Source organism: Canis lupus, chromosome 25, assembly GCF_011100685.1.
Source record: "Canis lupus familiaris isolate Mischka breed German Shepherd chromosome 25, alternate assembly UU_Cfam_GSD_1.0, whole genome shotgun sequence".
Lineage (NCBI taxonomy): Eukaryota > Metazoa > Chordata > Mammalia > Carnivora > Canidae > Canis > Canis lupus.
This window is the reverse complement of record NC_049246.1, coordinates 17248868-17461617: the sequence shown is the minus strand read 5'-3', so window position 1 is coordinate 17461617 and position 212750 is coordinate 17248868. Positions and strand designations below refer to the sequence as shown.

General features: G+C 37.7%; 2 protein-coding genes and 2 long non-coding RNA genes across 12 annotated transcripts; 2 read left to right on the top strand and 2 right to left on the bottom strand.

Moving 5' to 3' along the window:
• Nucleotides 1-1521: 1521 nt before the first annotated feature.
• EEF1AKMT1 (EEF1A lysine methyltransferase 1) lies at nt 1522-26734 on the bottom strand. Of its 4 annotated transcripts, none has more exons than XM_038573503.1 (5): nt 26626-26734; nt 12398-12560; nt 8495-8577; nt 3691-3971; nt 1522-1969 (listed from the first exon to the last, which is right to left on the bottom strand). In XM_038573503.1, exons 2-5 carry the CDS (start codon nt 12539-12541, stop codon nt 1833-1835), a joined length of 645 nt encoding a protein of 214 aa, XP_038429431.1. In that variant the 5' UTR covers nt 12542-12560; nt 26626-26734; the 3' UTR covers nt 1522-1832. The 4 variants fall into 4 exon arrangements, with proteins under 4 accessions (XP_038429431.1, XP_038429430.1, XP_038429433.1 ...); XM_038573502.1 differs by lacking the exon at nt 26626-26734 and adding an exon at nt 25934-26045; XM_038573505.1 differs by lacking the exon at nt 26626-26734 and adding an exon at nt 25934-26045 and having other exon boundaries at nt 8495-8574.
• LOC102157198 lies at nt 25953-64358 on the top strand. Of its 2 annotated transcripts, none has more exons than XR_005378494.1 (3): nt 25953-26749; nt 27339-27486; nt 64091-64358. It is a non-coding gene; the product is annotated as an uncharacterized LOC102157198 (long non-coding RNA). The 2 variants fall into 2 exon arrangements; XR_005378495.1 differs by having other exon boundaries at nt 25955-26193.
• XPO4 (exportin 4) lies at nt 30459-152982 on the bottom strand. 5 transcript variants are annotated; one of them, XM_038573500.1, is made up of 24 exons: nt 152821-152982; nt 149920-149963; nt 122752-122857; nt 117061-117202; nt 112659-112797; nt 102100-102216; nt 101213-101366; nt 81063-81175; nt 76349-76506; nt 75919-76093; nt 59259-59435; nt 58505-58647; nt 57851-57996; nt 56877-57054; nt 52057-52216; nt 51436-51605; nt 50213-50387; nt 46867-47160; nt 45401-45581; nt 40720-40838; nt 39117-39247; nt 38352-38469; nt 37845-37937; nt 30459-35507 (listed from the first exon to the last, which is right to left on the bottom strand). In XM_038573500.1, the coding sequence occupies exons 3-24, from the start codon at nt 122843-122845 to the stop codon at nt 35310-35312; spliced, it is 3375 nt and encodes a 1124-aa protein (XP_038429428.1). In that variant the 5' UTR covers nt 122846-122857; nt 149920-149963; nt 152821-152982; the 3' UTR covers nt 30459-35309. The 5 variants fall into 5 exon arrangements, with proteins under 5 accessions (XP_038429428.1, XP_038429425.1, XP_038429426.1 ...); XM_038573497.1 differs by lacking the exon at nt 149920-149963 and having other exon boundaries at nt 152821-152971; XM_038573498.1 differs by lacking the exons at nt 149920-149963; nt 152821-152982 and adding an exon at nt 131413-131468.
• Nucleotides 92909-119279, top strand: LOC119865922. The gene is made up of 3 exons (XR_005378496.1): nt 92909-93205; nt 102866-102934; nt 118881-119279. It is a non-coding gene; the product is annotated as an uncharacterized LOC119865922 (long non-coding RNA).
• Nucleotides 152983-212750: the final 59768 nt, after the last annotated feature.

Here is a 212750-nt window from a genome sequence, read left to right as displayed (position 1 = left end):
TAGGAGGTATTTTTTTAAAGAACAAACATTTATTGAATACTTCACATGTGCCAGGTGCTGATATACTGATAAAAATTTAATGTCTCATAAAAATACCAAGTGATTTTTAAAGTATATTAAAAATTATCCCAAAGTAGGACAATTGGGGACTGAGAGACGAGAGCCCCCACACCTCCTGAGCACTGGCGCCAGGGCAGCAGGCTCTGCAGCACAGGCTGGGCTTCCACAGCCGTGAGGAGCAACCGCACAGTCCCTGATTTTCAAGAGCCGATGTTGGCTTTCTGCCCCCACGCCCACGGCTCCGCCGTGCCTCTCGAGGACGTACACAGCCAGAGCACTGCTGCGTGAAACACCACTGCTAGCCCCATTTGAGATAAAGGAAAGCTCTGCTTGGCAGTGATGAGCGTCACTTCCGATCAGGTTTTGTTAGCAAAGCGAGTCCTATTGGGTGGGGAAATGTTATACCTCCTCCACCCTGTTTTTAAAGTTTTTATTTTGAAATGATTCTAGATTCACAGCAAATTGCAAAAATACTACAGAGAGATCTTAAGCACAGAATCACACCCAGGAAATGGACACTGGTGCCGCCCACAGGCCCCACTCAGAGCTCACAGCGTTATGTGTGTGTGTGCCACCTAATGCCATCGTGGAGTTTTGTGGCACCGCTGCACAATCAAGATGCAGAACAATTCCAGTTCCACCAAGATCTCCCTTTTCTGGTTCCCCCACCCCCATCTTAACCTCTGCCAACCACCAATCTGCTCTCCAAGAATGTTACATAAATGGGAACACAGTATGTAACCTTTGGGGACAGGCTTTTTTCACTCAGCACAAGGCCCTTGATATCCAACCATGTTGCAGCTCTCAGTAATTACTACCTTGGGACCTCTGAGGAGGAAGTGTTATGTGATGTGGCTGAGCGATGAGTAACTTTGTCTAGCATGCTTCTCACCTTTTTTGCTATAGTGTTTGGTTTGCAGAGGCACGTTCTCAGGCGGCTTGGAGCATTTGATGAGGCTCTGGCTGAGCATGGAGGCGCTGTGCCCACACAGAGGGCACCTGGGCTACGTTCCTGTCATCCCTCCAAGAACTGGGGCGAAGAGGAAAGATCCGGGAGGCTTTCAGATACAGTTCCAAGGACTATCAGCTTTTTCCATGGAGGCAAGTCGTGTCTCCTTGAGGGGCTGGAGTAGATGACAGCCCCTTCACAAATCTTACTGTGAAGAATCAGCAGTCTGCTGGGTAGAGTCAGGCCCGTTTTAAGGGGGCAGATGGCCTGAGGCACTGGTCTAAGTCCTAATTCAGGTCTTGGCCAAGCCACTAAACTGTTTGTACTTCAGTTTTTTAAAAAAATATTTTATTTTACTATTTATTCATGAGATACACACACAGAGAGAGGCAGAGACACAGGCAGAGGGAAAAGCAGGCTCCATGCGGGCAGCCCGAGGCGGACTCCATCCCAGGACCCTGGGATCCGGACCTGAGCCCAAGGCAGATGTTCAACCACTGAGCAACCCGGGCGTCCCTGTACTTCAGTGTTTTTTTTTTTTTTTACCTATTCTTAGGTGAGGAGAAAAGATTTTAGATGGGTTCAAAGACTTCTTCCCACTCTAATTCCATGGGTTCAAGTTGGCAAAAGCACCTAGAGCTCTGGAGATGCCTGCAATGAGGAAATCATCATGAGATGTTGGATTCTTTATTTTGCAAATTAGGCCAGAGATAGCCTCACTTTGCAGGGGAGGAGAGGAGAGGAGGTTACCACTTTTCAATCTACCAAGGAAATAATAAGAGAAATGTCCCACAGGATCCTTTACCCTGTTGCATTACTACATTTAGATTTCCCGGTCTAGCCCAGAATCATAATTCACATAACAGCGAAACTCATTTCCCAAGGTTCGGGTGTGTTTTGGAATAAATTTGCACATCTTCACGCCAAGAAGTTTTGCTGCCTCTTCTTCCATGACGGCACCTGAAGGGAACAGACTCAGTGAACTCAAAGCCTAAAATCCCAACTGCAGTGCCGTTGCCAGCAGTGAAGGGATTCTAGACTAGAATGCAAGAAGTATTAAGATGACAATATCACTGAACAAATAAGGGGGAGGGCATTTCTTTATATCCCCTTTTACCTCCTTCAACACATTTGCAAATTACCTTCTTTTTCCCCTTTTTAACTTAATAAATGTTTTTTTCTACCTCTGCAAAACTGAGACACTTGGAAATGTAGGAATAGTTGTATTCCACAAAATAACATAAGGAAAGTAAACATAACTATTAGGAACTAGTGTTTTCCAACTGTGAGTCAAGAATCCCCCCCATCTCAGTGATACCTGGGAACTCGTGGGAGGACATTCACACCAGCTTCTGGCTGAGTGCCCCCATGTCTCACCCGCTGCCTGGCACGGGGCCACTGCTTGGATGCATCCCTTGCATGCCTGGAGCATGGCTCCCACAGAACCCCATGGCAGGGAGCACTTCCCCAGCCAGCACCACCACAGACCCAGGGCTCGTCCTGGATTGTCTCCTTCTCTCCACTCCCCGCCCTCCTTCCTGCTGCCATAGCTCATCCAGACCATGGCCAGGGCCTACTTCCATGGGCACCCTGATCCCTTTCAGCACAAAGTGAAAGTGTACTTTAGGCAAACTGGGTTCTATCCCAACTCCTGCTGTCACCTCTAGCTCCCCCAACCTGTGGGGCTCTGCACCTGTGCAGCACCAGCTGTGCTCCCCACATTCCTCCAAGGACCAGGAGGAAGAGGAAAACTGGAGGCCTCTCAGCACCGGTTCTGGAATTACAACCTCTTCCCCCGGGGGGCAGCCTCTTGAGGCCTCTACGGGAATGCTGCTCATCCAGGAGCCCTCCTGGCCCCATGTTAGGGGCGCCGCACAATCTTGGTGCACACTCCACCCTTCTCCAATCGTTTCACTACATTTATCAGAACTGCTCATACATCTCTTCCATCTGTTCTGTTATGGATTTTAACCTACTCCCTAAAACTAAAAGTTATGTTCCGTGGGGTCAGAGCACCAGCCTGTTCCCCACCCCAGATGGCTGGCAAACAACTGTGGAATTAACAAGCCTTAAGTAAAACACGACTTGAGAGAACCAGAGTCATCTTCTTGATAATTCTCCAACACCAGAGAGAACAGACTCCTTGCAGCTCTGGCTCCGGCTCAGCCCAGCCTGAGGGGCCTTGAGAGCCCAAACACCAGCCTCCCCAGTAGCTGAGCACAAGTTAATGTGCTAATTCTCTACCGACCCTTAAGAAAGTGTATCACTCTCACCAGTAAGAAAACTCTTCTGCTTAAATAAATCTAATCCAGGGTCTGGCTCTGTAACCTTAGGCAATTCGTTTTAACATTATTGATTCCATGTGTCTCTTTCATCAAGGGTAGAGGGTGGATCAAATACTCCTACTATGCCCTATGATGATGAGTAAAAATAACACAGCCCACTCACCAAGTGCCAGACCCCACCTCACGTGTATCCTATCACTTAATTCCAGTAATGCTGAAAGGCAGGTAGTATTACCAATCCCAGTTTACAGATAAGGAAACCCGGGCACAGAGAGGTTATGCAACTTGTGTAAGGTCACATAGCAGGTGGATTCCAGATTTGAGTTCTGAGATCTCTTTCAACTCCTGAAAACTAAGGCTGGAATATCCCGTCATCAGTGTTCCTCTGGCACCTACCTGTGCACAGCAGAATCTTGCCCTGAGTCAGATACTTGATGGTTTCTGACGTTTTTCGGAGACACTCCTTGGAAAGGTAGGGAGGATCTGCTATTACGATGTCAAAACTACGTGCAGCAATTTTTTCTGGTAAATCCAATGGATTATTATAATCATAGAAGATAAACTCCTCTCCGTATATGGCAAATCTTTTGTCATATTCAAAGATGTATACAGAGAAGTCTTCTCTGTGTAGGGCTCTCAGTTTCTGGTAAACACTGGGGGTGCTCACACAGGCTATTCTAGAAAACAGAAGGAACAAACTCATGAAAGATCTTTAATGGATAGCTTACGGTGCTAAGTAACAACTACTTCACTAAGAAAATACAGGTACTTGCATTCAGCTTTTCTTAAAGGAAACCAGAGTACTAACTAATGTAAAGACAGTAAATTTCAAGAGAAAACTACACTGGCTCACTTTTAAGGAATCTAGTGTTTAAAAATTCTGCAACTCAAAAGTTTAAGATATGAAAGAATAATGTAATAAATGTAAACATTAGAAACACATTGGGAAGAAAGCCCAAGGCTTAAGTTTGTTTTTTCAGATCAGTCCTCATTTTAACATTTACTTCTAATACTTTTAGTCTCAAATATTTTGAAGTTACTTTCTAATCTTCATAATCTAGAAAGAAAAACCTCAAATCACTGCCTCAATAACTCCAGTTTTCTGCACGGATGCCTTAAAATTTGACTTCAGTGCAGACAAGCTACTTTGAATTGCTGCTTCTTTTTTGTATAAGGAAATCAAAGAATGTTTCATTATAAACAGTTCCCAGTTTACGAAGAGTAGTGTCCCAACATTTAACTTTTATTACTTTTTTATAATATATTTTTAAAAGATTTTATTTATTCATGGAAGACACATAGAGAGAGGCAGAGACACAGGAAGAGGGAAGAGAAGCAGGCTCCATGAAGAGAACCTGATGCAGAACTCAATCCCAGGACTCCGGGATCACACCTGAGCCAAAAGGCAGACACTCAACCACTAGCCACCCAGGCATCCCCCAACATTTGACTTTTAAACCAACTACTAAAAAGCTAGAAGTAATCTAAATATTAAATTATTGAGTCGATAGTGGCACATTTAAATGGAATGCTATGTAGTCATTACTCTGCAAGATACTCAAGGAATAAAAGCGTAAACCATGACTTTTTTATTATTATTAGTTTCGGAGGTAGAGTTCAGTGATTCATCAGTTGCATATAACACCCAGTGCTCATTCCATCACATGAGAACCCTCCTTAATGCCCATCACCCAGTTATCCCATCTCCCCACCCACCACCTCTCCAGCAACCCTGTTTGCTACCTAAAGAGTCTTACGGTTTGCCCTCTCAATTTTCATCTTATTTTTCCTTTCCTTCCCCTATTTTCACCTTTTTTTCTTAAATTCCACATATGAATGAAATCACATGGTAGCATTATACCCTCTAGTTCCATCCATGTCTTTGCAAATGGCAAGATTTTATTCTTTTGATGACTAATACTCCCTTGTATGTGTGTATGTATGTGTGTGTGTGTGTGTGTGTGTGTGTGTATACACACACCATCTCTTCTTTATCCATTCATCTGTCGATGGACATCTGGGCTCTTTCCATAGTCTGGGGACACTGCTGCTATGAACATTGGGTTGCAGGGGCCCCTTTGAATCACTGTGTTTATATCCCTTGGATAAATACCTAGCAGTGCAATTGCTGGGTCATAGGGTAGCTCTATTTTTAACCTCCACAGTTTTCCAGAATAGCTGCACCAGTTTGGATTCCCACCAACAGTGTGAGAGGGCTCCCCTTTCTCTACATCCTCAACAGCATTTGTTGTTTCCTGACTTGTTAATTTTAGCCATTCTGACTGGTTTGAGGTGGTATCTCATTGTGGTTTTGATCTGTATATCCCTGATGGCAAGTGATGTTAAACATTTTTTTCATGTTTCTGTTGGCCATTTCTATGTCTTCTTTGGACAAATGTCTATTCATGTCTTCTGCCCATTTCCTGACTGGATTTTTTGTTTTTTGGGTGTTGAGTTTGATAAGTTTTTTAAACATTTTGAATACTAGCCCTTTACCTGATAAGACGTTTGCAAATCTTTCCCATCTGTAGGTTGCCTTTTAGCTTTGTTAACTGTTTTCTTTGCTGTGCAAAAGCTTTTTTCTTGATGAAGACCCAATAGTTCATTTTTGCTTTTCTTTCCCTTCCCTTTGGAGAGTTATCTAGCAAGACGTTGCTGCGGGGGATGTCAAAGAGGTTGTTCCTTGTGTTCTCATCCAAGATTTTGATAGATTCCAGACTCACGTTTAGGTCTTTCATCAATTTTTAATTTATTTGTGTGTATGGTCTAAGAGAAAGGTCCCATCTCATTCTTCCGCATGTGGCTGTCCAGTTTTCCCAACACCACTTGTTGAAGAGACTTTTTTTCCATTGGATATTCTTTCCTGCTTTATGGAAGATTAGCTGACCATAGAGTTGAGGGTCCATTTCTGGGTTCTCTATTCTGTTCCATTAATCTATGTGTCTGTTTTTTTTTCTTTCTTAAAATATTTTATTTATTTATTCATTCATAGAGACACAGAGAGAGAGACAGAGAGAGAGAGAGAGAGGCAGAGACACAGGCAGAGGGAGAAGCAGGCTCCACGCAGGGAGCCCAAGGCGAGACTCGATCCCAGGCCCCCAGGATCACAACCCCGGCCGAAGGCGGCGCTAAACTGCTGGGCCACTGGGGACTGCCCTATGTGTCTGTTTTTAAGCCAGTATCATACTGTCTTGATGATCACAGCTTTGTAATATAAGTTGAAGTCCAGAATTGTGATGCCTCCAGCTTTGGTTTTCTTCTTCAATGTTACTTTGGCTATTGGGGTCTTTTGTGGTCTCTTTTGTGGTTCTATACAAATTTTAGGATTGTTTGTGCCAGCTCTATGAAAAATGCTGGTGGTATCTTGATAGGGACTACATGAATGTGTAGATTGCTTGTGGTGGCATAGACATTTTAATAATATTTGTTCTTCCCATTCATGAGTATGGAACGTTTTTCCATTTCTTTGTGTCTTCCTCAATTTCTTTTGTAAGTGTTCTGTAGTTTTCAGAGTACAGATCTTTTACCTCTTTGGCTAGGTTCATTCCTAGGTATCTTATGGTTTTGGTGCAATTGTAAATGGGATCAATTCCTTGATTTCTCTCTTCTGTCAGAACAAGAGAGAGTTAAAAGGGCTCCAAAGCATGATGGTGAAGGGAGACACCAGGTAAGGCCTGTAGCAAAGCCAGAAATCAACTAGTCCACATAGGAGCAGCTGGTAGAGCCTCAGGAGTAACTTCTTTCATGGAATTGAAACATGTCTCAATTTCCTGATAGGAGGTTCACATAACCAGAGGAGAGTTTGAAAGTTAATTTGTTTTTTGTTCTGTTTTTTTTTTTTTTTTTTTTTGAAAGTTAATTTGTGATATGAACATAGAAATACATAAAATATAAGAATTATTTTCTTGGGGATCCCTGGGTGGCGCAGCGGTTTAGCGCCTGCCTTTGGCCCAGGGCGCGATCCTGGAGACCCGGGATCGAATCCCACATCGGGCTCCCGGTGCATGGAGCCTGCTTCTCCCTCTGCCTGTGTCTCTGCCTCTCTCTCTCTCTCTCTCTCTCTTTGTGACTATCATAAATAATAAATAAAAAATTAAAAAAAAAAAAAAAAGAATTATTTTCTTCAGAAAAATGAAAAATCATACAGAGAAGGAAAAGTATAAGGCTCAGCTGTAAGGAGCATTTGTGGTGGCATAAAATAAATCCTGTTCTAACCAAACTTAGGACATAAATCTATCAGGAGTGTAGACAGAAAGCAAGCATATGTGTGGAGTATGAGAGAGCGCTAAATCCTCACACTCCATAGTGAGAAGTCAATAAAGAACATCTACAAGTGACAGACAGATCTAGAAGTTCCAATACAAACATGTATTTAGAAATATGATTGTAAATTCCAAAGCATCCACTGAAAGAGAGCAGAAAAGGGAAGGGAAGCACACAAGGGGGTAACAAGCAATTGATTTTTTTTTTTGAACGAGCCTTGTAGCACAATTTGACTTTAAATTCTTTTTTAAAGATTTTATTTATTTATTCATGAGAGACACACACACAGAGAGAGGCAGAGACAGAGGCAGAGGGAGAAGCAGGATCCATGCAAGGAGCCCAATGTGTGACTCGATCCTGGGACTGCAGGATCACATCCTCAGCCAAAGGCAGATGCTCAACCACTGAGCCATCAAGGGGTCCCCTGACTTTAAATTATATGCATGCAAAATTCTGATGAAAATAAAAACTAGATTAAAAAAATAGAAAACCTGTATTCTTTTTCTTAATATTTTATTTAAAAAGTAATTTCTACACCCAACATGGGGCTTGAACTTACAACCCTGAGATCAAGAGTTGCATGCCCCACCACCTGAACCAGCCAGGCTCCCCAGAAACTCATATTCTTAAAACTTTAAAAGTCAAACATTAAGATTTTTTTCTTTTAAAGCAAACAGTAGGGGTATAGAGGTAAGAAACAGGTTAGGAAATGTTAAAAATTTTAAAAAATGTTAAAGAACAGAGGTAGAACATCTTACAACAAGTGGATTTCTATGTGTCCCTAAACTCAGTACTGGAGCAGTTCTTTGTTATGTTCCGCAAACCATGACTTACCACTTTTGCAGATTATGGTTTAGACTTCTTACAAACTACTGCTCAACTACGAAGGACATTTCAAATATTAGAAGACAAAAGAGAAACAAAATCTGGATCTCACCTGCCATGCTCTCCAGCAGCTGCGATGGCTTCCTTCGCAAGGTGCAAGGCAGTTTCCTGACTGTACCAAAACTGGCTCAGCTGCTGTGACAGAGCAATGAGTCCAAATCATTTTAGAACTGCCAGAAACCATGTCCTTTTAATTCATACCTACCATATTGGTGTGCATATTTTTTTTCATTTTTTTCTTTTTCTTTATTTCTTTTTCCTTTTTTTTCTTTTTAAAATGAATTAATTCTTTTAAATTATTTTCAGTTAACAGAAGGCCCTAATTACTAGAATCTAGGTATTGAGCGCCAAGGGCTGCTGATATCCCAAAAGGAGACAACCAGTCAATGTTTTTGCAGATAGAAGAATACACTCTCACCTTTGGGTGACTCTTGTCCAAAATACTGAACCTGAATCTGACTAAGCTTCTAGATTCAACTGCCAATTTAGCAGAATCATAAATATGGAAGAGAGAAGAACATGTTAAACGACACCACAGGGATGACATTGGCAAAACCTGGTCTATAATCATCTTCCGAGGCTCCCTGTCTCTACCTTATGAATGTTTCCTGAGTTACTTGTTTTTCCCTTGAGGATAAGTTGTCATCTTGCTCTTCTTTTCATGCTGATTGATAACTTTCTTTTAACTTCATAGTGATCTTTAATTATCCACTTAATTAATAAATTAAAGGGGTAAAATTTTATTTTATGAAAATATTTTATTTATTTATTCATGAGAGTCACAAAGAAATGCAGAGACATAGGCAGAGGGAGAAGCAGGCCCCCTGTGCAGAGCCCGATGCAGGACTCGATCCCAGGACCCTGGGATCACACCTTGAGCCAAAGGCAGACGCTCAACCACTGAGCCACCCAGGTGCCCCAAGGAAGTAAAATTTTAATGGAAAAAGTAGATTCTTCTGCAATGGAATAGATCCAATTCTCCAATAGGCCTCCTTCCAGAATAGGAAGGCCAGAAGGAAGTGGTGGGAGTAGGCAAGGGTGCTGCCTGTGTATGCTGATGGCTCTTGAATCCAGCTTTTATTTTTATTTTTTATTTTTTTTAAATTTTTATTTATTTATGATAGTCACACAGAGAGAGAGAGAGAGAGGCAGAGAGGCAGAGACACAGGCAGAGAGAGAAGCAGGCTCCGTGCACCGGGAGCCTGATGTGGGATTCGATCCCGGGTCTCCAGGATCACGCCCTGGGCCAAAGGCAGGCGCTAAACCGCTGCGCCACCCAGGGATCTCCTGAATCCAGCTTTTAAAATGTTTCTAAAACATATCATTTCAATAAATGCAAAAATAAAAAAACTTTCAAAAAAAAATTCAACCACTGAGCCACCCAGACGCCCCTGCTTTCAATATTCTTATTCAACATTGTACATGGGATCAAGTCATTGCATTAATGCAAGAAAATAAGTAAGAATCAAAAAGGCATTAAACTACTAATATCTGCACACTATGTGACTGTTGATCTAGAAAATATCAAGGGGGATAAACATGTCCAAAGACAGAATGTACATATTCATTTGGATATGCATAGGTATGAACTATGTCTATGTCTAACCATTCTTAGCTGCAGGAAAATGCCAACCTCTGACTCTCTCTGCTTAGGAAGCTGGAGGAAAGCCCCTAGCACACACAGAGAGCTCTGCTTGACTTGATCTGGGAGGTGGCTGAGTTTCCTGGCATTTGGCTACCAAGTTGCCCTTGCTCTTACTCCAGCATTGTCAGGGCACAGCTGTGTGTTTTGGCTCTCCTCATACCCTTCTAAAAAATGAAAACCTTCTCATAATCAGCATGTTGCATGAACATGGCTTTAAAAGTCAAAAGCACTACTAGGCCTTCAAAGAAAAACAACAGTCCCTGCCCCACATCTCCCTACCACCCGAGCCCCACTCCTCAGAAGCCTCTTTGAACTCCTGGCTCTTCTTTTGATCATTTGGCCCCATATTTCCAAATATTATGCTTTAAATGCTACTTTCTTTTTTTAAGTAATCCCTGCACCCAATCTGGGGCTCAAGCTCACAACTCCAAGATCAGGAGACTCCTGTCTTTCTGGCTGAGCCAGCCAGGTGCCCCTAAATGCTATCTCTTGATTAATCCATCCATGTCCCTTCCCCTCCTCATACAATTGTAACCTGCTTGGGTAAAAATCATTTGTCAGTGTTCACTGTGGGGCCAAGTAATACATTAGGCTTCCATTTCCTTCTAAGTGTGGAAACTTTTCTTTTTCCTAGATTTAATAATGTATCATTTGCTTGTTTCTTTGAGCCTACCTCTAATCCCTCTAACATCCTCTGGCCGACTTGGAGAAGCAGCGCATGGGAGGTCAATCCATAAGACCTACCATTTCTAAAGTGTTTTTGTTTGTTTGTTTGTTTTATCTTCACATTTGACTGATAGCTGAGTACAGAATTTGGGCTGAACAAAATTGTACTCCAAATACTGAAGACATTGCTCCACTTTTTCCTAGTTTCTAACAAAGCTATCAAGAAGTGCAGTGTGACTCATCCTGAGACTTTGTAGGTAGCCTGCTTTTCCTCTGGATGGTTCTAAGATCTTGTCACCTGCATACAGAATTTTCACAGTCATGTAACCATGTGTCTTAGTAAAGGATCTGCAGTTCTGGGAAATTTTCTAATATTAATCTTTGAAGATTCTCCCTTTTTTGTTTTCTGTTCTCTATTTCTAGAACTCCAATTAGTCAAATATTGAGTCTCCTGGATTTATTCTCTAGTTTTATAATGTTTTCTTTCCAATACTTGTTATCATTCTCTCTCACTTTTTTTTCTCCCTAGGGGATTTCTTCAGTTTGATAAACAAATGAAACTAAACCAAAGAAAGTGTCAAAATTATAGAAATACTTAATTGTAAGTAGTGGGATTAGGATTACTTATTTTTGGTCTTCATCTTTTTATAGATTTTCTACAACAGCCATGGATTGCTTTTAGAGTCAGAAAAAGAACATACAGTGCTTAAAACATTAGGCGGGGGGGGGGGGGGGGAAGAAAAATAATAATGTAGTACTTCAAGTTTCTGACATTTACTACCTACAGAAGCATCAAACTAGAAGACAAAGACATGTAAAGAAGGGAAATTTGTGAAGAAAGAGACTTTTGTGTAGGTGGAAAATTTAGTGTAAATGTAAAGAAATATTTTTATCAGTCAGATTCAAATAGATGATAAATAGAATTCTATACAACTTAAGAGATCCAAACTTGACACAAAATGTAAAAGGCTATTAAAAAAAAAAAGAAAAGCATATAAAAGTTCTCTTCTAATTGCAAAGTGAGAGAGAGAGACAAATCCGTTATTGAGGGGTGGGCACAGACCAAAGCTTCATCTATTTGTAAACTATATCCTTCAAAAATTTAAATGTCCAGGTTCCAGTTTTGGTTTCCCTCAACTCATTTTTTCCCCTAATTTCTAATTTTATTTAGACCATAAAAATATAATTAAAATACATTCTATGCACCAAAAATTAGTATCTTCTTTAGAACTCCCTTTCATCTTTTTTTTGTTGCATGTTTAAGTTCAGTTACCCCATTTATTGCAGTGATGTATTTTACCCCTTCCTCAAGGATGCTGGGCTACATAAAAACCCACAGAAACCATCTATATACAGGAGGAAGGCACAAGTTTATGTTGGTCATAAATGACATGCCGTCCCCGTATCTGAAAAGTCCACTTATCTGACCACTACTAGCCTGACAGTCAGAACAGGAAAATCTGCATTTATATTGTCTTCAATGTTCATGGACTGCTTTCTGTCTTAGCTCCACAGACAGCTCCTGAGGGGCAGGTAAGACAGACACGGGTGTGAAGTGGGACACAGACACAGGGCAGGTGTGGACAGGTGTGGAATCGGTGCCATACCTATACTTCCTGAGAGATGTGGAATGGATTTACTTACCCAGTTCTCTTCTATTATTCCAATGTTATATTTATCATCCCTGCCAGGGTCACTTTGTTGCTTCTGCTCAGCATAAAATTCCTGGAGGGCTGCTAATGTGTGGGAAGATAGCCGAGGGATATCGTCATCATCAGAGTCACTCATTTCACAAATGGTCTACAACCTGCAAATAAATGAGCAAAGGTGTTGCTGGGGTATTTTTCCCCTTCACATTGAATAACAATTTAGAAATTTTTTATCTCATGGCAAGGATCCAAACTGGAAGTGAGTTTTATAAGGGAAACTCATATTTAAAATTTCCGAGATCAAACATCTATGGAAATCTATTGAATGACAGCTTAAAGAAATGCAGGCTTTTCCTTTACATGTATTCAGTTTTTACAAATGAGATTCTCACATTTAAAATTTTTTTTTTAAGATTTTATTTATTTATTCATGATAGACAGAGAGAGGCAGAGACACAGGCAGAGGGAGAAGCAGGCTCCATGCCGGAAGCCCGACGTGGGACTCAATCCTGGGACTCCAGGATCGCGCCCCGGGCCAAAGGCAGGTGTCAAACCACTGAGCCACCCAGGGATCCCCAGATTCTCTCATTTTTAAGACTCACGGCATAATGTAATTTTTTACTGTATCTAAAGACATTTTGCTTTCTTCTGGCACCCCAATAGGCATCTGTGGACATCTCACAGTAGATTCCCTGAATTGGAGATCATTCCAAGCTTGGATGTCACTGTTGAGGTGCTCTAAGGCTCAGGGGTGTTACAGATAGGATGAGTGAAGGATAGAGGAGAGGAATAGAAGAGGTATGGAAATTTAAAGGAAGCAAGGAGAAAGGGAAATTTAAATAGAAGCAAGCAGAAGGGGAAGAAGTAAAACACGGGGAGGGAGAAAAAAGGAAGGTGTCTTGCAGGACCTGATGGCCAGGCCAGTCATTTCTCGGAGTACTACTGGAGTTAGCCAGACTGCAAGGTTAAGGCACAGAACTGGTCCAGACAGCAAGTTTGCCCAAGACTCCTGATCACTGCAAGTTCCCCAAACCACACTTGTGTTCAGTAATTTGCTAGAAGGATTCACAAAACTCACTGACAGCGATTTTACTGACAGTAGTAATTACTACAGGGAAAGGATACAAATTAGAGCCAGCCAAACTTAGAGATGCATAAGGTAGAGTCCAGAAGAGTCTCAAATAGGAAGCTCCTGTCACCCTCAGGATGCATCACCCTCCCCAGCACAGATGTGGGACAATATGCATGAAGTCCTGCCAACCAGGGAAGCTCTGCAGAGTTTTGGTGTCCAGCTTTTATGAAGGCTTCACTATGTTGTTGGTATAAGTGACTGAATGATTGCCCACCTGGCTGAAGTCCCTCACCAGCTCCCCCAACCATGAGGTAGGGTTGATATGGCCTCAGGGCCCCCCATAAATAACAAAGACCTTCCTACAACTTGGGAAAGTTTAAGTGTTTACATGTTACCTCCCAAAGGCCATGACAAAGGCCAAACCTCTCTTTGACTGAGGTCAAATTCCTTACTACACAGGCACCAAATATATTTTTAAGTCAAAAGTCATCCAAGAGCATAAAAACAGCATCCTATTTGCTTTTAAAAACATTATGTCTAAACTGTACAGCAAGTGATGTGTTGAAAATCAGCATAGATTATTCAAAAGCTTCGTCACGTTGCTCCCTTACACCTTCAAGTCCTATGAGGGTGTCTGACAGTCCTGGCCTCCCGCCTGCACCACCAAGGGCAGCCGGTAAAACAGCATTCAAACCTGGCAAATTCCCCAGGCTGAGGAAGGCAGCCATTTAAATTGGGAAATGCTGGGGCACCTAGTTGGTACCACCTAGTGGTATCTGACTCCTGGTTTTGGCTCAGGGCATACTCTCAGGGTCCTGGGATCCAGCCCTCTGTTGGGCTCCTCACTCAGCATCAAGTCTGCTTGAGATTCTCTCTCCCTCTCCCTCTGCCCCCTCCACGTCTGCTGTCTCTATCTCCCTCTCTCTCTCAAATAAATAAATATTTTTTTAAAAAATGAGAAATGCCCTCTAGATGTTGCTTTTGTACTCCTTTTCAAAATCAAAAAGCTAGCCATTCTACCTATGATCCTAAAAACAACCACAAACAAAACCAAACCAAAAGAAATCTCATATGTACCCAACTACTGATAAACCAATGTATATTCATAAAGTACAAATAGCTTGTTGATTCCTTCTTTCTTGTATTCATCAAAGATTCACTTGTAAAAGCTTGTTAATAAAACATCTGGTCACACAAATTAATCCAGAAATATAACTAAGTCCTCTATGCATAAGCAGTTTCCCGTTTAGGAAGAGACGGAGCAAAACACAAGGTACAAACACTATGACAGGGACACCTGGGTGGCTCAGTGGTTGAGTGCCTGCCTTCAGCCCAGTGCATGATCCTGGAATCCCGGGATTGAGTCCTGCATCGGGCTCGCTGCATGGAGCCTGCTTCTCTCTCTGCCCATGTCTCTTGTCTCTCTCTCTGTGTCTCTCATGAATAAATAAATAAAATCTCTAAAAAAAAAAAAAAAAACCACTAGGACAGATTTATATAAAGTTCAAAAACAAGTAAAATCAAACTATTTGTTTAAGGAAGCATACAGAGCTATATTTATCAAAGATAGACTACTTTTGTTACCAAACCTTCCCAAATAGAAGACTCTAGACCAAGAAAATTCATTGAGGAGTTCTATTAAAATTTAAAGAAGAGGGCAGCCCGGGTAGCTCAGTGGTTTAGCGCCGCCTTCAGCCCAGGGCCTGATCCTGGAGTCCCAGGATCAAGTCCCACGTCAGGCTCCCTGCATGGAGCCTGCTTCTCCCTCTGCCTGTGTCTCTGCCCCTCTCTCTCTGCCTCTCATGAACAAATAAAATATTTTTTAAAAAATTAAAGAAGAAATGTTGATAATTTTATCATCCAGAAAACAGAAGAAAAAGGAATACTTGCCAATTTATTTAATGAAGCCAGATTAAGTCTAACATAAAACATGTCAGTATACAACCTGGCTCAATTCCTGATCAGACATTGAAGGTGATCAGATATCAAAGGCAGAGGGGAGGGGGCAGGAGTTGGTTTCTGATGAAACTGATTATCAAGGTTCTTGCTAAGGCTAGATTTACAAAGAAGTGCACAAACGGGCTAAAAAGGTTCAGGAGCCTGACTTTAAGTCTGGTGGAGCAAACCATCTTAGCTACAGGCTATGACCTGCAGGCCAAATTAGGCCTGTGGCTTGTTTCTGCAAACTAAAATACTCGAAAACAGCCACACACACACACACACAAAAAAAAAAAAAAAAAAAGAAAAAAGAAAACAGCCACACGCTTTTGTTTACACATGGCTTATAGTTGTTTTTAAGACAAGCCTAATATTTATCACCTGGTCTTTTACAGAAAGTTTGCTGACTCCTAGTTTAACAGTTTATTTATTTATTTAAAAGATTTTATTTATTCATGAGACAGAGGCCGAGACATAGGCAGAGGGAGAAGCAGGCTCCACGCAGGGAGTCTAATGTGGGACTTAATCCTGGAGGATCATGCCCTGAGCCTAAGACAGATGCTCAACCACTGAGCCACCCTAGATTTAAGTTTAAGTGAGAAAAGCCATATGATCATTTGCATGGCTACTACAAAAGCATTCGACAAAATTCAGTGTCTGTTCATGTTAAAAACTGAGCAGGGATGCCTGTCTGGCTCAGTGGTTGAGCGCCTGTTTGAGCGCCTGCCTTGGGCTCAGGGCGTAATCCTGGTCCAGGGATCGAGTCCCACATGGGGCTCCCTGCAGGGAGCCTGCTTCTCCTTCTGCCTGTATCTTTGCCTCTCTCTGTGTGTCTCTCATGAATGAATAAATAAAATCTTTAAAAACAAACAACTGAGCAAACTAGGTGTAAGAGGGAACCTCAATCTGTAAAAGGGCACCTACAAAAAACATAAGCTTCATACTTTTCTTAGTGGTGAAATGTTGAATGCTTTCTGTCTATGCTCAGGAATAAGGGAAGGATATTCACTGTCACCACTTTGATTTAATATTATCCTGGCCTAGCCAATTAAGGCAAGAAGGGAAACAAACAAAACAAAAAACAAGGAAGCATTATGATTGGAAAGGAAGAAGTGTCCCTATTAGTAGACCTGATTATTCACAGAGAAAATCCTAAGGAGGGATCTCTGGGTGGCGCAGCGGTTTAGCGCCTGCCTTTGGCCCAGGGCGGGATCCTGGAGACCCGGGATCGAATCCCACGTCGGGCTCCCGGTGCATGGAGCCTGCTTCTCCCTCAGCCTGTGTCTCTGCCTCTCTCTCTCTCTCTGTGTGACTATCATAAAAAAAAAAAGAAAAGAAAAAAAAAAAAAAGAAAATCCTAAGGAAATACTACTCTCATGCAGGTGATCAAGGTCAACATCAGTGGTGATAATTCATTATCAATGGCAGGTCCCCTTGATATATTGTGATGAAAACAACACTTCACCTCCATGGTTCCCTCCCTCCCTGAAAAACACATAATCCCAGTGTAAGCATGACCAAAAACCAGACAAACACCAATTAAGAGACATTCTACAAAATACTTGTCAAAACTGCCAGGTGGTCAAAAACAAGAAAAACATAAAAAACAGTCGAAGCCTAGTGACATCAGAATAAAGTATGGATTTTGGTTAATAATAATGCATCAGTATTGTTCACTAATTGTGACAGATATATCCTATTTTAACAAAAGATATTAATAGAGGATATGTATAGAGGTTACAGGTATAGAGGAACTCACTGCATGTTTGTCACAATTTTTCTGTAAATCTAAAATTATTTTAAGATAATGATTATTTTTAGAAGTTTTTTTTTTTTTTAATTTATTTATTCATGAGAGACACACAGAGAGAGGCAGAGACACAGGCAGAGGGAGAAGCAGACTCCATGCAGGAAGCCCGATGTGGGACTCGATCCCAGGATGTGGGGATCACACACTGGGCCAAAGGCAGACGCTCAACCGCTGAGCCACCCAGGCGTCCCTATTTTTAGAAGTTTTAAGGAAGCATAACCAACTTCAACAAAAACTATTGGAATTAATAAGTGGGTTTATCAAAGTTCAGAGTACAAGGTCAATACAGAAAAATAAATTGCATTTCTGTATTCTAGCCAAATAAGTGGAAATTATACCTAAAAGCTATTTTCTACAAAATTGCATAAAAATACTTATGAGTATATTTAACATAAAGACTATAAGACCTTGATACTGAAAATTCCAAAGATTGTTGAAAGAAATTAGAGAAGCCCTAAATAAAAGGACATACCATGCTCATGAACTACAAGAATCAGTATTATTAAGGTGTCAATTTTCCCCAAGTTGATCAACAGATTCAATCTCTCTCAAGCAGGGTGTGCGTGTGTGTGTGCATGCACATGCATGAATGTGCATGTAAGTTTTATTTATTTATTTTTAAAGATTTTATTCACTCATGAGAGACACAGCGAGAGAGAGAGAGGCAGAGACACGGGCAGAGGGAGAAGCGGGCTCCCTGCAGGGAGCTCGATGCAGGACTTGATCCCCCAACTCCGGGATCACGCCCTGAGCCAAAGGCAGATGCTCAACCACTGAGCCACCCAGGAGTCCCTGCATGTAAGTTTAAAATAGAAATTGACATACTGGTTCCAGGATTTATTTAATCATTCATTCACTGAAGGACGTTAGGCTTGCTTCTAGGTTTTGGCTTATTATGAATAAAGTACCATGAACATCTGTGTACACTTTTATGTTGTTTTTCTGACTGAAGCTTTGTTTGTATAAACATCAGACAAATCAATATTTATCAATATTTAGATTAGCTCCTATATATAGCCTCAGCACGAGAAACAAATGGCCAAAATAAGAGTGGACAGATAAAACAAGTAAATCAAAAGAATGGAAATGCTGATGAGAATGTAGGGATATTGGTACTCTCTCTAATTTGGGTAATAATTTAAATTAGTATAATCTCCTTTTTGAAAGAATTAGATAGTCTGGATATAAGAATATTCCTACTTTCTGACCCAATTCTCATTTCTAAACTTTATATTTTGAAATATTTACAGATTCACAGAAAGTTGCAAAACTAATCTGCAGAGGTCCAAGTATCCTTCACCTATTTTTTCTCATTCTAACAACTTAAAAATAAGGATGTAACTTTAAAATGATGGTATATAAGTTTAATTGTAGGCATGTTTTCTTAAAGTGATGGTATTCTTATAATCCATGGTGTCTCAGATTTGATGAAATAGAGTTATCACCTGCAACAACTGTAGGCAGTAATGCAATGAATCATCCATGCAGCAGATCCACCATTTTATAGCCTCATAATAAAGTGGTCAGAAAGAGGTGAGACTGCTCTGGGAGTTAACAATGTCTAAGTGGTATCCACGGGAATGAATGGTGAAAAAGAGTGTATATAAAGTTATTAAGAGGATTTTGGGAAGACTGTCTCCATACCTCAATACCTGTACTGGCACAATCTGTCTGATGTAACTATTCTAGAACTCTAGAGTTTGGGACACCTGGGTGGCTCAGTGGCTGAGTGTCTGCCTTTTTGGCTCAGGTTGTAATCCCGGGGTCCTGGGATGGAGTCACACATTGGGCTCCCCTCAGGGACCCTGCTTCTTCCTCTGCCTATGTCTCTGCCTCTCTCTGTGTGTCTCTTATGAATAAATAAATAAAAACTTAAAGAAAAACTCTAGAGTTTATTCGAAGGCTTGCAAGGAGGACAAATTATGGTGAATTTCAGTCAGGTCTGGCACTTAGCTCTACAGTGGCTTCCCATCTCCCGCTCATTATTCCTGGTCAGGAAACTGTGCACATGATACTGTCTTATGTTTGGTGTTAATATATCAAGGTGAGGACACGGAGGGATCAATGCTATTACAAGAAGTGTTTTAATATTATTCATAGTCCCCCTAGAAAGGAGAGGCACAGTGCACCATGATTGGCCACCTAAAACTTGTGACGTGGGGACAAGAAAGCAGAGAGACACCAGGAACTCTACTGCTAAAATGAGTGGAAAGGAACTAGGTGGGGATGTCTCCTGTTTGGGCACACAGTAAAAACACACATTCTACAGTTTATGTTTGACATGACCTTGAGGTGCCCATGAAAGCTGGTTTGCGGGGAAGATGTAAACAACTCTAGACACTGGTTTGGCTCTATAATTAGCTGATGCCAAATAAACAAATACAAAACCTAAAAGCAAACAATTTTAAAATTCCCAGCAGCAGTTTGTATGCAATTTGTGGGTGACAAGGTAGGCAATCAAGGGCTCTGTTTTTCAAATATTGGGGAACCTGTGTACTGATCACTAACTGCTGCTTCTGATTGTGGAGGCACAGAGGCAAGCAGCCCGATACCAAGGCTCCCACTGCCGGCTATCATTACTTTCCACCTCCAGCTGAAGAAACTTTGAGAGGATTTAAAGGGCCAGCACTTTCTTCACCTTATTTTTCTCTTTTTCTCCTTTTGGGAATCAAATATTTAAGGACTAGATCATTATAAAAAGCAAATGCATATACAGGGAAATTCAGAAAGTCACTGATGGTCTTCCCAGAAAGAAGTGGAGGCTCAGGAAAAAAACCTGAGAAGGCCTTGTTTACACCTCAGGTTGATACTCAGCATAGACAGCCCCACAACAATCAAAAACCAAAAATAACAAACAGAATGATAATAAAAATCAGCAAATCATTGGGAAGGGGAAGAATCTGATTTCCAGAGTTACCACATCATTACATTCAAATATCCAGTTTTAAACAAAATAATCACAAGGCATACAAAAAACCGGAAACGTAAAGCCCATTCAAAGTAAAAAAGTAAATCAACAGAAACCATCCTTGAGAAAGAGCAGATGGTGGACCAACCAGACAAAGTCTTTAAAACAACTGTCTTAAAGAGCTAAAATAACTAAAGGAAGATGTGGGAGAAGCTAAGAAAATGATGTATGAACAAAATGGAAATATCAAAAGGGAATTCTGGAGCTAAGAATTGCAATTCCTGAAATGAAAAACTCACTAGAGGAATTCAAAAGCAGATTAGAGGAGGCAGAAAAATCAGCAAACTTGAAGGTAAGATAATAAGACTTACTGAGTTAGGGAAGGAAAGGAAGGAAGGAAAGGAAGGAAGGAAGGAAAAAACAGGAACAGAACCTAAGGACATACTGTCAAGCGGAGCAAATACACATAGTGGGAGTCTCAGAAAGAGAAAACAAAGGGGCAAAGCAATTATTTGAAGAAATAATTGCTGAAAACTTTCAAATTAGGTGAAAGAACTATAAACATAATGAACTTAATGTTAACTCTTTAGTAGAATAAATTTCAAATACCCACACATTATAATGAAATTATCAAAAGCCAAAAACAGAATCTTGAAAGCACTAAGAGGGTACTTGCCATGTACAAGGGATCATCAATAAGATAATTGGTAGATTTCTTATTAGAAACTCTGGAGGTCCATTTGCTTCAAAGTGAATGGAACTGGAGGGTATTATGCTGAGTGAAATGAGTCAATCAGAGAAGGACAAACATTATATGGTCTCATTCATTTGGGGAATATAAATAATAGTGAAAGGGAATAAAAGGCAAAGGAGGAAAAATAAGTGGGAAATATCAGAAGGGGAGAGAGAATATGGAAGACTCCTAACTCTGGGAAACAAACTAGGGGTGGTGGAAGGGGAGGTGGGCGGGGGGGGTGGGGGTGACTGGGTGGCGGGCACTAAGGTGGGCACTTGACGGGATGAGCACTGGGTGTTATTCTGTATGTTGGCAAATTGAACACCAATAAAAAATAAATTTATTATTAAAAAAAAAGAAACTCTGGAGGTAGAAAGGAGTGGACTGATATAGTAAAGTGCTAAATAGAAAAAAAAAATCAACCAACATCCCTTATCTGATGAAAATGTCCCTCAAAAGTGAGGGAGAAATTAAGACATTTACAGATAAACAAAAGCTGAGAAAATTTGTTACCACTAGAACTGCCCTGCAAAAATTGGTAAAGTGAGTCCTGTAGGTTAAAATGAAAGTACACCAAACAGTGATTCAAGGCCATATATAGAAATAAAGGTCTCAGAAAGGTAACTAACTAAATGGGCAATTGTAAAAGCTAGTATTATTGTAACTTCAATTTGTAACTCTTTTTTTTCTACGTGATTTAGGAGACCAATACCCAGGTATCTATCAACATATGAACAGATATATATACAAAAGAATATTATTCAGCCTTAAAAAGGAAGGAAATTCTAACACATGCTACGACGTGGTGAACCTTGAGGACATTATTCTAAGTGAAAAACAGTCACAAAGAGACAACTACTCTATGATTCCGCTGATACAAGATGCTTAGAGTAGTCAAATTCATCAAGACAAAGTAGAATGGTGGTTGCCAGGGGATGGGAGGAATAGGAAGTTGTTTAATGTTGTATATAGATTCAGTTTTAGGGATCCCTGGGTGGCGCAGCGGTTTAGCGCCTGCCTTTGGCCCAGGGCGCGATCCTGGAGACCCGGGATCGAATCCCACGTCGGGCTCCCGGTGCATGGAGCCTGCTTCTCCCTCTGCCTGTGTCTCTGCCTCTCTCTCTGTGTGTGACTATCGTAAATAAATAAAAATTAAAAAAAAAAAGATTCAGTTTTATAAGATGAAAAAGGGTTCTGGAAATGGATGGTGGCAACTGTCACACAACCGTGTGGATATACTAACACTACTGAACTATACACTTAAAGGTTAAGTGGTAAATTTTATGTAACATGTATATTACCACAATAAAAATATTGGGGTAAAACATTATTAAAGTGGATATCAGGGACAGGGATGCCTGGGTGGCTCAGGGTTGAGTGTCTGCCTTCGGCCCAGGGCATGATCCTGGAGTCCTGGGATCAAGTCCCACATTGGGCTCCCTGCATGGAGCCTGCTGCTCTTTCTGCCTGTGTCTCTGACTCTCTCTCTCTGTGTCTCTCATGAAAAAAAAAATTAAAAAAAATATTTAAAAATAAATAAACGAAGTAAATCAGGAATGTCAAAAGAACTGCCTGCTAATTCAGCAATAAAACAATATTCTCAATCAACTGCTAATTTGAACTTTGTGGTTTTATAGTTTTGTTTATACTGAATTTGAGAATGTGTTAAGTTTTATAGTTGTGGAAAAATCAAAAGCAGGATGAATTATTTGCCTTTGAGGTTATAATTTAGAATAAAAACTTAAATCAACAATAGAAGTGTCTGCAGCAGTCCCACTGAGGAATGGTAAAAGGCTTTAAATGAGCAACTTTAGCTTACTGCAAAAAGCACAAAGAATACATTTTTAGCAAAGCATACCAGGATCCATCAGGTGGGAGAATTTCCAGGTGGAAATTCCAAAGATTAGTGTGTTGTGCATGCCAAACTAAGAAACACTAAGAAAATACAGCAAACTGATCTGCAACCTACTAAAAGGTTTCATCTTGGTTTGGTATTTCAGGATTAGGAGTTCCTTTCATTCAGTAAAAGAATCGGGCAACTATTAAAATCCAACGTCTCCTGGCAGAGTTGAAGCGTACAATCATTTTCTGATCAAAGCTGCACCACAATACTGTCTGGAAAAGGTAGAGGACAAAGGAAAGTATGTGTGTGTTAATATATGTGTGTACATATATGTATGTGTGCATGTCCATATACATTCATATAGGCACATGTACATACATATATCCTTAATATACACAGAAAACTTTGAATTATTTATTAGTACTAAGCACTTTCCACAGCAACATCTGTTGAGAAGGGCTTTCAAGCTGCAGCTTGAAAGCTCTTAGCTAATCACTTAGAAATAAAACATGAAAATCATAACCAGTTGGCATTAAACACAAAATAAAGAATTCCAAAAGGGACTTTAAGAACACTGTCTACTTTCACAGCTGTAAAAGGCAAATACACTCCAATCTATATTTTAGCATGAATTTTGTTCCAAAATAAAATGTTCTCTTAAAGCTGACTAAATCCATTCATTTGGTAATCACTTATCAAGGTACTGCCTGTAGGGATCCCTGGGTGGCGCAGCGGTTTGGCGCCTGCCTTTGGCTCAGGGCGCGATCCTGGAGACCCGGGATCAAATCCCACGTCGGGCTCTCGGTGCATGGAGCCTGCTTCTCCCTCTGCCTATGTCTCTGCCTCTCTCTCTCTCTCTCTGTGTGACTATCATAAATAAAAAAAAAAAAAAAAAAAAAAATTTAAAAAAGGTACTGCCTGTAGTAAGCACTGTTCTTGGTGATGGAAATCAAAGTCCCAGTCCTCTTGGAGCTTATATTCTAGTGAGGCACAGAGAGAAGCAACAAATAAAATGTGTTGGATGATGGTAAGATCAATGGAGGAACACGTGGGAGAGTGGAAGGGGCTGCAATTTTAGCAACTGTTTCCTACATTATTAAAGTGAATTCAAGATTGCATCACTTGTTGGGGATCCCTGGGTGGCTCAGCAGTTGAGCGCCTACCTTTGGCCCAGGGTGTGATCCTGGAGACCCGGGATCAAGTCCCACATCCGGCTCCCTGCATGGAGCCTGCTTCTCCCTCTGCCTGTGCTCTGCCTCTCTCTCTCTGTGTCTCTCATTAATAAATAAATAAAATCTTAAAAAAAAAAAAAAATATTGCATCACTTGTTAAGTGGGGAAAACTTAAATCTGCTTATGTAATAAACATTGCTACAGACTAAATTAAATGAACTTTAGTTTCAATATACCTCTTTTTTTTTAAGATTTTTAAAAATTTTTATTTATTTATGATAGTCACACAGAGAGAGAGAGAGAGGCAGAGACATAGGCAGAGGGAGAAGCAGGCTCCATGCAGGGAGCCCGACGTGGGACTCGATCCAGGGTCTCCAGGATCACGCCCTGGGCTGCAGGCAGCACTAAACCGCTGCGCCACAGGGGCTGCCCAATATACCTAACTCTTCATTAAGTCACTACTTCATCATTATCTTTAGCATGTTTAAATTTTTTCTAAGTGGGTTTATGAAATTGATGTAAAAGAGATTTTCACAACCAAAAGAGTTGTGAAGTGCTATGCTTCCTTAAGGCTCATATAGGAGATCAGCAGTTCTCATAGATTTTGCACACACCCTGCCCAGGAAGGGAACAGCTAGTGATGTCTGGAGACATCTTTGGTTCTCAGAACTGGGGAGGGTACTACTGGTTATCTAGTGGGTAGAGGCCCGGAATGCTGGCAAATACCATACCTTTGCAAGACAACCCTTTGCAACAAGGAACTATATGGCCCCAAATGTCTACAGTGCTGACGTTGAGAAATAGACAAATGATTGTGATCATGTGGTGAGACCTCTAATAAAAAGCACATCCACCATTTAGGGCAGTGGGATCAGAATGAAGAGCATGTGTGGGCAGGGAATAGAAGTGAAACAGCAGGTGGCATTTTAACTTGGCCAAGAGGGAAGAAGAAAAGATGAAGAGTGAGGACTACAGAAGGAACAGCATGAGCAAAGGGAGGGACACATTAATGTGCAGCATCCGTAGAGATTAGCAGGCTCCTAATAGATTGTGGTTACTTTCTATTTAAATAGTACTTATTCAGTATAACTAACATAATCCTAAAAGTAACGTGTAAATCCACATTTCACATGTATAAAATTATTCAATTTCCATATATCAAATTTACTAAAGCAAGCCACTCCCCTCGCCAACCGTATACATTCACACAGCGTCATATTGCCGTCTGCAAGTTATTTTGGTCAAGGCAGTGTGATTCAGTGGAAAGGGCATTAACCTAGGCCTCATGTCAGACTCCTGAGTAAATACGGGGTGGAGGCGGGATGGGGGGGACCTGAGATAGTTTGGAGGCTTCCCCTACAAATGGGTAAGAATGACCTATAGTTTAATATAGATCATAAACGTACAACGCGGTCAGCACCTGCTGTGTATATACACCTCCCCGCAGCCACATCCCTATCAAGCCATCCTGCTCTTAACCCATCACCCACCCAGAGGGATCCCAGACTGTGACCCTCTCTGGTGCCCTGGGCCTTTCCTCTCTTACCCATCGCCCTCGCCCCCACCCAAGCGTCCTCATCCAGCAGGGCCCCTGCCTGTGACCGTCCTGTGCCCTGGACCCTTGCAGCAGCACCGCCTGCCCTTGGGGAGCTGAGGCCTAGTCTACCCCACTCTGCACCCCACGCCGGCAGAGCACCTGCTCCTAAGGCCCCAGCGCAGGTGCGGAGGCTTGGCCGTCAGGAGCAGTAGGCCCCGTCCGGTTTCTGACCGGAGGGGCGTTCCCGTCCTGCCCGGCCCGGGGGTCCTCTCCCTCCGCACCTGGCCTGCCTCACCCCAGACGTGCGGACCCTTCCCGGCTGGGCTCACGAGGCCGAGGCCGGGTCACACCCGAGCAGCTACTCTCGGCTCGGCTGCAGCTCGCCTGCCATCCCTAGACACCACTAATTGAAGCCCTCCTTCTTTACTGCACTGGAGAAAGGGTGACAGACAAAAAAAAGAACCATAACCGATTCCGAAGCCCGAGCAGCGCGGAAACGACCGACCCGACCCCACCTTGGCGCCCGGGATCGTCCCCTCTGGAGCCACGCGTGCGCAGTCGCCTAGGGTGGGACAGTGGGCGGGGCCGCCCCGCGCGCGCGCGCGTTCGCGCATGCGTAGGCCTCCCCTCCCGAGGGCGCTTCCGGGAGGCCCGGGAGGGTGGGGTCTCCCGGCGGTTCCAGCCCCGCTGCAACCTCCCGCGAGTGCGGACTCTCGCCGTTCTCTGTCTTATAAATTACCTCCAAGGATGGTGGCAGTAAAAGACGACATTTAAGGTTTTAGATTCCCTTCAAGTTAAATGTCTTCCAAGTAGCTTATTTGGCACTTGAAACTAATGTAACGTGTCACAAACATTAAATTCAAACCTTTATCTAGTTGACTCAGTTTTAATAAAGGAATAAAGAGGAATTAAAATTAACTAAATTGAGGCTTTGTAACATTGTTAGGATTGGAGAAACTCTCAAACCCTGGTCAGATTTCCTCCTCCCTCGGCAGGATCTACCTACCCAAACTTAAGTGTGGTTAGTGTCAGTCTAGCCTCACGCATCTTCCTGTGGGGTCAGCTGCAAATAATGCGAGATGCAAGATCTGATTGCTGAACAGCTGTCTTCACGCTGAAGTAAGACCAGCTACTAATTGGCAATCTGATTACGACGCAAAAACATTTTCCACGGAAATGATGGCCACTTTTTGGTCGGCTGACTTACCTGGAGCCTTTCAGATCCTTCCCGGAATTGAGTGCGTTGATAATGGTATAGGCACCGAGCACACAGTATCTACCGCAAAACAGGCGCTTAATGTAAGAAGGGTTCCCTTCCACATCAGACTGAGGTACTTCTCCACTCCCCAAGGCAATCAATGTTATGTTCCTACCTTCTCCTCTACCAATTTTATGATCTTGCTAAGTTTTTATATATTCTGAATAGCTTTAAATCCTTTTTGCGATAAGCTGAGGGTATAAATGAATTGCTCAGCTGCCAAATGATGCCATTCAGTAGTTCATAAAAGAGGTTTACAATTTTGTACCATAATTTCTATTTTAAATGCTGTTGCCAGGTCTGTAACAACCCATGCTTTATTTCTACTTTGAAGGCTCTGAATTGATGATAAATCTATTAAACAATATTTCAAAATCAGATGTAACTTAGCAAAGGAGCTAGAAAGAAAATATGCAAAACCAAAAGAAATCAGTAACATGAACCAAGAAACAATAATCAACTTTTATGGCAGTACACTTTTACCGAGGTAGTGTTCCATGCATATGAGACTGCCCTGGCTTATAAATTAACAGAAGAGTTTATGCTAAAGCACATTATTTTTGGTTTGAAACTTTTTAAACTTTCAAAGTTTCAGTTGCTTTCATAACATGAGACACAAGTTACCTTGATGTAAACAACTACATGTTATTTTTATAATTAAGGTGACCTATGCAACAGGAAGTTTGTAGAATTGTACCTACACCAAGAGTGCAGACTGCCCAGACAGCATCTCAGTACTACATGAAGATCAGAATTTTCCTGGTGAAACATTTGCATTGTAATTTAGTGGTTTTGGAAATCATAAAAAATGTAAGTCATCAAAGGTAATTTATTGTTGAAGTAAAATGAAGATTATTTGTCAAGTTAAACTGGACTTAAAAGATGCTTTCAAATCAATTTCAATTCAGGAATTACTCCTTTGTGTATTCAGAAATTATTTTTGTTCATCTTGCAACTTCAGAAATTGTGCATAAAAGAGATGAAGATTACTTTGAAAAGGTGATGACGAGACTTGGTTTTCCTTTTCTAAAAAATATCTAGTAATTAACCATAATTACAAGTACACAGATTCTGGTCTTTTTCTTCCATTTGTCAAGTATTGTATCACCACACTACTCAAGCATGTTGCGAAGGATGTTCCCTTCGAATTCTAGCCGCAAAAGATACTTTGAGAAGAAACCACTAAATAAGCTGATGAAAATCAAATTAAGATCTTCTAGAGCTTCCAACGTGCATTAGTGTAGTAAAGCTTTAGCTTCACATGGTAAAAACAAAACAAAACCAAAAATATCCCACTTGTTTTATTTCTCCAATTAATTTGATAACAGCTAAGTTATAGAGAATTAGTGATTCGTGAAACTTACTTTAGGAATCACTTTATGATTGTTGTTGTAAGAATATGAGCTGATTATTCAACAGAAATTGAAACTACTGACTTAAAACAATCAATTTTCTCATATAGAAAAGAAGAAACAGTAAATAATATGGTGAGCTCTATCCCAATACTAACATGGTGTTTGTGGCTAGGGCTAGGTCACATCTTAATGATGTGGAGATAAAACCGTATTTAAAAGTAATTAATGATTATCAGGTATTATTAGACATTTATTGATCAAAATGTGTTCTTAGAAATAATCTTTAAGTATAATGAAATCTATTGAGCATCTGTTATATCCATTATCATGTTTTAAATATTTCCTTTGGGGGATCCCTGGGTGGCACAGCGGTTTGGCGCCTGCCTTTGGCCCAGGGCGCGATCCTGGAGACCCGGGATCGAATCCCACGTTGGGCTCCCTGCATGGAGCCTGCTTCTCCCTCAGACTGTGTCTCTGCCTCTCTCTCTCTCTCTCTCTCTCTCTGTGACTATCATAAATAAATAAAAAAATTAAAAAAAATATTTCCTTTGGGAAGAATTAACATTTATGGTCCTAGGACATAGAAGATAGGCCCATGAAAATTAACATAAACCCTAAATAGCTTAGTTAGGAATTGCATCTATGGCTCTTTGCCTCTCCCCTGTACTGTACAGTTCATGTTTTTTAAAATTTTTATTTATTCATGAGAGACACAGAGAGAGGCAGAGACATAGGCAGAGAGAGAAGCAGGCTCCCTGGGGGGAGCCTGATACAGGACTCCATGCCAGGACCTCAGGATCATGTGTACTGTACAGTTCAAATGGCTTTACCAAGTCAGTCCACAGAAAGGACCATGCAGGCAATTCAATTGTAAGCAGGTGTACAAATGAATATTGCAACCAAAGATCTCCCCAGGCTTACGAGAAGGAATATTTGAAGATTAATTGGCAAAATCAACCGAAGTGAACACTATCAACACTTAAAGTAACTACTGTGGAAATAAAAATATTTAGCTGATCCCTATTTAAGTGCACTTCACTTCAGGTTTTTCATTCTTCAACTCCAGGAATCATCAGTGACTTACTTCTGTTCACTGTCATGCTAGATGTTAAAAATAATTTACCCGGAAAGAAGTCAGTAGGAGGTGAGACAGAATCTGCAATTAGTACTGTATGGAATTTCTGAGCAGATTTTCTCATTAGTTTCACTGAACATGCCTTTGCTTCCACTTAGTTTTAAAAGAAAGTCAAACTGAACTGCTATCTGAGATTACAAAGAATGCACAAGACTCAATCTGGGATGCTATGCTTAAAACACAAACAAAAACGTCACATAATCTAATCAATGCAACAAAGGCATTATTCACAAATTACCCAATATAAAATGACTGTATTTCTTTTTAAAGATTTTATTTGAAAGAGAGCATGTGACAGAGAGTGAGCGAGTGAGTGTGCCTGAGCAGTGAAGAAGGGCAGAGGGAGAGGAGAGGGAAATGCAGACTGCCCACTGAGCAGGGAGTCTGATGTGGGACTTAATTCCAGGATCCTGGGATCATGACCTGAGCCGAAGGCAGATGCTTAACCGACTGAGCCACTCAAATGCCCAAAATGACTGTATTTTTAGAGAGAGCCATTAAAGATTACTTTTTTAAAATACTAATTTTTATATTTGGAGCCTTTAAAATCATCTATGGCTCTCTTCAGATGACAAGTGATGAACCTGTGCCTACGGTCCCCCCTTAATAATGAAAGGGGTGAAACAAAAACTCAACATGCACTCTACTTACTCTACCTCTTAAACAACCTTTTCCTTTACCCACCCTTGGAGTAGAATCAAATTTCAACATAACCTAAGAAATACTATTATAAATCAATGAATATTCAAAGCAAAATCAAGTTTAAAATAAATATATTTCAAGCATTTCCTTTTCTTAAAAAAATTAACTTTCACTGCACATGTTTACAAGATTTTAGATTGGGTGAAGGGTAAAAGTTTGTAAGTCTAACACAGAGCAGGATAGTAATTTTCCACTTTTCCTGAAAGGACAAAAAAGAATGACCCAAACTACTAAAAATATTTACTACAAATATACCCAAATCCAGTGATTTAACTAATAACTCTGAAAATGTTTCTAAGACTGTAAGGTGAAATAAAAAATAAATATGCTCAATATTACAGAATATACACAAAACTTTTTCTTTCTGAATTCTGAATACTCATTAGGGTTTAGGTGTTTTCCCAGGAGGTAATGCAAATCTTTATACAGATATGTTTCATGTTTTTTTATCTAAAATTATTTTATGATTGTGTAATATCCCCAGTGTCAAATGTCCTATGATTGTAAATGAACTAGCACCATTTCAATAAGCTTCATAAAATAGTCTAGCTAAATACCCATGAACAAATCACACATGGTCAAAACAAAAATGTAATAAAAATATTTAGTGAAAAGACACATTTAAGTCCCATTTATGGATTTAAAAAATACAAATAAAATTTTATCAATGTGATATTCAGCTTGTAACTGGCTCAATACATAGCCTTGATTTATTTCCTAAAATCATACTGTAGCATCTTTTGAAAAATTAAATGCAATTTTATACCTTTATTAGTAATGTTAATAGAGGTAAATATTTAAACAGTATACTCATCCCTGGGTCTCTTAAAAAAAACTGAAAAGTCAGTGTAAGTTTAAAATTTTAATATTTATAAATTTAAAAAATTTTACACGTGCTGAATGGTAGCAGTGCTAACATTTTGTGACCATTAAACCACAAACTCACTGCATGGAGCTTCTTTCTTTGTACAGAGAACCAAATCACAATACCAGTATTTGCAATTTGTCATAATTTTATGTGGTAACAAAGACACCACACCAGGAAGCCTGGGCTCAGAACACACTTGAGGTCAGATCCCCATCAGGTACATAGTGCGGATGCAGTATTTTTAATTTCAGGCTAGGAAAATAGCTATTAGTACACATTTGATAGCTCCTAATAGCTAAGAGGCCTAAGAATATAGACTGAAAAGAAAAAAAAAAAAATCTCTCCACTGGTGGGAAGGCCTGGAATAAGTAAGTGAAAGCAAACCCCAGTGGGTGAGGTGAAAGAAGATGTTTTTTGGTGTGAGTCTCAGGGAGTCTAATGTACCAGCTGTACCTCCCAATCACCACTGAAGCTGTCATACAATATTCCAGTCTTTCCAAAGTAGAGCTATAGGCCAGAAACATGATTTCATCCATCCTCTTTAAAAAAAAAAAAAAAAGAATGGATACTCAGTATTAGGTTTATATCTTTACCTGAACCAAATATATTCTTTGGCTAAGTATGTCATGGGTTTCCATTATCAACAGTCAAGAATATTTCACACTTCTCACAACTAAATTTAAATATTTAAAGTTCAGCTTTAGCCAGGGCACTTCAAATTAATTTGAGCTCAGCAATATACCTAATTTGGACATTTTTTTTTATTTTAGGAAATTACTTTTTAAAGAATTCTTAAATGCAGTGTTTTACCAAATGAGAGCATACCCACTCACATTTTTAAATAATTTAAAACCTTATTACATCCTCAAATCAGCTATGCTGTTTTGTAGAAGAATTTATAGAAAATTATGTTAAAAACTCATATCCAAACAGTTCCCTATTCTGTTTAGAAAACAAAACAAAACACTAAGAAGTTCTGAGGTTCCCTTCTGTCTTAACAGCTAATATTTTATTCAGGAACCAATAATGGTAATTATCTGTCAGAGACAGCTAACTTAAGTAAGGTCTAATGACAACCACCTCTAATGACAGAAGTGGCCAACAGAAACAAGTAGAACTGTAACAGACAGAAGAGTTTAAAGATTTAACTGACACTGAATACTAGGACTCTCAAACCTGAAATCCTTGAAAATGAAAGCTAGTTCCCTTCAATACTTGAGGGATTCATACAAGTATTAACAGAAATGAGAAATATGGTGATACTAAAAAGACAAATACTTGATATCCTGATAAAAGAAGTTCAATCAAAGACAGTAAGGGAGTGTTAAATATTGCTGGCTGGGGGGAAGTTATAGAGATGCTTGGTTGTGAAATGAAAACTGAAAAAAAAAAAAAAAAGAAGGTAGTAACCATCATATCTGAACAGAGTAATGTATATAATTAGATACATGGTTTACAATGAAATAAGACTAAATACGTAAAATTTTAAAAATATTGCAGTTTTGTTTTGTTTTTTACATGTTAACAAAAAAACTCAATGCAGTGATGTTAACATGCTCCCTGTTCCCCCATCTTCCAACAGATTCAGAGATGGCAAGGCAGAAATACCCGGATAACTGTGTTGAGGACACTGTCAAATACTGCCAAATAGTTTAGTTACTCAGGCAACCCCCCACCCAGAAAGACTATAAAAACTAATCCTTTTCACAGAGGTACAAGAATGCAGTTACATGTACCGTTACATGGATACAAGTTGTGAAAGGACCAAGTCCTTACTGACTTGGACCAAGTCCTTACTGATTGTGCCTTGGGACTCTGTAGAGACTGTGCTTTTTGGAAACAAATGTGCAAGGAAAATAAAACAAGAAATAAGTCTAATAATAAAGAATGAACTGAAAACTAGAAGTTAAAAGATACTATATCTGAACAGAAATTTCGTAAAACACAAAATTCTCAAAATCATATCCTCAAAAGTGTCCCTTTAATGTATAAGAAGGGGGGCACAAATGTTTTTGTTTTTAAAACTCTTTTAACAAAAAAAAAAAAAAAAAAAAAAAAACTCTTTTAACAACTTAGTTTTAATAGTAAAAGTCAACTTACTAGAATGAAGCCAGTGTTCTTTACATCCACTGGGCCAAGAGCATTAAAACAAAAATCCAAAATCCAAAGAGCCAATAAACATAGCCAAAGACAAAACTGGACAAAGTAAAACAAAAGACCCAAACTAAACAAATATTAAATCAAGCAAACATACACATACACTCAGAAAATAAGTCTTAGCCGTTGCAATTAAAGTGGCATCCCCATTACCCAGAAAATGGTGGTGGCGGTTATACCCCAGTTTGCCACTAATCAACATTCTGGGGATACCCAAGTATTATTTGGTCCAATCCAAAGTAAATCTTGCTTTAATTGAAACTGACCTAATGAAATTGCATAGTGTAATGACATTTGGGCCAATTCAGCAGAAATTTATGTCTAGAGAAAAGTTACTAAATACTGATGCCTTTTTATTTACCAAGGCATTTCTTTCCTACTCCCCTTCATTTTTAACAATCTGATTATAGTTTTGTCCTGGCCAGCAGTTGCGTACTTTTAGCGTCCTTTGGCAAAGGGACTCTACGTACTGAACATACAGATATGCACAGCTCACAGATACTGAGGAAGGGTGAGAGAGCCGGGAAACAAAACACCAAGAACAATGCCACAGCAGACTACAAGTTAAGGGCGAAGAAGAAGAGATCTAAAAATAAATGCACTTGTTCGAAGTGTCTTTAAACATACACTACGTATATGTCATGAAGAGCAGCAGCAGCTTTTTCCCGGCTGTCTTTTAAGATGTTTTTGCTCCACCTCAGCTGTTACTCAACAGTGATCGAATTAAGAGTAATGTTCCTCAAAAAGCTATGGCCCTCGGCTTTGCATTCACTTGTGTGTAACATCACATGCACAGGTGGGATGTAATCTAGATGCTCCAGTTTGGTGAACTGTAACTGTTAGGAGCACAAAGTTATACCAGGTTTTGCACAGCGTTATGTCTGGAGGTGCATATACCATATGCAATTCCTATATGAACACTACATTTGAAGGATAGTTGAGTGTATAGGTGTCAAGAACACAGCAGAAGGAGAAAGCCCATCCCTTGGAAGCACAGAGTGTGCCTGCACCAGAGTCTCCGTCACTGTGCCATGGGATTTCTGACATTGCGGTGGGCAGAGTTTCATATGCCTACAGTTTATAAATTAGCTTTCATTTCCATAATTTAAACTGGTACACAGAATTAAGGGGTTGATGGCAGCAGTACAAAAGTCCTGATTAGAAAAATCAAACTAGAGGATCTAAATAGGAATTTTTTAATCTCTTAAATTAAATTTACATGGCTCCTGTGAAATGAGGAGAACGTTCACTCTAGCATTAATTATTGCCCCTAATGCCCCAATGTATAATAGTCTGTATGAATCAGTAATTCACATCCTTTAAGATAGTTATTGCTTAAGCAAGCCATTCAGAGTAGATTATTAGCCATGGGCCACATGGCTGAAGAGAAACATACTCAAATTAGACTATATATGAATGAGCCTTTCATTTCATTCATAAACCCACATAAATACACAATCAAAAGGGCACCAGGTTCATAGCAGCTAACACCCTAAACCAACTCTGAAGCATCAAGACTTGATTTCTTACTAAAACAAATCTGCTCTTTTTTTTGTATTTTCTTGTTAAAATTAAGGCAATGAAATGGCTACAGTTCCTAAAGTTCTTTTTATGGAACAAAAATATACACGTATTTTCCTCAAGTTCAGTCATCAGAGTATGATTAGAGACCTGTATTACACAAAACCTGCAACACCAGGCTGATGTTACAAAAAAAGAAAGAGCGAGAGCACGTGCTACAAGAGTCCAACAAACACCTGGCATTCCTTCCTCCTGCTGAATTACAAACCTGATCAATCAACAAAGGGAGGAAAAGTTTGAAAGCACAAAACCTCTTAGGAGTGTCCAATGTCTTTTGCATTGATTCAAAACTTTTGAGGTGGCAGAGGGGAAGAGCTTATTAAAATGAAGACTCCAAGGCCCAACACATAGAAATTCTGACTCTGAGCATCTATACTCAGGCCCAAGAATCTATCTTTTCAACCAGCCCCTCGAGTGATGCAGGTGATCTGTGGACAACATTCTGAGAAACAATGCTGAGTATATGTCCATCTAATATTTAATTTAACAAAAATTCTAAACTTTGGCTAGCCACCTAGCGATTTGATAAAGGGGGAAAGGCACTGAATATGCATTTCATGGTGCCCATATCTGTTTGCACATATATGGAATTGAAAATCTTAAATCACCATTCAGAATCTACAAGACATAGATGACAGATTGTGGCTAACACCCAACAGCAGAAGCTGATTCAAAGGTGACCTCTCCTGTTTCACTGCATTACACGTTAGACTTTCAGGCTCTCCGATATCCAAAATGGCCAAAGAACTGAAGAACAGGACAAGACTCAAGTCAGCTTTTAGCAATTCAGTGCACTTTGCAGAAAGGATCTAAATTAAGCATAAAGTTTTGTTATTTATTTTACACAAAGGAGACCACCAACATTTGCCATAAATTCTTCTAAACTCTTTAGGAAGGCCATCTTCTGCTTCCGATCCAGAGTAGGAGGAGTGCTGCTTGCAGTGAGCTTGTTGAAGGCATCTGCTAATCTCTGGTAAATAACTGGGTCTTGTTGACTTGACAGTAATGTTTCAACCAATTCAGAATATTCAGCCTATTGAAGAGATAAAGTACACATAAGAACATTTATCTTCCTCAAATGACACACAAGTAGATCACATCAGGTCCTGGGATGTGGGATCCTGCCTGTGGGATTCTGAAAGGCAGGGTCTGACAGCTCTTTTTCTTTTATATTAAGGTGTAGCTGTCATATAACATATTAGTTTCAGGTGTACAACATAAAATTCCATATTTGAATACACTGTGAAATGATCACAACAACGCTTTTTAATCGTTAACATTTAGTGCAAGTTTACTGTATTTCAGGTAGTATTCCAGCCATTTATATTAGTAACTCACTTTTTATAACAATCTTATGAGGTAGGTATTGTTTATACTATTTCACAGATGAAAGTTCTTACATATAGTGAGATTAAGTAGTATGTTCCAGATTGTACAGCTTTTAAGCAAGAATCTAGGCTGCATGGCTCCAGAAGTCATGCTAGTTATCAACTTTGTTGGGTTGCCTCTTCTCTGTTTCCCAAACACATTATTCATTTTTATTTTACATTTTATATATAACCTAAGTCTGACTTTCAACAGTTTCCCAGGGGTTTATATAGAAATACTGTCAACACAGTTCTGAGGATAGCAGATCCCCACAAAGGCAGACAGGAGTTGTTTGGGAGGAGGTGGTATAGCAGGAGGAGTGTATTTTAGTCCTTTCTCAAGATGGAAGTAGAACACTTTGAATGAGGAAATGTAACTCCAAGCTAGTAATAGACCCAGTGGCTCTGGGAGAAAGGGCAGGAGAAGGAGCATAAGAAATACAGGAACCTGGGGTTAGGGGTGCGGGTGTATGTGTAGCGCTTCTATTTTAATGCCTTCTATAATAAAGCCTTACATAGAGGAGTAAGTGCAGGGTTAAGGGACACTCAACCAAAACAGATTTCCAAGATAAGCTCTCTTGAAGAAAAAAAAAAAAAAAAAAAAGTGGCTCGGACACTATTTTTCATTAACTTCTTGTGATATCATGATAAACCAAAATGGTGAAATGAAATGTTAATTCTATTTAGAAAGGAAGAGTAAGGCATAGCATGCCATCCCTGACCCACAAGCATGGAACCAGGATGGCGACCCTAAATGCTCTATCCAAGGGACAGACCTGCTCACAGAGGACTAAGTATAAACTCAAATAATTTCCCTCTTCAAAAGAAATGGTAGTCCCTCTGGGGCCAGACCCAGCAAGATATTATACTAGTTAAACCTAAACCCTGCTCTCTTTTCTACAATGTGTAAATATGCTTTTTTAAAAAAAGGCAACTGGAATGCAATGGCTTACATGTATGGGAATAAGAAGCCTCTGTTCCTAGTAAGCAAAAAGGAAGTCAAATGATAGCCAAAGGCCACAGACCTGAGATGGGCACCATCTGTAGAAAGTTGTACCTACAAAGGACAGTAAGAATTGAAGTCCCAGAGTACCTTCAGCTTGGGGCACAGATGGTATAGGAAGTCTATAGGAAGGCCGTCTTTAAGTAGTATGAAAGGTCTCTTTATTAAAAACGTAATTAAAATCAAAACCTCAGTGCCACTCACAGCAAATGCTATGGACTCTGTAAGGAAGAAAAGCTTTTTAATAAAAATGAAGTCAATCACTTTTAGTCATGCTGGGACGTTTATATGTGCTTGGTGGTGGGGGCAGAGAGACAAAAAATGGGGAAAGGAGTGTTGGGAAACTGAGGCAGCTGATGATCCAATATGATTCTACTCATATACCTGATGGGTACCTTATCTACTGAATAGGGAGGGAACACGTGAGCTAGCATAACTTTTCTTCCATAATATCACCCCAACAGTGAGTGAGTGCTTCAGAGTCTCTAAAGGCTGAACAAAATAAAATGAAACAATATACTCTTTTCCATAATGTAATATGAAATAATACACTTTCCATATTATGATAAGAATTAACACATTGTTGATTTCTATGTTTTCCCATGGCCGACTCCTCTGGGTCCCCATTTCATTCATCTGGTCTCCCTTAGAAAACTATGAGTTTCTCAAGGACAGAAACCACGTCACTACTATTCTTTCACATCAATTCATGGTTCCTAGCACTTGTTTAAGGACAAGCGTTAGGGCAACAATCAATGCAAAGAATGATTCCTAACAGTGTAGTAAGGAAAAGCAGTCTTTATTAACTGACAAATAGATGATCAAATAAATAGAAAAAGTCAGAGCTAACAGGAAGTAAAGAAATATAGCCTCACTGAAACAGAACTAAAGCACCGAGTCATTGATTCTCTAAGAAATAGATTACTCTTTGCATGAACAATCTCCTTGCTAAAAAAAAGGGGGGGGGGTAGAGTCCCACAAAGAGACTTGTGTCTGGTACCTGATGCAAACACACCAACGTGTAGAAAGCTTCACCTGCTGCAGTGGTCATCTCTGTGTTGTGCTTTTGCAAAACCAGCATATCAAAAACCAGCTGAAAGTACACAATATAAAACCTCTAAATAAAAATATATAATGATAATACAATATTCCAGCCCCTTCCCATCCCAAAAAAGAAAAAGGTATGGTAGTTGTTCTTATTTAACAAATCTGAAAATTAAAGAAAACAGGTTTTTAAGAATCCAACAATAATGTACAGATGTTACTCCTTGCTGTGATATGTGTAATCATCAAATGACCAAATTCCCTGTTACCTTTACATCAGTTTTCAAGAATAAAGTGGAAAATAATGTATCCAGGGAGTTGATCTCCACAAAGCGCAGTGAACAGAAAGTAACGATTTCCTGTTTTATGAATGATGCATTTCCTCATTTGAATGAAGATTTGCATGCACTGACCATACTTATTTAAGCAGATGGTTTCACAGCTTACCACCCAAACATCTTACCTTAAGAAAGTGCCGTGTTGCTAGAAAAAGTGGTGAATCTGTTTCTTGTGCTTTAGCACACTGTTCAGCTAATGGTGTCAAAGCTTCCAGGCAAAGCTGGCAAACTTCCGAACTCATTCTGATCACGAAGGTCAAGGAACAAACTAGATATAATTTGACTTATAAAAGATTAAAAAGTTATAGCTATTATCAAATTCTAGGACTGAATATAGAGAAGTGAGTAGATTAGTGTGCAATACAGCATTATGTGAGAAAGGTTTCCAGTGTTTCTGATCATGAACACATGATTGACTATTCTCTAAGATCAGAGACTCACCAACAGTATATTATTAATTGGGGCTCTTAATGAATGACTTTGGGACCAAGCACCAAACGCCTTGAGATTGGTGAAAGGAGAGATGAGGCAAACTAACAAACAGAACTACAGCAGTTAGAGAGATGACTGCTTTCTTAAAAATAAAATGAGGGCAGCCCAGGTGGCTCAGCAGTTTGGCGCCGCCTTTGGCCCAGGGCGTGATCCTGGAGACCCAGATTGAGTCCCGTGTCGGGCTTCCTGCATGGAGCCTGTTTCTCCCTCTGCCTGTGTCTCTGCCTCTCTGTGTCTCTTGTGAATAAATAAATAAAATCTTAAAAAAATAAAAAATAAAATAAAATAAAATGAAACCACAAAAGAATAATTAAAAATCCAAATTAAAAAAAATTTTACTTTAGGTAAGATCTTTCTCCCCACATGACAAATGACAATGATGTTCATTTAAAGGATATGATGTCATTCCTAGTTCTAGAGAGTACATCAGACTTTTAAAAAGATCTTCAGGAAGCTGTGGTATTTTTTCAGGAAAAATCTCACAGATAAATGTAATTAATTTGTAGTACTGATTACAAAGGGTTGGAAACTGAAAAAGAAATATTAAATATTTAGATGCTTACTGGTATTTAATTTCTATTTTCATTAATGCAGTAAAATAAAGTAACAACCAATAAACTTTATGATTTCTTAAAACTTATTCAAGATATAGAAAACATGAAGACCAAATTAAATATGAAAAGAAGTTATAATAGAGGGAATATTTTTGTAATACAAGGGTAATACATAGTAGAAACAATTATCTTCTGGACAGTTAATAAAAGCTACAGCCAATTCCAGATAATCTGTTTACCTTGAAAAAGCAAACAAAGCAGCCAAATTTCAAATTATTAAATGATCTATGATTAAAATTTTGCAAATGTGTTTATTTGCATTCCATCATGTTAAAAAAATACCAAAAGGTAATACAAATTGTTAAGATTATGTACAGAATAGAATATTCACTCCTTCACACTTCCAAAAGCTGGTTTCAGAGTCCTGAAAACTGAAGTAGAAAGTAGGCAATCTACACTTTAACCTTACTGAATACACATCTAACTGTTTAATGGTCTATTTGATGAGGAAAAACCCCCAAACCAAACCAAAAAACCCTACCAGCAAAGCAACAGACAGCTTACTACACTTCCCCATACCATTGGTGGTACATGACTATCAGCTCATGGGTCCTCAGACTCCTCTCCAAAGAACATTTCTCAACAAAGAAGCATGTGATCCCAGCCCATTCCATGGGAATCGGGCAACACCTCCTACTTTTCCAACTACTTCTCAACCTCTATCTCCTCCCCTCCCACGACCAACTTCTCTTTCCCTCTCCCACTCTACCTTGTGTGAGAGCTCCACAAAGGCACACATGTATTTCCAATTTCCTCATCATCTCTATCTTTGTCTCGTCTTACACTCTGTGACAACTCACAAGACAGATTCTCCTCCCTTGTGGTACTTAAAGGAGGAAGAATGGGCAGCCTCACTCCCTCCACATCCTCAACACTAACTGGGCAAGCCAAGACACAAGGTCACCAGAATGTACATAAACGTAAAAACTGTTTTAGTCTTGGTTTTGTACAATCCCATTTCTACCTGGGGTGGCTAGAAAATGCCTTCTATTGATCAATCCCTCAAATTTAGGAATGATGTTCAAAAGTATCAGTGGAATACACCCAAACACACAACTTAATTTGCTTAATGATAAATGATGAGGGAATCAAAACTGCCAACATTAGAACTAAGTTTCTAAAAGAATCAGTCTTTCTCTGTCACTAATTATCAGTGAACATAAGATACTGGAGCAGGATTAAAGGAGGGCATGAGCTGTGTACCAAGCTGCATGCATGAGTGCGAATGACACACAATCAGAACCTAAATTCTAGTTTTCATGTGTGCTCAACAGTTAAGCAGGTACTTATACCCTCTTAATTAAATCAGAGATATATTCTTGTCTAAAACATCTTTTAACTCCAAACACACACATTTTGGATGTTCATATTCGCTGTCTTTAATTACCTTCAAAAGATCTTGTGACATCAGGGGCAGAATTAGGTTCACTCCATATAAAACCACATCAGCTGCGGACACAGACCTGTTTGCTGCTTGCCCTGGCTCATGTCCTCTGAACACTTCATCTATTTAAAAAAAAGAGAAGAAAGAAAAAAAGAAAGAGAAAGAGAAAGAAAGAAGAGAAAGAGAAAGAGAAAGAAAGAGAAAGAGAAAGGAAAGGAAAGGAAAGGGAGAAAAGAAAAGAAAAGAAAGAAAAAAATCCAAAGAAAAAGCAAGAAAGAACAGCACACAGAAACGAAAAATGAACTGAAAGACCGTCCACAGCCATTACCAGGAAGGCCAGGACACGGAAAGGAAAAAGGAAAGAAAGAAAAAGAAAGAAAGAAAGGTCTTAGAATTGCAATATTAATAAAGAGATAGATAAATTACACTCAAACCCTTAACCCAAAATAAATCTGAGTGGACATCTGGTCAGTCTTACCCTGGGTCATCCTTTTGTATTTTACTTTTTAGGATCTCTGAGTACCTGATGTAGATATTCTGTGTTTATATTATTATTCTACAATGATTTACAAAGTAAAATCTATTCCTCTGATATACTACACTGTAAGTTAAACAATTTCCATAGTAATATTTATTTTATCTTAGATATGTGACATCTTTCTATGCTGTAAAGCAGTGGGGGAAAACACAGAAATTAAAATGTTACAAAAAAAAAGAAAATAGCTAAAAATGGGTTATTATCTTGCATCCATAAAAAATGCTTATAGGGATCCCTGGGTGGCGCAGCGGTTTAGCGCCTGCCTTTGGCCCAGGGCGTGATCCCGGAGACCCGGGATCGAATCCCACGTCGGGCTCCCGGTGCATGGAGCCTGCTTCTCCCTCTGCCCGTGTCTCTGCCTCTCTCTCTCTCTCTCTCTCTCTGTGTGACTATCATAAATAAATAAAAATTTAAAAAAAATGCTTATAAATTAAGAATTCTCCTAAGACCTAAATAGTTGGAGTGAGCAAAATCCACAAACATCTAACAAAACCAGAAGCCCAATGAAATACAGTTCATTCTGCTCATTAATGAAACAATGCAAATTTTTAAGATACTACTTCTGATTCATTAAATTAGAAATGACTTTTAAATGATAACTTTTAAATGCTGGTGAGGATAAAGTTTAACAGCTACCCACAAAAGTAACACAGTAAGAGAGTCTCTTGAGCACTGTCTGTACTAAAGATATAATCAGAAATTCAGACAGAGATCTGTCCACAGAAGAGATTGTTATATCACCATTTATAACAGTAAAATCATAAATATTCCAAATCTCCACTATTAGGGAATCAGGTTAAATCCCAAAATGTGGGATACCATGCAGCCATCAAAGGTCATAAAAAATTTCAATGACAAGGAAAAGGCTAATAACAACACATTAACAAAAAAAGGGGCAGAATATCAAATTATATTTAGAGTATGAGCACAAAATTATACAAAATAACCAAAATGCCATTTACACTTGATTCTATATTATGTCACAGTATGGAGGACATTTTTCTATCTCTGCACTTTAAAATTTTTCTATTAAGAGCAAATTACTTTTAAAACAAAAAAAGATAAAATCAGGTAAAAAAGCATTTCTACTTAAAAATAACTTTTTCAGCTTGTGAACTTCTTCCTCAAGAGTTTCTGTTCCAGCTGGAAGAATCTCATGTTCTGAAGCTGGGCACTGGTAAACCTGGATTGCATCAATCAGGAAGCCTATTCTGGAGCCCTGGGAAATGGGTTTTGGAGCTCTCACCCAGCTCTCAGGGCTTGCTCCTAAAAGATAGTGCTCTCAGGCCTATACAGAAGGTCCTGCCTTGTGCTTTGTGGGACTCAGCTCTCAAGCCACAAGCTCTCCTAAGAATTCAAGAATGTAGAGCAGAGGCCCATTTCCACTTATGCTTTTAATCTTCCACCTACTATGTTAATTGCATTTCATAATATTTAAAGTATTTTCTATTTTATCTCAATTATCTTTACTTTAAAAATAAATCACCTTCCTTGCTGCCATCTATTTTAACAGGTACTGCTGTTTCTTTATCATTTTCTATTTTAATTATCTTCATTCTTCCAATTTTTAACCTTATCTACTCTTATTTTAGTTTTCCCCATTCTCCCTCATTTTATTCTCTTTTACCCCTGTTTGTACTTTCAAATCCTGAGCATTTTAGCCTCAATTTCTTTTCTTCTTCTTCTTTTTTTTAAGATTATATTTATTTATTTATTCATTCATTCATTCATTCATTCATTCAGAGAGAGAGAGAAAGAGAGGCAGAGACACAGGTAGAGGGAGAAGCAGGCTCCATGCAGGGAGCCCGATGTGGGATTTGAACCCGGGTCTCCAGAATCATACACCCTGGGCTGCAGGTGGCACTAAACTGCTGCGCCACCGGGGCTGCCCTCAATTTCTCTTCTTAATGTTCTATTATGACTTCAATCTTTTTGCCTTTTTATTGTGAAAACTTGCCATTCAACTATACAATGTGTTCTTAGAGCTGCAAATTGCACCACGACCTTGACAGGGATGTTTTTCCTTATTCATAACCTTTAACGGCTCTTCCCATCCCTTTTAAGACAAGCTCTTAACTTTGAGTCAGACTTCTCAGAGTACAGGGTTCTTGACCTGGGTCGTTATAGCCCTGGAAAGTATACAGCTGAGTTCCTAAGAGTTCACAACTCAACTAAAAGCCTTGCAAAAAACTCTGAGGGTGGTGTAACATACACTTTTTTAAGGGAATGGCTCAGTAACTACTTCAGATTTTAAAGGCACATGTGCTCTAGAAAAGGTTAAGAACTCCTGGATGGAGAAGCATCAACCTGAACAAATCAGAAAACATGGGAATGACACTTGGTGAGAGGCTGGGCCTAGAAAAAGAGGGGCAGCTGAGGTTTTGGTGTAGAAAGAATTCACTGAGGGAACATGAAGGACGGAGCTTTTGAAACCATCTCTCCTAGGTACCCCTAGTTAACTGTGAAGGAGGGTAAGCCCTCTGTACTGTAACACTGGTAGTGCCTAGGGGAGGGCAGACATTGCAAAAAACTATTTTTAGTGAATAAGGAAAATAACCCAATATAGGAAACAGAAAGAAGAATCTCAAGTAGTGGGGAAAAGTGGAACATAACAGGACCCAACTCAGAGAATCTTATAAGGAAGTCAAAAGTGTCTGCACAACATTTGAAAGGAGGCTCTAGATAGGATTCATTTTTCTCTTAGAAAACAAGATCCCTTGTGGCTTAAGGCATGGTTGCCAGTGGGTTAATAGGCACATGAAGTAAAACTATGTAAAATAAATGATATTTCAATTACTAATAAAGTTCTTGCCTATAGTAACAACGTTTTTTTACCTACTGGTTGCCAGGAACAATGCTAGGCATAATGATACTTTGTAGCTAATTTTTAAAGATTTTATTTATTTATTCTTGAGAGACAGAGAGAGAGAAGCAGAAACATAAGCAGAGGGAGAAGCAGGTTCCCTGAGGGGAGCCCGATGTGGGACTCAATCCCAGGACCACACCCTGAACTGAAGGCAGACACTCAACCACTGAGCCACCCAGGTGTCCCTGTAGCTAATCTTTAAGACATTTCAAAAGGTATTTATTATGGTGCCCTTTAACAGGCACTTTAATAGTCAGAAAAAGTGAAGGAAAGCTAACTAAGTTAGGTCTTCCCAAGTGTGGCCTGTCAGCTCCAGAGTTCAATGTTTCCCATCCCAACAAGGTTCCCAACCAAGCTGCAATCTGGAAAATGCTACAGTTTTCGTGGGTAGCTACCTCAGAGGAGAGAGAGGAGTGATTTAGTCAATAAAGTGTAACTCAGAAAAGACTGGCCCCTGGGATCTCATTCAGATGCTGGGATGTAAATATCTGTCCTACAATTTACTTGCTATAGATCTGTGGGCAAGTAACATGATTTTCTCTGTATGTTTCCTCACTATAAAATGAGTATAACAACGAAACCTATTTCTTGCCACTGTAATATGAACAGTGATTGGCATTTTTAAGAACCTAATAGATGGAAGGTATGATTACTATTATTCTTATTAGACAAGAGCCAAGCAGGAAAGGAATGTTGGTCCTACCTTCACTCAACCAAAGAGACTGACTTTCATGATTTTGTAAATTGAACTTCCTCATAAAACTTCACTTAAAAACATTCCTTTGGGGATGCCTGGGTGGCTCAGTGGTTGAGCATCTGCCTTTGGCTCAGGAAATGATCCCGGGGTCCTGGGATGGAGTCCTGCATCAGGTTCCCCACAGGGAGCCTGCTCCTCCCTCTCTCTGTGTCCTTCATGAATAAATAAATAAATCTTAAAAACAACAACATTCAGGCAGCCCTGGTGGTGCAGCGGTTTAGCGCTGCCTGCAGCCTGGGGTGTGATCCTGGAGATCCGGGATCGGGTCCCATGTCGGGTTCCCTGCATGGAGCCTGCTTCTCCCTCTGCCTGTGTCCCAGCCATTCTCTCTCTCTCTCTCTCTCTCTCAATAAATAAATAAATAAATAAATAAATAAATAAATAAATAAATAAATAAATAAAAAAATCTAAAAAAAAATTTTTTAAGAAAAGAAAGTTTAAAACAAACAAACAACATTCCTTTACTGTAAAAAAAGACAATAAAAACAAAGTTTAAAACCATAACCATCACACTACATCTTACCTGTATCACTGAAATCTATGAATTCTTTTGAGAGAAGGTTAGTAAGAAGTTCCATAATGAGAAGCAGGTCTTGGTATTGCTCTTCCTCAGCTGTAACATCTATTCTTTGCCGCCCTAAATTATTCTTAGAATATACTTGCAGCAAAGTAAGGCAGGCTTCATATAGGTTCATTGCTTTGGACTGTAAAAGAATGTGCATAAATTACACTACTAAATAGAACTTAGTTGGGAAAAAATATAAACCCTAAAAAAGAAATTTAAAATTATAATCTATAATCTAATAAGTTTACTCTGAGTCCCAACAGGTCAAATACTTGTTTTAAGCTACTATAAAACATAAAGAAAAATGAAAAACCATATATTAAAGATTACAGTTACATTTTGAAAATTAGCAGTTTCCTTTTTTTATTAAGATTTTTATTCATTTATTCATGTGAGAGAGAAAGAGAGAGAGAGAGAAGGAGGGAGGGAGAGGCAGAGACACAGGCAGAGGGAGAAGCAGGCTCCATGCAGGAGCCCAACATGGGACTCAATCCCGGGTCTCCAGGATCATGCCCTGGGCTGCAGGCGGTGCTAAACTGCTGCGCCACCGAGGCTGCCCAAAAATTAGCAGTTTCCTAACAAAATTTGACAACCACTTTTTGTTCATTTGGTAATTAATACACACTAGAGAGAGAAGATTTTGGCAACAGAAATGTTTTACTTCTGCTGTTTATTAACTTCTTGTATAACATTTATTGTTTCAAAATTTAACATTGTTTAACTTGCAAAAATAAAAGCACAGAGTACCAAACAGTGGTCTTAAACATCAGAATAAATGGCAATGGCTCGCCTTCTCAGTTATGCATCTGTGATTACATTTGTAATATTTAAAAAATAAAACCTTACTTTTGAGCAGGTACCTCTGATCTAACAAAAAATTACAAATCAGGAACCCATATGAAATGGTTCAAAACAAGATTTATGTTAATCTGTAGGCAATTACAATTATATTTTTTAAAGCAGTTTTAAAAAAGCTAAGTAATTTCTAAATAGGATTAAATATGCACTTTGCATCCTGATTGTAAAAGAATTCAGTGTCTAAATATCCATCTGATTTATAAAGCAAAGATACAAACTGCCATTTAAAATTTTAAGCCTTATAGTTTCAAGAGACAGAAGTTGATTAAATTTTTCTACCATCTGTCTTATCAAACATTCCTCATTTGGAAGAATTTGAATAACATTATATCTCAAAAAATTACTGATTATTAACAGTATTAGGCCAAGACTTTATATTCCTTCAATAAGCCTCCCTCTGAATTCTGAGTTCTTCTGAAAAGTTCTGAAGTCTTTTTGGAAACTCTTCTGGAGGCACAAAAGTATTATTTCAGATAATAATCATTAAATTTAAAGTAAAGTATCTGTTATTTTGTTGTACTTTAAGGAGTTCTAATCCTAAAAGGATAAAATTAGAAAATGCTTACCTCTCCAAGATAGCATATCTGTTTATGTGCAACTTCAACAAAAACTTCTATTATGAGATTGACAGTTTCTGGTGTATTTTTGTAAACTTCCATCAATCCAATACAATTGGTAAGGAAGTCCATCAAAAAATTAAAAAGAATTGCTACATTGTCAATCTGGGTAGCCTCAGCAATGCCACACAGGGCCTCCAGTGTGGCAGTGATTTCCTGTTTGACTTCCTCTTGCTGACACATCTGCTGGAAGTTTTCTTGATTTATCACTCTTAAGAATCGCTGCTGAAGTGGCTGAAGAACCTATCAAAGTAAAGCATAAATTTTCTAAATATTTAATTCACATGCTTCATTTATTTCAACTTTATTTCTTCGACTTGAATAAATATTCCACTTTCTAAAGCATTTCTAATTACTGGAGGCAGAAAAAGCACTGAAAACAATATCTGAACCACATGTTACAGTCCCCATTTTAAAGATTTATTTGAGAGAGAGAGAGAGAGAGAGAGAGAGAGAATGAGCATGTGAACTTACAAGTGCATGGTGGGGGAGAGGGAGAGCAAATTTTAAGCAGGCTCCACACCTAGCATTAAGCCTGATGAGGGGCTTGATCACACAATCCTGAGATCATGACCTGAGCAAAACTAAGGGCTGGATGCTCAACTGAGCACTCAGACGCCCCTATATTCCTCATTCTGAGGATCATTGTAACTTCTGGTCTACATAAAGAAATAACACATAGTTCACTAGTCATTAGGGAAATTGATATCAAAACCGCATGCCTTTTAAAATGGCTAGCATCAAAAGGACAAGAGATACATGCTGGCAAGAATGTGGAGAAAAGGGGATCCCAGTGCACTACTGGTAGGGATTGTAAAGTGGTGCAGCCATTATGGAAAACAGTATGGAGGACCATGAAAAAATTAAAAGCAGAATTATCATATGACCCAGTAATTTCACTTCTGGCAATATATCCAAAGGAAACAAAAACAATAATTTGGGAAAACATCTGTACCCCACATTCATGGCAGCATTATTTACAATGGCCAAGACATGGAAACAACCTGAGTGTCCATCAATGGATGAATGGATAAAGAAGTTGTGGTACATAAGCAATGGAATATATAGCCAAAAAAATGAGAAAATCCTATCATTGCAACCACATGGATGAACCTTGAGGGTATATGTTAAGTACTTAGACAAAGAAAGACAAATACCATATGATCTTATACGAGGAATTTTAATAAAATGAAATAAGAAAACAAAAAAATCCCAACTCAGAAAAAGATTTGTGGGCAGCCTCGGTGGCGCAGAGGTTTAGCGCTGCCTGCAGCCCAGGGCATGATCCTGGAAACCTGGGATACAGTCCCACGTCAGGCTCCCTGCATGGAGCCTGCTTCTCCTTCTGCCTGTGTCTGTCTGTCTCTCTCTCTGTGTCTCTATGAATGAATGAATGAATGAATGAATGTATGAATGAATAAATAAATAAATCTTTAAAAAGAAAGATTTAAAAAAAAAGAAAGAAAAAGATTTGTAGCTACTAGAGATGGAAAATAGGGGTGGTAGGGGAAATTTGAGTAAGGTAGTTGAAAGGTACAAACTTCCAGTTGTAAGATAAGTAAGTACTAGAAGTGTGATGTACAACATGAAGACCAAAGTTAACACTGCTCTATGATATACAGGAAAGCAAACGATTAAAAGAATAGATCCTCAGAGTTCTCATCACAAGAAAAGTTTTTTCTTTTTATTGTATGAGATGACTAAACTTCTTGTAATAATCACTTCACAACATGTGTAAGTTAAACCACTTCCTGAAGTAATTTAGGTTCCAAAAACCATGAATCAGAGAACATGACTTAGTCAATGCCATTCACAGAATTCTGTCACTATCATCCTCTTCCCAATTCACTAACTGCCCAAACACCCCAAAGATGGAATTTAAGTCTCCAAAGGGCCAGAGAGTAAATATAGACTTTACAGAACATGTCATCTCTGGCTCAACTACCCAATTACAATTGCACTGTAGTACAGATGCAGCCAGAGATAAAATGTAAACAACTGGACATGACTGTTTCAATAAAACTTTATTTATAAAGAGACAGCAGGCTAGATTTGGTCTATGGGCTCCAATTTGCCAACCTCTGTTCTTCAGGTTCAAGCCCAAAATATAGCTGATATCTTTTTCCAACTCCTCTTAGCATAGAATATAAGTTCAGATAATCAGTCCTGTCCTGAGTGAATATGCATATTCATGAAGATATCCTAATTCTATTTAAAGCTATACATATGACAATATAATTATTTAAACTCTGGCCTGAAGTCACAGATGAATACCTAATTCTGTTACTCTGTTCCCTTCTCAGACATTAACAGCATTCTAGTCACAAGAACTACAGGCCATTCACTTACATACAATAACTCTTGGTTCCTGATTCAAAGCTAACTTACGTAAGGCAATGGGTCCACAGTGGTATTGAATTATGTCCCCCTCAAATTAATATGTTGAAGTCCAAGTCCGTACTACCTGAGAATGTGACCTTATTTGGAAACAGGATTGTTGCAGATATAATTAAATTAAGAATAGGTAATTAGATGAGACACCTGGGTGGCACAGCGGTTTGGCACCTGCCTTTCGGCCCAGGGCATGATCCTGGAGACCTGGGATGGAGTCCCTGCATCAGGCTCCCTGCGTGGAGCCTGCTTCTCCCTCTGCCTATGTCTCTGCCTCTCTCTGTCTCTCATGAATAAATAAATAAAATCTTAAAAAAAGAGAAAAGGTCATTAGGATGGGCCTCTAATTCAGTATGACTGGTAGGTATCTTTACAGACATGCACACATGGAGAATATTATGTGAAGATAAAGACAGATTATGATGATGCTTCTACAACCTAAGGAATGCCAAAGACTGCCAACAAACCACTAGAAATTTGGGGGAGAGTCTTGGAACAGCTTATCCCTCACAGCCTTCAAATGGAACCAACCCTACCAACACCTTGATCCTGGACTTCTAGTCTACAGAACTCTTAAGACAATAATTTTGTGTTGTTTATGTCACTAAGTTTGTGGTATTTTGTTACAGCAGTCCTAGCAAACTAATACAGTGGTTAATCTGCATCTCTTTATTCAAGACAAGGGGATATTTCACTGATTCCTTAGGCTCTCATTTGAGTTGTGGGCAAAAATGTGCCAACTACAGAATGACTGATAATATTTGTAAAATAATTCAACCTACTCATTATAAGGGAAAAGCATCGGAAAGGTATGACTGAAATGTTTATGTCTCCAAAGAGTATTTTATAGCAACACACAGGATAAGACATAAGAGGGTGCAATCAAAATAAAGGGAACTGTTACCTCCGTCCAATACTGCTGCTTGGTTTCTGTGTCCATATGTGCAAAACCTCCTAAGACAAGAGCCTTCATCAGTGTCCTCTGCACAGGACTTGACAAGAAATTCAGAGGTGGGCTTCGGCTTGCAAACTGCTTAGCTAAGTTCCACCAGTTTTCACACTGAATAACTAAGTTTGCCCTACAGACAGAAACAACAAAACATAAGATGTGTTACTTACATTGTATGTATACTAAGTAAAAAAAAAAAAAAAAAAAAAAAAAGGAAGGTAAATGAATTTAATTTTTGAAGTACAATATAGTCAACTTGGTATAGAATTTGGAGTCATACAAGTTTGTGCTCAAATCCCATCAGCTGTTTGACAATGTAAAATTTATTTACTGTCTCTTATTTCGTTTCCAGATTTGTAAAAAAGGGGTAACAACAGTAAAAACAGACCTAACTCTCATGGTTAAGATTGATATTATGATTAAATAAAATATTATATATAAAATGCTTGGAACAATACCTAGTAAATTAGAACTCAATAAATAATAGCCAAATGCCAGGAGTAGTAACAATCACATTCCTGTATAATGAGAAAAATGAGTAACATTTTCAGAGTTTGCTGTAGAAAACACTAAAAGCTCTTAACTTGCAAATAATTATCAGTTCTTCTCATCTTAAAAATGGAATAGAGAAAAAAAAGGAATAATAGGATACCTGGGAAAACTAAAAGATTATTCTGTATTAAAGTGTTTTTAAAACTATAAATTACTGGGGATCCCTGGGTGGCTCAGCGGTTTAGTGCCTGCCTTTGGCCCAGGGCGTGATCCTGGAGTCCCAGGATCGAGTCCCACATCAGGCTCCTGGCATAGAGCCTGCTTCTCCCTCCTTCTGTGTCTCTGCCTCTCCCTCTCCCCCCCGCCCCCCCCAAAATAAATAAATAAACAAACAAATAAATAAATCTTTAAAAAAAAACTATAAATTACTGAATTAAACATGTATGTTTCTTTTAAGATTCTTTAATGCCAAATCCTCAAATAGTCAACACAATCCTCAATTGTAATGAGGGAAAGCTCTATTTGCGTTTAAAGCAATAATATGATTTTTTTTTTAAGTACACTGCTCCAAAATGCAGGGACTATCTGGACCATAGAACCACATAACTGCCACTTAAAAGACTACACACACACACACACACACACACACACACACACACACAGCCTGCTTCCTATGATCAGCTTACCTTTCTCTTCTTTCCACCAAAGTGACAAGGAGCTGCACAGTGTCATTTGCAAGGTCCTGCTCACTACTCCACACTGAGAGGTTACTGATGACCTTTTGTAAGAGGTAGCCAATAATCCACTGAGAACCTTCTGTATCTGCTCCAAATGCTGTACTGAATGGTAGACTTATCTTAAGAGAGAAAATCAAATTTTTAAGGTCAGAAAGACCAGCTTCAAAAGAAATCTACATAAAAATCACTAAAATCAGCATCTAAATAAGTACTACTTATTTCACATCATTTTATAAATGTATTCATTTCTGTTAATGTCCAAAAAGGACATCCTCAATCCACTTACATCTTCCAATGCAATTTTTCTGTCAACGTTACAGTCATATTAACATACTTAATGGTATTTACACCAAATACAAAGAACATAAATTAATTCATTCCCAATAATTTATAAATTAATGTGATCTAAAAAAAAATCTAATGTGATTGCATGCCAGTTCTCCTTAAAGTGGAAGATGTCCAGCTCTTAGTTCCATTTTGATGAGAAAATCACCAAGAAAAATGTTTAAAATGTTCTCATTTCCATAAGTGTCATCATAAATCCAAACAAAGTCAGTTTTACATTCTGACCTGATCATATAGTTTCTCATCCACCAGGAGATAAGTCTTTGCCCAGCGTTTTAGAAACCAAACAATATCTTTGCCCATTTGAGGGCTTAGTAGATGAGTGAGATCTGCTCTTATTGCTCGAGATTCAACTTCTGAAACTCTTAGAACGGCAGATAACAACCTGTAGGTATAAAAAAGAAGTCATTTATTTATTTATTGACTGTTTAATCACATTTTTTCTTAAAAGTCCTTTTCCTGTTTTTCAACTCTCTGAATTTGGGCCAGACTATACTTGAAATTTTCATCAACACAGTGGTAGACAAATGTCCCATTTTACTTCTGACCTTTGAGGAAGTAGGAAACAAGAAAAAGAAGTCACACATACAACCTTCTGCGGATACTGTATTGCATTTCCAAGTCTCAGCATTACCATCTACAGATGTTTTTCACAATCAAAATGAAGACACAAAATTAAAAGTTCAGAGTAAATGTTATGTTATTCAGCACTTTGTCACTACTCAAAACTCCCATGGTTAGCAGTTTTCATACATTTGTCATTTTATGGTAGAAGATTTGGAAATTGATTTATCCAGAATGCCCTGAATATTGAATCTTATCCCTAAATCTGAAAGTCCTATATACTTCCTAACAAACTTGATTCTTAATGGTATTTTAAAATAAAAACTTGCTGAAAAAATTATCTATGTAAGTGTATACCTGTCCTCTCCTACACTACTTCTTCTTTTTTTTTTTAGAAGATTTTGTTTATTTATTCATGAGAGACACAGAGAGAGGCAGAGAGAGACACAGGGAGAAGCAAGCTCCATCCAAGGAACCTGATGTGGGACTTGATCTCAGGACTCTGGGATCACGCTCTGAGCCAGAGGCCAGATGCTCAACCACTGAGTCACCCAGGCATCCCAATGATTCATTGGGCTCTGTGGTGTTGATAACAGAGCATGATATGCAGTTAAGTTAAAAAGTCTTTGTTCTGGGGGTGGGAGTAGGAGAGAACATAATCAGAAGTGATATAGATTTAACTTGACTTTAGCTAAAAGGCAGAGGAAGAAAAGATGTAATTGAAAGAATTCATTTTAACACCATTTTATGGACATCCATGCCAGACAGGGATTCTAATCATCTGGAGTTTGGCTTCTGCTACTTTTCCTTATTGCTATCAAGATGACTGAAATTATCTCCTTGTAACAAAATCTTATCTTTCAGCTCTTTATCCAACTGGATGTCTTGAAAGTACTATTATTTAGCACTCTGTCTTTTTGAAATAACTTCTTCCCTTGTATCAAACAGGTGGTTTTTAAGTTTCTATCCCCAGAACATCTTTTTTCCCTATATATTACACACTCCCTATATCACCAGTGCTCAAATTTTCAAGAATTATTTTAGAGTAGATGTGAACAAAAAATGACTATGACCTCACAATACAGTTAAGTTGATATATCAGATTTTTCCCATAAGAATGAATAGTTTTAAATGATAAAACTTGCAGCGTAGTAAAATTTGAATTAAATAATTTTAATAACTTTCTAAGTTTATGCACAGGAATTTAATTATCAGTGTTCTGATACCCACCATCATCCATTTGAAAAATAAACAAGTTTTTCTTTAACAGTTGGAAACTTTACATTGTTTTTCTCCTTAAAAAATTTTTTTATTTCAAATTCATTCCCCCACAGATTATACATTTTAATATTCATTTATTGATAACACTATATAATTCTTTGAAACAAGTGTGTCTAGTTATTGAAACATAATTATACAAATTCCCAGTGATCAGAAGACTGTTTTAAAACATCTTTTGGATTATCTATCATTGCAATACTTATTAGTACACAATTAAGCAAAATATAATGCAAATTTAAATAAATTATTAAACATAAAATTTTATACATTTGTCAATGAAATTAATGTAGCAAGATTTTGTTTTTCCAAATTAGCTCATGTATCTGTGAAAAAATATTACTTATTGCTAGAATGAGACAGTTGAGCATAATTTGATTGGATTCCGTTTTTGTTTAAATAGAAATACTGAGAAAACATAAATGGAAAGCATTTTTAAAATAACAGGGTTCCTCAATTTTTGAACTTCTTCCAAGTTCTATGCCAAAAACCAGAGATCTACCACCAAAAATTATTTTTAATAATCTGTTAAATGACAACTTGATTTCTTCAATGTCATTTAATGCAAAGAGGTGAAAAACTTCCTGACTTACAAAATTACTGGTTATCCATTACTCAGTCATTCACTCCCAACACCATACTATTTGAAACTGTCCTTTTATTTGGCACCCTGTACATTTTTACATACTTGCCTATACATTACAATAAGGTTCAGAATGAGTGAGAAATTTTGCTTTTCTTTTATAAAGTGGAAGCAAGGTAAAGAAGAGTAGCACAGGCATTTTACAGGCAGATAAAGCTTCGGCCCCCTTAGCTCTTAGATCTTCACCGCCCCACCCCAGCAGTGGGCAAAATCCCATGGGGTTACCTCTGAAAAAAACATCCGCCTCTTTCTGTCCTTACTTGCTGATGAAAATGCTTCCTAACCTGCCTCGTCATCCTTTAAATCCATCTTCCACTGTGTAATTCTACTACTATAGTTTGATCAGTTCACCTCCCTACTTCCAATCTTTTCTACCATTTACATGTGAGCAACACCAAACTTCCCTTGCTTTAAGCCACACTCTCACTTCCAGACCTCTGCCTATGCTATTGTCACTGCCTGGAATACTCTTCACCTTCTGCTGTATGTTGCAAACTCCTTATTCATCCCCCTCAACTGTCAGTTTAAATGCTATCTTTTCCAAAAGCACCCCCTGATCCTTCCCCTGCCAACAGGATAGGTAAACCTAGGTGTTCCTCTATCACTCTTAACAGACTTCTATTATATTCTCAGATCCTGGCACACAGGGGAACTGTATATTCTCAGATCCTGGCACACAGGGGAACTGAAAAAACAGCTGATAAAGACATAAATTTTTTTTCATTACAGTGTAGTTGACATACAATGTTACATTCAAAATATTTTTAAATTGTTGATAGTTCCAATTTCTAATCCTATTTTAATTTTTTTTTAAGATTTTATTTATTTATTCATGAGAGACACAGAGAGAAAGAGAGAGAGGCAGAGACACAGGCAGAGGGAGAAGCAGGCTCCATGCAGGGAATCTGACATGGGACTCGACCCTGGGTCTCCAGGATCAGGCCCTGGGCTGAAGGCTGCGCTAAACTGCTGAGCCACCCGGGCTGCCCCTATTTTAATTTCTTAAGTATGCTCTCTAAGCATACTTTATATTTCAGATAGCACTCACAGTCTCCCATACTTTCACGTTAATTCTTTAGATTTTAAAAAAAGGTAATTTTTGTTTTCCAACCCTCACCTCAACCCTCCATAGTCTGTGCTCTCAGATACAAAAATGTTTTGCTCCCACACTGATACCTGAGACTGGCAAAAATTGAAAAAGCACTGAAAATACAAGGAAAGCATTCCTGATGGTACTGCCCAGGCAAGAAATGTGACAAAGGAATATAGTACAACAGCATCCTGAAATGAACTGCCTTTGAAATTAATATTTACCATGAATCAAGCCAAAGCAAATGCAATGATTTCTACAAGCACCTAACCTAATGCCTATAGTAACCCCCAAAAGAAAACTTTTTCAACAGAGCACTGATATTTTATTTCAAATGAGAATAAAATAATAAAGAAAATAAATTCTCAAACATTTTCTTTATATTAGCTTCACAGTTCATTTTTTTTTAAATCTTATTTTCTACTGCACGGGTATAAATGATATCCATGTATTTTTGCATTAAAATTAAAAATGGGAGGGGGACATAGCACCCTTCTTGAGTTACGGATTTGCAACTGACTGAGGAGGGCACTGGGTGTTAACTACATGTTGGCAAATTGAATTTAAATTAAAAAAAAAAAAGCAAAAACAAAAGGTAAATAGTGTACTGACTGTAGATTAGTTTAATTAAATATCTGATGGATAAAATATAATGAGAAGTAAAGCACCGGCCCACTACTGTGGGCTCGGTTCCAGACTGCCACAATAAAGCATATACATCATAATTAAAAAAAAAAAAAAAGCTTTTCATTACTGATATCTCTGCCTGAAACCTAAATTTAAAGATACTGGAAATGTAAAGTGCTATTTTCAAATCCACTTTTAGGAGGATATTTGGTCTAAGGTTTGATATCCCTCTTTAATTTCACCATTAAGAATTAATGAAAATTTTGCCACCATTACTATGAAGATTAAAGTGAATTCTCATCTGAGATACGCTACTGTCCTCTAACTTCACCTGACAGGTGCCTCAAGTTTCACATATTCAGGACAAATATTTCTATTTTGTAAGGTCAGAATCATAGTTTTCCTTAAGAAATCCATTGAAATGTAATTTTAGCTTTATGAACAAAAAATACTTAATATTCACCTGAGTTCAAGGAATCTTATATACTTTGTTTCATTCATTTAGGGTGCCTATACTGCGTCAGCACTGCTTTCTGATGGACAAGTGCTATGTTTGGAGTACTTTAGATCAAACGGCCCTGAAAGTCTCACTGTATTCAGATTCAGAATAATTTTACATTTGTTTTCCTCAGTACAGGATATAGCTGTCAGTTCCCACCAGAGTGGCATTACTTAGACATACTGAGTACTCGCTATCCTTGTTTATTTCAAGGCTTCTCCAAGTTTTATTTTCTTTCATGTATCAGATTTACAACGTGCCTAACACTCGAGTCATCTACCCATCAACTCAGAATTTATAAAACAGTATAAATTACAAGAGCACAGCTATAGAGTTCATATTACCTAATCACAGAATCTGTTCTGTTGTACCCTGGGATGGAAGAAGCCTTTTCTCCTGGAGATCCCAAAATTTGAAGTGTTGTATTAATGTCAACTTCAGATGAATGCTTAATGGAATATTCCATTATTTCTGGAGGTATTAGCGGAGTCTCTCCCTGAGTATCATCAGCTAAGAGGTAGCCTTCAGTTTAAAAAAAATTAAAAATGAACACTTAACAAATCTATATTTATCAAATTACACTATAAATGTTTTCAGTTTTATCTGACTTATATATATCATATTAAGTTGATGTAAAAGTAAATTATAAATGTTAATGATAATCTCACGTTTGATGAGAAGAAACTTTCTATTTCTCAGATAATTAACTCAAATACAAAGGACAAAGGATAAATGTTTTATTCACCAATTTTATAATTCATACTGACATGTAGGCTTTTTAATCTACTACTTTTAGAAATTTTCAGTAATATACTCTGTAAACTTAATAGGAATTCTACTATTATCTCTATCAAAAGTCAATATTTGGGAATGCTTTTTCAAAAATTAAGATTTTTTAATTTATTATTTAAAATACAGAAACACTGATAATATGGTTATAAAAGAAGACCCTAACAGTCAGACTACCTAGATTTGCATTCTGACTCCAAAAATTAACAGCAGAGTGACTACGGGCTAGTTTATTAAAACTCTCTCTCAGATTCTTCATTATAGGGATAATAATAATAAAAAATGTGGTAACAGAACTAAATCAGTGGGCTGTCCACATAAGACATTGGGTATGTAATTGGCATTAAATACACGCTAGCCAATATTTTAAAAAAATGCATCCACAGCTCTGTGATATACAGCAGCTGTACTCAAATTTCATCCAACACTAGGTATATACTTTTATTTTTAACATATGAAGCTTCTTCTAACATATGAAGTTTAAACTGTTCAGTGGCAATTACATTTTAAAAAGAAACAAACAACCAACCTGTAACTAAAATAAGCCAGTGAATATCTTCATACAGATCATCAAGCATTTTGTTGTCAATAGTGCTTGAACCAGGTGAAGCAAGTAATTGCTGTTGATGTTGCTGTAACTGACCATGGAGCCTTGTTACTCTTTCTTCTAATAAACTGAAAGAGGGGGGAAAAAACCCAAAGCTTCATAAAGTTCAATAAGCAAAGATCTAGAACTCATAATTTCCATTTATTATACAACATAAATTAAAATGTTAGCACAAAAATACATATATGAAAATATTTATTATAGTACACAACTGTTCTCATAGCAGTATAGGAATTGTGATTTATTGTTTATGACATAGAATTAAAACATTGCTTTACAAACAATCAAGGTTTACAACAGGCATTTGAAAATTGGTTATTCCAAGTTTTTATTGATATGGGTCAAATCATTTCTCATACCATGTTTTCCACAATCTCTCTGCCATCTATGCTGTAGTGCCTGGGCTCCAAATGTACAAGCCAAGGAATGCAATCATGAGTATGTTTCTGTCCATTTGTTCCAGTGTGCTGGGATACGGGGTGGGGGTGTTTAAAGTCTTTAAACACTTTAAGTGCTCTCCAGGGAATTGTGAATAGAGAATATTTGCTCCATGGGGTTTCTTTGGACTGTGTGTACCTTGTCAGAAGAGGTATACAGTGTTCTGCAGCAATTCTTCCTAGCATTCCTACACTGGCTAGTTGATCTGAAAACTGGTCTCGGTCATCCTCTTGAAGTTCACTTATTTCTTCTTCCTCACGAGAGGCCACACCATTGGCAGTCTATTATTGATGAAAGAAATAAAGAGTAAGGAACCGCATTCCTTTGTTCAGTAAATCATGCATTTCTGTTGTATTATAAAATAACTTCAGCACATCACATGAAAAGGAGAGACGGACACAGCCAGTCCAGTGGTCTAGGGCCTGCTATCTAACTATGCTGACAATACTAGCTGTTACAAAAGAAAGGGGTGGAGGGACATAGAAAAGAAAGAAATGGAGGGTATTACCCCCATGGTATACATATATAAACACAGCAAATTGCACTCACAACCCACCTCCCACACCAGAGAATTTAACTTCTGTCACTGAAAAGATCTGACTTCTTTAAGATACGTGGTCCTTTATATACAAGAAGTCATTCATATCACTTGACAACTAGGAAGACACAGGTGGGTACTGAAAACTGAAGAGAAACAGGGTAACTACAAGTAGCATCCACAAAACATGAACTCATTTAGAAAATGGGGCTACTTTTGCTCTCCATCTAGTGATCTCAGCAAATCTTCTGAAGAAGTTCCTCCTAAATTTCTAGTATTATACAACGTATAACAATAAAATAGATGGAACTATGATGAAATACATTTTTACTTACAATCTAGCTTGAAACTTACCAAATTTCTTGTGCCATCTGGAGCAGCGAGGTGGCACTGAATATAGGAATTGAAAACTTGAACTGCGTGTTGGGTAAAAAAGCCTTTATGGAAATGTTTGTCGTCTTGAACCAAAGTTAGCCAGGATTCTAGCAATTTGTCATATGCTTCCATGTATACCATGTCATCTTTATCAAGCTAAGAGAAAAGAACACTCATAAAACAAATGACCAAAGAAATAAGATAGGAATTATAATAATAAGTTACAGAGTTAGACATATAAATACTTTTGAGTTTTTCCTTTACCAAAAGTTCCCAATTATTGAGCTAATTGAGCTCATGTTAAAATTAATCAAACACTGCAGTAAAAATGTATAGGCTTTTTGTTAAACCTTCCAAAAATCTGTCTAATTTAATATATATAATTCTTGAGCAGAAAGGAATTAATGTTTACTTTTTTAGAAGACTAGCTGTTCAATACTTTGTGGAACATGTACTTTTCAAATAAAATCATACTAAAATTTTTCTGTCATCAAGAGAATTGTTAGAATAAAAATACTAAATGTGTAATCATACACTTTTAAATAATTTTATAAAAAGCGAAGGATGATGAAAACAGACTGGCCTAATCAGCAGATTTAAGATTATGTGGAGAGAACCTCATAAATGTTCCTTAACACTTTAGAACAAAAAAGAAAAGGATAGGGCCTTCACAAGAAGGAGCCTGGAGGGGATGCTGAGGCAGAAAGAACCCCAGAAACATGAGGACTCAAAGAAACCAAAGTATGTGAGCACAAGGGTGGGGAAGCCAAACAGACAGCAAACAATATAGACTGGAAGGGCACTAACAATTATGCAGGCTTGGATACTGACAGTTTTTTGGTTTCGTTTTGTTTTTACACCACATACAGGTTGTATCCTAAAATAACTTCAAAGTAAAGTACTCTGTCCTACTGAGAAGGAAGAGTCTATACATAGTCTATATGGTTAAGGATACCTCTATGGAGCCCAAGGTGTTTAACATAATATTTAACATATCACTGAATTTTCTCACACTCTATCAAGAATCCACATCCCAATTTTGCCATAAATTACCAATCAAGGTACATAATTTAATCTATGTATCCATTTCTTCATCCACAAACTCACTAGATGACTATTCAATGAAACTCAGGATACTTAGTGCCAAGCACCACTGCTTAGTGCAAAAACATAAATAATGTATCCTTCTTTCACGTTTTCAAAGTTAGTCCAATGGGGAAGAGCAAAAACCCAAAGAAAATATACTGAAGACCATAAGGGATAAATAAGCATTTTAGGGTCAGTTTTTAACAACAGTACCTCTCATATGAAGTTTGTTATAAATAAGAGACTAGTTCTGAACTATGTTTATTCTGAAAAAGGTTTGGGTACGATCCATGATTTCTGATATTCTGTTACCAGGCAGTGGACCCAGGAATATTGAAGGTCAACTGGTCTAATTTATAACTTAGCTTTACTGATTTCTAAAGCTAACAGACCCTCACCCTACAAATAAAGAACTCTGGAACCTTCATCAAAGAGAATCATCTCAAACTGTGATTCCAGCAATGTGTCAATGATTCAAAAAAGAAAAGTAACAGAGGATCTATTTCATGTATTCCAGATTACCCTGCACCCTCAGGTCATATAAGCACCTAGGTGAACTGCAACCAATCAATTGTGTTTTTTTATGCCTTCAGCTTTTATTAACCCACAGTATATATTTTTAAAGATTTTATTTATTTATTCATAAGAGGCACAGAGAGAGAGAGAGAGAGAGAGAGATAGAGAGAGGCAGAGACACAGGCAGAGGGAGAAGCAGGCTCCATGCAGGGAGCCTGACATGGGACTCGATCCTGGTCTCAGGATTACACCCTGGGCTGAAGGCAGCGCTAAACTGCTGAGCCACGGGCGCTGCCCCACAGTAAATTTTTTTTTAAGATTTTATTTATTTATTTATGAGAGACAGAGAGAGAGAGAGGCAGGCAGAGACACAGGCAGAGGGAGAAGCAGGCTCCATGCAGGGAGTCTGATATGGGACTTGATCCCGGGTTTCCAGGATCAAGTCCTGGGCTGAAGGTGGTGCTAAACCGCTGAGCCATCCTTGGGCTGCCCCCCACAGTATATTTATAAAAAAAAAAAAAAAAAAAAAAAAAAAGCCTGTCATTTTCTGGGTAAAATGAAATCTTTTATTTTTCAAAATGATTTATCTGAGAGAGAGAGAGTATGTGTGCACATGCACACATGTGAGCAAGCATGAGGGGGGAGGTAAAAGCAGAGGGAGAGAGAAACTCAAGCTGACTCTGCACCAAGCGCAGAGCCCAAAGTGGGGCTTAATCTCATGACCCTGATATCAGATCTGAGCTGAAACTAAGAGACAGATGCTTTAACTATGCCACCCAGGCACCCCTAAAATGGACCTTTTATTTATATTTAGGATTTTATTTATTTGAAAGAGAGAGAGAGAACGCATGCACAGACGGGGAGCGGCAGGCAGAGAGAGAGGGAGAAGCAGCCTCTTTGTGGAGCAGGGAGCCCAACGCAGGGCTCCATCCCAGGACTCTGGGATCGTGACTCAAGCCAAAGGCAGACACTTAACCAACTGACTCACCCAGGTACCCCTAAAATGGATCTTTTAAGAAATATAAAAATTTTAAGTCATTTTGTGAAAAATTTACGTATGAAAGGAAAATGAAAAGAATGTCACTGAATCATTTAATAAGGATTTAAAACAGAGCAAACTTTTTACTCTATATTTACCTGGCCTTAAAAGTATATTTACTGGGCATCTGAGTGGCTCAATTGGTTAAGTGTCTGCCTGAGGCTCAGGTCACGATCCCAGGGTTCTGGGATCAAGTCCCACCCTGGGCTCCCAGCTCTGTGGGGATCCTGCTTCTCCCTCTCCTCTGCCTCTCACTCCCCCTGCTTGTGCTCTCTGTCAAATAAATAAAATCTTTTTTTTTTTAAAGTATATTTTAAAAAATTAGCAATTCTTTGAATATAACCAACTGGAACTTACTTATCTTGTGAATAGTTGATGCTTGTTATTTGTAGTATTTATAGTCTATAAAGTTGCCACAAACACTGAGTTAGAAATAGGTTAGGTTTCTTCTCTAGTCCCTACATTTTCTACCAAATAGAGATGAACAGATCAATGCACAACCTTGTTTTATGCACAACTTAGTTTTATGTGTCTTTCCATTTACAGACATCTTAATATACATTGTTCATTTACTAATAATGAACTAGTGGCCAATGACACTATTAATTCATGCCTGAATGAAGCTTATCTAATTCATAGCTCCATAAGGCACAACACAGCCTTCTCGCACACAGAACACTAGAGAGCCCTTCAGCAGAGCACTCAGAGGCCATCTCAAATACTGATATTGTCCAGGCAGTCAATGCTCAGGAAGAACTTCAACATGTTTTGACAAAAATTTGGAATGCCTCATTTCACACAAAAATGCAAAAAATGCAGCACGAGAGAACATGAAAATTTGTTTACAGTATTAGGCTAAGACAGGAAGGCAGAGCATTTGCCTTGTTTGACCTCAGCTGGGAAAAAGCATGTCAGGCAATTCCTATTTTTCATTGCATGCAAACATCCATGAATTATCAAATAGAGCTTTAGCAAGGGGGAGAATTTGCAAACAAGGATCTTGTGTATGAGGATTGACTATACTTGTAAAATCTCTAAAAGATCCTAGCTTACTGGTTCTTCTTGCTCAAGTATCATCAAAATGCATTACACCTTTGAAAACTTTCATAGCTCATAATTTTTTGAAGGACAGCCATCCATATTCTTGAACATATTCATTTTGATTATAAATACCTATGAAAATAATCAATTCAACCATTTTTTTTCATTTCTACATCATTTATTTCCTTCCAACCACCTTTGTACATACTGCTTTCAGCACTAACATTATAAACTATATTAAGTAACCTCTGTGGCATAAACATTAAAAAAGATGAAAGAATACTGTCAACAATATATGACAGTGTAAACTCCTATCACAAAATATTTGGTGAGGTTTTTCCTTGGAATGACTAACTGGATGGGAATGCCCTATATTTTCCTATTGTTCTTGGAAAGACATTTGTTTGCTCATGAGCTGATAAATTTGAAAAAATTTAACTAGGACATCAACTAAAACTCAATCTTTGATTTCACTTACACTATCTACTTTGTCATCATTATTAGAGCTTAGCAAGCTATCTTTTCACATTCATTTTCTAATTTGTTTTAGCACTATAAATTTTCTTTTTCTGGCAATTTCCTCCTCTTTGTTACTATGGGCAGAAAATGAAAAATTCTGAATTCCAAACAGGATCCAATGAAACATAAAGAATGTTATTTAAAAAAAAAAAAAATAGCCAAGTAAAATCTGTTCAGGCATTATCTATTATCACGGGAGTGATGATTCCACTTCATGCACTGCCTTCTATATAAAGTTTTGGAGAGATTTTTTTTCCTACCTTTATTTTTACTTAATATTAGAATATTCTGAGGAGCAGGTGGCTTCCTCTTTTTGTATGAGATCCTCTTAAGGAACCTTATCTCCCATCACATTCCAAGTCTTTCAAATTCAAATCGAAAAAGTCAAATTTATTATTACATACAAGTAACCTTCTAGTCTGCATATCACAATTGCTCTTTTTCTCTAATCTTGACTTTCTACTCTTATTTCTGATTGTCTCTTGAAAGTTTTAAAGGAATATTTCATTTTAAATGCCACCAGAAATCTTCTATGAAACAAACATTATGAAAAAATAATCTCTAATATAGTTTCACTGCTATGCTTATCACCTCTCCTCTTTCCTTTCAGAACATAGCCATCCTTCTAAGACCTGCTTAATGGAAGAGCAGCTGTGACGAATGGCCTAATGTAGAACAAGACAGTATTTGAAGAGTTAACTGAACATGAAACTGACTTAAGAACGTCTACTTAACTGCAAAGGCAGATGGTGATTTATATGTAAGAATGTTTGCTGCAGCACTGCTTAAACCCATGTCAACAAATTTATAAACCATTTCCCTAATCATGATTTCTAACACTAATTAATAAAATGAAAAAATGCTCATAATAACATAAAGTAATGATTTTTGTTTTTATTTAAGCCTAATTGGTATGCCTTAAAATTTGGGAAAAAAAAAAAACATTAAAACATTAATAGTTAAGTTTCAGAAGGTCATTAGTCAAAAAAAATTTTTAAACAGTTATTGAGTATTAAATGTCCATAATTAGGGGGGAAAGGTATTTATAACCCTATGTGAGTAAAGAGATACCAATAAAGTGATAAGTAATGGGATCTTTTAAGAATTTTAATTTTTATGTACTGTTTGAATTATCTTTACCAATTACTATATTTCATTTTTACATTAAAATTGTATTCTGAAATGATACTAGTAACAAAATTAAAATTATAAATGTGAAGAAAAAAGTGGAAGTAAAAAACTTAACTTACAAAAAAATGGACATACTCCTAGAAAAACTGTAACTTGGTATTTGGATCAAGAATAAAAGGAAAAGAATAAAAGGAAAAAGAAAACCTGAATACTCTCACAAATAACCATTTAAAATTTTTGTTAGTTTAAATTTTTCTCCAAAAGAAAATACCAGGCTTAGCAGATTTACAGGTGAAATCTAGTGAACTAGCAAAAACAAAACAAAACAAAACAAAACAAAATAGCTAATCTTATACAAACTGATCTAGAGAAGAGAAAAACAAATCCATTACAGAGTAATCTGTGGAGCTGTTATAATTCTGACAACAAACAAATCCAGTCATTCATAAAAGGGCATAATACGTGATCATCCAGGTGGGTTCAACTCAGAAATGCAAGGGTAATTTTACCATGAGAAATATCCATAAAAACAATTCAGTTCATTAACAGATTAAGCAGAAATGCATTTAATAATATCCAATACTCATTCATGTTTTACAAAAACCTATAAGCAATTCCAATTAAAGAATAGCTCAAAAACTTAAGAGCAAACATTATTCCTAATGATGAATCAGAAAAGATGTCTTCTGTTACCACTTATATTCCACACTGTACAATAAGAAAAAGAAATGTATTATAAGAGAAAGAAATACAAATTGAGAAGTCTGAAAAGCAAAATTATCATTATTAACAGATGATATAAGACTCTAAAGAAAAATTATTAGAACCAATAAGAATTTAGAAAGGTTAGTAAATATCAGATCAATATACAAACACCAACTGCATTCTCTATTCCAGCAGCAATCTGAAAAATGAGATTTAAAAAAAGATACTATTTACAACAGCAACAAAATAGGGGGTACTAAAAAAATGTATTTCTTTATGTAAAGACAATGAATTAGACTTAAATCAGTATACAGAAATACCACATTTATGGACAGAGTTAATATTGGGAGATACTCATTTTCACTAAAGATTCCCCATAATCCAGAACCCAACTTAACAAACTGACATGTTAGAATAAAAAGCCAATTATACCTAAGGCTCTTCGGAAGAACTGGTAGGGAGTGGGGGTGTGGGTGGGAGCATGTTCTATCAAATATTTAGACATCCCCTTAAAACAAAGCAAAATGTAAGTGCAGAAATAGACAACTGATCAATGGAAGTGATTAGAGAGCTCAGGAAACATCCACTTTTATGTGAAAACTAGATATATGACAGTGATAGTCCTATAAGTCATTGAGAAATGAAGGGCTATTCAATAAATGTTGTTGATACCAAAAGAAACCAGAAACAAAGTGAAAAGTGGAATGGGAATAGAAACCATAAATCTGATTTGGGGTTAATATCCAAAAAATATAAAGAATTTATATCCCCACAGCAAAAAACCCACAAATAATTAATTTAAAAATGAACAAAGAACCTGAATAGACACTTTTCCAAAGAAGATATAAGAATGGCCAACAGGTACATGAAAAGATGCTCAACATCACTAATCATTCGGGAAATGCAAATCAAAATCACAACAAGATATCACTTTACACATGTGAGAATGGTCACCATCAAAAGGACAAGAGATAATAAATAATGACATGGATTAGGAGAAAAGGGAACCCTTATACATTGTTGGTGGGATTGTGAATTGCTGCATCCACTATGGAAAACAGTGTGGAGGGCCCTCAAAAAATTAACAGAATTACCATTTAATCCAGCAATTCTACTTCTGGGAATATATCAAGTCATGAAAGGCAAATTTTTAAAACATTTAGAAGAATACACAGGAAGAGTAGTTGTCTGAAACAAAGAACTAATAATGCAAATAATTTTTTTAAAGTAATCTCTACACCCAACATAAGGCTCAAACTCACAACTCCAAGATCAAGAGCTGCATCTCTACTGACTGAACCAGCCAATGCCCCTAATTATGCCAATCATAAAATGAATAACATTAAGTTCAACTACACAAAGATGAAAAACATGTCATCAAAAGACATCATAAAGTCTAAATACAATATGGTGTTCAGGACTGTATCCTAAATAGAAAAATGCCCAGTGGGAAATTGGTGAAATCCAAATAAAGCATGTAAGTTTAGTTAATAATAACACATCCAATGTTAATTTCTTAGTTTTGACAAATGTACCATTGTTATATAACATGGAAAAAGGCATTGTCTTTGCACCTTTTCTGTAAGTCTAAAATTATTCCAAATTAATAGTAAGAAAAAAGATACCATAAAGTTAAAAGAAGAGCCACAAAACTGGGAAGATAGATCTGCAACAAGTAACTAGACAAAAAAAATTAGTGTACAGAATATATAAAGATTTTCAACAAAGCAGTACGAAAAAGACAAGCTGATAGGGAAATGGGCGATGGATTGAACAAGCATTTCATAGGAATAACCACAACAATCATATTATATATATGAAAAAATGCTCAACATTACTAGCACAATTATATAAATTAAGAATATATTGTGTACTTACGAGCTTGACAAAACTGTGATGGTGAAGACATGATAAATGAGAATTTACACACATCACTACTGAACATGTAACTGGTCCCAGGAGTTCAGGAAACAATTTGAAACTATCATGTAAAACTGAACATTTACATATATTATTACCTCAAAATTCTATTTCTAGGTTTAGACCTTACAAAAGCTCTCACAAATGTATGCGAGGAAATACACAGAAGAATGCTTACTATAATGCTGTTTGTAATGGCAAAAAAAGAACCTCAAAAGTTCGTTTAGAGCAGAATGGAGGAAAATTGTGGTATAACACCCACACAGTGATATATCTTACACATAGAAATGATGAAAAAAATTTTAAGATTATTTATTTGAGAGAGAGAGAGATAGCACAAGCAGGGGGAGCTGCAGGCAGAGGGTGAAGGAGAAGCAGGCTTCCCAACTGAGCAGAAAGTCCAACATGGGGCTTGATCCCAGGACCCTGAGATTATGGCCTAAGTGGAACGCAAGCATTTAACATACTCGGAATGATCAAAAATTTTAAAGCGAATAAACAACATTCAGAACAGTGGTCACTTCTCTTGCAGAGGTGAAGAGGGGAAAAGCTCTACTGCACTACTGCAGTACTGGTGATGTTCTTGAGTTGGGTCATGGGTTCACCCATGGTGATTTGATTATGTTTTAGAACAACATTATTTTTTTTTGTATCAAATATGACATCATAAAATCATTGACAGTGGTTTTGAGGACTAAGGAAAAGATCTATAAAATGAACAAACAGGGATCCCTGGGTGGCGCAGCAGTTTAGCGCCTGCCTTTGGCCCAGGGCGCGATCCTGGAGACCCGGGATCGAATCCCACATCAGGCTCCCAGTGCATGGAGCCTGCTTCTCCCTCTGCCTATGTCTCTGCCTCTCTCTCTCTCTCTCTCTGTGTGACTATCATAAATAAATGAAAAAAAAAATTAAAAAAAAAATCTCAACTTAAAATGAACAAACAGTGCTAAAATGGCCATGCACAGTGCTCAATGTGTTATTAGCGGCAGGAAAAAAGGGTCGTTTTATTCCTTTGATGGCAAAAATATAATGAATGCGAAGAGCAAAGCACTGGAATACAGAGATGAATAAAATAGTTTCTTCCCAAAGAAACATCTGTGGCCTGTTTATATACTTAACAAGGCACGTGTTTTGCAGACATCATTTGTTAAGTCTTAACAGTTTATCTTGCCAAAATAAACAGACTGGTAACATATCTTAAGAGGAACTTATGGAATAGCATCCTCTGACCTTCAGTATCTCAAAAGGAAGCAGCAGGACATTTTTTAAAAACCATCTTTGTTGTTCTTTAGTACATACATAATGAATGTTATCACAGTTTAATTTTTCAAATATAGAAAAGTACAAGCAAAATGTAAAAGCCTTATAAGCTTTTTTATTATTAAAAGAGCAATAATCCCTCCTATAAAGCTCTGATACTAGACAAGGCAGAAAAATCACAGACTATAAGAGCCCTATTCATTGGATGGCGATTTAAAATAAGAACTAAAAACTTCTAAAGAGTCTTCTGGTTCCTTCTGGATACCAATATAAGTAACTCATCAGGCAAAGTGTGAGAAATTTGGTTGATGACAATTGGCAACTAAATCTTTCAGTCTCATCACGGAGAACTGAAACCTAACCAAGTGCTTTTTCATAATACCTTGGCCCTGCTCCATGGCCACACTGGCCAACACCCAGCAGCCAAGCCAGAGCACGTGCACAGAGATGACGAAGGAGTCCAAGCTAGACACTATGTGCTCATGCCCTAAGTATTGTCAGGCCTGCTGCCAGAAAGGCTTTGGAAAGGGGCTTAGAGCTTATGCGACTACTTGACCCCACTTTACTCCATTTGGGAATGGAGAGTGGAAAAGGTAAACTATGATAACAGCACTTACATTTCAACGCTCATAATTAATTTAGAAGTGTATACAGCAGTGAATCTGGAGCCCTTCAGCAATAGAAAAATACCTGTTTTTATGTCTCGTATCTACATGAATATAAAAAAAATAGTGATTAATTTTATTTATTTTTATTTTTTTAAGATTTCATTTATTTATTCATGAGAGACACACAGAGAGAGAGGCAGAGACACAGGCAGAGGAAGAAGCAGGCTCTACGCAGGGAAGCCCGATGCGGAACTCAATCCCAGGACCCTGGGACCACGCCCTGGGCCAAAGGCGGCGCTAAACCGCCGAGCCACCCAGGCTGCCCCAGTTAATTTTATTTATGAAGATGCTGTCAAATGCAGCTTTAAAAAAAAAAAAAAAATATATATATATATATATATATATATGTGTGTGTGTGTGTGTGTGTGTGTGTGTGAGAAACTGTTCCCCTTTCTGAACACTGCACTGAATTTCAGAAATTAAAATCTAACGTTATCATTTGATCCAACTATATGACATTCTGGAAAAGGTAAAACTATGGAGTTGGTGAAAAGATTAGTGGTTACCAGGGGTAAGGGGAAGGAAGTGGAGTACAAAGGACTGTTCTGTATGATAACATAGTGGTGAACACACGTCATGACACATTAGTCAAAATCCACAGAACACATAATACCAAGAGTGAACTCTAATGTAAACTATAGACTCTGGAGAATAAGGATGTGTCAGTCCTGGATCATCAACTACAACAAATGTTTACCATACTGGTGGGGAATGTTGATAGTAGGAGAGGCTGTCTGCATTTGTAGAGGCAGGGAAAAGGATGGGATAAGAGAACTTTGAGTTTTCATTCAACTTTGCTATAAATCTAAAATTGTTCTAAAAAATAAAGTATACGTGAGTATACTAATATGATACTGTAAAAGTACATAAGAGATCTCTTGTATTGAAAATACATCTCATGCTAGATCAGTTCTAAATTTGATTGTTATGCTGTAAAAAACTCCAAATCTCTTCCCTAACTACAACAGGACTACAGTTACTATCAGATATTTGGTATGATCCATCCCACTACAATAGATCTTTTCTCTGCAAACAGCAAATAACCAACATGAGAACTCCAAATATTCTCCATGAAATTGAAAAGCTCATTCTTTGATCATCAGTATTCTCTTTACATGTAAACACAAACTATATGAGTTGAGTCTGCTTCTCCCTCTGCCTCTGCCCCTCCCCTCTGCTCCTGCTCTCTCTCTCAAATAAGTTAAAAAAAAAAAAAACTTTAAAAAAATGCAATAAGATGGATATAGATAATTCATTCTCACACAGATAATTTTATTTCTAAGGAATAATCTTTAAAAAGTTCCTTAACCTGGTTTGTGTACCATATTTCCAGCCTGAGGCTGCTGCTACTGTATTACTCTTTACAAGGACTTGGGAGTGAAAACAAATTAACAATCAGAGATTGTAGAGGCTGGGGAAAAAGTGCCAAGAACACTGACTAGGAGTTCACCAGCCTTTTTTTTTTTCAATGAAGAATAAAATCATTTGGCAGAAATAACTGATGAGACAAAAATGTGCCTGAGATTAAAAAGGGGGGGGGGGGGGACTACAGGTAAATGTAAAGGTGAAAAAAGGTTCTATCAATACACTATTTCTTAATCTGGAGGCTGGTATACAGTTGTTATTTTATTATTTTTTATGACTTTTATGTACATAAGAAATAAGAAGTTGCTTACTTTATATCAGTGAAATATTTCACAGTAAGTTTAAAATTTACAGGCACTGGCACAATCCTGAAGTCCAATGACAGATCAAATAATATAAGTAGGGCACAATATAAAACATTACTGAGAAATGACATATGAAAGATTAAAGACTGAAAAAACTATTAGTTTATGCTGTTATTCATCTGCTGGAGGAATTTAGATTATTTTCCTGGAATAGCATTATTTAAGGCAAATATGATGACAATATGGATAAAATCACAGAAATGTCACAAATAAAACTTCATGAACTCTAAAAATTTAGAAGTCTTTGAATGTTAAATGCCAAAGGAATTATTTATTCTCTTATTTTTTTTTTTTTTCTAGCCCATCCTAAAGGCACAGAACTAAACTTCAGAATACCTATGAGCTGACAGTATTCCTGGCTTCTAAAATCCCCCAAGAGAAATTGATTTAGTGGACAAGTATTGCAGCTGTTAGAAGAATCCTATAGATAGATCACTTAAAAAAAAAAAAAATCTGCCCCCATAAAAACACCAAGAGTCGAAGCTGCAATTTTCAGAAAGTTTTTAAACATTATAAACTCTTTGATCAATATACTTTCTTCCTTTTAGGAATGCATATGAATTTCCAAATTCTTAATCCTAAGTAATATATATACATCAAGTACCATGCCTGGCACATGGCAGGTGTCAATAAATATTTACAGAATTGAATTAATCCAGCAGTAATCCTTGTGGGTTGACATCTCAGGGACTTGCCTGGCTTATAAGGCGTAGGAGGGCAATCCCTTTTTTCTGCCTCACTCTAGTGTTTGTTTTTGAACCCCTGGCACATTAGATCTAGTTATGCTTCTAATGCTAATATTACTGTTTAAAATAATACAAAAATACTATATGGAACAACAGTTATGATAATAAGTAAGGTTTATTCTCAACCAACTATACTCAAGTGCAAGAATTTTGTAAATATAAACACTGGTTCTGTGCTAGGATTAGCACAGCAAATTGAGAAAACCCGAGGTGACTCATACAAGTCAGGAAACACTGCACTCATAATTTTACCATCCCACCAGGATTAAACAATGAAATTCTTTTTTAAAGACTTCTTTTAATAAGAATCTTTACTTAAGGTATAACTGTAGCCAATTTTCTTCTAAATAATAGAGGTAAATTTACTGTTAGTATTTAAAAGAATATGTATACTTTAAATGTGCAAAGTTTAAAAAATATTCATGCACCTCATTCTAATTCTTTTTTAACTCTTTCAAGCAGATGAAATGAATGCACATAATCGGACTGGACAGCTGTCTTGCTCTCTACAATATCACCAATTTATTCTTCCCTGGCCATCAAAACCACTGGGTGGGGGAGGTTGACATGGCTTCTTCAAACAGTCGCTTCCTCTTGTGAGTTAAGGGGCAAGGCCGACTACACACACTACACACATCACCATGCCAGAAAGGGAGTTAAAAGCTTTCTCTCTTATCACTGAAACAGTCCAAATTTATGCTTCCCACTTCTAAATTTCAGTTTATAACTTGGCTTCAATGCATTCCTTTTCACTATAACTCCTCCCCACAAAGTAATTGTCCACTGAGTCAGATAAACTAGATTTTGAATGAAGAATGATGAACTTCACATGTACTCACTGAACAAACTGCAAAGTTACTTTATCACATTACATTTTATAATGGACTCCCTAACAACTTTATCAAATACCTTCCTCTTTACAATTTTGTCCTGCAAGTCTTGAGATTAAGCTACAGATGTACTACAATGAAAGTTTTTTCTTTACAAAGTTTACCTACCACCATATCCTTTACATACCCACCTGGAAATACATATGCACACCCAAACACACATACACTTTACATACACTTCAAGGTTTAAGCATTGTCCTTGGCTGCTCTGCTCAATTAACTGAACAAATTATGTGTCTCCTGTCTGACGAACCTGGGGGCTGAACTTAAAATTTTCTACTGACCAAAGAAACTGAGAAACAATCTAGAGTAGAGAGTTCAGGTCATATTCTCTTTAAATTTCACTGAATTGATTACAATGGATGTACTAGTATTATAAACATCTTATAAAACAATATAACATGAACTATTATTTTTTTAGAATTTTAATTTTTAAGGCAATGTTTCCATCTCTCTAGTCATTCTCACCTCTTCATTCCAGTAATAGACAATAATCTGATTTCTAAGGTGCAATGGCAATGAAAAAAATTCTTGGCTTCAGGAAGCCTCAAGCAATACCAGAAAATTTTAAGAGCCAACAGAACAACTTGGCTGAAGACTGGAATTGCTCTTTTTGAGCACAGACTTTCAGTTCCCTGCACGATGAAGAACAGTCATAAATAACTGTCTTCACACAGACTAAAGCCACCAAGCAAAGGTACACCTCACTAAATGCACATTAGTATCACAAATTTCTCTTCCTGTATAGATTTTTTTTTCTTAGCACAGCCACATAATCTCATCAGAGACATAAATATCTAAAAAAGGAGACAATCTATATGTATTCCTAAATAAGTATAGTTTTGAAAAAATACTTTCACAATAACACAAAAGTGTATATGCTGAGTTTATCTTCCTAATGGGAAAAAATTCTCCTTCGCTATTAGGAAAAAACAAAACATTTCACAAAATTAAAATTGTAAAGAAAAGTAGTATTAAAACTATTGGTTTACACATAACTCAAGAACTTGTCTTACCTTGGTAAGACAGTGTATAAAACACAGGCTCTCAATAAGTGTTATTATTATACAGATTCATTTTTTACATTATTCCACATTTTATTGTGCATACTGTACAGGCACTTCCATATAGCTAATCATCCCCCCAAAACATTAGAAGAAATTATCCTATCTATATCAACATGTTCAAAAAAGGTTAAGCAATTTGTCCAAGGTTCTGTAATTTATAATTACTTGGCTCATGACAGTACTGTCTCCTTCCAAAATTCATGATTTTTTTGTATCACGCTGACTCTCAAAGCAGTTTTTTAAAAGACATGTCTCAATTTTCCTATTTTTTTACTTAAAAGATTCTTTTTTTAAATATACTTTTACATCGGAGATCGACAACTATGTATTATGTACCAGTACTATAATCACTGGGTGCCCAAGGAAACAAAAGATGATGTGACCTATGTCCCAGCACTTCCACTCTGGTTTCTCTAGATTTGTTCATGTACTTTGATATCAGCCGCACATTTCCCAGGATCCCCTTCCCAGCATACACAAAATATAACGAAAATCACAAGAGGTTGAGATGACATTTAGGAGGATTTGTTTAGTCTTCTGGCAACTCACCCTGTGGGGCCTCCCTTTTAGCCCTCAACTTCAGTAAACCTCAGCTGTCTGGCTACTCTGAGTAATACAAAGCTTTAGATAAAGCTTTGCCTTTTTTAATAGGTAGGCAATTATTTTTATTTATTTATTTAATTAACATATAGTGCATTATTAGTTTCAGAGGTAGGTAACCAATTATTTCTAAAACCATTTTTAAATGTCATAAACATTAAAAGAAATTAATTAAAACAAATGAAAAGAAATAACACTTTTCTTAAATGAAATCTATTAGGTATATCTTAACTATCGCACACCTTCTTGTGAAACAAGCACAATATACATCAATTCTGCAAGTGTATCTAAGCTTTCTGTATTCTAAAATTTTTCTACCAAACTTGACAGAAAATCTGTTTTCTAAGTTATCAGTCTCCTGGCCAAAATAAATGAATTCTAAACTTAAAATCTGCAAACCAAGAATGTTATTTATCTTCCAGTAATTCTTCTATAAAATGTTTAGGAACTTCCTTAATCACAAACAGAAACTCAAAAATAGCTGTGTTTCTAAATATGTGATCAACATACTGTTTAATCCACCTGGTTTAGAAGAGAGAACAAACAAAACCAAGGCGGAGCAGGGAGGAGGGGGGAAGCACAATGAAACCATGTTAAATGAAACCTGACTGATTCAGAATTCGTGATAATCTGCAAGGGGTTTGAATAAAGCTTAAATATTTAAAATTTCTCCGTATTTCCATGCTTAGAACATAATTTTTCTCCCCGAGAAATTCAAATCTCACATATGATGCCTTTAAACTTCTATTCTTCACTACCTACATTTTTTTCTAAAACACAAATATCTGCCTGATCTGGTTCCTTTCCTCACCAAACCACTAAAGTATCCAACTATATAAATCATTCTTGAGTTCTCTATTTTCTGAACACCCCTAAAGGGATATGAAAACTCAGAGAGACATTGCCAGATGAAACTCAGGACTTAACGTGAAATTCTAACAGATATCTACAAATATTCTTTTTACTTATGATCTTTGGAAAAAAAAACACATTCTGATTCATAAAAAGAAAAAGTAGTTTCAACAATTTAAGAACCACTACAGAGGAAAAAATCAATTATTTCCCATGAATAATGCAGTTATTCACCCAGTAACTGTTACAAACACAGCTGTGTTGTCAAGGAGTTTTAGTACATGTTTCTTAAATTAAATTTTATATTTGGAAAATATACATTTGAAAACGTATACAAAAAAAATATTTAGTACTGTTACTGATTTTAATTTAAAGAAAATGAAATTCTACCAAGATATACTATTAAGCCTTAGGCATCAAAAAAATGGCATGATTACAATAATTTGAACCAAATATATTTATATAATTTCCAGGTAGCCCAAAATTTTTAGATCTTTAAAAGAAAAAAAAAAACTGCAACCATACCACAATGTTAGTTTTTAAACTTAAATTTTTCATTGTTAAAATGGACTTTCAACATAATTTTTAGTATAAACACTTCATTCCATTTCCTACATCCAGATAATGAATTATCTCAAAATTAAAATCTTGACATTAATAAATTTAATCTATTAAAGTGATTTTAATCCACAAAATTTTAAAAGTACTGTTTCTAAACACAGATTACAAATAATTGGCACACGTAAACAAAAATGCAATTTTAACAATACCTAGCACTTGCTTAATTACTTGTCATGAGAAATGCTGTAGAGGCATAGCAAATTTCCTTGTAAAAAAGAGATACAATTTATCTTAGAATAGGCACTCACCACTTCTTCCAATGCAGCACTTCGCCCAAAAGAACAAGTGAGGTGTGTGAGGCAGTTAACAAAGGACGAGAAAAGTTCATTTGGAATGGCAGTTAAAACATTTCGAGGGAACACAGTTATCAGGTTGCTGATAATGCTGGAGATTCCCACAGCTTCAGAATCTTCTATTTCAATTCTACAAATCAAGTAATGAGTATTATTAAGTGGTGGTAGAAGAAAAGTCCCAAGAACTCATTGCTAAACATGCAAATATTATCACCTACTCGTTTTTAAAGGCCACATCTTTGTGTATTAATTTCAAATTACCCACATAACTATACTTCAAAATATAAACAGGGAAAAAAAATCACTAGGTTTTTTTTTCTCCTCTAATGTTAAACATAAAAAACTGAAAGTTCCTTTTTCAGTTATAAAGGGCAAGTATACCTACCCATTGATAGTATTCAGTAATCCCTCAATGAAGTGTGCTAGATAATCAACTTGTGATCCTTCATCGGGGAAGATGGGTCCATGAAGAGAAGCTAACTGGGCAAGGCACTGAAGAGAATCTTGTGCCATATCTGAATCTTCTCTGATTTTTCGATGTACCTGTTAGAAAGAATTACTAATCCATAAAAACAAATTCTTCTTTTGTAAGGGTCACGTGTCTATCATGCCGAATGAGGTAAGAGAAAAATTCACTGTTGCTGGTTATTTCTAGAAAATTAACTCCTGAACTTAACTAAATTTGAAAATTGCCCCTCAGTCCACTTTACATTACAGGCCATGATTTTAGACTTATCAAGTGATTTTTAACTGAGGGCTACCTACATTTTGAAAATTGAACTGTCTCCAGCATGTTATGACAAAGAGAGAAACAGATGCCAGCCAGTCAGACATACTGCTTCTTCTAAAAACAGCAACAACGACAGTCATCTGTATTATGCTAACTATGCCTAGCTACAGCTACTTGCTAAAGTTAGCAGACAAGTTCAATCAGGAGTATATAGATGCTGCTTTAGTAGAAGTAAACAGTTGCACACTTAGAAAACCAATATACCTGTCAATCCCCACACATTCACTCATTCAACCAGTATATAAACACACTCTTTCACTCTGAGATTGCCCACAATTTGTTTGAAATTCATCTTATCCTATATCATTGCTATTAATAACAGCTAAAATTTTCTTAATTTTATTTAAATTATATTTAAGTCCACTTTAAAGCCTCATCTAGATCTTATTTCAATGATGCAATATTGATGTGAAACACCTGGTGCACAGTACTCTGTATGAAGGAAATGCTCCCTAGTTTTAGTGTCATTAATATTCTCAGATTTTAAGGGTGTTTCATGTCTGTAATTTGACATAATTAAACAGCCAAGGAAAATACATTTAGTAAAGAAATTAGCGGTAACTTTTTATCCAAATCCACCAACTACATTTACAGCAACCATTTTCTTCTTTCCACAAGCATTTGACTTTTCCAGCCTTTCTTTTCTTACACAAATCTCTCTTTCTGAATGTCACAAAATTTTAAACATTAGTTCTCTATTTGTTTCAAATTATGTTCACTTTGACTCTGCAAATCATTTATAAATTCTTAAAGTTAGAATATTTCTCTTACATATTCACAGGTACATTTTTGGGACACAGTGAATGGACACTCAAATCCTTATTCACAGATTGATTTCATTCATCTTTAAACCTTGAACTTAAGGCTGTAAGAAATTTAAAATACTAAAACGTCACAAAGTTAATTGATCTACTGACCTGCTTAAAATATGCCACACTCTTTGGTCTAGAACAGGGACTGGCAAACCAAAGCCCCCCAGATATGGCCTCCTGCTTGGTTTAGTAGGGTCTATAGGATGGTCTTTACATTTTTATATGGCCAGGGAAAACGAAACCAAAGAATAATGATATTTCAAGACATGACAATTACATAAAGTTCACATTTTAATAACTAAATAAAAAGTTTTAAAGGAACACTGCCATGCTTATTTGTTTAGGTATTATCCATGACTGCTTCTGTAGGACAACAGCAGAGCTAAATAGCTGCCTCAGAGAACATACAACCTGCAAAGCCTAATATTTACTACCTGGCCTTTACAGAAAAAGTCTGCCAATTTGTTAGTCTAGAATAATAAAAAATGTTTCTCAAAATATATTCTATTACATTTTAAGTTTTATATAGTAAATTGAAAGTATAATACACAAATTCATACATTGTCCAATTCGAGAACTTCTGAACACAACTAATTCCCAAGTTCCTTATCTGAAAACTATAACTAAATTTCTGCCATCATGCCTTTTATTCTAATCAACATTTAAGCATATTATCCAGGGGTACATTCTGCCAATGTAATGTGATCTGGGACAAAAGAAGGTTTCTTTTCTCTCTATAGAGCTAAATGGTTGCTCGTTCCTGGTCTAGAAGTGAGGAATCAAAAGATATGATGACTGAAATAGTTCATGTTGATTATGTAATTAAATAAAATAAAGAAACTGCCTCAGAACCTACATCTACTTTTTAAACTTAATTTATGCTCTCTGAAATATGAGCCATATAAAGCTCATGATAATGATTAATTCTAGTGTAATATAGTAGATTCTTGCCCTTCTTCCAATGTCAGTATTATAAAGGAGTTCTACCACAATTGAATTACATTATATAAATTAAAAACTGAATTCATCACCTGAATAGGGAAAGTAGAGGGATAAAGAAAAGCAAAGGCTAGCAGAACATCCAAGGAGGTGAGTGGTGAAGCAAGACAAGGAGTAAAGGGAGCAAGTTAGTAAGATGATAAATTCTATTGGAACATGCTGAATCTGAGATGTCTGTGGGCCATCCAAATTAAAATATCCAGTAAGCACTTGGATTATAAGGCCCTGGAACTTCGGAGCAGCCTGTGCTGAATATAGAATTGGGAGTCATCGGTGCAGAAGTGGTGCTTCAAGTCCAACGTGTGGAAGAGATAGCCCAAGGAAAGTGTATACAGTCAGCAAAGTTGAGAACTAAGATAGAACACTAGTAATTTTTGCATAAGCAGAGAAAAAAAAAAAAAAGACACCATAAATGAGGTCAAGGAGAATCAGTCAAAAAGGAGAAAAAAACAACAATAGTGGTTTATCTAATATTGTATGGAAGAAAAATTGATATATTTGTAAACTTTTGAAGGGTAGAATGAAACCTAGAATATTCCTAAATTCAGATGTGACTAACACATTTAAACTCTTAATTTCATGCCATAGTTATGCCTACCCACTCAAATCTAGAGAAACAAGGATATTCAATAGAAAACTGCTTTATATTAGGTAATAAATTCACATAATTGAAAATAAATTTAATAAAAACTGAATGAAATTAAAAGATTAGCCACTGTCATCTTTGTAACAAATTACAAATTAAAACAGTTTATAAGCTCCTTAAATGAAAGCAAGAGGCCACAAACACAAACCTGTTAAAATAACACAGTAAAAAGGGTTAACTCTCAAATTCAGAAGCTATTTGCAAGTGGTGGTTCACAGCTGACAGGAGCAGCTGTCTAGTTTGTCTAGACAGCTGTTCAGATTTGGGGGAGTTGTTTCCAGTACTACCAGCAAGTTTTTCACCTTTTCAAAAACTGCTGGAATGGGATCTTCTTTCAGTCAAATAAATAACACAAAGAATTGAACTTGGATGCACATCAAAACAATTTGTCAGATGTGGCAGGCAACAGAATTTAATTTAGTTGTATCTATCTCTTTGGTAATACAGTGTTTTTATTCATCATTTATCTGATTTAAAGAATAAAATGTAAGGTAATGCTTAGTCTAACATTTCTATTGAGAACACTTTTATGTATACAACCATGGATGAATGACCTTATTCGAGGTATTTTAAAATATAAACCACAAAACTACAATATTTTAAATGGTTTGATTAGAAAAGGAAGGCAATTATAAGGATAGTAAATAATATTTTTCTAACAAATGAAAAGGTAAGAAACTAAAATGGTCCGGAATAAGTAAAAGGGCTTCCTTTTTCTGTTTTTTTTTTTTTTTTTTTTTTACTTTTACCCCAGTTTTTACATCTAATGTGTGTGCTTGCACTATTAACAGCAGATGAGCATCTCTCCTCACTCCACGCACATGTTTTTTCACCAGCTTAGTGGGGAACCTAATGAGCAAACACAGGAACATATTGCTTCTTTTGACATTTAGCAAATAATCAACAGGACTATTTAAAGTTATAATGGAAATAAGTTGCTACTCATAACACTAAGATAAATTATACTTAAAAACTACAATACTCTACTACAGCAGTTTTCAAAGCGTGGTCCAGGGATCCCAAGCCATTCTTAAAACCATGTCAGGTTGTCTCTAACGGCAATATTATTTTCATACTAACACTAACACAGTATCTGCTTTTTCTATTCTGTCACACAGGTATACAGTGGAGTTCCTTGAGGTTACTTGACCTATAATATTACAACCTACTGGATGCAGAAGCAGATCTGAGAATCTGGCTGTCTTCTATTAAGCCTAAATTAGAGTTTTGCAAAACTATAAAACAATGCTACTCTTTTCAGTAAACTTTTTTATCCCCTCAAAGCATAGCTATTTGTTCACTAAAATGTTATTTATGCTAATATGTAATAGTTTCGTGTTGCTATTTTCTTTAAAGATTTTATTTTTAAGTAATCTCTCCACTTAACATGAGGCTTGAACCCACAACCCTGAGATCAAGAGTTGCATGCTCCATTGACTGAGGCAACCAGGCACCCCTCATACTGCTATTTTTAAATGAATTAGTAAATTATTTTTTAAAGTTTTTAGTTTAAATTTTTAATATGGTAAATATTAGTAGCTGTAATCCTATAAACAAAAACTCTTCGTGGTCTTCAATAATTTCTAAGAATGTAAAGGGGTCTTGAGATCAAAAAACTTGAGAACTTCAGCTCCAGGATATTCAACCCTTTATATTTACATAGCATTTTTATAAATTAGCAAGAACACTTCTATATAACTTCTATTTAAGCAGAAGTATTGATTAGAAGAGAAGGCCTTCAGAAGAGAAAGCCATCTGTCCTGTTTTACTCAAGAAAAATACAAAAGCATGTACTCTTCTCAGCAGCACTCTTCCTTGGCCTTCACCACCAGAGAGGAAAAGCAAAACTTACTGTGAAGAACAGCTCCATAACTCTGCTATCCAGAAGAGTCTCCCGCCAGGACTCTGTTGGCTTTAACAGCACATTTTGTGAGGATTCAAACATAGCTATATAATGTCTGCCCAGTTATCTGGTGTCAAGGTCAACAACAATAACATTCTTACTTTGTCTAAAGTATAAGTATATCCTAAATATAACAGGAGCCATCCAGAAAGAATGTAATGGGAACAGTTTAAGCCTCTTCACATATGCTACATAATTCATGCATGAAGCTAAGGAATAAAAGGCATTAAGTCTTAAAAAAAATGCTACAGGAATATAACATAACAGTTTCATCAGAACTACATGTCATACTGGGATATAAAAACCATGATAATCAGAGATCTTAATGGATATTCTTGCCACAAAATGAAAAAAAAATGAATGTAAACATACAAAAAAGGAAAAAAATAAATTTCTGCATATTTATCCCATCGCTTCCCCCTCAACATCTTATAACAGCTAAAACCACATATACAAAATGTAAGTCTCATAATAAACTACTTGGAAAAATAGCATTTTTCCCAAAAATTATATTTACTGGGTAACAAACAAAAGAAGAGCAAATATACATTATTCTGAAGCAGAAAAACTCCCTCCCACACATTAGATTCTAATCAAATACCAATTCTAGACAAAGATATATTCAGTTTATATACAACTCTATATATACCCATTTAAAACTCCCAGACTAAAAGTCTACTTTTATGGTGTTCAAGTGTTTCAATATCAAACATGCTTCAAATAGAATATTACCTTTGCCATAAAGTAACCATAATATATTTATAAGTATCCATGAATAGAATTCATTCAATGACACTGATGTAGAAAGTGAAGCTTTTAAGAAAAGGGAAAGTTGTCTGGACATAAAAATAAGAGTTATGTCCCTTCCACTGCTAATCAGCTAAATACATCAACTAGGCAACACTCCCATCACTCAATGAGAAATTTCAACAACAGCTATCTAAAACTGTAGCTTGCAAGAATTAGATACAAGTTCAAATGCTGTATTTTCACTAAAGACCAAATTGGAACATTAAACGCTAGGACAATGCTTTGGAAACCATTTTTTTAAGAGATTATTAATCCCCTTTTGAAATATCTACTACTTTGTCTCTGAAGAGCAAGGAGGGGACTACGAGTTGATTCAGAAGAAAAGTCGGCTTGCTTATTTCTTTAAAACCGCTCCAAAAAATGTTCTGCAGCTCCATCTGATTGATGACTAAAAGTGAAATTCAAGTTAGAGTCACTTAAAATTTCACTTTTCTCTTCCTTTATCTGCCCCCTTGTGGAGGTGCAGAGAAAGAGTCAAAGTCACAAGAGGAACTGTTAAAATGAAGCCAGCCTGGATTTTTGAAAAGAGAAAAAAAAAAAATCAGCCTACAAGTACTACGAGTTTTCAGTGCATCAGTAGTTTTTTAAATGATTTCACTTTCTCACTAGGCACCTATCTAATGTTGTTTACACTGTGTTCTGCATCCAGAATATACTGACTGTATACTAGGTATTTTCACATTTCTAAAATGAAGCCTTGATTATCTTTTAGAGAAACAAATATTTATGGATGAAATCATAGGATGTCTAGGATTTGCCTTACAATAATCTGAGGATGGAAGAGTATAGATGAAACGAACTCAGAACTGAAGAAGCTGGGTGCTTTAATTTTGCACATCTTAGAAATTTTCCACAATAAAAGTCTGAGGCATTAAAAAAAGGGTTGAGTATATGAAATAGAGGAAGCAAGAGTAAGGCAATTGACTCTTTGTACTTCATAAAAAATATTCCACTTATTTTTTCCAGTTTTTTTTTTTAAGATTTTATTTATTTATTCATGGGAGACACAGAGAGAGAGAGGCAGAGACACAGGCAGAGGGAGAAGCAGGCTCCACGCAGGGAGCCTGATGTGGGACTCGAACCCAGCGCTCTGGTATCATGCCCTGAGCCGAAGGCAGACGCTCAACAGCCACCCAGGCGTCCCTTTCTCCAGTTTTATTTCTTTAAATTTCAATGTTCCATTTTATTATTTAAAAGGCAATGATTTTGACATATACTGTTCAGTAATGAAAAATATTTATTTCTTATGCCGAGTACTGTGTTGAGCAAATGCAACAATCTCATTCCAATTTTTTAGGAGTTTGCTATCTTACATCAAAATGGCTTAAAAAAAAAACTTGTTATTTTGTTGGACATCCAGATCTAACAAACAAAATATATGTGTATAATTCTACTAAGTATTTTCAACTAGAAAAATAACAGAATTTATTAGTACTTCAAAAGCTTACAAAAGGTATAAATTAATTTTTAAATTAGGTGGGATATGAGACAGATTCACATAACCATAGTAAAATGGTTTGTCACAAAGCAGACCATCTGTTAATTTTGTTAATATAGCCAGCCAGGCAGACAGCAACCATGTAACTTAATTACAAATAATATCTCTATTGAAAGAATTACCATAAAAGGATTTTAATAAAAACTTAAACATAAACATGACAAAAAGAATAGTGTAATAATGAATGGAACAAATTTTTAAGAACAAAACTACCCTGATAAGAAATACATGTTTTGGTTAGCAGACTGTGCTGTGAAACTGCTGAAGTGGTTGCCTTCATAAAAGGCTATTAGGGTTCTTCTGTATTACCTGAAATTACATTCATAGTAACAGTATTTCAGGTGTACAATCATTACTTTCGAATTTAAAAAACACTGAGAAGTATTATCACAATGTGAGTAAAACAATCTTATACACCATCTGGACCACATCTGTACATTCCAAATGTAAAAAATTAGGGCAATTCAATTTTTAATTTCGTATTACCAATTAATGGACTATTTCTGTATGTTTGTATAAGATATCCCAAAATATCACTTCTCTTCCAGATAATTCATAATGTAGATTACTTTAAAAATAAAACAGAAAGACTTCCTCTAAAATTCAGATAGCCAGCATTTCTATTCCTTTTTTTAAAAGAATTTATTTATTTTATTTATTTATTTATTTATTTATTTATTTATTTATTTATTTATTTATTTATGAGAGAGACAGAGAGAGAGACAGAGAGAGAGAAAGGAAGGGAAGAGGGGCAGAGGAGAAGGGAGAGGGACAAGTGGATTCCATGCTGAGCTATTGAGCCTTGCTGGGCTCAATCCCACAACCAGGAGATCACAACTTGAGCAGACAATGAAAGTTGGATGCTTAACCACCTGCGCCACCTAGGTGCCCCAGCATTTCTATTCTTAAGATAGTATTTTTAAAAAGTATTTAATGTTTAAATAAAGCAATAGTTTCTTTAAAAAAAAAAAAAAGGTTTCCAAAAGTTTCAGATTTATTACTACATTAACATACCATAATATCAGGGATCCCTGGGTGGCTCAGCGGTTTGGCGCCTGCCTTTGGCCCAGAGTGCGATCCTGGAGTCCCAGGATCAAGTCCCACATCGGGCTCCCTGCATGGATCCTGCTTCTCCCTCCTCCTGTGTCTCTGCCTCTCTCTCTATATGTCTATCGTAAATAAATAAATAAATAAATAAATAAATAAATAAATAAATAAATCTTTTTTTAAAAATGCCATAATATCTAAACATTATACTGCTTTTAAAAATTCAAATGTATTATCAATGAAAGAGAAGTCTGACAATGAAGTGATTATTTACCAATTAATTTACATATTATACACCTATGGTTTATATATATTAAACATATTATACATATTATACACCTATGGATTTTCAAAGACTTACAAGTCACAATAGGTTGATCCTAGTTAAATAAATCTGAATCAGATTTTATTTTATTTTATTTTATTTTTTAATTTTTATTTATTTATGATAGTCACACAGAGAGAGAGAGAGAGGCAGAGACACAGGCAGAGGGAGAAAGCAGGCTCCATGCACCGGGAGCCTGACATGGGATTCGATCCCGGGTCTCCAGGATCATGCCCTGGGCCAAAGGCAGGCGCCAAACCGCTGCGCCACCCAGAGATCCCTGAATCAGATTTTAAATTAAGAATTTTCTTGGGCTATGGCTTAAAACATTTATCTACAATAAATACTGAACTCAAGTAATTTATAGTTTGTATCAGAATAATTCATTTCTAACCAAATGAAGTAAAATTCAGTAAAACAGCCATACAGAGCTGCTTTTAATAATCTTTTATCTTTTTAAAAATATTGTCTACATCTTATTTTACCTTCCCATATTTTCACCAAATTAAACAACTATGAGTTACAGTACAATGAGGTTTCTGTCATTGTAACAAATACCAGCCCACTACCCCCTTAGCAAGGGTTCAAATCCTGAAGTTAAAACCCAACCAGTCTTCCAAGTTCAACGTTATCTTAATCCTCTGGAAAATCAGCTGCAGCTAGACGGAAATTCAACTGCACCTCAGGACAGTGAAGAATTAACTCTCTATTCTCTACCCTTTGTTTTACCATGATCCTATCTAGCTCTGAAGTTCTCTGCTTAGGAAAGCTCAGCAACTTCTAAGAACTCAAAAGCATATAAATGTACCACCTGCCCTATTTTATAACTGCATGATCAGAAAGAAACACACTAGGCTAAGAGCCAGGAGAGAATTGAATCTCACCCTGCCACCGACTGTCACTGGATAAATCCTACTAAGTCTTCTGTCCCAAACAACAAGTCTTGAGGTCTCAAACAACAAACAGTATTATCAGTAAGTACATATATTATCTTACCACAAGGAAAGAAAAGTCATCTTTAGAAATACATTGGTCCTTACAAATGCAAATGAGTTCTTGTTCATTTACTAACACCTTTAGTAAGGGTATCATTTTATGGTGGTAAAAGAAGACAATGAGTTATACAGTAACTATAAATCATCCTCAAATAAATACAACAAAGAGTATGAAAATTCCAACAGCCTAAACTTATATTTTATGATACAGGAAGATCTTGTAGCAACAACGAACATTTTATAAAAGTAATAAAAACTTTTAATTTCTCCATCTTCCTATGTTCTTTTTAAGTTACCTCATTAATAAAACAAAGTTCAGAGGCAAAGGGAAAGCCAAGTTTTTCTTCTCAAATATTTAATCTGTCACTGAATTCTTCTAACAATACAACCTCTTATTTCTCTTTATGGCACAACATAGAACCAACGAGCCCAGTCTTACAGACAGCATTAAGTCCAAGTAACCAAAAGTCCTTTGAAATAAAGGAGAACTGACCTCACCTGAATGTTTTCCCAAGCCTTGCCTGCAAATAGTAACACTGGCTTTACTGGAAATCCTAATTTAGGTAAGGCTTCTATATCCCATTACTATTTTATGATCCAGTTAGCTTTCCCCAAGAGGCCGAATTAAAATTTTTTTTACCAAAACCAAACCAGATCCACAAAAATAGAAAATCAATAAAAGGCAGTGTAACCAAACTAAAAAACAGAAGTATTATTCAAGTCAACATACCAAACATACCTGCCAAACATTCTTACTACAAAGTGATACTGTCACTTATGATTAGCATTGCCAAAACCCTTAAGCATTTATGGATACCAGGTGAAGTCCTGGCTAAATAATTTTAGCAGCATAAACAAACATCCAAGAACTAAAATAATACTTTGGAATCAAATCACCTTACTTCAATAATTAAATAATATATATTTGTTAAGCATCTTTACTTTATGCTAGACTATGCAAGGTGCTAAAACAATATAGTGAACAAAAACATGACCCATGCTTTCATAAGCTTCCAAATGAGTGGGTAAACAGATTTATTCAAATAAGCTACAAGTGAAAATTTATAAATAAGAAGTAAGCCCAGTGGGAGAAAATCAGATATGACATACATATGAGAGGGCAAAAGAAAAGAAACCTGATCTAGGGTACAAATCTGAGGCACAAGTAAGTGGTGATTAGACAAAGGGGAGAAGGTGTCCAGGCAGAGAAAGTCCATGTGAGGAGGTACCAAGGCAGAAGGAAACAGCTTGTGAGAGCAACTCTAACAAAATAGCACGGAAGAGTTTTAAGAAGGAGGCAGAGATCAGACCATCCAGATTTGTAGAGCCCTTTTTTAAACTGGGATGATGGGATGAGAGGATCACGGGACCAGGGATACTTTCTTTGGACAGCAGTGATCTGAAACAGAATGAAAGAAGGTAGATTTCATCTCAGTCTTCATCAAGAGAGTAAGACTGGGGCACAATGGTAAGTAATCAGCTCAGTGGGCCAAGAGACGATTCTACCAAATTCCAGGAGCTGTATATGTTGCTCCACCCAGGGCTGAGGTGGAGGATACCTTCATAAATTACCTTCTACACATGTAAAACCTACATATAATAAGTATTTAATAAAAATTATGGTTTGCAGATGACACTATATGTATAAATTTTTTTTAATCAACCAGAAGTACTATTTGAGCCAATAAATTCAGCAACATCACATGGTACAACATTAACATAAAAAATGTATTTCTAGGGCACTTGCGTGGCTCAGTGGTTAAGCATCTGCCCTTTGGCTCAGGTTCTGGTCCCAGAGTCCTGGAATCGAGTCCTGCATCGGGATCCCTGCAGGGAGCCTGCTTCTCCCTCTGCCTGTGTCTCTGCCTCTCCTTCTGTGTCTCTTGTGAATAAATTTTTTAAAAAACATATTTCTATACACTAGCAATGAATATGAAAATAATGTTAAATCAACTCCATTTAATTGAATTAAAAATAATAAAACATACAAGAATAAATTTAACAAAATTTCTACCCTGAAAACCATAAAACACTGTTGTAAAAAATTAACGATCTAAATAACTGAAGGATATCCCATGTTTATGGATCAGAAAATTTAACACTGTTAACACGGCAATACTCCCCAAACTGATCTACTGATTCAACACAATACCTATCAAAATCCCAGCTGCCTTTTCTGCAGAAATTGATAAGCTAATTCTAAATTTCATAGAAAATACAATGGACACAGAAAAGAGAAAATAATCTTCAAAAAAACAACAAAGTTGGAGGACAAAAACTTTCTGATTTTAAAACTTCTTACAAAGCTATAATAATCAAGACAGTGTGGCACTGGTATAATAAAAGACATAAAAACCAAGGGAATAAAATTAAGAAGCCAGTAATACAGTTAGATTTACAGTTTAGTAATCTTACACAGACTTGTGAGGACAAGACAATTCAATTGGAAAATATCTTTTTCAACAAATAATGCAGGAACATGATAGTCACATGCAAAAAAATGAAACTGGATCTCCATCTTGTACTGTATACAAAAGCTAACTTAAAATGATGATAGATGTAATATATGACCGACTTAACTATATGGGCTAAAAACCCATGGAACTGTTAGAATAAAATATAAGATTAAATATTTGTGGCCTTAAGAACAAGAACAGAGTTGGAGTAGTGACATAATCTGACTTACTATGAAGCTACGATAAGCAAGTGTGGAATTGGAAAAAGAATGGACAAGTAGATCATAGGAAAAGAAAAATGAGGCCAGAAACATAACCACAGAAATGTAGCCAAATAATCTTTGACAAAGAAGCAAAGGTAATACAATAGAGTAAAGACAGTCTTTTCAAGAAATAGTGCCTGAACAACTGGACATCAATGCAAACAAAAAACAAACCATCTAGACACACACCTTACACCCTTCAGAAAAATTAAGTCAAAATGGATTAACAGATCTAAATGTAAAACACAAAACTAAAATTCCTAGAATATAGAAGAAAATCTAGATGATCATACATTTGACAATGACTCTTTATATATAATATCAAAGTCATGATCCATGATAGAAAGAATGATAAGCTAGCTGAACTTCATTAAAATTAAACTTCTACTCTGTAAAGGACAAGGTTAATTACAGGAATAAGCCACAGACTAGTAGAATATATTTGCCAAAGATATTTCTGGCAAATGACTATTATCCAAAATATACCAAGAACTCAAAGTTCAACAATAAGAAAACAAACAACCCAGTTTTAAAAATGGGCCAAAGACCTTGACATCTCAGCAAAGATATACATATGCCAATAAGCACATGAAAAGATGCTCCACATCATATATCACAGGGAAATGCAAATCAAAACAACAATGAGATATCACTACACACCTATCAGACTGGCCAAAATCTGAACACTGACAACAACAAATGCTGACAAGGATGTGGACCTAAAGGAACACTCAATCGTTGCCAGTGAGAATGCAAAATGGTATAGTCACTCTGGAGGACAGTCTGTCAGTTTCTTACATATGATCCAGCAGCAATGCTCCTGGCTGTTTACCTAAAGAAGTTGACTATTTGTGTCAACACAAAAACCTACCCAAAGATGTTTAGTCAAACTTACAAGCAACCAAGATGTCCTTCAGTAGGTCAGTAAGTAAACTGTCATCCAGACAACAGAATACTACTCAGTGATAATAAATAAGCTATCAAGCAATGAAGAGATACAGAGGAATCTTCAATGCACATTACTAAGTGAAAGTCAATCTGAAAAGTCAATCTGAAAATCTACATACTATATGATTCCAATTATATAACATTCTGGAAAAGGAGAAACTATGGAGACAGTGGCTGGCAAGGGTTTGGGGAGAGATAGGGATAAACAGGAGGAACAAAGAGGGTTTGTAGGGCAGTGAAACTACTCTGTATGGTACTGTAATGGTGGATACATGTCATTATACATTTGTCAAAACCCAGAGGACACCAAGAGTGAACTCTTAGGTAAACCATGGACTTTGATGATAATGATGTGTCACTTGTAGGTTCATTAATGATAACAAACACATAACTCTGTGGGGTGGGGGTAGAAGGGTAAGATATTGATAATGGGAGACTATATATATGTTGGGGAACAGAGGAAAGAGGAAATCTCTACCTTCTGCTCAATACTGCTATGAATCTAAAATTCCTCTAAAAAAGGTCTATTTAAAAAAAATCTTTCTGACCTTGGGTTATGCAAAGCCCTCTTATAATCAGAAGCACAAATAAAAGAAAAAAAAATAAATCAGACATCATGAAAATTAAAAATTTCTAGGTTTCATAGGTCATTATCAATAAAGTAAAAAGATAACTCACAGAAAGGTAGAGAATATTTGAAAATTATACATCTCCCAATGGATTTGTTTTATATATTTATAATATGTACAGGACTCAAAAATTAAAAAAAAAACTAAATAACTCCATTTAAAAATGGACAAAGGAGGGGTGCCTGAGTGACTCAGTCAATTAAGCAGTTAAGATAAGTTAAGATGAGCAGTTATCTGCTCTTGGCTCAAGTCATGATCTCAGTCAGGGTCCTAGGATCAAGCCCCATGTCTGGCTCCCTGCTCAATGGGGAGTCTGCTTCTCCCTCTGCCTCCACTCCTCTCCCCCACCCTGCTTGTACACTCTCTCTCAAATAAATAAAATCTTTTAAAAATAAATAAAAATAAAAAAATAAAAATGGACAAAGGACCTCTATGGACATTTCTCTAAAGAAGATACACAAATGGTCAATTACCACGGAAATGATGCTCAACAGCATTTACCATTAGGGTTAAGGCAAATCTAAGCCACAATGAGATACCACTTTGTATGAAACAGAATGGTTATAAACAAAAAACCCCCAGATTAAGTGTAGGTGAGGATGCAGGCAAAACAGAATACTTACACATTCCAATGTTGATGCAAAATAGTTCAGGTACTATGGAAAACAGTCTGATAGTTCTTCAAAATGTTAAACATACAGTTAACATATGACCCAGCAATCTACTCGTACAGATACACATGTCTAAGAGAAATGGGAACATACATCCACAAGTACAGAAAACTTATACAAAGATGTTCACAGATTATTCTATATTGAAATTTGTTTTTAAAAAAATGGAAAGAAGGGCACCTGGGTGGCTCAGTGACTGAGTGTCTACCTTTGGTTCAGGGCGTGATCCCAGGGTACTGGGACTGAGTCCCACCATTGAGCTCCCTGAATGGAGCCTGCTTCTCCCTCTGCCTATATCTCTGCCTCTGTGTGTGTGTGTGTCCCGTGAATAATAAAATTTTAAAAATAAAATTAAAAATTAAAAAACAGAAAGAACTGGGACATCTGGGTGGCTCAGTGGTTGAGCATCTACCTTCAGCTAAGGGCGTGATCCCAGGGTCCTGGGATCAAGTCCCACACTGGGCTCCCCAGAGGGAGCCTGCTTTCCCATGCCTAGGTCTCTGCCTCTCTCCCTATGTCTCTCATGAATTAATGAATAAAATCTAAAAAAAAAAAAAAAAAGAAAAAAGGGAACTCAAAAGACCATCAACTGATCAGCAGATGAACAACAAAATAAAACATGGTATTATCCAGAATGGAATATTACCTGGCAACACAAAAAGGAATGGAATACTGATATGTCTACAAAATGAATATGTTAAAAAATATGCACATAAAAGTGACAAAAACTCCACATATTGTATGATTCCATTTATTTATTTCTTTTAAAAGATTTTATTTATTTATTCATGAGAGACAGAGAGAGAGAGAGAGAGAGAGAGAGATACAGGCAGACAGGCAGAGGGAGAAGCAGGCTCCATGCAGGGAGCCTGACATGGGAGTCGATCCGGGGTCTCGGTCCTGCCCTGGGCCGGAGGTGGTACTAAACTGCTGAGCCACCCAGGCTGCCCCTTGTATGATTCCATTTAAATAAAACATCCAGAATAGAAAAATCTAGAGATAAAAAGTAGATTAGTAGTTGCTACTGAAAGGAGGTAGAGATCGGGGCGCGGGGGGTGGGGGGGTAGCCAAGGCGGGAATGTTAAACGGTTTCTTTTTGGAATGATAAATATTCCCTAAATCCTAAAATCAATGTTGGTGATGGTTGCACAACTTGAGTAAACTTTAAAGAAAAAATTTAATTGTACATTTTAAATGTGTTACTTGTGGGGTGCCTGGGTGGCTCAGTCAGTTAAGCATCCAACTATTCATCCCAACTCAGGTCATGATCTAGCGCTGAGATGGAGCCTGCATAATAGTAGGGCTCCATGCTAGGCATGGAGCCTGCTTGACATTTTTTTCTCCCTCTCTCTAACCCTCCACAGCCTCTACCCCTGGCATGTTTGCTTGCTTGCTTGCTTTCTTAAATATACAAATAAATATAATAAATTATAAATAAATATGAATGTGTAACTTATATGGTTTGTGAATTATAGATCATAATGCCTTTAAAAAACAAAACATGGTATTTCTTGAGCTTTATGCTGTGTTCACATGTTTCTTATCAATGCCAAATACAAGTTTCTTCATATGAATCCTCAAGAACACAGTTGTTTTATTTTTTTTTTAAGATTTTATTTATTCATGAGAGACAGAGAGAGAGAGAAAGAGGGAGAGAGAGGCAGAGACACAAGCAGAGGGAGAAGCAGGCTCCATGCAGGGAGCCCGGTGCAGGACTCGATCCCAGACCCCAGTATCACACCCTGGCCCTAAGGCAAGCGCTAAACCGCTGAGCCACCCAGGGATCCCAAGAACACAGTTGTTTTAATGAAAAGACATAATATACCAAGGAGACATTTTAGATGACTTACAAATGTGAGTAAAATCTTATTAAAGTCTTTCATATAGGACGATTCCCCACGTCCTTCTTCTTTGTGAAGGAAACCTGATGTATAATGAGGACTATTTACTACACTGTGGATTAAAAAATAGAGAATCTAAGATTAAAAATTCAAAAGACTACAGTAAGTGATGTATATCCCAATTAGGTTACATTTACATTACTTTTATGCAAGTCAATGCTACACATTTAGATGTGGATACATGTTTTGGTCGTAGGTCAGAGAACTTTCAGGCTATCAAGCTCTCTTTTGTATTCCATTTCAGTATGTTGGTTACTTACTCTAGTGTAGGGCTAGGCTAGTCAACCTAGGCTAGGCTAGCCTAGCCTAGCCTCACAAAGCTGATGTGAAGAGAGAGAAAAGGCTTCATTCCCTCTTTTAAGGAAGTTAAAAATTAGGCTGAGCTGTGGAACCACAATGTTAATACTAATCACTGGGATCTCACACAAGAATTGCCTAGGCAATGATATCAGCCTGTGAGGAGAACAATAACTTTGCTTTAATGGTAATGGATTCGCACTTTTCCCCAGTGCAAATAATGACAAAATCTGCTAAGGACAACTGACCAAGGTAAGAAGTACAGTTTTATCCAAGGCAAAAGTAAAGTCTCTTTAACTGATAAAAAGATTAAACCCATATGGTCTTAATGCTCTCTCTAAACCACAGCTTTCTAATATGAACAAAAAAAATCCTGCCATCAAAATTAAAATGTGAATGCCTTCCTAGAATTCACTTTAGATATTAATAAATCAAAACTCTTGTAATTTCTTGAGTATTCACTACTCACTTAAACCTAACACATGGGAAAAATGTACTTTAGTGGGCATCTTCCCATTAACATAATTTTGCAAATAATACAATCTCAAACTCTATGCTTCAGAGTACAGCCCAGGACTACCTTTTAAGTAGTGGCATTCACTAAGAATTTATTGAACTGTTAACCTACATGGTTCATGGAATTCAGAACTCAATGAATATATTTCTTTATAAACAATTAAATAATTTCAATGGAAATCATGGTCTAGTGAACAATATTGCATTTAAAGTAATTTGGTCAGGGACACCTGAGTGGCTCAGCGACTGAGCATCTGCCTTCAGCTCAGGGCGTAATCCTGGAGTTCTGGGATTGAGCCTCACATAGGGCTCCCTGCATGGAGCCTGTTTCTCCCTCTGCCTCTGTCTTTGTGTCTCTCATGAATAAATAAAATCTTTAAAATATATATATAAAGTAATTTAGTCAGACCTGCCCAAGAGACCTTACAGAAATGATATATAACCTACTGACCCAAAAGGGCACCAAAGCATTCTGCTTCTGGCATGTAAGGTTCAACTTTTAAGTTGCCTGTGTCTTTAAATTACTAAGCAATTGAGATAAGAGAGTTAAAAAGTATGGTTGTTTCCTCTTGGAAAGACTTTTTTCTAATGCTCAATGCATTCCTCCCTGCTCCTGCATGGATTTAAACCACATAAAGTAGCAAGAGAAAAATCCGTGGGCTTAGAAAAACAAAACTGCACAGCCCTACTCAAAACAGTAGCAAACAACTTAGTGGGCCTTCCCTTGTTTGCTCTCCAACCACCTGCAAGTTGACATCAGAAAAGCAGTTCTGTTACCATTTTCCTATAGCCAAAGATCCTACCAGCTATAGTAGTTCTGTGTGATGTATAATGGGATAATAACTGTTGAGTCATACAGTAGGGTATATATTCATTGAGTTCTGAATTCCATGAACCATGTAGGTTAACAGTTCAATAAATTCTTAGTGAATGCCACTACTTACAACAAGCAATAAAACATATATAAGAACTACCAAGTTCAAAAGTTCAACCACCAAATATTTTTCAAAATATTACAGTATAGGTAATACATAATTTAGCACAATCCATGATGACCTAGGACTACAGGGACTACTACTCCCAACATAATCTTTCCTTCCAATGGCTTGAAGTCAGAAATTCTTGCTGGTTCCTCCCAGATATGTTTTTTTTGTAAAGTAGAAATATCCCTGGAAGGATAATGCATAAACTACTTCATACACTGATTAATGACTTTACAGACGGACTTTTCTTTTATCTTTTAAAGTGTATGATATCAGGTATAAACAGAGAACAATTTGGGGAAAAACTCAAAAAAAAAAAAAAAAAAAAGACCGAGGAAGACGCCTCACGACGTTTTTATATATTTACCTATACACGCTTAAAAATCCCATCAGATGTTGATTTCTACTACTTTGTTCCTCCTCTACTTTTGAACAAACCTGGACAAAACTGATCAAACCAGCATTTAAAAACTAAGACTCTTGGATCATGATAGTAGGCATGCCATACTTCCTCCAACTTACTAATCTCCTCACTACCTCAACGGCATCCTGAGCTATCTAAGCAACTATATCATTGGCCTATCTAGCACTGTAACATCACACGTTCTTGCCCTAATTCTGACTCATCCCCTTTGGCAACAAACAAGTTCACCTCCCCAAAGTATAAAGTATAAAACCAAACCAAACTTTCAATTGTCTCAAACTGCCACTCCATTTCTCATAGTTCATGGTCCATGAAATACCAACACTTTATACTTCAATTACCAATCACTATTCAATCACTGAAATGGCTTTTGTGCAATACCCCACGCACCCAGCACTCACACAAACAGACCTCCACATGACTTTTTGTGGCCTTCTATCCAATCCCCACCTTCCTTATCAGTAATAGAGCATGTCTACTACCTTTATTTTTTGAAACCGTCATCTGTCTTTGCTTCCCAGGCTCCTTGCCTGGTCATTCCCTCTGCTTGTCTGAACTGCCCTGCCCAATCTCTTTTGCTTCTTCCTGGATCTTACTATTGCTGTACTCAAAAATTCTACTATTGATCTTCTCTCCTCTCTGAATATCTTTCTCACTCTTTACTTCAATGACCTAGTAGAAGTATCTCCCAAAACTTTATCCTTACCCTTAATTTCTCTCTACAACATTCTACTGACAGTAGGCAGTTGACCTGTGCAGCAAGATTTCTAACCCTTGGCATGACTGATATTTTTAAAACCTTGAGACTTAATTCACATACTACACAATTTATTCACTGACAGTACAATTCAATGGTTTTTAGTATATTCAGAGTTAGGCAACCATCACCATGATAGAAAGTTTTCATCACTCAAAAAGAAGCCCCATGCACTTAAGCCATTACTTCCTATTTTCTTCCAGCCATCCCAACCATCCCAGCCCTCGGTAACCACTAATCTTTCTGTTTCCATAGATCTGCCTATCTGGAATTGTACACGTGGGTCTTCTGTACATGACTTCTTTCACTTAGGATGTATGATGTTTCCAAGGTTTATTCCTGCTGTTGCATGTATCAGTATCTGCATTCCTTTTTATTGATGAATAACAGTCTATAATGTGGGTAAACCACATTTATCCATTCATCAGTTGATGGCTACTTGGGTCATTTCCACTTTCTGCCTATTATAGAAAGTATACTGCTAAGTACATTCACATGAAAGCTTTTGTGTGGATCACTATTGACATTTTGGGCACAACTACTGCTTCTTGTGGGAGCTGTCCTGTGCATTTTAGGATGTCTAGCAGTACCCCTGGCCTCTAACCGCCAGCTGACAGTAACACTCCCCTAATAGTGATAACCAAATACATCTCCAGCCATTGCGAAATGTCCCAAGTATACAAAATCACTCCAACTGAGAACCATTGCTGTAGAGTTATTTTTCTTCAGTGAAACTCTGTATGTACATTAAAGATAATTGTAAAATATTATATGATAGCACTAAGACTCTTAAATATTAATAAATATCTAGATATTCAATCTGTGTATTCTTTTCACTAATACCTCTCTGCACATTCTAGCTCCACTGCTGAGTTAGCCTCAATTGGCTTTCTCGATAACATTTTCAGTCATAATTTATACACTTCTCTGTAATAAACTTCCAAAAACTTCAGCAGCCAACTACACAAAATTTCCTTCCAGGCAATCTCATATATATTTTGGTCTACAATCTTATCCTTTATCAACAAATATTTATGTATATACAAGTTTGGAGGATGAGCATGCATATTTACTCACAGGTAATTTCTCCTATTAATCCTTTTGGCATTCCAAATTGATATTAGGGCAATTAAGTTACATATTAACAGCTATCACTCAACACCATGACATATCTCAGGTACTTCCTAATCCCCCAGTCTCTTCTGCCTTTCTGATCAATAGTTAATTATCTGTTGGGATAACTGGATAAAAGAATTAAGCCTGATCACTATCCCACATCATACATAAAACTTAATTCAAAACGGATCAAAGTCTTCAATATAAGAAGCCAGTATTAGAAGAAGACACAGGCATAAATACAAATCTTCATGATCTTGGATCAGGCAATGATTTCTGAGATACAACAACAAAAGAAAAAATAAATAACTTGGACATCATCAAAATCCAAATTTTCTGTGTTTCAAAGGACATCAAAAAAAGTAAAATACAACTCACAGAAATGGAGGAAAATATTTGAAAATCATATTATCTGTTAAGGGACCTGTATATAGAATACATAAGGGACTATTACAACTCAATTTTAAACAAATAAACCAATAAAAAAATACACAACAGATTTCAATAGCATTTTTCCGAAGAAGACACACAAATGGCCCACAACCACATAAGAAGATATTTAATACATTAACCATCACAGTACTGCAAATCAAAATCACAATGTGATACCACTTTATATGAAATAGGATGGCTATAAACGGACCGATAACAAGTGTTGCCCAGGATGTGGAGAAATTGGAAACCTCATATAATGCTGGTGAGAATGTAAAATGGTACAGCTAGTTTAGAAAACAGCTTGGCAATTCCTCAAAAGATTAAACACAGAGTTTCCATATGATCCAGCAATTCTACTCCATGGATATATCAGACAAATGAAATGTAAGTCCAAGCATGAACTTATAATGAATGTTCATAGAAGCAGCATTATTCATAGTAACCAAAAAGCTGAAATAACCCAACTGTCAGTGATCAATAAATAAAAATGTGGTATATCTTTACAAGAGAAAATTATATGTACGTAGAGACAGAGAGGAAAAATGAAATAAAGGGACAGACTATTTTCAACTGGTGAATCTTGATATTGGGGCACACGCCAATTCTGTCAATTACTCTTGTAGTATCTATGTTTGGAATTATACCAAAATAAAAAGATGCAAAATAGAAAGCACATAATAAAAGATTATGAATAGGGAATGACAATGAAAATTTAAGACCACCTCATTTAACATGATACCATTCTAAATGATCAAATGTATTTGATACAAAATACACATTTTACAAGGTCTATTAGCTATTCATTTATCTTAAAAGATAAATCATTTTTTAAAAAGCCAACCAGGGAATCCCTGGGTGGCCCAGCGGTTTAGCGCCTGCCTTCCGCCAAGGGCGTGATCCTGGAGTCCCAGGATCAAGTCCCACGTCAGGTTCCCTGCATGGAGTCCGCTTCTCCCTCTGCCTGTGTCTCTGCCTCTCTGTGTGTGTCTTTCAATAAATAAATAAATAAAATTAAAAAAATAAAATAAAAATAAAAAGCCAACCATTTTATATTAACTAAGTTAAACTTGATCTATAGGCCCTCTTCAAGGTACAAAGCTAAGTAATTATCCAATTCCCTCCCCAATGATTAAATAGATCACCAAGAAATTGCCAAAATTAGAAATTATATCAGAACTGGGTTCTTTGAAACTGATTACCTTAATTACTACTGAAAATACAGCTTAATTTTTTTTAAAGATTTTATTTATTCACAAGAGATAAACAGAGAAGGCAGAGGGAGAAGCAGGCTCCCTATGGGGAACCTGATGCAGGACGTGATCCCAGGACCCTGGGATCACAACCTGAGTCAAAGGCAGACAGACGCTCAACCACTAAGCCACCCAGGTGTCCCTAATATAGCTTAATTTAACTCCATTGTCATGCCTTTTCTCCTATACTTAAAGGAAGCAATACTGGACTGGAGTTCAGATAGCCAACAAATGGCTACTAGGCAAACATCTACCGTTAGATGTGAATTCATCTCTAACCAATTCATCTCTCTATTCATCAAGTAGAATATCCAAAGGTCAAGATCAAGATTTTTGCTTAAACAAGGAATTATTTCTTTTGGGAACACTGTAGCTGTGCTTATTTTCAGATGACATGTTTTGCAAAGCTTTACCTAAATACATTATGAAAATATTTTATGTGTATGTATCTTTAAACAAACTTTGTTTCCAAACTCCCACAGCACTGTTTCCCTTTACGAAACAGCCACTCTTCAGCCAACTACATTTTCCCCTAAAACAGAGATTTAAAATTGGCTCCAATATATGCAGTGTAACTTTTGTTGATTTTCCCTACATATATAATTAATGTTTTGATAGCTCCATATGGCCTGTTACTTTTTAAATCTGTCTCAAAGTTTTTCAACATCTTTTTTACTAACAAAAACTGGAGCAAAAATCATATTACAACACTCAAAGGGAAAATTCTTTAAAAAGCAAACCTATGAAAATATGTGCCTTTTAACAACAAAAAAAAACCATACTGAAGATATAAAATTAATAACTAGTAGAAAGATGATTAGAGAGCAAGGATAAAAGCGGAAAAGTGATTAACATCCCTGCTGCCCCACAGAGCAACAGCTCACCATGATTGCCTTGGAGAAGAAAACTGGAGAAGTTAAGATCTGAGTCAGACTAAATGCCCTATACAGAACTTCAGTTTTCTACTACATGAATATATTACATTGAAAATAGAAGAAAGAGTTGTACCTCATCCCACTCAGCCCCTTTAAAATCCCACAATTTTACCCGCTAAAAATAGTAGGTAATTTCTAGTATGTGAATGCAGCAACTCTTGGCTCTGTTGGAATAAAGATGAGTCTCATCCTAAATCTCTGATATGGCTGAACATGTATTTTCTATTTGCTTGTCATCTGTCTTTTTTCTCCTAAATAGATTCCCTAGCTCCCCATACCCAGGCCCCCAAGAAAAGACTGATTAAAGACATGTACAACAGGTTTATATTAAATTTCCTCTATAATTAGATCAAGAAAAAAGAATGTGACACAGGTGGCTGATGAGCTTTTTTATTCAAATAAACTGTTAGAAGCTCAAAAAATAGCAGCTAACTCCTAAGTTTTTATTTTTATTTTTTTAAATATTTTATTTATTTATTCATGAGAGACAGAGAGAGAGAGTCAGAGGGAAAAGCAGGCTCCATGCAAGGACCCTGACCTGGAACTTGATCCCAGGCCTCCACGATCAGGCCCTGGGCCGAAGGTGGCGCTAAACCACTGAGCCATCCAGGCTGCCCCACTCCTAAATTTTTAAATGTATTACTAAATTTAATTCATTCAACAATCCATATTCCCATTTTATGTTTGGAAAAACTGAGACTTGGTGATGTTAATTTGCCTAACATCAGCTAAGAATTGAACCTAGATTTGTCTGATTCAACTATGATAAAAATGAAGAGACTCTAGATAGTATAGCTTTCAACCTATCAATAAGCAGCAAATGTTCTAGAAAAGCAAATCATAAACCTTAGGGACGCCTGGGTGGCTCAGCGGTTGAGTATCTGCCTTCAGCTCAGGTCATGATCCTGGAGTCCTGGGATGAAGTCCCACATCAGGTTCCCCACAGGGAGCCTGCTTCTCCCTCAGCCTGTGTCTCTACCTCTCTCTCTGTGTCTCTCATGAATAAATAAATAAAATCTTAAAAAAAAAAATCATAAACCTTAGAGTAAAAAATACAAATTTTTCAACTTTAATAACTGATTTTTTAAAAAGTAGATATATTTATCTACAATTTAACCCATTTAAACTTATTTTGGAATCCCTGGGTGGCTCAGCAGTTCAGCGCCTGCCTTTGCCCCAGGGCGTGATCCTAGAGTCCCAGGACTGAGTCCCGCATCAGGCATGGAGCCTGCTTCTCCCTCTGCCTGTGTCTCTGCCTCTCTCTATGTCTATGAATAAATAAATAAAATCTTAAAAATAAATAAATAAATAACTTATTTTGTATTACTCATAATTAGCTAGAAATAAAAGTTTTACATTTTTGTATTAAAAAAGGTCTTCAAAGAATAAACATACTACCTTACTATGCATACTTGAACAGTATCTTCATCCATAAAGATCAAATTAGAGAATGCCAAATTAGTCTTATGGAAAGTCAGCCAAAAAATCCAATCTAATCACATGTTACTTGGAGAAAATGATTTCGTTTCTTGACAAAAATTCACTTCCCACTTTCTTCCTTTTCCTTCCTAGGAACACTACTATTAGTCAGCAATAGCCCCATTATCTACTAAATGTTTTCATTTATTCGACTCTCTTCTGCAAAGTTGTAATGAAATTTTAAATCTTGTTAGTCCATTGAATTGTGTATTCTAAAATGAAAAAAATTAAATTTCATTTCTAAAAAAACTTATATTTTCTTTCAACATGCTTTACAAACCTACAGAGATAAAGTATTTTTAGCCAGAATTAAGTCATCTATGAAAATTACCACAAATAAACTATTTGGTTGTTAAAAGGATATAATTTGGAGGAAGAAAGTTCCAGCTCAAGACTTGATTGGCGAGTGCAAGGTAACGCTGAAATACCGAAGACATCTGAGCATTGAGGTTTTCCCGCCTGCTGAACTCCTGAAGAACTTCAACCGTTAACATGAAGATTTGACGAAGGTCTTCTTCCTATAATAAATCACACATATTAATCAAAAGCATATTCAAAATGTATTCCCATTTAAGAACCATAAAATGAAACAAAAACCTTAAAATTTTCAATAGAAAACACTACCTCTTTAAGAACATTTTCCATTTTTAGGCCTGCTCATAATTTATATTGCAGTATGCTTTCAAGTGACACTGGTTTGAATGAATACACCTACTGTAATATAAATGCTACTCCACAAAGAAGTTGAGTCTTTACAACTACTACAAAGCTGGAGGGGTCAGTTGCTTTTGCACAGAGCCCTCGGATTTAAGCCAATGCCTTCACATAACTTTACTTCAGAGCCAAACAATACATATGAGACAAAGAGCCCACACCATCTGCAATAACATTTTAAATACATGGCCCTCGTTGGCACTCTGCCAGGCCTATTTTAAGGGCCAGCAAAATCCCACCAATTGAATTAGTTACATCTAAATGCAATAAGAACAAATAAATAATCTAAGGATCTTTGGAGGGGTATTTCCTTTTTGTTTAAAGACTAGAATTAAACAAGAAATATAAAATTGTCAACTATGTTCACCAAATCTTCATCCTATGCTATCTTTTAATCTTTACTAAATGCTATGAAATCACAATACAACTCTTCAAGTACAGGCCATCATTCAACTAGATAAAATAAATGTTCTCACTCCATTAGAAATAGATTGTATAAAAAGTAAACAATCTAATAAAACATAAAAATATCAATACCTGAAAAACTCTTTTGCAGTTACCATGGAATTCCATACTGAGTCCAATGTTGCTAGTTTTACTTGAACTTGAGAATTCACTCAATAGTGCAGTTAGAATGGAACAGGCCAGAGTTTGCTGCAATTATTTGATAAGAAAAAACTATAAGGCATTTTTTCCCAGTGCTTCGCTTCAATACAGTATTTGTTCAAAGGACATTTTCTATCTTCAGATCTTTCATTATATCTTTAGATCTTATAACTACCAGTCAGAAAACTAGATATGACAAAGTAAATATTGGCTCTTCTAAGTAGCCTAGTAATTATAAATAGTACTTCCTCAATTTCAGTTATACAAATCCATCTAAGACTTAAACTCAGGACACATACCTACTCAAACATAGAGTGCAAATGACATTTCAAGATAATGTTGAATGTAGTATTTCATTTACTTCATACAACAATCCATATCCCCATTTTACATTTTAACAAGTGAGTTTTTTTTTTTTTTTTTACAAGTGAGATTTAAAGAGGGTAAGTAGAGCAGCCCGGGTGGCTCAGCGGTTCAGCGCTGCCTTCAGTCCACGGCCCGATCCTGGAGACCCGGGATCGAGTCCCACGTCAGGTTCCCTGCATGGAGCCTGCTTCTCCCTCTGCCTGTCTTTCTCTCTCTCATAAATAAATAAAATCTTTATAAATAAATAAATAAAGTAAGTAAGTAAGTATGTATTTAAGGCCAGCTGAGATTTGAATACAGGTTTATCTGGCTCTATGTTCTATGTTCTCAGGTTTATAAAGTGTATTTCCAAGCAGATGAAAAGTGAAACGGAGTTTATAGCATCCAAAACATCAACCAGGTAATTCTCCAAAGTTTTTTAAATTGAAAATGAAGATTTTCCTTCTTAATGGCTCTATCCAACAGGCTCCTAACATCAGCTTACTGCTTTTACTCACAGACTAGAGTCAAGGTGCCAAGGATGGAGAGGATACAAATTATTTTGGCAAGTTTCCAGGGGTTAAACAGAAATATGCACACTACCTCTAAACAACGGAAAGATTAAAGTCAAGATGATACTATTTATGCAAGCTTATACAACAGCTGAGCACAGTCATACCCACCCACCAACTGCAACATCTTTGTTCAGAAATGCTTCTGATGTTAGTACCTTGACCTTACAGATGCTTATCTTGGCAAATCTTAGCAAATATACATAAAATTAAATTCCCAAAGAATGGCATGAGTTAATATTTGCTGAAGCTGAAGGATGGCCAATATACTATATGTCTATATTTGCATATGCCTGAAACTTTCCTCTAAAAATTGTAAAAAAAAAAGAATTAAATTATTTGCCTCCTAATCTCAATTAAAATAAGCATGGCTGTATAATCAATATTTATGGGTGGTACACCAGCGCATACATTCAAGCTGTTTCTTAGACTTTGCCATACCAGGAAACCCTAACAATAGAGAGAATATATGCCAGTTCCCTCAGGAATCTGGAGGTATAGATCAAGCTTCCTTCATCAATGATAAAAGTACTTTTAATATGCCTGGTTTAGTTTAAACACACACATGCACACATGCACACTCTCAAACACACACTCACCTTTTGTAGTTTTACTTTAAAATATACATTTCTTTTAATATAAAAATGTCCCCCCTTCCCCAAATCATTGTACAAGTTTAACTACCTTTGCATGATCCCAAGCACATGGAGGAAGAAACCTAGATGAGAAACCAAGCACTAAAGAGAAACCTCTTACAGAGAAAATAGTCTGTTGCATACTCACCTCATTGTATACATTAACAGGATCTTAATAACTCACTAGTAGAATCCCTTCATTTTTTTTAAGTTAAGAAAATCATAGTTTAAAAAACAGCTTTCTTTTAAAATGGTGATTAATGATCCAACAATCAAAACCTCACAGATACATTTAAATAATCCTGGGACCAACTATGAACAGAGTTTTTAACATATCTAAGCTTTAGTGGGGAAAGTAGCTATTAAATTCAAATTAATAAAATTCAAAGCAAAAAACACACAGAGATCTAACACAATATATTACAAGATCCTCTTATTCTGGAAACATTTTATAGCATCCCATATTTTATGTCTTTTAACCTTGGCTCCTCTTACATCCTTTCTAAATAAGACTTCAGTGAATAGAATATTATGAACTGAGAAGCTCTCACTAAACACAAATTAATCATTCTTACAAATAAACTATCATCTGTAATAGTTTTACAAAAGTAATTTACAAATTCCCACAAACTATTAGTGTCAACCTCTATTCAACACAAAATGGCATATTTTAAAACTATGAGCACATTCAAATTTTCAATAACACAACTCTAATTAATGAAACATGTACTCACAATGAAGCTTTATTTTTATGTGAAATAAAGATTTCCTAAAAATACATGCATGTGTTTGAGTCAAGATAAAAAAAAAAAAAGAAAAGATAAAAATCCTTCCTTAAGAAGGCGCCACATCCAGCGTGGAGCCCCACGGGAAGCCTGAACTCACCAGCCTGAGACCAAGAGTCGGATGCTTAACTGACTGAGCCACCCAGGTGCCCCAAAAAGAATTTTTAGAAATAAAAGTCTCCTTTAACTCCAAACTTCATCACACAAACAAGGAGCCCTTAGGAGGATGGGATGGCTTCATGAGCAGCAATAGGGATTACCTCTCCAAAACAGCAAACTTTCACATTATTGAAGTAAAATTCACCCATAAAGCAAAGTACATTCTTAACACATGATAATTAAGAACAAAGCACAGTCTAAAAATATAGACTCAGTTTTCTGAACATAAGAATATTTTGTTTTTACTTAATTTTTTCCTATAAAATATCTTAATCTTAGAAAAACCAGAAAGTACAGAAAAGCACAAAAAAAACTGCCCACAATCCTACTATCCACAGGTTATTACTGTGAATATCTGCCCAGTTTTCTAATTTTTTAATACATAGGTATACATCATTTATATATCATTACTATCACTTATATGTATTGTTTTGCATTCTTCTTTCCACTTTATACTTATGAAACGAGACAAAGTTATTTCTTCTCAAATTATTGCTATGTGAAGAAATACATAGAAATATATTAATCACTCAGCATAGTAACAAGTATTATCAGAAACCAAATATTCCAGTATTAACCTACCTAAAACTATCAGCTTTAAAAGAACTAAAATTCAGCAAGATAGTCTCATCATTAAAAGGTATCAGCTTAACTGCTCCTTAATTTGGAATCCCTGTAAGGATTTGAGATTAACATTATAAACATTCAATATACCATATCACCAGGGTTCAAAGGTACCTAATTAATAGAAATTCCTCAAGAATGATGACTAATTAAGCAGTGATTATACAGTAAGACAGCAAAGCACTTCTACACATATCAACACAATATTTCTCCCTATTCACAGATCACGTATCACATTGTGGCCAGGACTCATTTCCCAACATGTTTACTCATTTCTGGTATTTGATTATCAATTAAATCTCATTAAAATCAAGTTACCTTCATAGTAGATGCAGTGCACTGTTGAAGGTAACTAAGAAAGCAAGCCAAAAGTGAAATCCTACAGGAAAAAGACAATAGCTCCTTCTCAGGACAAAGAAGAAAGGGAGGGAAAAGCATCAAATCTGCCTCAGACAGATCATAAGTTTTTGTTTTTCTTACCCTTGTAGAAGGTTCCTGTCTGCTTGTTTCAGACTTTCAGGTCTCAATGGTTATCCCAAGTGTATTACCTCTTAACTCCCCCTCTACTGATCAGTACCTTCAAGTGCTGCCTCTTTGCCCTTTGTCACATAGTCAGGGCTAGATATTATTTCTGTAGTAGGCTCTGATACTTAAGAGGGCCAGAAACAAAATCTGTTGTAAATAATTGAGAGTGGTGAATTTCAACGAAATCAGATCAAAGTTAACTGATAAGTAGTATACTATAAGACTGTCATTCTAAGTTAACAGTGATTAAACCAGTATAAAATACCATTAGTACAAATCTTAGAAGTATAAGAGGTTAACATAACAATGCTTCATTTATCCAAGATCATAGAAAATTAAGTTAATATCCAAATGCAACCAGCAAACATTTTTAATGCAACTTCCTTCATGTGAATTTTTCCAAATGAATTATTTCTAAGGCAATTATTGTATGATATTGTAATAAAGTGAATACTTGGAATCTACTTAAACATATGAGGTTTTACACCCTTTGACAAAGGCACCAGAGCTCAATCTTTTTGATTTATGTTTGCTTCAGTTTTTCTCAACCATCCTTTGTTGGTATCTATCACTCATTGCTGTTGGCAATCTGACTAGCACTAACAAGTAGCTCTAAATCAATAATTTTTAGTTGCAACAAGTTAGAAACCAAATATTAAAACTATGTCCAAACTAAATTCTAAATTACTCTACAGGACTCTTACAAGTGGCTAATACAAGAATCTTATTGTTTTGACAGAGGAGTCAGAAAACCTGGGTTCTAAGAGATATACCACTTCAAGTAATTGAGGGCAAATCGCTTCATCTATCCTGGCCTCAATTTTCTCATCTATACAAAGGGTTAACAACCTTTTTTTTAATTCATAGGTCTGTCCAAATGTTCAAATTAGATAATGTGTGTAAAAGTATTATGTATATAGGTGGCAGCTTATGATCTGATAAGGTAAGATGACAAAAGTATTTTTATCATTATTGACAACAACAATCTATTTTAGATTTTTTGGTCCCATTTCTTGACTATTATCTACATTCCATCAAATTAAAATCACAAGATCACTTATCAGTTAAAAAAAGAAAGCTACAACTAAAGCATCATTAAAGCAATATAGCAGATGCTCAGTAAATCTTAGCTGGATTAACGAATCAACATTTACATCTGTGACTAACATCATACTAACAAAAAGCAAGTGGAAAATGCATACATGGTGTGTTCACTATTTTTTAGCAGTTGATACATTTCAAAAAGAAAATTTAAATATGTAAAACAAATAGAAAATTCAATGAGGTCTCAAGGTTATAAGTGAGTTTTAATATGTTTTCTTTCACTGAAGTACTAAAAACTCACAAGTTAATTCACTAACAACGTAAATAACTGCTGTCTTCACATTACAAGTCCTACAGCAGCGTTCTCATTTCTAGTGAAAGCCATTAATTTCATGATAGTGAAAAATACCCTTTGAGAGCTTGCCTTACTCACCAGCTTACTGTCCTAAGCACAAGATATTCAAACACTAACTCCAGCTGACAAAATAAAATACTCTTGCTCAGAGAGAGGATTGTCTCTTATAATAGCCTGGCTCTTACCCCAGGAGATTTATTACCAAGAATAAACTTTATGAAAGGTTGCCATACATAAAGCAGACTTCCAGCTGCTCTTCTAAGCAAACATCAATGAGACTTGTGATAAGAGAGATTAGGTTGGCTATCACATCCAGGGGCAGCACTGCTGTAGACAAGTGAATTTCTCACCCACTTCTCTCTAGCATGGCAAAGAGGAAGACAGGAGGCTTAAACGCTAAATTAAACAGCTTTAAAAGTGACTTAAGATATGCCTACTACTTTCAAAGGAAATAAACATGAAACAGATGAAAAATTTAGCTTAAATGTTAATTTAAAATAAAAAATTTAGCTAATTTCCTTAGGAAGTAAAGTCTCTAGGTCTATCCCTTTCAAATTAGTACAGTGGGTCTGATACTATTACAAACAGATGAAGTAACCACAGCAACCTTTATAACCACAGAAGGAAAACAGCCTGTCTACAAAGATATGCATGAAACAATGTGTCATTTAATAATTGTACAAACACAACTATACTGAGAATACATCATGATACCTGGAAAATGGACTGTATTTAAAAAAAAATACAATCTCCTTAGGAAATGCTTTATGAATTAGATATTTTTCCACAAAACTATCTGTAAACAACTATAAGAAACTTTTTTTTTTTAAGATTTTATGTATTTATTCATGAGAGACACAAAGAGAGAGGCAGAGACATAGGTAGAGGGAGAAGCAGGCTCCCTGAAGGGAGCCAGATGTGGGACTCAATCCCAGTACTCCAGGATCACGCCCTGAGCCTAAGGCAGACGCTTAACCACTGAGCCACCCAGGAGTCCCTAATAAGAAACTTTTATTTTTTAAAAGATTTTATTTATTTATTCATGAGATACAGAGAGAGAGACAGAAAGAGAGAGAGAGAGAGGCACAGAGACACAAGCAGAGGTAGAAGCAGGCTCCAAGCAGGGAACCCATGTGGGACTCAATTCCAGGTCTCCAGGATCATGCCCTGGGCTGAAGGCGGCGCTAAACCGCTGAGCCACCTGGGCTGCCCAACTTCTTAAAGTATTTAAAGGAAAGTCATTATGTTGGTTACCAGTATTTTTTTCTAAATACACAATTAGTTTCCACTCAAGAATAAAAGCATAAATACTTTCTTCTGATTTCTATACTTAAAATCCTACTTGATAGAAAAAGAGATGACGTATATGTCCCAAAGTTCTATAAGCAAAGGAGTGTTAAACTACTAGGAAGAAAAAACACACATTTGTTGAATGCTGACTAAATGTATTTAATACCGTCTTTTCTCATCTGGGAAGCCCCAGAAATGGACATTATGATGTTCTTTTTTTTTTTTTTTTTTTACAAACATTATTAGTAAATCCGGTCCTAGAGATGGTAAATAATTTGTACAAGGTAGTAAGGTAAGGTAGTAAATGGCAGAGCTGCGATTTAAGCCTAAATGTGAATCCAAAATCAGAATCAGTGTTCTATTACACCATATTGCCCCTAAGCGTATTTGAACATGTACTTTAGTACAAGGGGATGCACCACCAAAAAATATAAAAAGGAAGTGGGAAAGCCAGACTACATACAGTTTCTGACCAATGAAGGTTGATGGAAATATGACGAGAAAGTTAGTAAAACTAATGTAATAATTCATGAGATCAACTCATCTATAAAAAATCATCAGTTATCTCTTCTTTTCAAATAGCTGTTAAATTTACTCTTATAAAGAAAGTTTCAGTGTTCTGATTTTATCATGCTTGTATATCCTCCCTCCCGCTGAGATTCTTGTCTCTGAGATTACGAAAATCTTAAGTAAATTCTTATAGCATTCCCACAAATTCTTAACAATCTCAGAAGGAAATAAAGAGAGAAGAAAATGTTTTACTAGTCTGTAACTCATTTTTTTAGACTTGCCAAATGAGCTAGGTTCACTGCCAGGCAAGGACAAATAGGGATGGCCACACGGTGGCAGGGTGGGTATTTAACTTGCCATATAAATGTAAGAGTACTTTTCTAGTTTAATGTTCAGTGTAGTCACCAAAGTAAATTCATCCAGCAATCGAGAAATTAAATTCTACCTCCCACTACTGACTGCCTACTACTATAAAAGTTCTTAACCCTGTTAGTAGAAATTCAACTTAAAAAAACAACAAAACTTTGTTTTGGAGTATTTCATGAGGATATTAAATTTATCCACTATTCTCAGAGTATATATACACTGTGAATAAAGCAAAATCTTCTCTAACTAAACAGTTACATCTGTTCCAATCATTCTTAGAACATGAGTTATTTCAGTAGCTCAAAAAGATCCAAATGCCAGGTTGGATTGGGACTATACTTTTTGTGGTGGGTCAAATTACCCAAGGGGAAAGAAAGAGAAGAACACAATTCCCGAGAATGTGTTCATTCCTGAGAGGCAAGGGACTCTTGATCCTGTGCCTTCGGTATCTGGAGCCAAGAAGCTACTTGTGGGAGATGAGGCCAGGCCACAGAAATTCTACCTTAATATTGAAATCCCAGCTGACATGATCGCCAAACCAACAAGGGAAAAAGCATTAGTCATAAACATAGAGATACTAGAATTACTAGTTAATATTCTAAAGTTTAAATCCTGGTCAATCACAATGAGCTGGACTCCTTTACTGCAGATTAGCAAATGAAAACACTATGTCTCAAGTAGAATCTAAAATATGAAAAATAACTTGATTCAGAGCAGCAGAGGCCAGGATAACATTTCTAAGTAGCAGCCTCAGTTCCAAAACTTTTCTGTACTACTTTTTTTTCTTTCAAATTTTTATTTAAATTCTATTTACTTAACATATAGTGCAATAATATTGGTTTCAGGAGTAGAATTCACTGATTCCTCACTTACATATAACACCCAGTGCTCATCATAAACACATGCCCTCCTTAGTACTCATCACCCACTTAGCCCATCTCCCACCCAATCTCCCTCCATCAATCCTCATTTCTCTATTGTTAAGAGTCTCTTATGGTTTGCTTCCCTCTCTTTTTTTCCTCCCTTCCCATATGTTCATCTATTTTGTTTCCTAAATTACGAGTGAAATCATGTAAGTGAAACCTTTCTCTGACGTATTCTGCTCAGCATAATATACTCTAGCTCCACCCATGTTGCTACAAATGACAAGATTTCATTCTTTTAGATGGCTGAGTAATATACCGTTGTATGTATATATATACACATACCACATCTTCTTAATCTATTTGTCAAACGATGGACACTTGGGCTCTTTCTATAGTTTGGCTATTGTAGACAACACTGCTATAAACATCATAGTGCAGGTACCCCTTCCCTACCACCTCTGGCTAGTTATAGTCTCCACTTGTTTTTCCTTCAAACGTCAATTGACAGCCACCATTGGATTGCACACATGGCCATTAGTTGGACAATGAATACTAACAAACATTGCATATAACAAGATTATCATTACACAACTAATGTAGGCAACTCTGAGGCATCAACATGACAAGAGCAAAGCTCATCATCAGAAATGGAGACCATGTGTACCAACAGAGACTGTTAAAGTATAAAGATTAACCTAAGTAAAAAGCAGCATCCCAATCATTTTTATCCAAAAATTTTAAATAGAATCTTGAGGATTATTTTCGAGAGCTTCTCACTACATAAAACAAAGCCAAAATGACTCATAAAATGCAATGATTCAAACATGCACATTTTTGAAGTTGTCAGTTTTATGTAAACAATTAAACTTTCCAATACCAAGATTAAGTGAAAACAAACAAATATAAAATGAGACTTTTGGATTATCAAAGTCTCTAGAACTGCATTGTCCAATATGGTTGCCACAAACTATACGTAACTATTGAATTTCAATTAAGAAAAAATAAAAACTCAGTTCCTCAGTCACACCAGCCACATTTCAAATGCTCAAAGCCACACATGTCTGGTGTAGCGGCTACATATTGAAGTACAGATCCAGAACATTTGCATCAACACAGTTCTATTGGAGAGCAGTACTCTTGATCAAAAATTGTTCTATATCTATACTGTGGTGGCAGTTCATACATAACTGTCACAATTCATAGACGTGTACATCTTAAATGGATACAGTAACACAAGTAAATTATTCCTCAATAAAGTTGATAAGGAAAAAAGAGAATAGATATACGACCACTGGTGTATTCCAAAGGAAAAATAAAACATACTTCGGGTATGTAGAGGAAGTTCTAAAGTCCTGACAACTTGCTTATGCAGTCCTTTAGTTGAGACCCTGGTACATCACACTGGGGATCCAAGCCAGAGTGAGGGACAGATGGCTAAGGCAAAGAGGAGAGTATGCATCTGCCTACAGTAAGAGGTTGAGGGGCAGGAGATCCAAGATACTATGGAAAGTAAGGCACTTGTGTAGAGTCCTCCAGAAATGTACCTCCATCCTAATCTCAAACCATCAAATTATTAAAATCTATTCACTAAGGGGCCACTGAAGATGTAAAGTAATTCAAAAGGAGCTGTAAGGTGCATAGCCTCACCTAGGTATCTTCCAAATGATTAAAGAAATTGGTAAAATGAAAAAACTATCCAAAATATTTAAAGATTTAATACCTGAAAATCAGAAGAGCCAGGTATTAACAATCCCAATTCCTTCACAATATCCTTCAGCTGATAATAGTCAAAAGTTCTAACCAAGGATCATAGCTGATCACTAACACCAACTCCAATCCTTCTGCCTCTGACAGAATGGCTACCACCAATCACTCTCTAGGCATGACTAGTTCTCAAAAGGTAGACAGGACACTGAAAGGGGCAAAAACAGGTTCCCCATAGTAATTTGGTCAGAAACAAGGGTTCTCAAATTTCTTCAGTTAACACCTAGCGGCCAAAGTATACCTCAACCCATTAGTATAGCAACAAATAATTTTTGTTACATGTCACTTTATATTTTATTCAAACATTTCTATTATCAATAGTAGTTACCAGTTTATTAAATGAGGGAAAATGCTCAATATAAAAGAAATGTTTAAGAATATTACAGTATATTAGCTTATAGTATTTTATACAATTAAAATGATGATTATGAACACTGGCAATGTGCAAAAACAAAATCAAATGAAAAAGCAAAGTACACTCTATCTATAGTATGTAAATATAAAAAAGGACTAAAAGAAAACATGAACAAATGAAAACTGCTTGATTCTTACACTGTGTACTTGTTCTTTAATATAGATACATTACTGTTATGTTGTCTCATACAAAATGAAAAATTTTAAATATTTATAAATACAGACAGCACACTTACCACAGTGGGATTGCCACTACTTATCAACTGGCTGACTTCGTGAAAAATGCTTTTGCAGTCAATTGATTTATCTAAGGATCCTCGTTTTACAATTACTGCTACTGCTAATAGAATCTGTTCCCGAACATACTTTTGGAGGCTGTAAAACATAAAAATCATTATGAAAACCTTTACATGAATCTAATATATAAAAATACTTCCAAATTTCTCACTGCCTGAAGCAACTAAAACACCGCTTCTATCTGAGGATAGTGTAGAGCCAAATGGTTATGCACAGCTTCTAGAGTGATAAGATTCCGTTTGATTCTGCTTTCCATCATTTACTGGCTATGTGACCCTGAGCAAGAGAGTTTCAGAGCCTCAAGCTCTCTCATCTATTAAAAGGAGGTAACAGTAACAGGGATGTTACTAGGATTAAAGGTTCTTAAAACTGTGCCCAGTGCATACTAAGTCCTATATAAGTGTTAGCTGATCCAGGCAGTATTCAATAGATGCAAGTCAGTTCACTAAGAGCCAGATTATGATTCTAACAATTAAAAGAAATTCTGGGGACGCCTGGGTGGCTAAGTGAGTTAAGCATCTGCCTTCAGCTCAGGTCATGATCCCAGGGTCCTGGAATCAAGCCCTACATCAGGCTCCCTGATCAGCCGGGGGGGGGGGGGGGGTCTGCTTCTTCCTCTGCCCCTCACCCTCCTCATACACTTGCTCTAACCAGTACTAGTATAATCTTAAATTCATTCCCTTTAATGTGAAAAGGCAACAAGCTAGCTACCCAACATATATTATGGACACATACAAATTTTTAAGACTTTAAAATTTTTCCTATCTAAATTGTGCTCCACAATGTGATGGCAGAAGCACTGATTCTAAGTGGAGGCATTCTACAAAGTCCATTAGACCACAGGACACAGATATTTAATTTTCTTTTCACAACCTTTTTTTAAAAGTAAAGGTCAGAAAACAGAACTCTGAACCTTATAATCCAGACTCTAAAATGCCACAAGGATACAACAACCAGGAGCTTGGGATAAACCCCAAATTCCTCAACATGGCTTACAAGCAGTAGGACCCAGCCTAGCTTTCTTTGGACACTCCCAATTTACCCATTGTCTTACCTCCTTACTTACTAACAGTATTTTCTTTAACCCTGGAAAGTGTCTCCATTTGAACATAAATGATACACTCACTTCCAAGGCCTTCATGGTCAGACACCTGCTGCCCTCTCTAATTTCCCCCCATCCACATACACTCAAAACTACAGATACACTGCTTCTTTCAGTTCCTGGCACAATGCCCATGCACTTCTGGGTCTCTAAATGTCTATGTCTTCTGCCAAGACTGTGATGCCACTTTCTTCAGAGAGTGCGACATTACCAAAGAGGGCTCCCCACAACACACAATAGGCATTTGCTACACATTTATACAAACAAACAAGTCTATGTCAAGTCTAAAGTGAAAAATACTCCTTCAAATACACTTGAAACATTCATTAACAAATAAATGCAGAAATTCTATTACGTGGAAAAACGGGAGCTGACCAAAGTGAATTTTTCTATTTTTTGGGAAGGGGGAAGGGGGACACACAATAATTTCAAATACACTAACTACTACTAGAAAATGTACATAAAGTTAGCTTTATTTATTTTTTAAAAGATTTATTTGAGTGAGTGCATGCACATGTGGGGGCAGGGGCAGAGGGAGAGAATCTCCAAACAGACTCCCTGCTAAGCAGGGAGCCTGACCCAGTGTTTGATCCCTTGACCCTGAAATCATGACCTGAGCCAAGAGTCTGATGCTCAACCAACTGAGTTGCCCAGGCACCTCCATAAAGCTACTTTTTTTTTTCATAAAGCTACTTTTAAGGAACTCCGATTGGCAAGAATTAACTTACTAGGAAAATAAATAATAATGGCTAACATTTGTTGGTGCTTACGATATGCAAGGCTTCCTATAAATTAATTTCACAAAAATTAATACATTCAATCCTCACAACTATCTTTTGAATAAAACAAATATTAACTCTAATAGTTAAGTAATAACAACAATTAAAAAAACTAATGCACGAAGAGGGTAAATAATCTGCCCCTGCACACAGACTGACAGAAGTGGAAATCACAGTCCCTTTCTCAACCACTCTGCATACTGTCAAGTGCAACTTCCATTTGACTAAGCAAATTTTATCCAATTAAGAGGAAAAAATTCTGTGGACCAAATGAAAAATATACAACACTATGAACGTAAGATTCATAATATGTTATCTAAGCAGTATACCAACAATTTTCACTTGACTCGAGTCCACACTGTAGGAAATTCTATAAAATAAAATTGGCTGTGTCATGAAAAACACAAAAGGGTAAAATTATTCTAGATTAAAAGAGACATAACTACATACAACACATAATCTGTGGTTAAATCCTGGATCAAACAAATAACCTATAAAGGAGGAAAGAATATTAATAACATTACTCAGACAACTAGGGAAATGAAAATACAGAATGAGAATTAGATTACATTTCTGCTGCATACTTTCAGGTGGTTTGGGGGGAAATGCACATAGATGAGAGAAATCAAATGTGACAAATGTTAACTAAGCTCCTACTAGGAAAAAAGTATGTGTGTGTTCACTGTACTCTTCTTTCAAATTTGCTGAAAGTTTTTTACAGAGTTTGGGAGAAAATATATAAGTGAACTATTTCAGTGTAGAACTCTATAATCAGCTCTGAAGTAGCTTCTGAAATAATGAAAATTATTTAAGAATAAGACTATTTTGGAAAATACAAGAGATCACACCCACGCACATATACAAACACAATCAAAATCTACCACACATTTAAGTTTACCGAACTCTCCAGAGTTCAGTGGTTCCAATATGGGGAAGGTGGGGGTTCAATGAGCAGCTCCAGGCAAGCCAGTATCACATCACACCCAAATGGCCTCATCAAACAACAAATTCAAATTTAAATAAAGAAGAAAACCAGCATGAAGAAGAGAAAGATTTGAAATCCGATCAATTTTTCCTTATTCTATTAAAACTGGAAAAAACAGTTTTTTTGGTTTCCAAGCCAAACCTTCCCTTTACCTACATCTGTATCCACTCATCTACAGAAAACGTTACCCATTACACCTGTATTGTTTATAGGCTAGGTATATCTTGCCTTTTTTCTCTCATGCATTCTTCTATACGTAAAGCAACTAGCGCTACACTGTGTGCTAAATTCATGTTGGTAATTATTATTAAACATTATGAACTCAGAGACTGTTAGTGAATAATCAGTAGGAACAAAGTATGCTTTAGTTTTAAAGCTTTATGCACGTTTAATGCCATTCAACACATTCCTAATTATTAGCCTTTCTGATTACATAACGTTTTCTTCGTTGAATTTGGAAATGAACATCTACGCAAAAAGTATTCAATTGTCCAACTGCACAAATGGCATACAATGTGCACTGCCTCTTCCCAAAAGAAGACTTGGTATTTGGGGGACTTAAAAAAAAAAAAAGGTAAGTAATAAATGAATTTCTTTTTCTTTCCTTTTTTTTTTTAATTAGGCTCCATGTCCGGCATGGACCCCAAGGCAGGGCTTAAACTCATGACTCTGAGATCAAGACCTGAGCTGAAATCAAGTCAGATGCTTAACCTGAGCCACCCAGCCATCCCAGCAAATGAATTTCTCCCCAAAGTTCTGTGACTGACAATTTTCCTCATATTAAAAAAATATATCATATAAGCAATGAATGTACAAATCTTATAAAATGTTCAAATAATAGAATGGTATAACACAAAAAGGAAACTTCCTTTTACCCTATTTCTGAAAACTGATCCATTTTCCAAAAGACACTACTAAAAGAATTTGGTGCTTTCTCTTCTACAACCTTATTAATGTACATTTCTGTGTGTGTGTGTGTATAAATATATACAGCAGTTTACTTGATTATATATATATAAAACCAAGTGATACATATATATATAGAACCAAGTGATATGAATCAAGTGATAACAAACCAAACACTTGGTTTGTTAATGGTACTTAGATTTCCCTCTTCACCTGTCATAGGATACTCACCTATGTCTTATAATACTTACCAAGTACCAAAAGAAGAAGTACAAAGGATTTTCTCTGGAGTCCAAGATCAACTTTTATTTATAACCAAAATCTTTGGAACTAAACCAACACAAAAACCCTAACATCCAGAATAATCTTTTCAAAGAAACAAGACGTAGTTCCATAAGCTTAAATAGTTCATTAAGTACCAAAAGCAACCCACAACCATGTGTGTGTGTTTTAAAAATAGAAGCCCCAAGCAGAGCTTAACCATAAACATGTATCATTACAATAAAGAAAAAAAAGTTTAAAAAAAGCACAGCAAAAGTATTTCAGCAGTATCTCCACCACATACTTACTTAGGCCTTTGTAAGACATAGGTTAAAAGGAATGTTCGCAGTGACTCGATGCTACCTTTTTCCAAGAGAATCCACTCTCGGACAACTGCTTCCATTATGGCTGTGGCAGCTTGAAAGAGGACATAGTCCACTTTACTTGTTTCTGAGGAGAAAATTAGAAATTTTCTTTAAACAGCAGTTCATCGTCCTTTGAACATTCTGCATTTATTAATTTAAAAACAGAACTTTTCAGACAAGGAATAAGATGGTTACCTGTTCTTTTTTTAATCCAGTGACCTTGCTCTAGCACCACAAAGAGGTTAGTTCCTCTCAGAAGACACCCAGGCAGGTGGCAGCTAATCACCGATCACAATTTTCACAAACTTTCCTCACCTCTCTTCAACTGTTACTTCCAAAGCATGAAGAACTAAAAAATAACACAGCTTTAAAAAAAATAAAAATAAAAATATAAAGCAATCAGAAAATTTCCTAAGAGATTCTCACCCTGTGCAAAATAGAGCTTCATATCTACAAAATATCTGAAACTAGTCTTTGAACATTACTATTTGGGATGAGCCATGCTGTTAAAATATTTGTTAAGTGATTAAGCTTTCAGCAGGATGGCCCATCTCCAATAGCAAGTTCAGAAATAAACACAATCACTTTCTGGTTACATTTCTCAAAATGTTAAAAAAAAAATTAAGTCACATTTACACAAGGTGAGAAGTTCTTGTGAATTTTCTGATTGCAATACTGATCAAACTGAGTAAAATTCCAAAGCTACACTTAGAAAAACCCAGCCTTAACTAGCAAATTATAGTTTCTGAACTAAAAACTGAATCAGGAGGGAAAGAAAACATAGAAAATTAACATATGTAAGAAATATTTTAATTTTCTATTTTTTCTTTCTTTCACCAGTACCACTACAATCGGTTTCCAAACAGCATTATCAAAAGGGAGAAACAGTCAAAATGAAGTCAAGAAAAAGTAGAAATTTTCTGAAGTTCTAAAAAATAACCATCACATGAAATCCATGAAAAAGTCTATGATTAGATTGCAGGTTATTTGCCAGATCACTAGACATGAGTATCTGAAAGCCATGAGAAATTAACTCTAGGCATAGAATGGCACCTTCAAGAATTTATCAGAAGAGCATGAAGATATAGTCAGGCACATCATTTTCTCTCCTACTCAAACTTAGGTCATTTAAAAATCTGGTAAGTGATTTTGACACAATAAGTTATAAAAACGCATGAGAAAAGGTATACCCTACTAAATTCCAATCAATTTAGACTACTACATATGAGTTTTGAACATATGAAAACTAGTAAGAGGAACCAATTCGGACTTTTTTTTTTTAAGTTTGATTATTCCATGCTATTTTAACATGAATTCTAATTAAGATGATAATCAGAACTCACAAAAATTTAAAAACCTTAAAATATTATCAATAAATAAAGCAACAGCTTCCAAAAATGTAAACCTATTATAAAAAGATGTGTTTAAAGTTCCACGGGGCGGGGGGGGGGGGGGATGTTTTACTCAAAGAGGAAAAAAAAAAGAGGATTTGAAACAGAAACTAGCTGTATCTATTTAGATCACTTAAGGAGAAATATGGTACTGCTTCATAAAAGTAATTCAAGTAATATTATAAACCTCTTCTTCAAAATAAATGACTGATGGCCTAATTTCATTTTCTATTGAAATAATAAACATTTTAGGGACAAGAAACCTAAAATCCTTAACTATGGGTTTTAACAAAGAAGCAAAATCTTAGGGACTCACAAAATTTTGGAAATACAATTCCAAAGATCATCTAATTCATTTCCTGCATTTTACAGGTGAAGAAAGTATTGATGCACCAAGAGATTAAGACAAGAAATTCAAGGTCACATGGCTGGTAAATGTTCGTTGAGCAACACTAAACCGCCCCTAAGAGCATATGCCAATGAAGAGAAGACCAAGCAAGCACCTTCTTGTTTTCATAAGCAATGAAACATGCTTATTTCTAACTGTGCTTATATCCAACCCATTCTTCCTGCCTTCTCCTCCTTTTTGCAAGGAATGGAGGAGGAAATAACTGCAGAAGGCAAGTGACTTTCAAAAGTTTCCAAGATGGGCAGCCTGGGTGGCTCAGCGGTTTAGTGCTGCCTTCAAGCCCAGGACATGATCCTGGAGACCTGGGATCAGAGTCTCATGTTGGGATCCCTGCATGGAGCCTGCTTCTCCCTCTGCCTGCCTCTGCCCCCACCCCTCTCTGTCTCTCACGAATAAATAAATAAAATCTTAAAAAAAAAAAAGTTTCCAAGATAACTCCTTCTTAAATAGCTGTTTGATATTAAATAGGCATATCTAAATTACTACTCCCATAAGAAGCTTACTCTAAGAATGGAGGAATCTGAAAAAAAGAAAAGCCAAATTCCAAATTTAAAAGGAGGAATTTTCCTAGCCTAATGAATTATACTTTCTCATAAAATTTATGAGTAGCTTTCATAAACTGCACTTACACATAATATAAATGTACAAATATGTAATATAAATGTTCCATATCCTATATGGAACTCTAGAAGCTACCAGCAAGATCAGACTTCACATGGACAAACAAGCCTTATTCTTGCTCTCCGCTCTAAAGATGCTCGAAATTTCAAGGTCTTCATGAGGAAATCACAACTTACCTAGAATTTCTGATACTTTTAGGATGATTCTCCACTGACCACAACACTGTCTAGATAACAAACTATTTTAGGCCACTTTAGCAGTAAGCTTTCACTTCCTACCATAGGAAACTCTCTTTAATAATAATTATGTAAATAAAATTCATTTCTATCATGCCAGCCATCTGAAACTACATAGAGCCATGAAGACAAAAGTTAAAGTGAAGTATATAATGAGAGGCAGAGCACTACATTCTGTTCAAAAAATATTTTCAAAAGAAAACTAAAACTATAGTAATCGAGTCCCAGATGTTCAGCTACTACATACAAACACCTCTCTGCTTAAAGACTTCTGTCCAAAGCATAAGCAACAGAAGCTCCAGAGTCTGCTTAATAAATACATAGGCACACCAACCAAGAAAAGTCTCAGGTTTCATTTTATTTTGTTTCAACCATTTCTGAGATAAGAAATTAAAGAAATTCATTTCCCCCCTGAAAAAAAGATAGAAGAATGCTACAAAGTTAGCTCCAGAAGTACGGAACCAATCTCTCACTGGCTGGATGTATCACTTTAACAAGAACAGAACTCACAGGATTTGTGAATGCATATTTGACCAGACCAAACTAGCAAATTCCTAAGTGCCAAAGACTTCTGAAGTGAAGAAGTCTAAAAGTACTCTTCTGATAAAATGCACAGGCATGCAACATGCACACGCACATGCGCGTGCGTGCACACACACACAGAGAAGAGTGGAAAAGTAAACCTAGAATAAAAATAAAAGAATAAGAAGAGAAAGAAATGAGGAAAAACAAGAAACATAATAAAACTTAAGACAGAAGTGGGAAGGAAGAAATTTAAGAGGCCAGAAAAGGGAAGCATCAAAGAGAACGTCTCCCCTTTACTAGAATATATCACCCAGACATTGTATAAAAATGACATATTAACGCTAAATAAGAATGTGAAAATTCTGAACTGCGATTGACTGCCACTTGTATGAGAAGTCTTCTTAGAGGAATTAACCCTTCTGTGCTGGTGGCAACTGAGTAAGGAGCTGAAAGATTTTCTGTGAAGTTTAGATGTAAACATTAATGTAACACAGGGCTTTGCAGTACATTAATGATTAGATTATGCTTATTATACATGCACTCAACCTTTTAAATAGTTAGTTAATGTCTCAAGCACAGTGGGAACTAGCAATACTATTTTCTAGAAATTTTTATCAGGAAAGCAAAAGTATACCAAAACAAGCTCAAATCATAACAAAGCAATAGTACTTCATAAAATATACAAACTCTAAAAAGGAAAGAGTCGTATAAACAAATACACTCTAAAAAATACTTACAAACTTAGATCAACTATTTCCCAACTAATACAGAATGATAATTGGATTATCATAGAAAGTCAGATGAAAATGATGGAATCCTAATTAATGTAGTTAAGGCATATGCCATAAAAATCAGACTCAAATTACTTTAGGTGAATAGTTTAATACAATGGTTTTCTAAATCTAATTTCTAAATGCTGAATAATTTCAAGGATGTAAAGATGAAGGCTCCCTTAAATTCTTGATTGTGAATTTAATTTAGTTTTGCTTCTTGTAATTTAACATTAAATCGAATATTCCCCACAGGCATACGATAACAAATTTTCTTGGTGCCAGAAACAAATTCACCCAAAGTATAAAAACTGACCATTAAAAAAAAGAAGAAAAAAAAGATCAAAACTGCCTCACTTAGAAATCAAAAGGTGGTTATTAAAACTATTCCTCTAATGACAAGACCTAACTCCTGAATGAGACAGAGCCACCTTCACCACCACTGCTAGCTCCTTGCAAACAGAGAACAGAACATTTTTTTAAGGTTGTCATATTTTTAAAATGTCTTTTGAAATCAGGTAATAGGGTCACTTATGTTACTGTTTAGAAGGTGGTTTTAAATGTTACTACATTCGTGCCTCATAACAGCTTAAGGCAACCAAGTCCATTAAGGAAAATGGTCCCAATGTTGCAGTCTTACAGATGAAAAGAAGGCTAAGTGACGTCCTCAAGTTGTTACCAAGAACAGGCATCACTGGTGCCCAGATCTCACAGTATCCATAGCAGGGCTCTTTTTACTCCAATCTAACAACTCATTTATAATTCCTTATATGAAAAGCACTTTTAACATAATGCTAATTATAGGCTATTTCAATCTGGAAATCAGAGTGCTAGTGGCTAACAGTTAAGTCTCACAAAAAGCACAAGAATAAAAGATCAGATATTTTAGTTCTTAATACACAACTAATCAATTTTATGGTCAAGGATAACTCAGAGTATATTGGTTACAAAAATGGCTCCAATAAGTAGAGTCAACAATAATTAAGTTATAAAATAACAATAACCAATAAAATCTCTGATTATTGAAAAATATGTTAAGAGGCAGAAGTCTGTGTATCTCTTAGAAAATACCATTTTTGGACAAGAATTGTAACCTTTGCAATTATTTTTAAAGGAAAGAGCATTTCTGTACATATGCCAGCTAAGAGGTAGTAATAAAACGTTTTTACAATAGTAAAAATTAACACTTTGTTTTAAAATATACAGTGATAACCTACACAGAACTAATATTTGCTAAGCAAGTGGAGCACAAACTATATGGTTAAAAAAATTTTTCAGAAAAAAAGCTAAAAGAAAAACTGTTGAAACGTCCAAAAATAATCATAATTTTAAAACACTAGGATATGATATATGACAGTATATTTGCTATGATAAGTGAAAGGACTCTTGAAAACAACTGAAAAATATATTAGATTTTCCCCCCACCATTAACAGCCTTCATGTTATGGTCAGTATCAAAACAAATTATTGAATACTATATTTAGGGGAAGAAAATTCTAAGGAAAAACAAAGTTCTCTGTCTGGCTTTATGGAATATCTTTAAAGCCACTTGAATAGTGATTACTAATGGAAAATTATAACTATACAAACCTGCTTGTTTTAAAAGGAATTTAAAATATCTTAACATTCAAGATAGAAATGAGATTTGATTCTGCAAAAATATTTTTGAAGTGAATACTTACCCAAAATATGCTTGCAAACTGCAAATGGTGATTTTGATTTCCTAAATGATAAGAATATGTGCTCTGCATGCTGGCGTTGTTCATTATTAACCATGGAAGGTGGTGCCTTGAGAGTTTAAAAAAACAAAAGCAAAACAAAACAAAAAAACAAAGTACACTTGTTTAATAAAAAAGTTTGAACAATAGCAAACCTTTAACCCACAACAAAAGAAAATACTTTCACTTTTGGGGGGGTAATGGGAGGACAAATTCCTGCTTATTATTTTAAAGAAACTATAAGGGCAGCCCGAGTGGCTCAGTGGTTTAGCACTGCCTTCTGCCGTGGTCATGATTCTGGGGACACGGGATCGAGTCCCACATCGGGCTCCCTGCATGGATGGAGCCTGCTTCACCCTCTGCCTGTGTCTGCCTCTCTCTCTCTTTCTCTCTCTCTCTCTCTCTCTCTCTCTGGGTCTCTCATGAATAAATAAATAAAATCTTAAAAAAAAGTAAAATAAAATACAGAATCCTTACCTTAAAAAAATAAAATAAAAAATAAAGAAACTATAAAGCATAAAAACCTATAAAGTATAAAACTTCATAATAAATATTTAAAATATGGTTTCAGGGTAATAGAAGAAATTCCTGGCAAACTCTGGGTGAGAATCCTTTAAAGTTGCTACATTTTAGAAGATAGATACTTACCTAACATTTTCCTTATCTTTTAAACATAGCTAACTTATTGCTTTTTATTCCAAAATATATTACTTCACCTAACTTGACAAAGTTCAAATAATCTCTAAATTCTTCAGCACTGGTGAAACCAAATCCAAAGTCACTAAAAATTGATTTCTAACAGCAATCCTTTAAAATAAAAGTTTTATCAGATAATTTTACCTCAAGTTTCCTAAAATCACCATTAAACCAGAAATAATAGGGACCTGTAAAGTTTGAAATTTACAAAACTCCTATCTGAATAATAAGTTAATCAGCAGAAAGGCCAGACTTCTGGCTTAACAAAAACAACTTCTATATATATAGTCTGCCAGGTTTTTAAATTCCATTTTGTTCTAACACTCTTTCCTCTAATGATATTCTTCTGAACCTAAAACATACCCACCTAAAATACATTCTCATTATACGGCTTGGTAATCTTTGACTTACTTAGATGGTCTGGCCTAAAGGAATTCTTATAATTAGCTAAAACCAGTTCAGATGCTACTCCTTATGATACAGCACCCTCTACAGCTCTCTAGATAAAAATGAAAGTATTTTCATTAAAGAATTGTATTGGGATTCCTGGGTGGCTCAGTGGTTGAGCGTCTGTCTGCCTTTGGCTCAGGGGGTGATCCTGGGGCCCAGGATCAGGGTCCAGGATCAAGTTCTACATCAGGCTCCTTGTGGGGAGCCTGTTTCTCCCTCTGCCTATGTCTCTGCCTCTCTCTCTCTCTCATGAATAAATAAATAAAATCTTTAAAAAAAAGAACTGTATTAAATTATTTAACATGTCTTTTGAAAACGGCTTTATTAATAAAATACTCTGAACAGCTAACTCTGCAGAGTACAAATATTTTTGTCCTTCCATTTGCAAATTCTTCATTCTTACTATTTTAATTCAACAAGCTTGTGTTTTTGTAAGATATTTCATCATTAATATCTGCTGACTATACCCCCAAAACACAGCATATTAATAAATACTACAACATGTCCTACTGCTATGAATACAAATCAACAACTATAGACTACCCCAGTAATTCTGATTTAAACATTCTTTCTTAAAAAAAAAATAATAAAATATTCTTTCTTCTCATCATCCCAGTACACATACATAATTTTGCAAATAATTAATTATGCCAGTTATTCTACAAAAATAGTTCCTAAAGCTAAAAATCTTTGGATACTCTGATATCCACATGCTTAATAAAGTACTGGTCTCAATATAACTGTAATATGACAGAATGCTATTTCATTTATAAAATATCAGATTTTCTAAGTAATGAAGTATAATCTAAAAGTTGGTTTATCTTACCCACCTGGTTGAACATTTATCATACAAACAATAAAACCATCAATTGATTCATTAAATGACAATATGGTATTCATTTTAGTTTCCCAAAACCAAAACTTCTAAATCTTTTTGAAAATGACTTGGCAATGGTTTCCACATAGCAAATTATGAGCATCGATGAGTCCTGAGAAGCTCTTTTGTTAAAAACAAAAGAAAAAAACAAAGAAAACAATCCCAAACAGATTCCCAGTCCCCAAAGGTTTAGCAGGCTGGGACCCTAACCAAAAATATGCATTTTTCTCTTAAAAGTTCCTAGGTATTATGATCTATAGAACATCCACCTGTCAAACTCCTTCCTCTCAGGAAATAAGAACTCATCCTTCAAATTCTGCTTCAGTCTCTCCTTCATCAGCCTTTCCTGACCTTTCCCTAGTCAGCCTGAACACAAATGATGTCTCCATCTCACCACCTTGTAGGATGCACTATGTATGTATCTCTACTATTCAATTTACCATAATGTACTGCAAGTATCTGCTTGCCCCTTGTCTCCTTTCTCTCACTTTTCTGACACCAGGAACTTTCTTTTACTCATCTCTAAATTCCTAGAGCCTTGCACATACCAAAAGGAGAGGCAACACAACAATAACATTTATTGAGTACTTAGCACTGCAAGGCATTATTTTCAACTAATGGACAGGCATGCAGATATATAATCTCACATTAATCCTATTAACAACCTTATGAGGTAGAAACTAATAGTATCCCCATTTTACAGATGAAGAAACTGAGGAATGGAATAATCAATTTGCTCAAGGTTAAGTAGGAAGCAGAGGTGGAAACTGACTCAAGGGCTCTAACAGTAACTACACTCAGGTGTCTCAGTACCATGTAAGACTTATGCTTAAAACTTTGGGGTAGAAAGAATAAATTCCCCTAAAAGTCTTCCTCTAGCACCCCATACAGACATTAGGGTAAAGTTTGTAAGGTTTCAGTAAAGAAGTAATAATAGTAAAAGAGTTTTTTGCACTGTCTGTTCTTTCATTATAACTAATAGTAAAAGCTTTAAAACAGCTCACACTTCAGAGGTAGAGTCAAATGCATCAGAAGAGCCTGAAGAAATAGTAGATGGTAGCAGAGTATGGTGATGTTAAGAGAGGAAAACACAGGTGAGCAATCCCGGGTATCCTCAGGAAAACAAAGGCATGGTCAGGGGAAAAATTGAGAGGTATTTCTAAGGAGTCACATGAGCAGGAAACCTGAAGCTCTCAAATCTCTAACTCAATATACTGGTGTTTCTGGACCAGCCTGCACCATTCCACTAGCCTACCAAGGCCACCTTCAATTTACAAAACATCCAGAAGAAATACCATTGGTAGCAGAGAGCTAGAGGCATCTGAAGCTAGAACTTGAAACAAAAACACTAATAAATGGACTACATGACATATTTAATATGAGGGGCTTAGGGGAGGGGGTCGGGAGAACCAAAGTGCCTAAATAATTTCTATTAAAAGAAAAAAAAAAAAAAAAGAAGTATTTACTGAGGACTGACTATACTTCAAGCACCATGCCAGAAGCTAAGAATATAAAAGTACAGAAAATCTTTCCCACCCTCACAGAGTTCTGAGTCTCAGAAAAGACAGACATTAATCAAATAATCACATGAATAAGTTATGACAGTCTATGATTTCTGCCACTAACTGCATTCTGGTTTCTCTGTCGTCATGCTAAACCTGTCCTCAAAAAGTCAGAAAGCCCACTTGCTAAATCCTATGAGGCCTTTAGACTCTTTCCCTTGGCAGCTATAATAACTTTTATTAAGGTTAACAACAATAGCACCAATTAATCCTCACACAGACTGCTAAATTACATACTCTCCCATTTAATCACAGCAACATCCTTGTACGAATTATTTCCTCTTTTTTTACATATGGAGAAACTTAGGTTCACAGATCATCACATGTCCAAGATCATAAAAAGTATCACAACCAAAATTGCATATTAAGTCTGTGTGACATCAAAGCCCATGACCTGACTCTTTTTGTACTAATGAGGAAACACAGTTGAGTAGACTAATTTCTGTCAGATGGCTAATAGAGAAATCCAAGTAATATTCTTGGCTTAACTATAAGTATCATTATTTACAGGATAAATAAATGGGAAAAAAAAGGTATCAAAGTCGCATTGAAAACATCAGGCACGACTTACAGATAGAAAACAAGCTACAAAAGTAGAAAACAAAACTGAAGTTATGCCACAGAGCTGACAGAATATTTTTAGCTGTAACTGCTCTCTCATTTTTTAGAGAGAGCATGGCTTAACGTTCAAATTAGAAAATCACAGGTATACTACCTAAAAACACATTTACTGGTAGTTTTTGATTCATTCATTGAAGACTTTGTTAAGAATTTGTTCAATTTTTAGTTTTCTCTCTATAATCTTTCGTTAAACTTTTGGAACTTATCATTGCTCCTACCTAAATTAAATTTAAATTAAATTTAAAACTTTTAAACTTTTGGAACTTATCATTGCTCCTACATAAATTAAATTTAAATCCATAACACATGATGATATACTTTATTACTAAATTTAAATGTATTATACCAATATTTCATAGCATTCCACAGAGTATTCCAGATACTGGACCTTTCCACTAAACAAATTGAGAGATGAGCCCTAATTAATCTCTTGTGATTTACTAGGATATTCCCAAAATTTGTCCTTCCAAGTCTGTTTTTCTCTCAAACTTCTCATATCACGATACCCATCACTCCAATCTCTCAGAAAATGACCTTATTTTTACTTTCCCAAAGTGAAAGCTCCCTGTATGATTAGCTCCTTTATGTAGCTTCCTTTTCAAAAAGAATATTCTCCAATCACCTTCTCCCAATTTCTTAACAAAATATTCCCTCCCCCTCAACTTTCGCTGAAATCTAAATCCTCCTCCCATACCTGTCCCACTGGCTCTCTGCTCACATCCACCTCATTTCCTCCCACATCTCTTTTCACTCTCTTTATCTTAAAGTTATACTTAGCAATGGCACACTGCATTCTGCTTACTAAAAGGTTTACCCTACCTTAAAAATCCCTTTAAAACAACCAGTCTCCTATAATTAAAAGAATAGGATACTGAATCAAAATGACCAGGTTTCTAATCCCACCTGTGTAGCACATCAGTTGGAAAACTTCTATACAAGGATACCTCCAAGCAAGTCAGTGTTCCCATCTAATGACGCTAATGAATACGTCTCATAATTGGTAAGAGAACTGCAGTTAAAAATACACATATGGGCCTCCCCAAATTAACCTACAATAATTAATACAATTCCAATTTAAATCCCAATGAACCCTATGGTTCATCTCAGAATATGACAAGGTGATCCCAAGACATGTAAGAAAAAGGCCAAAAAGAGTAAAATCAGGAAAAAAGGATCTTGAGAGCATTATGCTAAGTGAAATAAGTGAGACAGAGAAAGATACTCACTTACAGAGAAAGATCTCATGTATATGTGCAATCTAACAAAAGAACAAAAAGCATCCCCCTCCAAGCTCATTATAGATACAGAGAACAGATTGATGGCTGTGGGGAAGAGGATGATGAAATGGGCAAAGGGGGTCAAAAGGTACAAACTTCCAGTTATAAAATAAGTAAGTCATGGGGATGTTGGGTATACCATCATAACCATAATTAGTAATATTTTACTGCATATCTGAAAGTTACTAAGAGAGTAGATCTTAAAATGTCTCATAAGAAAAAGATTTAATAGCTATATGTGGTGATAGGTATTAACTGTGATCATTTCACAGTATATACAAATACTGAGTCATTATATTGTATATCTGAAACTAATAAAATATTATAGGTAATAAATAACACTGAGGTTCAAAAAACTATTAAAAATGTGGAGAAGAATAAGAAAGGAGGGGGGATGAGTGAAAAAGGTGATGGAGATTAAAGAGTGCACTGTAATGAGCGCTAGGTGTTGTATGAAGTGCTAAATCACTAAACTGTACATCTGAAATTAATATTATACTGTATGTTAACTAACTGGAATTTCTTTTTTACTAACTGGAATTTAAATAAAAACTTGTAAAAAAAAAGAAAGGACTCTTACACAACCAGACTTGAACACTTATAAAGGCATTATCATAATTTTTAAAAATTGTAGTAGAACAGGAAAAAACAAAGGAGCAGAGAATTCCCAGAAACACACCCATGACATATGATAAATTAGTGAAGAAAGACTAGACTATACAATAAATGGCATAGGAAAGTGGGCTACTTATAAGCAAAAACGAAAGATCAGATATCTACTTATATCATACATAATAATAAATTCTAGGTGATTTTAAGATTTAAAAATGAAAAGCAAAACGTAAAAAAACTAATGACAAGGGACGCCTGGGTGGCTCAGTGGTTGAACATCTGCCTTTGGCTCAGGTCGTGATCCTGGGATGGAGTCCCATATCAGGCTTCTCACAGGGAGCCTGCTTCTCCCTCTGCCTGTGTCTCTGCGCCTGTGTATCTCATGAATGAATAAGTAAATCTTTAAAAAAAAAAAAAAAAAACAATGACAAAACATAAAGAATAAAACACAGGATGGGGCGCCTGCATGGCGCAGTTGGTTGGGTGTATGACTCTTGGTTTTGATATGGGTCATGATCTCAGGATCCTGTGATTGAACCCTACCTCAGGCTCCGTGCTCTGCGTGGAGTCTGCTTGAGATTCTCTCTCCCTAGCCCTCCTGCCCCTCCTGCTTGTGCTTTCTCCCTCTCTAGAATAAATAAATAAAATCTTAAAAAAAAAGAAAAAGAAAACACAAGAGAATATGTCAGAGTAGGGAAGGATTATTTCAAACTTTACAAAAGGCATAAACCCTTAAAAATTAATAAATTCAACTGTTAAAATTATAAACTTCTAAACATTAACTGTAAGACTAGTCATAGATCAGAAGACAATAACTGCACTGAATATAATTAACAAAGGACTAATATTCAGAACATAAAAACTCCCACAGAAGACAACTTATAGCAGAAACTGACAGCTACCTCTTCAATATTCACTCCTCTTCTTCCTTAGTAAAGAACTCTAATATGCAGCACTTTGCATAGCTAAATAACATTTCCTAGTGCCCAGACTAAGTTCTGGCCAGTAAAATGTAAACAAAGCCTGGGGTAAAACTTCCTAAAGAGAGCTGATTCAGCTGGAAACATAATTTTTTTTTGTCTGTGGATCTTCTTTCCTCCTCCCTGGAAATGAATATGGTAGCTGTAGTTCTACTAATCATCTTAGATCACAAGAAGACGTAGAAGATGGAAAACATCAGCTAAGAATTATAAACAAAGAAAAAAAAAACCCAGCAGCAGCAGCATGAGCCCCTGATGCTATCCTGGAGCCACAGACCATCTTCAGATCAATTTAACTCACCCTTTGTGAGAAAAAATAATCATTTTTAAAAATGATTTTTTAAAAGACACTGTTATTGCTTAATAATTAAGCAATATTAAGCACATCGTTTGCTTAATAACAGTTATTAAGCACATTATTTAAAAGACACATGCTGCCTAATCCAATCCAAACGATTACACAATGCAATAGAAAAATGGCCAATAAACATGAGAACATAGTCAACCTCACTAGTAACCAGTGAAATACAAATTAAAACAGTAAGCTATTATTTCTGAGGGGAAACATAAAATGATGCAGATTAAAAAAAAAACTACAAAAACAAGAGCATGGAAGTTTGGGACTACTGTAGACAGTCATAAATTTAGATTAATCTAACATGGAACTTCATTTGGAATTTAGAATTACTTAGAAGAAGTTGGTGGTCCTGAATAGCAAAGAATGCAAAAAAGTCCACTCCTAGGCATTTATTCCTAGAAAACCTCTCCCACACACATATAAAGGTCACCCAAAGTTCCTACAGCACTATGATAACAAATAAAAAAGTAACAATTTGCTGAGTGAAGTAAGTCAGTCGGAGAAGGACAAACATTATATGTTCTCATTCATTTGGGGAATATAAATAATAGTGAAAGGGAAAATAAGGGAAGGGAGAAGAAATGTGTGGGAAATATCAGAAAGGGAGACAGAACGTAAAGACTGCTAACTTTGGGAAACGAACTAGGGGTGGTAGAAGGGGAGGAGGGTGGGGGGTGGAAGTGAATGGGTGACGGGCACTGGGTGTTATTCTGTATGTTAGTAAATTGAACACCAATAAAAAAAAAAAAAGAAAAAAAAAAAAAAGTAACAATTTGAAAGCCATCATTAGGAAATACATTATAGTACTGCCACACAGTGGTTTATAAGACACTTAAAGACTAAACTAGGGAGTAGCCCGGGTGGCTCAGCGGTTTAGCGCCACCTGCAGCCCAGGGAATGATCCTGGAGACCTGGGATGGAGTCCCATGTCGGGCTCCCTGCATGGAGCCTGCTTCTCCCTCTGCTTCTCCCTCTGCCTCTCTCTCTCTCTGTGTCTCTCATGAATAAATAAAAATATTTTTTAAAAAAGGAAATATCTGTCAAAGATGTTCGTCGTGGCAATGTGGCTGGTGACAGCAAAAATGACCCACCAATGGAAGCAGCTGGCTTCACAGCTAAGGTGATTATCCTGAACCATCCAGGCCAAATCAGTACTGGATATGCACCTGTGCTGGATTGTCACACAACTCACATTGCTTGCAAGTTTGCTGAGATGAAGAAGAAGATAGATCATCATTCTGGAAAAAAGCTGAAAGATGGTCCCAAGTTCTTGAAATCTGGGGATGCTGCCATTGTTGATATGACTCCTGGAAAACCTATGTGTGTTGTGTGTTGAGAGCTTCTCTGACTATCCTCCTCTAGGCCATTTGCTGTTTGTGACATGAGACAGATGGTTGCTGTGGGCATCATCAAAGCAGTGGACAAGAAGGTAACTGGAGCTGGCAAAGTCACCAAGTCTGCCCAGAAAGCTCAGAAGGCTAAATGAGTATTATCCCCAATACCTGCCACCCCAGTCTTAATCAGCGGTGGAAAAACCATCTCAGAACTGTTTGTGTCAATTGCCATTTAAGTTTAACAGTAAAAGACTGGTTAATGATAACAATGCATCATAAAACCTTCAGAAGGAAAGGAGAATGTTTTGTGGACCATTTGATTTTGTGTGTGTGTGTGTGTGTGTGTGTGTGGCAGTTTTAAGTTATTAGTCTTTAAAATCAGTAATTCTTAATGGAAACAACTTGACCAAAAATCTGTCACAGAATTTTGAGACTCATTAAAACAAAAGTTAATGAGGAAAAAAAAGAGATTACATGTAAAATGGCTATATTAACATTCGGTTTACATTGTTCTATATACTTCTTCATTTATTTGAAACACTGCATTTCTAAAATGAGGGAGCCTTCCATTACTGACAGTTCTGCTGATCTTGAACTCTGGCTAAAACCTAATAAAAATGGTAGATAAAATATTTCTACATTTTGTAATGTATTGCTGAACTCACAAGACATTAAGAAATCCCCAGAAGCTAAAAGGAAACCAAAGCAGTGATCCAAAGATGAAAGATGGCACTTATGCATTTACCCTAGAGACATTTGCCAATCCCAGATGACCTTGAGTTTCCATTCTGAGAGCTGCCCAAAAAGTAAAGAAGGCATCAGACATAGCCAGAGACCTCCTAAAATGGATAATAGGACATCCCTCCACATAAAGCTGGGATCCTCAGTATAAGGGTAAACCATTAAAAAGCAAAAAGAAAAACAACAGAGAGGGAGGAAGAGAGGGAGAAACTTGCTAGTGTGGATCTTAGTAATAGGTAAAAGAAGGCAAAATTACCTCAGACAACTGATAACCATGAACAGGCCTTCTAATAGGTTTCCTGCTTCATTTCAACAAGACCTGTGTGTTCCAAAAACTTCAAGCCAATAAACTTAAAAATAGTCTATGTTGGTCATGCACCTAAGACACTTGTAGTAATGAATGCACCATAATCCAGGCCTCAGACTTTTCCAGAAATACTTTCAAAAGTTAATACTTAAAAATGTTTAAACACATGAGAAAGCAAGCCACCATGAGTCTAGAGAACAACAAATTAAAGCCAACAAAACTAAATTAAAACCAACAAAACTCATAAAATATTGGAAATACAGAAACAATACAAAATGTTTAAAAGAACTTAAAAATGTATGATGTAAACCTAATAAAAAATAAAACCTTTTAAAATAAAAAAAATAAAATTAAACCTTTAAAAAAAAAAGATTTTATTTATTCATTCATAAGAGACACACAGAGAGGCAGAGAGACACAGGCAGAGGGAGAAGCAGGCTCCCTGCGGGGAGCCTGATGTGGGACTTGATCCCGGGACTCCGGGATCACGACCTGAGCCCAAGGCAGATCCTCAACCACTGAGCCACCCAGGCGTCCCAAATTATACCTTTTGAAGTTGATAATGACACTATCAATAGAACTACAACAACAAAAAATCAATTCACAGAACAGGAAAAATTTTTCACCAATCATATATCTAATAAGGGATTAATAGCCTAGAATCTATAAAGGATTCCTAAAACTCAACAACAGAAAAACAAAGAACCCATTTTAAAAATGGGCAAAGGACTTGAATATACATTTCTTTTTTTTTCCCTAAGATTTAACTTATTAACTCGAGAGAGAGCAAGAGAAAGAGAGACAGAGAACAGAGAAGGAACATAGGGAGATGGAGAAGCAGACTACCTGCTGAGCAGAGAGCCTGACATTGGACAAGGAGCTCATTCCCAAGACCCCAAGATCGTAACGTGAGCCAAACACAGATGCTTAACTGTCATGAGCCTGACATGGGACTCAATCCCAGGTCTCCAGGATCATGCCCTGGGCCGAAGGTGGCGCCAAACCGCTGAGCCACCCAGGCTGCCTGACACCCAAGATTTATGAATTTTATTGTATATTAATATGCCTCAAAAATGTTAAAAACTCAATAGTAGATTAAAAAGCAAATTAGATACACTGAGGAGAAAACTGGAAACATACAAAAAATTATTCAGAATGCAGAAAGCACATTCAAGTGTCTTAGAGAACAAAGTGAAGGTCAGAGCCCCAAGAAAGGAACCTATACAAACCTTATCATCCAGGCTTCCTCACTGTCCTCCCCCAGTGCCAGCAGCCCCTTTTCTCCACCAGAAGCCACAGCTCCTGTCACGTGGCTCTCTCCTACAGCTGCATCTCTCTCAAATTCTCCACTCTCCCTCCCTGCACATTTGGGCCCCAACAAGGGCTTCTACACCCACTGCAGAAGCCCTTATCCCTTACCAACCTTTGTTGACAGTCCCTTCACTAACTTTTCAATTACCCCTTTCAGTATTCCTTTGCCAGGTTCTTGACTGACACAGCATCCAGTAAGAATGGGAAAAATAAAGATTCAAAAAGTAATGGCAGAAGTATTCCAAAAATTTTTTTAAAGAATTTAATTATTGATTCATGAGAGACATGAAGAGAGAGAGAGGCAGAAGGAGAAGCAGGCTCCATGCAGGGAGCCCGATGTGGGACTTAATCCCAGTACTCCAGGATCACGCCCTGAGCTAAAGGCAGATGCTCAACTGCTGAGCCACCCAGGCATCCCATATTCCAAATTTTTAAGTAAATTCTAAAATTTATGAGAAACAGGACAGCTCTGGTGGCGCAGCAGTTTAGTGCCTGCCTGCAGCCGAGGGTGTGATCCCGGAGACCCGGGATCGAGTCCCACATCGGGCTCCCTCCATGGAGCCTGCTTCTTCCTCTGCCTGTGTCTCTGCCTCTCTCTCTCTCTCTCTCTCTGTATCTCTCATGAATAAATAAATAAAATCTTTAAAAAAATAAAATAAAATTTATGAGAAACACTAAAACTCAAAAGTCAGAAAGCCCGATGAATCTAAACAGACTAAAAAAGAAAAAAACTCCTATTACTGATACCACAGTGAAACTGAAGAATTCAAAAATCAAAGGATCTTAAAAGCAGCCAAAGAAAAAAGATTATCTTCAAAGTAACAGATTGAAAGTGATTTCCTAAAATAAGGAGAAACTAATCTAGAGAAAAAACAGAATAACATTTTCAGAGTACTGATAGAAAGTAACTATTAGAAATGTAATGTAGATCCAGGAAACATCTTTAAGGATTAAAATGTAATTGAAGACATGTTTCTGCAAATAAAAACCAAATAAAAACTTTTACTACCAGAACACTCTTCCTTCACGAAATCCTGAAGGATATATACTCCAAGAAAAGTGATCCCAGATGGAAAGCCTTCAATCCAAAGGACTATGGACAAAGAAATTAACTATGTGAATAAATCTAAACAAATATTGATATTTTAAAAATGATAAATTTGCGAAATAAAAAAGATAATTAAGATTTTGAACAATATAGGGGGCACTTGGGCGGCTCGGCCAGTTAAGTATCTGCCTTTGGCTCATGATCTCGAGGGTCCTGGGATCAAATCCCAGGCCAGGTTCTCTGCTCAGCGGGGAACCTGCTTCTCACACTCCCTCTGCCCCCCGACAATTGCTTGCTCTCATAAACAAATAAAATATTTTTAAAAAATGATTTTGAACAATATATGTTGCACATAAATCCAGAGAGGTGGTTTTAAGTTCTTGTTCTGTTCTGAGACAGCATTTACCGACTAATTTTAAACTAAATTGAGTATGCATACTAAAATGTCTGCCATGGTCAATAAAATAGAAAATAAAGAACATACACATTACAACACCCAAACTATGGAATGAGAAACAAAAGATTACCAAAACTCAAAATAAAGCAAAAGGAAGGACCATATACACATATATAACAAAATATGTAATTTATCAGTAATCACAATTAAATATAAACTAAACTATATTTTTTAAAAAACTGAGATTGTAAGGCTGGAAAAAAATATCCAAGGGCATAGAAAGGCTGAAAAGAAAAGGCTAGGAAAAAAACATACCAAGCAAATTCTCATCAGAAGTAGTCAATGAAATTGACAGAACTATGAGAACAGCAGGGAAAAAACAGAATTAAAGGCAAAATTTTATACAAAAGAGAAGTGGGTCATCTAATAATCATTAAAGGGTTAAGTGAAGTGGTATATAAATTCACAGCCTCCAATATAAATAAAGCAAAAAGTGAGAGGACTACCAACAACTCCACTAATATATCTCTGTCCGTAACTGCTAGTATAGAGACAAACAGATTTAACAAGCTAAAGAGGCATAAATACCTTGCACCTTTAATTGGATATCACACATACTTTTCAAATACAGGCTGAATAAAAACTGACAGAATACTAGGCCATAATGCATATTCAAACAAATTTTAAATAACTGATAATATGCATAACACATTCTCACAAAACAAGTTAGTATCAGACAAAAACTGAAAAGTAGAAAAATTCAAGGATGGGGCACTACCAGTGGTTCAGTCAGTTAAGTGTCCAACTCTTGATTTTGGCTCAGGTCATGATCTCAGGGTCCTGGGACTGAGCCCCGATTGAGAGCCACACTCAGCTGGGAATCTGCTCGACGATTCTTCCTCTCCATCTGCACCCACCCACCCCCCATCCCCATCAAATAAACAAATCTTTAAAAGAAAAGCTCAATGATGAAAGAAGAAACAAAAATGGAAAACACTGACCCAAAATACTTCATAATCAAAAATCTAATATGCAAGTCAAGTACAAGAGGAAAATGTATAGCCTTAAATGCTTAAGTTGAAAATTAGGAAAACAAACAAGCTAAAGCTCTAATCTAAGAACTAAGAAAAATAGAAGGAAGGAAATAATAAAGAGCAGAAAATGAAGAAACAGAAATTACATATACAATAAAGATTAAAAAGTTTGGAATAACTTCTTCTTTGGAATGACTAATAAAACTGATAAAACTCTGGCAAGAGGGGCAAGAGGGGTGGAGAGACACAAGAATTTAAGCAAGCAAGATTAAAGAAATTGTGACTACAAAGAACCTGAATCCTAAAGTGATATGGAAAAAATAATAAGCGACATTATGGTGATAAACAAAAACTTATGTGACATGGACAAATTCTTAGAAAAATATAACAAAACTTAAGAAGAAATAGAAAACTTGAACAGTTCTCCAACTATTAAATAAATTGAATCAGTTTAAAATATTTCTTCCTAAAAAAAAATAAAAATAAAATATTTCTTCCTTTAAGCCCCCAATCCAGACGATTTTACCAAAGAGCAGAGAATAAATCATTCCAATCCTACACAGATTTCAAGAGAATACAAAAGATAGAACACTCTTCAACCCATTTTAGTAAGTCAGCATATCATCACAAATATGCCAATACTAAGACCAGATAAGAACCAGATAAGACCAGATAAGAACGATGTAAAAAAGAAACTTACAGGCCAATTTTATTCATGAACAGAGATGGAAAAATCTTAAGACAGTTCACATACCAAATACAACAATGGACTTTATTTTTTATTTTTATTATTTTTTTTAAATAATGTACATTGTGACCAACTTCATTCATCCCACGAATGCAAAAAAATGTATCACAAAAAAATGCACAAACTTTTTTTTTGCAGACATGTTTATTAATAAGATTCACAACTAACCTTTTGGTAAAGCAGGAATAAATGGAAACTTCTTTAAACAGATAAAAAGAATTTAAAAACCATAGCAAACATCATACTATTGTTGAGATATTAAAAGCATTCCCTTAAATTACCTCAAGTGTCAGTACACCATCGAAGTCCAGTGACTCAATGGGTTGGAGGTTTTTTTCCTTTAAAACCCAGTGGGAGAGGCTGAGGGAGAGACAGGATCTTAAGCAGGCTCTATGTTCAGTGAGGAGCCCAATGAAGGCTAGATCTCACAACCCTGACGTCATGATCTGACCCAAAAGCAAAAGTCAGACACTTAACTTAGCCACCCACAAACTCTGATTTTTTTTTCCTAGAGGTATTTCAAAGAATAAAGGGAAACTTTTACTTTTTTTTTTTTTAAGATTTTATTTATCTATTCATGAGAAACACACAGAGATTGAGAGAGAGGCAGAGACACAGGCAGAGGGAGAAGCAGGCTCCATGCAGGGAGCCTGATGTGGAACTCGATTCTGGGTCTCCAGGATCAGTCCCTGGGCTGAAGGCAGCACTAAACCGCTAAGCCACCCACGCTGCCCAGAAAATTTTACTTTTAAGAAAAATAATAAAATTCATTCAATTTGAAGTCATATATGAACCCACCAGACCCTTTTATAAGTCTCTGATTCATAATGGGATTTTAATAATCACATTTTTAATATCTTGAAACATTTTATCATTTCACCATTCTAAGGACTATTTCATCAGACCTCATCAATTATTCCCAACTATGCTAAGGATACACAAACAACAAAATTAAAAAATTAAGAAATGATTACATCACCTGGAAAACCAATGCAATAGCAAAATAAATCAACACTATTACATTAGTCTCATTTTTTTTTACTACTTTGCTCAAAATACAGCAGGAGCTTTCAACAACGTATAAAAGAAATATAGAAACACCATGTTCATGAGTCTTTTTGTTTTAGGTTTCATTCAGTAGTGCTAAGAATTCAGAATTTTTAAATTTCCCCTATAATAAAAGGAAATGGACAAGACATAATTATGAGGTGAATCAGAAAATAATGCACAAAGAAAAAAGAACAGCACTTTAGACCTGTAGTATCCAATATAGTCAGTACCCACTAGCTACATGTGGTTGTTTAAATTAACTTAAAAATTTAGTTCCTTAGTTGCACTAGACACATTTCAAGTGCTTGATAACCAAATGTTGCTAGTGGCTAACATATTACACAACAAAGATATAGAAAATCCTAACACTGCAAAAGATTCCAATGGGCTGACTCCATTTATGATGATAAAACTGATCATATAAATGTCATCTCAGACCTGCGTCTGCAGATGATAATATTCTAGATCATTGGCTCTCAACTGAGCCAATTTTGATTCCCCAGGGGATGTCTGACAGTGTCTAGAGAGATTTTTGGTTGCCACAACTGGGAAGTGTTACTGGTAACTAGTGGATCGAGGGTAAAAGATGCTGCTAAACATCCCACAATGCACACACCAGACCACAATAATGAAGAATTATCCAACCCAAAATGTCAATAGTGGCAAGGATATGAAACCTTGTCCTAGTTTTCTCAAACACAAGAATCAATGAATGAACCATACACTTCCAAGGACAAAAAGGAAATGACCCTAGTCTCACTCAGTCAATCATTAGACAAGAATTGCCTCATTACCCAATATTCTGTAACAAGAACCTGGATCAAATTGTTTTGTTAAGAGGATATGTGACACTATTTTTCTATTCTTACTCTTTTATGAGGTCTGAATTTAAAAACAAATTGATATAGTTCATAAGTGGACAAATGTTAACAGGTAGGTATGTATTAGAGGTGATAAAATTTCATAATCTTGATCATTCAATTGGTGTTTATAAACTTAAAAAGGAAAATTATTATTATGAAGCAAAGAATTTCGTCACTTCTCAATTAATGATATGTGCCACCAATATTTGCTAAAGTATGTGTTTTGGTGATTCTAATGCAAGAATCAGAATAACAAGGTAAAATCTATTAAAGATACAGCATTTGATAACTAAATTAGTATATACTGCATTTTAACAGTGGAAATGCAACAACCAGAAGTAATGACAGAATCTTGAGAATTATTTGAAATCTGTAATCAATATTTACCAATCAGAAAATGAATGTAAAGAGACATACAGCCACACTCTAATCTATGCTGCCCTATATGGCCACATGTGGCTATTTAAATTAATTAAAATTAAAATTTTAGTTGCTCCACTGCACTAGCCTATTTTAAGCACTCAATAGCCACCTGTTGCTACCAGCTACTTACTGTATTGGAGAGTGTAGATATAGAATATTCCCATCAACCCAGAAAGTCCTCTCAGCACTACTCTACAAGAAATTTAATTAACTCAACAAATATTTATTAAGTGCTTACTCTAAAGTTGCCTTAGTTTATGTGCTTTGATGCAATGTTATTTGATACATTAAAGTACAAAATAACAGCTAACACAGAGCACTTAACATGTGCCAGGCACTAATGCTAAACACTTTCTTTTAATGTAATCATTTAATCTTCAAATTACATGAGATAGGAACTATGATTTTTCTATTGTAGAGATGAAGAAACAGACACACAGAGGTTCAATGACTTGTCAAATGTCACACAGCTAGTCGGAAGCCAAGAAGAATCCAAACTATCTAGCTCTTGAGCCTCTATTTTATACTGCCTTTTAATTTCTAAATTTCAATAATTTTCCATGTATGCTAACATAAACAACAGGGTGATTACCACTGCTGTTTTCTTTTCTTTTCTTTTTTTTTAAAAAAGATTTTATTTATTTATTAATGATAGAGAGAGAGAGGCAGAGACACAGGCAGAGGGAGAAGCAGGCGCCATGCAGGGAGCCAGATGTGGGACTTGATCCCGGGTCTCCAGGATCACGCCCTGGGCTGAAGGCGGCGCTAAACCGTTGAGCCACCCAGGCTGCCCTGCTGTTTTCTAAATAGTTGTCTAACGCCTGTCACAAAACCACAGAATTGGGGTCAAAAAATTTTATGTTAAAACATGGATATACTATGAGTTAGAATGAAATTTCCATTAACTTTTAAGAAAAAAGTTGAAAATTTTTGAGCTTCTAACAAGCCTTTTTTTTTTTTTTAAGATTTTATTTATTTATTCATGAAAGACACACACAGAGAGAGAGGCAAAGACACAGGCAGAGGGAGAAGCAAGCTCCATGCAGGGAGCCTGACGTGGGATTCGACCCTGGGTCTCCAGCATCAGGCCCTGGGCCGAAGGCGGCGCTAAACTGCTGAGCCACCAGGGCTGCCCCTACAAGCCATTTTAAGGTATTCCCAGCGTCCCTCAAACATGTATTCATTCTTCTTTCCCATAAGAGTCACTATGGCATTAAAAAGTTTTTAAATATTAATTCCCCACCCCGTACCCTAGCTTTGTTCAGAATTTCATCATCTCTTTGCTTTTTTTTTTATAATATATTTATTTTTTATTGGTGTTCGATTTGCCAACATACAGAATAACACCCAGTGCTCATCCTGTCAAGTGCTCCCCTCAGTGCCCATCACCCATTCACCCCCACCCCCTGCCCTCCTCCCCTTCCACCACCCCTAGTTCGTTTCCCGGAGTTAGGAGTCTTTATGTTCTGTCTCCCTTTCTGATATTTCCCACACATTTCTTCTCCCTTCCCTTATATTCCCTTTCACTATTACTTATATTCCCCTCATCATCTCTTTGCTGAACAGCCTCCTAACTGGTCTTCCTACCTCACATCTTGCTTCCCTCAGATTTTCACATATCAAACCACAAGTCTGTGAAGTCATTATTACTGGGTGAATTCAAGTTAAATTATTGTGACAAATAAGGCGTTAAGATAACCCAGCTCCTGCCTATTTACCTCGGCTCATCTCGTAGTACTCCTTTCAGGTTTACCCACGCATTCTTTTTCATTCAACAAATATTACTGACCAATACTATGTGCAAACAAGGTCCCTAAACTAATACATATGAGAGTCCAGCAAAGGAGACCAATATTTATTCATTAATCACACAAATAAATGCAAAATTTCAAATGTGGTAGGTGTTATGAAAGAACTACAGTTATCCAAGTGTAAGATCAATCTCACCTTCTAGGGAAGCTAGGGAAGGCTCCCCTGAAAGTGACTATGTAGAGACCTGAAGGAGTAGGTAAAAGTGAAGAACATTCTAAGCAGAGGAAAAAGTATATGAAAGGTCCTGGGGCAGGATGAAGAACAGGAAAGTAAAAGACTGAAAGAGAGCTGGTGTTGCCGAGACAGAGTAAAAGCAACAGAAGGGTTCTGAAAAGCTGAAAAGCTAAAAATTTACTCAAAGCCTTACAAAAAGTAGCAGTAATAAAACTTCAATTCAATTTAATTCAATTCAAACAATTACCTGCATAATCTATCTCTGAAACTTATTCTCTAGGCCTTGCCCTATAATGGTCTGTTCATACATTTCAGTCCATAAATTACTACCAAATGCCTACTACATGCCAGGCAATGTGCTGGATACTTCAGACACAATGAGTCAATGATAAAAACAAACAAAACCTCTCTCCTGTGGAGCTTACAATCCAGTAGATGAGTCAATCATATAATCAAATAAATAGCATAAAATGACAGGTATAATAAATACTACTAAAGTAAATGACACTATGAAAAAATAATTTAAGAGTGGTCAGGCTTCTTTGATAAAGTAAACAACTACATTAAGATCTGAAGAATTAAACGTTAAATAGGCAGAAAGGGGAGAATGATGTTCCAAGCCAAGGGAATACATAGACATAAGGTTCTGGAAGGAGGAAGCAGATCAAATGTAATGAACTGAAGCCCAGCATGCTGTAGCCTAAGCCCAGCTTCATGAATGTGTGACCTGTGGAGTCTCATAGGGCCCAACTCTCTAAAGGGCCCCCTGCTTAATTTGATACTCTGCTGTTGCCATTCTGAAATTCTTAATAATTTTATCTTTGGACTTCTATTTTGCAGGTGAAGCCCAATGGGACAAGGAGAACATGTGTAGGAGCTATAAAGACAGGATCGTGGCCAGGTACACATACACATGGCTCAAGGCAGTCTGGGGTGCTACAGCCTCCAAGGTGGCTGTGGTCAAAGCTGGGCCCAACCAGCAGCAGCTTCAGGACCTACCATGAGAAGCCAGCTTGCCTGTTCATCCCCCAACCCTGTCCCTGAGGCACCTGCACAAACATTAACTCTCCAGCCTAAGCACTATGACAGGAACTCAAGGAGTAAATTTGGCAATAAATTACAAAAGAAAAATGTACAAATGGACACTGCAATAAAGCATTTCAGGGAGTTAGTAGAGTTCTTCAGAGCTTAGAATCTCTGGTTTTCAAAATTTCTACAGCAAAGCAAGTATCTCCAGGCTTGGAAATAAAAATTAAATTTAAAAATCATTGTACTGAACAGAAAAATGGCTATTTTAGTATAAAGCTCTTGACAGACCATTTATTAATCAGAAAGATAATTCTAGTTTTCTTTTATAACTGAAGACACAATGGCAGGATGCATAGAAAGACATCTTTAATTGTATACAAATTTAATCATATACAAATCATTAGTATGCTACTTTTGGTTTCTTCTAGGACCTCTACAAATAACAAGAATTGTCAGAAGAAACATTAAAATATTGTATAAAATTACGTCTAAAATTAAATTCAGTATGAAGTCTTTTTTTTAAAAAAATGTTCTGTAAGAATCATCAGCTCTAAAATTCGTAAATAATTAATCGGAAATTTATTCCAAAGTTGTCACAGCCTATAAAACATAACTCTAGTAATAGCTGCATCAGTAGAAAGATCCTACTCAAAATAATAACCAAAAATTTACAATATTGTATTTGCCAAGAGCAACTGACAATCCCTTTCAATTATACCAAATGAAAATGAACTTGCTAAAAGTAAAAATTTTGACGACCCAATAAATTTGTAGAAAAGCCAAAAATATCTTATGACCAATCAAGATTCCACATTAAAATGTCATTATATTACATACAATTATCCTAAAATATTCTTCTTTCACAATGTATAAGTTTGCTGTTACACAGAAAGCACTATTACTATTGACAAGTATATAAAGGAAAAAGCCTTTATATTTTAAAGCCGCTAATGGCACTTTTTCCTGCTTTTTGAACAAGGAGACACACATTCTCATTTTACATGAGGCCCCACAAATTATGCAGACAACCCTGGCTGGGAAACAAAGAAAGTAGACAGGAACTGGCTTATGGCTGGAGTATGAAGGAGGCCAACAACTATGCTGAGCTTTCAGAACTCTATTATGGAAGCCATTAAATATGGGAGAATGAAATGAGACACGGCCTCGTAAATCAGAATCTTTATAAATAAGACAGATAAGACAGACAGCATTCTATAGTTTTAACAATGATTATGTACCTTCTAAACTTTGAAAACCCCTACACTCTAGAATATTCTTGTCATTTTACAGTGGGCCCAATTTTTCCCACAATTATAAGTGAATAGAACTTGGCCTGAGAGTAAACCCATATTCCTTCTCCAAAATAAAGTTTAATGGCTTTCTAATAGCGCTGTCTCAAAATACTTTTTCCTTTTATTTGCTAGCAAGATTATGCTTAACTAGCACTGATTAAATAAAACTGCAAAAATGGAACCTGACTTACAAATTTAATTTTTATTCAGCCTCAGCCATGAGACAGCTTTTAATTTTCTGAGACAAAAAATATAGAATAGTCAAGAAAGTAATAATAGATTTTAAAAACACACGCAACAAATTTATCAGAATGACATATTAATATGTGATTCAATGTTTTATACTGTAAAAAATTAAAACTATACTGAAATGTAGACTCTTTCCACTTCCATCCCATTATCTCTAGATAGCCATTCTTAAAAGGTTAATATATATCTTCCAATTCTGTTTATATATACACACACACATGCACACAAATATATGTAGAGATTTTTTTTTATTTAGAAAGCAAAAACAAGATCGTATCTTGTTCTGCACTTTTTACCCTCACTGTGAGGTTTTTTCCATGTCCATTTCAATCTTTCCATAAAAAAAAAAAAAAAACCTACCATATGGTAGATCTACATTTCTTGAGAGCTCCAGAGACAACATACCACCAAATTATCTACCAAAAAGTTGTAACTTTTTTTCCAAAAGATTTTCATGAGAGGCACACAGAGAGAGGCAAAGACATAGGCAAGGGAGAAGGCAGGCTCCCTGTGAGGAACCTGATGCAGGACTCCATCCCAGGACCCTTGGATCACTACCTGAGCCAAAGGTAGATGCTCAACCACTGAGCCACCCAGGTGCCCCAAAGGTTGTAACTTTTTATACCTCTACTAGCATATAAGCATGGTCTGTTTTTTCATTATCTGTTACCTTCACGATGTGAAATATCATTTTAATCATAGTTCTGTTTTTGGACCGTTCTTTTTCAATTTTCTATTCTTTTCCCATGCCAGGACTACAATGTTTCAATTACTGTAGCTTTTTTGTAATTTTTATTTTATTTTTTTATTTTCTTAAAGATTTTATTTTTAAGTAATCTCTACATCCAACATAGGGCTCGAACTCACATCGCCAAGATCAGGAGTCACATGCTCCACCAATTGAGCCAGCCAGGCACCCCTCAATTACTGTAGCTTTTGAATAAATTTTAGTAACTGTACTTCAAGTCCCCCAAGCCCTTCATTTCCCTTTTTTTATTTTTTAAGATTTTATTTATTTATTTATTCATGAGAGACACAGAGAGAGGCAGAGACACAGGCAGAGGGAGAAGCAGGCTCCATGCAGGGAGCCCAAAGTGGGACTCAATCTCAATCTCGTGCCTCCAAGATCATGCCCCGGGCCAAAGGCAGGCGCTAAACTGCTGAGCCACCCAGGGATCCCCATTTTCCTTTTTAAAAAGTGTTCTTTTTGTTCTCATACAACTATTCTTCCAGGTATATTTTCTTATTAACTAGTCACATTTTTCTCCCACCTGAAAAAAGGGTGAGCAGGAAAGAAAGATTTTGATTGACATTATATTCAATTTATAGATTAATGATGGAGGAATTGTCACCTTCCCTTCAATTAATTCAAAGAATTAATTCTTTGAACTGAGGAATGCAGCCTTCATTTAATTCAGATTTCCTTTTGTATTCTTTGAATAAGCTACATAGTTTTCTTTATAAAAAGTTGCATGTTTAACCTTATCCTGTAATTCATGCTTACAGTTTTTATTCCTGAAGGAATGAGGTCTTTTTTTTCTTCCAGTTTTAACTTGATCATTGTTGATATAAAGGAAATCTCACAATTAGTTTATTTGTCTTATATCTGGCCATCTTACCAAATAACTATTCTAATAGTTCTAACAGTTTAATTTCCTTCGATTTCTTTTTCTGGATATCACCTGCAAATAATCATCTTTTTTTTTTACTTTTCTTCCCAATATTTACACTTACTTCTTTTTCTTATCTAATTGTATCACTAGGCCCTCCAAGTGTTAAGCAGTAATTATATTATGACTCCCTATTTTACTCAAGAATATCACCATTTACTGGTGGCTTGAAAGACCTTTATTTTTTTTAAGTCAATTCCTAGTTTATTGAATTTTTTATTTTTAGTCATAAAAGACTGTTAAATTTTATCAACTGCCTTTTAGATATCTATGATTTCAAAAATCTTCACTTTTCTCTAGATCACTGGCTATGTTCCAATTAGTGGAGTTTGACAAATCCAACTGTAAAATACACATTTAATTGAGCTTTAAATAAAAATTCCCCACTAACTAGTTTTTTGAAAAACAAATTTTTAGTGTTAGTATTCTAATATCTAGTGCCATAGCAAAGATTAAAAGACAAAATTGAAAATATAAAAATGCTTATTCAATGTAATGCATCTTTCCAATAACAAAAGTAATTGCTACAATCAAAATTCTTAAATCACAACATGTTCATTATTGATTACCAAAAATAAAAGCACTGTACCCTATACACAGGAGGGACTCAGGGAGTATCTACTAAATAAATGTGCAAAGGGCACCTGGGTGGCACAGTCAGTTGAGCATTCTACTCTTTGTTTTGGTTTGGGTCATGATATCAGAATCATGGGATTAAGCCCTGCCTCTTTGGGCTCCACATTCAGTGGGGAGTCTGCTTCTCTCTCCCTCCCCCACTCAAGCTCTCTTTAAAATAAATAAATAAATCTTAAGTAAATAAATTAATAAATGCTCAAATATTCCCCAAGCATATGGCATTTAGTTCTCAGGCTTTCATACAAATACCTCTCTCTACCTGGCATACCCCTCAGCCAACTGGAAAACTCCAACTTGTCCTTCATTGACTACTCAGCTTAAGGATCACTCTTCCAAGAAGCCCTTTGTAAGTCCTCACCTAGGTGTGAGATACATGCCCCTCCTCTGTACTATCAGAGGGCATTAGCATATACTTTCATTATGTTACCTAAAAACTGCTAATAGTTTTGCCTTTCTCCCCCATTAGACTATACTCTCCTTGAAAACGAGGTCTTTCTCCTATCTCTTTAGCATACATAGCATTATGCCTAGCAAATACATGTGGAAAAAATGCTCTAGAATGAATGAGTGGCCAGAGATTTAACTCTAAATCCAATTGGCAAATCACATTTTCTGAATCTCATATTTTCTTTATAGAGTTTATTATTTTTTAAAAAGATTTTATTTATTCATTCATGAGAGACAAAGAGAGAGAGAGGCAGAGACACAGGCAGAGGGAGAAGCAGGCTCCATGCAGGGAGCCTGATGTGGGACTTGATCCCAGGTCTCCAGGATCACGCCCTGGGCTGAAGGCAGTGCTAAACCGCTGAGCCACCTTGGGCTACGCTCTTTATAGAGTTTAATATCTCTTCTATTTACTTCAGGGGATTGATGTGAGAATGATAAGAATTTTTTGTTTTGCACTATAATGTTGCAGATGCTTTCAAAATAGTAACCAGATTCCACTACAAAAAAAAAAAAAAAAAGAAAAATAAATCTTTCTCATTTACATTTATTAAATAAGTTACATTTACACTTACTAAATCCACTTTGGTTTTAAAACAATTATAGTAAAAAAAAAAAAAAAAAAAATTATAGTAAATTATTTTTCTGTGAAGTATCAGTTAACATATGTACTTGGCACTATCTTATATTAGCACTACACATACTCACAAAGGACAATCCCTAACACTTCAAGTGAGCTAGAAAAACAAAACCAAGGAAATTCAAGAAAATAAACAAATAAAGCATTTTTCAGGTTACCATTCAAACTAATATGATATTAATACTAAAAGAATATTTATATTTCCACTATGATGTCTCTAAAATCAAAACACATCCTATATTTTATATCTATTCATGCACACATGCAAAACGGAAACAAACTTCCTTTAAAATTCATCCACAATGAGGTGAACAAAGAAAAGCACAGGAAAATATGGATTATACAATTTCAATTATGTACAAAAAATACATTTTAAAAATGATGAGTGTACTTCTTTGGTGGAGGTTTGGGGGTAGCAGTTATGCAGTCTCAAAACAAGGTCCCTGTCACCTCTTGGTCTCAGCTGCGAGGGAGGGACAATCTCTCTGAGATTCAGATGTGGTTTTGTTAACTCTGGGGCCTACTACCAGCTCTCTATGTTGAATATCTTTATAAACATGAAATTGCTATCAGCATTGTAGAGGCTATGTTAGTTTTGCTTGGTCCTATTGATTTATAATTACCCACAAATAAATACATGGTGAAAAAGAAACCAAACAAATGAAAAAATAAAATAAAAAATAAAAATGATGTATATATGCTCTTATACGCCTAGAGATTTTTTTTAAGATTTATTATTTGAGGGGCACCTGGGTGGCTCAGTGGTTGAACATCTGCCTTTGGCTCAGGTTGTGATCCAAGGGTCCTGGGATCAAGTCCTGCATCAGGTTCCCCGCAGGGAGCCTGCTTCTCCCTCTGCCTATGTTTCTGCCTCTCTCTGTGTCTCTCATGAATAAATAAATAAAATCTTAAAAAAAAAAAAAAAGATTATTTGAGAGAGAGCGAGTGAGAGAAAGAGAGAGAGAGAGAGCGCACATGCACATGTGTGCACACACACAGGGCAGAGGGAGAGGGAAAGAGAATCTCAAGCGGACTCCACACTGAGCATGGAGGCCAACTCAGGGCTCAATCTCACAATCCTGAGATCATGACCTGAGCTGAAATCAAGAGTGGGATGCTTCACCAACTGTGCCACCCAGGGACCCCACCTAGAGATTTTTAAAATGTGTACTCAAGAAACAGTCACATTTGAAGAGGGAATGGGTTCAGGCAGCCCGGGTGGCTCAGCGGTTTAGCACCTCCTTCAGCCCAGGGTATGATCCTGGAGACCCAGGATCGAGTCCCACATCAGGCTCCCTGCGTGGGCCCTGCTTCTTCCTCTGCCTGTGTCTGTGTCTCTCTCTCTGTGTCTCTCATGAATAAATAAATAAATAAAATTAAAAAAAAAAAAATGAAAAGGGAATGGGAGCTTAGGGAACTTTTACTTTCCCCCTATACACAGTTTGAATTTCTTACTATTCAGAAAGGTATTTGCAGGATTTTTAAGATTTTTTTAATTTTTGCAAATTAAGGATATTTACAGTGTTCTCATTCATGCAAAAAGAAAAAACTATATAATGTATATTATAAAAGCACAGGAAAAAAGGTATATTCAAACAATGCAGATTGCTTAGGGAGGGGGACTGAGAGTGGGGGGAAAAAGATGGAGATTCACTTTTTATTCCGTGTCTTTGTGTGCTGTTGCTGTATTTTAAAATAATATGTTCCAATATTACTGCTATAATTTTAAAGAACAGAAAATGTATCTACAACACCAAATTTTCAGGTCTGTAACGTAACCTGCTAAATTCATACACCTAGAGAAAAGACTCTCACTGATTAAGAATGTTAGCACAGAAGTGTGGAAGACTTTACTTACTCTAGTATACCTTTAATAAATTCTCAAAAACTTACGGTTTTAGGTATCTTAAGCAAAAGCCAGTAACTGGCATCTTTTTTGCAAAAGAAATATTCAGGACCTATTTAAATAATTTTCCATCTGCACAATGCTTTCAGAATAGGTAACCTTACTTGCACAGCTGCTAACCTACAAGAGTCCATCCTCATTCTAGTTTGTTCACCTTCAAATTTGTTTTCTAGCAAGTAACTTGTCTTGAATCAGAAGATTAAAGCAGTATTTGTAAGCATCTACAGAAAATACTCCCTGTTACTACCTGAGGTGGGGGGCCGGGGAGTGGGGGTGGAATCACTCTTTAAGTTGAGATCTATTAAATCAATAAATATCTCTTTCATTCTAAAGGTCTAATACACTATTTGGCAGCTTATCCAATAACCTAAGTAAGCCTGAATATAGATGTTTACAATGAAGCAATTGCAATATCCCAAAACACATTTCAAAATTTCCTATCAAGCAATAAAATATAACATTTATGGTATTATACTATGTTGACTTTGAGAAGCAACATGGCTGAGTAAAAAAATTTTTAAAGTTCCAAAATAGGAGTCTGGTGATCTAGGTTCTGGATCACTCTTATCACTAATTTGATCTGTGACCTACCTTCGGCAAGTCACTTCTACCTCTTTGAACCTCAGTTTCCCCATCTGTAGAATGGAAGGGAGAATGCTTAGACTAGGTTCTTATTTTTCAGGGTCTCTACTTTCTTAGAAAAGCTGATAAAAGCTATAAACCCTATTACCAAAAATGTATGTTGCAACAACAACAACAACAACAAAATTGCTTACAATTTCCTTCTGAGATCATTGTGGACTCTCTAAGACCTCTGTACTAAAAGATGTCCTGCAATTATTCTACACGCTAAAACTCTATGCCTATGCCAAATTTCATTAAAGAATTATATGCACACCAAAATGGATAACTAAGCAAAATGACTATGAAAGACATCTTTGATTACTTTGAATCTCAAAACATATTAACTAAAATATTTAACAACTTCCTATGAATATTTCCTCAGATGGATATCCATCTGACCCACAAATGGATAAATGCCAAAATCATTCAACCTCTTAAAAAAAATCCTATTGCTTAATAATTGAAGATTTAACAACCTTAACTATTCCCAAATGAATTAATTTACTTTCTAGTTCCACTATCCTTTAGGTTAAGAGCCACAAACTGGTAACACACAGACCTGAATTGGAGTCCCCCACTCTACCACTTTCCTTGCAAATTTGGGTAAATTACTTAGCATTTACATGTTTCAGCCCTTTAGTCTATAAAATGAAAATGAAAGTAATAATAATCACCTCATAGTAAGAATTAAATAAAGCACCTGGCATAGTGCCTTCAACATAGTAAGCACTTTAAATGTGAGCTATTACTAATAATAAATTGGAATACAACTTTCATACTGAGAAATAATACAGTAATTATTACTTACACATTTGCGGCATACATTTGTGAATAATATGTGAAAACTTCCAAAAACAAAATTCCTAGTTTTAATAACATTTTTTTCAATACTATTCTCTGGGAAGATTAAAAAGTACGTAAATGGATATCTATACAACATATACAAGGTGGTGAGGTAGAGTGGAAAGAGACCAGCTTTAGAGCCAGATAGATCTGGGTTCTGAACCTAAATCAACTTAGTAATTATGTAACCCAGGCCACTTACACTCTCTCCACCGTGTAAAGCTGTTGCAAGAATTAGTCAAGTATCTGGGTGTAGTATGCACTCAATAAACAGTACCTATTTCTATTCTTCTCAGCTACTCTCTTACAGAACATAAAACCAGCTTTGCCAGGGAAGAGGGACAGTACTGGTAAACATAAATGCTAATTAATATTCAGGCTGGGGATCCCTGGGTGGCGCAGCGGTTTGGCGCCTGCCTTTGGCCCAGGGCGCGATCCTGGAGACCCGGGATCGAATCCCACATCAGGCTCCCGGTGCATGGAGCCTGCTTCTCCCTCTGCCTGTGTCTCTGCCTCTCTCTCTCTCTCTCTCTCTCTCTCTCTGTGACTATCATAAATAAATAAAAAATTAAAAAAAAATAATATTCAGGCTGGAAAGGAAAGACACGAACTTTACCTTATCAGTATAAGAACTAAGGTAGAGTTTTTTGGGGTTACATACTCCCTCCAGAGTCTAATGAAAATAGGGTCCCTGGCTCCCAGAAATTTTTTAGATATTTCAGGAAATACCGTGTCAGGCATTTCACGAACCTGTATTAAGGAGACTATTAACTAGTTTTTCCTGGACTTAACTGGAAGAGTCTGAAAACTTTATCTACTCAGTTTTGTGACAAAATGATTCATTTAGCTTTGCTCATAATGAAGCAAGTAACCCTGATTGTATTAGACTTCTCAATTTCGTTAGCTAAATTTCATGAGCTATCTGGTGTTGTGCGTGAAAACAAAACTTGCTAAGTCGAACTACAGTACTGCTGGACTTTGTTCAAATACTTTTAAACGTGATGCTCGAACATATAATCCAAGCACCGAACCAAAAGGTAAAGAAAAAAGTCCAAAAAAGTAACGAAGCTAGCTGTACTCGATTCTTACAAAGGCTGGATCAATTCAAGCAACCAACCGAGCCTCTAATTAAAAAATAAATAAAAAATTATATATATATACACACACACACACACATAAACACACACACACACAAACGCGGAAATCAAAATTTACAGAAACCAAGCTGAGCCAGAAGATACAAACTGAATATAGTTTATTCTTACTTCTACTCCCTGTGTGGAATACTTTTTTTAATCCTTTTACTCAGCCTTCTCAAACTCCCTGGGTAAATAACATTCATCAAACTGTTCATTATATAGTGTTAAGAACGAAGTCAACGAGCACCTCAGATTTAGCTCTCCTTAAAGTGCGACCCGCAGGGAGCTTGGTACTTTACTAAAGTTTTGCCCCAATGACCTTGGTCCCAAAGATTCCCCTCCCTCCGTCCAGCCGGTCCTTCCACGTGCTGGCGGCTGCGGTTACCCAGAGGTGGCTGCGGGTCAGAGAAAGAGCTTAAGGACCCGCATGCTCGAAGGGAACAAGAGTTGCTAACAGCATCTGGGGTGGCCCATGCCTTCCCTCCCAGCACCGACTCCCCAGCGGCGCACACGGCCCCCGACCAAAGCCCTCCGGGGGTGACCCGGACCTCACTCCCCGCGCCTCGCTCTCGACCCCGTCTGCGGGGCAGGTTGTACGGTGAAGACCGTGGCACAGGTAGCCCTCCTTCCTTCAGCACCATATTCTGTCCCCCGGCCGGTGTACCAGACACCTCTGGGGAAGAGAACAGCCCCAGGAAGAGCGGGGAACGCAGGCAGGAGGAAAGTAGGATGGAGAATCCTACGCCACGCCACCGCCACCTCCTCCACTTCCAGGGCTCCCCGGAGGCCCTTGCCGGTCGCCAGCCCAGTGGGCGAGAAGCCCTGGCACGGCGGGGCCGACCCGAGGCCCGCAGATGCCGGGGTGCGGGGGTAGCGGTGTACTCACCATCAGAACTTTGGCCGCGTTCTCCAGCTGAGCGATCACTTCTGGGGGCCCAAGCGCCGCCGCCATCATGGTCTCTCTTCAATGACGCGCCATGCGCTGCATTATGGGAGCGGGCGCCGCGGCCGGCCAATCGCCGCAGCGACCCCGGAGCCTCACGCGCTCCCAGAGGCCGTCGCAGCCGCCGTCGACGCCGGCGTCGTGGCCCCCGCGGGCCTGACCCGGCCTCCGGGGTTTGGACCGCGGGAAGGGAAGAGAGTGAGTCCGGCCGCTTCTCTGGAGCGGGAGGCGCCCGCAGTCCGGCGCCGGGCGGGAGCGGACGGCTGACCCGCACGGTGACGGCGGCGCGGAGCCCGCGCATGCGTGCTGTGCGGGCGCCCGGCCTCTCGACTTATACAGCCCGCGTGCCCGCGGGCTGCTGGCTCCTTCGGCGGCGGACGCGTACCGGCCGGTCGGCAGGCGTCCGTTCCCCACCCTTCACCTGCTCCAGCTCGGCCCCTCCTTTCCCTTCCACCGCCGAGCAGTGTGGGGTCTCACTGGGAACTGCCCTCCCCGCTCCCTCTCCTGAGAGTGCGCCGCCCTGTCCTCCGAGTCCTAATTCTCTCCCTCCTTGCGGTAAAAAAGGAGCATTCCAGGAAAGTTTCCTTTTCTAAGGGGAGGTCCTGCGGTGATTCGTCCAAATGTGTTGGGACAGCAGATCATTGCGAGCTCTTTTCAAGGGCTGTGTCGTCCTGGAAAGAAAAAAAAAAAAAAAAAAAGGCAAGAATCCTAACTTTAACCACCCTGCTCTCTTGAATTCAGAAAGAACTCATTGTAAGGAATTCATGTGGACAGATACTTTATATAGTAACCCAACCTTCCCTCCCGTGCTTCAGTCTCTTTTACAGCATACAGGCGAGTAGTCCTGAGAGCAGCTGTTTCTGTATTCAAACCAGCTTTTTTCAACTATTTGAAAAGTTGTTTGGGAGAAGGGGTTATTTTGTTTTGAGCTAACAACTGCTTTCCCGTAACTTCGACCTTTTGGTGCTGGTCTGCTTCCTGGGACTGTGCAGAAAGTCAAATTAATTTCAGTGCTTGTAAGTTCTCCTCTGTTGAAATCTTCCTGTATTTATTCTTCCTAGTTAATGAGTAAACCTTGCTTTTGAGATTTTTCGTAGGATTTTATTTATTTATTTGAGAGAAAGAGAGAGACCGTGAGTGCGGGGAGGAGCGGAGGGAGGTGCAGGCTTCTCGCTGAGCCGGGAGCCTGATGCAGCTCTACCAAGGACTCAGATCATCATCTGAGCCAAAGGCAAAGGGCAGATGCTTAACTAACTCAGCCACCCAGGCGCCCGAAGGTGGTGTTTTTAAAAAAAATTTTTTGTCAATGTCGCTGCAGCATAATCACATTATTTTCTTCTTTGAAAAATAGGTTGTAAAAAAAAAAAACACATAGTTTCTTATATTTGATATCTCTACAACTTGGAGTTCAGAAAAATGAATTAACGAGATTTTTATTGCTTGAGGAATAAAGGAAGTGCCTTTTATTGCATTACAAAAGGTTAGGTTAACCAAAATGCAGTGAAGGGCCTTTTTTATTTTAAGAATTCTGTGAAAGTAAATGATTAACATACTGCATGAAATATAGTACACTTAATATTTGACTAAGTATAGCAATCTGAAAAAGGATTACAAAATGTTGCTTCTACAAAGAGTAATTACTGCATTCAGTGATATACCTGCAAAAATGTAGGCAAATGAATAGTTTGTGACATTATGTGTTTGAGGGCTATCATGCTTCAGATTGGGCCTTGTGCTCCAAAGAACTTTGTATATAAACACTCTTAAAAGAAGAAAAAAAAAAGCTTTTTAACAAACGTGGAGATGATTAATTCAATTAATATTTTGAATTTAGAGACTTTATAAAGTGGGTCATAAACATCTCATATAACTGGGAGCCATGAATTTTAGGGTGGGGTAAACAATGAAGTTGTAGAATCTCAATGTTGGAAAACAGTGGAATTTTCCTACTAGCTTAACCTCCCCTCCGATGCCTGACTCTTGTTATTTCTCAGTTTATCCAATAATCTCTCTTGTGGAAGGTTAAGAAGTAGTATTCCAGTCTACTTATCTGCTTTTTATCTCCTGAAATAGAAAAGGTAAGAAAGTTGTGCAGATTTTAATAATTTCTAAAAGAAATGTTAATGGTTTAAGAAAAAGTAGATGTTTGGTTGAAATATTCCTGAAATCAAGAACATTTCACAAATATGTCCCCTCTAATTTTAGAGTACTCCTTTAACACATGTGATGTCATGGGAATCAAAATTACACCTACTTATTCTTCACCAAAACTAGTAAAACATATTAAGTACATTTCTTTAGAAACATAGATGTTTGGTGTTTGCTTTTTCTTTTCAATGGAAACCAGTGGGATTTGCCAGTGTTACTAAGTGTTGTGTCTTTCCTAAATTAGTGGCTTTCTAGGAACCTTTCTAAAATGGAAATATAGTTATTATCTCCACTGTTGTTGACATTCCATTGCAGAGGCAAAGCCAACTATTGTGGATCACAGCTAATGATATTTTGAAATTGAAGAGAATTTAAAAATAATAGAATCTTAAGATTTTAGAAATGGAAATCCTTTAGTGACCCCATTTCTCAGATAAAGAAGATAAGACCTAGAGAAATTAAATGATTTAGGACCAAGCCACGTAGAACCAGTCACCTGTCTTACAGTATAGTATTTTTAGTATTCAGACAAAGGCTGAAATTCAAATCAGAAAAACTGAGTTTGTATTGTATTTCTGCTTCTAAGATATGTTTACTGGTTAAGTAACTTAACATCTCAGGACCTCAGTTTGGTCATCTCTAAAATGATGACCATCCCAAGTATGTGAGATTATCAAAGAAGATAATACATTTAACACAACTTTGTAAACCTATGAAGCATTCTATGAATGCAAGCTATTACTATTATCAATTGATTACTTATTTGGCACAATGGTTGATACTGTAGGACAATTGAAGTCATAGTCTTGGCTTCTAAAAATTTTGAGATAAGACTATTTAAAATAATAGGAGTTTAAAAAATAAAATAACAGCAGTTAATTAATTCATTTTCTCTCACTCTTTTTCAACTGTGGTAAAATAAGAAATACATTTGGTCTTTGTTCCTTGTTCCTGGCAAGGAGCTCCTAAAACCCTTGGATTTCCTGAGTGACAGGAGTGTCTTCCGTTAATCATAACAAGCCTCCTCCAATCACACCTGAATTTATGCTAATGAGGTGACAGAGTGGGGCCCCTAGATGGCTCCATGATGGGGCTGGTCATCTGAAAGAGCAAAGGGTAGGAACCTTTGGTTCCTTTGGTGTTGGACCCACTCTCCAACCTCAGGGAGGAGAAGAGATGCTGGATATAGAGCACTATAAAAACTTTTTAATAATGAGATTTGCTAAGCTTCCAAGTTGGTGAATGTATCCACCTGCAGTGACAGACCCCAACTCAGGGACAGAGGCTTCTGTGATGGAGACCCTTCCAGATCTTGTCCTAGTATCAGAATTGAATTGTAGGGGTGCCTGGGTGGCTCAGTTGGTTAAGCATCTGCCTTCGGCTCAGGTCATGATTCCAGGGTCCTGGAATCAAACCCCACATGAGGCTCCCTGCTCAGTGGGGATGCTGCTTCTCCCTCTCCCTCTCCCTCTGTTCACTCATGCTCACTCATGCTCTCTTTCACTCTCTCGCTCAATCTCAAATAAGTAAATAAAATCTTTAAAAATTAAAAAAAAAGGGGGATCCCTGGGTGGCGCAGCGGTTTGGCGCCCGCCTTTGGCCCAGGGCGCAATCCTGGAGACCCAGGATCGAATCCCACATCGGGCTCCGGGTGCATGGAGCCTGCTTCTCCCTCTGCCTGTGTCTCTGCCTCTCTCTCTCTCTCTCTGTGTGTGACTATCATAAATAAAAAATTTTTAAAAAATTTAAAAAAAGAATTGAATGATAGGACACAGTTGGGCGGGGCACCTGGGTGAGTCAGTAGTAGCGTCTGCCTTTGGCTTGGATCATGATCCTAGGGTCCTAGGATTGGGTCCCACATGGGGCTCCCCATAGGGAGCCTGCTTTTCCCTCTGCCTATCTCTCTGCCTCTCTCTGTGTATCTCTGGTAAAAAATAAATTAAAATCTTTATATATTTTTAAAAAAAGGGGATCCCTGGGTGGCGCAGCGGTTTGGCACCTGCCTTTGGCCCAGGGCGCGATCCTGGAGACTCGGGATCGAATCCCACGTCAGGCTCCCTGCGTGGAGCCTGCTTCTCCCTCTGCCTATGTCTCTGCCTCTCTCTCTCTCTCTCTCTCTCTGTGACTATCATAAATAAGTAAAAATTTAAAAAAAAAAAAAAAAGGACACACAGTTGGTGTCTGAGATTCATAGAACAATATATTGATTATTTTTAAAAAATTTGCATATTCCTGATCCTGGAGTCCCAGGATCGAGTCCCACATCGGACTCCCTGCATGGAGCCTGCTTCTCCCTCTGCCTGTGTCTCTGTCTCTCTCTCTCTCTCTCTCTCTGTCTCTCATGAAAAAATAAATAAAATCTTTAAAAAAAAATTTTGCATATTAGTAAACTTTTTTTTTAAGATTTTATTTATTCGTGAGAGACACAGAGAGAGAGAGAGAGAGAGGCAGAGACTCAGGCAGAGGGAGAGGCAGGCTTCATGCAGGGAGCCCAATTTGGGACTCAATCCCAGGACTCCAGGAGCACGCCCTGAGCTGAAGGCAGACACTTAACAACTGAGCCATCCAGGTGTCCCAAAATAGTAAACCTTTCAATCCATTCAAGAATACTACAAAATAGTAGTTAATGTTTACATAATTACTACATGAAGAACACTTAGTTGTTTTTTTTAAGCTGTTTTCATCTAATTAATTCACCTGATTTCCCCCAAAACTTAGTGATATAGTAACCATGCTATTATTCTCACAAATTTCAGATGAAGAAATTGAGGCAGGGATCCCTGGGTGGCACAGCGGTTTGGCACCCACCTTTGGCCCAGGGCGTGATCCTGGAGACCCGGGATCGAATCCCACGTCGGGCTCCCAGTGCATGGAGCCTGCTTCTCCCTCTGCCTATGTCTCTGCCTCTCTCTCTGTGTGTGTGTGACTATCATAAATAAATAAAAATAAAAAATAAAGAAATTGAGGCATATAGTGATTTAGTTACTTGCCTCAGAAGTAGTAGAACTGGGATTTCAGCCCAGCCTTCCTAGTGCAATATTCCATGCTTTCAACTCTAGGATACTGCTTCCAGGTAAAGACTAAGTCACTTGAAATTATTATAGCTTCAGTAGATACATTTCAAGCTGTCATGTCAACTTTCTCAGTTTTGTATACTGTAAAGACTGTATTTAAAAATCTGTATCATACTTGAAATATATAACAAAGAAAACTGAAAAAGAAGTAAACAAAACTGCCTATAGAAAGTCTGAAGCTTTTTTTTTTTTTTTTGTAAGATTTTTTATTTATTTGGCGGGGAGCAGAACCAGAGAGGAGCGGCAAAGAGAGAGGGAGAAGCAGGCTCCCCACTGAGTAGGGAGCCGGATATGGGGCTCAATCCCAGGCCCCTGAGACCATGACCTGAGCTGAAGGCAGATGCTCAACGAACTGAGCCACCCAGGTGCCCCTGAAACTTTACCTTTTTAAGAAAGCTTATTTTGGTTCAATATTTGCAAATCAATCAAAGTGATATACTACATTAATAAAAAAAAAGGATAAGAACCATATGATCCTCTCAATAGATGCAAAAAAAGAGAAGCATTTGACAAAACACAGTATCCATTCTTGATAAAAATCCTCAACAAAATAGGTATAGATGGAACACACCTCAGCATCATAAAGGAAATATATGGAAGATCCACAGCTAATATCATCTTCAATGGGGAAAATTTCTATGGTCAGGATTAAGGCAGGGATGTCTACTCTCACCATTACTGTTTAACATAGTACTGGAAGCCTTAGTCTCAGCAATTAGAGAAAGAGAGAGAGAGAAGAAAGAAAGAAAAAAAAGAAGAAAGAAAGAAAGAAAGAAAGAAAGAAAGAAAGAAAGAAAGAAAGAAAGAGAAAGAAAAAAGAAAGAAGAAAAAGAAAGAAAGAAAAGAGAAAGAAGAAAGAAAGAAAGAAGAAAGAAAAAAAGAAAGAAAGAAAGAAAAGAAAAGAGAAGAAGAAAGAAAGAAAGAAAGAAAGAAAGAAAGAAAGAAAGAAGAAAGAGAAAGAGAGAGGGAAAGTCCATCTGGGATCAGCAAGGAAGAAGTCAAACCTTCAGTATTTGCAGACGGCATGATACTCTGTAAAAAACCTGAATGACTATGCCAAAAAATTGCTAGAACTGATACATGAATTCAGCAAAGATGCAGGATATAAAATAAATGTACAGAATCCGTTGCATATCTATACACCAATAATGAAGCAGCAGAAAAAGAAATCAATGATCCCATATACAATTGCACCAAAAACCATAAGATACCTAGGAATAAGCCTAACTGAAGAGGTAAAAGATCTGTACTCTGAAAACACCTGTGAAAGAAATTGAAGAGGGCACAAAGAAATGGAAAAACATTGCATACTCCTAGATTGGAAAAACAAGCATTGTTAAAATGTCTATACTACCCAAAGCAAATTCCGCATTTAATGCAATCCCTATCAAAATACCACCAGCGTTTTTCACAGAGTTAGAACAATCCTAAAATTTGTATGGAACCACAAAAGATACTGAATAGCCAAAGCAATCCTGAAAAAGAAAAGCAAAGCTGGAGGCATCATGATTCCAGACTTTAAGCTTACAAAACTAGTCATCAAGACTGTATGGTAGCCGCACAAAAACAGACAAATGGAATGGAATCCAGAAATGGACCCACAACTCTATGGTCAACTTATCTTCCAAAAAGCAAGAAGGAATATCCAATGGATAAAAGACAAGTCTTTTCAACAAATGGTGTCAGGAAAACTGGGCAGCAACATGCAGAAAAATGAAACTGGACCACTTTCTTACACTGTATACAAAAATAAATTCAAAATGGATGAAAGACCTAAATGTGAAACAAGAAACTATTAAAATCCCAGAGGAGAACACAGGGAGTCACCTCTTTGACCTCAGCTGGAGCAACTTCTTACTAGACATGTTGCTGGAGGCAAGGGAAACAAAAGCAAAAACGAACTATTGGAACTTCATCAAGATAAAAAGCTTCTGCACAGCAAAGGAAACAATAAAACTAAAAGGCACCCTACGGAATGGAAGAAGATATTTGCAGATGACATATATGACAATGTATTAGTATCCAAAATTTATAAAGAACTTATCAAACTGAATACCCAGAAGACAAATAATCGTTAAGAAATGGGCAGAAGACACAAATAGACAATTTCCCAAAGTAGACACCAGATGGCTAACAGACACATGAAAAGATGCTCAACATCATTCATCATCAGAGAAATGTAAATCAAAGCCACAATGAAATATCACCTCACTCCTGTCAGAATAGCTAAAATTAACAACACAAGAAACAATTGGCATTAGTGAGGATGCGGGAAAAGAGTAACACTCTTGCACTGTTGCTGGTGCAGCCACTCTGGAAAACAGTATGGAGGTGCTTCAAAAGTTAAAAATAGAACTATCCTATGATCCAGCAATTGTGCTACTAGGTATTTACCCAAAGGATACAAAAATACATATCCAAAGGAGTATATGCACGCTGATGTTTATAGCATTATCAACAATAGCCAAACTAGGGAAGGAGCCCAAATGTCCATCAAGTGTTGAATGGATAAAGAGGATGAGATGTATATATAATGGAATATTACTCAGCCATCAGAAGGAAGGAAATCTTGCCATTTGCAATGACCTGGATGGAGCTAGAGTGTATTATGCTAAGCAAAATCAGTCAGTCGGAGAAAGACAAATACGGTATGATTTCACTCATATGTGGAATTTAGGAAACAAGAACATATGGTAAGGGAAAAAAATTAAGAAGAGAAAGGGAAACCATAAAAGACTCAGTTGATAGCGCACAACTGGATGCTCAGATATTCAGTAACTTGAAATTTATATCCGTTGTGAAAAAGTTGACTTATTGCATTTTAGTACATTATCTGAGTCCTTCTTTCAGTGTTAAATCATGAAATATGGGAAAGTAATTTTGAACTACTATTAGATTCCTTATGTTTGTACAATCCATAATATAGTGTTTGCATTTTTTTACCTTTTCACATTAATTGAACCATGCATATTATTTGTTTTTGTGTTTACCAAAGGACCATCATATGTTTTTGCAAAACCATTTGTCAAGTCGTAAACATCTTGTCAACATAAGCACACTGATGAAATACCAGCTGTTCTCAAAGTGTGGCCCAGGGACATCTAGTAGGTCCCACAATACCCAGTAGGTCCCTAGGATCCTTTCAGAGGGTCTACAGGTCAAAACTATTTCAGGTGGCAATAGTAAGTCCTTCCCCATCAGTAATTAAAGATAAGTGAATAAAACTCCCCAATCAAAAGACAGATTGGCTGAATGTGTTTTAAAAAACAAGATCCAAACAACAACAAATAAAAAACTCCAGGATCCAACCATATGCCCGCTGTCACCATTGCTGTTCAACTTAATACTAGAAGTTCTAGCCAGCGCAATTAGGCAATAAAAAGAAGTAAAAGGCACCCAGATTGGAGAGGAAGATGTAGAATTATCTCTGTGCAGATGTCATGATGTTATGTATAGAAAATCCTAAAGATTCAGCAAAGTTACAGGATAGAAATTTCAACAATAAAAACTCAGTTGCATTTCTACATACTAACAATAAACCATCTGAAAGGAAATTAAGAAAACAACTTCATTTACAATATTATCAAAAAGAATAAAGTAATTAGGAATAAACCAAGGAGGTGAAAGATTTATACACTAAAAACTATAAAACATTGCTGAAAGAAGACACAGATAAATGAGATGACATCCCATGTTTGTGGATTGGAAGACCTATTATTATTAAAATGTGAGTAATACCCAAAGTGATATACATATTTAATGCAATCCCCATCAAAATCACTATGGCTTTTTTTTTTTTTTCAGAAATAGAAAAATCCATTCTAAAAATCATATGGAATTGCAAAGGACCCCAAATTGCCAAAACAGTCTTGAAAAAGAAAATCAAGGTTGAGGACTTAAACTTTCTGATTCCAAAACTTATCACAAAGCTACAGTAATCAAAACAGTGTAGTGCTAACACAAAGACAGACATGTAGATCAATACAATAGAGAGTCCAGAAATCAGCCTTCATATATATGGTCAAATGATTTTTTTTTTTTTTTTTTTTTTTTAGAGACTGCAAGCTGGTGGGGGGAGGGGCAGAGGGAGAGGGAGTTCTAAGTAGGCTCCATTCCCAGCACAGAGTTCGATGCATGGCTCAATCTCATGAACCCGAGATAAGGACCTGAGCTGAAACCAAGAGTGGGACCCTCAACTGACTGAGCCACCCAGGCACCTCAGACGATTTTTTAATGAGTGCTAAGATCAGTTAGTGGGGAAAGGACAGTGTTTTCAACAAATGGAGTTGGGTTGGACTCTTTCTTACACCATATACAAAAATAAACTTAAAATGGATTAAAGACCTAAAATTGGGCAGCCCCCGTGGCGCAGCGGTTTAGCGCCGCCTGCAGACCAGGGCGTGATCCTGGGATCGAGTCCCACATCGGGCTCCCTGCTTGGTGCCTGTTTCTCCCTCTGCCTGTGTCTCTGCCTCTCTCTCTCTAGCTGTGTCTCTATGAATAAATAAAATTAAAAAAAAAAGCCTTAAAAAAAAGACCTAAAATTAAAACTCTCAGAAGAAAGTGGATGCATAGATAAACAAAATGTAGTACAGACATACAATATTAATCAGCCTTTAAAAGGATGCAAATTCTGGGGTGCCTGGGTGGCTCAGTCAGTTGAGCATCCTGCTCTTGATTTCGTCTCAAGTCATGATCTCTGGATCTGGAGATTGAGCCCCCTGTGTGGCTCCCTGATGAGTGGGGAGTCTACTTTGCCTCTTCCTCTCCCTCTGCCCCTCTCCCCCCACTCATGCACTCTCCCTCTTCCTCTCCCTCTGCCCCTCTCCCCCCACTCATGCACTCTCTCTCTAAAATAAGCAAATAAATCTTTAAAAATAAGTAAAAGGACACAAATTCTGATACATGCTATAATATGGATGAACCTCGAAGACTTTATTCCAAGTAAAAATAAGCCAGTTAGAAAAAGACAAACAGGGGATCCCTGGGTGGCTCAGTGGTTTAGCGCCTGCCTTCCGCCCAGGGCTTGATCCTGGAGTCCTGGGATCGAGTCCCACATCAGGCTCCCTGCATGGAGTCTGCTTCTCCCTCTGCCTGTGTCTCTGCCTCTCTCTCTCTCTCTCTCTCTCTCTCTTTCTGTGTCTCTCATGAATAAATAAATAAAATCTAAAAAAAGAAAAAGACAAATACTGGAACTCCTGGATGACATTCTTTTAAGCACCCAACTCTTGGTTTTAGCTCAGGTCATGATCTCAGGGTTGTGGGATCAAGCCATGTCAGGTTCTGTGCTCATCTCCAAGTTTGCCTGAGAGTCTCTCCCTCTCCCTACCAGTCTGTTCCAACCCCTGCTCATGCTCTCTCTCTCAAACAAATAATAAATCTTTTAAAAATATAAAAATAAAGACAAAGACAAATACTGTATGATTCCAGTTATAGGAGGTACCTAAAGTAGTCAAACTCAACAGAAAGTAGAGTGATAGTTGCCTGATGGTTGTGGGCATAGAGTTTTTATTTTTTAAGATTGAAAAGTTCTAGTATTCTGATGCACAACACTGTTAATATACTTAATACTACTGAACTGAATGCTTAAAAATGACGAAGATGGTAAATTTTATGTTACTGTACGGTTTTTCTTTAAACCACAATTGAATTTCTTTCTTTTTTTTTTTAATTTTTTATGATAGTCACAGAGAGAGGCAGAGACATAGGCAGAGGGAGAAGCAGGCTCCATGCACCGGGAGCCCGATGTGGGATTCGATCCTGGATCTCCAGGATCGCGCCCCAGGCCAAAGGCAGGCGCCAAACCGCTGCGCCACCCAGGGATCCCTGAATTTCTTTTTTAAAAGATCAATAGAAACATCCTATTTTTCTTTTATTTTTATTTTTATTTATTTATGATAGTCACACAGAGAGAGAGAGAGGCAGAGACATACGCAGAGGGAGAAGCAGGCTCCATGCACCGGGGGCCCGACGTGGGATTCGATCCCGGGTCTCCGGGATCGCGCCCTGGGCCAAAGGCAGGCGCTAAACCGCTGCGCCACCCAGAGATCCCCCTAGTTTTCATATGAAATTTCATGACTTTGCTTAAACAAATAAAATAATTGGAAAAAATTATTTTCATAATAAAACTAAGATATTTTTTGCCTTTTTAATTCTCTTTCTGTCAGTGTGAACAGTGGGATTTTCCAAAGGCTGTATATGTGATGTCTCTGTACATTGAATGTAGAGAAACATATGGGTAGTTCTATTAAGTAAGACATTAAAGAAACTTGTAGAAATGTAAAAATAATGTCATTCCTCTCACTATATTTTTGTTTTATTTATTTCTTTTTAAAAATTATTTATTCATGAGAGACACAGAGAGAGAGAGAGGCAGAGACACAGGCAGAGAGAGAAGCAGGCTCCATGCAGGGAGCCTGAGGTGGGACTCAATCCCGGGTCTCCAGGATCAGGCCCTGGGCTGAAGGCAGCGCTAAACCACTGAGCCACCCTGGCTGCCCTTACTTTTTGTTTTAAAATATTTAATTTTCACAAAAATGTGTAATGTGACCTTGTAATTGATTTACTATTATTTATTTAAATAAATTAGTATTTCTTTAATTGCCCAGTTTTGGGGCACCTGAATGGCTCAGTCAGTTAAGCTTCCAGCTCTTTAATTTCAGCTCAGGTCACGATCACAGGATGGTGAGACTGAACCTTGAGTTGGGTTCCATTCCCAGCTTAGCATTCTCTTTCCCTCTCCCTCTGCCCCTCCTCCCCAGCTCTCCCTCTCTCTCTCTCCCTAAAGAAAATAATAATAATACTTTCTCAATTTTAATTTCTTTACATAGTAGATTAGATACCAATAAGTATAACCCACATATACAAAAGCTCTTCAGACTCATTGATAAGTTTTTTCCCCTCTTTCATTTTATTTGGATTAATATTTGATTTGTTTAATGTTCAGATTATTTAGGGGAACATAATTTTAATTTTTTAAAATTAGAATGCCATACTTTCAAATGGTTAAAATAAAACAGAATTTAGGGGATCCCCGGGTGGCTCAGCAGTTTAGCGCCTGCCTTTGGCCCAGGGCACGATCCTGGAGTCCGGGGATCAAGTCCCACATCAGGCTCCTGGCATGGAGCCTGCTTGTCCCTCCTCCTGTGTCTCTGCCTCTTTCTCTCTCTCTCTCATAAATAAATAAATAAATAAATAAATAAATAAATAAATAAATAAATGTTAAAAAAATAAAATAAAACAGAATTTATAGTCTAATACATTAAATATAAAGGAACTGTCAGGAATTGAACATCTAAAATGTTTCCAAGTGGAAGAGAAGCTTGGGAAAGACCACTCTGGACCAGCTGCCAACAGTTATCATCAAATCCCCATCGCCTGTGATTGTGAGACCCATTGGGTAGGCACATCTCCACATTAGGTGCCATCCAGCTTATGTAACTCAGCCTCACTATATGAACAGCCACAGTATAGTTATAGTTGTAGACCTAGCTATTCGTTTTGCAAATGCAATGCTGTAGGTTACAAGGGGCATAGAGCCAGTGATTCTGATGGACATTTTAAGTCCATCTAAAGACCTTGGTAAAAAACAGAGAATACCTAGTTGGTAAAGGTCACTAATATAATAGTGAGTTGTATACTCACAGTTAAGTATCGTATTATTAGGATAACACTATGTCCCTTCAAGAAATATAGATGAAATATAGGGGCACCTGGCTGGCTCAGTTGGTAGAACACGTGACTCTTTTTTTTAAGATTTTATTTATTCATGAGAGACACACAGAGAGAGAGAGACAGAGACATAGGCAGAGGGAAAAGCAGGCTTCTCACAGGGAGCCTGATGTGGGACTTGATTCTGGACTCCAGGATCATGCCCTGGGCCGAAGGCAGGTGCTCAACCGCTGAGCCACCCAGGCGTCCCTGAACACGTGACTCTTGATGGCATCGTGCAAGTTCAAGCCCCATGTTGGGCATAGAGATGACTTATAAAATAAATATAGATGAATAATATGAATTATGTCACAAAGAGATTATGCAATTTTACTTGAGAATCAAGAGAGGAACAAAATCTCTTTTAGCAGGCATCTATTTGTAAAGCCCAAATTTAATTAGAAGAAGTAATGAGAATAATTCCCTTTAATATAGAAGATATTTGATCTGGAAAATGTTAAATAAGACATTTTATAACTTAAATTTCTGAAACTTTTGAAGACAGCAATACAGAACCATAAATATTATGGTGTCAAATTTATAGGAACCTAATATATTTCCCCAGAAATAAAATCATGATGGACCAAAGGGAAACATCTCTTCAAAATATCTCTTTTTGGGGATCCCTGGGTGGCTCAGCGGTTTAGCGCCTGCCTTTGGCCCAGGGCACGATCCTGGAGTCCCGGGATCGAGTCCCGGGATCGAGTCCCAGGATCGAGTCCCATGTCAGGCTCCCGGCATGGAGCCTGCTTCTCTCTCTGCCTCTCTCTCTATGTCTATCATAAATAAATAAAATCTTTAAAAAAAATAAAAAATATCTCTTTTTCACAGAAAGTATATTTCTGCACATGTATCTATGAAATGTTAATATTTGTTACTAAGATACGGCACAGTTTTGGGGTGTATGTGTAAGTTATCAGTCACAATAACAGCAAGAAGTAGCTGGAGAGTGGCTGTATCCCTCCTCTTGTGACTTACCATCTTGAAATTTCTTTTTGAATCGGTTTACTTTTAGAATGTAAAATCAGGGCTTTTTTCCTGTTGAACTCTATCGTTCAGTAGTTTTATAGTCTAGTTTTCTTTATCTTCTTTTTTGTTTCTTTTATCATTTATGACATATAAAAGCTTAGTGACTCTCCTATTAAGTAACTAACTCTTCTAACAAATAACCAGGTACCATACTCCACCTACTTGTAGAGCTCAATATTAGAAGGCATCCATCAGGGACGCCTGGCTGGCTCCAGTCCCTAAAGCATATGACTGTTGATCCTGGGGTTGAGACTTTGAGCCCCATGATGGGTGTAGAGTTTACTTAATTAAAAATTAAAAAAAGGGTAGCTTGGGTGGTTCAGCAGTTTAGCGCCGCCTTCAGCCCAGGGCATGATCCTGTTTCAAGTCGAGCTTCCTGCATGGAGCCTGCTTCTCCCTCTGCCTGTGTCTCTGCCTCTCTCTCTCTCTCTCTCTCTCTCATGAATAAATAAATAAATAAATAAATAAATAAATAAATAAATAAATAAATCTTTAAGAAAAAACAACAAAAAAATCCAACAAACGAAAACTTTCTGAAATTGTGATGAAAACCTTCTATGTTTTCCCCAAGAAATTTCTAAGACCCAACAACCTGAAGACATGAGTTACTCAGTTTCTCAAGGCTTTAAATGAACCTACCTGCTGTAGGGTCCTCTCCCACAGCCATGTTGTGCTATGGTAGCAGACTCAAGTCTAAAAGGTTACTACCTGAGGTAGGGTTTGCTGTGCAGTTCATGTGCATGCTACTATTGCCAGACCACCCAAGGACAGCAGGCTGTTGGCTCATAAGCCTCTCAGGAGCTTTCCTGGTGTCATCTGAAACTGGCCCCCATAAGCAGAGGCCAGGGAGAGAAGATGAGACTGAAAAAAGACGAGGCCACTCCAGAGTTGGTAGGTGGCAGTTTTAATAATAGCAAAGGGAACTTAACATATGAGGCTTGTCTTCGCAAGACACATGGATCCCCATACCTACTTGCCAAATCTTAAAGATTTATAAGGAGGCTGTAACTGCTCCGGCAGGTTCATGGTGCAGTTGTTGTCAGGACCAAATCACCATTTCAAGGCTGTGTCTTTGGAGCAGCCTCTGAGGGTGGGAAAAGCAAGCAGAACCTTTTCCCAGGACAGGGGAGGAGTGAGGAGGGGGACCTGGGTTCAGCTCACAGGTCAATCGGCCGTCATGTCTTTTGATGACATGCCCCAACAGGAGCTTCCTGACCTGGAAACAGAATGACTTCTAAACCACCTGGAGCTGATGAAATTGAGGGAGCTTCTGTGGCAAGACTGAAAGGTCCTATTGAGAGAGGTGGCATTACTGGATGCTGCAGGGTGTTAGAAGCCAGATCCTGGACCATAGGCAGCTATAGTGTGTGAGGAGGATTTGGAAGAAAGGTGGGCAGGGCAATGGCTTGGTCTTGGCCTGGCGGTTCCTCTCAAGCAAGCCTACTAAGGTTCATCACATCAAAGGGGCAAAACCTCACAATGTCCTCTGGTTGTTGAGAAAAATCAAACCCAAAGCTGCTTGCCAGTGGGCAGAGGATGATAGTGACATGATTTCTTTTGTGAGGAGGTGACATAGGCCAGTCCCTAGATGTTGCAGGGAGCTGGGCAAAGGAGGAAGCTGACTCTGGACAGGGCTTGGTGGTCTGGGAATAATAGCTCTATTGTGACCCTATGCCTGCTCCTCCCTAAGGGGACCATGCCCTGTGGTCCTGACAGGGTTGACTGGGCTGGATTTTGACAAATCAGGAGGTAGAGAAGGCCTCTTCCTGTTAGACATCTGTAGGAATTATCATAGTGCTCTGCAATCCTATTGCCTTGCTCTTGTTCCTAACATTTAAACCTGTGGATAGAGAAAACTGGGATTTAGTTTCTAAATTTAAGCTGCCTGTGTTCATATTCTTGGTATTTTTGCCTCATCTTTGGATTCATGTGAAAATGAGCAGTACTTCCTTGAGCAGCAGCTGTGGTAGCCAGTTGTACCTGAAGATGCCTTAGGTGTCCTGCCACCTCCAGCGTGCCATCGTCATCACACCATGTGACCCAGAGAGCATCTCCTGACCAGATGTAGGTGATGCCAACCCTTGCACTTGGACCCTGTGAGCCTGAATGTAATGTGTTCTTATTAAAGGCAACTTTATTTTATTTTTTTTTTTTTTAAAGGCAACTTTAAATATTTGGCCAAGCATCCCCAAATATTCTGGTCCTTTTAAAGCCTCTGGGTCACATAGGCACTGAGAAGGACCTATAATAAAGACAAGGGGTTTTTTGTTGTTGTTTTGGATTTTTTTTGGGGGGGGGGGTGTGCGGGGGAGGGGCTGAGAGAGAGGGAGCAAGAGAATCTTTTTTCTTTTTGAATATTTTATTTATTTGTCAGAGAGAAAGTGAGAACACAAGCAGGGGGAGGGGCAGACGGAGAAGCAGACTCCCCACTGAGCAGGGAGCCTGATGAGGCTTGATCCGAGGAGCCCAGGATCATGACACTTAACTGACTAAGCCACCCAGGTGTCCCAAAGATAAGTGTTTTTAAACAAGACACAAAACAATTGTTATCAACTTTCCGATATTTTCTGTTTTCTCTCATTTTGTTTCTAATTTTTTATCACTTGTTAACTTTTTCAGTTCTTCCTGGGAGAATGGGTTCTACACTTCAGTGTGTTCTGAACCTGGTTTTCTTTTCTTTTCTTTTCTTTTCTTTTCTTTTCTTTTCTTTTCTTTTCTTTTCTTTTCTTTTCTTTTCTTAAGATTTTATTTACTTATTCATGAGAGACACAGGGGGAGAGAGAGAGAGAGAGACACAGGCAGAGGCAGAAGTAGGTTCTATGCAGGGAGCCTGATGTGGGACTTGATCCTGGGTCTCCAGGATCACACACTGGGCTGAAGGTAGCGCTAAACCGCTGAGCCACCTGGGCTGCCCAGAACCTGGTTTTCTGTATGCTGGATAAAGCCCAGTTTCTTCCCTGTGGACCTGATGCCAGCAAAATTTGTGCATTTGGCAGCCACAGGAATGAGGGGCCATCCTCACAAGACACCCAGAAGGAGAGTGGGGAAAAATTCTCACCTGACTTGATAGCTTCTGTAAGCAATTTTTTCAGTGGAGAGAGGGTCTCTTAGCTTTCAGGGGATCCCTTTTGAATACTTTTTTAAGAATGTGGAGGCATTCCAAGACAAAAACTTTGAGGACTGCTGCATTAGAGAATGCATCTTTTTGGAATAGCATCCTCGGATGAGTCCAGTGTGAAGGAATATGGTGTTTGGCAAGAGCTGCTTTGCTTGTTTTTGAACTACAGAAGTCATGATCTACCTCAGCCAGACTGGTCCCACTGTCCCAGAGATCAGCCACAGCACCTGCATTTGGGCCTCCATCCCATGACTGTTGTTCCCATCATGTGTAACACCATCTCTGCCTCCTGCGATGATTTTCATTCTATTTATTCCAACAGAGCTCAAGTCCATTTCTTATCAAAGACTGCCCCAACCAGTCTCCTGACTGTCCCTACACATTTACTTATAAGGAAGAGTCATATCTGAAGTAAAACTGTGTTGTTTCTGTAATCTTAAAGTAATTCTCCCTCCAAAGTTCTAAATTCATCTACATCAGGAAGCTAAATACTAAAAATTTCAACTTAAAAAAAAATCTTTAAGTAATCTCTACACACCCAACATGGGGCTCAAACTCACAACCCTGAAATCAAGAGTCACATGCTCTACCGACTGAGCTGGCCAGGCACCCCTACAAATCTCAACTTTGTTTATTTATTTATTTATTTATTTATTTATTTATTTATTTATTTATGATAGTCACCACAGAGAGAGAGAGAGAGGCAGAGACACAGGCAGAGGGAGAAGCAGGCTCCATGCACCAGGAGCCCGACGTGGGATTCGATCCCGGGTCTCCAGGATCAGGCCCTGGGCCAAAGGCAGGCGCTAAACCGCTGCACCACCCAGGGATCCCCCAAATCTCAACTTTGATGAAAGTAATGATCTATAGAGCTTATAAATAGACTCTTGCCTTCTACTATTGTCCTGAAAAAATTTGTGATAAATTTGTGTAGAGACACTCACACATTTTATATTCAAGCTTCAATTTTAAGCATTCAATATGTGCAAAGTGGTGCTTAATACATACATTGAACATAAGGCTTCTCAATATGTTTTTGTTGATTCAATATGAATGAACAATCATTAGGTGCCCATAATGGCTCAAGAACCGAGTAAGCCATACCATTCAAGGGTTGCTTAACAATTGTCTTGTTTTTTTTTTTTTTTTTGTTTTGTTTTTGAGAGGAAGCACATAATGCCTTAAGGTTTGCTTAACCATATGGAAATCTGCAGAGTATTTGTTTCTGACTACGTAGGTTCAACAGCACCTTCTCAGAATTTATAGATATAAAACAAAATAACTAAAAGAAAACTGCAATTTGCAGGTGGGTTAATAAAGAATTCCTATTTTCCTCTCCATGAAAATGTCTTGCCAAGAAATTTTGTGGATCCTTGGAGGGAGCACAGATCTTACTTGGAAAAGCACTTCACCAGCTCCCTCTGCTGTTTGTTGGTTTGATTTGGAACTCAGAGAAACTATGGTACTTTCTGGACTAAAATACTGGATAGTAGGCAAGTGTATCAGTTATCAGTATACTCTGTACATATATTCTAGAGTAAAAGCAATCAAACCACTAAATACATTTGCCTAAGAGAATTTCTATATGTATTTTTATTATCTTAGAATCTGTTTTTGTTTCAGCTGTGATCATGTAACCTAATGTGAAGAAAAAAGACTTGCAACAGGTATCTGTTTACAGGTATCTATTTGATATAAATTTCCATGGCCCAGAAGAGAAACAAGCAAAAAAAATCTCACAAAATTCAGGTGATCACTGGAAAAATTATTTGCCACAAGTTCAGGGCAGAACAACCAAACCCCATTTAGGGAATTCTAAAGCCTTTAGTTCTGAATCCCTACTTGTCAAAAACAATTAACAGCCTCAATAGAAACCTCCATGCTGCTGGAGGAGGTAAACACCATGGGGCTGCCTCTGACTCTAATAGAACTTTCATCTCTAGCTCAGCAAATCTTTAAGTTCAAAACCTGGAGGAAAAGACAACAAATTTAATTATGAAGAAAACTTGCGATCATATTTGGGGCAATAATTTTGTTTTCTTTCCCTAGCCTTAAAGTATTTCTCATTCTAAGTACTAATACCTTCTCGAAATCTCGAAGGTGGATTCTAGTTATTTCTCTTTAATAAAAATAAGTGATTTTTTAAAATTCATGGATCCACCTATAAACTGCATTATCTATGGCTAGATAGTTTCTTTCCTAATATTTCTATACCTGATGTATCTCACATTATTTTACTAGTTCATAAAGCCTGCAGACTTAATTGGGAAAGGCAGGTTTATTTGGAATCTTTTATATTTTTATAAAGCAACTGAATTAAAAAAAAAGTTACCTATGAAAAAACATGCTCTATGGGAACAATCTTCCCTCCCCCTTTTCTGGAACATTTCTTGAAAGTCTAGTTTGTAACTGATATGTGATTGTTAGTGCTGCAGGTTAGTTAATTGGACCAATCAGTAATATAATAAAAGGAAACTATTACTTGAAAATAGGTGTCCAGGGGCGCCTGGATGGTTCAGTTGGTTAAGCATCTACCTTCGGCTCAGGTCATGATCTCAGGGTCCTGGGATTGAGCCCCATGTTGGACTCCCTGCTCAGCTGGGAATCTGCTTCTCCCTCTGCCCCTGCTCCTGTGCTCTCTCTCTCTCTCTCACTCACTCTTTCAAATAAATCAAATCTTTTTTTAAAAATGGGTGTCCATCAGACTATTTAAAATAATATTTAGAAAATATTATATTTTAATTCTTTTTATCTTCAGGACTCAATTCCTCATGTAAATCAATAATTGTTGAGGTCCTCATCTGCTTTCTGTACTGGAACTCAAATTGACTGCTATTTACTAAATCTAGGCCTCAATATAGGGCACCTGGCTGGCTCAGTTGGGAGAGCATGTGACTCTTGATCTCCAGGTTGTGAATTTGAGCCCAGTGTAGAAATCACTTAAAATAAATAAACCTGGGGCACCAGGGTGGCTCAGTTGCTTAAGCATATGCATGTCCTGGGTTAGAGCCCTGTGTCAGGCTCCCTGTTCAGTGGGAGCCTGCTTCTCCCTCCCCCTCTGCCCCTCCCCACTGCTTGTGCTCTTAAATTAAAAAAAAAAAAATCTTTTAAATAAATAAACTTGGGGTGCCTGGGTGGCTCAGTCGATGAAACATTCTACTCTCGGTTTTGGCTCAGGTCATGATCTCAAGGTCTTGAGATCAAGCTCCGTGCTCTGCTCAGAGTCTGCTTATCCCTCTCTCTCTGCTCTTCCCTCCATTCTCTTACTCTCAAATAAATAAATTTTAATTCTTTTTTTTTAAAGATTTTATTAATTCATGAGACACACAGAGAGAGAGAGAGAGAGAGGCAGAGACACAGGTAGAGGGAGAGGCAGGCTCCATGCAGGGAGCCCAATGCAGGACTCGATCCCGGGCCTCCAGGATCAGGCCCTGGGCTGAAGGCGGTGCTAAACCGCTGAGCCACCTGGGCTGCCCAATAAATTTTAATTCTAATAAATAAGTAAATAAATAAACCTTAAAAAGATAAATCTATGCCTCAGAAGTACCCATTCAAAACCCTTTCAGTTCAAATAAGACATGGAAGAAGATCCCCACATAGAGAAATAAAGAACAATCTGCAAAGATATAAACATCAAGAAAATTGAGACAAGAAAATATCACATAACATTGATTTCTTCTTCCTTTTTTTAAGATTTTATTTATTCATGAGAGACACAGAGAAAGAGGCAGAGACACAGGTAGAGGGAGAAGCAGGTTGCTCCAAGGGAGTCTGACATGGGACTCCATCCCAGGTCTCCAGATCAGGCCCTGGTCTGAAGGCGGCGCTAAACCACTGAACCACCAGGGCTGCCCATTTTCTTCCTCTTAGAAAACAATCTCTTCTGAGAAAAGCAAGTAGCATTAAGTGATTCCTGTAGCAGTCACAGTCTTTGATTGTCAAAGACAAATGTTTTAAGGTTTCTTCTATGAGGTTGGGAGATTCTTCTCTTTATTTTTCTCAAATAACCATTTTAAACTAGAAGTGAAGGAAAAGTCTCAAGATTAATTTTCTGTCTCTAGAAAGTAACCTTTTTTAAAGCCATTTTTAAAAAGATTTTATCTTTTTTTTAAAAAGTAATCTCTATACCCAACATGGGGCTTGAACTCACAATCTCAGGATTAAGAGCTGCATGTTCTGCCAACTGAGCCAGCCAGGTACCCCTAGAAAGTAAACTTCTAATTTAAAAACATGAATTTGGCCTACTAAAATATAGAGGAGCAGAAGATTCCAATTAGCACAATAATTGGCCTTTCTGCCTGATTGGGTACTTCAAAATAATTAACACATTAAGTTTTGACAGACACCCTAGAAAGTGGTGACATTTTAAAAGCTTTAAAATGTTCACATAGAAGGCAAGTCATGGAAAGAATAAATGACCAATAAACATGAAAAAAATGCTTAAGGGATGCCCGAGTGGTTCAGTCAGTTAAGCATCCAACTATTGATCTCAGCAGAGGTCATGATCTCAGGGTCAGGAGTTCAAGCCCCATGTTGGGCTCCATGCTGGGCATGGAGCCTATTAAATTAAAAAAAAAAAAAAAAAAAGCTTAACTTTATTAATATTTGAACAACTGGTAGTTTTTTCCTATGAAATTGACATTATTTTTTAAAGATCTTATTTATTTATTCATGAGAGACACAGAGAGAGAGAGAGGCAGAGACACAGGCAGAGGGAGAAGCAGTTTCCATGCAGGGAGCCTGACGTAGGACTCTATCCCGGGTCTCCAGGATCACACTCCAGGCTGAAGCCTGTGCCACCGCAGCTGCCCCAATTGACATGTTTTTAAAAATGTCCATAATGTCCACACACACACACACACAAAGATAATATCCATAGGGTACCTGGTTGGCTCAGTTGGGTAGAGCATGCAGCTCTTGATCTTGGGATTGTAAGTTCCAGCCCCATGTTGGGTGTAGAGATTACTTAAAAATTAAATCTTGGGGCAGCCTGGGTGGCTCAGTGGTTTAGTGCTGCCTTTAGCCCAGAGCCTGATCCTGGAGACCAAGGATTGAGTCCCAGTCAGGCTCCTGCATGGGGCCTGCTTCTCCCTCTACGTGTGTCTCTGACTCTCTCTCTCTCTCTCTGTGTCTCTCATGAATAAATAAATAAAATCTTTTAAAAAATTAAATCTTTTTTTAAAGATTTATTTTATTTTATTTTTTTTTCATGAGAGACACACAGAGAGAGGCAGAGACACAGGCAGAGGGAGAAGCAGGCTCCCTGCGGGGAGCCTGATGTGGGACCCAATCCCAGAACTCTCGGATCACACCCTGAGCTAAAGGCAGATGCTCAAGCACTGAGCCACTCAGGCACCCCAAAAATTAAATCTTTAAGATTTTTTTTAAGATTTTATTTATTCATTCATTCACACACACACACACACAGAGAGAGAGAGAGAGAGAGAGAGAGAGGCAGAGACACAGGCAGAAGGAGAAGCAGGCTTCACGCAGAAAGCCTGACATGGGACTCATCCCGGGTCTCCAGGATCATGACCTCTACCGAAGGTGGCGCTAAACCGCTGAGCCACCCGGGCTGCCCCAAATCTTTAAGATTATATCCAAACTTGGCACAAAGGTTATATAGAGTAAATCAAAGAGCTCTGATCCTGAAGCCATTTTCGGGTATGTGGATTTGGGCAGTTAATTAACCTTTCTGAGTGTTTATGTCCTGATCTATAAAACAGGAGTAATAATAGCACCTGCAGTCTAGAGGATTAAATTTGTTCATAAGTACAAAGCTTAGAAGAGTGCTTGACATTGGGACCTGACTGCCTGTCAGGTACAGATCCAGGACTCAGAGCTAAAGCTTATAAAAGTTTATGAAATGTTGGAGACCCTTGAGTACTAACATTGAAATGGGCTCATTCAGGTGGGGTGTCCTGAGGTTTCCCTTCATTACCTCTGGTCAGTGCTGACAGACATGAGCTCTGTGAGGTGGCTCTCTGAATATTAGAGCTTCTTAGGAGCGTGGGAAGGGTTCTGTGGCAGGAGATTCACACCCTGGAGGAGTGAGTTCACACAAGTCCCTGACATGGGGGGGTCCAGCTCCTGCTTGGCCTCTTGTACAAGCTTCTACCCATCTGTTCCTCTGTACCTCCATGCCTGGCTCAGTGGGCAGCCTTTTTGACTAGGCTGTCATCCTTGGAGCCACTCAAGTGGTGCATTCTCACTCCACTGAAGGGGGGAAATCCAGCCATGCAATTACTGTGACCAGCCTCTTGCCTTCCCTCTTTCGCCCTCCATCTCTTCCCGGTTGTTCTTCCCTGCTTAGGCAACCCTGTCTCCTGATGAACAACAGCTCTGGTTGAGCCAAGTCCAGCCAGTGAACATGAAGTTTATGTGCCTGGGAAAGGGAGAGGGTTTGGAGAGCTGACTGGTAATGGTGGGCTGCTCCTTGGCAAGTCCAGAGGGGTCTTGAAGGCTCCCTGAACATAGAATGTGGAGTTCTTAACATCTTCATCCATGGCTTTGGGCCTCAGCCACAATTCTGGAATGAAATAAAAACCCACATGAAACATCATGTTGTGTATTTACTCAAAATCCAGAAATGAAATATTTAAAGAATAAGATAAAGACAACATTCACAAAAGATGTTTTAAAATTAACACTCTCAGGGGAGTATAAATTGGCACAACCCTTCTGGGAAATCAATTTGAAAATATGCAATGAAAAAAAAAAAGAAAATATGCAATGAGAGCCTTAAAAATGTTCTTAAGGATATAATTAGAGATACAGGAAAGGATTTGTGTACAAGGATATGCCTTTTCCTGTGTTTTAGAAACTATTGGTGTTCTGTTACCATTATTTCTGTTTTCTGTTTAAGAACCCGTGGGGGAACAGCTTAAGATACTCATGGTTGTTCCAACCCCTTCAGTGGCCTGAGCAGTGGGAGCTGCAGACCAGTCTTCAGTGGCCAGCTGGGCACTTCAGGCTATAAGGGCACCGGTGCCTTCAGACTAGTCTACGATCTGAGGCTGAGTAGCAGTGAGTGAGTACCAATCCATCATTAAGGAAGTGATGTGCCCACGAGACTGAGCCATCTTTGCTCAGGAGGAGAGAGGAAGCTGTGGCAGGGACATAGAGTGTGGGTTGCTAAAGATTTGGGTTCTGGTTTTAAAGGATCATCTAAAAGTCAGCTGTGAAAGAAGACAAAGAAAGGGGCTTTAGCATAGTGGATAAAAGAGAATGGGACAGATGGAGAGAGAGGTGGAACAAATCAGGAATTGCTGGGTGGGTCACCAAAGGCCTGGGATCTGATCCAGAATACTAGTTTCAGAAGGGGCCCCACCAACTTGAATGTGGGAGCAAAGAGAGGGACAAGAGTCAAGAACCGAAGCCCCCCGCCCCCCCCCCCCCCCGGGAGCTGACCTAATGCCCTATTTTGACTTAAACCAGAGCCTCTCCGAGGAGCCAGCCCAGGGCCTTGGCGGGTTCTTCCCACAGGGACCCAGAGAAGGGCATGCCTGCCCTGCAGCTGACTGCCAGAAGACTTTATCTGTCCCAGGCCAACCTATGCTCCAAGGAGATCCCTCACTAGCTGAGGGACCTCCTACCTCTCCCTTGAGCAGACTGGAGGCCAAGGGGTAAGACACTCCATTCCCTATTTCTGTACACGTTCTCCCCAGGAGGGAACTAAGGACAAGAATTTGGGTGTGACACATGTGTTGCCACACACTCCAATGCACTAGTTATACGTAGTTGTTCATCATTCTGAGTAGACTGGGCTTATATCCTTGGCTTAAAGAAATTATTACAATGTTATAATAATGCAGTAAAATTAAATTTTAGTATATGTGCTGCTGAAGTGAGCACTGCAGCAAAATTAAATGTCTCTTGGAAGATTAATTGCTGCATTAACTGTTATAGTACTGGTAATGTCACATTTACAAGTAAAACTTTATTATCTTTGGGCAGCCCCGGTGGCTCAGCGGTTTAGCGCCACCTTCAGTCCAGGGCCTGATCATGGAGACCCCGGATCGAGTCGTCCTATGTCGGGCTCCCTGCATGGAGCCTGCTTCTCCCTCTGCCTGTGTCTCTGCCTCTCTCTCTCTGTGTGTGTGTGTCTCTCATGAATAAATAAATAAAATCTTTTTAAAAAAACTTGATTATCTTCTATTCGTATTACTATCTTAAGGATCGGTCTTCTGGGAGCATTGACAAACTTGATAAAAGATCACAATCTTGCACTTAGGTTCTACAGACAACATTGAAGTCCTGTCCAAGATTTAGAAATCTCAGGCAATGACATGCCATGCCAAGACAACATTGCAAACTTGTAATATACTCTTCTATTATCAGTGGAGTGGTAAAAAAAAAAAAAAAGCCCAGTGATGAGAATGTACTGTGGCAGTGCCTGACTGGCTTAGTCAGTGGAGCATGCAGCTCTTGATCTCAGGGTCATGAGTTCAACCTCACGTTGGGTTCAAAGCTTACTTGAAAACAAAACAAAACAAAAAAATACAACAACGTCGGGACACCTGGGTGGCTCAGCCACCAGGTTGAATGCCTGCCTTCAGCCACAGGGCATGATCCTGAAGTCCCCGGGTTGAGTCCCACATCGGGCTCCCTGCAGAGTCTGCTTCTCCCTCTGCCTGTGTCTCTGCCTCTCTGTGTCTCTCATGAATAAAAAAATAAAACCTTAAAAAAAATAAGTGGGGGATCCCTGGGTGGCGCAGCGGTTTGGCGCCTGCCTTTGGCCCAGGGCGCGATCCTGGAGACCCGGGATCGAATCCCACGTAGGGCTCCCGGTGCATGGAGCCTGCTTCTCCCTCTGCCTGTGTCTCTGCCTCTCTCTCTCTCTCTCTCTCTGACTATCATAAATAAATAAAAATTAAAAAAAATAAGTGGAAACAGCTCTTTAAAAAAAATGTACTGTGAATTATTTAGAAATTTAGAGTTCAGGTGACTTCAGTGACATTAGAACATAGCCACCATTTTTACCATCTTATTATATAAAGCATCATACTTTCATTATAGAAAATTTTAGGGGGCGCCTAGGTGGCTCAGCCAGTTAAGCATCTGCCTTCGGCTTGGGTCACGGTCCCGGGGTCCTGGGATTGAGCCCTAGGTTGGGCTCCCTGCTCAGCAGGGAGTCTGCTTCTCCCTCTGCCTCTCTCCTCTGCTCATGATCTATTTATCAAGTGAATAAATAAAATTTAAAAAAAAGAAAAATTTAGAAGTATACAGGCATCTGGGTGGCTCAGTCGGTTAAGCGTCTGCCTTCAATTCAGTTCTGCCTTCAGTTCAGGTCATGATCCCGGGGGATCCTGGGATGGAGCCCTACATTGGGCTCCCTGCTCAGCAGGGAGTCTGCTTCTCCCTCTCTCTCTGCCTCTCCCCTCTGCTTATGTTTTCTTTTTTTTCCCTGCTTATGTTTTCTTTCTCTCTCTCTCTCTCAAAAAAATAAATAAAATCTTTTTTATCTTTTTTTTTTTAATTTTTATTTATTTATGATAGTCACACAGAGAGAGAGAGAGAGAGAGGCAGAGACATAGGCAGAGGGAGAAGCAGGCTCCATGCACCGGGAGCCCAACGTGGGATTCGATCCCGGGTCTCCAGGATCGCGCCCTGGGCCAAAGGCAGGCGCTAAACCACTGCGCCACCCAGGGATCCCATAAAATCTTTTTTAAAAGAAAATTTAGAAATATATAGAAAATATAAAGATGGAGGAAGAAAAAAAAACACCACAGTTGTATCATCCAAAAGAGGCAACCGTTTTTTAACTTTGTCATATTTCTTTTCAACCATTTAAAAATTTGATGTATTTCTCTTTCTTTTTCTCTACATTCCATAATTGAGATCACAGTATACATACATAGCTTTATATCCTGTATTCTTTTACTTAACACTAAATAGTGATCATTTAGCTTGTCATTAAAAACTTTGAAAACAGGATTTCTAAAGATTCATGAAATGTCAATACAGTAGTAGACTTATACCAGAATATTTTCAGTTGTCTTCATATTACTGGACATGTAATTGCTTTTTAGGAGTATTGCTGTAGGGGTGCCTGGGTGGCTCAGTTGGTTAAGAATCTGCCTTTGGCCCCTGTCACAATCCCAGAGTCCTGGGACCGAGCCCTACATCGGGCTCCCTGTTCAGTGGGGAGTCTCCTTCTCCCTCTCCCTCTTCCTGTCATCCTCTTGCTTGTGCTCTCTCTCTCCCTGTCAAATAAATAAATACAATCTTAAATTTTTTTAAATATTGCTATAAATGTGTTAGAATAACTACTATTGTGCATAAATGTTTGTACCCATTTTTCATTGGTTTCTTAGAAGTGATCACCAAATCCTTCTCCAGAAAAGTTGTAATCATGTTTATCAATAGGACGGGAGTGTTCACGTCAATGTAAACATGCTAGAATCAGAACGCCATTGCTTTTAGTCTTTGCCCTAATGATCGTGGGCAAATGGTACCCTAGTGTTTTAATTTGCATTTGTTCAAGTAATGGTGAAGATTCGGTTGAGTATTTGCTGTATATTTATTAGTGCCTTGTTTTCCTTTTGTGACTTCCCTGTTTATATTCTTCACTCCCTTTTCATATCAGGATGTTGTTGTTTTTCTTGTCACTTCGTACGTGTTCATTGTACACTAAACATATAAGCTCTTAGAAAAAAATTAAGTTTGAATGTCTTCTCATATCATATATAAGAATATGTTTCACATGGATTAATGAGTTAAATGTAAACATAATAAAGCAACATTGTAGTGAAAAAAGATTAATATTTAACTTCTGGACAGACGAAGACACATTTAAATATCTTAGAGGAAACAACATCTAGTTGACTTTATGAAAATTTTTAAATTTCTCTGCATTAAAAAAATTGTTCATTTATTTTTCCAATAAAAATTAAAAGGCAAATCAGAAAATGTTAAAAGTGGTTTTTAAAAAAATTTTTAAAGTGTTTTTTATCATCTCCGTAATAGCCTGATTATTTTTATCCCAGAATTTATCACATTAAAAAAAAGTAACTGTCTGGGATCCCTGGGTGGCTTAGCAGTTTAGCTCCTGCCTTTGGCCCAGGGCATGATCCTGAAGACTCGGGATCAAGTTCCACATCAGGCTCCCTGCGTGGAGCCTGCTTCTCCCTGTCCCTGTGTCTCTGCCTCTCTCTCTGTGTTTCTCATGAATAAATAAATAAAATCTTAAAAAAAAAAAGTAACTGTCTACATGTTTGCCTTCCCTACAGTGTGAGCTCCCCAACGGCAGGACTGTGCCTTAGTTATTTTGCTTTCTTACCTTCTGACAAGACCGAGCATTAGTGGGTGCTCTGTGCAGGTTTGTTGAAGGAGGGAAGGGAGTGGGGAGGGGTAAGGAGGGGAGGGGAAAGAGAAGGGATGAGGAGCAGGAAGAAGGGGAAGAAGGAGAGGAATGAATTGTTTTCCAAGGAAAAGTAGTCCTGCTGAGGACTGAGCAAGGGCTGTCTAGCAAGCCGTCTCTGGATGGCTGAGCCCACTAGGGCGGCCATTGTTTACTGATGGGGATGGGTTGGCAAAGAGCAATCTGACCAGGAGAGGTTGACCCAAGTCAGACGGAGGGGCTCTCTACTCCGCAGGGCAGCAGTAAGGCTCTGCAGCCACAGAGGAGAGTAGGCTCGTTGGTCGTTGGTCGAGTCGAGTGTCTGAGACAGACCTGGAAGTGACCTGGGAGCATCTTAGAGAGACCTCTCTGGCAGTGGCCACAGCCTCGCAGTCATGCTTGCTGCTCCCATGAACTGCCCCTTTGCTAGACTGCAGTGGACCTGGAGGTGAGAGCTGGGGAGGAAAAAGTGAGAAACGTGGGCCAGTGGTGTCATCCTTCTGGATGAAACTTCCGGTCTCCCCAAACCCCTTTCTGCAGCCATAAATACCAAATCCACTTTGTCATGCAAGCCAGGTACAACTATTTCTTTTTTCTTTTTTAAGATTTTATTTAGTTATTCATGAGAGACAGAGAGAGAGAGGCAGAGACACAGGCAGAGGGTGAAGCAAGCTCCGTGCAGGGAGCCAGATGTGGGAACTCGATCCTGGGTCTCCAGGATCACGCCCTGGGCTGAAGGCAGCGCTAAACCTCTGGGCTACCCCAGCTGCCCCAGGTATGACTATTTCAATTCACATCTCTTTCCTGACAAGACTATAATGTGCATTGAAAATTGGCCAGGTTGCTTTGCTATTGACTCTAGCATTCTGATCTGTAACGTGGAGGAGGCTGTGAGGATGGCAGTAGAACTATGGATGCAATTTGCTAAAAATAATGACAGATACAGCCACTTTGGGAAGCAGTGGGGAAATTTCATAAAAGGCTAAACCTAAGTATACCATATGACACAGCAATTCCACTAGTAGGTGTCTGCCCAGGAGAGATGGGAACATAAATCTACACACAGACTCCCATGTAAATGTTCTGAGCAGTATTATGCATAATAACCAAAAAAGCAAGGAAAAAAACAAATATTTATGAGTTGATGAATGGACAAAATGTGACACACTCACACAGTGGAATACTCTCCAGCAGGAAATAGGAAGGAAATATTGAGACCTACACAACACAGATAAACCTCAAAAACATGCTCAGTGAAAGAAGCCCATCACAAAGGGCCACAGTATAGGATTCTATTTTAATGTCTAGAAGTGGTGAATTATGGGGACAGAAAATGAGTGGTTTCCTGGGATTGGGGTTGGGATTGGATGACGGTGAATGCGGGTGAATTCAGGGTGAAGGATCTCATGAGGGTAATGGAAACATCCTAAAGCTGGATTATGGTAATGGTTGCACAACTAGAAAAATGTACTTAAAAGCACTGAATGGTATATTTTTTAAGTGTGAATTTTATGACATGAAAATTATATAAATCACACCTCAAGGCTTTAAAAAATGTAAATGGGATAAATAAAAACTTAGTAAAGAGAGAATTCCTGGGGCATCTGGGAGGCCCAGTTGGTTAAGTGTCTGCCTTCAGCTCAAGTCATGGTCTCAAGGTCCTGGAATCAAGCCCCGCAACCGAAACCCAACCAGCTCCCTGCTCCAGTGGGGAGCCTGCTTCTCTCTCTCCCTCTGCTGCTCCCCCTCCCCACTTGTGCTATCCCTCTCTCAAATAAATAAAATCTTAAAAACAAATTTCTTTAAGGATAGAGACTTATATTTTGAGAACTTTGAGAGAACCTGAATACCCTGCTCAGTAAATAATAACATTTTGGATAATAGAAAAGAATGTCACTTTGGGAAACTTTATAGCTTTAGTTCTCAGGAGACTGCAGTGTTAGAAGCTGCTAATTTAATTCCTGTCTTTGCCCTAATGATAGTGGGCAAATGGTACCCTAGTGTTTTGATTTGCACTTGGATTAGAGTCAAATGAAATGGCAAACTAACAAAACGTTGCTGTCATCTGCAGGTTGTTTACATTTCGTGGACATTGAGAATGCTGAGAAGGTGCAATGGTAAACTAGGCCTAGACCTAGCTTCACAGAATTACAGAGTTTTGAGTGGCGCCTTGACAGTGGGACAGTGGGGGCCAAGGAGCTGGTGACCACTGGCTCCCACCACACCTGAACGCTCCTGCCCCCGGGTAGTCTCTGGAGAGGCCTGTACCTTAGCACATCCAGGGCAGGTAGGCAGGAAGGAAATGCATCTGCTCAATCCTAAATCTCATTAGCCAAAGGCTTTCGACTTCCCTGCCCTTCTGGGGTCTCTAGTGTGAGGGCCAGAAGTCCCAGGGTGCTGGTGTGAGGCAAGGGCTGTTGGTGCCACCTGAGGGCCATGGAGTCCACACCCAGCCGGTCTCCTGGTGGTGGTGGTGAAGTGGAAGCACATGTCTAAGGGCACCAGAGACAGCGAGGGGTGGCCATCTGGAGGGACATGGGAGATATCTTACGCAGGAAACAACACAAATGGGAGATATTGGGCCTTCAAAGCAGAGGCTGATGGGAAGACCAGTGCAGGTTAACCTGGTTCTCCATCTTTATGTGGTTCTGAGCCAGGGCCAGAGAGTGCAGAAACACTCAGTGTCTGTGTTCTGGTGTTTTGAATGCTTGGGATGACACGTTGCTCTGGTCCAGCTGGTCTCAAGCTATTTGTGCTCAGGACCCCTTTCCACTCTTAAAAGTTAGTGAGGACCCTGCAGAACTCTGTGTACATGGAGTGAGGGCGTGGAAAAGGGTTATATCTACTAATATTTACCATGTAGAAATTAAAACTTAGACATTTTAAAAATAGTAATTGAAATAATTAAAATATCATTACAGGTTAACATAAACAACATGCTTTATGCAAAATAACTGTCTTTTTTAAAGATTTATTTATTTATTTATTCATGAGAGAGAGAGGCAGAGGGAGAAGCAGGCTCCATGCCGGGAGCCCGACTCGGGACTCGATCCCGGGACTTCAGGATCACGCCCTGGGCCAAAGGCAGGTGCCAAACCACTAAGCCACCCAGGGATCTCCTGTCTTTTCTTTTTTAAAAAGATTTTATTTATTTATTCATGAGAGACATACAGAGAAAGGCAGAGACACAGGCAGAGGGAGAAGCGGGCTCCCAACTCGGAACTCGATTCCAGGACCCTGGGATCATGACCTGAGCCGTAGGCAGATGCTCAACCACTGAGCCACCCAGGTGCCCCTAAAATAACTATCTTTTCCAAGGAAAAAAAAACAAAAGTTATGGTGATGGGTTGAGTAACATTGGTATTTTGCAAATCTCTTGAATATCTGGTTTAAGAGAAGACAGCTGGATTCTTATTTCTGCCTCCACGTTCAATCTGTTGTGCTGTGTTGTTTTGGTTGACGTAGATGGAAAAGTCTAGTTTCCCCAGACATGTAGTAGCAAAAGGGGACCTCGTGGACCTCTTGGCGCCCACAGACCAAGCTGAGAACTGCTGGCGAGGCCTAAGTCACGCTTTTTTCAACCATATGAACAATGCTCTAGCAGAAACCCATACTGTTTACCCTCAACAGAGACCAGAGATAAATTCTATTTGAAAAAAACTTTCCTGGGTGTTTCAATAAACCATAAAACTCCTTTGAGCATTTTTATCACTTTGGAAAATGCTTTATCTATCTCCAGCCTGTTCCTTTTGTAAACCAAAGGCATCTGCCTCATTAACAGCCATGTTCTGCACTGCCCTGACCACAAGGTGGCTCCCAGCCCAGGCTTTTCTGGAGGGACCAGTCCCAGGGCTCTACGCTTTGGTGGGGCAGGTGGGGAACGAGCTGCTGAAGCCACTGAGCGCAACTTTCTGAGGATGGTTCAACACAAGAAAAGAGTCTGTTGGGTATGAGGAGGAACTAATTGCAAGAAAAGGAAAATTAAGAAAGATTAGAACTATTTTTAAAAATGTTTTCTGGGCAGTCCCGGTGGCACAGCGGTTTAGCGCCGCCTGCAGCCCGACGTGTGATCCCGGAGTCGCGGGATCGAGTCCCACATCGGGGCCCCTGCATGGAGCCTGCTTCTCCCTCTGCCTGTGTCTCTGCCTCTCTCTCTCTGTGAGTCTCTATGAATAAATAAGTAAAATCTTAAAAAAAAAAATGTTTTCTTTAGGGCAGCCCCGGTGGCTCAGCAGTTTAGCGCCACCTTCAGCCCAGGGCCTGATCCTGGAGACCCGGGATCGAGTCCTATGTCGGGCTCCCTGCGTGGAGCCTGCTTCTCCCTCTGCCTGTGTCTCTGACCCGCCCCCCCACCCCGTGTCTCTCATGAATAAAGAAATAAAATCTTAAAAAAAAATCTTTTCTTTAGGGGCACCTGGGTGGCTCAGTGGTTGAGTGTCTGCCTTCAGTTCAGGCTGTGATCCTGGGATGGAGAAATGCATGGGGCTCCTCTGCTTGTGTCCCTGCCTCTCTCTCTGTCTCTCATGAAAAAATAAATAGAATCTTTAAAAATAAATAAATAAATAATTTAAATTTTAATTCAGTTAACATATAGTGTATTATTAGTTTCAGGAGTAGAGTTCAGTGATTCGTCAGTTGCATACAACACCCAGTGCTCCTTACATTGGGTGCCCTCCCTAATGCCCATCACCCTGTTACCCCATGCCCCTACCCTCTCCCCGCCAGCAACCCTCAGTTTGTTTCCTATGGCTAAGAGTCTCTTATGTTTTGCTTTCCTCCAGAACTGCATTTTTTTCAGTTTTTATCCTATTTTATTTTTCCTTCCCTTCCCCTTCATTCATTGATTTTGTTTCTTAAGAAAGGTTAGAACTATTTCTTAACATGGTGGGGAGTTGGGGGAGTACATAAAAAATTCCAAAGTGGTGTTCTCAATATTAGAAGTACTATGTGGCACTTTCCCTCTCTCACCAGCTAAGGTGGCTTTCTTCTCTTATTGTTTTCAGTGTCTCATTGTTTTCATGCTTAAATTCCGTATTACTGTCTCTACTAAAATGACTCTCTGCCAAAGCAAGGTTTTATACTGGAATACATGTGTGACACTGAATGGTGGCGGTAGGGTGACGCACTCCATTCTCAGAGACTGGAGGCCTGAGTTCGAGTCTTCACTCACTGTGATGCTCGACAGGTTATTAGGGTTTCCTCCCCTGCCCAAGCCATCCATTCCATCTAAATGGGCTAAAATAGGGCTAGTAATTCCTTAGCTGCCCAAAGGCTTCGTTCCAAATCAGTTATCTCTGGCGCTCCTTGCTCCTGGCTTTAGGTGTATGAATCTGTTTCAATTTGAATCTGGTCGAGTTCTTGTTGCAACAGAAACCAACATTGGCTAGCCCTTCCCAGTTTCCTTAATGAGACATAAGGCCCCTCAAGGTCCAGCCCCCGCCTGTGTCTCTGGCCTTAAATCTCTGCTGGCACTATAAAGCTCCAGCCATAATGTGACATAATGCCACCCCCTCATCGTGCTGCTCTTACCTAGTCATCTCTGAGTTGTCATTAGGTCTGAGCTCAGGCATCACTTCTGCTGGGTTGCCTTCTCTCACCCCTCCAGTCCGGTTCAGGGGCCAGGTACCTCTTCGTAGTTACTCCCACAGCACACGTTTCAGACTGTTGCATTATCATTTTCTAAATGCTTTAGTCTACTGTGAATCCTGGGAGGCAAGAAGTTTGTCTGTCATCTTCATGGGTATCCTAACTACATAACATGTTTTCTGGCACATAGAAGGTACATAAGAAAATATTTATTGAATGGATGAAGAAAGGAGGGGACATCTTCCCTTGATGATGCCAGTCACGTAATAGCTGATCATTGATTATTTGTTAAACTGAACAGAAAACACTGATACACTTAAAAGGATGTTCAAAACCTGATAAACAAAGATACCAATAGAATTTTGGTAATGGGTGACTTGCTCACAGAATTAAAAAGTGGCAGATCTGAGATGTGAACCAGAATATTCTGGTTCCATCATCTTTCACAATCATTTTATTTAGAAACAGAAAATGCTGCCTTCTTCACACAGACACAACCTTAATAATTGCTTCTCAGGACAATTAAGCACAGTCAATTGTCAAGCCCAAGGAAACAGGAAAGGACACAAGGAGAGACTGAGGAAGGATGGCTGAGTAACCAGATTCTAGGATTAAAGTGAGGAGGTGGGGAGACCTTTCTGACATTGCAGGCAGGAGAGGCGCTGACTGCCTGATTTGAAAAGACTAGGAGATAAGCAGACAGAAAGCCTCTGCCCACTAAAAAAAGCACACTCTTGCCTTTGCACATACTCTGTGTTTGCTCACTCTTGCTTCTCTTGCCTAGTGAGGTCACAGAAGTTGGGTCCCCACTCGTGCACAGTGGTATGAGACACTTCCCTTGCACAGCTCTTGCACAAATGTGGTCTGAGCTTCAGAAGGGGACTGAGCAACTCGGAAAGACGTAGCCTTTCAGCGTCAGACACCAGGAACCAGCAACGCTGACACGGGATTTGACTCCACCGAAGCCTCCTAATGACCATGGCCCATAAGCGGGTGACCACAACTCCTCCTCCAAAGACCTATGTCTCCTGGAGGAGTATTTGTTTATTTATTTTGTTTCTAATTGTAGTAAAATACACATACTATAAAATTCACTGCCTTAATCATTTTTAAGTATACAGTTCAGTCCCATTAAGCATACTCACATGGTCATGCAACTATCATCACTCATCCATCTTCAGGATTCTTTATCTTCCCAAACTGAAACTCTTTACCTATGAAGGGACATCTCCCCATTTCCCCTCCCTCCAGTCCCTGGCAACCACCTTCTACCTCATATAGGTACCTCATATTAGTGGAATCATACAGTATTTGTCTTTTTGTGATTGGCTTACTTCACTTAGCATTATGTGATCAAGTTTCATCTATTTCATAGCATGTGTCAGAATTTTTCCCTTTTAAGGCCTGAATAACGTTCCATTGTATATATGTGCCACATCTTCTTTATTCGTTCATCTACCAATTGCTTCCACATCTTGGCTATTGTAAATAATGCTGCAATGAACATAGAGGTACACATATATTTTTGAATTAGTGTTTTTGTTTTTATCAGGTAAATACCCAGAAGTGGAATTCCTGGATCATATAGTATTTCTATTTTTTAGTTTTGAAGAAACTCCATACTTTTTTTCACTGTAGCTACACCAATTTACATTCTCATCAAAAGTGCATGAGGGTTCCCTTTTCTCCACATCCTTGTCAACACTTGTCATTTTTTCTTTTCAATATGATCTATTCCGAGAGCTGTGAGATGCTATCTTGTTGTGGCTTTGATTTGCATTTCTCTGATGATGAGTGATGTTGAGCATCTTTTCATGTATCTCTTAGCTATCTGTATGTCTTCTTTGGAGAAATGTCTATGTAGGACCTCTGCTCATTTTTTTTAAATTGGATTGTTTTTTGTTGTTGAGTCATATGAGTTCTTTATATGGATATCAGCCCATTATCAGACACATCATTGGCAAATATCTTCTCCCATTCAGTAGTTGCTTTCTCATTTTGATGGTTTCTTTTGCTGTGTGAAAGTTTTTTTAGTTTAATGCAATCCCAATTGTTTATTTTTGCTTTAGTTGTCCTTGACCAAGGAGACAGATCCAAAAAAATATTGCTAAGACCTATGTCCAAGAGTTATTGCCTATGTTTTCTTTTAGGAGTTTTATGATTTTGTGTCTTACAGTCAGGTCTTGAATCCATTTTGAGTTTATTTTTGTATATGATGTGATAAAGTAGTCAAGTTTTATTCCTTTGCATGTGGCTGTCCAGTTTCCCCAGGATTATTTGTTTGTTTGTTTATTTATTTATTTATTTATTTATTTCCCCAGGATCATTTATTGAAGAGATTATCTTTTCCACATTGTATGTTCTTGCCTCCTTTGTCATAAATTGATTGGCTGTATAAATGTGGCTTTATTTCTGGGCTTTCTATTCTGTTCTATTGATCTATGTGTCTATTTTTGTGTCACTACCATACTGTTTTGATTACTGTAGCTTTGTAGTACAGTTTGAAATCTGGGAGTGTGATACCTTTAGATTCATTCTTTCTCAAGATAGCTTTGCTATTCAAAGTCTTTTGTGATTCCATAGACATTTTAGGATTTTTTTATTCTGGTTCTGTGAAAAATGCTACTGATAATTTGATAGAGATTACAGTGAATCAATGGATTGCTTTGGGTAGTATGGACATTCTAGCAATATTAATTATTCCAATCCGTGTGTATGGTATATCTTTCCATTTATCTGTGTCATCTTCAGTTTCTTTCAACAATGTCTTACAGTTTTCAGAGGATAGGTCTTTTACCTCCTTGGTTATGTTTATTTCTAGGTATTTTATTATTTTTGGTGCAATTGTAAATGGGATTGCTTCTTAATTTCTCTTTCTGCTGCTTCATTGTTCGTATATAGAAATGCAATGAATTTCTGTATATTGGTTTTATATTTTGCAACCTTACTGAATTCATTCATCAGTTCTAGCAGTTATTTGGTAGATTCTTCACCATTTTCTAATGCAGTTTCATGTCACCTGTGAATAGTGAAAGTTTTACTCCTTCCTTACCAATTTGGATACCTTTTATTACTTTTTCTTGTCTGATTGCTGTGGCTAGCTTCTAGTCCTATGTTCGATAAGTTGGTGAGAATTGGCATTCTCATCTTCATCTTGATCTTGAGGAAAATATTTGGCTTTTCACTGTTGAATATGATGTTAGCTGTGGGTTTTTCATATATGGCCCTTACGATGCTGAGATATATGTCCTCTGTACTCACTTTGTTGAGAGTTTTTATCATAAATGGATGTTGAATTTCATCAAATGTTTTTTTTTTGCATCTATTGTGATGATCATATGATTTTTATTCTTTAGTTTGCTAATGTGGTGATTGATTTCTGGATGTTAAGCCATCCTTGAATCCTGGACTAAACCCCACCTGGCCTATTTTTTTTTTTTTAAGATTTTGCTTATTTATTCATGAGAGACATACAGAAAGAGGCAAAGACATAGGCAGAGGGAGAACCAGGGTCCTTGAGGGGAGCCTGATATGGGACTCAATCCCAGGACTCTGGGATCATGATCTGAGCCAAAAGCAGATGCTGAACCACTGAGCCACCCTGGCATCCCGGCCCCACCTGGTCTTGATGAATGTTCCTTTGAATTTATTATTGAATTCAGTTTGCTAATATTTTGTTGAGAATTTTTGCTTCTATATTCATCAGAGCTACTGGCCTGTGATTTTATTTTTTGTATTAGCTTTGCTTGGTTTTGGTGTGAAGGTAATGCTGTCCATGTAGAATGAATATGGAAGCATTCTTTTCTCTTATATTTTTGGAAGAGTTTGAGAAGATTGGGTATTAACTCTTTATTTTTTTAAAAGATTTTATCTTCAGAGGTAATGTTGGAATGTTCATTTGAGAATTTTCTTGTTTCTTGAGGTAGGCCTCATTGGCACCCTTATCTTCATGTTATATTAAGGAATTAAGGATATTGAGCCTCCGAAGTATTAAGCAACTCTTCCAAGTTAAAAAAGCACCCAAGATCATGAAGCTTCAGACAGACCAGTAACTTAACCTCAGGTCCACCTGAAGCCAAAGCTTCTGGTGAGTCCATTGCACCACCACAATGCAGTACCTGGAGTGGGATTCTAAGTGCCTTCACTGCTGGACCAACACTGGGCCTTATTTTTGGACAATGCAAAATCATGGATGGTGTCATAATGGGACTGTTTCCAGAAGAAATTAAAAAGCAGTTGACCTCCTGGTCAGTGGCCCCAAGAAGAGGCACACAGTGAGTGCTGAGGGAAGAAGGCAGGATATAGGTAAACAGAAGGAAGTCTGGGCTTGCTGTTGGACAGTGACGACCTTCCACAGCTCTCATTTCTTAGGTCTCTCACATCATCCTTTCTTGCATGAAAACAAAAACAGGTACATACACTATGGTCCGGAAGCCCTGCTTGAATGTAAAGCTGCCAAGTTTCACAAGGAAATCAGAGATGGTAGAGTTTGTGTCTCCCGGTTCTGCCTTCAGTATTCCTCCAACTCCTGACCTTGCTTGACTGTGACTAGGGCCAATGGAGATGTGGGTTTTCTCAGCAGGAAGCTGGTGGTTGTATCATATGATTATGGTTGATTTTCTACCTTGTGTTTTGGTTGATGAAAGTAAAAAAATGTATGTTCAAGCATTAACGATTCACTACCATTGGTTTTGTGTGCACTCCCAGGTGGTGTTTATTTTGAAAAGAGACTCCAAGCAGCTATGAGATAAAGTTCAAGAACAAAGTGTTTTCAGAAAGAAAAGAAATGGCCTCAGCTTCCAGGCTAAATGTCAAAACAAAGACCAGTGATGAGTTTCTGGACAGCATGTGAATTCCCCAGGAAGACAGGACTAGAAGACTGACTCCAGGGCCAACTTCCACCCCATGTTCCATTGCTCCAGCTGAATGCAGTGTACCTAGGACGAGGTGCTTATCTTCATCTGTGGGGAACACACCTACCAGATCCTGGGGTTCTGGGGTAGAACAGAGCCTTATCCTGGCTCCACAGGTGCAAGAGAAACACAGGTATGGCCTTTACCCTTGGCTTCTTTGGGTACTTATTTATTGAGGGTTATATTGTGTATAGCATTGTGTTAAGCACCGAGTGTTAGTGATAGACCAGAGGGAAAAAAGTAACTGTCACAGGGGCACTGTGTGGCTCAGTTGGTTAAGCATCTGCCTTCAGCTCAGGTAATGATCTCAGGGTCGTGGGATCAAGCCCTGCATCAGGCTCCCTGCTCACTGGGGAGCCTGCTCCTCCCTCCAGCTTGTGCTCTCTCTCGCATCTCTCTCCCATCTCTCTCCCTCAAATAAATAAATAAAATCTTAAAAAATAACTGTCACATATAGAGCCTGCTCTGAAGAAGCTTGTAGAAGAATATGTGAATTTACCAAGAAAATATGAGTGTTTACTATGTGCTAGGCACAGGAAGTCAATGGAAGAGCAAGACACGTTCACTTTAACCAAAATCCCTAACATGGGGTGCCTGGGTGGCTTAGTTGGTTAAACATCTGCCTTCAGCTCAGGTCATGATCCCAGGATCCCCGAGTTAGGCTCCCTGCTCAGTGGGAAGTCTCTCTCCCCCTCTCATGCTGTCTCTCTCAAATAAATAAAATCTTTTAAAAAGTCACTAAATGCAAAAAAATACTTTGACAGATCCCAGAGCTAATATAAAAGCTAAAGCTAAAAGGCCTCTAGGAGAAAGCACAGGTGAATTTTTTCATGGTGTTGGGGAAGGAAAAGATTTCTCAAATAGAACACGAAAGCACTAACCATCAGAGAAAAATAATAAATTTTGCTTGATCAAAACTAAAACCTGCCCTTTATTTTTTTTTAAAGATTTTATTTATTCATGAGAGACACAGAGAGAGGTAGAGACACAGAGGGAGAAGAGGGTCCATGCAGGGGGCCTGATGTGGGACTTGATTCTGGGACTCCAGGATCATGCCCTGAGCCAAAGGCAGACGCTCAACCACGGAGCCACTCAGATGTCCCTAAAACCTGCCTTTAAAAGATACATTTAAGAAAATAGGATAAAATATTCTCAATACATGCATCTAACAAAGGACTTATTTCCAAATTGCATCCTTGCCAGGGAAGATGAAAATTTAACTCCTTAAAAACCCTCTTCCCCTGATATCCATGCATCTTCTTCCCATTCCCCTATCTTCCTAGTATAGTATTGTCATAATTTTGGCGAGATCAACATTTAGCATGTCATTATTAAATCTATGTACATGCTATCTTCAAATGGACCACTATATTTTTCTGCACAATCCTTAGTTTTCCTTAGAATTAATCATTGGTTTGTGTTCTTGACTTGCTTGGTTTTCTACATACTTAACCCCAGTCCAATCCCAAACTGTTCACCAAGTATCATAATCTCCTTTCAGATGGGTGAAAGAACTTCTTCCCATGGAAATCTGTACTAGAGCCTTCTGACCTATCCCATGTGAATGGCCTACCATCTGCACATGGGTGCTTGGTTTTTATTCTGGATTGCTTTGACATCATCCCCATGATCCGTTTTCCTCTTTCCCTTTGTTGGATCCACTTCTTGGGCTCCATGTCCTCTTCTAGCTTTGTATAATCTCTTCTTCTGGTAGAGGGCATCTTCTAGGAACTTCCTGGGAAAGAGTGTATGGGAAGAAAATATTTTGAATTCTTCAATATCTCAAATCTCTGTGTTTTGGTTTTTGAGAGAGAGAGAGAGAGAGAGAGAGACTATGGTGGGTGTGAGGGCAGAGGGAGAGAGAGAGAGAGGATCCCAAGCAGACTCCATCACCCAGTGCAGAGCCTGATGCGGGCCTCCATCCCATGACCCTGAGATCATGACCTGAGCCAAAAACCAAGAGTCAGATGTTCGAATGATTGTACCACCTAGGCACCCCTCAAATAAATAAATAAATAAATAAATAAATAAATAAATAAATCTTTTTAAAAAGTTGGAAACAATAATTTTACAAATTTTGAAGGCCTTGTTCCATTATTCTCTAATGTCTAGAATTGGTGTTAAAAAAAAAAAAATAGAATTGGTGTTAAGTTCAAAGCCATTCTGTTCTGATCCTTTTTTTTTTTTTTTTTTTGGTTTATTTATTTATTTATTCAGAGAGAGAGAGAGAGGCAGAGACACAGGCCGAGGGAGAAGCAGGCTCCATGCAGGGAGCCCAACATAGGACTCGATCCCGGGTCTCCAGGATCACACCCCGGGCTGCAGGCGGCACTAAACCGCTGCGCCACCAGGGCTGCCCTGTTCTGATCCTTTGTATATGAACTGTTTTCTCTTTCTAGAAACTTGTAGAATTTTCTCTTTGTTCTAAATATTCTAAATATTGTGATGATATACAGTTGTATGGGTCTATTTTTATCCATTGTTCTGGGCACTTCAGCTCCTTTAAATCTAGAAGCATATTGTTTAGCTCTAGGAAATTTTCCTAAATTATTTCATTGAGGATTTCCTCAACTCCATTAAGTTTTTTCCTCTTTCTGAGCTCCTGTGATTCAGAAATTAGACATGAACATATCTTCTAATTTTTTATGTTTCTCTCTTATTTCCATTTCTTCATCTTTGGGCTCTTTTTTCCTGGAAGAGTTCCTTGACTTTATTATTCAACTTTCTACTGAGTTTCACATTTTTGCTATTGTTTTTTTTATTATTATTATTTCAAAGAGTTCTTATATTCTCTGAATTTTTGTTGTTTTTTAAATTTAAATTCAATTTGCCAACATAGATTAAAACACCCGTACTCACCACATCATGTGCCCTCCTTAATATCTGTCACCCAGTTACTCCAGACCTCCCTCCCCTTCACCAACCCTTTGTTTGCTTCCTAGAATCAGGAGTCTCTCATGGTTTGTCTCCCTCTCTGATCTTTCCCCACTCAGTTTCCCCTCCTTTTCTTATGGTCCTTTGTGTTATTTCTTATATTCCACATATGAATGAGACCATATGATAATTACCTTTCTCCAATTGACTTATTTCACTCGGCATAATACCCTCCAGTTCCATTCATGTTGATGTAAATGGCAGATATTCACTTTCTGATAGGTGAGTAATATTCCATTATGTATATATATATGTTTTTTTCTTTATCCATTCATCTGTTGAACCCACTCTGAATGTTTTTTTTTTTTTAATATAGTATCCTGGGGGTGCCTGGGTGGCTCAGTCAGTTGAGCATGTGACCCTTGTTTTCAGCTCAGTTGCATAACCAGGCTCCGAGCTCGGTGTGGAATCTACTTGAGATTCTCTCTCTTCCTCTCCTTCTGCCCCCACCCCCTGCTCTTGCACGCTTTCTCTCTTTCAGATAAATAAATAAATCTTAAAATGTAGATATATATATAGATATAGATGATATAGATATAGATATAGATATAGGTATAGATATAGATATAAAGAGAGTCCTGTTCTTATTTCAGGGTGGCAACATCTTTTCTTATCATTTTGAAAATACTGGTGATAGTTTGTTGAAAACTTCTTCTCACACAATCTCTTATTTAGCTTCCTTTTTAGTCTGTGTGTTTTTGTCTGCATCTTCTGAGTTAGAAGCCTTCCTCAGGTTCACATTATTCTTCAAAGGTTCAGGCCGAAGAGCTAAACACTAAAATGCTGACTGAAAGCTCTGAGTGTGTGATGAACCTTCAGTGTAAGGTAAAAGGTAACCTGGCTTGGCCCTCTGCTTGGCAAATCTCGATATCAGTATCTTCACATCTCTCCTACTAGGCTATTCAGAGGGCCTGGAGAAGACCACCAATCTCCTGCCTGGAGGATGATAGCCTTGTGGCCAGGATTCTGAGAACTGAGTGAGAACAGAACATACATCTACTGCATCCTACTGCAGACAGTCCTATAGTTCTGCCTGAAACCATGCCTTGTAACCTTACAGCCCTCTAGTTTACCATATAAAGAATAGGGCAGGGGGAAGGGCAGTTGGAGAGATGATATGGGTAGCTTCTACTATAAACTTTCAGCCAGTCCTGTTTATTTTAGCATGAAACACTCATCAAAATAGACAATAATCTAGGCCATAAAATACATTTTTATACATTTAAAAGAATATAAATCATAGCTCTTAGACTGCAGTAAAATTAAAATAGAAATCAGGAACAGAAAGAGCTGAAAAATGCCAAAAATACTTGGAGATTAAGCAACACACTTGTAATAACACATAGGTCAAAGAAGAAATCTCAATAGAAATAGAAATATATTTTGAGCAAATGAAAATGAAAATACAACTTATCAAAATTTGGGGGATGCTCCAAAAGCAGTGATAAGAGGAAAATGTATATATTGAATGCATGTATTAACCTTCCACTTTGAAGAAGAAAAAGGAAGAGGAGTAAGAGGGGAGGGAGAGGAGGAAGAAGAAAAGGAAGAAGAAGGAGAAGGAGAAAGAAGAAGAAGAAGAACAAGAACAAGAAGAACAAGAAAAAGAAGAAAGGAAGCAGCATAAAATAAATGATAAATATTAGAGCAGAAATCAATGAAATTGAAAATAGGAAATCAGAAGAGAAAATCACAAAACCAAAAGCTGATTCTTTGAAAAAAATTGATAAAATCAGTATGCTTCCAGCCAGACTAATTGAGAAAAAAAAGAGAGAGAACATAAGTTGCCAATATCAGAAATACAACAGGGTACATCAGTTGAGCATGGACATTAAAGGGACATTTGGAGGGAACCTGGGTGGGGGCTCAGTTGGTTAGACATCTAACTCTTGATTTTGGCTCAGGTCCTGATCTCAAGGTTGTGAGATCCAGACCTGCATCGGGCTCTGCCCTCAGCAAGGGAGTCTACTTGAAGATTCTCTCCCTCTCCTTTTGTCCCTCAGCCCCCCTAAATAAATAATTTTTTTAAAAAACTCCTAAAAAACAAAAAATACATTTGGTAACCTAGGTGAAATGGATCATTTTCTTGAAAGACACAGTCTGCCAAAGCTCACACAAGAAGTAACTGACAATCTGATAAGCCTATATCCATGAAAGAGGTCAAATCAAAGTTAATCTTCCAAAACAGAAAGCACCAGGCCACAAGAGTTCACTGGTGAATTCATCCAAGCATTTAAGGAAGAAATTATACCAATTTTTTACAATCTCTTCCAGAAGATAGAAGCCCAGGGAATATTTCCTAACTTCTTCTATGAGGTCAACGTTATCCTGATACCAAAAGCAGACAAAGACATTACAAGAAAAGAAAACAGACCAATATCTCTCATGAAGATAGATGCAAAAATTCTCAATAAATATATGCAAATCAAATCCAACAATGTATTAAAAAAATTATACATTACAACCAAATGTGATTTATCCCAGGTAGGCAAGGCTGGTTCAATATTCAAAAACCAATAAGATGGTCCATCACATCAACAGGCTAAAGAAGAAAAATCACATGATCATACCAATAGCTGCAAACAAAACAAAACAAAACAAAACAGCAAAACAAAAACACCCATTTGACAAAATCCAAGACTCATTCATGATATTTGAAAAGTTTTAAAAACCCAGCAAAATTGGAATAGAGAACTTCCTCAACTTCTACAAAGAACATCTACTAAAAAAAACTACAATTAACATCATATTTAATGATAAGAAAATCAAAGCTTTCCTGCTAAGATCAGGAACAAGACAATGGTATCCCTGCTCCCCATTGCTTATCAAGATCATACTGAAAGTTCTAGCTAATTCAGTTAAGAAAGAAAACAAAATACTTTTATACTGATTGATAAGAAGGAAATCAAACTGTCTTTGTTTCCAGATGACACAATTGTCTATGTAGAAAATCTGAAAAAAATCTATACAAATACTCCTAGAACTAATAGCAATTGTAGAAGTTTACAGGATACAAGGTTAATATACAAAAGTCAAGGGGTAAAGGTAGTCAATAGATAAAAAAAACTCCCGTTGTAAGATATATGTCTTGGGGATGTAATGTATAGCATGGTGATTATAGTTAACAATACTATATTGCATATTTGAAAGTTATTAGTAGACAATAGATCTTAAAAGTTCTCATCACAAGGAAATAAATTTGTAGCTATGCGTGGTGTTAGATATTAATTAAACTTACTGTGATAATCATTTCCCAAAATATGCATACTCAAATTATAATGTTGTATACCTAAAATGAATACAATGTATAAATGTCAATTATATATATGCGTATATGTCAATTATATCTCAGAAAACATCAATGACTTTCTTATATACTAGCAATGAACAAGCACAATTTGAAACATAATTTCTAACTTAAAAACATAATACCACTTACAATAGAAGCACAAAAACATGAAATACTCAAGTTAAATCTAACAAAACATATACATACAAGATCTACTGAGGAAAACTACAAAACTCTGAAGAAAAGTAACAAAGAAGTTAACACCTGGAAAGATATTCCATATTCATGAAAAGGACAATGTATTCAAGGTGTCAGTTTTTTCCAACTTGATCTAAAGATCCTACACATTCCAAGTCAAAGTCCCAGCAAGTCGTTTTATAGATATCAATAAGCTGATTCTAAAGTTTATATGGAGAGGCAAAAGACCCAGAATAGCCAACTCAATACTGAAGGGGAAGAACAAAGGTAGAGGATTGACACTACCAGACGTCAAGACTTACTACAAAGCTATGGTAATCAAAACAGTATGATATTGGCACAAGAATGGACAAATAGATCAATGTAACATGATAGAGATCTCAGAAATAAATCCACATAAATATCGCCAACTGAATGATATTTGACAGAGACGAATGCAGCAAAGACAGTCTTTTCTACAAACGGTGTTGGAAGAATTGGACATCCTCATACAAAAAAATCTAGACATCTTACACTCTTCATAAAAAATATCTTTGCAAAAAAAGTCATTTCCTAAATGTAAAGCATGGAATTAGGAAAGTCCTAGAATATAACAGGAGGAAAAAAACTAGATGATCTTGGGTATGGCAATGACACTTTATTTATTTTAATAAACATTTTCTTGGAAATTTTCATTATTATGGCTAAATTTCTTTTTAAAAAATAACTTTCCAGGGGGCACCTGGGTGGCTCAGTCAGTTAAGTATCTAACTCTTGATCTCAGCTCAGGGCTTGATCAGGGTCATTAGTTCAAGTCCTGCATTGGGCTCCACCGTGGGCATGAAGTCTACTTTTAAAAAAAACAAAAACAGGGATGCCTGGGTGGCTCAGTGGTTAAGCGTCTGCCTTTGGCTCAGGGCATGATTCTGGAGTCCTGGGATTGAGTCCCATGTTGGGCTCCCTGCATGGAGCTTGCTTCTCCCTCTGCCTAGTCTCTGCCTCTGTCTGTGTGTCTCTCATAAACAAACAAACAAACAAACAAACAAATAAATAAATAATCTTTTTAAAAAGTAACTTTCCATAAGTTAAAATGATCATTTTCACAAATACTAGTGCTAAATGAAATACCAACAGCAAAACAGAAACCATGATTAATGAGGAAGTTGAATGTTTTATTATTAAACTATTTATCTTTATTATATAAAAACAGCACCAGCAAGGGCAGTATAATGCAAGATCAAAGATAGTATTTCTCTTTATCTGACACTGTACAACTAACAAACTTTTCTCCACTGCCAGCATTTCCAGTGGGAAGATCATCTAAGCATTTCCACCCCAATCCAGGGCTGGATGTAAGCAATTTACAATATTCCCTAAGGTTTAAGATTACAATTTTACTCTTGAATTATGTAACTTTTAAAAATTTTTTAAAAATATTTTATTTATTTATTCATGACAGAGAGAGAGAGAGAGAGAGAGAGAGAGAGAGAGAGGCAGAGACACAGGCAGAGGGAGAAGCAGGCTCCATGCAGGGAGCCCGACGTGGGACTCGATCCTGGGTCTCCAGGATCTCGCCCTGGGCTGCAGGCGGTGCTAAACCGCTGAGCCACCCGGGCTGCCTGAATTATGTAACTTTTTAAAAAATTTTTTATTTATTTATGATAGTCACACAGAGATAGAGAGAGAGGCAGGGACATAGGCAGAGGGAGAAGCAGGCTCCACGCAGGGAGACCGACGTGGGATTCGATCCCGGGACTCCAGGATCGCGCCCTGGGCCAAAGGCAGGCGCCAAACTGCTGCGCCACCCAGGGGTCCCCGAATTATGTAACTTTTATAACTAGTTTTTAATCACAGATAATTTCAGGATTCTGAATATTATAACTGGAGCCTAATCTAAAAATCACAGGGTGTTGCAAAAAAAGATGCATATCAAGTTTATCTGCCATCATTAGAAAGTTAAGGGGTGTTTTCTTCCATTAGCATTGTTGCAAGTAGTTTCTTTTTCCACTGATATTGTTAAAAGTTATTTTAAATCCTCTATCACCACTAATTTAAGATAACTATGCTAGATTAAGTTGTGTCATACTAGTTTATTTAGGGGTTCCATTTTTACTCCTCAATACATTTTCTGTATTTCTTATATGCTTTTTCACTCATTAATTCACCCAGTTCTGAAGGATTACTGAGTGTTATCTGGATCAGCCAACCATTTTCATAACAAGATTTGTTGACAAGTCCTGGGTTTTCTTCAAGAGCTTCAGTAATTTCAGTTACTTCTGATAGAGGGGAACAGAGTTCACTAACAGCTTTCACACTTTTCAAGGCACCAAACTCCTTTTGTCCAGTTTTGTCCCACATTTAGGCATCTACAATAAACAGCATCTCCCAAAGCTTCTTTTGCAAAGTTACTGCAACGGGATGGTTCCAATACCATTTTCAGTTGTTATCCATTCATGTCTGTCCGCAAATTCATGCACGGAGAACAGAGTGAGGCCTGTGCATAGCTTCCAGGAGGTGCCAGCCCTTAGCACCCCAGGGCCACAGCCCCCATGCTCTGCACTGCTCCTAGCACCATGTTTCCATGTTCATAGAGGTGTGGGGGTCACACTCTGGCAATGACATTTTAGATAGAACACTGAAGGCATGAACCATAAAAGAAATAATTGGTTAGCTGAACTTTATTAAAATAAAAAATTTCTTCACTGTGAAAGACAATGAGATTCTCTCAAGAGAATGAGATGATAAACCACGGAAATTATTTGCAAAAGACACATCTGTTATTCAGAACAAAGAACTCTTAAATTTTAACAATAATAAAACAAGCAATGTGATTTTAAAATAGGCAAATGATCTGAAAAGAAACCTCACCAAAGAAGATATACAGATGACCAGTAAGTACATGGAAAGAGGCTCAATGTTATATGTCATCAGAGAATCGCTAATTAAAACAACAGTGAGATATCACACTACAGACCTATTAGAATGGCCAAAATCCCAAATGCTTACAACAGCAAATGCTGGTGAGGATGTGAAGCAACAGAAATTCATTTGTTGATGGTGGGAATGCAAAATGGTTCAGCCTCTTTGGAAGATAGTTTGGTAGTTTCTTACAAAACTAAATATACTTCCACCATGTGATTCATCAATTGCACTCCTTGGAATTTACCCAGAGTTGAAAAGTACAGCAGCCCATCCTTATCTGTGGTTTCACGTACTGTGGTTACCCACCCTCAAACCAGGTGGTCTTAAAGCAGACGATCCTTTCTGACATACTGTTAGAAGGCCAGTGGTAGCCTAATTCTGTATCAGAATGCCTACCTTATTCATCTCCTTTTGTTGCATTACGTAGGCATTTTATCATCTCACATCATCGCAAGGAGGGTTGATGCATTACATGAAGATATTTTGAGAAATAGACCACATTCACATAACTTTTATTACAGTATATTGTTTTTTTTTTTAAGATTTTATTTCTTTATTCATGAGAGACCCACAGAGAGAGAGAGAGGCAGAGGCAGAGACATAGGCAGAGGGAGAAGCAGGCTCCATGCAGGGAGCCTGATGTGGGACTCGATCCCGGGACTCCAGGATCACGCCTTGGGCCAAAGGGAGACACTCAACTGCTGAGTCACCCAGGCATCCCTATGGCATATTGTTATAATTGTTCTATTTTATTATTAGTTATTGTTAATCTCTTACAATGCCTCATTGACAAATTAAACATTATCATATGTATGTACATACAGGAAAGAACATAGTACTTAAAGGGCTCAGTGCACTGTTTGTGGTTTCAGGCGTCCACTGGGGATCGTGGAGCACATTCTCCATGGAGAAGGGGAGACTACTCTATGTCCGCACAAGAACCTGCATATGGGCATTTAAAACAGTTTTATTCATAACTGGCTACACTCAGAGGCAATCAAAATGTCATTCAGTAGGTAAATAGATAAATAAACCACGGTACATTCAGACGATGAAATTTACTCAGTGCCAAAAAGGAATGAACCATGAAAAGCCCTGGAGGAAACTTAAATGCATACTACTAAGTGAAAGAAGCCAATCTTAAAAGACTACATAGTGTATGATTCCAACTATATGACATTCTGGAAAAATGAAAACTGTGGAGATGGTAAAAAAAATCAGTGGTTGCCAGAGGTTATAGGGAGGGAGGATAAGTCAATGAAGTGATGGATTCTTAGGGCATCAAATTACTCTGTATACCATAATGGTGGATACATGTCATATATTTGTCAAAACTCATAGAATGTACAGAACCAAGTCAAATCCTAATGTAAACTATGGACTGATATGATACTGATCTGTCAAGGTGGACTCATCGATTACAATAAATGGACTCTGGTGAGGGATGTTGATAATGCAGGAGGCTATGCATGTGGAGGGGCAGGGGGTATGTGGGAAACTTCTGTAGTTCCTATTCCATTTTTACTGTGAACCTAAGGCTACTCTAAAAAAGAAAGCCTATTAATTAAAAAAAATTCCTTTTCTGTCATTTTAGTGGTGTTAGGGAAGAGAGAAAATACAGATACAGCTAAAGTTGATTCTTAGAAGCCTAAATTAATATTGAATAAAGAAATGTGTTGAAGTCAATGGTTGGTGAACACTAGGAAGAAGCTAGTTACTTTTGGTCCTGAGGAATTAATTAGCATTCTTGGTGCAAACCTAAAGCAAAGGAATAGGTATTGAGAGGGTCCAATGGTCTATTTAAGAATCATAAATATCCTGTCAGTACCAGGTGCTGAGTAATGGGGAATCATTTTTAGGTAGACTTCAAGCAGTAAGTGGGCTTTCTCACACTGAAAAAGATTCCTGACCCGGCGGGGAGAACATGGCCAATGTATAAGCAACAGAGGCAGAGATCTCAAGGTAGACAAAGAAACAGGCACATGTTGTAAGCCCATCTCTGCTAGGTCCTAGGTCCACAGAATGCTGGCACTTGGTGTATAACCACCAGCAGGGTGGTGCAGCCTTTTCTGTAAATGCAGAAAGGCCTCAGAATCATAAATCACCCCCCCTCCACACACACAGTCAGTGCTTGATACTTTAAACAAGAATAGATAGTAACAGGATAGATGCAGAGTTCAATTAAATATAATGGAGAGTCCAGAAATAAAGCCTTTAAATTTATGGTCAGTTATTTGGCAAGAACATTAAAACAATCCAATGAGGAAAGAATAATTAGTATTTTCAACAAATGGTCAATATTCACAAGCACACGAATGAAATCATACTCCTTCATCTTGCCACACACAAAGATAAACTAAAAATAAATAGTAGAGCTAAATGTAAGGGCTAATTTTTAACAATTTTAAAGAAAATACAGGAGTAAATTTTCATGACTTTGTGTCAAAGCCTTTTTAGATATGACACAAAAAGCAAAACCAACAAAATAATAAATAAATTGGACTTTGTCAAAGTTAAAACATGTCGGGGCATCAAATAATTATTTTTAAAAAGTGAAGAGACAACACACTTCCAAGAATGGAAGATATTTATGAACCATATTTCTAATAAGGCACTTGTATCTAGAATATATAAAGAACTCTTACAACTCAATAATAAAAAATAGGAGCAGCTTGGGTGGCTCAGTGGTTTAGGCGCTTGCCTTCTCCCCAGGGTGTGATCCTGGAGTCCCAGGATCGAGTCCCATGTCGGACTCCCTGCATGGAGCCTGCTTCTCCCTCTGCTTGTGTCTCTGCCTCTCTCTCTCTCTCTCTCTGTCTATCATGAATAAATAAATAAAATATCAAAAAAAGTAAATAATCCAATTTTAAAATGGGCAAAATAATTAAAGAGACACTTCTCCAAAGAATACGTAGAGATGGCCAATAACCACATGAAAAGAGGCTAACATCATTAGTCCTTAGGGAAATCCAAATCTAAACCACAATGATACTGCTTCACACCTACTATAATAAAAAGATAGTAACAAGTTTTGAGGAGAATGTAGATAAATTGGGGCCCTCATACATTGCTGGTGGGAATGTACAATGATGCAGTTGCTTTGGAAAATAGTCTGGCAGTTCCTCCAGAGGTTAAATTAAATATATAGTTATCATTTGAACTAGCAATTCCAGTACTGGGCATATACCCAAGAGAAATGAAATCATATGTGCACACAAAAAGTTGTTCACGAATGCTTATAGCAGTATTATTCATAATAGCCCAACAGTAGAAATAACACAATGTTCATAAACTCACGGATAAACAGGATAAATAAAATGGGGGTAAATCTATACAAGGCAATATTATTTGACAATAAAATGGAACAATATACCGACACATACTACAACACGGATGAACCTCTAAAACATTATGCTAAATGAAAGAAGCCAGTTACCAGAAGCCATATATGACTCTATTTATATGAAATGTCCGGAAGAGGCGAATCCACAGAGATAAGAACTAGATTAGGGATTGCCTCAGATATGCATAAAATCCCTCAGGGGGATTGAAAATGGGAGTGATCGCCAAAGAGAATAGGGTTTCTCTTGGGGTGAAAATTAAAATGTTCTAAAATTGTGGTGATGTTTGTGCAACTCTGAATATGCTAAAATCTGTTTAATTTTACACTTTCAGTGGGTGAATTTTATGGATTTCTGTGAATTATATTTCATCAAACCTACTTTAAAAAAAAAGATTTCAAAAAAAAAAAATAAAAATAAAAATAAAAAAAAAGATTTCATTTTTAAGTCATCTCTACACCCAACGTGGGGCTCAAACTCAAAAGCAAGAGTCTCATGCTCTACCGACTGAGGAAGCCAGGTGCCACTAAGGCTATATTTTATTTATTTATTTTTAAAGATTTTATTTATTTGAGAGAGACAAAGAGCGAGCTTAAGCGGGGGCGATGAGCAGAGGCAGAAGGAGAAGCAGGATCCCCGCTGAGCAGGGAGCCCAATGTGGGGCTCAATCCTGGGACTCCAGGATCATGATCTGAGCCAAAGGCAGATACTTAACTGATTGAGCCATCTAGGCGACCCTAAAGCTATTTTTTTTTAATTTTTTTTTTAATTTTTATTTATTTATGATAGTTACAGAGAGAGAGAGAGGCAGAGACACAGGCAGAGAGAGGGAGAAGCAGGCTCCATGCACCAGGAGCCCGACATGGGACTCGATCCCGGGTTTCCGGGATCACGCCCTGGGCCAAAGGCAGGCGCCAAACCGCTGCGCCACCCAGGGATCCCTATTTTTTTTTTAAAAAAGGTGGTCAGAGTCATTTGAGGAAAGCTTCCAACGTGAAAGAGAAAGAGTAAAACAAAGAAACAAGTAGCAAAAATAGTTGCAAAAAAGCACCCAGAGACAATTTGGGAAACAGCAGAATAACCTCAAAATAAAAGGGCTAATTACCACAAATATTGAAGACATAAAACAAGAATAGATTGGTTAGAGAATAGGAATGAGCTCTTTGAAATTCAAAAGATATTGCTTGCCACCCCTCCCCCTTGAGTTTAATATGAAATCCAATGTCAATCAAATCTTTCAGAAAGATTAAAAGAATAAAAAGGACATAGGGAATAGGATATAAATTAAGAAAATTGGAGGAGCAATTGAGGAGATCCAACATATAGGAGTTAGAGAGCAGAGTGACTGATGTTCAAAGTAATGTAAGAAAACTTCAGAACTGAAGGGCACAAGCCTCTAGGTTGAAAGCTACAAGCGTGTTTAGGATAATACATGAAAAACAATGTATATCAAGGAACATCATCATGAAATGAACATTGGACATGCAGAGATGATCCTAAATGCTTCTAGAAGAAAAGAAAAAGGCCACTCACATAGTTATGAGAATCAGAATGGCATTAGACTTCTGACAGTTAACACAAGAAGCAGGGAAACAGGGAAAACAAAGGACTCGTACCTTCCAAATGTATGTGAATTTTCATCCTAGAATTTTATGCCTACCCATATTTTCAATCAAGTAGAAAAGGGACTTTTCAGACAAGCAAGCAAGGACTCCAGATTTTTTTCTAGGTATAAATTAAGAAAAAGGAAGATACAGCTTTTGGCAAAAATGGAATCCAACACAGAAAAGGGACAAAGAGAATTCAAGACGACCGCTGTTTGTCAGGTTTGGAGGGCAGCCGGTCCAGACTGGGAGGAGGTGGACAAAGTGTTTGTGCTCCTAGAAAACAGTCTGGTGTTTGACAGATCCATTGCAGCAACTGGGAAGGAAGGAGGTATGGAAGGAAAGAAGGGAGTGAGGGAGGAAGGACAAGAGTATGGATGGGCACACAAAAACACCTATAGGTTCAAAGAAAACAAAGCAAATGAAAAAACTGAGGTAGTTATTAAGTCCAAGAGGAAAAAAATTTACATAAAAAGAGAAACATAATCACAATATAGTATTTAGCTCAGAAACTATTTAGCGTAGTCTCTAATATTTACATTGACGATTTATTTAACTAAAAATTGTAGAACTCTATTAGGAAACAGGTTGGGAAGGGGAGTATAAGAGAATGACATAACATGCTATTGAGAAAAAAGATCTTTGAATTAAGTCAAGAAATACTAAAAGCTTACTACTAAGGGTGGAAATGCTAAAAGAGATAACAGAAGATGTGAAAGGTGGTTGTGTTTGGGGTGCAAGCAATGGCAAGAGATGGAGAAGACTTCTTTTTTTGGCAATATAACTTTCAAAACTATGTACATTTACTATGTTTATAAAATGTAAAAATAGCTTTAAACAAGAAGAAAAAAGACATTATCAATCATGTAAATCAGTGGTTTTAAAACTTGTTTTGGTTAGAATGCTTTTTTGGGAAACATTATGCAAAATAAAAGCACAGCTAGTATACGATAGAATCAAAGGGCAGGGGCCCTCTTGCCCTAGCAGTCTGAGACAACTCTTAGAAGTCACTAATTCATTCATTCATTCATTTATATTTTTAGAGGTCACTAATTCTTAAGAATAACTTAAAAGCCAGAATCTCTCTGACCCATGTAACTAATAAATCTGACAGAATTTTTTTTTTTTTAATTTATTCATGAGAGACACAGAGAGAGGCAGTCTCCATACAGGGATGGAGAAGCAGTCTCCATACAGGGAGCCTGATGCGGGACTGGATCCCAAGACTCCAGGATCACACCCTGGGCGGAAGGCAGGCACCAAACCACTGAGCCACCCAGGGATCCCCAACAGGAGTTCTAACTTACCCAAAGTTATACAAAGCTGGGCTTAGAATCAAGGCCCCAGAGTCCCTGTCCAGGACTCTCTCTCTTATATGGTCCTACCTCAAGAATTTAAAAACATAGGGACAGAGGCATCAATGAAAACCAGTTCATTTTTATGGACAGGGAAAATGTGGACACCTTTGATCATATTAGTATAGGAGTTAGAGGCCAATGGAAAGGAATAAATCAGAGTTGAGGCTTTCACAGGAGGTAAGAGATAATAGGGTCAAAGGAAAAAAAGAAGAGGTTGGTGTTATTATGCTAAGAGTGGCAATCAGGTATTATCTCAAGTGTCTCATTTCATCAATTGGGAAGATCTACTCCAAGCACTGAGTTGGGTTTTGAGACCAACTCTGGCTTCAGCAGGAAGGTATTTCCTGATTGATTAGGGATGTCTGGCAAGACAAGTGAGAGGTTGCTGTGGTCGACATGCTAATTGTCCTCCATTCTCACTTCGATGAGCTATCATGATCCTTCTGGAGACATTAGTCACCAGCTTAAGGAAAGGAACTGGTGATTTTAGGAGTACCAGGTAGTCAGAACAGTGAAGCGGGAAATGAATAGGCAATGATGTTGCTGAACCAAAGGCAGTTTTGGATGCGCTGTAGATCTTCAGTTGATTCTACTGCTTGAGGAATGCCCAGGTGTAAATGACTCGTAAGAGATGAAGGCTGGCTTATACTTACCTTTAAACTCAGCAAGGTGTTTGTCAGTGCAAGGATCCTCTCAGATCTGAGTTACGCAGTTGGTAAGCCGTGAACCACATGTACGCCTGAGCACATGAAATGAAGCTGCTGTGAGGATTGATTTTTGAGTTTTAATTAGTTAAAACTAGAGTTGAACTTGAAGCCCTCTTCCACTTTCAGATGGAGTAGATGTACTTTTCCCTATTCCTCCCACTAAGTACAGCTATAACTCTTAGACATTATATCTAAAACAAACAAGACACTGAAAGGTGAAGAGAGGAAGCAGAGCAGCTGGGGATGTCAGTACCCACAGAATGACATAGCAGTGAGCTCTCTGGGTTTTCTTTCTGCCTCAATGTTCCAGTCTCGGAGCTAGAAGCCAGCAGCCTGGAAGTGCCAACAAGCACAGACCAAAAGAGTTCCCGCCAAAAGTCTGTCCTCTCTAGCTAAGGGAGGAAGAAAGTGGTAGACCTAGCAAGACAGCTTTTAGACCATACCTGCTCTACTCCAGCCAATTGCCACAGAAAAAAACATGGCACCACACACCTCTCCTAAAATGCCATGCCAGCAAAGGCAAAACGTGGAGCCTACAATCCTACCCTTGCAAGGAAATGAGGTTCCTCAACATTCCTGCTGACATGACTTCAGAGAACTCCAAGTAGGAAGCTGGGATTTTCACCCCCTTTGGCTGGTGATGCCTTTCCCAACTTGGCAGTTTCTAAGTGGAAAATATGGGAACCCGGACTTCGGTACCTGATATCTGACAATACTGAGGCATCCCTCTCTCCCCTCACGAGGGTGGTGTCAGAGGAGGCCTCGTGCAGAGTCAGGACTGCTCAGTGGCAATGAGGCCACCCCACAGTGAACACAACCTGGACAGCAGGCAGGTACATCACCCCTGCAAGGAAACTCCCTGTCCCTGGGTATCAAAACAGGCTGAGTGGGCACTTCTACCTGCACCAGGCAATAATGAGACAGCATGTCCCTCTTCCCTTGCCAGAGCAATGCCAAGAACGACAGCCACCTCAAACAGAAGGTCCAGAATCTAGGAACGTAATGCAGAATGTCCAGGTTTCTTTCTTTCTTTCTTTTTTAAAAAGTTTACTCATGAGAGATACAGAGCGAGAGAGAGAGAGACAGAGATACAGGCAGAGGGAGAAGCAGGCTCCACGCAGGAAGCCCGACGTGGGACTCCAGGATCCCGCCCTGGGCTGCAGGAGGCGCTAAACCCCTGCGCCGCCCAATGTCCAGGTTTCATTTTTTTTTTTTTAATTTTTATTTATTTATGATAGTCACACAGAGAGAGAGAGAGAGAGAGAGAGAGAGAGGCAGAGACACAGGCAGAGGGAGAAGCAGGCTCCATGCACTGGGAGCCCGACGTGGGATTCGATCCCGGGTCTCCAAGATCGCGCCCTGGGCCAAAGGCAGGCGCCAAACCGCTGCGCCACCCAGGGATCCCTCCAGGTTTCAACTGAGTATACCACACGAAGAATCTGGAAGATCTTTAAAAGAATTCAGTAGATAACAATGCTGCGATATTAGACTTATCTAAGATTTTAAATCATAATAAATGCTTCCAAGAGCAACTGCACTCCTAAAAAAAAAAAAAAAGATAGCAAAGAAGAAGATATAAAGAAGAATCAAATGGAATTTTGTGAACCCCCAAATACAATGACTAAAATACAAAGCTCAGTGGATGGGCTCAAGAGTAGAATGGGGACAGAGGAAAGAATCTGTGAACTAAAAGACAGAATTATAGAAATGACCCAACCTGAGCCACACCGAGAAAACTGGTGGAAGTGATGGGGAGATAACAGAACATGTAATACTCGCATCTTTGGAGTCCTGGAAAGAGAAGAGAAACAGGGCGGGGATGAAAAGGCCCTCAGTGAAATGATGGCTGAAAACTCAAATTTGGCAGAAGAAGAGAACCTACATAGTCAAGAAGCTGAGTGAACCACAAACAGAGTAAACCTAAAGAAATCCAAGCAAACGCACATCATGATTAAACTTCTGAAAAGCAACCAAAGAAAACACCTTGAAAGCAGTCAGAGAAAAACAACACCTAGTCTCTAGACTAAAGATAATTAGAATGACAATGGATTCTCAATAGAGACCAGAGAGGCTGGATGGAAGTGGCACAATATTTCTCAAGTGCTGAAAGAATGACTATCCATCTAGAATCCTACACCCAAATAGGATTACATCCCAAATAGATATACCTAAAATATCTTTCAAAGAAAAAAAGGAAGACATTCTCAGATGAAGGAAACCTAGAAGAATTTGACCTATCCTAAAAGAGTGGATAAAGCACATCTAAAAAGATAGGAAAAGATATTCTAAGAATATCAGGAAGAAAGAACATGGTAAGCAAAACTATCAGTAAATACATTAGCTTTTCCTTCTCCTCTTGAGTTTTCTAAAGTATGCTTGATGGTGGAAACAAAAACAAAGTTGCCATTCAAGCTAGTTTTCTCCCTTTAACAGTGGGCCATATGTATTTCATCCCAGTGTTCAATAACAATAGACTGTTTCTTCCTTTCTACAGTGAATAAGCACATTTTGTCCACCAAATTTAAGCGGCCACTTTTGGAAATGGAAAATTCTCTAAGGAGAAGTTCTTTACTGATGGAAAAGGACATAATGGTTAATAATGCCAGCATAGTACTACTTACAAATATGCACTTTAATAGCAAATGTCTTTTTTTATTATGCTGAATTTTGCCAGTGGAAATAAAATATTAAGTACTGGGCTTTAAAGTTGTTTCACAAGTAGAATCTGGAGGAAGTATTACGAATTTGATAAATTTCTTTTAAAAATGTGCAACTGAATAATGGTTCAGACCACAGGAGGTTCAGAGGAAGCCAGCCATGCTGGCTACTGTTCTTCTTCTCTTCGAGATTTGCATTTAGAGTTATCAAGGGACACATAACGTGCCAAGTGCGAAGAAGGAAACTTCGAAGCAATGTAATAAGTATTTGTTCCCTCAAAGCATGCCAATCGCATCCAGCAATGACCACAGCTATGTTGAAGTTAGGCCTGGCTGTATCCTTGCAACATTCTGAGCAGAGTATTCACCTCCTATGGAATCTGTCAAAACACTGAAGGGTCTGTTCTCAGTAATCTGTTATCTGGCCATCGGCCCAGTTAAACAATTCACTTTAGCTGAGCAGGAAGAGAAGACCAAGAATAAGAAGTGAATGGAAATCTTTGGGGATTCCCTTGGGTACCAGCCCTCAAATGATGCATAAAATTAGAACCATTACTTTTTAAGGATGTGCACAAAGATGCTCAGCCTCTTAAACTGAGAGGAATGTCAAGTTAAAGTACATCAACATACACACACACACATATTTTACCTTAGTCGATGGACAAAAATAAAAAAGGTTGATAATATTCTGCGCAGTTGGCAAAGCAGTAAGTAAATACTCCCCTATATTTCTACTGGGGGTATATATTAGTATAATACCTGTCGTTAGGCCTAAGAGATTTGATTTTACTCTACTTATAAGCTAAGAAGTTAGCATCTTACTCTTGCAGGAATCCTGAAATAAGACAAGGGACTCCACGATCAGACACACAGGACTTTATTACTCACAGTACGTTAAGCAGCATGAGCATTGGTGTGTTTGCACAAATCTCCTTGCCCCCAGGTCCCACAGGGAAGTGCAGGAGACCTTGATGGATTCTGCTGAGGTACACTGAGCCTGAGCAATCTACCCCTTTTACAGCAAGCAATAAGGAAGCTTGCTTTTTTTGTCTTGGAGGGAGACGTTACTTCATCTTCATACCTCAAGGTTGTTCACTGCAAACCCAAATCTAAGAAATAGTCCATGTGAAAAGTGGTCAGGGCCTTGCATTCTTGCATACCCAAGAATGCACAGCAGAGAGCCTTGGTAGAGTTTTTTCCAAGGTCTCTCTGCAGGGCAGTTTGGAAATAAAAATTGTAAATATACCTAATTTTAACCTAGCAATTCCACCTCTAGGAATCTATCCTATATATGTAGTTGCACATGCACAGAACGATGGCTATAGAGGTTATTTATCCTAGCGTTATTTAAAATAGAAAAAGATTAGAAACTGAAATGTCCATTGATATGGGACTTGGCTTGATTATAATACACCTTCATGATAAAATACCACATGGTATAATAAAGCATAATGAGTGCTAACTTAGATTGCCAAGTGAAGAAAACAGATGCAGAAAAGTACTCATAACGTTCTCCCATTTGTAAAAAGGAGGTAAAATGTGCACACGTACACATTTTCTTGTGCTGTGTACACATAAAGTTTCATTTCTCTAAGGACACACAATAAACTGTGAGAGGTAAACTGAATGACTGGAAAAGGGAATAGGAGACATTTTATTGTATATCCTTTTAAATGTTTTGATTTTTATTTCATGAGAGACACAGAGAGGCAGAGACACAGGCAGAGAAGAGAAGCAGGCTCCCTGCAGGGAGCCTGATGTGGGACTCGATCCTGGGACTCCAAGATCACTGAGCCGAAGGCAAGTGCTCAACTGCTGAGTCACCCAGACACCCCTACATGTTTTGATTTTTAAACCGTGTGATTACAACTATTTGAAAGGTTAACTGAAAGAAAACAAAGTATTATATTTTCTGAAATCCCACCATCTTAAACCAAAGGTCAGGGCATTCCAGTGGCCCTCTCA

Excerpts from the sequence above, each read along its gene's own strand:
- EEF1AKMT1 (XM_038573503.1), bottom strand. The coding sequence starts at position 12,541 with ATGAGTGACTCTGATGATGACGATATCCCTCGGCTATCTTCCCACACA. Across the intron at positions 8,578-12,397 it reads GAATAATAGAAGAGAACTGG|CAGCTGAGCCAGTTTTGGTA; the intron begins GTAAGTAAATCC and ends GCTCTGTCACAG. Across the intron at positions 3,972-8,494 it reads GCTGCTGGAGAGCATGGCAG|AATAGCCTGTGTGAGCACCC; the intron begins GTGAGATCCAGA and ends TCTGTTTTCTAG.
- XPO4 (XM_038573497.1), bottom strand. The coding sequence starts at position 152,889 with ATGATGGCGGCGGCGCTTGGGCCCCCAGAAGTGATCGCTCAGCTGGAG. Across the intron at positions 122,858-152,820 it reads ACGCGGCCAAAGTTCTGATG|GCACCACCTTCCATGGTTAA; the intron begins GTGAGTACACCG and ends TAAACTCTCAAG. Across the intron at positions 39,248-40,719 it reads TGTCACAAGATCTTTTGAAG|TTTCCAACCCTTTGTAATCA; the intron begins GTAATTAAAGAC and ends TTTCTTTTTCAG.